Genomic DNA, 288,358 nt, shown 5'->3' with positions numbered 1-288,358 from the left:
TCCTGATAACCTGTAATGCAATAGGAGAGACCACCTATGGCTCAGAAAACTGGTCACCCAGCTGAAAAGAACAAAGAATTCTCCAGAATCATAGCGGTACTCAGAGGCCCAAGGCCTAGAGAAGGGAAAGTCCTGATTATACTCTCAAAACAGTTTCATCTATTTGTCATTCAAAGAAAGATGAAATAAAACTCAGCCCCAATTACGCAAATTTTAACTCAGCTCCTCAATTTTAATGTCCCTACCTGGAGGTAAATATTCTTTACTTCACTCTCTGTTATTTTATACAAAATCATGAAACATCTAAACAATCAGAAAAATATAATTTATGATCAAAAGAAGAAATAATCAATAGAAGCAAATAGTAAGCTCTGATCCAAATTTTAAATTTTTCAGGCAATGATTTTAGAATAACTATGAAAGTAATGCTAAAGGACCTAGTGAAGTGAAGTGAAACTGCAAGTCGCTCAGCTGTGTCCAACCGACTCTTTGCAACACCATGGACTATACAGGCCATGGAATTCTCCAGGCCAGAATACTGGAGTGGGCAACCTTTCCCTTCTCCAGGGGATCTTCCCAACCCAGGGACTGAACCCAGGTCTCCCACATTGCAGGCGGCTTCTTTACCAGCTGAGCCACAAGGGAAGCCCAAAGAACCTAGTAGGAAGGTGGAAAACATAATAAGACAAGTAATTTCCAGAGACAGAGAAATTGTAACAGAATCAAACAGGAATGTTGGAAATTAAAAACCACATTACAAATAAAGGACTCAACAGATGGCCTTAATGGCAGGCTGGACTCAGCAAAGAAAAAAAAAATCAGCAGACTTACAGACAGGGAAATAGAAATTTTCAGATGGAAACCAAAGGAAAAATGAGTGAAAAGAACAATACAAAGAATTTGAGATCTGTCTGTGAGGCAATATCAAATATCTAGTATCTTAATATATGTGTAATTGGAGTCCCAGAAGGAGAGTTAAAAAAAGAAAAGAGCAGAAAATTATTCGGGCAGATAATGGTCAGTGAACTTCCAAATCCACAAATCCAAGAAACCCAGCAAATCTCAAGTAGGACAGATTAAAAGAAAACCTCAGCACATCATGATCAAACTACTGAAAATCAAAAGTAAAAAGCAAATTTAAGAGAAACCAGCAAAAAAGGACATATTATTTCTCACCAGAAACAATGTAGGGCCAAAGGCAATGGAATATCTCTTAACGCTGAAAGAAAAAAAACTGTTAACCTGAAATACTATACCCAATACCAAGTTGCTTCAAAACTGAAGTCAAAATGATGGTATTTCCAGACACATAAAAACTTGTCTCCAGTACACTTGCACTTACACTTAGTACTTCAAGAAATGCTATGAAGAGTTTCCAAACTTAAAGAGTTATGTCTTACTGAAGGGAAACAACATACCAGATTGAACCCCAGATTTGCAGGAAGGAATGAAGACCAACAAGAAGGGTAAATATCAGTGCAAATAGTTAATATATTTATTATTATATTTATTATATATAATAAATATATATAATATATATATATATATATATAATATATATAATATAATATAAAGTTAATATAATAATAGTAGTAATGTTATATGTGCGTGCATGCATGTTTATAATATTCTAAAATACTTTTTAAACATACTGACCACTTAAACCAAAAATAATAATATGCATTCTGGGTATTATAGCATAAGACAGTAAGAACACAAAATATGAGCTAGAACAAATTAAATTCTTACATAGCTCATGAAGGATGTATTACTAGAAGGCATGAGCAACCACTACAAGAAATATAACAAACATATAAAAAGTCAATATAGGAAATAAAACAGAATATTAAGTATTACTCAGTTCTCACACCCCCAAAATGGGCAGAAAATGGAGGGAGGGGAAATAGGGCTATCAGTCAAACAGTACAAAGTTTCAACTATGACACAGTATACAGTACAAAGTTTCAACTAAGATAAATAAGTCCTCAAGATCTACTGTATAGCATAGTCTATACTTGATAATACTCTATTGTACTCTTCAAAATTTGCTAAGAGTACAGATCTTAAGTGTTCCTATTGAAAAAAAGATAAAAGCAAAGAGAAAGCAGGAGGAAGTCTTTGGAGGTGATGGATAGGACTAAGGCACTGATTGCGATGATGATTTTATAGACGTCCACTTATCTCCAAAGTCTTGAAGTGTGTACATTAAATATAGACAGTTTTTTTGTACGTCAAATTTCAATAAAGTGTTTAAGTTAGGGACAAAAAAATCGAAAGAATGAAGAATTAATGAGATGGATAATAACCAATTCAACTGGGAGACATAAATCCAATCATATAATAATGACAATGAATGAAAATGGACTAAATATAGCAATTAAGGGTCAATTTGACAGACTGAATACAGAAGCAAGATGAAATATGTACTGTTAAATATAAAGACACAGGTTGAAAGCAAAAGAGTGCAACACACCACACAAATTTTAATCATGACAGAATCGTGTGTTAGTCGCTCAGTCGTATCCAACTCTTTGTGACCCCATGGACTGTAGCCCGCCAGGCTCCTCTGTCCATGGAATTCTCCAGACAAGAATACTGGAGTGGGTTGCCATTCCCTTCTCCAGGGGATGTTCCTGACTCAGGAATCAAACCTGAGTATCCTGCATTGCAGGCAAATTCTTTACTGTCTGACCCAACGGGGTTGGTATGGCTACAATACCGATCAAACAAAGAAGCCTTTAAGTAAAAGAGTATTACTAGAGTTTTAAGACAAAGAATATTGACTCTTTAGGTCAAAGAGTATTACTTTAAGTCAAAGAGCATTACTAAAGAGGATCCCTTCCTAATAATAAAAGGATTAATTTGTCAAGAAAACAAATGCATGCAACTCGTAAGTTATCCTCAAAACACATTTTTTTTAAATCAAAAAAACCAGGGACTTCCCTGGTGGTCCAGTGGCTAAGATACCCCACTCTCAATTCAGGGGGCCCAGGTTCTATCCCTGGGCCAGGCCAGGCCAGGGAACTATATCCCAGATGTTGCAACTAAAGATCCTGCACAATGCAACTAAGACCCAGCTCAGCCAAATAAAAAAATAAAACATTTTTTAATCAAAGAAATTAAAGGAAGGATAGGCAAAGCCACAGAGATAGTGGAAGATTTTTTAACATCCTTCATTCAGTAACTGACAGGGAAAAAAATACCAGTAATAATACAGATGATTAGAACAATATGATCAATTAGCTTTACCAAATTAACATCAGATATGAAGATGACACCACCCTTATGGCAGAAAGTGAAGAGGAACTAAAAAGCCTCTTGATGAAAGTGAAAGAGGAGAGTGAAAAAGTTGGCTTAAAGCTCAACATTCAGAAAACTAAAATCATGGCATCTGGTCCCATCACTTCATGGGAATTAGATGGGGAAACAGTGGAAACACTGTCAGACTTTATTTTTTGGGGGCTCCAAAATCACTGCAGATGGTGACTGCAGCCATGAAATTAAAAGACTCTTACTCCTTGGAAGGAAAGTTATGACCAACATAGACAGCATATTGAAAAGCAGAGATACTACTTTGCCAACAAAGATCCATCTAGTCAAGGCTATGGTTTTTCCAGTGGTCATGTATGGATGTGAGAGTTGGACTGTGAAGAAAGCTGAGCACCAAAGAATTGATGCTTTTGAACTGTGGTGTTGGAGAAGACTCTTGCGAGTCCCTTGGACTGCAAGGAGATCCAACCAGTCCATTCTAAAGGAGACCAGTCCTGGGTGTTCTTTGGAAGGAATGATGCTAAAGCTGAAACTCCAATACTTCGGCCACCTAATGCGAAGAGCTGACTCATTGGAAAAAGACCCTGATGCTGAGAGGTTTTGGGGGCAGGACGAGAAGGGGACGACAGAGGATGAGATGGCTGGATGGCATCACTGACTTCATGCACATGAGTCTGAGTGAACTCCGGGAGTTGATGGACAGGGAGGCCTGGCGTGCTGAGACTCATGGGGTCGCAAAGAGTCAGACACGACTGAGCGACTGAACTGAACTGAACTGAATATTTTTCGGACACCAAGTAGGCCATAAACTGGGCAGTAAGTCTCCATGAATATCAAAGGATTGAAATAGTACACAGCGGGGACTTCTCTGGTGGTACAGTGGATAAGAATCTGTCTGCTAATGCAGGGGACACAGATTCAATTCCTGGTCTGGAAAGATTCTACATGCCTTGGAGCAACTAAACCTGTTCCCCACAACTACTAAGCCTGCGCTCTAGAGCCTGAGAGCTGCAACCACTGAAGCCCATTCACCTAGAGCCCACACTCTGCAACAAAGAGGCCACTGCAATGAGAACACCAAGCAGCACAATTAGAGAGTGGCCCCCACCTGCCGCAACTAGAGAACACCCGCTTGCAGCAACGAAGACCCACAGAGCCAGTCTATCTGTATGGCTGATTCACTTTACTATACAGCAGAAACCAACACAACATTGTCCCCCAATAACAATTAACTAAAAAGAAGAAATATTACACAGTGTATTTTCTAACCTTAACTGAACTGTTGACTTATTTCATGGCTCTTAAAAAACACACAATGCACATTCTTTTGGAGTTTATATGAAAGTTATAAAACTGATAAAACGCTAATTAACAAAAACAAATTGCCTAATACATTTTTTTTCATTTCAATAAATGTATTTCCAAAGATTACATAATCTTTGTATTTGCAGATGATTTATGATGTCAAGAACTTCCCAGGTGGCTTGGTGGTAAAGAATCCACCTGACAAAGCAGAATCTACAGGAGATGTGGATTCTATCCCTGGGTCAGAGGGTCCTCTGGAGTAGGAAATGGCAGCCCACTCCAGGATTCTTGCTTGAAAAATTCCATGGACAGAGGAACCTGATGGGCTACAGTCCATGGGGTCACAAGGAGTCGGACATGCCTAATAAAATTTTGCTCAGAAAAAATCTCAATCTATCTTCTGTGATCTCAAATGATAAAATCCAAAATTCAAAGTTTTATACTAAAACAATGATTTTTAAAACCCTAATCAGCTGGATATTTTTAAAAATACCCTTCAAAGTAGCAATGGTTTAAGAAGAAATTTAAGAATATAATGGCAGGCTATTTTGAGAAAAACAATAATGATATCACTTTTGAAACCAACTGCTCAAAGATGAGATAAAAAAGGAGGAGAGATGAGCAGGTAGAGCACAGGGGATTTTTATTTTTTTATTGAAGGTTAATTGCTTTACAGAATTTTGTTGTTTTCTGTCAAACTCAACATGAATCAGTCATAGATATACATATATCCCCTCCCTTTTGAACCTCCCTCCCATCTCCCTCCCCACCCCATCCCTCTAGGTTGATACAGAGCCCCTGTTTGAGTTTCCTAAGCCATACAGCAATCCCTGTTGGCTATCTACTTTACATATGGTAATGTAAGTTTCCATGTTACTCTTTCCATACATCTCACTCTCTCCTTCCCTCTCCCCATGTCCATAAGTCTACTCTCTATGTCTGTTTCTCCATCGCTGCCCTGTAAGTAAATTTTTCAGTACCATTTTTCTAGATTCCATATATACATGCATTAGAATACTATATTTATCTTTCTCTTTCTGACTCACTTCACTCTGTATAATAGGTTCTAGGTTCATCCACCTCATCAGAACTGACTCAAATGTGTTCCTTTCTATGATGACTAATACTCCATTGTGTACATGTATCACAGCTTCTTTATCCATTCATCTGTCAGTGGACATCTAGGTTGCTTCCATGTTCTAGCTACTGAGAAAATAGTGCAGCAATGAACAGTGGGATACATGTGTCTTTTTAAATTTTGGTTTCTTCAGGGTATATGCCTAGGAGTGGGATTGCTGGATCATATGGTGGTTTTATTCCCAGTTTTTTAAGGAATCTCATCTTCCATGGTGGCTGTATCAATTTACATTCCCACCAACAGTGTAAAAGCATTCCCTTTTCTCCATACCCTCTCCAGCATTTATTGTTTGTGGACTTTTTGATGATGGCCATTCTGACCAGTGTGAGGTGATATCTCATTGTAGTTTTGATTTGAATTTCTCTAATAATGAGCGATGTTGAGCACATTTTCATGTGTTTGTTAGCCATCTGTACGTCTTCTTTGGGAAAATGTCTGTTTAGGTCTTTTTCCCACTTTTTGATTGGGTTGTTTGTTTTTCTGGTGTTGAGTTGTATGAGCTGCTTGTATATTTTGGAAATTAATCCTTAGTCAGTTGTTTCATTTGCTATTTTCGCCCATTCTGAGGGCTGTCTTTTCACCTTGCTTATAGTTTCTTTTGCTGGAGCACAGAGGATTTTAGGGCAGTGAAAATACTCTATGATACTATAAGGATGGATACACGTCATTTTGCATTTGTCCAAACCCATTTTATATACAGAATGTATAACACTACAAGTGAACCCTAATGTAAACTGTGGTCTTTGGGTAATTGTCAAGTGTAGGTTTGACAACTATAACAAACATACCACTCTGGTGGAGGATGTTGATAACGGGGGAGCAATGTATGTGAGGGGGAGGGGAGTTTATGGGAAATCTCTATACCTTCCAATCAATTTTACTGTGAACATAAAACTGCTCTAAAATATAAAGTCTGCTTTTAAAAAAAATAGTTAAACTCAGAGGAAACATCATAGCCTTGTGCTGGTTTAGTCACTAAGTTGTGTTCGACCTTTTGTATCCATGGACTGTAGTCCACCAGGCTCCTCTGTCTATGGGATTTCCCAGGCAAGAATACTGGAGTGGGTAGCCATTTCCTTCTCCAAGGGATCTTCCTGACACAGGGATCAAATCCAGGTCTCCTTCATTGCAGGCAGATTCTTTACCAACTGAGCCACCAGGGAAGCCCATCATAACCATCAATATTCTTTTTATATAAAAAATTTAACAAAGAAAATTATCTTAAAATTAATATAGAAGCAGAAAAAATAAGTTAGTAAAAAAATGAATTAAGTAAATAAAAAACCTGGTTCTTTGACAAGAAACAAAACTGATAAACATCTGGCAAATATAATAAAGACAACAGCTTTAACAAAAAAATTAATAAATTGGATATGAGGAAGTGATAAACATCAGAGATAAAGGTACAAAGGCGATTAAAACTATTCACAATTTTACAGTAATAAACTTGGAAATGACCACCAAAAAATGCTTCTCATAGTAAATATAAATAATCAGTACTTTTGCAATGAAAATCAATGCAATTAGATTTAGAAGGCTTGAAAAGATCAAGATCTGAGAAAGTTAGGTAGGAACCACCATCAAAGCAGACCTGGAACTCTGATGGATTTCCTGGTAGATTTCTTTAAATTGTCAATGTGTGATTAACTCCTATGTTACATAAACTTTTTCAGAAAGTACAAAAAAAGTGGAAGGAAAGTTATTTAATTTACTTAATAAATCACATAACCTTGACACCAAAATCTAATGAAGGTGAAAAGAAAACAGGTAAGGGGAGGGCAGAGAATCTTTGGCGCAGGGGGAGCAGGGCTCCATGCAGATCGCTGATCAATGGTGCTAGGCAGGGAGAGGAAACGCCAAGATACACCCACAGGGTGGACACAGGAAGACATGAGTCACTTCCATTTCTGAACCTCTCCACACAGAAAGAAATAAAGAAATGCCAAAACAAATTTTCAAATATAATAACATTTGACAACCACTTTAAATACTTACAAAAATATAAACAAATGCAAAACTATTAAAGCATCATGTGGAGATAATGCCAAGAGTAGATGTGAAGCTTTTAAGGAAGTGAGATCCTTCTAGCTAGCACACCCCCTCCACACACGCGTGCACACACACACACACACACACACACACAGATGGACTAATGCTAAGAGCAGAGTTTGTAAGAAGCAGCAGAAACAGAAACTTTATAAACATTTCTGGTAACAATGCTTTATGTTCCTGCCTCCTGAGTGTGAAGCACCACGAAGGGTATAACTTGGTTGTCAATAACATTATTGTAACAGAGAAGAACAAATCTGACTCCATATTAGACCTGTTTCCTTTACTTTAACCTTTGTATTTTGTGCTTTTTCTACTGCCTGAAATATACAGGATAGTCCATTCTCAAGGCCCTGACCTTTAAAGGCATAACATTTTCCCATTCATAGAGATAAAAGTTGCAGAACAGAGAATAACACTTGTATTCAGTTCAGTTCAGTTCAGTCACTCAGTCGTGTTCGACTCTTTGCGACCCCATGAACTGCAGCACGCCAGGCCTCCCTGTCCATCACCAATTCCCGGAGTTCACTCAGACTCACGTCCATCGAGTCGGTGATGCCATCCAGCCATCTCATCCTCTGTTGTCCCCTTCCCCTCCTGTCCCCAATCCCTCCCAGCATCAGAGTCTTTTCCAATGAGTCAACTCTTTGCATGAGGTGGCCAAAGTACTGGAGTTTCAGCTTTAGCATCATTCCTTCCAAAGAACACCCATGGCTGATCTCCTTTAGAATGGACTGGTTGGATCTCCTTGCAGTCCAAGGGACTCTCAAGAGTCTTCTCCAACACCACAGTTCAAAAGCATCAATTCTTCGGTGCTTAGCTTTCTTCACAGTCCAACTCTCACATCCATACATGACCACTGGAAAAACCATAGCCTTGACTAGACGGACCTTTGTTGGCAAAGTAATGTCTCTGCTTTTTAATATGCTATCTAGGTTGGTCATAACTTTCCTTCCAAGGAGTAAGCGTCTTTTAATTTCATGGCTACAATCACCATCTGCAGTGATTTTGGAGCCCAGAAAAATAAAGTCTGACAGTGTTTCCACTGTTTCCCCATCTATTTCCCATGAAGTGATGGGACCGGATGCCTATGGTTGGAGGTTTATAGGAACATTGTGACCAGACCTATGGGAACAGCTGCAAGAACAGAGGATTCCCACAACCAGGAAGTCTTCAACAATGAGCCACAACCCTCTCCCTTTTTAGTATGAAAGCAGCCTGAATCTTAACTCAGGTAAGATGTTTCTTTGGGACACTGTCCACCATCTTCTGTGTCTGCTGGTTTTCTGAATAAATTCACGATTCCTTCCCCCAACAAGTTGTCTCCCCATTTATTGACTTATGCAGTGAGCAGTTTGAGCTTGGACTCAGTAACGTGATCGTTTATGATGAAATACTATCAGAACAAAATAGTCTAGGGATGGTATGGGGAGGGAGGAGGGAGGAGGGTTCAGAATGGGGAACACATGTATACCTGTGGCGGATTCATTTTGATATTTGGCAAAACTAATACAATTATGTAAAGTTTAAAAATAAAATAAAATTAGAAAAAAAAAGTCTTTATATGATTATCCTTATTATATGCTATTACCTCAAAAGTTCTAATAATGAAATTTGCAGAAAGAAGTGTTGCCAATCTACCTTATCCATCTCCGGCAGGGAATACCTTCCATGCCTCAGTTTCTGCTTCCCAGACCTGTAGAAAGCCTAGGGCCAGGTCTGGATAGGCCAAGGACAGCCTTGTGTTAGCCCAGAGCCCCTGCTGCCTTCTTCCCTCAGGTGCTGTGCTTATTCTGTCCCGCTGCTCCCAACTCCTTTGTCACATTATAATTTTTAATAATTTATTTATTTTTAAAATTAATTTATGTATTTTAATTGGAGGCTAATTACTTACGATATTATAGTGGTTTTTGCCATACATTGACATGAATCAGTGGAGAAGGCAATGGCACCCCACTCCAGTACTCTTGCCTGGAAAATCCCATGGATGGAGGAGCCTGGTAGGCTGCAGTCCATGGGGTCGCTAAGAGTCAGACATGACTGAGCGACTTCACTTTGACTTTTCAGTTTCATGCATTGGAGAAGGAAATGGCAACCCACTCCAGTGTTCTTGCCTGGAGAAAACCAGGGACGGGGCAGCCTGGTGGGCTGCCGTCTATGCGGTCGCACAGAGTCAGACACGACTGAAGCGACTCAGCAGCAGCAGACATGAATCAGCTGTGGGTGTACATGTGTCCCCCATCCTGAACCCTCCTCCCTCCCCATCCCATCCCTCAGGGTCATCCCAGTGCAGCCCTGAGCACCCTGTCTCATGCATTGAACCTGAACTGGTGATCCATTTCACATATGGTAATATACATGTTTCAATGCTATTCTCTCAAATCATCCCACCCTCGCCTTCTCCCACAGAGTCCAAAAGTCTGTTCTTTACATCTGTGTCTCTTTTGCTGTCTCGCATGTAGGGTCATCATTACCACCTTTCTAAATTCCATATATATGCATTAATATACTGTATTGGTGTTTTTCTTTCTGATTTACTTCACTCTGTATAATAGGTTCCAGCAAAGATACTCAGATGTCTCTTGGCCTCATTTGGCAAACTGGCCTCCTTCACAACTGCATGTGGGTTCCAGCCAATTGGACATTAACAGAAATGGTGTATGCAATTTCTAGGGGTCATGAAAGGAGGAGATAAGCCCATATCTTCCCCTTTTCTCCTTCCTGCTGGCTGAAATGCAGACACGAGTGCTAGAGTTAAAGCAGCCATCACAGGCACGAGGCAAATTTGTCAACAGAGCACAGCACAATGGAGCAATAAGATATACGAGCCCAGGCGGCTGGCTCACCTTAGGATGAGCACAATTTCCCCAAAGTCTGTGTGAATCTGGGGCCAGCAAAGAGGAGAAGAGGCTGGAAGGTAGAGGCACAGCACTGGCCTCCTCAGAGGAGGCTCTGTCTCCTGCCTGATGGGAAAGGTATCTGGGTTCCTCTTTGCCAAGTTTCCTCCTATCAAGCACTGCCTGAGATGCTCACCTCCTAAAGTTGCAACATCAGTTGTCACCTGCTCTGCATAACCAGATGCCATTCTTCTTTGCATCAGCTAGACCTCCTACCCACTTTCAGCTTGTAGAAAGATGCCAGAGAAATTAGGTTGGTGTCAAGCTGGGTGCAATTAACACCCCTTCCTGCCTTTATCCTGGATTAGTTTAATAACTGTCTTTGCAGGTCTTATTCAGAGCTCCTCACAATTGCTGCCAAACACCTCCTTGGCTCTACATGCAAGAGAATCAAAAGCAGCTATGTCTCAGGAGCCCATGTGTGAGTAACCCATGTAGGATGAACATGCCTGAGAATCCCTTTTAGACAAGGAGTCCCATTCACTGGTGTAGGTACCCCACCTGACACCCTCAGGAGCATCCTCCCAGCCTTGGACCCCTGATTCCTGCCTCCCTGCCCTCAGGTGGTCCGTCCAGGTGGAAGCTCCTACTGTTCTTTCCAGAGCTGAGAGAGAGAAATGGGACTCTACTCCTCTTCAAGATGACTGGCAGGTCTGGGGAGGAAGCAAGGGGCTGCAGCTGCACAGACCTCCCCCAGCGAGGTCTTGATGAACTCTGGGGAGAAGGAGCAAGAAGAATCCAGGGCAAGTAAAGAGAGAGGACAAAGATGTACTCTAAAGACCCTTCTGAGTCTTCTCTGAAAACTGCCCTGAGCCTGTACTTCCCCATCAATGGTGAGTTGGTTGTACAATGCAGTGGTGACCTGCAAGTCAGCTAAATCTTCAGTCCACTTAAAATCTATATAAGGTTGGCTCCACTTCTTCTCCCATGACTCTCAGGTATTCAGAGCACTCCTAGAGATTTCACACACTCATTTAGGGGCTTCAGTTGTCACATCATTTCTGCCACTACCCTTGAAATCTTGGACTCACATACTTCTGACCAAGACATGACGGTCATACCATCCTTGACTTGTGCACACTCAGGATGGCACTAGATGTACCTGCCCATCAGGGCGCAAACACTGACCATCAGAGTAGATGCCAGCTGTTAGCACATGGCTACCAGATGAACACAAGCAAGCAAGGCAGAGAGTTCCCACAGGCACACACACTTTACAAATTGTTGAAAGCTGAGAGGAGAGGTCATTTGTATACCAAATAATCTTAGATCATCATTCTTACTCAAAAAGGTACTGTGGTGACACCCCCATCAAGGCCCCCACCTCTCATGCTTTTCACTCACATCAGACACCATGAGATGTCTCCCTAACAGCCACCTCCCGCCTTTCTCCAGGTAACGAAACCTCATTTTTATTCAAGCTTGGGGGCTATGCTCTCCAAAGGTGAGCCCTCCCACAGGACCAGTGGATGAACCACAATGAGCCTGACTGATCCTGACAATCCCATTGATGTTGGTCAGGGGCAGGTAAAGGTATGGACACATGAAAACAGGGCAATCAGAGCTAGCCAGGGGTAGCCTCCTAGAAGCTTCTGGAAAATAATTTCCTTCCGAGTAAAATTTATAAGATACAAAAGGAAACACCCTCTCCTGATCCCCTTCTGCCCTGCCTTCAAATGCAATGGCAAGAAGACTGTCTGCCCAGACCTGGACAGATGTCACACCACCAGAAGGGAGGGTGCCCAGGCTGAGGACAGCGGGCAAGAGCCTGGGTCCTCCAGAACCACTGACCTCAGACCCCTTCTCATGGAAGGCTGTCTCCCCTCCCGCGTTCCAGCCACTTTAAGAAACCTCCTGCTTCTTATGGCCACATGGTCTTTCACCAACTCAAGGTCCTCTGCCTTCGCCTCTGAGATCAAGTTCTCATTTTCTTCTGAAGTCTAGTTTAAACAGATCTTTCATTGCTTGGGTCCCCCGCAAAACCATGCCTTTCATAGTGTCATTTTTATCCCAAAAAAGTTTAGTCAACATATTTTCCCAAAGACTATTCTCTCCCTAAGAAAAATTCTGGTGCAGCCTTGAGTAGGCTTTTTGTCTACAACAGGGCAGCTCTCTCATTCAGGGATCTGCAAGAGACAACAGCCTCCACAAATCACGGGATGCCCTGTTGTCCTCTGTTGATTTCACACTTAATGGTTGTAGAACCCAGAGTAAAGTTCAAGTCGTTGCAGTCTCGGAAAACCCATACTCCCACCCACAGGGACCCCTTCTAAACCTTGATTCCTGGAGGAGCTGGACCTTGGAACAAGGGCCTCTTCCCCTCTCACGCCAGGCTTTCTTTCCCGCCTTCACCTCCCAGTTCTGCTACTGACACATCCTTCTCCTCTCCGCAAACTACGTAGTTCCCCCTGTTCTTCCCGACCCAGCATCCTTCTCATACAACCATGCCCTCTTCTCTTCTTTCTCCCTTTTTCGTCCAATTCCTTAACATCCCACATGAACCCACGCTTGCCAGTCTCCACTCCAAGCACCTGCCTGATATGCAACAAGCACTTCTGCAGCCCCCATGGTTGCCAGCTGCTGGATCAGGCTGGGGAACCAGTTGTAATCAAGACAGTCCCAGACTTCCCTGGTGGCATAATGGATAAGAATCTGCCTGCCAATACAAGGGACATGAGTTTGATCCCTGATCCGGGAAGATTTCACATGCCGCACAGCAACTGAACCTGCACAGCACCACACAGGTTCAGTAGCTCAGAGCCTGCGAGCTGCAGCAACCGAAGCCTGCATGCCCGAGGGCCCACGGGCCACAGCTCATGAGCCCCGGTGCTCCGACCACTGAAGCACGTGTGCCTAGAGCTCTGCAACAGAAAAGCCACTGCAGAGAAAGGCCCACGCCCCACAACTAGAGAGTAGCCCCTACTGGCCACAACCAGAGAAAGCCCATGAGCAGCAACGAAGACTCAGCACAGCCAAAATAAATTTTAAAATATTTTACATACCCTGCTTTCCAACAATGGACAGATGTCAGTCTGGAAACATGGACTTAAATTACACATTAGACCAGATGGATTTAGCAGACATTCACAGAACTTTCCATTCAAAGGCAGCAGAGTATGCATTATTCTCAAGGGCACATGGAACATATTCCAGGAAAAAATTATATGTTAGGCCACAAAGCAAGTCTTAAAAATTTGAGAAGACTAACACTGTATCAAGCATGGGACTCATGCAGCAGCAGGAAGGAGCAGAACAAGTGACGGGTCCCCTTGCTCCCCTGGGAGGAGAGCGAGCTGGCTCCTCAAATAAGGTGGTGGTGGGCGTGGATCGTGGGTCCCACTGGAGGCGTGGCTTAGGTGGCTGCCCACCTGCTTGGTGGTGCTCTGTGTAGGGGTCACTGCACAGTATCCCTTGTTTTTTCTCCCAGCCCCTCCGAAGTGGCAGTTGGTTTGTGGCCTTTCTATATCTTATTGTTCATAAATGCCCTGACTGTGCCTGAGTGTAGTTATTTTTAGTCCCGTATAGTTTCTCTGCTGGAAGAGATGTCTATTCAGCTGTAAGCATTGCAGTAAAGGGTCCTGGGTCCCAGGTCTCATCCTAGCTTACCCAAGAAACGGGCTTGGAGTGACCCCAGGAAGGAGCAGTGCAGAAAAAGGGTGGGAAACAGGGGAGGAGGGGAACCAGCCTGAGGACTTGTCAGCAAGTCGCCTTAGGTGGACACCGGGACCCAGTCTTACCAGTGCCCACCCGAGCATGAAGGGGAAGCCATCCCACAGTCGCTCTGATGGCCACAGGTCCAAGAAGCCTCTGAGGCACTGATGCTTCCGGATGGCACACCTGGGGGTGCGTACAGCCTGCAGGCACTGCCCACGCCAAGGCTTAGGAGAGTCCCAGGACAGAGACCTAGAGGCCAAGGGGAGGCGCTGACAGGATGCACCTGCACCAGCTGGCGTTCATCAGAGGAAGGGGAAGAGGCTCACGTGTGCCCAGGAGGCCCCCGCGCATGCACTGTCTGGGCGTTACCCCTCAGAGCGTCCATCTAGGGGACAGAGCGGATGTGTGCCTAACTGAGAGAGGGAGGGAGAGGAGGTGGAACAGAAAGGGACAGAAAGAGGAAAAATGCCTTCATTTATTCTATCAATCCTTCTTAGTCAGCCACATTTCCCCTGCTGCCCCAGGGAAAGAAGCCACAGATTAAACAAGAGAGAGAGAGACCTACAAATGGTTAATTCTCAGCTTTGAGTTTCCAGTGGCCTTAATGAAGTGTAAGGGGTTTTCTTCAAGATTAGTTTCACCTGTACTCGAGTTTTGCTTTACATTTTGATTTTAAACATAAGTCTAGAATATGATGCTACTTACACAGCAAAAGGGACTCTGCAGTTGTGATGAAGGATTCTGAGGTGGTGAGATGATCCTGGATTATTTGGGGGACGGCAGAGCATAATCACTAGGGCTTCCCTGGTGGCTCAGATTGTAAAGAGTCTGCCTGCAATGCAGGAGACCTGGGTTCGATTTCTGGGTCAGGAAGATCCCCTGGAGCAGGGCATGGCAACCCACTCCAGTATTCTCGCCTGGGAAATCCCATGGACACAGGAGCCTGGCAGGCTACAGTCCCTGGGGTCACAGAGAGTCGGACACAGCTGAAGCGACTTAGCACACATGCACGCTTGCCATAGTGTATTCACAAGGATCTTCCCGTTAAGGGAGAAGCAGGGTCACAGTCAGAGGAGGAGATGTGACAATAGAAGGGAAGGTCAGAGAGAATGATTTGAAGATGCCACCCTGCCAGGGTGAAGATGCAAGTAGGGGCACTCACCAAGGGTGTCGGCTGTCTCTGGAAGCTGGACAAGGAAGGAAACAAGTTTCCCCCAGGGCCTCCAGAAGGAACACAGCCCTGCTGAATTTGATTTTAGGACATGTGACCTCCAAAACTGTAAATCTGTGTAGTTTTCTTTCTTTTTATTTTTGGCCAAGTCGTGTGGCATGTGGGATCTTAACTCCCCAACCAGGGATTGAACCCGTGCCCCCTGCATTGGGAGAGCAGAATCTTAACCACTGGACCTCCAGGCAAGTCCCAAATTTGTGTAGTTTTAAGCCACTACATTTGTGGTCATTTATTACAGCAGCAGCAGGAAAGCCGACACAAACCTGGACAAGCATATTTCCTCCTCTGGAAAGGGAGGGTCATCACTGTGTCTCTAACCACTGTTATGAGCATCAAACCCAATGTCGTAAATGCCATGCTTACACAAATGAATAATGATAGTTCAGTAAACGATAATTCTTCTTCCTCACTGCCCGGCTTGTCACCTCCACCTGGAAAGCACCTCAGAAAGCATTAAGGAAAATACAACACGGAGTTAAACTAACCAGTGAGGTGGGGAAGCTGGTTTTCATGTAAGGTCACCACTTTGCATATGACACCACGGGGGCTCTGGGAAGTTAGGCAAATTGCCCAACGTCAACTGCCCAAGGTCAGTGGGAAACAGAATCAAACTGTTTCACTCCTGACCCTTAGTTGGGAGGGTAGTTGACCACAGTCAGGCTTCTCATCTAGGGAGTCCTTTCCGTAGCCACCCACATGACTGCTGATTCAGGCAGGCGGTGCCCAGGAACCTGCGTTTCATCCAGCTCCCTCGGTATTTGCATACAGGCTGGTGGAGTGACCCCCAGGTGAGAAATGCTGCCCCACCTGTGTGGCCAGACAGCTGTGAGCTGTCAAATGCTTCCATCTGCTTCCACTTCTTTGAGTATACTGGAGGCCACAGACGCCCCACCATGTTGTTGACTTTTTATTTTGAAAAATTTCAAACATACGGAAAAAGACTACATGGATGACCACCCACAGACCCACCACCCAGACTGAAGAACTGCTAGCGTGGCTGTGTCTATATTTACAGCCACATATTTTCCTTTTCGCCTGAACCATCTCAAAGTGTGATACAGACAGTGTGACATTTTAAAAACTGCATCTGAAAATGAAAGCTATTTTCCTACTACCCACAAGAATTCATCACACTTCACAAACTGTTTTCTAAAGACATTCTAATGAAGAAGCATGACTTCAGTTTTCAATATTCCCTAATACTGGTTCATATTCAAATTTCCCCAATTTCCCTCCAGATGTCTTTAATAGGTGACTTCTTCCTTTTTTTTTTTTTTAAATCAGGAAGTGTCACTATCACTTTTGAGGTGACTAGTCTAGACAGTTTGAGGATTTCCAAGGTGGCATGCTGACAGAAGGTTTTCTGTGCCCAGAGGAGCACTGGGTTGAAAGGCTGCCCCTCTCCCTCCCCAGCACCCACCTGCCAACATCGCTGCCCTCCTCCCATATTCTTTGGCCCTTTCATAAGATTGACAGAACAGCATTCCTCCTCCCAAAATGACAGATCCTCTTCCTACACCTACAGCTCTCTCTCCAGGTTCTGGGAACCACTCAGACCCAGATAAGACAGGGGATCCCAGTTCCCCCCAGCCCGAAGGTGCTGTACCTGTTGCTTTCCTTTCACCATGCTCTGCTGCTGCTGCTGCTAAGTCGCTTCAGTCGTGTCTGACTCTGTGCAACCCCATGGACTGCAACCCACCAGGCTCCCCGTCCCTGGGATTCTCCAGACAAGAACACTGGAGTAAAAAAAAAAAAAAAAAAAGAACACTGGAGTGGGTTGCCATTTCCTTCTCCAATGCATGAAAGTGAAAAGTCAAAGTGAAGTCGCTCAGTCGTGTCCAACTCTTTGCAACCCCATGGACTGCAGCCCACCAGGCTCCTCCATCCACCAGGCATTTTCCAGGCAAGAGTACTGGAGTGGGGTGCCACCGCCTTCTCCTCACCATGCTCACAACCCTGTAAATATCTCTTTGTAAAACCCTCTTCAATTACCCCATTTCATGGCACCTTCCCTTTCCCATTGACACTCTGACTGATGAAGTCACTGGTATCAAGGATGGGCCCAGAGGAACATAACTCTCATGTGAGATTCAAGGATGGGACTGCTCACATCCTGGAGATGTACTGGGATGAACCCCTCACCAGAGGGAAAGAACCTGCAGGTCACCTATAAAATACAGTAGCATCATACTTGCTCAAATTATCCCTGGCAGTGGCACTGGAGAAATGCAGATGGAAGGCAAGACGTCGGTAGGTGGAGTGGCTTGGCTGTGCTGACAGTGGTGATTACAGGTCTGTGGGGTAGGATGTCTTCTCTGACAGCCCCGGAGACCATACACAGAAAAGGGACAAACTGAAGGTCCTGAATGACCAACTCGGAACATGGGTAGAGATCCCCAAGTCCTTCATGGTAGTCTTGACGGAGTCACTGATGGCCTGTTGGGCAGATATTCCCAGGGTCTGTGGGAACCAGGTGCAGACATGCAATTACATTTTCAACTCCACCAGACTTCTTATCTTTTCCACTGGTTGCAAAAGGTGGGATCCCGACCCCCAGGCTGGGACATCTGAGCAGACAGACGTGGCTGCCATGTCACCTCAGGACCATCCCACACCCTTCCTGTGGCCTTCATCCAAGCCCATGATCAGAGTTCTATTCTAGGATAGCCCAGATGGAGACGGACACAGCCTAGAACAGGAGGAGAGGGCCTGTAGGCCAAAAGGTTCATAGGAAACCAGCAGGAATCCATGCAGCATCTTCAAAGGAAGTTCTAAGGGCACTGGGTGGAGATGGATAAAACATAAGACTGGATCAGAGAGAATTTAATGAAACAGTCATGTTCACTGAAGAGTCAGAATTCCATGTGCTGGTGTGAGCCCCTGGGAGGGGAATCTGAGCTACGCTGGACTCAACAGTGGCTGGAAGAGGAGGAGGACTTCTCCAGCACTCTGAAGGAAAGGAAAATGTAGGCTCAGGACATGAGGAATGTTGGCGGGACCTCTTCTACACAACATCATAGCCACACCTACCCCCTCCCCGAGAGGCCCAGACCATAGCTCCCTCCACGGGGGCCAGAGAATTCCACTGTCAAGCGTTCACAGGCCTCCCTGAGAAGTTCTTCTCGGCTGTTTCCTGGAAGCAGGAAATGACAGTGGGAGAGGCTGCAGTGGAATTAGGCTCCCTGATGTTAATGGCAAAGAAGTGAGATTCCAGCAGAGGAGGGGTCGGGGTCGGGGTGGGGGGGGCAGGGGGTGGTTCAAAGACACAATGCACACAGTCATAAGAACTTGGCCTGGAGCGGTCTTGGGAACATTTGGGCCTCCAAGGACCTCTGGCCCTGGCTAACGGATCATGGGGTCCCTGGCCTGTGGAGATGTGCAGACTATTAAGATGCTGCTTGATGGCACTTCCCTGGTGGTCCAGGGGTTAAGAATCTGCCTTCCAATGCAGGCGATGTGGGTACGATTGCTGGAACTAAGATCCCACATGCCACAGGGCAGCAAAAGCCCACACACTGCAACTACTAAGCCTATGGGCCTCAACTAGAGATTCCACATGCTGCAACTAAGACCCGAAGCAGCCAAATAAACAAACACTGAAGAAAAAAGAGATGCTGCTTGACATACATAAGCAGAAAAATTCTGGGTCTAGTGGGCAAAATCACAGTGGAGAAACAAAACTTAGCCCATGTTTGGACCCAAAGGCCCAGGATCCCTTGACTTGGGGTGGGGGCAGGGATCTCTGTGAGCAAGCATGTACAACGCAGCCACAGGTCTACTGTGAACCTCCCCCCGATCCTCCCCAGAAGACACCTGGTGCCACTGAAGAGAAGAGGGAAAGGGAACTATCCAGACCTTCCAGGGACTATTAGGTACTATTAATATTTCTCATCTCATGCTAACCACAGGAGACTCAAATTTCCGCAACAGACCCACAGTCAGAGTGTGAACTCATGGAGATCAGGCCTTACAGTGGGTCCCTGAGGGTCTATCCTGTTGTCATTTCCCCAGAATGTATACTAGTAATAGATAAGTTACTATTGTTCCCTGAATCTCACAGTGGCTTGCTGACTCATGGAATGAAGCCCATTATGGTAGTAAGGCCCAAAAGGAAACCATCTCCTTTCAAGTGGAACCTCCCCCCAACCCCCGCTACCAAGATAATGAACCCAAAGAAATATCAAAACCCCTTAGAGAATTGCACAGCTTAGTGCAACCATCAAATACTTAAAAGACGCAGGAGTGGTGATTCTGACCACATTAATATTTAACTCACATTTGACTGGTGCAGAAACCAAACAGATCATACAGAATGACTACAGATTATAGAGTGGTCACATGGTGACGCCAAGTGCAAATGCAGTTCCAGATGGGTATCTGTACTAGGACAAGGCAAAAACACACTTGGCACCTGATAAGAAGCTCTAGTCCTAGGGAAAGCATTTCTTTGATTCCAAGTAGCTAAGCTGATTGCCTTCACATGGCCGGGACGCCAGTATACTCCACCTGAGGCTTTATGTCAGGGCTGAATCAACCATCTTGTTTTCTGTTGTACTACAGTCCACAAGAACTTGATCATCTAGATGCTCAGAGAACATCACTGTATTTCATGGGTGTCACTATGCAAACTGGACCTGGTGAGCAGGAAGTAGAAAATATTTTAGGTGCCTTAGTAAGTCACATGCATTTCAGGGGACTGGAGATAAACCCCATGAAAGTTTGGAGGTGTTTCATATTATGAATTTTCTAGGGACCCGGGGGTCCAAAACAAGGGTTCCAGGAAAACATCTACTTCTGCTTTATTGACTACGGCAAAGCCTTTGATTGTATAGATCACAACAAACTGTGGAAAATTCTTAAAAGAGATGGGAATACCAGACTACCTTATCTGCCTCCTAAGAAATCTGTATGCAGGTCAAGAAGCAACAGTTAGAATTGGACATGGAACAAGAGACTGGTTCCAAATCAGGAAAGGAGTATGTCAAGGCTGCATATTGTCACCCGCTTATTTAACTTATATGCAGAGTACATTATGGGAAATGCCAGGCTGGATGAAGCACAAGCTGGAATCAAGATTGCTGGGAGAAATATCAAAAATCTCAGATATGCAGATGACACCTTATGGCAGAAAGCAAAGAACCTCTTGATGAAAGTGAAAGAGGAGTGAAAAAACTGGCTTAAAATTCAACATTCATAAAAGTAACATCATGGCATTCAGTCCCATCACTTCATGGTAAATAGATAGGAAAACAATGGAAACAGTGAGAAATTTTATTTCTGGGGTCTCCAAAATCACTGCAGATGGTGACTGCAGCCATAAAATTAAAAGACACCTGCTCCTTGGAAGAAAAGCTATGATCAAGCTAGACAGCATATTAAAAAGCAGAGACATTACTTGACTGACAAAGGTCTGTCTAGTCAAACCTATGATTTTTCCAGTAGTCATGTATGGATGTGAGAGTTGGACCATAAAAAAAGCTGAGCACCAAAGAATTGATGCTTTTGAACTGTGGTGTTGGAGAAGACTCTTGAGAGTCCCTTGGACTACAAGGAGAGCCAACCAGTCCATCCTAAAGGAAATCAGTCCTGAATATTCATTGGAAGGACTGATGCTGAAACTGAAACTCCAATACTTTGGTCACCTGAAGAACTGGCTCATTGGAAAAGACCCTGATGCTGGGAAAGATTGAAGGCAGGAGAAGGGGACAACAGAGGATGAGATGGTTGGATGGCATCACCAAAGTGATGGACATGAGTTTGAGCAAGCTCCGGGAGTTGGTGATGGACACGGAAGCCTGGCATGCTGCAGTCCACGGGGTCACAAAGAGTCGGACACAACTGAACGACTGAACTGACTAACTGAGGGGTCCAAAAAATGTCGGGAGTGAGTGACAAAGTGCACTTCCTAATACAAAGAAAGATACCATATTTGGTAGACCTGTGGGTTTGGGGGTTTAACACACACCACACTTCGGTATGCTGTTCTGACCCATTACAAGGGCAATGACTGAAGCATGGATCTACAGTGATTCACGAGCAGAGACTAATGGGTTGGCCAACTAGTCAAGAACTTAAACAGAACGAGATTGGAAGACTGGTGATGAGGTGGGCTTGGAAGAGGTATGCAGATGTACTCTCCATACAGTATATGGAGAGTATATTATTCCCTGAGCTGAATCATCAGTCACCTGGGGACACGTTGATGACACTGAATCCCTTCCACCATGGTGGGGGCAGCAATTTGCCCTTGTAGGAACAGGTGCAATAGTCTACATAAGTTTTTGCTTTCCATGACCATAACACTCTGCCAGCACCATCATTCCCTATAGAATGCCTTTTTCAACATAGATCACCTGTTGCCTAAGACCAGGACAAAATGTTCTTTAAGTGCAAAGAAAATGCAGCAGAGGGTTTATTCCAATAATGCCAGTCCATGGCTCACCTGTGTGCATCCTGTGTAAAGGTCTTCAGCCCCATGCATGTTGAGACAGCTTTTCACCAGCCTCTGAATAGACAGTCAAGAAGTCACCCAACAAGGCTCTACTGTGGTCTCAACTGGTTCAAACACTAGCTTGCTTGCTGGAAGGGTACCATGGACTGAATCTGTTTTCCCCAAATCCACATCTCAAAATCCTAACCTCTATATTTCAGGTGGGGCCTTTGGGAGGTGATGAGGTCATGAGGGTGAAGCCCTCAGGAATGGGACTAATGCCCTTATCAAAAGACTCCCACGAGTTCCATCCTCTCTTTCCACCACGCGAGGTGACGTCAAGAAGTTGGGGGTCAGTAACCTGGAAGAGGCCCTCACCAGAACCTGACCATGCTGGCACCTTGATCTTGGACTTCCAGCCTCCAGAACAATGAGAAATAAATTTACCCAAGTCCGTGGCACTTTGTTAACCAGTCTGAACAGCCTGAGGCAAGGGTTCTGGAGCACTGGACTCACTCACAGCAACATCTTAGGAAGAATCCCCCAAATGGTGGGCCAACTGGAGTGCTGCAGACGAGCTCCAGAAAGGCCATGAGAGAGGACCCCGCCCTCCAGGACAGCTGGGCAGGTCCTGAGCAGCTGAGCCACCTCACTGAAGGCTCCCAGGAGGGCAGCCAGGGGCACGGAGTCCGATGGCATGCACATGGTCCTGAAGGCACACAGGAGAACAACACCCCACACCTGCGGCCCTGCCCCCTGGCCCTGGGCTCGGGCAGCCAGTCACAGAGTCTGCAGCTGCTGCCCGTGAACGAGGGGCCCATGCGCTGCTGGAGGACCTTGTGTTCCGTGTGCCCAGAGAAGGCCCGTGGGGGTGGGGAGGGGCTCCGGGCAGGCTCAGCTCAACCTCAGCTTCACTTACACTGGACACTTTCATCGTGATTTTGGGTGACAGGCCTTTGAGTCGTCTAAGCTAACTGAGGAAGCATCGCTCTAAAAAGGCATGTTCACTCTCCCAATAAGAACTGCTTTATTAAAAAGAGTTGATGGGAACTAAACTAGTTTAATTTAGATCAAACCAGTCAATCTTAAGGGAAATCAACCCTGAATACTCATTGGAAGGACTGATGCTGAAGCTGAAACTCCAGGATTTTGGTGATCTGATGCAAACAGACAACTCATTGGAAAAGTCCCTGATGCTGGGAAAGACTGAAGGCAGAAGGAGAAGGGGACGTCAGAGGATGAGATGGCTGGACGCCATCACCAATGCAATGGATATAAACTTGGGCAAACCTCAGGAGATGGTGAAGGACAGAGAGGCCTGGCGTGCTATGGTCCATGGGGTCCCAAAGAGTCGGACACGACTGGGCAACCGAACAACAACTAGTTTGGACTTGAAATTCTAGTCACATCGTCCCTGACACACAAGTCACCATTATACATGACACGAATTATACATGACACGAAAAAGGAGCTGTTAAGATTCCTTAAATACAAATCCATATAAAAACAAAAATACATGTATTACATATATTTACTAAATATATTTAAATGTATTCTATTTGTTTACATATAAATATATACATAACTGTAACAGCTGTAAGTATGTGAATGGTGTAAAACACTGTATCACATCCTATCACTTAGTACTACAGAAACATCTCCTCCATGCACCGCAGTTTGCCACGTAAATACTGCTGTTTTCTTGGGTGCTATGTGGTGGGAAATGCTGGAAGCTCTGCCCTAACATATTAGAGGCCCTCATTTCCCTGCCTCGACACCTGCCAGGCCTAGAGCAGAGCAGACAGACCACAACCAGGGGCTGATGGCCAAATGGAATCTCCCTAAACACAGCCTCGCCTCTCATCATCATCTCCCTCAAAATAGCAAAAATAACTCCCCACAGGGTTAAAACCCTCCTTCTGGGTTTTTTATATGGCAACACACACACACATGCAGTGTCTTCTGAGGTGACCCTGACATAAGAGTATGAATCAACCTGGGAGGAGATGATGGGTTTTGAGGAAAAAGAGGGACAAAATAACCAGTAAATGATAAAGAAAAATTCTACCTAGAACCCTGGTGTGTCATGGGGACTAGGTTAGTTAGCCACAGCTGACACTGACACATCCGAGGTTGAAATGTCTGGGTCCTCAGGTTTCTAGATCCTTCTAGGAATCCAAATAAAGAGGGTGAGCTTAACAAAAGAGAGCAGGAGTAATGTGAATGAGCCAGACACAAAAGAGTGTACTTTCTGACTGCATTTTACAAAGAATAAAAACAGGCTAAATTAGTCTACGACCTTAGAAATCAGGACAGTGGTTAACACGGGCAGATGGGGGCGGGGGGCAGGCGGGCAGGCGGGAAGGCGGGAAAAGGCCACAGGAAGGGCTTCTGGGCTGTTGACAATGTAATGTCACTCAACATAAATGTTGGTTACATGGGCTCTTTCTGTTTGTGAAAATGTATAGAGTTGCATACTTAGACAAGTACTTTTGTGTTTGTGTATTCTGCTTCAGTGAAAATATTTTAAATAAAATGGCAGAGAGAGAGACCATACAAACACAAAGTCCTTGCTAGTCAGGCACTGGGTGTGGAAGACAGAAGACAAAGACAAAACTTCCAGGGGCCCCAGCTGACCAGAAGCTCTGAATGTGAAGTAACAAGTCATGTTACTAGATGCAAAGAAAGCAAGCCAGCCTGACAGCTGGGCTATAATAATGGATGCTTGTATGACTTACAGAGATTCAAAAGTGATTCTTCTGTGATTTCATGTAGCTCCTTGAGCCCTGATCAGAATAATGGGGAATTTTTATGAACATCCTTTCAAAAGAACATTGAGAACTTTAACAGATTCAGAGAAGAGCAATAGAGATGATTAAAGACATGAGAAACAGACCCTCAAAAAAAGGTTACAATTAATGCATTTTTATTAAAAAATGGGTGCTGGTCCTCTAACCTTGGTAAGTGGTGAGATGACTCCCCAACCTTTTCCTCTAATCCTCTGGTCCCCTCCCTTTTTCCTATGGGCTGGAGGACCCGGCCAAGCCAAATAAGTCAGCTGGTGCTAATTTATTGAGCAGATATGTCAATGTCATCCTGAAAGAAAAAAAGATGTTCAGTTGTTAAAAGCAGGAGTCAGAATAATTGGGGTGGCTTAGCTTGCGTAAGAGATTTCACTGGCCTTAAAATAGCTGAAGAATTTTGAGAAGGGAGTTGATCAGTTACTCTTCACCTCAGACAGAATGGAAGTAAACCATCTTAAAGCACAGATTTCAGCAGGACCCCAGAAAACAGAAAAATGAATCACCAGGCCCCGAGGATCCTCAGGAGGAAAAATTGGGCCACTCTGACCAGGTGAGGTTCTTACTGACATCATAATTTTTATTATCTCCTGAGTAATGAGTTCGATTTTATTTATAACAGGGACAATAGCTTACCCTTGTACAGCCTTGGAGTTCTCAAGAGATGCTTTTATGTGCATTTGACTCAACTTAGAATCTGCTTTTAAACCCGTGTCGCCAGAGGGAAAGTGGAGGCTGAGAAGTGGCCCCAGGGCAGCCGGTGGGCAGGCCCTGCAGCCCTCCTGGTCCCTGGGGCTGGGAGCTGGGGCAGGCCTGCCAGGCTGGGGGTTGGGGGGAGCTGCAGGCAGGGGCTGCCGGCTGTCACCCATCACCATGGTGACCTCTCAACCAGCAGCTGCTACGGTCCCCACCCTTGGGAAGGCATCTGAAGGGCTTGCTTCTGCTGCAAGTTGGGCCAGGGCAGGCCCCGCAGAGGCCTGTAGCCTCAGGAAACCCTGGTCTCTTGCACAGCCTCTCCCGCGGCTCCCAGCAGAATCCAGGGGCCGCTTCAGAGCACGCACTGCCAGGCCAGCCTGAGAAAGGTCCCCGGGCACCCACATGCTCTCGCTGCTGTGTCTCGTCGTCCTGGGAAAGTCCAAGGCCTGGAGGAGAGACCACGGTTGGAAAGCATTTTTTCAAGTGAAAAGGGAATGACGTGGTCTCTTTGGTTGAGGCCAAGACTCGATCCCCTCGTCCACCTGGCACTGAGTCCACGTCGGAGCTGATGCTGGTGGGGGCCTTCCGGGGGACCCCTCCAGGCCGGAATCCTGGAGAGCCAGCTGCCCCTTCATCTCAACAACCTGCTGCCCCTTGAGCAGCCCCAGATCCCCGACCCCTCCCCCACCTCAGAGCCCCCTGCACACTCCAGCCCCCACCCTCTGCATGGCACCTGCCGCCTGGCACACACAAAGCCCGGCCAGGCCAACGCCCGAGGGAGCCAACAGCTGGCAGGCCATCCCTCAGGCCGGCGCCTGCCCCGCTGGGCCCCAGGGAGGAGGGGGGCTCTTGATGGGGAGCCTCTCTGGCAAGACATCTGCTCCCCTGGCCCCGAGATCTGAGGGGCGGATGCAGGAGCTGGGAGGGGGCAGTCCCTTCTCTGCAGCTGTGCCAAGCGGGTCCCCACCCCACGCCTTTCATGCCTGCTCCTCTCCCCCTCCACCCCCGTCAGCTGGCGTCTCGGGAAGAGAAGTGTCACAAACAAAGCTGTCTGCTGGCGGCCGTCCAGGCGCCCCGGGGGCCCTGCACCCCCTACCTCAGGCCTCTCCCTGAGCACAGCTCTGGGCCCCAGCCAGGCCAGGGCAGGGTACTGCCCAGCCTGGTCTGACACAGATATGGGCGGGCAGGGTGGGGGGCGGTGTGGGGCTGGGGCCACAAGTGACAGATGAGCGGGAGGCCCCTGTCACTCCATCACCAGCCTGGAGCCTCCCTGGCGGCAGGACAAGCAGCAGCCCCCGACTCCGATCAGGTCTTCTCTCGCCCTTGGCCAGAGCTCCCGACTGAACGGGGAAGCAGCGGGCAGCAGACAAAGGCCCAGGAGTGGGGGAAATTAGTTTTGGGGTGAAAACCGACATCAAGGACCCCAACCCACTTCTATGAGCCTGGCTGGAAGCAAGTAAAAACCCTGTCGTCATCCCCTCATTAGCATAAGGATGTAAAAAACACACAAGCCGTTCTGCCCCTGGCCTTGCCAGAGAGAGCAGTTTATAAAGCGACTGAGGGGCCCAGACTCTCCTGTGGCCCGAGACTGACTCCTCTCTAGGCAACTGCTGGCGGCGCCCAGAATAGGAAGTCATGAACTCAGCGGCAGGTGGCGACGGCGTGACCTCCAGGCCCTGTCACTGCAGGGGACCTCATCCCCCCTCAGCCGCTGGGACCCGTGTCCAGGACACAGCCCTGTCCCGAGGGCCTGAGCAGACACGGACGCACCTCTGGGGAAGCCCCAGGCCAGGGTGCAACAGCAGGGGTGGCCACACTCTGCTCACAAGCCCCACCCAGGCTGGGGGCCTGGAATCACATCTGCCCAGATTTTCTGGGTTTGCAGATCATGCTTCTAACTTCCTTCCCACCCCTGGCGACTCAGAGATGCGTCAGAACAACTCCTAGGCAGAGGAGCTCACATACTAGGTGAGCGTGGGGCAGGGAGTCCCGTGACACATCATTCCCGTCACTTCCCCGATGCCAAGCTGGGCACTCCCTGCTGGGTTCTGAGAAGCTCCAGCCGTGGCAGAGAGCGGGAGGGAGGCCTGGGGCATCCTGAGAATCATACAGAGCTTCCCCCTGCATGGCTTGGGCATGGATGGTCCTCGAGCAGACCAGGACATCACGGGGCATCACAGGAGGGTGGGTGGGTGGGTGGGTGTGTGTATCACAGCACATCACAGGAGCCTGTGTGTCTATGTACATCATAATGCATCACAAGAGCCTGTGTATGCATATCACAGCGCATCACAAGAGCCTGTGTGTGCACATGCACGCGTGCACGTACACACACACACACACACACTGAGGTAAGCATCACTCCCTGCCCAGCTCCTCCTTTATCCCTCCTCTCCCCCTTCCTCCCCACCCGCTGCCCCGTCTGCACGCCATCACTGAGGGCCTTGAAGCTCACATCTCATTACTCTGCTCACGATGCTGCCACGACACTGACGCCATCCGTTGACTCGACTCTTCCCCTCTCTAGTTCTGAGAAGTGACAGCAGTGGCAGTGCTTGTTTGTGGTCGAGGACAGGGTGCTCTTGGCGTGAACAGAATCCTCCAGACGGTTCACCAATGCCCTGCTCAGCCATCCATCCCCCAGGCCCTGCCCCAAGGGCCAGGCCCGACGTGAGCCAGCCTGGTTTCCTTGACACTTCAGCCGTCTCAGCATCCACACCACAGCAAATGGAACATGTATTTTTAATGAATGAGACAAGCCCCATGCTTTTAATAGGGCAAAAGGAGGGAAACACTTAGCCACAGACACGGAATGGGCTTTACTCTCCCAGGAGTTCTTCCAGAGACAAGAGTGTGAGAGGCGATCAAAGCAAGAGAGAGAGGGAACCGTCCTGCATCGCCCCATGCAGCTCTCAGCTGTCCTCAGACTCTGCACCTGAGCCCCTGAGAGCCCGGAATAAGGATGCAGAAGGCATGACAGGGGCCCAGGGCACCCATGAAAAGAACAGTACTCTGGGCGCCCATCAAGGCACCCTCGGATCCACCATTTAACTTCTCTGAAATTGTTTCCCTACAACATAAACATGCCCTGCCTGCCTCACTCGATGCCTGTGAAGGACAAATGGGATCAGAACCAGAAGAGGGTCAGGCAAGCCCAATGCTCCCTTCCATGGAAAGGTGAGCCCTCAGAGGCCAGGGCACAGGAAAGGCTAGGAGGGCCGCGAGGAGGGGAGTGGGCCCACCTCCCCCTCCCCCCTCTTCCCCATGCTGCTCCTGCCACAGGCTGAAGTGCCCCCCACAAAGATCAGAGGTTGACGTCTTAACCCCCAGCACCTCAGAATGTGGCTGAGGTCTTTAAAGAAGTAATCAAGTGCAAACAGGGTCCTGGGGGCGGGCCCCAACCCAATATTCCAGTGTCCTTATGAGCAGAGGAGACTAGGCCACGGATGCACACAGAGGGAAGGCCTGTGAAAGGCTCAGAAGAAGGAGCGAGGCCTCAGGAGAAACCAACCTGCCCACACCTCCACCCCTGCCTTCCAGCCTCCAGACCTGTAAGCAAATGTGTTTCTGTTGTTTAAGCTCCCTGTCTGTGATACTTTGTAACAGTTGCCCTGGGGAACAGATACAGACCTGACCTTTGGCCCCAGGTGCTGTCCTGCAGAACTGCCGACTCTGCTGAGCGCTCATGACGCCTGGTCACAGGGTGCTCCCACCGGTCAGGCCAGGACACTCTCAGTGAAAGACACCCACTGCAGGGGTGGTTTCTGTCCCACTGCTAAGACATCTGGGAGAGTGTGACCTGTGTATCTCAGACAAGGTGCAGAAGGGGGTCTCAAAGGGGTGTCCAAGTGTAGCTGTCAGGATCATCTGGGGAGACTGATCAAAATGCAGACTCCTAAAACAAAACGCAGAGCTACCACCTGAGTGTAATCCAACCCCTGGTCATATACACAGAGAAAACCATAATTTCAAAAGGCACATGCACCCCAATGCTCACAGCAGCATCATTTATAATAGCCAAGACATGGACATGACCTAAATGCCCATCAACAGAGGGATGGAGAAAGAAGATGTAACACATATATACAATGGAATATTCAGGTCAGTTCAGTGACTCAGGCATGTCTGACTCTTTGCCACCCCATGGACTGCAACACGCCACGCCTGTCCATCACCAACTCCCGGAGCTTGCTCAAACTCATGTGCATTGAGTTGGTGATGCCATTCAACCATCTCATCCTCTGTCATCCCCTTCTCCTCTTGCCCTCAGTCAGGGTCTCGCATCAGGGTCTTTTCTAATGAGTTGGCTCTTTGCATCAGCTGGCCAAAGTAATGGAGCTTCAGCATCAGTCCTTCCAATGAATATTCAAGACTGACCTCCTTTGGGATGGACTAGTTGGATTTTCTTGCAGTCCAAAGGACTCTCTAGAGTCTTCTCCAATACCACAGTTGAAAAGCATCAATTATTCAGCAGTCAGCTTTCTTTATAGTCCAGTTCTCACATCCATACCATGACTATTGGAAAAACCATAGCTTTGACTAGACAGACCTTTGTCAGCAAAGTAATGTCTCAGTTTTTTAATGTGCTAAGTTGGTCATAGCTTTTCTTCCAGGGAGCAAGCATCTTTTAATTTCATGGCTGCAGCCACCATCTGCACTGATTTTGGAGCCCAAGAAAATCAAGTCTGTCACTGTTTCCATTGTTTCCCCATCTATTTGCCATGAAGTGATGGGACTGGATGCCATGATCTTAGTTTTTTGAATGCTGAGTTTACTCAATCATAAAAAAATGAGATAATGCCATTTGCAGCAACATGGATGGACCTAGAGAGTGTCATACTAAGTAAATCAGAGAAAGACAAATAACAAATATCATATGATATCATTTACATGTGCAATCTAGAAAAATGATACAAATGAACTTATTACAAAACAGAAACAGGCTCACAGATATGAAAAACAAGCTTATGGTTACCAAAGGGGACGGAAAGAGGGATAAATTAGGAGTTTGGGATTGAAATATATGCACTATCATATATAAAATAATGATTGCTGCCCCAGTACTTAATGAAGGAGAAGGAGTGGGAGGCATGGAAGGCATGTATCCCAAGGGTGAGCCATCAAGTGATGGCTGGCATCATCAAAATGGACATCATGAGGCCCCTTCCACTCACAGGAGGTAAACAGAATAAGGATGAGGACTTCCCTGTGGCCCAGCAGTTAAGAGTCCACCTGCCAACACAGGGGACACAGGTTCAATGCCTTATTCAGAAAGATCCCACGTACTGTGGGGCAGTGCTCCCAAGAACCACAGCTACTGAGCCTGTGCTCCAGAGCTCGTGCCCCACAACAGAAGTCACTGCATGAGAAGCCCATGCGCCACAACACAGGGCAGCCCCTGCTCGCTGCAACTAGAGAAACGCAGCGACAAAAGCTCAGAGCAGACAAAAATAACATCAATAAAAATGTTTTAAAAGAAAGATGGAAATGCAGAAACACCCGATCCTCTTCATCGCCAAAAACCATGAACAATTTTGTGTCCTTTGACTTTAGGGTAGCATCCCAATCTTCTCATGAAGTGCACCTGCTAATCTCTGGACATGCTTTTAAGCGCTGCACAATTTGGCTACAGGGTTTCCTTGGAAGGCCAATTACAGACACTGCCCAAAAGCTGATGGTCAGGACCCCAGGGGAGCAGGCCCTCCTCCTCCTGCTGAGGGGGACCTGCCACCAGGCCCACAGCAGCTCCAGGAGCAGGTGAGGGTAGAGACGCTCCCCCTTGTCCTGGCAGCAGGTCTGTGAGCCCAGGCGCTGTCTCAGGGCTGTCTGGGTGGGCGCCAGGGGAGAGGATAGACAATAGGGAACCAGACTGGGGCTGTTTTCTTTTCTGAAAAGATCTTCATTTCCACGTTAATTGCAATTTCTGGCCAGCCTGGGTTTCAGACTCAGTCACAGCGCCTTTCGGCAAATCGCTCCTGGCCTGCTTCCTCCAACTCCTTTTTCTCAGCCAGATGCAGCCAGTCATAAGTTGACAGGGAAAAACACAGCTCTCCAAATTATTCTGCTGTCTTGTCTGGGGTTATGTGGTTGTTGCCGTTCAGTTGCTAAGTGGTGTCCAACTCTTTGCAACCCCATGGACCACAGAATGCTTCCCTGTCCTTCACCATCTCCCAGACTTGGTTCAAACTTGGAGTTATTATGGAGCTTGGGACAAACTCCAAATGGGTCTCAGCTGTCAAGGATGCTGATCTGAGCTGCTGCTGCTGCTGCTAAGTCGCTTCAGTCGTGTCCGACTCTGTGCAACCCCATAGATGGCAGCCCACCAGGCTCCCCTGTCCCTGGGATTCTCCAGGCAAGAATACTGGAGTGGGTTGCCATTTCCTTCTCCAATGCATGAAGGTGAAAAGTGAAAGTGAAGTCGCTCAGTCCTGTCCGACTCTGAGCGACCCCATGGACTGCAGCCTACCGGGCTCCTCTGTCTATGGGATTTTCAAGGCAAGAGTACCGGAGTGGGGTGCCATCACCTTCTCCGTGATCTGAGCTTCCACCTCTCAACTTCCCCATCTCGTCTTCATGCATGCTCACTGAAGACAAGTGAATTCTTTCCTCTTGACCCTCTCTACACTGCTCCACAAACCCAGGACCACATGGAGGGCCGAGATGGCCCCTCACCCAGGACTGGACTAACCCTCCCATTTGAAAGGCCTTTTCTGCTAGTACTTAATGAGGCAAATGCCCTTAAGGGCTGGACTGTGGGGCTGACCAGATGTGGATGGAGAAGGGGAATGTGGAGGGTGGAAAGGAGTCAGCAGAGAAGAGAAAGGGATTCCAGCAGAACCGAGCCCAGAAGTGGGGACAACACAGCCCGTCTGGTTTAATTACAGCAGTAGTTCCAGGCCTCAGGTGGTAAAGGCAGAAGTTTGTGTTTTTAGTACTTGAGGGCAAAACCAGGGATCAGGTTAGGTGTTCTGCACAGAGTAATGATGGAAGAATGTTTTTTTCTCAGGGTGTTAACGAGCTGACGTTCAGGGCCCTGAAAGGCTCATACACCTAAGTCCTGGCCTTCCAGCCCCAGTGAAACTGAAATTTACAAAACTGATGTATTTCGAACGGGTCCACTTTCTCCTTGGGGCAATTCATCAGTCAGATGTATCACGGGCGCTAGTGGAAAAAAAGGAATTCTCTAAAATTCGGAGGGAAAACAAACCCTGAATACAAAGGTTGTAGACCAACTCATTTCACCAAATGTCCAAGACTTAGAAACAAGCCTACAGGAGTCCCAGGACTGGGAAGACGGTAGATGGGTGCTCACTGCTGGGTGCAAGGCCCTTCAGAGCCCACGCACAGGTGGGGTGGGTGGGGCAGTGGGGAGGGGAGAGGATGGTGAGCCCCCACCTGCACCGGTGAGAGGAGTCGGGCTCTACCTGAGGCCCTGACCCCGCGTCCCTTCCGGGCGTCCAGGTGGGCGACAGGGCCCTCGCACAGAAAGCGGTCTTTCTGCTCCATCAGGGACCAGGGCTCGCCCACCAGGCCTGTGCAGGAGGCTTTGCTGTGATGGAGAAAGCAGTCTTCCTTCAAGCAACATCCTCGACGTCCCGTCGGGAAGCTTTGCACGTGACGTAGATGTGCTCGGACAGACTCGAGGTCAGAAGCCGTTAACTTAAAACCACAGCAAAGTCCGGGCAGGGCTGAGCCTCCAGCACTCGAACGGGGCTCCAGGCACTAGGCTTAACCTCAGTCTACAGCGCAGCGGTAACCACGGCGACCGCGCCCGACCCTAGGTCACGCCCGCCCCGCGGTCACGCCCCACCCCTGGAAGCCCCGCCTCCCTACTTCCCATTGGCCACACGTTCCAGCGCTCCCCAAAGCCACCAATCACCGGCCACGTCTCCTTACAAAGGGTGAAGAGACGCCTATGGCCAGAAGCTGTGCTCGGATGAAAGCTAGGTTGATGGCTTAATTTAGGTTAACGTAAACTCCAAGGAAATGGCAACCCACTGCAGTGTTCTTGCCTGGAGAATCCCAGGGATGGGGGAGCCTGGTGGCTGCCGTCTATGGGGTCACACAGAGTCGGACACGGCTGAAGTGACTTAGCAGCAGCAGCAAACTCCAATCGAAGCAGCAAAAAGCAAGCAGGATGATCTAATCGCGTATATATAAAGGAGCAATCCCAGAGCAAAAGCAGCTCCTAATGACCGGCTCTGGACCGTGTCTGTGCAAAGAGTCATCAGGTTGAGCTACTCCTGGATGTCTGTCTGTCTAGACTGGAGTTCAGGCTCCATTACTTCCTGACTCGGTGTCACTTCTCATCCGGGGGGCCTCGGTGTCCTCAGTTTAGAGAGAAGGCCTGCACAGTCTATGAGAACCCTTCCAACTTCAGATTTCTCTAAGCTGCCGAGTCTAAGTTACTGCACGGGACCCAACGCTGTTCATCGTTCAGACTTGAACGGGAAAGCATTGAGTGGGAGGCTGATTTAACTTTGCTTTTTTTCCCCTTTGCCTGTGTCTGCAGAAGAAGAAAGAGCTGTCTCATTCCCCTCTGCCAGAGGAAAAAAATCAATAGGTGTTTAATCTGCAAGGGAGATGAATTTCCCTTCCAAGTCAAGGAAATGCCGGACTGCTCTGGGCTGAGGATTGATAGAAGTGTCAGATGCCAGAGATGACAGCGCCGGTAAACAATCCCATAAAACACCACCCCCACCACCGGCTTTACAGATGAGGAGTCTGTGGCCCAGAAACGCTAGGGGACTTGTGCAAGGCCGCCCAGCTGTCAGAGCCAGGAACAAATCAATGCCCTTACTGCCACACACCACCGTGGACAGCTTTGGCCACTTGCTTAACGTAGGGACCCCCTTTTCCTGTGCCGCCCCCTCTTCTTCCTCTCATATCGCCCACTAATACCTGGAAACATACAATCCAACCCTGGAACTTCAGAGGCCAGGACTAAGCTGAGTGTCTGGCGCATTCCTTTTAAAAAGGAAGAATGGGCTACCTTTAACTTGGCCACGATCTGAAGTTCTGAAAATGCTAGTGATTCTGCAACACAAAGGCTTCAGCTTTACAGGACTTGCAGCTGGTTTCACAAACTTTCAAAGCCTTAAAAAGCAGAGTGATGGGGGTCAGAAAAACAGCAGATCCTCTTATTTCCCGATTGTCCCAAATCCACAGAACAGAATCCACTGGATTTGTCACCTGCAAAGTCTTACAGCCGCCATCCCAGAATCAATTCCTCCATTTTACCAAACCTACCTCATTGCCTGTCATCTTGGATAACCTCCTTTACCCAGCATCCTATGTTCCTGAACTCCTATATAGTCTCAGCACATATGAGACAAGAGGTAATCTCAGAAGCCTCTCTCTGGTCTATTTTCACCCTGTTGCCTCTGCCCACCTTCCACCCAGGGCTGTGGCCTCCTGCTTTCCCATCATGCATGCCAATTCAAAACACTTTTCAGGCTTCCCATGGTTTTCTCCTAGTTTTCTAGCTAATTCCAGAAATCCAACTTCTCTGTTGCCTCCAAAGTTTGTCCAGTGCTGCTCTGAGACAGCCAAAGAGCAATCAGCCAAACCGGTTCACCAACTGCAGAAACTGGAAGGTGATGTCACCAAGAAGGAGGAGGGGAAGAGGAGGAGAAGAAACAGAAGAAAAAACAGAAGGCAAAGGGCTGAAATATATCCCCTTCAAAAAGAATCTAAAAAAGCATAGATACATGTATAACTGAGCCACTTTGCTGTACACCTGAAACTAACACAACATTGTAAATCAACTACACTCCAATAAAAAAGAAAATAAAAATGGATCCCTTTTCACCCTACAGAGCAAAGCCCAAAATCGGTTCATAGCAGAGCCTACCCATCACTAACTGCATCACTCATTCATTTAACCAACACTTGGAGCACCTCCTCTGTGCTGGCCCTGGGGGTACACTAGCAAATGAGCCAGGCAATTTCCAAGCCCCTCAGAGCCCACAGGCTTGGGCCCCCAGCTCAGAAACAGCGTGAAATGTTCTGGTTGGACAGTGCAAGAATGAGAGGAGGGAGACGTGACTGGAGCCAAGTTCTCAGAGGGGATGAGATTGGGGGGGGGGGGGGGGGCGGATCTCCCAGAGCATCATACTCAGCGTCGAGTTAGAATTTTATCTGTATCTTAAGTACAATGAAAAGTTTGCAGAGTTTGAGCAGCACAGCAGTGTGATCTGATTGACATTTGTAAACCCGCTCTGGCTACTGTGGGGCTCATGTAGCATTATCCAGAGAGGAGTTTTCTTGGCCTGAGAAGAAATCCACGCAGCCACCATGACTAGACATCCTCTTCTGCACTTGAATCTGCTCCAGGAGGGGATTGCTCATTCCACCCAGTCTGGCTTGGGGCATCATTGACTGGGGACCTCCAGGTTTGTAAAGCATTCTCTTATGCAAAGTTATGAACTAGATTTTGTCCAAAGTCTTTCCTGCGAGCGCCTCCTGCCTACAATCCTCTGCCTTTTTTTCTTTTTTAATATTTATTTGGCTGCACTGTGTCCTAGCTGCAGCACGTGGGATCCTTAGTTGCGGCATGAGGGATCTAGTTTCCTGACCAAGGACCAGGCCCCTGCATCAGGAGCTCCAAGTCTCAACCACTGGACCACCAAGCAAGTCCCTCGCCCTCTGCTTTAAACCACTGTCATGTTTGCTGAATGAACCAATGAAATACCAAGTAGATGGCTGGCTGGCTGGCTAGTGGGATGAAGTAACGTGGGCGCATGTTGGAGGGAGCCAGGGAAAGGTCCAAGGGGAGAAGAGATGATCAAGGGCAGCAGTGGAGACGCTGATCTCACCTCTTAAGTGGCCGCCCGCTTACTCTGGTTCAGCCCTCGGTCCACCTTCACAGCTCTTTAGCTGCCTGGAGACCTAGCAGATGGCCTGAAGCAAGCATCACAAATCTCCCCAAGTGCCCTGCTCCTTGAGGGCAAATAAATCCCCCCTTCTCTTCAGACCCCATGATTGCGTCCCCCACTCTGGGCCACAGGATTTCCAACTCCCTAGATTTCCACTCCAGCCCCGGCGGTGTTAGGAGAACCCAGGAAGAAAGAAGGGAGGTGCAGGCTGCTGAGACACCAGGTCAGGGTTCCCTGTGGGGCCAGAGACAAAGATGGAAGCAGAATCTACCCCTACCCAAACCACAAGGCTGGTCCTCGGATTCCCAAGGCCCCTCCGTCCTGCAGTCCATGGGGTCGCAGAGTCGGACACCACTGAGTGATGAACAACCGCGCCCTGCCCACTGGTGTGTGCCACTGCAGTGACAGGCAGTGCCAAAGCTCGCCAACCACGCCACTGTCCCCCACCACCCAGGGAATCCAGGCCATCCACGCCTGCCGTGTGTGAGGCTGCCGCCTCCCCCAGGAGCCGCTTTCAATGCTTTGATCTGAATCCTGTGTCAGATCACCCATCCCCTTCCTGGGGACAGAACCTCTGGACAGAGAAACAAGCTCCATGTGCCGGCTTAGGGGACCAAGAGATGCAGAAGAAAATGCCACCACCTCAGTGTGAGGCCACCCTACTTGGGAAATCTGGCTTTTCGGATTCTGAGGGGGAGCCCCACTTTCATTAGCAAAAAGACAGAGGGAGAAGGAGGGAAGGAGCCAGGGAGAACGCCAGGGCCAAAGTACTCAGCAAGGTCTGCTTTTGTCCTCCTGCGAGGGGTCCAGAGGGAAGGAAATGCTTTCCCCGTGGTCTAAGTTAGGAGGTTTCTTTGCCCCGGCACTTGATCACTTGATCCCTGGACACAGCGGCATGTGAACAGTTATCATCCCATAGACAGTTTCCAGCAACAGAACCTCCCTGGCTGGCTCCACTCCCCCCTCTAAGGGAGGTGACTGTGTTCCCAAGGCATCCTGCACCTGCCCCCCCAGACCCCCCAGGGCCAGGACACTCATCCTGGCAGAACAGGAAGGGCCTGCGGCAAAGGATGCCAATGGGGGCCACTGTCTGAGGTCACTCAGGCTTCCTGTCCAGAACTGCCCTCCCTGGGGCCCCTGGGCTCCACAAATGCCCCAGACAGACCACGGTCCTCTCCTCCAGCAGGCAGATGAATTCACAGGAAGACAGACCCAGGGCTGGGGGAGAGCACTCTGAAGGACGCTGGTAAGCACAATAGTTACAACAGATTTCCTAAGTCACTGTAGGCAATTTGTGATAAATAAATATAAAACACTCCCTTAAAATGTATAGGTTCTCTGAATAAGCATTTCCACTTCTAAGAATCCACCCCTTAAAGCTAAGCCAGGAACATGGCAAACAGGAAAAAATGGGAAACAACCCAAGTGCCTAATCACAGGGGACTGAATGGTGTCTTGTACTTTGAGACAACAGTTACAGACCCCTAGCAAACACAACATTTGAGTACACATCCTGATAAAGGAGTATTTATTTATAATAAGTTGTGTATAGGTACTATGGCACTAAACATGTGCATTTAAAACACATAATATGGGCATTTTAAGCAGTATTTTAACTTTAAAATTTTTATTTTATTCATTAGTAGCACAGCAACATTTAGGCTTCAAGAGAGTAATGTGATTTTTTGGACATGCTCAGTTATTTCTTTTTGCATTTTCATGCCATTCATGGGGTTTAAAGGAAATTAACCCTGAATATTCATTGGAAGGATTGATGCTGAAGCTGAAGCTCCAATACTTTGGCCATCTGATGCAAAGAGCTGACTCCCTAGAAAAGACCCTGATTCTGGGAAAGACTGAAGGCAGGAGGAGAAGGGGACGACAGAGGATGAGATGGTTGGATGGCATCACCAACTCAATGGACCTGAGTCTGAGCAAACTCCAGTAGATGGTGAAGGACAGGGAAGCCTGACATGCTGCAGTCCGTGGGGTTGCAAAAAGTCGAACATGACTGAGCGACTGAACAACAAGTTATTTCTTAAAATCCTTAGTGGTACACACTTTGTGATACAACTGTTGAAAGTTCAATATATTTCTCTGCTTGGTTAGAAAGCTGCCATAATCGAAAACAATCTTTTGTGAAGGCAGATACAAATAGGAGAAAGCCATACCTGGGCACATAATAAATCAAAATAATTTTTCATTCTTATATACATGCTTAGTATATGAGATTTGTACTGGAAATGAGCTAAGTAAATTTTCCACTTCTATGATGTCAATTAATCCATTCTACATTTTTAAATATTTTTAATGAATGAACCCAAAACACTAACAATTTCATGGGAAGATCTTTAAACAAGTTAGAAAATTCTTTTCTACATTTTCGAGTGAGTAAATATGACAGTGTGTATATATAACTGCACTTTTCCAGCAACAAAATAGCATAACATTGGAAATCAAAATGTTCTCACTACTTCACTCAAAAAGCACTACTTTTCATTGTTAAAATGTCACCAAAACCTGAAGGGAAGATCCCGTGTATTTGTTTTGAAAGTTAAGTGACACAGTATGAGAAGCCACCAAATTCGTGTTTTTTTAGCTTTTTAAAGTAATTTGCTGCATGATACACATCCAACCCTGTGTACATAAAACACTTTTTTTGGTCATTCCCTATGTCCTTAAAAATTATTATAAAGATTCTGCTATATATTTACAGCTTTGTTTTATAAATGGAACCAGGCAAGAATACTGCAGTGGGTTGCCATTTCCTGCTCCGGGAGATCTTCCCAAACCAGAGATCAAACCCACATCTCCTGTGTATACTGCATTGCAGGCAGATTCTTTACCCACTGAGTCATTAGGGAAGTCCATATAAATGGAGCCATATCCCTGATATTCAGTGTAGAACTTTGTGCTCCAATTTCAAATTCCTTGCTATAGTAATTTGTTCATAAATAAATTTCAAGCACGGCATAAATTATCAGCTATTTGTGGAACACTTACTAGGCGTCAGGCATAGTTTAAGCACTTTACATACATTAGCTCATTTAACTTTTGCAAGTATGTCTCATGCAGATACAATTATTATCCTCATTTTACAGGTGAGGAACCTGAGGCCCAGACAGGTTAAGTAACTTGCTCAAGTCACACAGAAGCACTGGAATTTGAACCATGATGGTCCAGTTGCAAGGACAATGTTCTTCCCCACTGGGCAGACCACTATCTATGTGTCTATGTCTATCTACTGAAGTTCAAGAATCTTCTGGTTAAAGCAGGCCTTCTATTTTCTATCTGCTCTTATATCTACATCTTGTTATTGGTGTTTTTAACCATTATTGAAAGCATTATTTAATACTGAGAATATACACCCTTCAATTATCCTTCCTGAAGTGACTTACGAAAACGTAATTCATGTGTTTTGCTTTTGAAACAGAACTCAGCAAATGTTGTAACCCGGTGGCTCAGTGGTAAAGAATCTACCTGCCAATGCAGGAGACCAGGGTTGGATCCCAGATCCTACATTGCCAGGGCAACTAAACCTGTGCAACACAACTACTGAACCCACGTGCTGCACCTTCCGAAGCCCCCACGCTCTAGAGCCCGTGCTCCTCAACAAGAGAAGCCACAGCAATGAAAAGCCTGCACACTGCAGCTAGAGTAACCTCTGCTTGCCACAACTTGAGAAAAGCCCGTGCGCAGCAATGAAGACCCAGGACAGCCAAAAATAAAATAAATTATTTACATCACACCAATGACATAATACCATACCAATGTTTTCTTAGATCAGTCTGCCAAGGAAACAGAAATAAAAGCAAAAATAAACAAATGAGACCTAATCAAATGTATAAGATTTTGCAATCAAAGGAAACCATAAACAACGCAGAAAGACAACCTACTGACTGGGAGAAAATATTTACAAATGATACAACCAACAAAGGTTTAGTTTTCAAAATACACAAATAGTTCATACAACTCAAAAACAATAAAACAAACAGTCCACTCAAAAGAACCAGCAAAAGACCTAAACAGACACTTCTCCAAAGAAGACACAGAGATGGCCAAAGACCCATGAAAAGATGCTCAACATTTCTAATCATCAGAGAAATGCAAATCAAAGTCACAATGAGGTATCACCTCACACTGGTCAGAATGGTCATCAGCAAAAGTCTACAAACAAATGCCACAGAGGGTGTTGAGAAAAGGGAATTCTCCTACACTGTTGGTGGGAATGTAAACTGGTGCAGGCACTATGGAAAACAGTATGGAAAACAGTTCCTTAAAAACCTAAAAATAGAGCTACTATATGATCCAGCAATCTCACTCCTGGGCATATATCCAGAAAAGGTGAAAACTCCAATTTGGAAAGATACATGTACCCCAATGTTCATAGCAGCACTATTTACAATAGCCAAGACATGGAAACAACCTAAATGTTCATCCAGAGATGAACGGATAAAGAAGATATGGTCCATATACACAATGGAATATTACATAGCAATTAAAAAGAATAAAGTAATGCCATTTGCATCAACATGATGAACCTAGAGATTATCATACTAAGTGAAGTAAGTCAGAAAGAGGAAGTCAAATACCATATGATATCACTTAGACGTGGAATCTAAAATATGACACAATGAAATTATCTGTGAAAGAGATTCACACAGAGAACAGATTTGTGGTTGCCAAGGGGGAGGGGAGAAGGACAGAGTGGGAGTTTGGGGTTAGCAAATGCAAACCATTATATACAGAATGGATAAACAACAATGTCTAACCCTATAGCACAGGGAACTATATTCCCCGCTGGGTAGACCACTATTTACGTGCCTATGTCTATCTACTGAAGTTCAAGAATCTTCTGGTTAAAGCAGGCCTTCTATTTTCTAACTGTAATAAACTATAATGGAAAAGACTATAAAAAAGAATCTAATATATAACTAAATCATTTTGCTGTCCACCAGAAACAAACACAACATTGTAAATCAACTATACTTCAATAAAATAAATTTAAAAAGAAAAAGGTGTATACATGCACATGACATTTATTACATAAACGGCAGGGGCAAAAGCTTCATGCCGTCATCACCCGTGCGGACCCGCACCCTTTGGGCTAAGTGGGTGTGGGGTGCACATGTCCTCCTGGAAAGGAGAGAGGGAACACAGCAGCAGAGCTGAACTTCTGTGCTTGGGGTATCGATGCAGGATGGGGGTGGACGGTGAGCCAGGAGATGCCTAAAGCCTGGTCCAGTCCCAGATGCTGGGGCTGGGGGACCAAGGGGCGGCAGCCCATTTCCCAGTTTCCAGCCCTGATCCTGGCAGAAGACTGCCTGTCAGCTTGGTCTCAGCAATGACCGGTGCTATTCTAACGCTATTTTTCCAAAGGATCCTGACCAGACTTCACGTCCTGGGCTCACGTGTTCAACAACGTTTGGGTCCTGGGTCCAAAGACGGTAGTCTTCCCAAGTGACACAGAGATGAGGCATCAGAAACAGGAGGCCCGTGGTCCAAGGCTGCAGACCGCACTCCCTGCTGCCCCGGGCCTGCTCAGCCTTCCGTCCGGGTACCACGGCCTCCACTCCACATGGGCCTCGTCCCCCACGTCCCCCACGTCCCCCACGTCCCCCACGTCCCCCACGTCCCCCACGTCCCCCACGTCCCCCACGTCCCCCACGTCCCCCACGTCCCCCACGTCCCCCACGTCCCCCACGTCCCCCACGTCCCCCACGTCCCCCACACACGCCTCTCCCCGCCCCCGACGCACATCTCTCCCCTCCCCGCCCCCCACGCACATCTCTCCCCACCCCCACTCACGCCTCTCCCCACCCCCGACGCACATCTCTCCCCGCCCTCTCGCCCGCCCGACCCCGGCCCAGCAACGCGAGGGTTCCTTTGGCCTCAGGTCCAGGCTGATCTGGAACAGCCGATGGGGGCACCCAGCCTTCGTTCTGACCTCTACTTTGGGAGGCCGCCCAGGCCCGGCAGGAGCCCAGCACAGATCCCTGGGGTGACCTGGGACTGACTGCCCATCCCTGGCCGGAGGGGATGAGCCGGGGGTCCTGAGTCAGCTTCACCCCGCAGGGCCTGGGCTTCCTCTGTTGCAGACGCTCATCTGAAAGATGAGGTTCCCACCAGCTCGGCTGCTCAACCAGCGCTGGGCACGGCAGTGTGTGGGGCCAACAGGTGCCTCCTGTACCTGGATCTAAGCCTCAGGCCGGAGAGAGAAGTTGAAGATGTGATTTCTTGCACCTGCCGTGTACTGAGCCCCAGACCACGGACCATTTGCACACGTGCTGTCTTTAATCCCATGAACAGCCCTGGGATGGTCGGCTCTTTCATCTTCAGTCTTACAGATGAGGAAACTGGCTCGGAGAAGTTGAATAAATAAATTGACTAACATCTCGCAGACCGAAAGCGGGAAGCCGGACCTGTGAGCCCGGGAGTGTGTCTGGGGACCCTTCAGTCCGTCCTGGAGACAGCACTGAGCAGTCTGACCAGTCAGCAGGTCCTTCGGAGCCCTGTCGTGAACTCTGTCCCAAGGTCCACTATGGAACCCACCTACGACAGGGCAGACCAGCTGGCTGGCATGTGGCCCCCAGGCAGCAGTGGGCACAGGTTCTCAGACACAGTTCCTGCCACTCATTGGAACTTCACTCCCTAGCCCCGCATAAGTCCCTGGACCAGGCCTTCCCAAACCGTAACGGCTCTTCTCTGAGATGGTGGAGGACAAAGTGGAGGGGACAGAACTGTGATTTAACAGAAGGGCGGCTGGGACGGGGGGCAGCCAAGGTCTGTATGGAAATACAGCTGAGTCTGCAGTGAGCCCGTGTTGCAGATTATCTAGCTTCCTGGGCCCCCAGTTCAGCCCACTGAGATGCATGTGAGGGCATGTGTGCTTGTGTGAGTGTGAGCACATGCCCAGTGTGTGTGTGTGCATGCATGTGTGCATGAGTTCATGTCCACATGTGAGTGTGTGAGTGCATGTCCAGTGTGTGTGCATGCGTGTGCATGTGTGAGTGTGTGTGTGTGAGAGCACACGTCCGGGCGTGTGTTGAGGAGGACACAGATTCTCACCAGCTGGGGTCGGGGAGGTATTTTAGTTTGAGGCGCCAGAGCCCACATGTGCTCCTCTCTCACCGGCTCCGACCTCCTATTTTATGGGGGGGAAGGAAAGCCCCAGGCAAGCTGAAGAGGCCACCAGGAGAGCCGATTATGATGTTTAAGAGCTAATGCTACCACCCACGACTCTGTGTTTATGAAGGACCTTCGCTCACCATCACTCTCATAAACTGTGTGCAGGGCAAGCACTTGGGGGGCAGGGCCATCAGCCCTTATCCCAGAGGAGGAGAGGGGCCCCTGCTTCTGGGCGGGTGAGAGCACAGAGGCCAGGAGGCAGACACTCTTGCCCGCTGCCTGGCCCCGGCCACGTGGCCAACTACAGAAGGTGACAGATCCCGCTAAGGGATGCCACCTGGCACACACAGGGGGGCCGTTCCCATAAATCAACAGTGGGCCCACGTCTCAGGAAGGCCCCTGCAAGCCTCCTGCCTGGGAAAAGAGGAGAAAAAAAACAAAGAAGGGGTCAGTGGCTGTCCTCCATGACTGAGAACAGGGCCCTGAGGGCAGAGTTAGGGCAAGAACCTCAGGAATCCCTAAACTCCCTAATTCTCCCAGGAGAATCCCAGAGCTCTGAACCAAAACCAGGTTCCCTTAAACCCAGTTCCTCTGCCAAGTTTGTGATTATCCAAAACTTTATTCCCTTTCTTGCCCTCTACCCATTCTCCTCAAGATGGAGTTATGTCAAAGGAAAGAGGGGACTGAAACCAAGAAGGGCCCTGTGCGGCCCTCCAGGCACAAAAGCCCCTGTTTCTTGTCTGTAGAAAAAGGCTATAGTCTCCTAGGTCTTGCCTGAACTCCAAAGAGCAGACTGTGTGTGTGTGTGTGTGTGTGTGTGTGTATGTGTGTGTGTGTGTGTGTGTGCGCGCGCGTGCGCATGCACACGCGCACATGCTCAGTCGCATCTGACTCTTGGTGACCCCATGGACCTCTGTCCACAGGATTTTCCCAGCAAGAATACTGGAGTGGTTGCCATTTCCTCCTCCAGGGGATCTTTCTGACTCAGGGATCGAACCTGCGTCTCTTGTGTCTCCTGCATAGGCAGGCAGATTTTTTACCACTATGCCACCAGGTCAGACTTAAGCCGTTGCTAATTACGAAAGCTAGGGAACACAGAAACAAAGAAAATGCAGTTAAGAAAAAATAATGACGCTGGTTCAGGAATAAAACAGAGTCCTAGTTCAGAATTCCCTGGTAGTCCAGTGATTAACACTCCACTGCAGGGGGCTCAGATCTGATCCCTGGCTGGGAAACTAAGATCCTTCATGCCACGTGTGGTGTGGCCAAAAAGAGCGATCTAGTGGGTATATCTGAGTTTTCCTTTAGGAACTAAGGACACCCTGCCCCCCCGGTGGAGAATGCTGACCACATGCTGACCACAAGCACTAGACCCCAGACTGGTTGGAACCAGAAGTTGACAATTGAGATTCCTACAACATCACCCTGCACCATCAACCAATCAGAAGAAAGTCATGCATCCTTCAGCCCTCCCCACAAATGTGGCCTTTAAAAACGCTCCCCTGAAAATCATCAGGGGATTTAGGTCTTTTAATCATGAGTTGCCTGGTCTCCTTGTTTGGCATCTGCAATAAATGCTATAACTTCCTCCATTGCAGCCTGGTGTCAGTAAGTTGGCTTTGCTGCTCTGAGGGCAAGTGAACTTATGTTTGGTTTGGTAACAGAACCCCTAGGGTGGTCGACATGGGTGAGTGCTGCCCAGTCCAGAACAGACAGTCCTGTAGTCGCTGAGGAGATGCTGGTTCCCTTGGGAGGATTTGCTTCCGCTCCTGCATCTACAGCTCCAAGGTACTCTCCCTGAGAACCACCATGATCTCTTCTGCAAAGTCGGTGCAGAGTTAGTTCCTTCCGATCCTTCCAGCTCCTCTTATTCTGAGTCTACAACTGGGCAGAGACTCCCGTTGAAGGCGGGACGGAAGATGGTCCTAGCACCTCCAAGTGGGGAGAGATATTCCAGCAGGCATGGAGCCCACCTCCTGCGCTTTGTGGATGAGGAGACCTGAGCTGCAGAGATATCACAGACATGCCCAAGGTTAAGGATGAAGCTGAGGGCAGGACCCAGGCTTCTCAGTAGCCTGAGGCAACAAGGCTCCGCTTTGTGGCTGCTTGATTTCTGAAATGGCACTTGTGCTCGGAAACAGTGACGCTGAAAAAAAAGCTAACCGGTTTCTAGCTTTAAATAGTGATTGGTAAAAATAAGAAAGCCTCCTGCTCCAGCTCTTTGGTGTTGTCCCCACCCCCCACCCCCATCACCTCCTGCAGGCAAAGGCGGGAATTAATCACTGCTGTTCACAGAGCAGCACTGTTCATGTAGCCTCTCAAAGATGCTGAAGCCTTGGGAGAGGGTGAACATCGATTTCCAATACTGTGCAAACAAAGGGGGGTGGAAGAGAAGGAGAGGCAGGATGGGGTGATAGGAGCCCGGGGAGAGGCCCCGTTCTAGGTCCACGTGGTCTCTTCACCAGCCCAGGGCCAGCCTGGCCATGTGGACTTGATTGTAACTCTGTGCGAATTCAGGAGAACCACACATGTTGGGGAGCACCCAGCTGCCTCAGGCAAAACCCTTTGCTTTTAGAAAGGCAAAACCTCTTTTGAACACAAATACGGATCTTTCTAAAATGGATGGGAAAGTTGCACAACACTGTGAGTGTACTAACGCCATTGAACTTACATTTATTTAATACAAAGGGTCAAAATGGTAGATTGTATGTTACGTGTATTTTAGCATAGTTTTCTAAATGGCGAAATCTCCTAATGGGAATAAAGAAAAAACTGGTCCATGTTTTAAGAGATCTGGCCTCTAGAGAGATGGCACAAGCCCTTGTGCTCCCAGGAGTCTGGAACAGCATTGAGCCCAGAGGGCTGGCCCAGGCGAGCTCTAATTAATGGGGAAACAGTCCTCAGAAGCCATGTTCCAAGGCTACAGTCACTGAAAGGGAAACAACCATCAAAGAGAACTGATTCAGCTTGCCAGAACCCGTATCTAGTAGACACAGACCTTGCCCTGCCAGAACCCCCAGGAGATGCACCTAAGTCTTGTCTGTGTGGGCACAGTGCCAGGGTAGGGGTTACGGCAGCACATGGCAGGACACTGTCATAGAAAGGATCAGACTTGAGGACTTGTGCCGGGAGGGGCCTAGGGCATCAAGTTCATGTCACAAAAACTGACTTTAAGAAATACATGATCCGAATTCCCTGGTGCTTCAGTGGCTAGGACTCCGTGCCTTCACTGCCAGGGCTGGGTTCAATCCATAGTCAGGGACCTAAAATCCCACAAGCCACACAGTGCAGCCAAAAGAAAAAGAAAAAAAGAAATACACGATTCGATTTACAATAAACAAAAAGACCTGGAAACAACCAAAATGGCCATCAACAAATGAATGAATAAAGAAGATGTGGTACATATAAACAATGGAATACTACTCAGCCACAAAAAAGAATGAAATAATGCCATTTGCAGCATCATGTATGGACGTAGAGATTATCATACTAAGTAAAGTAAGTCAGACAGAGAAACACAAATATCACATGATATCATTCACATGTGGAAATCTAAAAGAATAGTACAACTGAACTTATTTACAAAACAGAGACAGACTCACAGATATAGAAAACACACTTATGGTTACCAAAGGGGAGAAGGGAATGATAAATTGGGAGCTTGGGGTTAACATGCACACTATGCTATGCTCTGCTTCAGTCGTGTCCGACTCTGTGCGACCCCATAGATGGCAGCCCACCAGGCTCCCCCGTCCCTGGGATTCTCCAGGCAAGAACACTGGAGTGGGTTGCCATTTCCTTCTCCAATGCATGAAAGTGAAAAGTGAAAGTGAAGTCGCTCAGTCATATCTGACTCTTAGCGGCCCCATGGACTGCAGCCTAACAGGCTCCTCCGTCCATGGGATTTTCCAAGCAAGAGGACTGGAGTGGGGTGCCATTGCCTTCTCCGGTACATAAAACAGATAACTAATAAGGGCCTACTGTATAGCACAAGGAACTATATTCAGTATCTTGTATTATTATTTAATGTAAGAATTGTTTAAAAGACTATAGATATAGACATATATTAAATATATGTGTGTGTGTAACCAAATCATTCTGTACACCTGGAATTAACACAGTATTGTAAATCAACTATACTTCAATTTTTTAATCAGTTCCTCAAAAAGTTAACATAGAATTACTTTATGACCCAGGAATTCTACTCCCAGGCATGTGCCCAAAAGAGTTGAAGGCAAGGACTCAAAAAGATACCTGTGCCCTCATGTTCACAGCAGCATTATTCACAACAGCCAAAAGGAGGACACAATCCAAGCGTCCATCAATGGGTGAGTGAATAAACAACAGATGGTGTATATCCAATGGAATATTATTCCACCGTAAAAAGGAAGTAAATTCTGACACATCCCACAGCACGGATGAACCTTGAGGATGTTATGCTAAATGAAATAAGCCATTCACAAAAGGACAAATGTGGTATGATTCCATGCACATGCAGAGCCAAGAGCAATGACATTCACAGAGGCAGGAAGGAGATGAGGGGTTACTAGGGACTGGGGAAGGGGGAATAGGGAGTCAGTATTTCACAGGGACAGAGTTTCTATTCAAGGTGATGAAAAACTTCTGGAAGTGAATAGTGGTGATGGTTGCACAACCTTGTGAATATACTTGAGTTCAGTCACTCAGTTGTGTCCGACTCTTTGCGACCCCAACCACAGCACATCAGGCCTCCCTGTCCCTCACTAACTCCCAGAGTTCACCCAAACTCAAGTCCATTGAGTCGGTGATGCCATTCAACCATCTCATCCTCTGTCGTCCCCTTCTCCTCCTGCCCTCAATCTTTCCCAGCATCAGGGTCTTTTCAAATGAGTCAGTTCTTCGCATCAGGTGGCCAAAGTATTGGAGTTTCAGCTTCAACATCAGCCCTTCCAAAGAACACCCAGGGCTGATCTCCTTCAGAATGGACTGGTTGGATCTCCTTGCAGTCCAAGGGACTCTCAAGAATCTTCTCCAACACCACAGTTCAAAAGCATCAATTCTTTGGCGCTCAGCTTTCTTTATGGTCCAACTCTCACATCCATACATGACTACTGGAAAAACCATAGCCTTGACTAGATGGACCTTTGTTGACAAAGTAATGTCTCTGCTTTTTAATATGCTGTCAAGGTTGGTCATAACTTTCCTTCCAAGGAGTAAGCGTCTTTTAACTTCATGGCTGCAATCACCATCTGCAGTGATTTTGGAGCCCCCCCAAAATAAAGTCGGCCACTGTTTCCACTGTTTCCCCATCTATTTGCCATGAAGTGATGGGACCGGATGCCATGATCTTAGTTTTCTGAATGAATATACTTGCTGCTGCTGCGTCACTTTAGTCGTGTCCGACTCTGTGCGACCCCATAGACAGCAGCACACCAGGCTTCCCGTCCCTGGGATTCTCCAAGCAAGAACACTGGAGTGGGTTGCCATTTCCTTCTCCATTGCATGAAAGTGAAAAGTGAAAGTGAAGTTGCTCAGTCGTGTCCAACTCTAGCGACCCCATGAACTGCAGCCCACCAGGCTCCTCCATCCATGGGATTTTCTAGGCAAAAGTACTGGAGTGGGGTGCCACTGCCTTCTCCGAATGAATATACTTAGTGCCACTGAATTATATACTTAAAATCATCAATTTCATGTATGTATATTTTACTACAGTTAAAAACAATTCTTCAGTTACTTAATTCCTCAGCAGAAAACCCACTTCACTCCCAGGTTTGCTTCAGGCCTCCACAGGCTGGGAGAAGCGGCAAGCAAGAGTGTTGGGTGAATTTCTGATTCTTGTAGGAGCACGCAGGATTTCCAGATCACATTGTCCACTGGAGAAACAATTAAATCCTGGAGACAATAGAAACACCATGAAACTGACCAGCGAGAGAGGTAACAGAACATTTGAGCATCTCAGCTGCTCAACGGTTGTTAAAATGGGCAGACTGATGGGTTTTAGCTTTAACAGCCTCTTTGGGCAAAGAAACAGGAACAAAGGCCTGCCCTGACAACCACCACTGCGATAGGCGCCCAACAGGAGCCCCTGCCTGCAGGGATGCCTGCCCTTGGGGCTACACTTCCTCTCTGCCCAGAAGCATACACAGCACAGCAGCACATGTGACAACGACCTTGGCAGCTGACAAGGCAAGGCAAGCGCACACCCCAGCCTGGCCACTGGACTTGCAGCCTAGATTCCCAGGGAAACTCAAGCCAAGCCTGTGGTGCCAGGTGGTCCCAGAAGCACCCACCGGCCCCTCGGGACAGGTAAATGGATGCTGGCAGCCACTCTCACTACTGTGACCCCCTCCCCATCACCCCCTCCACCGCCTGCCCCCTGTCCCTCTCTGTCTACAGCTCTGCCTTCTTGCCATTTCCTTGGAGCTCCCCAGCTCTGCTCTCCTTCCTCAGCCCCCCGTGGGCTGGACATTCTTTGTGGACCAGGTAACCCTTCTCATCCTTTTGACCTCAGCCCCAGAGGCATTTCCTCAGGGAAGCTTTCTCTGACCCCAAATCTAACCCAGGCCCTTCTGTAATTACCCTTTTATAAACCTGGTTCCTGGCTTTCAGAGCACTTAAATCGCCGGTTTTGAATTATACATTTATTAGTGGGATGATTTGAATAATATCTCTATCCTTCACTAGACAATCAACACCCGGACAGCAGAAAACATATCTGGTAATATTCATCATAATCCCAGCATCTCATACATTGGAAAGACTTGAAATTGTTTTTGAACGAACAGCTTAGACTTGGGGTTTGTCTCAATTTTGCCTCTTGTTCTGTGCCCTCTGTCAGCCACTGATCTTGCTGAAATATAGTTTTTGTAACAAAGCAACTTGTACCCTTTTAACATTTAAAACTGAGTAGCATCTTTCCTTTCCAGTGAAACAAAAAGAAAATTCAAAAATAACCAAGAACAAAATTACAATAGAGAATGTCAATTGCAAATAAGATCCTACAGGTTCTGTTGCTTCTCCCATCGAGTGGCTGGGCTCAAGCTATCATTAGGAGACAATTTTATTTTAAAAGTGCCATCTGAAACTGCAAGTATGTCTGTTAAACATCACAATTCCCAGGGCTCTTAAAAGGACCAAATAAAATCAATATATAGTACTTCCCTGACAGTCCAGTGGTGAGGACTCTATGCTTCCACTGCAGGGGACATGGGTTCCATAGCTGGTGGGGGAACTAAGATCCTGTGTGCCACAAGGTGTGACCAAATATACAGATAGATAGATAGATCCCCTGGAGGAGAGCATGGCAACCCCCTCCAGTATTCTTGCCTGGAGAATCCCATGGACAGAGGAGCCTGGCGGGTTATAGTCCATAGAGTTGCAGAGTCAGACACAACTGAAGTGACTTAGCATGCACATACACACGCGCGCACACACACACACACACACAAATGATTAGGTACTTACTGTAAACCAGGTACTACACAAGGTGCTTCCAAGACATTCTCTCATTTAATCCTTGTCCTAGAACTGAAAAGAAGGTATAATTGTCTGAATTTTATGTTTGAAGAAATTAAAGTCCTTAAAAGTTCAAGAAATTTGCTTCAACTCCAGTTGAGAAATATGAGACTGGAACTCAGGTCTCTGACTGCAGTGCCCATATTCTCCTGACCCCAAGACTCCGGATCTTCCCAGGGTGCACCTCACCCAGCACTGCCCTGAAACCGACCAGCTGCTGGCCGTCTAGAATCCAGGAGGGAATGTAGAGGGTCTCTGCTTTCCATGTCCTTCCCAAACTCACTAGAAGTTTGGAATGCAGAGCACCACATTCCCTAGTATAAGGGCAGCTGAGCAAGGACCCGGATCTGCTGGGGAAACCCAGTTCTGCAGAGCATCCCAATTCCGCCACTGTGCCAGCATCTCCCTGACTCCAGTGAAGGGGCCACTTGCCTCATGTCACCAAGATCTGCTTCAGTTCATGTTCCCTTACCCTGCCCTCCACTCCCTGGTGTGAGGTTCAAACAGCCCTCAAGTGTCTATAAGATCACGCAGTGAGAGGTTGACACTAAAGGAAGCTCTCTTTCAATTTACAAACGGTTTTTTTTAAAGTGATCTTTCAACCTAAGACAAAATCCAGCTTTAAATTTTTGCCACTGTCTCCAGATCCAAAAGTACTGTTTCCTAAGTGTTTGAATAGAACTGCACTTAGTCCACTTTGGAATAGATGTACAGTTTCCATTCTGCTCTTTGGAAGGCCTTCCTGTGTTTATGGCAAGTTGTTTTCAATGTCAGTCACAGGAGCAGAAAAACCCTCTGTGTTCAGCGCACCGTCTGGTGGTGTGTGCAGGTATGTCCTTAAAATACCTGTCGGGAGTAGCGATGAAGAGTGACAGCCAGGGGCTTCCCTGGTGGCTCAGTGGATGAAGATCCACCTGCCAATGCAGGAGACACAGGTTTAATCCCTGGTCCAGGAAGATCCCACATGCCTTGGAGCAACTAAACCCATGTACCACAACTTGTGAACCGGTGCTCAAGGGCCTGTGAGCTGCAACCACTGAGCCTGTGTGCCACAACTACTGAAGCCCATCAACAAGAGAAACCACTGCAATAAAGAAGCCCTTTGCTGTTGTTCAGTCACTCAATCGTGTCAGACTCTCTGCCACCCCATGGACTGCAGCATGCCAGGCTTCCCTGTCCTTCACCATCTCCTAGAGCTTGCTCAAACTCAGGTCCATTGAGTTGGTGATGCTATCCAACTATCTCATCCTCTGTCATCCCCTTCTTCTGCCCTCAATCTTTCCTAGCATCAGGGTCTTTTCCAATGAGTCAGCTCTTCGCATCAGGTGGCCAAAGTATTGGAGTTTCAGCTTCAGTACCAGTCCTTCCAATGAATATTCAGGGTTGATTTCCTTTAAGACTGACTGATTTGATTTCTTTGCAGTCCAAGGGACTCTTTAAGAGTCTTCTCCAATACCACAGTTCAAAACAATTCTTCGGTGCTCAGCTTTATGGTGCAACTCTCACATCCATACATGACTACTGGAAAACCCACAGCTTTGACTGTACAGACCTTTGTTGGCAAAGTGATGTCTCTGCTTTTTAACATGCTATCTAGGTTTGTCATAGCTTTTCTTCCAAGGAGCAAGCGTCTTTTAATTTCATGGCTGCAGTCACTGTCCAAGTGATTTTGGAGTCCAAGAAGGTCTGTCACTGTTTCCACTGTTTCCCCATCTATTTGACCTGAAGTGATGGGATTGGATGCCATGATCTTCGTTTTTTGAATGTTGAGTTTTAAGCCAGCTTTTTCACTCTCCTCTTTTACTTTCATCAAGAGGTTCTTTAGCTCCCCTTTGCTTTCTGCCATAATGGTGGTGTCATCTGCATATCTGAGGTTACTGGTATTTCTCCCGGCAATCTTGATTCCAGCTTGTGCTTTATCCAGCCTGGCATTTTGCATGATGTTCTTTGCATATAAGTTGCACCACAATGAAGAGTAGCCCTGGCTCACCACAAATAGAGAAAGCCCACACGCAGCAATGAAGACCCAGTGCAACCAGAAATAAATATTAATTGAAAAAAATTGAAAACCAGAAAAAAATAAAACTGAAAAACAATTTTTTTGAAGTGACAACCAGAAGAGGTTCCACTCTTGTTTTCTAGGACCCTAAGATTACTCTAAACAAAAAATACCCCCCAAAAAGTCAAAATACTAAGAGCTCGATGCTTGTGTTTTGAATGTCTAACCAGGTTGTGAGTGGGCAGCTATTTTAAATATACACATACTAAGTTTACTTTCTACAGAGACATTTCCAACTCCTACTCCAAGCTCAAGGAAATTAAAACACCACACACTCACTCGTCTCATCCGTATTTTCACCAAAGATAATGAACAGAGTAGACAAATCAAGCTGACAGGTAATTTACCATTAACTGTTTGATTTCATCAGTCTAGCCACAATGCATTATGAACCAGGAAAATTAGACAAGTCAAGAGGCTGATAGTATCAGTGTTTAATGTTTATTTTCCATTACCTGGCAGCACAATTATTCTCAGTAAAATATAATCGTTCTCTAAGAGAAAAACTTTTAGCAGTTTGGCTAATAAAATAGTACTATTACAAGTTCAAGCAGACTCAGCTACTTGGAGAAAGAGTCCGTGTGCCTTTTATTGATGACCGTGGTGACAGCTGGAAAACCATGCAGATTTATCACTCTGTTTAGGTGAAATGAAGGGAAACAGGACATTCTCCACACAAATAACTGCCATACCCACTAAATGAGAGCTGCTTTTCTCTTTCCCTTTTGAATGTCATGCAGAATGTCGTCATTTTTAAACAAGTTGACAGTTCTGTGCAGGTTATCACATCCCAAAGCAAGAAGAGGACAAAGTTGCTAAAAACCTTACATCAATATGTGACATAAATAAATGTCACACTTACTCTGGTGCCCTAAGCCCAGGTATAAACTCATCCAAAATGATGGCAGGTTCCCCCTGCCTATTAGACTTTCCAGAAATTGAGTTTTCAAAAATTGCTGGTTTGAAATGAGCTTCACACACAAACATTCCTGTCATAAGGGGAAATTATTCTTCCCAATGCTGTTTTGAAAAACCAATGGGATGGAATACAACTTTGAAAACAAGTGTAGATTCCTTGCTCTTCAAATGTAAGTCAATGTTCCTAATTTTACCATTTGTGGCCCTTATGACCAGCTACCAAACAAAGTAGCTGAGAATCCAAGAAAAGTTTCAAGATAATGTCTTCTTAGAAGTAGAAAGATAATAATTTCAAGAGCATCAATGCCAAAAGAGGGAAAAGGCAGTTTCTAAGACTTAATAAGGTCCATCCTAGCTATTTACCACAGATATGCTGAGGGCTGATATGAGTAGGGAGGGAGGAATAATAATAATAAAACTGTAGCAAGGGCTTCAGTGTACAGAAAACACAGCACCTGCAGTGTGGGGACGAATGAAACAAGAGGGAGGAACACATGTCATTTCTCATTCACCCTCCACTTGCTAGTTGAGCATCCATTGATTCTTACATGAAACAAATCACTTCATGATTGCTCTTGTCTTTACTCCTTTATTCATTTTTCTCCTGGATTATTGGTCTTTTCCTTCTTACCTTCTAACAGATCTTTAAATATTAGGGAGATTAGCCCTTCAACTATAACAGATTGTGGTAATCATGAAAGAACAGTAAAAGAATATACAGCTAATAGCTATAGTAAGAGAAGTGAAATATTGAAAACTACTAGAGACAAAAGACAAAAGAAGGGGAAGAAACACCATTCCATGTTTATAGCTGTGAAGAATTTTTAGGAACTGAGGACAAGAGATCAAATGTTACTACAAAAGTTGATTACTTCACCAACATGAAAACATTAACAGCTTTGGTATACTTTGTCCTCATTCTCTGTAGCAGTGGCATTAAATTTTCACTCGCAGGGTGTATGTAGTCATTAAGGACCATATACCCTCCTGTTGGCCCTCGCTGAGTCTTATTTCTACGAGCAGTTAAATGTTTAATACACAACAACTAGTCCTTATGCTGATGTTTCCGAGACATTTTGGTAGCCTGAAACTGTAATCTAAACTTCTGTAATCGGTCCTAAACGATGGGATCATGAAAAGGGTCTTGAATTCTTAAATGCAGATGACAATGTACGCCTTTTCTACTTCAAAATTGGATAGAAAAATCCCTTGACTGATTCTTTCCTTGAGAATCTTAAATACATTGCTTCTATTTGCATCTGGTATAATGTGTTACTGTTGAAAATTCTGATAATCTAATAATTTCCTTTACAAGTCACGCGTCATTTCAAATAGATGTCCCAAAGGTTTGCTTTTCCTTACAGTCCAGTAATTCCATTAGAATGTCTTATTGATGGTTATCTTAGATTATTAGTTATACTGATATTAGTTTTATGTTAGCTATATTAATATGTTATTTGGTATGCTCTTTTATAACTTAAGGTAAGTACTCCTGAAATATTTTTAATGTCTTTTACTTGCCCTTGGTTTCCGTATGAACTCCTATTGATTCTGTATTTGACCTTTTTATCTATCTCCATTGTCACTTTAAAAAAATTTTTCACATCTTTTAAGGCATTATGTTTTATTTATCTGCACTTATGTTTCTATTTACAGTTCTGAAACATTTTAAATTCTGTCCTGAGTTCTGTCATGTTAGTTTCTGTAATTCTGATTTGATGTTTACTTTCATGTCTTATACTATTCCTTAAAAACCTTGAGTTCATTTTGAAATAAAAGATTAGTTTTCTTTATGGGCATGTGTTTCTGGAATGCTTCCATTTGCATAGGGATGCTACTATACTTTTTTCCTCACAATTTCATATGAGATTTGGCTTTGATGCTATTATTTTGCTCATTTTAAGGTCAAAGTAATCTTTCTGAACTTTTGGACTAGGGATTCAAGAAAGGTTCATTACCTTATCAGATTCATTCTGGTGTTGTTTCTGAATTGTGTTAAACATTAGGGAAGAGCAGGGGAGGGGGCTGTGTGCTGAATTTTGGAGGGGGGCTAGGCTCCTTCAACCAGCAGCTGGGTGAGGAGCAAAAAGCTCAGCAAACTATCTGAATTCAGTAATCTACACCAACCAACATACAGCCCAATGTTACCTGCAATTCAACACCAGCAGCTGCTGAGCTCAGGCTGGTCCTGTCTCCCTCCTCCACAGTCAAGCTCACAGAGGCTGAGTCAAAGAGGAAAAAGCTGCAGACCCCGTCCACCAACCCATGTTCTGGAAAGTGCTGAGCCAGTATCTCACCTTTGACCCTAGGTAATAAAGTTATTCACTAAAGAAAAAAAAAAAAAACATGGCAGTTTGATTCCTGGGACTTCTTGGCTCCGTCTCTCCTGCCCACCCTGACCTAGACAATCTTCTTGATCCACTGTCCCTATCCTGCCCAATCTTGATTCCACCCCCAGCAACCCTTCTTCAGTGAGAGGCCTTGCCCTGGAAGGGACCTCTGACAGGTTAGTTTTGAGAATTCCTAGCGGAGAGTGACTCAGCCCCTCCAGTCCTGGTGGTTACACTGCGGTTCTCGGGTCTGTCAGATGCTACCCTATGGTCTTTCCTGCTCCTCTCACAGACATCGTATCCTTGCAAATCTTGGAGCGGGTGGAGCTTTATCCAGTCGCTTGTCTTTTGGGGTTTTGAGGGTATGTTACCTAGTTTTGCTGTCATTATGTTGTTGTTTTAATGTGAGAACTGAAAAACTATGCTGTAACCAGCATCTTCCCAGAATCCTTTCTATGTGTCTTCACACAGGAGGTATGATGTGGATTACTTATGTGACTGCTAACGTTGTTAAATCCACGATTTTCCTGAAACGTCAGCTAATGTTCCACTCCACATTTTACTGCTTCCCACCATGATGATCCATCTGCTGTTTAAACCCAGGCCTCATCCACTGAAACGATGCTTCATCAAAGCCATCAATATTTCCTGTATTTATCTGACAAACTTGCCTAACTTCAACTCAAGTACTCAAATTATATATGTCATTCTCAACTCAAGCTACCCGATCACAAAGCAATAAATCTCAGCTCAATCTCAGCAAGCTAGCCCAACCAAAACACTAGCAGCTGACCGGAAGGCGTATTCATAATTTATAATAAAACTACTGAGGCTGACCATCTCAGTTCACCTACTCAGTAAGGGTTTTACGTCAGAACTAAACATACACCAGTTGTCGTAATACCAATATCAAAAACATAAACACAAAAGCAGGGACTCTTGTTTCATTCACCATCATATCCCCAACGGTTAAAGCTCCGTGTTAACAAAACATATTCATATTTATTAAACAAAGTCAATGAATTTGTTAAATGAATAAATGGGATCTTAGAAGACTGTTTATATTAAAGTGTCTTCCCAACCTCCTATGCAGTGGGAGATGTTTCAGAGCTGCCTGTTATCTGAAAAAATGATTTCATATCATCTGACGCTGGCTTTGTGGAACTACTGATGCCAACTGAATATGCTCCAGCTGCTTCCAAGAGTGGTTAGACGGGTAAGAAGGTTCAGCTGTTGGTACTGGCCATGCTCAGAATCAATTTGGCTAACATAACAGGTCAGGAGGCAGAGCCATAATCAGAGGGTGTCATAAGGTGCAGCCAGGTGTCAGGAATGACACATCTGATCTGGTTTCCAACATAAGTGTTGAATTCAGGGAAACTCATAGAACTAAAAATATTGGTACCCCCCCTCTATAGAGGGGGGACCACACAGTTGTGCTGGCTTCCACAGAGGCCCTTGATTCCTCTTCAAGTCTACCCGCTCCAGGAAATCTGGATGCCATGGACACAAGAGCCTCAGGAAGCCCCAATACGGACTGTGTGAGCAGCCAATCATCTGACAGTCCAAGGCAAACAGCAACTGCTGAGACAGGCCGCGTGCATTGTCACCAGAATGCACATAACACATAAAAAAGAAGTTTCAATATGTCTCATAAATAAAAATGAACTTAGCTTGAAAACAGATGCCCCCAACAGGTAGACAAGCTGTTTCATCATCAAACAATATGTGAACATGCCAGAATATGCTTTACTTAAATGCATCACAAAGTTTAAATAGAAATAACGTAACTAATAAAGATGCTTCTTCCCTTAGGCTCATCCTTCTGAGTGACTGCCCAGCCCTCCGGCTGTAGGATTGCACACACATTCTGGGCCTCCATAACCTAAGACTGTGAATGTGAGGTCCCAGTAGGTCTGTCCTGCTTGATCCATCGATGAGACTCAGTTTTACTTAAGTGTTAAGATACCCATTTCTCTTGACCAAATATATAAACAATCTCTCAATGTCCAGGAGGCCCTGAGTACCAGGCTGAGTCCCCACTAGTCATGACCCTGACCTGACAGCTGTTCTAACTTCTACTTACGCACAGGCCTTGTTGATAGTTTCCACAGCGTCACATCTCATTCTGATGTCAGTACAGATTTCATCAACATCACAGGGTTCACAACAACTTGCAGGTTTCACTGCTACTTCCACTGTGAGCCACAACAATTAGAACTACCTAGGGAATTCCCTGGTCCAGAGGTTGAGATCCATACTTTCACTGCATGGAGCATGGATTTGATCCCTGGCTAGGGAACTAAGATTCCATATGCCTCAATTAAAAGTTCCCGCATCCAGCAACTAAGACCCCCGCAGAGCCAAATTAATAAATTTTTTTAAATATTAAAAGCAAAAACAAGCAAGCAAACAAAACAAGAAAAAACTACCTAGAAGATCTGGCTCCCAGTTAAAATCTTTACCAAGGGCTATTCTTCTGAAAACACTGGGAGAGGAAGTAAAATGAAGGGAAGGGCGGGTTGACGAGAAAAATTAAGAAACCAAACTTTTCTGGATTCATATTGTGGTGGTGCATTAAACAGTTACCTTGTTCTCGACGTGCTCTGTTTATGAGTATCATGAAAGTGCTTTTTGCATTTTGTTTTTTTTTTCCTGCAGAAGGGAAGCAATGAAGGAAATGAAAGAGTTCATTTAAGTGCCACAGTCACACAAGGCTAATCTGTAAAAGCTCAATCCAGCTGAATACACTTACAGCCACCCCTGGTCCACAAAATTTCAGTTGAGAAGCCTAATTGAGATTCTTCAGGAGAACTCCCTGCCTTCCGTAGCTACAGAAGGTCTTATTAGCATTCTGGACGTCCCGTTCTCTGCCAAGGCCTAGGGCTGACTTTGCAGTGCCTGGGCTCTGGGCTTGTGAATTTTCAACAGATTCTAATCACCATCATTGTAAGGCTGCTGATCTTGTTTTGCAGCCCCTTTGCCTTCTTCTTTTCGGTTTCAAACTGAAGTTGCAGGTAACATGATTGTATTAGTTATACTGGAATACCGTTTAAAAACAGAAACAGAAACAATGCTCCACTCAGGGACTGTAACAAACACGCTGAACTCACTAATTAAAACACCTCGGTCGCAAACTAGGCATGCTTTCTATAAAAGAGGATCGTTAGTGCAGACGGCTAGAGTTGAGAGACCAGGAAACTTAATAAAATCCTGTTTTCTACCCATTTTCAACTCTATATGGATGCAATATTGGAGTAGTTGACTTTTATAAGACCAATGAGAGGATGATACCCATCTGACTACTCTTATTTCTTTTTCACTAAAGAGACATGTTGTAGGTTCCTCTATGTATTTCTTCTAAATGCTTAAAGATGTTGGAGAAATCAGTGTCGTGAAAAACGGCATGTGTAAACATTTAATCAGAAGCCTCTCCCATGAACTGAGAAAAAAATCTCGGGGCACAATTATGGAATAATCTTTTTTTCCTCTCATTGCTATCTTAATATTTAATATTACAGGTTTACAAAGAACCTTGGGATAAAATTAAAACAGTACAAAGGTCTCCAGGTATCTACCATTATTATTATCGATGAGTTTTCATTTGTATGTAAGCAGTGACGCATTCGGGCTTCCCTGGTGGCTCAATGGCAAAGAATCCACCCCCCAATGCACGACACACAGGTTTGATCCCTGGGTCAGGAAGATCCCAGGAGAAGAAAATGGCAACCCACTCCAGTATTCTTGCCGGGAAATCCCATGAACAGAGGAGCCTGGCGTGATGCAGTCCACTGGGTGCCAAAACGCTGGACAGGACTTAGCAACTGAACGACACACATACACATACATGTGTGTATGCATACATAACACAACTGTCTATGCCCAAAGTTTGGCTGAATTATTCCATTTGTGCTTTTCACATAAGAGAAAAAAAATCTATAGGTTTGCCTCTACCTAAAAGGTAACAATGCTTTTTTTCTTAACTAACTTTTTCTAAAGTAAAAGGCAAAATTTCTTACGGCAGTATTTGGCAAAACTAATACAATTATGTAAAGTTTAAAAATAAAATAAAGTTTAAAAAATAAAATAAAAAAATAAATCGTATTTTCTTGTATTGAAATAGAACATACTTGAATATACTTTTTTCTTTCCATTTCCAACTTTTTTTTTTAAATGACACTCTGAAGGAAAGTCTATTAGTAAATGAAATTTCACTGACAATTTATTTCAGCTTTTAATATATTTTCTACTAAAAATCAAGCTATCAAGACAGGAAAAATTACTGGTTTTGTTATGACAAAACAAGTGAGAATTTTTAATTCACAGAGGATGAAAACACAAGACATTGATCTCATTGTACATACAATATTACAATAAGCTGATTAGCCATGGACTATTAAAACATTTAAGACTTCACATACACACGTGTACTTTGAAACAAGAAACACAGGACAATTTTATTCTTTGATATGCTGTAACTACCAAGAGAAAGAACATCACTGATTTGCATCTAATTGTTTTCCTGGCATACAATCACTACACAGGCCAGGCCTAGGGCATACTGTATACGGTTATGGACATCTTTAGGCAAATATAAACATTCTTATCTGGGGGATTTTTCTCCCTGCCCAAGACAATCTGCTTTCCCACTGCTGTCAAATAGCTTAGTTTGTTATCAATTTAATAAGATCACAACCACAAACAATACTTTTACCACAAAACTCAGGCGAGGGGTTTTAGACAGGTCATACAAAAAATATTTGTTCCCAAGAAAACGAATCTGTAAATTGTAAATGTGATCCTAAGAAAAAGAGTCTTGGTTACAAATCATTCACTTTCAAATACTGATGAAGAAACAGAGGGCAGGGGCGGGGCGGGTGGAGAGGGCACTAGTGTGGTGGGGAGCAGGAAAGGCGTGAAATGAGGGAGACGTATTTGCCACAGGAAATACCGGATTCACTGGATTTTTTTTAAAATGAGGTATTATAAAAAGTGTGCCAGTAAATGCAAAAGCAAAACAAAATTAAAAACCAAAATGCACATTTCCAATGGAAAAAATCTCTAAACCTCTTATAGTTTTCTTTATTCGGATTAGACATTTCATTTACAGCAGTTAATCTAGAAAAATACATTTTAAAAAAATCTTCAGCAGACCATGCTCTCTGTAACAAAACCTTCCAAACCCTGTTTTATTATACAAACCGATCTACATTAGTAATGTAAAAAGAAATTCTCAGATTTAGCAATGTCATTTTCGATCTGACCTCTATCTAATTTACATATGGGTTTCCACTATTCATACTGCAGAGTTAGAATTCTGTAATAAATTTTTTTCTAATGTATTCTGTACATATTAAATAATCTAAAAGGTTCCTCTTGTAGTGCATTTACCATTTAGCAAGTCTATTCAGCATTTTTCCAGTACCATTTGCATTACAGTGATTTGCTGTAAATGTAATTAAAATCTAAAAGTGCACACAGTTAACTTCCTCAAATAACGGCCTGTTTCTGGAGGAAACCTAATATTCACAGAGAAGAATGATCAGTATCGTGATTAGAAACAAGGGGTTAGAATGCACTCTGAGACTATACAACACAATTATATACATGAGCTAAAGGACAGTCTTCAGCCTGAACTTACATCAAAGAAAGTTGGCTTCTCCACAGGGTCATACCAAGCACTCAATATGGCACTAGAGAGAATTAGGATTGTTAGCTACAAGTCAGTGTAGTATAGACAGCCCCAAAAATACCCTGAACTGGCTTATGCTAAATTCAACTCTAGTATATCACAGTGTTTTAAGTACTATTAGTGTGCTGCTGTGTTACACAGTGAAGACAGCCAGCCTTCATCAAGGGATGCTGTCTGGGTTGTAATGAGTCCTAGCACTCAGACTGCCACTGCATGCAGAAACCCTGGAAAGAAATACACAGGTTTCGAAACAGACGTACTTCACTTTGTTTTAAATGCCCAGGAGCGTTTTCAAAATAACTGATTGTAAGCTTGTTCTATCAAGTAATGAACCTATCAAATCATGAGAAGAAATTCTACGTTTTCCAGTTTAAGGAGAAAAAAATGTATTCTTACCAAATTATCCAGTGTATATGACTGGTTAGAATCGCAAGTTTTGATTTTTTTTTTTTAACTGAAATTCAGAGTGTGAAATGCAAACATTTAGGATAAAAGTAATTCAAAGGTACACACAGGTTTATCAACTTGCAACAAAGCAGCAAATATGAGGGCCTAACACACATCTGGACTCTTCCGTTCCCTTCTGATCCCTCAGAAAAGTGCAAAATCAAAGAGTCACTGCTTGGTCCAAACATAAGATACGTCAGGTACAAGGATCTGGAATCTGATGAAATCCAGCTTCTATTCCACAGGTTGTCTTCAGTAAGTGTCAGCGTCCAAAGATGGAATTTATCTCGAGAAGAATTAATTCTACGATCTGATTCTGGTAGACAGTATGGACCGCTATGTTACCAGTCTCCTTCTCTGGCTTGAGCAGAGTGGGACCAAAAACAATCGCTATGCTCTGATAGGTCATTCGGTTTTTTTCTCCATTTTCTATAACTCTAAGAGGAAAATAAAATTGTTAAAAGAGAAAATTTAAAAATTGGGGAAATTCTTCAGTGTTATAAACAGTTTGCATTCAGCAAAGAGAAATAATGCTCGTTTCCCTAAGGTACATATAAACTATTTAACCAAACAGAATTCACTCTGAATAATATGGAAAATTTTCTTTTGGATAAACTTAGGTGACAGGTATAATTGAACACCTGCTATAATTCAGATAACAATGATTCCCCCACTGAAGTGACAGGGAAATCTCATTAGAGCACAGAGAATAAACTTTGAAATTTACTCATTTTTGCTATTAAAAAAAAAAAAATCTCATGCTGTGATCACTTATTTTAGAAAACTGGTCTTCTTCCTATCCGAAGTTTTAAAGTAACTATATGGTAATTTAGACCTAATTACCCCGACTTTAAGGTAACTGAATATTCCTCTCTTAATAACCAATCTCATCTCCATAATAATTAACTTAAGCAACTATGTCTGAACACTTACTACATGCTAGACATTATATATTAATAAAAGTTTCACATATAAAATTAACTTTAATGTATTCTTTATACCAAACCATGTTACCTACAAGGAACTGGGGCTCAGAGACGTTATCTTTCTTATGTTACAAAGACAGCAGAGCAGCACAGCTGGGCTCTGAACCTGGGTCTGGTCACCTGGCCCCCGGGGTCCCACACCACATAGCATGTCTGTGCACTTCTCTGACCTTCTTTTTCCCCAATTACTCCTTCTCTGCCGCCGTGAAACTCTTACCTTTTGAGATGTCTGAACAGAATCTGCATTGTGTCCTGATTTGGCTTTGGCAACTGTTTGATCAGGTCCTTCACAGCAGAGACACGCTGTCGTGGCTCTTGTTCTGAAAAAAAAAAAAAAAAAAAAGAGTGGAGAGTCTGCATGAAACTGAAAGCCGTGACAGGGTGTTTTGGAACCTGGTATTTGGTGATACGCAGTGACACCTGGTGGTCACATTTAAAAATTCTGAGTGAAGCGATTCTTTGAAAAAAACTTGTTTCAAGTAAGATCAAAAGGAATTGCAGTAGCTTGATCTGTATGTACAGAGGGTTTTCAACATCTGGGGGGAAACTGAGTGCAACTACATACTTACTAATTGCATTAACAAAATCATTAAAATGATTAAATGTAAAGAGAGGTTCCGGTAATTCTCGAAAAAACATTTTGAGGGCTCCAGTGATGACATGAATATCTTCCCATTTACTATCCTTCAAGTCCAATTTCTCATCTGCAAAACAGAAGGAATAGGAAATTCTTGGAAATTATTTTAAACCAAATCTAACAGTATGAGTGATTCTTCTGTATGTAACAACAGGGAATATGACCTCACCGTGATTGACTGCAAATCTCAGCTTCTGGATCACTGCTAGGTTGCCACTAACTCTGTAAATCCCATCAACATCCAGTCCTAAGAGACAAATGACAATAATTCAAGACTGAAGTTCTTGTTGGTCTCATCTACAGATGCTTTCATGTCTTAGAATTCTTATTTATTAACATTTAGCCTAAAATAAAATTTCTCTTTTCCTCTCAATGGCTTTTTATAGCTACTTGGCAGGGAAAGAGGAGTGGAGATTCACTCTGAACTGTTTGGTAAACAGCAACAAATCTACTTTATCATGCAGACTGTGGATCCTCTCACAGAAATCATCTCAACCTTGAAATACTAACAATTTATGATAAACTTCAACAAACACTTGAGGATAAATCAAACAGTAAAGAAAGCTGGTAGATAAAATCAGCCTACCCATTTCTTCATATATCATTTGATAGTGTAAATGTACGCATTAAGGCACCCTCTAAAAAATGTCAAATTACTGCTGTTGTTCAGTTGCTAAGTCGAGTCCAACTCTGTGACCCCATGGACTGCAACACACCAGCCTTCCCTGTCCTTCACTGTCTCCCAGAATTTGCCCAAATTCATGTCCATTGAGTTGGTGATGCTATCTAACCACCTCATCTTCTGCTGCCTTCCTCTTCTACTACTGCCCTCAACCTCTCCCACTACTGCCCTCAACCTCTCCCAGCAATTACGGTCTTTTCCAACAAGTAGCTCTTCGCATCAGGTGGCCAAAGTATTGGAGCTTCAACATTAGTCCTTCCAACGAATATTTAGGGTTGATTTCCTTTAGACTGGTTTGATCTCCTTGCAGCCCAAGGGACTCTAAAGAGTCAGTGTTTATAATAAACTTAATATAAAGTGAAAGTGTTACTCGCTCAGTCATGTCCTACTGTTTGTGAACCCCATAGATTGTAACCCACGAGGCTCTTCTGTTCATGGAATTCTCCAGGCAAGAATACTGGAGTGGCTAGCCATTCCCTTCTCCAGGGGATCTTCCTGACCCAGGAATCAAACCTGGGTCTCCTGCATTGCTGGCAGATTCTTTACCATCTGAGCCACCAGAGAAGCCCAATAGACTTAATACAAGCCAGCAACTAAAATGATGGTTCTAAAAGAAGAACTGATAATTTGAGATAGCTATTAATTTCTTTTATTTATTATGTAGAATAGAATCATTTGAAACTCACACAATGAAATCCCCCAAAGTTCAAATATTCAATAAATGATGATGCACATATTAACATTATCTAATGTGCTTATTATTCATTTAACTTCCAGTAAAGGCAAGGACCATGGCTGCTCTATTGTAGGGCTGATAAAGATCAGACAAGAGATCCGTAAGCAGCAGTAATTACATTTTATGCAAACATTTTCATTACACAAGAATTTTTTAATGACATACTGATGTAAGTTAATGTGACTGCAGTCAAGATACTGTTATTTTAAAAGCTAGTATAAATAACACTAATAAATAACATGCTAAAATTAACCAAAACAGAAATTAATTTAAGTCTTCTTTTACAAGAAATGATATAAAGAGGATTTGTCTATTTGGACACTTTATAGTTGACTTAGCAGTTTTGGAAGGTCATCTCATTTTTATTATAAACAGAAGAAACTTTCTCTTGGTAAGTAAACACCATCTCCAATACTGTCCAATCATTTCTTAAACACAGTTTCACAATCACCACTTTCATTTTAAGCAAATATCAACTCCAAATGGCTTCAAGGAATACCATATCCTTAATCAACCCTAAGTACTGAACATTCAACAGATGACTGCAAAGCTCTTAATTTGAAACAGTACAAAAGAGTAAGTTTTTCTTTTTTTTGCAAAACATGCTTTTCTTGACAATTTACAACTAAAAAGAACTTCTGGTTCCAACACTCAAAATCAAAAATCCTAGGGGTTTGAATGGCAAAACAGTGGGCTGGTGTGCTTAACATTTAAAAAAAAATTTTTTTTTTCCTTACCATATTGCTCGACATGTTCAATGCATAATTTCACAAATTTTGGCACTGTGCTATTCTCTCTCTGACACAGATTAGAAAGATTGGCTCCAAATACCTGATCTGGAAGAGATTTTAAGAAATAACAGTTCACAAAGTGGCTAAACCACTGGGAGCTCAACAGGAGGCATCCTTGCAAAGGTGCACTTCACCACGACACATGCCCTTCTGATCTGTACTCTGTTGACTGCTTCCAACTGTATTTCACCACATGGTTTTCCTTCTTCATGAAGCTCCAGAACACCTTCCCTCACTCCTGCCTGGCTCCTCTGCTCATTTTTGGTGGCCACACCTCGCGGCTTTCAGGATCTTAGTTCCCTGACCAAGGACTGAACCTGCACTTGGCAATTGAAAGCACAAAGTCCTAAGAACTGGACCATCAGGGAAGTCCCTGACTCCCTTCTTACTTTCTCATCCCGTGCAGAGGACAGGATCAATCTCCCCACCCCAGATGGAGCTTCTCATCACTCCTAGTCTCAGCTAGTATGTCACCTCCTTAGACGAACCTTCTTTGGGACTTTGCTTGTGATCCAGTGGCTAAGACTCCATGCTTCCAACGCAGGGGGCCCAGGTTCAATCCCTGGCTGGGGAACTAGATCCCACATCCTGCAACTAAGACTTTCCATGCTGCAGCTAAGAGTTCACATGTTGCAACTGAAGATCCCGTGTGCCACAACAAAGTCCCAGAGCAGCCAAATAAATAAATACTGGGGGAAAAAAAAACCCCTCTGACTATGCTACCTAAGGTAACCCAACTCTAGTCACTCTATTTTATCACTGTGTTCAATTCTTCGTGGAACTCATCACTATTTTAAGTTACCTTGTCTGTATCTCATCTTTATAGACGTTTCTTTTTTTCCCCAGCAAATGCTTTGCTTATTTTAAACATGTTCATTGGACTGTAGTTGATTTACAAGGTTGTGTTAATTTCAGGTGTACAGCAAAATGATGCAGTTACACATACATATATTGACTCTTTTTTAGATTCTTTTCCCCTATAGGCCACTACAGAGCACTGGGTGGAGTTCCCCGTGCTATACAGTAGGTTCTCTTTAGTTACCCATTTTACACATAGTAGTGTTTACTGAAACTTATTTCTATATTTTAGTTTACATGCTTTGCAAACAGATGTCCCAACAATAGTCTCTGTTAGAATCTTGACAAAAGACAGGCATAATATATATATTATGCTACCTTTTATTATATTTTTTACTGATGAACAAATGTCTTTTGAGTTATGTATTAGAAAATTCTACCTTTGAAATTAAACACACTTTTAAGAATTAAAGGTATACACAGCCCATGTAATTTTAAAGAATATTAAAAGATCTTATTAGTGAATTGTGACCCTTACACTTGAAAAAAATATAAAAATTAGTTAGGAAAAAGCACTTTATACTAATTTTGTAATTACCTTAAATGAGAATTGAAGGCAAACAATCAAGAATAAAATTGTTCATTATCTTTCTTCTTTTTTTTCTACTGTTAGTGACTATTCAATATTTCTTCTGATCTGTGTATCTCAAAACTAAAAATCTTAATTGTCTTCTGAAAGTTTGCCACCCAACCCACCACATCTGTGTAGTTCCTCTGGTGCAGGGTTTCTAAAAACTGAATTTGGTATTTACGTCTGTTCAATGCTTTAAACTCACATGCATTTAAAAATCAATTTTAATTACTCAAATGTATTGCAATCACTGAACTGATAATGAATAAGGAATGAAAACATTTTTACTGTTTCGAAATTACTCAGCTATAAATGTAAAACGTCTTATTTCTGATTCTGGCCAAAGTTCATTGCTATAAACATCACTTCTACCTACCTTTAATATAACCTTTTTCACGAACAGCTTGCAAAGTGGGGCGTCGTGTAAGAAACTTCTTCAAGTTTTTCTTGGTTTTTTTCTGTTCTGAAGAATCTATGCTAGATACTTTTGCGGCTTAAGACAGATAGATATTAAGCATTTCATAAGATAAACGCTTTTTTGATAAAAAATTTTCCACCTAGCATTCAAAGTATATTAATCTCATATATAAAAATCACAGTAAATCAATTATTCTAACTTTAATATGGTTTAAAGAGTAACTCTTGAAGAATTAAATTAACACAGACCCAATTTCAAAGTAATACACCACACAAAACATTCCATTTCTATCATTTATTAAATAATGAGTATATATTAGAGTGGAAAACACTGGCCACAAACAGTGCCTTCTTTGGTACGTGTGCCAAGACATTTGTAAGTTATACTAAGTCGCTTCAGTCGTGTCCGACTCTGTGCAACCCCATAGATGGAAGACCACCAGATTCCTGCCCCGTCCCTGGGATTCTCCAGGCAATAACACTGGAATGGGTTGCCATTTCCTTTTCCATTCTAATATATACTCATTATTTAATAAATGATGCTATGTATAGTCTTAGACTATCCCCCAGTTTTAGAGCATAAAATGAAGAGCAAAAAGTAAAGAAACCATCCTATAAAACATAAACAAAACCTCCACCCTTCCTGATCCTTACTCAACTGGGAGCTGGGGGTTGTGTATGTATACATATATATTAAGATGTACTCATATGTACACACATATATGTATATACATATCCATCACCATTATTTGTGCCTCAAGCTGAACTCAGACTCATCATAAGTATCCCTACCCTGAGCTAAGGATGGGATCACCTGGAAAATGTTCTACATTTCTTGTAGTCCTGATTTCTTTTTTGATTACCATAACACAAATTTGAAAAGTAAACTTCTTGAAAATAACTATATGTGAAGAAAGTTGAGAGCACAAACAATATGTGAGGAAAGGATTAAAAGAATACAATTTTCATGTGTTTACACTGTTATATGGTGACAGTGTCAGTAATAGGCCTGAACAATTAGAATGTAAAAGAACAAAAGAACTGATTTTTCTACTCCTTCAGTTACTGTGAAGACCAAAAGTTCCGAGTTAAATGTGGATCTGTTCAAATAGATTTAACAAAGTTCAGAGTCATGGCTAATGGCCTGTTTAAACTATGTAATTTACAAGAGGCCTGCTTTAGAAAATGCAATCCCTGAAACTGCTGGCTCACTCTGGTCCTGTATGTATAATGTCGTCTGGAGGTTAAATTCATGCACCTACCTGCATAGACATCCATGAGTCAGAGGCGGCTGCCTGGTGTTCAGTTTGGAACTACAGTACATATCCCCTAACTTTTGACTTCTTAATGTGTAAGGATCTTAAACAGTAATTACATATTTTTCAGTTCATAAAATTCAGCTTCCTAGAGACCTCAACATAAGTGCATTCTGTTGTGTACATTTTTTTTTTCTCTTGAAAAGGTAATGCAATATATGCTGCCATTGGGGTGCATATGATTAGGGTGAAAAATTACAGTGAGTAAACGAAGATAGAGAACACGGAAACACTGAGGCTGCTACTACTGAACCTTACACTCTTGTAACAGTGGTGACTCCACTCAGCATTTACACTCTGAAGAGCTAAGAGAATAATGAGCTTACTCAAACCACTAGCAAAACTGGGAAAGAAAAACTTACAACGCAATTTCTTCGGCTCCTTCTGGTCCTTTTCTTTATCGTGCTTTTCTATTCCTGGTGAATCTGGTATCTCCTCTTCAATTGCTTCATCGGGTTCTACTGTCTGTTAGGTAGAGATTTTCCAAACACATATTACTTTTACGATTACTTTAGATGCAATTCTCAGAATGATCAGTGATCAACTCTTCCACATGACTTTAAGGAACGATTTAGTATACAGAATCCATGATTTAGATATTTTATAAATATTATAAAAAATACTTTTTCTCCCCCATTGATGGCATTAATTCTGAATTTCAATAAAGAAAAAAATTACTGATAATTCACAAGAATAATGGGTTTGTACTAATAGTGACACTATCTTGCCTCAAGTGACAGTAATAATCGTTTGATCAAGTGGCAGTGATAACTGTTAGAAGGTCAGGATGTACCTGCAGTGACAGATCAGGATGAGGCTACACTGTTGGTAACAGGACAGACAAAGCTTACCTGCAATGGCACCGTAAGCGTTTCACAGCAACAGTCTTTTAAAGCTGCACTTTGTGTCAACAGTTCATCCTTACTCCCAGACCCTAGAACTCATTTAAGCCTAACTAAGTTTACTTCTACAAGTTAGAAAGCAGACTGAATTCTCAAAACTGAAAACACTGCTCTGCCTTTCATTCTGAGATCCTTATTCCACCAAGAATCCATTTCTGTGCACAGTGTAAGGAAAAGCTCCGGCTTCTCCTTGGGCCTCCAGCTGACCAGCACGCACCCTGTCCCGGCACACTGAAAGGTATGTGGGTCTGTCTCCAGCTTCTTTATTCTGTTCCACGGGTCTGTGTACCTCTCCCATTATGGATAGGTAGCTTTATCAGGGCCTGACATATGAAACTGCAAGTCTTCTGCAAGGGTGTCTATCCTTAGTCCTTTGCATTTCTAAATGAATTTTAGAAAGAGCTTGTCAAGTTCTATCAGAAAACCCACTGGGATTCTGAAGGAGATCCAAATACCTCAAACCTAAAAATTTATAAATCATTTGGAAGAATATTATATCTTTATATAACTGAATCTTTTAATCCATGAACACAATATACTTCTCATTTAATTAAGATTTGGCAATGTCTCTCAATAAAGTTTTGTATTTTTCCCTGAAGAAGTTTTGCCCATCTCTTGCTTTCAGTATCTTTTGCTACTCTGCAAACAGTATACATTTAAAATTTTTATAATCAATAATATAGTCTTCCCTTTTCAGTTGGCTTATTTCCTGAACCTGGAGGCCTTAATTAAAAAAAAAAACCACTTTCTCCACAAGGCCTCCCTTGATCCCTCCACTAGTGTTAGCCTCTACATAATCGGAGTCTTTATACGTTCGTTATATTAACTGTTCGGCTGTCTGTCTTCAGTAGTCTTCTGCCTTTGACTGTAAGCTCTACGCGTCTGGCTGCATGCTGCTACATCCCAGTGCATAAGACACTCACGCGTTTGGTAAATGAACAGCAATATCCTTGCTTTCAAAGGATAGTGAATGGATTACTGTGACTAGAGCAGAAAGCCCATTCTGGGTAGAGGAAAAGGTACATCTGGATAGACAGACTGCGCTCAGGCTGTTGAACTTTAATACGAATCATCAGGTTTCTGAGCAGGAGGGGATTATAAAAGTGACTTAGGAAGTTTATACTGTAGTGGCACTAAGAATGGATTGGTGTGGGATGGTGTAAGGTGAAATTAACGAAAACTGTTCAGGGCTTACTCTTAGTATAAAAATTTTAAAGACCTGTCCATGGTTTCAGAAATAAATGAAAAAGGACAAGGTTCAGAAATTTCATACAGTATTACAGACTGCAAAGGAATAATTCACATCTAGACTGGTGAATAATTTACTAGAAGAGTAAAAGTTGGAGGTGAAAGAGTTAAAAAAAAAAATTCAGATTTAATATCTGGGTGTTCTAAACTGGGTGAATCACAGAATTTGGGAGCATAAAAGGATACTTGGAGACAATCCAGTCCAATTTTTTTTTTTTAGTAGAAAAACTGAGACCCACAGAAAGAGAACACTTGCATATGATCACAAACCTGAATAATGAAGCATTACTAACAAAGTCTCTGAGAGACACCTCAATCTCTACTAAAGCCAGTGATTCCCCAACTTTCTTCTGTCTCCATTTAGTTTAAAATCATTATACTCCTAAGTATCCGCTTTCCTTTCACTTCTGTCACTGACATATGATCCTTAATCAGGAGCCATGTCTCCATATGCTGAGGGGGTAGGAATACAGTCTAAGAAAGTGCAGCTTCAAGTTGTTCAATACTGCTCTTACTAACTCAGCTTCAGAATATAAATATGAAGTTCTTTTAGGTATAATACATATGAGAAGAAATTTACCAGGAACACAAGGGTACTGTAAGTAGAAAAGTTACTAGGAAAGAGAAAGTGCGAATGACCAGACGACTTCATTCATCTCACCATTTTGCTCAGTACCAGTTTCCACCAAACGGTATGATTTCCAGCACTTCCAGTTGATGACAAGATGACAATAGAGCATAGTGGCTGGCCCTGCCTCTGGAGCTAATTTCTTTTTGAACCAATGCCTCATGTGACAGTTACATGAAATCTACTGGTGGCAAACATCCTATAAATGTGAATGTTAAATCACTCATCAGCCTCTCATGTGCTCATGGCTCAGTCACTCAGTAATGTCCAACTCTTTGCGACCCCACGAACTGTAGCCCATCAGGCTTCTCTGTTTACAGGATTTCATGCCAAGAACACTGGAGCGGGTTTGCCATGCCCTCCTCCAGGGGAGCTTCCTGACCCAGCAATCAAACCCGCATCTCTTATGTCTCCTGCACTGCAAACAGATTCTTTACCGTTGAGCCAATGGGGAAGCCCCATCAGGCCCTACGAATTGCTAAATTGATCACTGTCAAATATGCATTTTTTAAAAGTATTTTTTCACACATAAATTGGAAACTAGATATACAATAAATAGCCAAAAAAAAAAAAGGAAGAAAGATTAAACAGCTCTAAGGTAAAAAAAAAAACAACCCTAAGTCAAACACATACCTGATTACTGATGGTACTACTGAGAACTTTAAACCAATCGTTGATAACAGTGTCATTGTCAGACTGAATCAGCAATTCAGTTCCTTGACGGGTTTTCAGCTTTAAAGAAGGAAAAAAAAAAAAAAAATATATATATATATATATATGTGGTTAGTGCTTTCAATCAAGTAAATGGATTTAATTCAAAGTCTACTAAACCACCAGCAGAAGATGAGATGCCATATATTATATTAATGGTGATGCAAGGTTACAGATTCCACAGTAATGCCATTATCCTTTATTTTAGTATAAAATAATACCAGCTGAATTATTTTACAAAACATGACGTTTTTCTCACAATACATTCTCAAAAAAAGCTAATAATTTAGGATACCAAACTATCACACAAACACCACAAAACTTGCTGAAATCTTATATACGTCATCATTAAAAGCAAATTCAAGTATCTAGGCTATGCATTTTAAATGAGAATTGAAATATGATTTGTAAAGAAATAAATCCTATGATAGTTTTACATGAACTAGAGAAATTTTTTCTCTCTGGTTAAAAAAGATAAATATAGACGGGAATATAGAAGGGTTGGACTTTCAATATTTCCTACTTAGTATGAAAATATAGTGACCTAGTACAAAGAGAGGGCACAGACAATAATTTTCACATCCCCTTTAGACAGAAACATTACTGAGCTATCAAACCATGAACTAACTAAAGTAAGGATACTATGTATGATTCTATATGAATGTGGTAACAAATTTACATATGACATCCTTGGTTCAACTGAAGAAGGATTTTGAACTAGCCACAGAGAGCATTCCTTCTATTTTCTGGCTGGTGAATGTTTGATTTCCTTTTTTCCCAGAGGAACATATGGCAATGCTTATCAAACAACATTCTGAGATATATTCCTCAAACAACTCCTATAATAATGTTTTAAAAGATACCCCTCAAAAAATAAACAAACGATTCATTATGTGATGTTAATTTAGAAAATACTGGATTGAGGAGATCTGAACAAGACTCTATCCTTCCAGACTTCTTGGAGTTTTGTTCCTCCAGGGCGCACTGTGGTTTTCTAACAGAGGAATAAAATACACCGTATTTCCCCAATTTATTTGGCCATGGGACCCTCTTCATTCTGGAATGAAACAAGGCTACCTCAGGAAACAGTAATTTCCTTCCCTGAATTTCTTCTTAGAGAGCAGGCCAAGCAATCAATCAATAGTGAATATTCACTGCACGTAAGATACTCTGTTCTGTTAGAGGTTCTCACTTAAAAATAAGAATAGCGTTAAAACATGTATACTACCATATGTGAAACAGATCACCAGTCTTCGATGCCTAAGACAGGGCACTCAGGGCGCACTGGGACAACCCTGAGGGATGGAATTGGGAGGGAGGTGGGAGGGGGGTTCAGGATGGGGGACACATGTACACCCATGCTGATTCATGTGACTGTATGGCAAAAACCACTACAATATTGTAAAGTAATTAGCCTTCAATTAAAATAAATAATTTAATTTTAAAAATGAATGAAATAAAAGTTTTTGATACATGCTAAAAAAAATTAAGCAAAAAATGCAGTCTCTGCTTGAAAATTTTTTCTTCTTTTTGGATAATCTAGTGGGGAAATAATTTACAGAAGATGTTAACTCCAGCTACATGAAACAAGTGCTATTTTAAATGCATAAACTTGCAACATCTCTATTGTGAGTCTTGTAACAGAGGAAACATTTGACAAGCAGAGACTAGCAGCCCTTGGTACTGAAGGTAGACTCATCAGGAGTAAAAATCAACAGGACAGAAACACTTAGGTTCCACTTGGGAAACGTCAACTCTTCCAATACCCCTGGACAACAGGAGGAAAGGCCTGAGACAGGAGGCTCTAAAGGAAGGCTATTTGCAAAGCTGGTCTGAACACCCCTCTGTTCTCCACACACGCAGTGTGACCGCGGCTCCTCCACCAGCAGGGGGACCCTGAATTTTTGGCCGGCCACCTGGCTTGCTTTAAGACGCAGAACACACTGGTGTTTGACTCTTCATCCAGATCTCAAGAAGCCCTGGGGCTCCCACTCTGGCCCTTTGGGAAACCTGAATGCAAAGAAGCCTGGAGTCACTCCACTGAACAAAGAGAGAGCCAGTGAGAAGGAGCCCAGCCAGCAGCAAGCACTGAGCCTGGAGAGGGCAACTAGACTGTTCAGCCCCATTCAAGCTGCTGGACGACTGAAGCCTGGTGACTGGACCTGGGTGAGGTCAGAACCACCGTTCAGCTCTAAGCATCAGAACCACCACTCCGCTCTGGGCAGGCCAAACTGAGCAAACGACGTGAGTCTTTTCTTGGGCTACTGAGTTTGGGGTGGTCTCTTAGGCAGTATGTGTTACTGTGGGGAGCTTTTTATGACACTGGGAAGGCTTTAACTTACTTTTTAATATTCAATCTTGTGGATAAAGGGAACCACACCTTTTATTGATGCTGGGGAAATTCAAGACTTGGAACAAAGGCTTATAATATAAAGTCTGAGATCTAATCACTTACGCAAATGAAGTTAGATCTTTACACCAGCTTTTTTGACTTAAAAGTTAAGTCAAATACAAACTGACTTAATGACTAACTCTGCCTTAACTTGTCACACTGAAAGACAATTTCCCCAATAATTCAGAACATAAAATTACTATGGTTAAGAATGAGGATTATACTTTGACAATAATTTATTACCTCAAATACATTCTTTTTGCTGGATTTATCCTTTGAAGCCATCTCGATGGTCGCTCCCTTAAGGTCCACTGTGAACTCCGGTTTGGACTGATTACTCCCAAACTTGGTTTTGGAAAAAAGGAAAAACCTTTGTTATATTTATGTACATACATGTATCCAAGAAGGATTAAGACCAATTTTGTATTATTAACAATAAACAAAACAGGGGGTTACCTCAAATTCTTCTCTCTTTATATCATAAAATAACAATTCCTACTTGAAATTGAAAAATGTTTGTAAGACATGATTACATACAGTTCATTGAAAAGGAAACAAAATGGCTCAACCTCCATCATTATAAGAAAAATACAAAGTAAAGCCACGCTAAAATCTTTTTTCACCCATTAGTATAAAAACAACAACAAAAAGTTTGATGGAAAATGACATTGGTGAGGCTAGAGAGTAATAGGCCCTCATTTGCAAGTGGGCTATAAACCAGAATTCCTGGAGAGGAAAAATTGCTAATACTATATTTTCAAATTTATAAACACGTGTATACTGTGACTGAGCAATTCTGTTTTATTGAATTTATTCTAAACTATCCATAATTATGTAAAATGACGTGTTCAAAAGGTCATATTCTTATATACATACAAATAACATCTGGCAGATAACCAAGTTCTTTTCCACCAAATAAACATTCTCTAAACCGGATTCTGTACTTTCAAAGGTTATTTCCTTATTGACTCTTTATGTTGTCAACAACTAACAATAACTTGTAAAAACAAAATCCTGAGCCCCATGTTCTTTTATTCAGCCTTTACTGGAAATAAAAGCTGGAGTCAGATGCTCTAAAGCCTCAGCAATTGAAAGAGGAATGGTGAACTGATCAGGAAGACAGTGAACATGGGTGGTTTGAGAAGAAGCAGCACTTAGTTGGCTATTATATTTTGTTAACCAAATAAGGAAAAGGTTAGTAAGCAGCAGAAAAATGTATGTTAAATATAGACCTACTCTATATATTGCCATCATTAACTTAAATTTCTGTTTCATCTATTAACTGAGAATAGAAAATAGCATTCCTATGTTACTGTAGGATTTGGGGGTTTAAAAAATCCTTACAGGCTGATGAATTGTAATCTTCAAGTTCATAAAGATTTTTTATAGAAAATCTCACTTGCTAAAATATTTTCAAATTCTATGTGTCATCGAAAATGAATCTTACCCACCAACCTTGTGAAAACTTATTCACTATTCACAACGTCAATGACAACATTTGTAATTTCACTTTTCATAAATGCTTCAACTTCATCTGTTCCCTTTTACTACATCTTTTCAGCTGGTTTTAAATACTATAGCTGACATAACTAAACAAAACTCAAGGTATTATATGGGATTTATTAGTGGAATCAAAACAAAATTCAGACTATTTCATGGAACTAGTGAACAATTTAAAAATCACAAAACAAATTTTAACAATTCTACAGAGCCTCTGCCTTCTTTATACCTTTTGTCATTCAAAAAACATTAAAATTAATTCACATTGTAATTTAAAAATCACTGTAATTAAATCACAAAGCTATGATGGGCACAGATAACTTTCTGAGCAAATCTGATGTATTTCAAAAGTTATAAAACTTAAATGGATACATTTAACAAAACAATAAATACAGTTTAACTTGTCATCATGACATGGTTGGTAGATAGTTATAAGCTAAGATATAAATAACCAACCGAATAAGTTACAGTAACCAAATACAATGACATGACAAGGAATGCTATAAAAATACTCTACTGTGGTCGGCAAAATTTCATGTTTGCTATCCATTATTTCTCAAAATCCAGTACTGCTTTTCTCCACTGTAATCATCGCCCCAATGCATTCATGGAAAAGAAAACAGAACTACTGTGGCAAGGGACATGCAACAAGAACACATACAGTGACAGCGGAAACAGGATCAGATTTTACATATGCGACAGCAGGCCGGCGGCGGACAGAGATTTTCCAGGAAGAAAGCAGCGAGAGCAGGAGCTCAGAGACTGAGCCCTGCTGGCAGAATGACTTGATGGGAAAAGGGAAGAAAATGACGATGTCATTACAGTGCACAATGGCAAAATGACATACAAGAGAAAACCATAATGGAACCAGGCAGGACAAAAATACAACTGCAAGCAGACACAACACAGGCAAAGCTACATCTCCAAAATATTTTGCAAAAGCCCTAGAATTTACCTCAGAGTATTTTCTGACTTTGTTATTCTATCAATTCACGCTTATCTTTAAGATGAATGCTTTTTACAACTTACTGTGAACAGACCTGTCCTCCCTTATATTCACAAGGGAAGACTTGGGGGGTAATAAAGAGGAGTCATACAGCCCCTCCTCACAAAGCCTTGAGCCTCCTCCCTGTGGCTGGCGGGGCCACGTACTCTGGTTCCTGTCTAAGATCTCTCTGAGGAGAGGCCCTGCCGTCCAGCTCGCCTTCCCCTTACTCGGGGACTGTGGCTCTCCACCAGAGGCAAGGCTGTCACCCAGAGGACACCTGGCGAGGTCTGGAGACGAGCTGGAGGTGGGCGTGTTGCCATGACCCGCTGAACAAATAAGGTGAAAGGAGTAAGAAAAAGGCAAGTGTAATTTAAGTTACTGATCTAACAACCCAGGGGACAACTAATACTTTCCAGGAAACAAGTGACGTCTACCCATCCCAAAGGAGAAGGAGAGGCTGGCTGGATTCTGGATGATGCGGCACTGGTGTCATATTATCTTACAGGCAGCATGTGCACATTTCATTTGCTCCATCTTAACTACCCATGAAATCAAAAATAAATATAAAGCGTGAATGGTTTTCTAAAAACAGAGGTTCAAATAGTATGGATGGTTTGGCTCAGCATCCCATCAATGAATATATGCCCAGGAGTGAGTGTAAGATCTGAATTGGCTATTTCTTCCAGGGGATATCAGTAGAGGTTTTTCCACTTAGTGTGAAACTAATCTGTAAAGAATCATACGTCTCCAACACGGTCCTGGAACAAACCATCGGAGCCCAACTGAAGGAAACGTAATGTCTTCCAACAGCAAAGGGAAAAACTGACTCTGCCAGAGACTGACTCCTGACAGCATCTTCCTAAGTTACACTCAAAGGAAATTTTCACTGGAGGTGATTCTTGTCTTTTTGGCTGACATGCCAGCCTCAGGTAAGACGTGATTTCACTATATAAACAGGACACATTTTACTTGTGATAGATCTAGCTGGTGAGTGAGTAGAGAAACAAAGCTAGGAGTCTTTCAAATCCTTTGTGAACAATCCTAATTACAGAGTTAATTAAAAAGCATCTTGCATATTTCATCAATTTTTAATATTTATGAGTGCTACATACACCAAAATATATTACATATACTTACACATTTTTTAATTTGAATAATCTTATTTGCTTTTACTTAGGCCACTTAAATTAGTTTCAATTCCCTTATTATGTGTTACATATGGGAAGAAAAAGCAAGGTGGTTTGAGATTTTTTAGTTAGCCATACAATAAAAATTAAGAATTGACTGCATAATCAAGCATTTTATCATATCCCACATCTGTTTAGTTTTTAAGACTATAAAACACAGTGTGACTGTTTTATCAAATTATATCAATCTGAAATGATTATCATAATGTATTACTGACAATATATAAATAAAATTTCATTTAAAGGCAAAAACTCAAATAGTGAATCTCTAAAGTTAAAACGCTATTAAGAATTTCACAACTTCAAAATTGGTGAGCTCAGTGAATTTTAAACTATGTTTCTGCTATTATCACATGGTAATGCAGTAACCCAACTTGAGATGATGAACAGAAATGCCCTACGCCCTCTGCTGGCATTAGTTTTAATTATGAGTTCTGATTTATGTAAAGTCTTCAAGAGATCTTAAAATGCAACCATCAGTCTATACTAATGGTTCTGTGCTGGGGTATTCACTTAACATCCCCTAATTAGAAAAAAAAATTCATTTTCTTTAAGTCACAGTGGTGCCAGTGGTAAAGAACCTGCCTGCCAATGCAGGAGACATGAGACATGGGTTTGATCCCTGTGTGGGGAAGATCCCTTGGAAAAGGAAACGGCTACCCACTCCAGTATTCTCACCTAGAAAATCCCATGGACAGAGGAGTTTGGTGGGCTATAGTCCATAGGGTTGCAAAGAATTGGATACGACTGAAGCAAATTAGCAGCACGGACATATTTGCCTACCTCAATGATGCCTCACTTACCACAGTGATCTATGTACTTGTTTTATCTGTATATACTACAACTTGGCAATCTTTAGGGATTCGTAATTATCAAATAAATGATCATTATCCAACTTTCTTCAGGAACTTTTTTATTACTTTAATCTCTAATTGCTTCTCCATTGCTTTCATTCACTTCCTTCACTCAATTTCAAATAAAAGTTGAGCCACAAGTAGGAAGAATAAATAAATGCATCGTCTTCTAGAAATGCATTAATATAACAAAAAAGTACCATACGCTTCCCCTCAGGTGACAAAGGAAAAATAATTATCAATTTACTTTAAGACAAGTCAAATAAAAATTTCAATCTTCTAATGTGGATAAGCGTATTACAGGTCAGTTTCACTGTACTGTCAGACCAGAGAGCAAATCAAAGCATCAGAGAAGCAAAACAGAAGAAATATTCCAGAAAGTTCCTATCTGCACTCAACCCAACAGTTTTGGAGGTTACTACATCATGGTATTTGAGGACTAGCACGCTCTGAACAATGTTACATAACTGTAAAGGTATGTGACTAAGATTTGCTTTGATTTTAGAAATGGATTTCTCTTTTATCAAAGATAAGGCCAACAGGTCCTAGTCATTTTAAAGCAACTCAGTAATTTTAAGAAATATTCATTAAGGTAGGATATAAAGCAGACAAAAGACATTAGCTTAATTTCATTTTTAAATCTTTTTGGAAATACCCAGAGCATGGACTCTGGAGCCAAAATGGTACCCAGATCTGTCACTTACGTAGCTCTAAGACTTTGAGCGAGTCACTTAACTGTTTCACATCTCATTTTCTCATCTCCAACAGCAGGAGAGGGGATGACAAACAGTATTCCCCCAGAGTTAAGAGAGTAACACAGATATATATATATATACACACATACACACACACACAACACATACACACACACCATCTTCTATACTTAGAACAGTATCTCATACATTTTCAGGATTCAAAAAATGTTAACCTATTATGATATGTCACAAATTATAATTTTTGGTATTTGTATTATAAATAACAGAGAATTAACAGTAGTAAACACTCAAATATACAAACAGCTTCAAAGTCCCACAAGTAATAGTGACATTTTATTTTCTTCTGAAAGCAGGCTGGTATCATATATAGACACAGAAACCTGACTAGTATCCAAGGGTCAGGTTACAAATCAAGGTGGGGCTTGCTACATGACAGCTTATTCTCTAACTAAATACCTGAAAGAGCAAAATTTTAACAATAGGAGTCAACTTTTCTAAATGGCCCTTTTCTTTCTGAGTCAAAATGCATCTTTAACTAAGAAAGCCTCATTTATTTGCACATGAGGGGTAGTTAGAAGGACTCTGGACTACCTTATGAAATTCAAGTGCAATACTGTCCACATAATTTAAATGTGTAAAGCCTCCAAAGAAGAGAAATACTTACCCAACTTGTGCTACTTCCTTGGGTTTTAGTGAAGAGTAAAGATGAACCCTGCAAAACGGCCCAAGAAGACAACCAGTTCTTTCTGTAATGAAAAGATGGCCAGTGAGAACCCCATACCCTGTTTTTCCAACCAAACTTAAAAAATTAAAATCGACTTCACCAATATCAATGTGGTCCACGATTTATACTCATTACTGACATTCTTACTGTTTTTATTGGGGATATAATTCAAATGGAAACTACAATCATTTTATATCCCCAAAGCAAATGAAGTAAATTAGAGATACAGATTATCAGAATAACTACCCATCTAATCATGTTCACATGGGAGTAATCTGGCAAACACATCTGTGACCAAGGACACCAATTCCAAATCATATGAATGGATAGCAACATTTGGCAAGAATTCTTATTCACAATCAAAAAGCAGACAAACAGGATTATCTTACCTAATTCACTGTAGACTGTTTTATATGTCTTAGCTATTGTCCTTCCCCTAATGAGGATGCACTAGGTAAGGACTAGACAGCAGGTACATTCTAAATTCCATGCTTAATGATCATCACTAAGGTTGCTAAAGTGAGGCATTCAAAAACTTTTCTAAATTACAGAATCAACACACATACTCTATCAAAATGCTGAGCACAGAAATGTATAAAGGAAAGGCCTCGTTTCTTCTCTTTCAATCCCTACTCTAGAGGTAAAAGTGTTTACCTTTTAGGCGATTTACTTGCTGGCAGGCTAAAATGAACATAAAATATATCTTCCATAGGAATTTAAGGCTTGCCTTACAGCCAAACATACAGCATGTTTTGTGAAAACTTTACAGACATTCCTAAGAAGGTTTATTCTCCATTTGCAGAATGTAGAATTTAGTATCTATCAATTAGACCTACTTTATTATTTTACAACTTTTTACATCTACTTGCCTTGAAAAGTAAAATAAAGTTTACTCCTACGGGGGTCTCTATTTTTCCTTTTATTTCCTGTTTTGCTAATAGTCATTATGCTACCTACTTGGACTATTTCTAATGATTAGGTTTTCACTGTGAGTTGATCCATAGGGCTTTATCATTTTAAAGATGTTAGTGATTCCCCTTAGTTGAAACTATCTACTTTCTCTATAGAAATGGATATTCTCATATTCTTTTGATATGCCTTTGTGTTTAATTTTTCTAAATCATTTTTAGAGGTCTCTTTTAAGACTGAGCTGGATTTTGCTTTGTGCTTCACTCTGAGCACGTTTTTCTTTCAACGAGCAACATATTTTGGAAGGATTTTCATTTCTAAATTTATTTTATACTCAATCTTATATTTATTTAGATAGTATCTACTCAGTTCAGTTCAGTCGCTCAGTCGTGTCCAACTCTTTGTGACCCCATGAATCGCAGCACACCAGGCCTCCCTGTCCATCACCAACTTCTGGAGTTCACTCAGACTCACGTCCATCGAGTCAGGGATGCCATCCAGCCATCTCATCTTCTGTCGTCCCCTTCTCCTCCTGCCCCCAATCCATCCCAGCATCAGAGTCTTTTCCAATGAGTCAACTCTTTGCATGAGGTGGCCAAAGTACTGGAGTTTCAGCCTCAGCATCATTCCTTCCAAAGAACACCCAGGACCGATCTCCTTTAGAATGGATTGGTTGGATCTCCTTGCAGTCCAAGGGACTCTCAAGAGCCTTCTCCAACACCACAGGTCAAAAGCATCAATTCTTTGGCGCTCAGCTTTCTTCACAGTCCAACTCTGACATCCATACATGACCACTGAAAAAACCATAGCCTTGACTAGACGGACCTTTGTTGGCAAAGTAATGTCTCTGCTTTTCAATATGCTGTCTAGGTTGGTCATAACTTTTCTTCCAAGGAGTAAGCATCTTTTAATTTCATGGCTGCAGTCATCATCTGCAGTGATCTTGGAGCCCCAAAAAATAAAGTCTGACAGTGTTTCCACTGTTTTCCCATCTATTTCCCGTAAAGTGATGGGACCAGATGCCATGATCTTCGTTTTCTGAATGCTGAGTTTTAAGCCAACTTTTTCACTCTCCTCTTTCACCTTCATCAAGAGGCTTTTTATAGTTCCTCTTCACTTTCTGCCATAAGGGTGGTAAGGGTGGTGTCATCTGCATATCTGAGGTTACTGATATTTCTCCCGGCAATCTTGATTCCAGCTTGTGCTTCTTCCAGCCCAGCGTTTCTCATGATGTACTCTGCATAGAAGTTAAACAAGCAGGGTGACAATATACAGCCTTGATGTACTCCTTTTCCTATTTGGAACCAGTCTGTTGTTCCATGTCCGGTTCTAACTGTTGCTTCCTGACCTGCATACAAATTTCTCAAGAGGCACATCAGGTGGTCTGGTATTCCCATCTCTTTCAGAATTTTCCACAGTTTATTGTGATCCACATAGTCAAAAGCTTTGGCATAGTCAATAAAGCAGAACTAGATGTTTATCTGGAACTCTCTTGCTTTTTCGATGATCCAGCGGATGTTGGCAATTTGGTCTCTGGTTCCTCTGCCTTTTCTAAAACCAGCTTGAACATCTGGAAATTCATGGTTCACGTATTGCTGAAGCCTGGCTTGGAGAATTTTGAGCATTACTTTACTAGCCTCTCTGAAAAATGCTAAAATATATTTCCACTTCAAATATACTTCTACTTTAAATAAGCTTTTTGACTTTAATTTTCAAAATCAGAAAAACTGTGGAATGTATACCTCAGGATAAATAATGGATATTTGAATACTGAGTGAATGATAGTTCCCTTGAGGTCTGTGTGACTGAGTTGCAGGCAGAAATTAGTCACGTTTTTTTCATGGAACCAATTTTTTTTCCCCTAAAAAAACAACTGGCTGTGATACACTGTGATTATTTAAACTTGACTATTTGGCAGGTAGACATTAACTCAAAAATGGATGAAGTGAGCCTGTCATTTCAAGGAAAATAAATGATAGTATATGTTGACAATAACAAATTAAAGCTGTCAAACAGAAAGCAGAATTTTGGAAAACTCAGCACTTGTGCCACGGTAAGGTTGACAATATTTCAAAACTTAGTGACTCTGACAATGATAATATTGATTTGTGATTCTTTGGTATCATAAAATAAAATGTGCCAACATTTGAAAACTCAGCAAACTTCATAAACTGGTATATTCCAAATGACCTACAAGATGCTACAAAATTATGCACAGGTAAAGATTCATGCAAAATGCAACACAGACCCATGAATTTTAACATAACTGAGTATGAAAAGTCAGTCTCTCCCAAAAGGAAGCTTCCATAAGCCTCTGATCCTTATCCATCAGAGGGCAGACAGAATGAAAACCACAGTCACAGAAAACTAACCACACTGATCACATGGACCACAGCCTTGTCTAACTCAATGAAACTATGAGCCATGCTCTGTAGGGCCACCCAAGACGGAAGGGTCAGGGTGGAGAGTTCTGACAAAACATGGTCCACTGGAGAAGGGAATGGCAAACCACTTCAGTATTCTTGCCTTGAGAACCCGATGAACAGTATGAAAAGGCAAAAAGATACAACACTGAAAGAGTAACTCCCCAGGTCAGTAGGTACTCAATATGCTACTGGAGAAGAGTGGAGAAATAACTCCAGAAAGAATACGAGATGGAGCCAAAGCAAGAACAGTGCCCAGTTGTGGGTGTGACTGGTGATGGAAGTAAAGTCCAAAGCTGTAAAGAACAATACTGCATAGGAACCAGGAATGTTAGGTCCATGAATCAAGGTAAATTAGAAGTGGTCAAACAGGAGATGGCAAGAGTGAACATTGACATTTTAGGAATCACTGAACTAAAATGGACTGGAATGGGCAAATTTAATTCAGATGACCATTATATCTATTACTCTGGATAAGAATTTCTTAGAAGAAATGGAGTAGCCATCAAAGTCAACAAAAGAGTCCAAAATGCAGGGTACAATCTCAAGAATGACAGAATGATCTCTGTTCATTTCCAAGGCAAACAATTCAGTATCACAGTAATCCGAGTCTATGCCCCAACCAGTAACACTGAAGAAGCTGAACGGTTCTATGAGGACCTACAAGACCTTCTAGAACTAACACCCAAAAAAGATGTTCTTTTCATCATAGGGGACGGAATGCAAAAGTGGGAAGTCAAGAGATACCTGGAGTAACAGGTAAATTTGGCCTTGGAGTACAGAATGAAGCAGGGCAAAGGCTAACAGAGTTTTGCCAAGAGAATGCACTGGTCATAGCAAACACCTTCCTCCAACAACACAAGACAAGACTCTACACATGGACATCACCAGATGGTCAATACCAAAATCAGACTGATTATATTCTTTGCAGCCAAAGATGGAGAAGCTCTATACAGTCAGCAAAAAAAAAAAAAAAAAAGACTGGGAACTGTGGCTCAGATCATGAACTGCTTATTGCCAAATTCAGACTTAAACTGAAGTAGGGAAAACCACTAGATCATTCAGATATGGCCTAAATCAAATCCCTTACAATTATACAGTGGAAGTGACAGATTCAAGGGATTAGATCTGATAGACAGAGTGCCTGAAGAACTATGGATGGAGGTTTGTGACACTGTACAGGAGGCAGGGATCAAGACCATCTCCAATAAAAAAAATGCAAAAATACAAAATGGTCATCTGAGGAGGCCTTACAAATAGCTGAGAAAAGAAGGGAAGCCAAAGGCAAAGGATAAAAGGAAAGACATACCCACTTGAATGTAGAGTTCCAAAGAATAGCAGAGAAAGATGAGATGATCAATGCAAAGAAATAGAGGAAAACAATAGAATGGGAAAGACTAGAGATCTCTTCAAGAAAATCAGATACATCAGGGGAACATTTCATGCAAAGATGGGAACAATAAAGGACAGAAACAGTATGCTGTTAAAGTGCTACACTCAATATGCCAACGAATTTGGAAAACTCAGCAGTGGCCACAGGACTGGAAAAGGTCAGTTTCATTCCAATCCCAAAGAAAGGCAATGCCAAAGAATGTTCAAACTACCACCACAGTTGCACTCATCTCATACGCTAGCAAAGTAATGCTCGAAATTCTCCAAGGCAGGCTTCAACAGTACATGAACCATGTTAACTTCCAGATGTTCAAGCTGGATTTAGAAAAGGCAGAGGAACCAGAGATCAAATTGCCAACATCCGTTGGATCATTGAAGAAGCAGGAGACTTCCAAAAAATAATCTACTTCTGTTTTATTGATTACGCCAAAGCCTTTGACTGTGTAGATCACACCAAACTGTGGAAAATTCTTAAAGAAATGGGAATACCAGACCACCTGACTTGCTTCCTGAGAAATCTGTATGCAAGTCAAGAAGCAACGGTTAGAACCAGACATGGAACAACAGACTGGTTCCAAATTGGGAAAGGAATATGTCAAGGCTGTATACTGTCACCCTGCTTATTTAACTTCTATGCAGAGTATATCATGCCAAATGCCGGGCTGGATGAAGCACAAGCTGGAATCAAGATTACTGGGAGAAATATCAATAACCTCAGATACGCAGATGACACCAGCCTTATGGCAAAAAGCAAAGAACTAAAGAATCTCTTCATGAAAGTGAAAGAGTGAAAAAGCTGGCTTAAAACTCAACATTCAGAAAACAAAGATCATGGCATCCAATCCCATCACTTCATGGCAATTACATGGAGAAACAATGGAAACAGTGAGAGACTTTAATTATGGGGGCTCCAAAAGCACTGCAGATGGTGACTGCGGCCATGAAATTAAAAGACGCCTGCTCCTTGGAAGAAAAGCTATGACCAACCTAGGCAACATGTTAAAGAGCAGAGACATTAATTACTTTGCTGACAAAGATCCGTCTAGTCAAAGCTATGGTTTTTCCAGTCGTCATGTATGGATGTGAGAGTTGGAGTATAAAGAAAGCTGATCACCTAAGAACTGATGCTTTTGAACTGAGGTGTTGGAGAAGACTCTTGAGAGTCCCTTGGACTGCAAGGAGATCCAACCAGTCAGTCCTAAAGGAATCAGTCCTGAATATTCACTGGAAGGACTGATGCTGAAGCTGAAACTCTTATACTTTGACCACCTGATACAAAGAACTAACTCCTTGGAAAAGACCCTGATGCTGGGAAAGACTGAAGGCAGAAGAAGGGGACAACAGAGAATGAGATGGTTGGATGGCATCACTGACTCAATGGACATGAGTTTGAGCAAGCTCTGGGAGTTGGTGATGGACAGGGCATGCTACAGTCCATGGGGTTGCAAAGAGTCAAGATAAAACTGAGTGACTGAACAACAAAATGTGAATAAATCTGAATATAATGAAATAGATGTACTCTTAGGAAAAGTATTCTAGAAGAAGAAAATCCAAAAAACTATTATGAGAAAAACAACAACGAAAACAAAGTAGCCAAAGACCTACTTGCACTACTTATTCCCAAAAGAAAAAAAAAGATCCAATTCACCGACTTCTACCAAGGAACAGCTTAAGGAATAGACAACTGCAGTACTTGTAAAAGTTATTTCAGAGTACTTAAGAGACAAACTTCCAAGTACAAAAATCTGACAAAGACAGTTCAATTAAAGCAAATCTAAAAACCTCGACTACACGTAAATTTTAAACTGTTTCTTAAACAGATTGACACTAAAAACCACAGCATTTCAACATTTTTTTTTTTTTAAATCAGAGAAAATGTAACTTAAAAAGAGTTAATTTCCTAAATTCATTACCCAAAAAGCCAACAACCTGGACTTCCCCAGTGGCGCAATGGATAAAAATCTGCCTGCCAATGCAAAGGACACAGGTTAGATCCCTGGCCTGGGAAGATTCCACAGCAGTGGGGCAACTAAGCTCACGCACCGCAGCTACTGAGCCTGTGCTCCACAACACGAGAACCACTGCCATCAGAAGCGCGTTCACTGTAGCCAGAGTAGTGCCCTCTTGCTGCAGCTGGAGAAAGCCTCCACAGCAACAAAGAGCCAGCGCAGCCAAAATGAATTAATTAGATAAAAAAAAACCCAACAATCCAAGAGAAAAAAAGTCAGAGTATAAACTGATAATTCAACAACAACAACAAAGAAATACATACGGTTTGTGACACTCTACACCACTAAAAGAAACGCAAATAAAAATACAATTTCTCTCTAACCTCCAGTAGCAAAGATCAAAGAGTCTGACAACATAATGAACTGACAAAGGTGCAGAGAAAACCCAGGCTCCTGGAAGTTGGGACTGACTGAGGACCTTGAGGTATAATCTGGAATTGTATCAATGGGACCACTACATATGGCTTAGCAACTCCACTTCTATAAAATTTATTCTACAGGCATATCTACATACTCACAAAATGAGCTGTGCAAGACACGGAGTGTAATACTGTTTGTAATAGCAAAAGATGTAAAAGTCCTAAATGTCTACCAATAGACAGGCATATACTTGCAAAGAACAATTAAATAAACTATGATACAGCCATATAACTATAGGCTTCCCAGGTGGCTCTGGGGAAAGAAAGAATCTGCCTGCCAATGCAGGAGTTCCATCCGTGGGGCGGGCAACCCAATCCAGTATTCTTGCCTGACAAATCCATGGACAGAGGAGCCTGGCAGGCTACAGTCCACAGGGTCACAAAAGAGTCAGACACGACTGAGCAACATCATCAACATGCAGCAGTTAAAATCAATGTGCCAATTGTACATGCAATGAAACAGAACCATCTCCAAGATAAACTGTTAAAAGATTGTTAAAAGTAACCTATGTGTGTTTGTGTGTGTGTGGGGGGGGGGTGTGTGTGTGTGTGTATGTGTATATATATATGTATATATATATATATATATATATATATATATATATATATATATATATATTCATTCTATCTCTGGTGGAAAACAGTCCATCTCACTAGACCTAACTGGTTGTCTCTGGGGAGGGAACTGATGGCTGGTAACTGGATTTGACTCTTCTGTATACCTTTGTGTTTTGCCATGTGCATTCATTACTTATTGAAAAGAATTTTAATAAAGCTAATGGTTGCTCTGAATCGCCTGCCTTATCATTTCTGAATTTAACCTTACCCTAAGAAATGTGTCAAGATAAAGAAAATTTTTGCTACACTTCCTAACAATCTTTTATATATATATATATATATAGTATTAGAAAATACATCTGAAATGCTTTGAAACTGTTAATCACTTCTACTAGAATATAATTTATATAGTTTTTATTTATATCAGATAAAAAATATCATTAATGATTTGTGTACTTACCGAACCTTTTTTCCATTTTCAGTAATTTTTGTTACATTTAATAATCCATATTTCTCTTGACCCTATGGTATGGAACAGAGGTATTACTGTTTATACATCATTCATATAGGCAATGAGGTCTAAATTCTTACATACAACTGAATCAAAATGATCTGGTACTCTAATATTAGCTTAAAAGAAAAGATTAGTCAGTAGTAATATGTTTAGTTGTATAATATGTTAAAAATACAATTTTCTAATACTTCTGTAAAGTTATTTTCAGTTAAAAAAATTATTTTCAGTTATTTTTATAATTAAGCACTTGGTCTTCTCAAGTAACAGCAGCCATAAGGTAAAGTCAAACTAGATTTCCATATGAATGCTACAAGTCAGCACTGGAAAAGTGATTTATGACTTTCTGTTCAAAGCAAGGGATACAATGCTATAAGGATAAATATCACAAGAAAAGGAATTATTTATTCTGTTGTCACTGTACAACATTATAGTCTGAAAATTATTTAAGATACCCACTTTGTCAGAATATAAAAATAACCAGGTGGAACAAATGCAGTGACTGTATTTAATAAAGTAACTGGTACTCTGCATAGAATTGGCCTTAATGTGGCATAAAGAATTCACTACATGCTCCATTAAACATATGATCACATGGTGAACTGGGCTCTAGACTAACTACACCTATTAGTCAGTGGATGTAAAACCCAGTTACACAGCTTTACCATCACACCCTAGGAAGGCAAAAGCCGCTGTGCTCAAGTTAAATATCATCTTAACATCCTTCCAGGTGGGACTGAAGAAGGGCTTCTCACTGCTCTCGCCTCCTATATTCAAATCAATTTAATCAAAATGAGTTGATGCCTATAGCAATCATCAGCATTAATGAGCACTGTACACACAGGACAAAGCAGTCAATTTTATTTCAACTGAAACATACATACGATATACACACACAGGGAAAAAAGACTCCCAATTCAGAATTTACTTCTAACTATTTGACTCATACCTCAGCTATGTTCTCAATGTACTTTAATTAGGAAAAACAACCAAATTTTTCTTGTACAGGAGATAAATATTAAGTATTTTCTCACTAATGTCTAAAAGATAATATTTCCCTGGTCTGATAAGAAAAAGTCACATCTATAGACAAAGCTGACTAACTGTTCTATTAATCACTTTTGTACACTGGGAACTTGGGAAATATCCACACTACTGAAATTTTTTTCACAAAGCTTAAGGTTGGCTCTCCTTAGATATGCCAAGTCTGATTCTTTTTGTAAGAACTCTCTATTGCCTCTCAATAAAAACATCAATTACACAGTTAAAAGCATGCACAGGACATTAAGAACATTCCCTATTTCAGAATGCAGAGAAGGGGGGAAAAAAAACTTTCAACGATCCAGAAACTAAGTAACATTAATCTGAAAGGATGGGCCCTGGTTGTGTAAGCACAGGAGCAGGAATAAGCCTACTAAAAACGCCAAAGCTGGAACAGTGTGGGTGAACAAGCAGAGACACGACGGAAATGCCAGCATCAAAACAGGAAGAGAAACGGAAGGGACAGCAGCAGTGACAGATGGCCAGAGCCTAAGGGATGAAAAAACACTCTGGATCAGGGATTCTTACCTGAGCTGTGAATGGACCGATACTGCACAAAACCGTGCCTGTGCAGACATCGTTCAAGGGCAGGGCCCAGAGTACCCAGGAAATTCTCACAGGGACCAAGACCCAAGCACTAACGCTCTAAGGAGCAAGCACTCAACGTGAACGTAAGAACAAAATCTGCCACATTCAAAGCATACAGGTGCAAAGCAATGACCACACCAACGAGAAGTGCAGTGAGAAAGGCACCCCTAACTCCCCCTGTGAGGAAGGAAGGGGGTCAGAGCAGCTTGCTAGAGACTGAGGACCAGGAGGAGCTAGATGGAAACACAGCGGGTGGAGATGACAAACCGGTGAGGCCAGAGAGGCCAAAGGAGCATCAGCTGCAAGAGCTGTAAGTTCTCTCCACGTACTGAGGTGGAGAAGTAGCAAGAAACAAAGGCAGTGGAGAGAATGAAGCAGACGCAGGTGACAATGGACTCAAGCAGAACACTCCTAGTTACCACAAGAGACGCTCAGGCCTGGACCAGGGCAGTAAGCGAGTCAAAGTGTTAGTCGCTCAGTCGTGTCCAACTCTTTGCGACCCTGTGGACTGTAGCCCATCAGATCCTCTGTCCATGGAATTCTCCAGGCAAGAATACTGGAGTGGGTTGCCATTCCCTTCTCCAGTGAAGGAGTGAACAGGGGCCAAATGTGAGAATTATTCAGAAGACAGAGCTGACAGGGATGGGAAGAGGGAAGAGCTGGGAATCTCCCAAGCTCAAGCAGCTGGGTAGAGGGGGGTCCCTCAGCGTCAAGAACGCTCTTTGTTGTTGTTTTTCACTTTTTGGCAGCGACAAGCAGCATGTGGGATTTTAATTCCCCGACCAGGGACTGAATCTGTCCCTCCTGCATTGGATGCATAGGGTCTTACCACAGGACCACCAGGCATTCTCTAGAGGAGCTTTCCCAACCCCTCAAGTAGGAGCTCCTCCACCTATGACTACGGCCCCTCGTTCACCTACTGTGTTGCATTTAATGCAAAGCACTATTACATATAATTTACTCACCCTCTATCAGGCTGTATGCTGGAACTAGATCTGCTGTGCTCATCGCTGTATGACAGCACCCAGCACAGTGGCTAGCAGCAACCTGGGGCTCAATATATATTTATTGAAGTAATTAACCCACAAAGTAGCTGTGTGGTGCGGCCAAAAAATAAAATTAAATAAAATAAAAGAGGGCATTAAGAAAAGAAATATAAGAGAAGGTCAGTGATGGAAGGTCAGTAATTAAAGAACAAAGTAGCTGTGCTATCACACTACTAAGAAATGTAAGAGAGGGACTTCCCTGAGTCCAGTGGTTAAGAATTCACCTGCCAACGCAGGGCACATGGGTTACATTCCTGGTTCAGGAAGACCCCCACGTGCCACAGAGCAACAAAGAAAGATCCCGCATGCCGCAATGCAGATCCTGCATGCCACAACGCAGATCCTGCATGCCACAACAGTAGGAGCCCGTGCACCTAGAGCCTGTGCCCCAAAACAAGAGAAGCCACCACAGTGGGAAGCTGGCACACTGCAACTAGAGTAGCTCCTGCGCACTGCAACTAGAGAAAGCCTGTGCAGAGCAACAAAGACCCAGCGCAGCCAAAAACAAACAAATAACTCCTCTCTTCCACTGCAGGGGGTGTGGGTTTGATCCCTGGTCAGGAAGTTAAGATCCTGGATGCTGTGTGCTACAGCCAAAAAATAAAATTTAATAATAAAAGAAGGCATTAAAAAAAGACATGTAAGAGAAGGTCAGTGATGGAGAAAATAAAGCTTTAGCTCTTAAACACTGAAGTTCTGCATCTGACATAAAAGTGATGAGCAGGAGGATACAGGTTTGACTATCCAGGTGTGAGCTTTGGAAAAAGGAATTTAGACAGATTTTTCATACTATTTGGTGTACTTTTCTCCACTTAGGATCAAAGTCCATCAATGTGTTTGTGTAGCTTACTAAAATAACTTCATAAAAACTTTGTTAGGTCCTCTAAAATCTGTCCATACTCACACAAATATTTCTTAGCCCTCTAAAAACTGTCCATACTCACACACAAATATTTCTTAGTCTAAATATGCTGATACTCCAAAGTTTCCAAAGGAAACTTCAAGTTGAAAATAAGCAGGAAAGTTTTACTAAGAACTAGTAAAATTGGTTAAGGTTGAACCAAAAAGACTGTAATAAGATTGTCTTAACCTAATAAGGCAAGAAAACAATCAAATATTTGTTCCGTTGAGTAATCTGGGAAAACTTCCACAGGTTCATAACCTCTTTGCAGGCTCCAGAATTTGTAACTGATTTTGCATTCATTTAGTAAAGTAAACATTTCCCAATTTTGGGTAATAACTGTTAATATCAAAATCAATATCTCCCAAGAAAACTTTTATCTTCAGTTAATCATCTTATAATAATGTAATAAAAAGATTCTTTCCACACAGAGGAAGAATATAATGTCAAAAAAGAACCACTGTAATGAAACTTCCAGGACAGGTAAATCCATACAGATCTTCAAACTAGAGCTTACTGCGGGGACGGGAGAAGGGGCAGGGAAATGTACAGTGACTGCTTGATGGGTAGGGGTCTCCTGATGAAAGCGTCCTAAAACTAGGCACATATTGTAAATACACTAAAGCCACTGAATTACAAACTTTAAAATAGTTAATGACTAATTTTATGTTAAGTGAGTTTCACCTAGATTAAAAAAATGTTTAAAGAACCAGTTTTATTTAAAAAAAATTAATGTCTAAATCATGTTCAATGGAAAAAAATTAAGACAATCTATCCACTAAACACACTTGTTAAAGAACGTGTTGAAATGTCCTTTGCTCCAAAGTGGATCAAGCACTTTAATACCATTATTTGAAAACATAAGGTCAAAGCTTGTTTCCAAATTATATATTCAAAATTGTATTCACTATTTAGTAACTGAAAACTTTAAAATGCATATTCTCATAGGTACATTGGGACAAATAGAGATTAGGTCTTTAGATCAGCCTACAAAATCCTACTGAATCCATGCTCTAGTCATACTGTAGAGAAATATTATCAATTTTTTAAAAGATGTATAGACTACCTATTTCTAAAAAGGACTTCAGGTGACTATGAAAAACAATGTATTTGAAAACTGGAAAGAACAAGAAAAAAATGAACATGTTTAAAATTTGTATTAACGGATGAAATTTTAATCTGTTTTGATTAGAAGAGACGGAATGAAGACATTATATGCAAGTGAACAAAGCTTGTAAAAAAAGACCACGTATTATATGATTCTATTCATATGAAAGGACCAGAACAGGCAAATCTAGTGAGATATAAAGTAATTACTGGCTGCTTAGGGCTTGATGGAGTGTGGAGGTAGAAGGGGTCATGACAGATGAGTACTTCTTTTCAAGGTGATGAAGATATTCTAAATAAGTGTAACAATAGTTTCATGTATCTGAATATATTAATACTAACAACCACCAAACTGTACAGTTTAAATGGGTGAATGGTACAGTATGTTAGTTATATTTCAATACAGTTTTAATTTAAAAAAAAAAGAGAGAGATTTGAGAGGTAGCTGGGCAATTTGCAGAGATTTAAAGATGACACCAAGTAACTAACACTAACAGTGTCAGTTTCATTTCTACATTTGTAGCTTCTTTTTTCTTACCACTAAGGCTTTATGCCAACCAGATTTTAAGTCAAAGAACTAAGAAGATATTTGCTCATATTAACTGGGTAAGAGTGGGAAAGACAGGTAAAAGACTCAGTTCAAACAGTACGAGTGGAGGACAGGGAGCAGAGGCTGAGGAAGATATTCAGGGGACAGAAGCCTCTGGGCGTGGGGGCAGTTGGAGGGTGCTGAACTGGGGGATGGGGGGAAGGACACTCTACACTTATGAGAAAACAGAATAGCCTTAGGCAAAATTAACAGAGTTGTTTTTTTTTCCCCCCACATGCAAGCAAATAAAGAACGAAACAGAATCCTGGTGAGGTAGTTCCCTGCCACAGCCATGAGAGGGGACCCTGAGTCCAGACAGTCAGGGTGCTTGGCAAACCCTTGAGAAAGGATAACTGCCTGGGGGAAAAAGCTGCAAACAGTCCTTTGTAACCTACGTGGGACATTTATAAACTCATGTTTCTAGGATTACCTAGAAATTCCCTTTTACCAAAATATAAATAATTTATAAAAGGTCTTCTTAGAAGTTATACATTACCCATACTTTAGTTTAAAAAGGTTTTCCTTTTTCTAGATAGATGGATAAATTAAGATACTGTAGTAACAGTACCTTAGGTTCATACAATAATTATTGACAAAACCACTAAAATCACATTTACTTTTATCTTTATTTGATGTTTACGTACCCAGGACTGTGTTAAACAATGTAAAAGAAAAAAGGAGAAAACAGCCCCTATCTATCCCTATGAGTCCCTTTGCAGTTTAAACTCTCAGCAGGGAGATGGGGGAACACAAGGTAACTTTCACTCCATGGATGCAGTCAATGACTTGCAACTCAGAGAACTGTTATGCTGAGGTTAGTGGGGGCAGGACCTACAGAGTCCTCCTCCAAGTCAGCTCAGGATTAACTGTAAGTGCAGAGAAGCCAAGGAGCAGGGTAGGCAATGAAACCTTCTGAGCAACATCAGAAGGACAGGTGGACAACATGTTAGACGAATCAAAAGACCAGACTTGCTCAGGGAAGGGAGGAAGAGCCTGTAAAAGGAAAGCACCATCTGTGAAAATCTGGGTCCCTAGGAAATCAGAAGTATCCTAATAAAGTTTATTCCTTAAAATTAAGGAAATAACAATGAAAGTTTGTTTTTTAAAAAACTTTACAAATTTTATTTCTTCATTCGGCAAAACTCCCTGGAACAGCAAAACTCTACTGCACTGAGTACTCTGGTTCTGCTCTAAGAAAGCTCTCCTTTGTCTAGTGGGGAAGACATTAACTAAGGGTTGGAAGCTCCTACAAGAAATAAGAAATGAAAAGAGTTGCTCTATTTTATGGAATCAAATAACATATACTTAAATGCTATGAAGAGGACTACAGGGAAAGTATGAAAGTGAAAATGATAGTGGCTCAGTCCTGTCCGACTTTTTGTGACCCCATGGACTGTTGCCCGCCACGCTCTGTCCATGGAATTTCCCAGGCAAGACTACTGGAATGGGTAGCCATTCCCTTCTCCAGGAGATCTTCCCGACCCAGTGATTGAACCCAGATCTCCTGCATTACAGGCAGATCCTTTACTGACCCACCAGGGAAATCCACTACAGGGAAATCTGACCAAATCTAGAGGATTAGAATAAAATTCTGAGTCTGAACCAAGCTCTAAGGAATGACCTAGAAGTTGACTGGACAAAGATATGAGGGACACGGGTTTCAGTACATGAAGGCCCTGGAGCTGAAGAGCCAGAGGGCAGTGAGAACAAGTGAGCGGGGCTGAGGACCCAGGACAGGCACAGCCTCGCAGACCTCAACACAGAGTTTAGTCCCCCTTTCTGAAAGGAAATGGAGCCACTGGAGGGGAAGAGGAGGAGCAGCAAATTGCAGGAAGACTTGGGGAGGGAGGTCCTGCAAACATTGAGGTCAAGTAGAATTTCTCCATCGTTAAGAGTGAAGAGAAGTCACCGGCGGTTTTCCAAGCTTAGGAGAAACCTCAGGTTGAGTTAGGTACTGCCAATATTACCTGGCATAGGCTGGGTGATGCATCTGACGGTTTAGAAGGGAAAAGGGCATCTAAGCTCGTTAATAAGGAGGAGGGTGCTTCTTACCTTTGGACTGTTGGCCTGAGGAAGAAAGGGTAATGTGTAAACTTGATAGTATTCTCCAGGGACTTTAACATTTATGTTCAAAAGCCAAACATAAATTCATCCCTTATAAATATGGTATACAAGTTGATCATGAAGGTACCATATTTTGCACAAAGCAGAGAATTTTTAAATCAGTAAAATTTAATTAATTTTTAATTAATTAAAAATTTAATTAATTTAATTTTTAATTTAAACCTATTATCTGGTTATTTTTTGAGAGACCAATGAAATTTTATAGAAGCTCAAGAGATATTTAAACATTACACTTAAGAGAAAATTAATTTGCTGAAACTGATTGAAATAATTGGACTATATTTTCTACTTGCTGCTATCATACTAACTGTATCTTGGTGCTTTGGTGAAGAGGGAGAAGACTCATGTTCAGGATAGCAGGGTTTTGAGGCAGATGGAGATTCCTACAAAAAATAAGTAATGAAAAATGTTACTCTATTTCATATAATTGTATTTCTCCCTCTACTCATAGAAGGAGAGCTTAATAAGGGAGGCTGAGAAAAATTTTTTCCTAGTTACTTCCCTTCTATATTTAGCTATGAAACTAATATGGTACAGATGTGAAAACTACAGATGTCATAAAGTTTATAAAATATGGCATATTTTGTACCAATTACTATAAACTTAAATATCATATACAGGATTACTCAAAAGAAATGAGGCATGCTGCCTTAAAATCATGATGCTGCATCAGCTTAAATTAACCATATTTAAAATAAATAAAATCTGCACACTTGTGGATAAAAATGTTAACAGTCAACATGTTAATTTGCTCTTGGTGTGAATCCTGGTAGGATTTGGCACAGAACACTCACAGGAACTACTTGGCAACTGCCAGAATGAGAACTTGTATTTAATTAAACTGCTATTAATATTTAATATAATTTATAGCTAACCCCAGTTATTTGAAATAAACAAAGATTTTTTTTTAGTATGCAAAGAAGAAACCTCAGATTTACAGATTAATAACTCACCCGAAAAAAAAGGAATATTTTAAAATCTAAGCCTACAAGAGTATAATAGAAGGAAGCCAATAATGTGCATTCTCAAAGAAATTCTGCTTTGTCAATATTAGAATGGTATGTGATTTCTACCTCAGGTATTTGTAACACTATTCATGGAGGATAGGACCAAAGAAACATTTTATTGGTACCAACAGCCAAGTTCCATTTAAATGTTCTCTGTTCTCCTAGAAGCTTTGAATAATTTTAGGAAAAGAGAATTAGGAAAATCATATGCCAACATCTATTATTAACTTTCCGATAAAGCCAGATAATTTCTCTGGACATTCATCTTCACATCTGTATCATCTACTTTTCTATACTTATGAAACTGGATAAAATACTGGTGATGAGCCTGGGAATTTTTATTAAATCACAATACAAAACCGTTAATTCAACATCCATTTACTTGGAAAAAAGTCTTCAGGTTCATAACCTATACAATTTGTAAATACAGAAACTAGGCAGCAGTGAAATTTTACAGGAAGAATTCCTGAAGGGACAACCTTAAAAGCAAACATCCAAGGCCTACATATAAATAGAGAAAACATTAAAATCATATCAAATATTTCTTTATAAAAAGAAATTACATTTAATGTCCAAATGACAGTTTAGCCTCATTTAAGTATTTTTTTCGACAGCTTCAGAAGTTTTGCTTTTCCACTTCTTGACTTCTCAAAGAGTGCTTAATATTAAAACAGTGTGAGAAAAAGACGGAAGATTTGATGACCCATAAACTAGAAAATAAGTAACTGAATAAAATGAGTGGTAACTACATACCCTCACCTACTTCCTTCAAGGTTGTCTGGCAACTGAATTAGGACCTATAGCATTGTAACAACATTTGCCACACAGTATTAGGTTTCTATGATTACTTTTCAAGTTATGCAGATTTTACCCCTTGTATTAGTCCACCAGGTTGTTCTGGTATAGTCCCTCTTTTATAATCTTGAATCTTAAAAACATATATACTAGAAGATGATGATAAGTAACAGAGTTTATCTGATGAAATAATTATCTAAGATTCCCATTTATAAAGGTAGAGGGGAAAAAGCCATTTCTACAAAAATAAGTCTAGTCTCAAGAAAATCACGTTATCATATTCTGAAACAATTAGATAAAAAAGGATATGAAATAAGAACTCCACATGTTATTCTAATAATATACTGAAAATGAATCTCAAGAAAGATTACAAAGAAGTAAGAAATTTTAAGTCTACACCAGCAAAAAAAGCATCCTTTTTATTCTAGAGTTCACTGGATGATGCAATAGAGTTGGTTCAACCATAGCTTGGGCATTAGAGCATTCATCACATACAGTACAGGAGTTTTTTGTATACAATGAAGTGTAATCTGGTTCTTATAGTTAAATGAATTTTTCTATTATTAATAAAATCTCTAGGACTCTTACCTATATAGGTTAACTTAAATTCTAATATATTTCCAAGCCTTCAATAGCACAGACTCCAGAATTTCATTCCTTTAATATGCCCTCTACACTCCACCACCTAATATCCTTACAAATAGAAATTAGAAGTTCTTATTTGACTGACTGATAGAGACAATTTAAAAATGAATTTAGGACTCAAAGTATCCAAACACAGAGAAATATGCCTCAGGAGAGGGCCTCCTGCTTTCACTAACGTGCCTGCAAATGCAGGAAACCTATTAACTATGCCGAAGGAGAATCCTGTTGGTAAAATAGAGAGTCCCCAGTGCCAAATATTTCAGTTTTAGGGTGTTACTGCCACTCTCACTTCATCAGCACCACTTTAACATCAGTATGTCTGATGTCTATAAATCTGTAGTAAGTTCCTATTCTATCACCGGACTTGAGGTCACAAGGTAAAGATGTAACTCACAAGGAAGTTAAAAATTCTACCGCTTTTCCAATCTCATGTTTGCATCAAAATCCACTCCCTATTTCAAACAGAGAACAAGACTTCTCAGAAGCACTTTGAGCAGAGAGCTGTTAGGGAAACAGGAGGAGCAGGCTTTCAATCTTCCTGGGATGGGAAAGTTAATTAAATGTCTTTACCATTAAATCTCTTAGAAACTGAAGACAAACAATAATGATGTGTGAATTTAAAATGAGATTATGAAAAAAATCTATCACCCACCAGGCCCAAATGTTATCAGGTATACATACATCATTATGCCATAAGTCAAAAACCAGAAAACTTCAAAACCAATCCCCACTCTGGGACAAACAGATATGGCATGCAATAAAACAGTCACCACCAAGGCATGAGACTCAACAAAGAAGAAAATAAAGCATAAAGAACTTGCCCAAGTTCTCAACAGATTTATTTTCTCAGAATGTCCTACCTTGTCATTGGCGTCCAGCACAATGGTGCTATGTCTCCACTTTGACAATACTATTGGTTCTTGCAGCCGCCTGTCCAGACTCCTACTTTTAATAATTTCTCTTTGCTGCTGAGATGAAGCGTTGTACTAAAGAAAACAAATTACACCTCATAAATAATAGAAACAAAAGTGGAATCTAAACATGCTGGCTCCGAGTGACACGTGGCATCAGGCAAAGCTCACCAGGTGACACTAAAAGGAGTTCACTCATCTCTGACCAGCACCTGGCACAAGTTCACACACTTGGGTGTTGGAGAGACCGAGTTCATGTTATTTTTGGCAAAATACTTAATATCCCCAAGTCTAAATTGCATTCACTGTAAAACAGATACAACAGAAGCAGAGGGTTAAATAGCATATAAAAAGTGCTAAATGTTGCCCTGATAGGGTCTCAATAAATATTAGTTATTATGATTTGTAAAATGAGATTACCAGACTAATTAATTTTTTAAAGTTCCTTCTACTCTGAAAATCCACATGAATTCAGTTATTGGCTTATGTTTTTAAAATGATGCTTTCATACACAACAGTACGTTGCTGCTGCTGCTGCTAAGTTGCTTCAGTCATGTCTGACTCTGTGCGACCCCATAGACAGAAGCCCACCAGGGTCCCCCGTCCCTGGGATTCTCCAGGTAATAACACTGGAGTGGGTTGCCATTTCCTTCTCCAATGCATGAAAGTGAAAAGTCAAAGTGAAGTCGCTCAGTTGTGTCTGACTCTTAGCGACCCCATGGACTGCAGCCCACCAGGCTCCTCCATCCATGGGATTTTCCAGGCAAGAGTACTGGAGTGGGGTGCCATTGCCTTCTCCACACAATAGTATATTCACATTTTAAAGGGCTTTTTGTTTTTACTTTTACTTTCCATTTATAGGCCAAGTACACTACTATTTATTTCTCTGAAGTGGTAAAATGCAACCAAGTCAAACAGTAGTGACCGTACTAGTGCCAGACACCAATCGTGAATATATCAGTTGTGTACAAAGGATAAGTGCTGTGCTTAGTCACTCAGTTACGTCCCACACTTTTCGACCCCATGGACTGTAGCCCACCAGGCTCCTCTGTCCACGGGGATTCCCCACTGCAGTGGGTCGTCATGCCCTCCTCACAAAGGATAAGTAGTAACTGCCAATAAAAAACTACATATAAAATTAAGAACACATTATTAATAAGATTCTAAGTCTTGCAATGTTTGAAATGTCAAGTAGACCACCAGGCATAAACATTTGAGAAATGTGAGGTTTAAGAGTTATGCTGTTTCATACAGGCAGTTTTAATATATTATAAATAATAAATTATAATAAAATGACAAAAGAAAATTCATCTATTTTTAAGGGATACATTCCTCTCCTGACACCAAAGTATTCCTAATACCTACTTCTCAAAAAACCCCAGTAAATCTTAAATTTTAATGACTCTTTGTAATTTCAGTGAAATTAAATTATTTTATCTTATTAAATTTCAATAATACATAATTTATACTGTTTTTATTATTTTAAAAAAACCTTCCAACATCTTTCTCCACAGTATGTCATTTCTTCCCTTTCCAAAATGAGTCCATGCAGGCCCTCCAAACTATTTCCCAAAGCTGTTACTTCATTTTTCACATCAGAATTTGCCAAAGCCAGGCAGTCACATGGGTATATGTTTTTCACTCACTGTTGCCTAACAAACAGCAATCTTAAAATCTGTTACACAAGTTCACAAAAGGATCATTTATAGAATGAACAAAGATGAAGATTAAAGGCTTCCCCCCAAAAAATTCTGTGAAATAAATTTAAGTGCAGAAACCCAGTTATTAAGTAGAGTTGTATTATCACTTCAATACAATCATTGTTAGGAACAATTAAAATGTGCAGTTGTGTGTAGCTTGTGTATGAACTTTAATGGATATCTACCCTAGCTTTTGAACTTTATAATTACCACAACTGTTTAGAAATCCTTTTAGCAGGGCAACAAAAACAATGTAAAATTAAACTGGGTAATAATCACCATTTTAAAGGTGTTGACAGTTTTACTAGGCAATCGTATGTTCATAAAAGCAAATAAAGCATAAATAAAATGTGATATAAAATCTAATGTAGACAGAAGACAAAAATAAAGTGTCACGTAATTTTAGAAAAGAAAAGTAAGACGACACCACAGTTAAAATACACACACAAACACATCTAGTTGAACAAGATGACTAAAACTTTACATTTAAAAAATCTTAAAAAACACCTCTTTTAAGAATTTTAATTGCATTTTTATTTGAATAATTTCAAACATACAAGAGAATAGCAACTATAGTAAAAACCCACCACTGAGCTCCAACATAACTAAGACAGGTAACTTTCTGATTAATAGAGAAATAAAATATGAGGGTACCCTGAGCACATTTTTTAGATTCCGTTCCTCTTCCCCTCCCCAGCAAGGGCTTCCCTGGTGGCTCAGAAAGTAAAGAATCTGCCTTGCAACGCCGGACACCTTGGATCGATGCCGGGGTCTGGAAGATCCCCTGCAGAAGGAAATGGCAACCCACTCCAGTATTCTTGCCTGGAGAATCCCAGGGACGGGGGAGCCTGGTGGGCTGCCATCTATGGGGTCACACAGAGTCAGACACGACTGAAGTGACTTAGCAGCAGCATAACTACGTATTATTTGTGGGCTTTTAAATTTTATATAAATGGAATCATATCACACATATCAATCTTCCATTTGGTTTTTCACTCAATAATCTTTTTATTAAAAAACAACAACAACAAAAAACTAAATCCATGTTGGTGAGTTTGCAGCTCAAATTCATTTATACTTCACTTCCTCATAACACTACCTTGTATGTGGATGATAGGGGTAGAGTAGGATAATCAAATAGCTCAGAAATACCATTTGAGGAGTGTAGATAGAGAGGAACTTTAGGGGGCTCTGGAAGACCACAATACGTTAATGATCACTGAAGAAAGCAGGCTTGCTTAACCACAAAACCAAGCAGGCTTGCTTAGCGGCAAAACCCATGCAACCGAAGCCTGAGACATGCCCCCAAACAATAAAACAATGCTGGCATGAGACCCACATCCTGCCTAGTGAACTAAGTTAACGATACCTAGGACATGCTCTCTGCCTGCATAAAGAAAAGAGTGATTTATGGAAAGGTGACACTCCAAAGTGAAAGACCCTCATTGTACTGAGACCTGAAGTAATTTTTCCATAGCAGCATGACAGCCCTGGCTTGACCAGGCAGGGACAAAACTCCCCTGCCCCATCTGGAGGAGGAGCTGATGATGAAAGCATGATGTCTACTCAAGAATGAGACAGATGGTCTTTTGCCCTTCCCTACTTTTCCTTTGATTATAAAACTGCAACCCAGTAAGTTCTCAGCATTTGTCACTCTCTCACCCACCCACTTGTAAGCCCCACAAGTGTCTTACTCTAATAGTCACATCTTATCCACTACTTTGCCTCTTGCTGAATTCTTTTTGTGCTGAGATACAAAGGACCAGAGCTCTCTGGAGCCCAGTGAAACGCCACCTAGCAGTTTCACAGACAGCACAATTTAACCTTCTGAACGGTGGGGTACTGACAGCACTCCACCAGCAGAATATAATACTCTCCACTGCCTTACTTGGTACTGTTCAATTTATATGCATTTGTGTATAGAAAATAAATGTATATACTTATGTATAATGTTACTTCATTGCTTTCATTCTCCTGGTGACGTGGAAATTCTTTTCAAATACTTATTTCATGAATTTCCTTTCCTCCATATGGCTTAGTCATGTTAGGTGGTTAGAATAGGAAAAAGGAGTCCAGAATGGTGGTGGCTAAAAGACAAGGAAGAGAAAAGCCCACGAAAATAGAACAAAGGAAGGTCTGAGGACCACAGTGAGGACCTCAGGTAGAACAAACAGCACTCCTGACTAGCCCAAGTTACATAGGGCAGGCCCAGGGGGAGGAAAAACATATAAAAAGAGGAGCCAGAGGGCCCGGGGTCTCTCTCCCGCGCGCACTGTCTCTCTTTCTCTCTCTCTCCCCCTCTACTTCGCGGCTTTTGGGTCAGCATGCCCTCATGCCTGGAGGATGTATTTTCCAAATAAAACTGAGCTGTAACACGGAGCTGTAACACTGTCTGAGAACTGTGACACACCTAGGGCTTTAACGTCCGTCGCTTCAAATTTTTGTTGTGACGAGACAGAACCAAGGAAATTACACACTACCCTGACAGTCATGTATTTTGCCTACCTTCAATTAGGTTCTCTCTCTCACTAGTGTGTACATAAAGAACCAGCAAGTTCTTTATACATTTTGGTTTCTAAGCCTTTGTAAGCTTTGCAAATTGAATGTAGCTTTTCTGAGCCCAAAGCTCATCTCTTCCCCTTTGTGTATGGTATCTTTAATATTAAAAGGTGTTCTGCTGCTGGATTGTAGGTAGTCACATCTGTCCATCTTTTCCTTTATAGTTTTTCCTTACACAGTCTTATTGAAGAAATGCTTCCTACTCTGAAGTCAAAGACATTCTCTGATCCAGCATTCTATAGCCTTTAAAGTTTTGCTTATTACATTTACAACTGTCATCTACCTGGAATTAATCATTAGGTGAGAAGTCAAGATCTATGTTTATTTCATTTTCCCCCCTGGGAATAACCAATAATCTTCGAAATATTTATTGTACAGTCCATGCTTTACCCAGGGATTTGTGATGCTACATCTGAGGTTCCTATTCTATTCTGCTGGTCTATTTCTCTGCACATGTGCCTACAACTTAATCACTAAAGCAGGGACCCCACCCCTCTCCTATTCTTGAGTAGACATTCTCCCTACTCAGGAATATTTTGGTTCTTCATAGACTTTTGCTTGCAAGTAAAATTTAGCATCAATTCAAAAAAACAAAAAAGGTAGAGACAGGAATAGTAAATGGAAATGCAGTGAATTTACAGATCAATGGGGACACTGTTACAATGTTAAGCATCCCAACCCAAGATCATAATGGTATATCGCATCATTTCAGGTCATCTTTTATGTCCCTCAATTCTGCTCTGAAATTTTCTTAAGATCTTACAAACTTTCTATAGGTATAATCTTAGGATTCTTCTTGGCGTTGTTGCTGCTGCTAATATAAAAAAGAACTTTATTCCTATCATATTTTCAAATTAACTTTTTACTAGAGAATTGGGTAGTTTTTAGGTTGATTTTATATCCAGCAAACTTGCTGAACTAGTAACAGTTCTAAGTTTGGCAAATCTCCTGATTTTCTAATAATAAAAGGAACAACTGCGTCTCTTAATTCTTCTTTGTTTTTTTTTAATTGTTGAATAGAAGCACTGACAGGAAAGTTATAGTCTAAGACCTAATTCTAATGGCAAAGCTTCTGCAATGGCACCATGAAGTATGAGACTTACTATAAACTATATGATAAGTAATCTTCAGCATGATGTAATATATCATTACATTTGAAGTGATCTTTTTGTAGAAACATATAATTGGGTCATGGTTTTTATCATTTCCAGAAATATTCAATAGCTCTGTTTAAACCATTTACATTTAATGTAATTTATTTATATGTTAGGATTTAAGTCTGTTGCTTTGTTTTATATTCTGTTTATCATGCCTGTTTCTCCTTTCCTGTCTTCCTATGGACTATCCTGAGTTTTTACTAATATAATTTAATCTATAGCTCTTTAAGTCTATTTTGCATTACAGTTTTTTAGTGCTTACTCTAGGTATTACAAATTATGTATTTAATTCCTCCCAATCTACCAATATCAGAATTTTACTATTTCAAGTGAAATGTAGAAACCTTACCAACAATTATGTCACACTACTCTCCCCTCTTCACAATACAGTTGTCCTAGATACCATCTCCACCTTAGAAATGTTCTAATTTTTTTAAAGGTCAAACATAATTTTTTTGATTTCCTCTTTGATTTCCTAAGTGATCAATTGGTTGTCTAGTAGCATATAGTTTAATCTCCACGTGTTTGTGTTTTTTACAGTTTTTTTCCTTGCAGTTAGATTCCTAATCTCAAAGCAGTGTGACTGGAAAAGTTGCCTGACATGATTTCAATTTTCTTGAATTTACTGAGGCACACTTTGTGGCCCAGCATGTGATCAATCCTGGAGAATGCTCTACGTGCATTTGAGAATGTGTACTCTGCTGCTTTTGGATGGAATGCTCTATAAATATCAATTAAGCCCATCCAGCCTTGGGTGTCATTTAAAGCCTATGTTTTCTTATTCATTTTCTGTCTGGATGATCTCTCCATTGATCAAAGTGGGGTGTTAAAGTCCCCCACTACTGTTATGTTACTGTTGATTTCTCCTTTTATGGCTGTTCACATTTGCCTTATATATTGAAATATTCCTATGTTGCGTATGTATATATTTACAATTGTTATATCTTTTTCTTGGATTGATCGTTTGATCTTTATGCAGTGTCCACGGTCTCTTATAACTATCTTTATTTTAAAGCCTATTTTGTCTGATATGAATATTGCTATTGCAGCTTTCTTTTGATTTCTATTTGCATAGAATATCTTCTTCAGTTCAGTTCAGTTGCTCAGTCGTGTCCGCCTCTTTGCGACCCCATGAATCGCAGCACGCCAGGCCTCCCTGTCCATCACCAACTCCCGGAGTTCACTCAGACTCTCGTCCATTGAGTCAGGGATGCCAACCAGCCATCTCATCCTCTGTTTGTCCCCTTCTCCTCCTGCCCTCAATCCCTCCCAGCATCAGAGTCTTTTCCAATGAGTCAACAATTCACATGAGGTGGCCAAAGTACTTGAGTGTCAGCTTTCGCATCATTCCTTCCAAAGAAATCCCAGGGCTGATCTCCTTCAGAATGGACTGGTTGGATCTCCTTGCAGTCCAAGGGACTCTCAAGCGTCTTCTCCAACACCACAGGTCAAAAACATCAATTCTTCAGCACTCAGCCTTCTTCACAGTCCAACTCTCACATCCATAAATGACCACAGGAAAAACCACAGCCTTGACTAGACAGACCTTTGTTGGCAAAGTAATGTCTCTGCTTTGGAATATGCTATCTAGGTTGGTCATAACTTTCCTTCCAAGGAGTAAGCGTCTTTTAATTTCATGGCTGCAGTCACCATCTGCAGTGATCTTGGAGCCCCCAAAAATAAAGTCTGACACTGTTTCCACTGTTTCCCCATCTATTTCCCATGAAGTGATGGGACCAGATGCATGATCTTCATTTTCTGAATGTTGAGTTTTAAGCCAACTTTTTCACTCTCCTCTTTCACTTTCATCAAGAGGCTTTTTAGCTCCTCTTCACTTTCTGCCATAAGGGTGGTGTCATCTGCATATCTTAGGTTATTGATACTTCTCCCGGCAATCTTGATTCCAGCTTGTGCTTCTTCCAGCCCAGCGTTTCTCATGATGTACTCTGCATAGAAGTTAAATAAGCAGGGTGACAATATACAGCCTTGATGTACTCCTTTTCCTATTTGGAACCAGTCTGTTGGTCCATGTCCAGTTCTAACTGTTGCTTCCTGACCTGCATATAGATTTCTCAAGAGGCAGGTCAGGTGGTCTGGTAGTCCCATCTCTTTCAGAATTTTCCACAGTTTATTGTGATCCACACAGTCAAAGGCTTTGGCATAGTCAATAAAGGAGAAATAGATGTTTTTCTGGAACTCTCTTGCTTTTTCCATGATCCAGCAGATGCTGGCAGTTTGATCTGTGGTTCCTCTGCCTTTTCTAAAACCAGCTTGAACATCAGGAAGTTCACAGTTCACGTAATGTCTTCTTATATCCCTTTAAAATGCAAGACAAATGTGTCTTCAGATATTCAGCCTTCCCATTATACTCTGTTCATTTTTAACGTCCCAAGTTTTCTTCATTTATCATTTCTCTTCCGTTTTAAGGATTTCTGATAGCAATTCTTTGAGAACAAGACTGTTGGTAATAAATCTCTGGGTTTACTTTAATCTGAAAATGTCTTTATTTTACTTTCATGCCTGAAGGATATTTTTGCTGGATATACAATCATGAATTTTTTTCTTTCCACATTTGTAAAATGTTGCACCACTTCCTTCTGGCTTCATGGGTTCTAATAAGACATCCTCTGTTATTCAAATCATTATTACCCCCACAAAGTACTGTGTGGTTTCACTGAGTTGCTTTCACGATATTTCTTGGAGCGGGGGGGAAGACGAAGTCTTTAGTTTTCAGAAATCTGATTACAGTGTGTCTGGATGTGGGTTTCTTCGAGTCCATACTGTTTGGTATTTACTCAGCTTCGTGAATCTGGTGGTTTGTCTTTTATCAAATCTGAGATGTTTTCAAACATTGTTTCTGAAAATATTTTTCAGCCTCACACTCTTTCTTCACTCCTTCTGGAATTCTCATGAAATGAATGTTAGGTCTTCTGTATGGTCCCACAGATCTCTGAGCCTGTTCATTTTCCTAAAATGTATTTATTTACTCTACCTAGGACCCTATATTCCTCTCACAGCAGAGGCAGAGGTGGAAAAGCAAGCCCTGGTGTACAAGCCCTTTTCAATACCATGTTTATGACACATTTGCTCACATCCCATCAGTGGAAGCAAGTCACATGTCTAGACTATATTCAGTCATGGTAACAGCAGGACAATACGCCCCCATTCACAGCAAGAGGTCACTACAAAGGTACACAGCAAAAAGCACTGATACGGCAGTGGGTGAGGAGTGGGTCAAGTGATACAAACTGCCACCACAGGTAATCTTGCTTTTTACCCTTTGATGGCTATTAAGACTGTCTCCCTCTACTGAAGTTTCACGGACTCAGTAAAATTTGTCAATAGGTGTATTTACTTTTCTGTGTTCTGTCAGTATTGAAGGCTCCAGTTGAAGACTGATGCTTTCCTTTAGTTTCAGAAAATTCCAAGAAATTATATTTCCAAAATACTATTTATCTACCACTTCTTCCATTTTCTTCTTCGAGAATTCCTCATTTGTGCATACAGGAAACTTTCCACCCATGTTCCATCTCCTTTAACCATATTTTAATATTTGTTATCTTCCTGTCCCTCTGACTATAGTTTATTCTATCCATTGCACTATATTTTTTAATGATTTTTTTATATATCCATGTATCTCTAAACTACTAATATTTTTCTTTAAATTGACTTACTTTGGGAAAAAGAAAAATTTATTTAGAAACTAATGTCTATCTGATAATTGACACTACAGATACATCTGCTACTCATAGGTGTTTTCTAAAATGTTAAAATAAGGTACCAATTAAAATGTAAATGGTTGCTCAGATATCATTAATATTTACATATATTTATATCTTAATACTAACAGTGGTAAGTACACAACCATTTTGAAACCTACTGCTTTAGATAAACTCAGCCCTGGAGCATTTATCTTTAGAAAGCCAGTGAGATCCTGGAAGGTCTCATTACTACATGCTGCTAATGATTGACTCAACTATAATACACATCTACATACAAGAATAAACTTGAATACTGAGTTGCTTTTCTTTTAAATAAGTTTAACACCAACTTCCTGCAGAAAACTCAACAAATTTAAGAGAACTCTTTGCATTACTGCCACTTAAAGGGGATCTTAGATCCAGGAACACTGAAAACTGAGTCAAAAAACTTTTAAATAGGGATTATCAATATTATATAGCTATAAATGTATGTCACAGAATAATTAAAGCAACAGATTCTCAATGAATTATGGAAAAACTAGTCTTGCTGCTTTTTAAGCGCTGAATAAAAATTTTAAAATAAACCTGTTGTAACCATTCTCAGGTATTACTTCATCCGCTATTTTTACACAGAAACTCAGAGTTAAGGTTTATTACCTTTGGCAACTCCCATTCTGACCGAGATCCATCTGCACTGTAGTAATACTGTCTACCTTGATCGTCAACATGCTTGAGCCACTATAAAAACAAAACAGGTGTTATATTTTAAACACAAAGTTGAGCTTAAGCTTATAAAATCATAGGTATTAGATGATATTCTTATGAATTTTATTCTATTTGCTCAAAAACATTCCAAAAGAAATATAACAAACTTATACTAACAGACTTGCATTTTAAGTTCAATAAAAATAAGTAACTAAATATTAAATGCAAATTTATTTTCTCTCTTTCATCCAGTGTCAAGCTAGTGATCCAAGCACCACTTAACAACACAACAAGAAATGGATAACATAAAGATACAAAGATACATATACGGACAACATATATATGTATGTGGACACAAGGACACACAACCCTGAAATCAGGTTGAGAAATTAACAAAAGGGAATTTTTCTTCAATCTTTAAGGATGAAACTACTAAACGATTTAATCCAAACTTCATACAAACCCTTAGAATTACCTGCTATAGCCAACACAGCTTATTCATACAATTTAAGTAACACCAACAACAAAACTTCATATAATACCGGAAATATGAAGGAGTAAAGACTAAAACATATGATCTTGATTGTGAAATAAATGAAAATTATTGTTTTCATGTGTTCTAGTGTTAAATAATTAAAGAAACAATGTGGAGTGAAAAAACCTATCTCCATTTATTCACAAGGCTTTTATTTTTTAAACTAGCACAACCAACCATTACCTTCTCTGATGATAAACACATAAAATTACAGCAAGTATTCTCACACTAATTAATTAATCATAAAGCACTAGATTCATGGTTTTTGTTTTACATAACTTGGTTATAAAAGAAACAGCAATGTAGGAAGTGAGGGGGATTATTATGACATGTTGAGAAAACTATTCCCAAAAAACTAATTGCCAAGAAAAACACAAAGAAATATGTTTATTGAAGAGGCATAAACAGAATGACACTCAACGGGTCTAACTCTTAAAAAGATTCTGTCTTAAACAGGTTGACACCACAAAAATTATGATAACTGGAAGCAGTTTAAAACCATGAATCAGTAGTTACACTGAGTTTTCAGACTGTCAGCTGACAGGACTACAGAATTACAAGAAAATATTTTCATGAGTTTTTAAAATACTACTAGAGCTTCAGTACACAACAATTTTATGAGAGGAATCTGCCAAGAAAACTAGATGAGAAAAAAAGAATGTACCTTTTCATTAGTATAGTCACTGGTATATAAGGTATGCCCACGTTCATCCAACTCTTCTGACCAACCCCTTGGAGGAGAACCACACTGACTATCTGACTGGCTGTGACAAATGCTGTGGTAGTTTTCTTCTGATGAAAAAAGCTACAAATAGTCAGAAACATAAGGATTGTTCTTCTTTGAATATATATATACAGCAGTTGAAAATCTAAGCAATTGACTTTATTTGGCTATACATACTAAAAGATCTTGAATATATTCAAGTATTTAATTTTCAAAACAAATTGTTTAGTCTTTTTAATGGTACATTGTAAGTGGTGCAGGGGAAATTAATAAGTTATTATGTTGCATTAATGCAAGCCTACAAATATTCACTATAATGAAACTAAAAACAATGTTTTCAGACTGAGAGATAAAAATGCTACCTTCTACGTTGTGCTACTTTCAACTGAAATCAGGTTAAAAAATGATGGGGACAGAGCAAATGTATGTACGCACATTTATATGTAAGCAAAGTAGGAGGTGAGGGCTCTTCATTAGACTGAGATACTTGAACATTTCACCTATTAATTGCAAGTTCCTAGCCAAACACCCAATAGAAAGTGCTTACTAAATATATCTTGAGCTAATTTTTTTAAAGTGTGTGGGATGGGAGAGGGGAGGAAAAGACACTAGCTCTGTAACTCTGTATTTTATTTTCTAATTGATCATAAAGTTTTCCTGACTCACTCAACACAAATGCTTGTTAAAAACTATTCAAAACTATACTTTAAAAGAAAAAAAATTGAATGAATTCAAACATAACACCGAAAAATTAAGAAATTCAGTGTAATATTTACTGGGCTAATTCTGCAAATGACCCTTCCAGGGTCACATTCAGGTAAAAAAGTTTCTACAATTACATCTACTCAATAGATCAAATTTTATACCATCGTATTTGGTCTGAAACACTCAGATGTGTACAAGTAACAAACATCCTAATGTCAGTAACATGTTCATAAAAACTGACAAAGACAACTTTAGAGAAGTCTTGAATGGAGTGAGCTGTACATGTTCTGTAATAGCAGTGGTTAAAAAAAATGGAAAACCTAACTGAATCCTGAAAAATCAGGATTATTTTAATCCAATTGAGACCACTTAAAACATAAGCTAATATCAGAGAGGTACAATAAGAATCTTTTAGAAACAGAATAAAAGGCAATCTGTATGGAGAATATTATTCAGCCATTAAAAAAAAAAAAGAAATTTAGTTATTTGGGACAACACAGATAGATTTTGAGGCCAGTATGTTAAATGAAATAACTTGCAGAAGAAAGACAAATACCCAGCAATCTCACTCACATGTGGAATGTGGAAACAAACCAAACAAGCAAGCTCACAGGCACAGAGAACAGACTGGTGGTTGACAGAGACATGGGCAATGGGCGAAGAGGGTCAGAAGGTACAGACTCCTAGTGACAAAACAAATTAAGTCCTGAGGATGGAGTCTACAGCATGGTTACAGAGTTAATAATACAACATTGCACGTTTGAAATTTGCTAATAAAAGAGTAGATCTTAAAAGTTCTCATTCCCAGAAAAAAAAATGCTGCAACTATGTATGGTGACAGATACTAACTAGGTTTATTGTGATCATTTTGGCAATATATACAAATGTCACATCATATTACATCACAGTTTTTTCCAAAACCATCAAGGAGCAAGAGGTTAAGAAACACTCAGGAACAAAACTAACTGGAAGCATGAATCCAGATCGGTAAGGAGAATAAAAAGGCAGCATTCTCTGAGAAGGCATTTGCCAAACCTTGAGCTAAAACATTAGTTTTCAAGACCATGCAGACATGCTGGGGAACAGGACTCGGGACAATGTAAGGCAGGGAGTCCCACAATAAAGACAGGGGACCCCAAAGAATTATACCTGCAGATTATAGGGTAAACCAGAAACAAATCTTGTCTCTCTACTGCATACTAGGAAAATCACAGGAATAATTGGGGGAAATCAGAGGAGAACCCAACAAGCCAGTCTTTATGCATTCAAATTACTACTACCTAGGTGGCCTAGGGAAACTAAAACTGAAAATTTAGTTTCAAATGTTCATAGGATACTAGTTTCCCCAGGCACATGAGAGAAACACAAGAATAGCCTCTCAGAAGGAAACTTTCAAAGTCAGCATTTAAGATTTGTTATCTATGATTTCCAACAACTATCATCTCACATTAAAACATACACACACGATATGAATCAAACAGCATGAGTGAGAGTCAGCAGAAAAACAGCATATTCAGACTCTTAAAGCCTTTATATACTGCAATTATCAAAAATAAAGTAGAAAATAAGATCCAAGAAAAATATGACAAATAAATGCAATATACGATCATTCACTGGATCCTTTACTGCAGGAATAAAAAACATAAAGGATATTAACTAACCAGTGAGAAACACTGAATATTAACTTTGTATTAAATAATATTCAGATATTAAATTTCTTGGATGTGATAAATGCATTTTTCAATGTTTTCAATTTGTTTTACTGGAAAAAGTCCTTATACTTAGAGAATAAAACATTACATTGTCTGGACAAATGATTCAGATTAAAATAATTAGTGGAGATAGAAGGGTGAAAGGAGGTAGAAAGAAATGTGTGCAACTCTTGAAGTCCACGCGCCCTAGAGTCCAAGCTCCGCAGAGAAGCCACCGCAGTGAGAAGCCTGCACACTGCAACTAGACAGTAGCCCCTGCTCACCGCAACTAGAGAAAGCCCGTGTGAAGCAACGAAGACCCAGTCCAGTAAAGAAGAAAGAAACCAGGCAAATGTGGTGAAGTGGTAACAACTTGTACACCAGATGAAGGGTGCTGAGTATACAGAGGCTCAAGGTGCTATTCTTTCCACTTTTCTGTATGTTTCACAATTTTCAAACTAGTAACATGGGTAGCTCCCCCAAACAAATTAAAAATAACACTTCTTTTAAGTTCAAGGGTTGGTTTAATATCACATAAACACACACGATGAAGAGAGAAACAGCAAACGGGAGCCTAACTTGAAAATGACTGAAGACAAAGCACGGAGAGGGACAGCAATAAAATGTTAAGTATAACGGAAATCCAGAAACAGGACTAACGGAGTAAGCAGATTAAACATTTATCTAATCAAAGTCCCAAAATGAGAGGAAAGAGAAAATGAGACAGGAGCTGTATATAGATAATGCATATAGATATACAGGAATTTTCCAGAGCTAATCAAAGGTAGAAACTCCTTAAATTTGGGATTCCCAACAAAGCCTGGGCAGGAAATAAAAAAAGATAACTTCACCTAATCACATCACAGTGAAATTACAGGCACAAGGTCCTCAAAGCCTCCTGCAAGAAGAGACCTATAGACTGAATTGTGCATATTAATAACAGAAGCCTGAAAACATGAGAGTAAGTCTCAAGGAACTGGGAAAAAAACAAAAAGCAAACAATCACCTTAGAAATGTGTACCAGTAAAGACAGTCTTGAAAAATAATGAAAAATAAATTTCCAGGCAAATGAAAACCAAGACTCTATCACTAATGGAGGCTCACCAAGGAAACTTAAAGGTATGGATATGTACTTAAGGCAGTAAAAAAATTATTCAAGATAATGTAATCTGCCTAAGAAATCTCAAAAAGAAAGTGGTAAATATGAGGATTAATTTTAAGCCCCCCATGTACAACAGTGGGGATTCCCTGGTGGCTCAGTGGTAAAGAACCCACCTGCCAAGCAGGAGGCATGGGTTTAATCCCTGGGCTGGGAAGATCCCCTGAAGAAGGAAATGGCAACCTACTCCAGTATTCTTGCCGAGAGAAAAACCCATGGACAGAGGAGCTTAGTGGGCTACTGTCCATGGGATCACCAAAGAGCTGGACATGAATTAGTCACTAAACAACAAATGTACCACAGTCGTGGGGGGCAAAGGGGACTAGAAAATGGAAATAAACAACAACAAAGAGCCCCACAGCACTTAAAGAGTTCTTGGAGGGTTTCAAGGAGCAAGCAGATGCTGATTAATTGTAGACGCTGACACGTACGCTGGTTACAGCTTCTAAGGTAGCGTTCTTAGCAGCAGCAGCACAGACAGTCAGGGCCAGATTATTCCTCATGGTGGGAGCTGTCGTGTGAATCACAGGATGCACAATAGTTTCTCTGGCCTCTACCCACGAGACACTGGTAACCCTTCCTGAGCTGTAACAACTCAGAACATCCCCAGACACTGCCTAATGTTCCCTGCAGACAAAACTGCCCTAGGTGAGAACCACTGTTCTAGGGCAACCACTAAAATAACAAGCTTGTGAGTTAGAATGAAAGAGAAGCTTGCTCCCACTTGAACCCCAATAAGGTAACAGTACTGAAATAAGCTCAAAAAGATCTGAACCCCCAAGAACAGGGAGAACACAGAAAGACACAAGAGCCATAGAACTCTGGAGGCTGAGAAGCAGATGAACAAAAACCTAAATTATCCACAAAGCAAGCAGAATCTAAACGGGTGGGGGTTGGGGTGGCACTGAGGAGGAAAGATGAAATCCACCAAGTTTACACAGCAACGTCTTCAAATGGCTCGGGTTCCTCCTGGAACCGAGGTACTAAACTGAGGACTGAGATAGCCAGGATCCCCTTCTCATGCCGGGCCACCAGTGTGCACCCTCCGTTCCTGCAGCAGAAGCACAGGGACTGATTCCCTCTCTAGAGAAATTCTGAGCTGGGAAATAACAGGCACAACTAGAACACGGGTACCAGACAGAAAGAGGGGAGACTAATGGGCTGTGTGTGAAATAAATGCTGCTACCAACACCCTGGGCAGCTCTTACTGGCCAGTGTTCTGACTTCTGCAGACTGGTCAGTCTGAAAGGGAAGACCTCATGGTTCCAACACTGGAGACATCCAACATGCAGCTGACCAAGATCACCATAAAGTCAAGTTCAAAATGCCTCGCAATTGTGAGAAAAAATGATCTCCAACCTAGAATTCTGCTCTCAGGCAAACTCTCAAGTAAATGTGAGAATACAGTGTCAACATTTTCACACACACGGTCTGTTTTACCTCCATATGCAACCTTTCTCAAGAAGTTACTGGAAGGTGTGCCCTGGCCACTCTGGAAACATCTATTTTTACACAATATGTGCAGAGAGTAGAGGTGTGAGCTCAGACTGCAATTTACAGATCACTCCCATCTAGTCTCTGAAGCGTAACAGAAACCTAAGAAAGGCTATTATTCAAGTTTCCGTGTATACTTTAAATCCCTTTATTCTATAATTTAGCCATTTCCCTAATTCTTCCAAATGATAAGACTTTACTTTATTATGGACATGCAGGACAACTTACTTTCAAATCTTTCTAGACACACAAATTCAAATCACTTCCCTAACACTTTTCTTATTATAGTAACGCATGAACAATTTCTCACTAACCCTCTACCTCATTCCTCAACTCTGAAAGTATTAATACAAGCTACCACCAAAGCATAGCTATAAATAACCAACTGAAAAATAGGACAAGAGGAGGGGTTATTAACTATACAAAGCTCTTAGACTCTGCCTTACACAGGATGTGTTGCCTGATTCCTCCAGCTCCTACCTAGCTGGAGTTCTGTTTCTGCTGTACAAGTCAGCTGCTCTAAGAGCAGGAGTCCTGTGTGTGTGCAGGCGCTGCCGTCTACCATACAGCGGGATGTAACTCCGTGCCATCCATCCTACCCAGGCTTCTCTGCACATCTGCAGTCCCAGCCCGGGGGGATCAGGGGATAGAGGGGGTGTGGGTGTGTGTGGGTGTGTGTGGGTATGTGTGTGTGTAGAGGGGTGGGGGGGTGGGTGTGTGTGTGTATGGGGGGGTGGGTGTGTGTGTGTGGATGGGTGGGCAGGTGTGTGTGTGTGTGTGTGTGTGTGTGTTGCACCGCCCTCCAGGGGTGTGTGTGTGTGTTGCACTGAGTATGTGTGTCTGTGTGTGTGTCTATGAAACCAAGGTTGGGGAAATGGTAATGGACACTTGTCAGAGAAAATGAGGATTTCAGGGACTTCCCTGGTAGTTCAGTGGTTAAGACCCACACTTCCACTGCAGGCGCACAGGTTCGATCCCTGGTAGGGGAACTAAGATTCCACAAGCTACATGGCACGGCCAAAAAAACAGAAAACAACCAGCCAATCAAGAAATGATGTTTTTAGAGTGAACTGTCAGACTTAGAGGATGTTCAGCCTGTAGCAAAGGACTTGTATTATACTTATTTCCCCTACACAGACATAAAAAGTGATCTTGTACCTCTAACAAAAACTGAGAAGTATCTTGCCAGTCCCATCAAATCATAAAGAAAAGCATCAAATAACTGGGTTTTTGTTTGGCTAAATCACATCACATATTTTCTTCCCTTCTTTTTCTAAAAAATCGTAACTGCTTTGGCAATGACAATGACTGGATTAGTATCTTCTAGCATGTGAGGGAAACCAAGGGCAATAGGCAACATTAACCCAGTTAACTCTAGACAAGTAAGCATGCCACAGGGCTAGCTGCCGTCTACTATCTACACACTAGGAAGCAACAAGCAGTAATATGATAAAACTTGGAAAGAAGATTTAGTATCTTAGAGATTTCAAAGGTTAGAAGCAAACCTATTTACTTCTCTGAGCAACGAAAAGAGAAAAAGCTCCGTAACTCACTGGTTGACCCCCTAGCTCCTCATACCTCTTGATCCCCTGGACTCTGGGAATCTCCTTTGCTTGTGTTCGTATCTCGAGTCCAACGAGGGGGTTTCCAAGTTCTTTCCTGTGTACCTCTGTTATAGTAATAACAACGCCCTGAACTATCTTTATGAGTTTCCCATTCTCCATTAATCTGAATTGCTGGGCTTCCGGGGAGCGGGGGAAGAGCCGACTGGGATATCTTCAGTTCTTGCAGGTTAGCGTAGACAGGAGAATCAGGTCGCCCTTGATTTGGAGGTGTCGTTGCCTATGAAAGATTTGAAATACCCATGTTTACACATGTATAATGCTTATAAATAAAAATTAAATAAAACATGAGATTTATAAACATAAATGCAAATTCATTTTAAAACATATATGGAGGTGTGTATATATATTAAAGGAAATGAGAATTTAAGTTTTAATGTTCATAGTTTGAAAAAATAAGAATTTAACAGTTTTAATATTCATAGTTTGAAAAACAAACATAAAAGCTTTCAGAAGAACCCAGAGTGTACTTAGTTACTGCCCCTCACCCTGAGAGCACACTCAACTAGCAGCTGGGAGCGGCGGGCTCCAGTTTAAGATCTGGCCTGACAAGCTGCAAAACCACAGACTAGATCGCTTCATCTCTATGAAACAGAACTGTTTAATCTCTGTAAGTGAAGAAATTGGATTAAACCACTTAGGTCTCCACTGGCTCTAAAACTCCACAATTTTAAAGCAATTTTTAAAATACAAAACGTCTTACACAGAAGTCAGCACTTACTCAGAAAACTATAAAAAAATTTTATATCCTAAGCTCTAATATTAAATCAAGAATATAAGTAAAAGATAAGGAGATATAGTAGTACTTCAGCCAAGAATTTACCACATACTACTCCTTCCCAGTTATAATTTCTCAGTGTGTGTGTGTGCGTGTGTGTGCTCAGTCGCTCAGTTGTGCCCGGCTCTTTTTGACCTTATGGACTAGCTTGCAAGGTTCCTCTGTCCATGGGATTTTTCAGGCAAGAATATTGGACTGGGTTGCTATTTCCTTTTTCCAACTAATGTTCCCAACTCAGGGATCCAACCTGCGTTTCTTGTATCTCCTGCATTGGCAGGCGGATTCTTTACCACTGAGCCACCTGGGAAGCCTGTTTCTCAGTAGCCCTAAACAAATCTTTACTCTCTTCTTAGTTTATTTATATGTGAAATTCCTAAGAGCAGAAAAAACAACTAGCTGTAACTCTGATTTACACGCTTATTTAATTTCAACTTTCAGTTTTACATTTATTTGTAAATGTCTCACTAGATGTCAGTCAAGAGCAGAATACTCTTCACACACTTTGCATAAGGACCTTGTAAACTGTACTACAGAGAAGGCAATGGTACCCCACTCCAGTACTCTTGCCTGGAAAATCCCATGGATGGAGGAGCCTGGTAGGCTGTAGTCCATGAGGTCACTAAGAGTCGGACACACTGAGCGACTTCACTTTCACTTTCACGCATTGGAAAAGGAAATGGCAACCCATTCCTGTGTTCTTGCCTGGAGAATCCCAGGGACAGGGGAGCCTGGTGGGCTGCCATCTATGGGGTCGCACAGAGTCGGACACGACTGAAGCAACTTAGCAGCAGCAGCAGCAGCAAACTGTACTAACAGTTATAGATGCTGAAAGAATAAGCACACATCTAAGAACACATTTTTATGTTGGGTGTTTGTATATATTAGCTTCCTTTTACAACAGAGTTTCTCAGCCTTGGCATCACTAACATTTGGGGACAGATCCTTTTTTATAGGGGGCTATCCTGTGCAGTACATTATGTCCACTAGCACCTCCGGCCTCCACCTACTCAATGACAGCGGTTTCTTCCCACTGTGACCATTAAAGAGTCTCCAGATGCGGCCAAATGTTCTATGGGGACATCACTGCCCCTGATTGAGAACCACTGCTTTGCTATATTAATCTGAGAACCACTCAGATGTCCCATTACTTCTACAATATACCAGAGTTTTATGAATATCTGAAAACACTGAATTTTTTTAAAAGGGGGAAATGTGAATGTATACACCAAATCAATTTTATTGAAATTAAAGCTCTTTAACTTCTAAAATATCATTTACTTATAAATTAATTATAATGACTCTAAATCACAGAATAAGCTTTAAAAAAAAGAAAATAGTAAAAATTACCCAAGACATGAATACATTTATAAAATGGTTACCTTTGGTCTTTTTACACATGGTAATTATGCAAATACTCTATTAAGTGATACTAATGAGACCATTTTCCTATAAAGGTCAGCTCTGAATTTAGACTATCACCAAACAGTATCTTTCTATGAAGAAAATCTATCCATGAAGACAGATTTCCATGTATTTCATTTCCAGACTAATTTCATACCCTGTTGAATTAGCCAGGGTAACAATGCTTCTCTGACTAAAACAAACTCTGTTAATATAACAAACAATTCTACATAGTAAATCATTTCCTAGGAACTTACCTAGAGAATTCAACAAGAGTTAAAGAAGCTCTTTGCCCCTGGTACTTTACTAAACTTGGGGAAATAAAGATGCCAAGAAATAGCCATTTTCTAAATGATTTTACAACACATGCTACTACAGCTTTAAGAAATAACTAATTAACTAACTTCTATTTAGACACTTCAGTTTTTCCAATCTAAAAAAAGTGAAATGCTTTAAAAAGTTTATAGCTAGCATAATTCTGAAACAAAAGCAGAGAACTAAGTGAAATAAAAGTATAAACCAATCTTACTTACAAATGGAAATGAAAATATACTCAATAAACCATTAGCATTCAAATCTAGCACTGCATTAAATAAATCAGGAAAAAGCAGAAATGTTGAGGATCTGTCTTCAGAAAATCTATTACTGTAATTCTTTACATTAATATATTGACTTGATCACCACCGATGCCAACCAAGTTACTGATAAAATTCAACATGGATTAAGGATAAAACTCTTAGCAAGTGAACAGGTGATGCCTCCTTAAAATGACTACAAATTATTCAAAATAAACATCATACTCAGCAAGGTACTGCTAAGAAAGTAGCATTTTCATTAAAGTCCAGAATAATTCCAGGATGCCAAATATCACTGTTTTTATTCAACAAATGTACTAAGATAGGAAATGTACTAAGATGCAAAAAAAAAGTGAACTCCTAAGTACTCGAAGGAAAACAACCCTGATATTTGTCACTGATGTAACCAATATTTGAAAACCTAAGCCTATGAAAAGTACCAAGAAGGTGAGTAAGTTGGCCAGATAAGATGATCATTTGGTCAGTTCCCAACAGATGAACAATGACAAATTAGAAAATACAACAGAATTTTTAAAATCTCATCTACACTAAGAGAAGTGTTAAAACACTTACAAGTAAGCTTTAAAAAAAAAAAAAAGAGGAATACTTATAAAACTTTCCTCAGGTACCCAAAATTATATTAATACTTACATGTTACTCCTCCAAAAATTAATCTATAAATTCTACAAATTCAATGCAATGTTTGGCATGCATTATAGTTAGTTCACAGTCTTACAGGCAGTAGCCCTGAGGGAAATTTACTGAATGAACAAGTGAACAAACAAGTGAAAAAAAGAATGCAAACACATATACCCCAGTAAAAGCAGAATTGAGAAACTCGGAGCTGGTTACATGTGATAAAGATAGGTGACCAGGAAAACATCCACATTTCTATTAGGGAAAAGGATGGATAACCATGTCGTCATTTAAGACAGGAACTATCTAAAAGTGGACTGACAGTCAAGCATTCCGCAGTGCAAAGGTTACAAATATGAGTTTTAAAATGTCTTGTCTTCTAGGACCTCTAATATAGTAAAAGAAAGTGAAACAAAGATCCTTTAAATGCATAACAGACATACTGTTAGAGCTACACGTGGGAGAGTGTGGGAGCAAAAAATGAACAGGCCTGGAAATAAGGGAATAAGCCTCAAAAATGAACACGGAAGTATTAGCCAAGTCAAAGCTGTGGATACAGGAAGCCGCAAGAACAAACATATAAAAAAAAGCATGGTGTGGTCGGGGAGGATGCCGCCTGAGAGGGCAGGTGATAGGAACAACACAAGAAAGATGTAAGAGAAGCGAACGTCTAACAAGGAGATTTGTGTGTTGTGTTCAAAGGCAGATGTCGCCCAGCAGCATTTAAGGAATTACTGGACAAGTTAAGCCAGGAAGCACATTCTGATTTAAAATTTAGAAATACTGCAGATTTTAGATGAACACAACTAGAGGCAGCGATGAGTTAGGAGGTCAGTAACAGACCGAAGATGAGAACTGCAACGACACAAGGAGAGCAGGAATGGAGAAGCAGGGCTAGGTGCAAGAAGAGATTAGAAAGTCAAATTAACGTGCAGAGTGTATGTCTGTCTGTGGGAAGCTTGTTTTTTGGTGTGTGTTTAACCATGGGTTAAATAACACTGAGATGAAGAATAGGACACAGAAAGACAGAGGAGTTCCACTTACACTGCAGTAGGTCAGTACTCCTTTTAAAAGTCTGGGTGGAAATGCTCAGACTATCAGGTAGACAGATTGAGAGCTCAGTACAGAAATCAGTGCTAAAAATATAAAAGTCATCAGCAAACAGATGGGGCCCCAAACTAGAGAATACACAGAAGGAAGGAAGGGGTAACACAGACCCCTAGAGAATACTAAGCAGTTGCTTTATGAATTAAAATGAAAACACAGGTATCAAGTTAGCATGGGGTCTGGCAAAGGTGACTTTTGGTGGTAATATTACAATTACCAATGCAATTAATAAGGTACCAAGCAAAGTAGGAGGATCCAGTAAAGGAAACAGAAAGTCAGAAATAGGCAGCCTCACAGGAAAAGATGGTATTTAAAAAGAAAAGGAACTAGCTTCCCTCTGAAGACTTCAATACAAGGGCCATGAAGCAAACACTAGATTCAGGAGTTAAGAAGCCATTAAAAGACACCAGCTTCCAGCCAGGAGGATCCAAAATTATGTTCCTGCCATGAACAACTAGAAAAGTAAATAAAATATAGGAAACGAGTATTTTCAGGCCTTATACCACAGAACAAGCAGCTCAGAACTACGATCCCTAAGAGAAGAAACGAAGGACAAGCACCAACCGCCCCCCAGCACTTCCGCTTGGAGGCAGTTTCCAGAACTCAAGGGGAAACCAAGAGTCTAGGAATCTTAGTAACACAACAGAGATACAGGCTCGCAATTACCACTTAAGGTAACAAATGAAATAATACAAGAAATGAAAACATATAAATTGGGGTTCCCTGGTAGTTCAAGTGGCTAAGACTCTGCACTCCCAATGCAGGGGGTCTGGGTTCAAATCCTGGTCAGGGAACTAGGTGCCACATGCCGCAACTGAAGAGTTTACACACCACAACTAAAAGACCCCACATGTCAAAATTAAGACCTGGCACAACCAAATAATAATTAAACAAAAATAAATATTTTTAAAGAAAGAAAGAAAATACATAAATATCAAACATTGAGGAGAAAGGAAAAGGAGAAAAGTATAGACCCCAATTTTTTTAAATCAGAGAATCTTCAAAACTGATAAACCAAGAAACAGAGACAAGAGTTATGTCTGAAATCAAGAGATGTAACAGCAATCTAAGTAGATCACACAATTAGAAGAGGTTTATTGACAATGGACAAATGGTAAAACTTCAATATTTCACACTCTAATTTACCACTAAATGTTTGGACAGATGTTCATTTGAAATGTTGTTCATTTGCTGTTACAAATAGTTTCAGCAGAAATAAAAACTTTGTTTTTCTAACAAACTAACTCCAAACTTAGACCTGAAGAAGGAAATGACAACCCACTCCAGTACTCTTGCCTGCAAATCCTACTGACAGAGGATCCTGGTGGGCTACAGCCCATAGGGTCTCAAAGAGTTGGACACGACTGAACGATTGAGTACAAACTTAAGATCAACTTAAACCTTCAATTTCCAAAATGTATAGAAAGAGAACAGAAGAGGGCTCAGTGTTTTTAATATTCCGATCGTGGCAAAAAAGACACTGTCCCTGTTTATTACCAACTGTTTAAATGACAGAAAAATTCAAGGGAACTACCACTCATTGATCACTAACAAGTTTCCTCAAGAACTCTTGAAAATTTAAATTCTTGGTAGAAAAAATACTTAGAATGAAGTACCAAATTTATGCTTACATGTACACAAAACATGTACTGACTACAACAAGGGATGGTTCCATAATTACATACCATTTTTTCCTGGTGAACCAAAACTATGGGTTTTTAAATGAACATAATGCTGGTGAAGATGAATGTTAACTCCAGTTTATTGCTGGTGATTTTAGCCAGCTGAATCCTTCTGGAAAACATTTTGACAGTATGTTTCAAAAGCTTTTAAAAATATTTTCAGGAAAAAGGGGAGATAAAAAAATCTACACATAGAAAAAAATTTCCTGCAAAGATGTTTATTCCAATGTTATTTATCAGAAATAAATGAGACACAATCTAAATGTCCAACAACAGAAGGTTAAGTAAATAATGACCTAACATACGAGGCAATACCATAAAAGCAATGAAATGTTAATGGTTTCTGAACACGACAAAAAAATTTTTATGAGGTTAATCAGAAAAGCAAAATAGAAATGTGCATTTCACTTCCAACTTAAAATTTTAAAGTATGAAGAAAAAAAAAGTTAATAAACATTATGGGTCTCTGACAAGGCTTTCACTCAGATCTAATGCAGAGATTGAAACTTTTACAGACAAGCAAAAGGGAAGAGTTCAGTACCAAATCAGCTTTAGAAGAAATGTTAAAGGGACTTCTCTTAAGCAAAAAAGGTTACAACCAGAAACATGAAAATTATGAAAGGTAAAGGCAAATATCCAGGAAAGGAAGTAAATCAACCTCATAGGAAAGTTAAAAGACAAAAGTAGTAAAACCATCTATATTCACAATAAGTGATACAAAACAGGAAAAGGTGTAAAATATGATGTCAAAAACAGTAAATGTGGGAGAGTGGGGAGTAAAAATGCAGGGTTGTTAAAATGTGTTTAGAGATCAGCAACTTGAAATAATCATTTACAGACAGATATAAACTTCACGGTAACCACAAAACCAAAAATCTACAATAGTACACATAGAAAAGAGAAAAGAATTCAAACACAGCAACAAAGACAGCCAGAAAGTCACAAGGAAAGAAAAGACAGAAATACTAAGTCAGTATGTTGTGTAACAGGACCTAATGAATTGTTGTAGGTCAATTACACTTCAAACAAACAAACTCAGTGAAAGAGATCAGATTTGTGGCTGCCAGAGGCAGAGGAAATTGGATGAAGGTGGTCAAAAGCTGTAAGATAAAGAAGTACTAGGAATGCACTGTACAACATGATAAATATAATAGTGCTGCATGTTTTATATGAAAGAGAGTAAATTCTAAGTTCTCATCACAAAAAACCAATTTTCTTCTATTTGTTTAATTTTGTATCTGTATGAGAAGATGGATGTTCACTAAACTTACTGTGATAATCACCTCATGATGTATGTAAACCAAATCATTATAATATATACCCTTAAACATATACAGTACCATATGTTAACAATATCTCAATAAAATTGGAGGAAAAAATTCAAAAGTTACAATTTTAAAAAATTGGTTTTCTTGGGAATTCCCTGGTAATCCAGGGGTTAAGACTTCATGCTTCCAATGCAGGGGCACAGATTCTATCTCTAGTCAGAGAACTAAGATCCCACATGCCGTGCAGCAGGGCCAAAAAAAAGTTATAGTGAGTTTATACACAGACTCATCACATCAGCTCCAAACACATGGTAGTGACAGGAAAAAGAAAAAACTAAGAAGGAAGGGAAAGGAAGAAAGTGTTTGGCGGGTGGGCGGGGGGTGCGGGGGCGGGGGGGGGGGAGAATCTCTAATTTTAAGTATGCTTTGTGATTTTTATGTGCACTATTGTTCAGAAGATACTCAATCTTTCTAAATGGACTTATGGCAAACCAGTTCCCTGGTCCAATATGCTTGAACTATGAAAAAAGTGAAAGTGTTAGTCACTCAACTGTGTCCAACTCTCTGGGACCCCAAGGACTGTAGGTAGCCCACCTGGATCCTCTGTCCATGGAATTCTCTGGGTAAGAATACTGAAGTGGGTTGCCATTCCATTCTCCAGGGCATCTTCCCAACCCAGGGATCAAACCTGGGTCTCCTGCATTGCAGGCAGATTCTTTACTGTCTGGGCCAGCAAAATATATATATGGAGAAGGCAATGGCACCCCACTCCAGTACTCTTGCCTGGAAAATCCCATGGACGGAAGGCCTGGTGGGCTGTAGTCCATGGGGTCGCTAAGAGTCGGACACGACTGAGCAACTTCACTTTCACTTTTCACTTTCATGCATTGGAGAAGGAAATGGCAACCCACTCCAGTGTTCTTGCCTGGAGAACCCCAGGGACGGGGAAGCCTCATGGGCTGCCGTCTATTGGGTCGCACAGAGTCAGACATGACTGAAGCGACTTAGCAGCATATATAATATATATATATATATATATATATATATATATATATAAAGTTAAAAGACAATTCTTAAAGTCTATACCACCAATCACTTCTTACTCAGCATACAATTCAAAGGAAATAAGAAGTACTTCCAATATATGAATGAAAAATCAGTTTTCAAATATATAACTTATTATACGATTAAAGTGAACAAACATGAACTGTTCATGGATTGCCACCAACAAAAATAAGTGGATTTTTCATACAAAAAAAAAAAAAAAAAAACTTCAAAAGGAGAACAAAGAAACAAAGTTAATTTTATGGGTCATACCTGTCATTAATTAACAACTGAACTGGGACCAGTATCTCTGCACATGACCCAATTTGGTATTTAAAAAAAGATCTGGCCTGTTCCACTTTTATCCATACACAGATGAAAACAGTCTTCCCACTATCCACAGAAAGGAAAAATTGGGGAACCACATACAAAGAAGGTAACTTTAAACTTCAATTGTGCCTAAATCCTTACTTTAATAGCAAAAATACTGAAAGTTGTCCTCTTTGACATTAGCTCAATAACTGCTTGTAAAATAAATTTTAGAGAACAGAATACATATTAGCTATACCTCTTGTTTCTTAACTAGTAAGAGCTATGCTACTCTGTACTAACACTTCAGTATTAAGTATTATATCTACCTTACCATAAATGCTGATTTATATTACTGAATAATCAGTATAAGTCCCTGCAACCTATAATCATACCTTTATATTTAGATTTATGGGAGGAAAAATACATTTACCAAAGCATCAGACTCCAAAATAGAATTTTAATTACTTTTTAAATTCTATTTAATTCATGTGGAAAATGACATTTACTGCCTTTGGTAATTTACCTGTTTAAACTCTGCTTTACCATAATTGCTAATTATAATAACATTAGGGCCAGTTAGCAGAATGAGGACAAAAAGAAAAAAAAATTGTCAACAAGCCAATATTCAGTTAAAATAGAAGTGAAATTTTAGTTTCACAACTGAAAACTTTGTATCAATTTTAAACTGAAAAATCTGACTTTTCAATAGACAATCTTCTCCCTTAAAAGTCAAATTTGGAGGGGAGAGGAATATATTACCCTTTAATAATTTTTTAACACAAAAACTTGCAAGTTGAAGAGACGAAAGCATGTCAGCATTGAGATCTCAGGCTGTCAACAGTATACTGATATTTTCTGTGACTCACTTATTTAACTATCACTTAAAAATGAATAATGAGCCAGATGGCTCAGCAGGTAAAGAATCTATCTGGCAATGTAGGAGACACAGGAGATGCAGGTTCAATCTCTGGGTCAGGAAGATCCCCTGGAGAAGGAAATGGCAACCCACTCCAGTCTTCTCCCTTGGGAAACTCCATGGACTAGGGCGCCTGGCGGGTCACAGTCCATGGGGTCGCAGGGAGTCAGGCACGACTTAGCGACTAAACAGCAACAACGTGAGCCAGGCAGGAGGCGAACATGATGCAGCCTCTCAGGGTCAGCAGCTGAGTGAAGAGAGAGATGGGCAGGCAAGGCCTCCAGTGGCAGGAGGTGAGCGCAGCACTGAACAGAGAGAAGAGGGTACGACATGGTCAGGAAAAGGCTCCCACCAGATGTTAACTGCATCCTTAAGGAAAGCAGAAGAAGCTGGGGACTCCATGAAGTGGGGAGGGACCTTCCAAGTACACACGGTCGTATGTTTTTAAACTGACATAACCCAAGGAAAGGAAATGCAGTCTTCCAATAACTGGTAGCTAAGTGAGTTCAGTGCTGTGGAAAGCTTTTGCAGATGTTATTTTCATGGTAGATAATTTATTTTTCTTACTGGTTCTCCAGCTATTGCAACTCAAGGCCGCTCAACTTCTCTAGGACTTGCTGCCTGACACTCATCTACTGAAGTGTCACCTGGCTTCTGTCCTCCCCCATTCTGATCACTGTGCCAACACCCTGAAACCCCTTTCACATATCACAGGTCTGTCATCTCCGCCTCCTCCCTGACAGACATAACAAGGCAGGTCCTGAGCAGGGAAGCGGGAGGCCTACGGACGCTGGTTTCTGGGAACCACACAAACACACTGATGGAGTCACTCCTGTGCCACCAAACCTGCAGGAACCGCGGCCAACAAAAATCACTGTGACTCACAACTCTGGACCTACCGGGGGGTGGACAGGATCTGACAGATACCACAGTGAAGAGCCTGGGGTCCCAAGGACCACACATACACAGTCGCAAGGGGGTGTGTGCACAGCTGGGGGTTGTAAGGGATTTGCCAAAAAGGAACAAATGACAAATCTCCCCTTGGAAATGAAGCCCGCCCCTCTCCAGCATCAGCTCCTGTTGCCCTCACGTGCGTCCTCCCTGGGCCTTACTGGTCAGCAGCTTGTTGCGGAGCTCACAACACTGCACTGTCATCCCAGGGGTACGTGTGCCTTTCTCTCTGGAGCTGGATCACCTTCCAGGCACAAATGTCTGCCCGGTTTCTCTCTTCCTCTTCAGCGCTGAGCACAGCACCCGCACATGGCAAGCCCTCAGGATGCTCCTGAAGGGAAATCCTTTTGACGGAACTAAAGATGTCATGAAACCCATGCACTGAAGTTAATTTCCAACTCCTCTGTTTACAGTCTCCCTGGGACATCTTAACTGACAGCACTGCTTCAGTAAAACCAAACTCTCTCTCAAACACCCACCTCCTTCCCCTGGACGGCAGACGTGGTGTCTAAAACCAGCATGGCTCCTCCACAGAAGCCCACACTCATCACCTCCTCGGCCGCAACCTCTGCCCATAATATACTGTCCTCCTATCTTCACAGGACTTCCCTGGTGGCTCAGACGATCACGACACCATCAGGAGCTCCTCACAGGGAGATCTCAGAGTCACCCCGTCTCTTCTCTCTACCTCCATGAGCTTCCACCAACTCTTTCTCCTACTCTAACTTGAATTCCTTCCCCTCTTATCCTGAGACAACTGCCTCAGTTTGGGTTCTCACCATCATTTGGCTGAATGAGTACAAGTCCCATTTCTTCATCTTTTCCAAATGGTCCTCCAGTCCCACAAGTCCTTCTCTGAAAACAAACCTGATCTTATTACTTACCTACTTTAAAAACATCAAAAAGGAGCTTCCCTGGTGGCTCAGGGGTAAAGAATCCACCTGTCGATGCAGGGGACATCACTTCAATCCCTGATTCAGGAAGATCCCACATGCCAAGGAGCAACTAACCTGTGCACCACAACTACTGAGCCTGTGCTCTAGAGCCTGGGCGCTGCAACTACAGAGCCCACGCACCACAACTACTGAAGCCCACACACCCTAGAGCCCATGCTCTGCGACGAAAAGCCACTGCTACCAGAAGCCTGTGCACCACACTTAGAGAGTAGCCCCTGCTTGCCGCAACTTGAGAAAAGCCCATGCAGCAACGAAGACCCAGCCCAGCAATACATAAGTTTATATATATATATAAAATTAACAAACATTTCAATGATTGTAGAAGTTCAAATTTCACAGCAGACAATTTAAGGCTCCTAAAAATTTTAAAACATTATCCCTCTATCTATGATAAACTGTCCGCAATCCAGGAACCACATACAAACCATAAAGAGCTGGTTCAAAGGGCATTTTCTCTTGAGATGCTCCTCTATTCATCAGGGGCAGAATTTGCAGATTTCCTGTGCATCTAGAGCAGCACTAACGCAAATACCATGTAAGCCAGATCATTTAAAATTTTCCAATGGCCACATTAAAAAGGTAAAAATAAAGAGGTGAACTGAATTCTAATAATGTATGTTTAAACCAGTATGTAAAATATTAGTATTCTACTGTATCATCAATGTCAAAATTGAACTCTTTTTTATTAAGTCTTCAAAACCAGAGTGTATTATACAGCACTTTTCAGTTCAGATCTTAAAACTTTCATCAAAAATACTGCGTATGTATTTGGATTTCATAAAATTTAAAGTTGAAAAGTAGATTCACAGATTCAAATTATTCTAAACCATCTTAAACACTTTTCCAATACATGAATCAAGTATCAGTTTTAAAATTTTAACTTGGAATAACTAAAATAAGCTCAGTTCCTCCGTCTTACTGGCCACATTCTAAGTGTTAAACAACCATACTTGGCCAGTGGCTGCCGGGCTGCAGCACTTCGTACTCAAATGTACTAACTGTCCCCAGCACATCACATAGTAATCAGTTGTCATTCTGCCTCCCGGTAAACTGTAAGCCCCTGAAGAGTTTAGAGCAAGACCACGTCTTAATTATCACAGGTTTTCAAAGTCTAGAACTGAAGATTCCTGAAGTTCTGACTCAACAGTCTAATGATTTCTGCTTTCCCAGTCCACAGAATGTTTAAGGTAGAAAGGTAAAGGAGATAGCCACTAGGAACTAATATTTATTGATGAAACCTCATTATTAATCTGTGTTGAAAGTATTCAGCCAGAGATGCTTGCCCTTGGTGGGTTAAGCAAACAAAATTCCTCAGAAGGACATTCTGCTGAAATAACGTGCCTTAGTTACTATTTTATGCTGATGAAGCCATGGTGCAACCGCCTAGTCTGCTGCCATTCACATTATAAATCTCCCTCCCTGGGGACATGAATGGTAACTCTACACTCAGCACCCAGGGGATGACCAAAGAATACTCTGTTGCTGAAATTTCCAGAGGGTAAAAGTTTAGGGTACAATTACAAAGGGGAAAAAAATGCTCTGTTTAATTATTGAAAGTATGCACCACACGTACAAATGTAATCTTAGAAGCTGAAGTTTCCAGCAAGAATAAAAAATATAATAATTTAAAAAGGATACAAAATTAATCAATAGTAATATGGGACACATTTAAAGAGTTGACACACTATCTTTTCTCTCATTTTCTGAAAAATGATTTTTTCTTTTAATTTAATTGGTGGAAAATTGCTTTACAATGTTCCTCTTGAGCCTCCCTCCCCTCCCCCATCCTAGCCCTCTAGATCCTCAACAGAACGCAAGGCTGGGCTCCCTGTGTTGCATAGCAACGTCTTACCAGCTAGCATTTTACACAGGTCTATGCTACTTTCGGAGAAGGCAATGGCAACCCACTCCAGTACTCCTGCCTGGAAAATCCCATGGGTGGAGGAGCCTGGTGGGCTGCAATCCATGGGGTTGCGAAGAGTCGGACACAACTGAGTGACTTCACTTTCACTTTTTACTTTCATGCATCAGAGAAAGAAATGGCAACCCACTCCAGTGTTCTTGCCTGGAGAATCCCAGGGACGGGAGAGCCTGGTGGGCTGCCATCTCTGGGGTCGCACAGAGTCGGACACGACTGAAGCGACTTAGCATGCTACTTTCTCCATTCGTCCCACTCTCTCCTCCCCTGTGTCCACAAGTCTGTTCTCTGTATGTGTCTCATTCCTTCCCTGCAAATAGGTTCATCAGTACCGTTTTTCTAGATTCCATACATATGCCTTAATATAAGATAATTGTTTTTCTCTTCCTGATTTACTTCACTCTGTATAACAGGTTCTAGGTTCATTCACCTCACTAGAACTGACTCAAATTCATTCTTTTTTATGGCTGAGTAATATTCCAGTGTATATATGTACCACATTTTCTCTAACCACTCATCTATTGACGGACATCTAGGCTGCTTTCATGTCCTGGCTACTGTAAACAGTGCTGCAGTGAACACTGGGGTACATGTGTCTTTTTCAGTTAGTCTTCTCAGGGTATGTGTCCAGTAGTGGGATTACCGGGTTGTATGGTAGTTTCATTCCTACTTTTTAAAAGAATCACCATACTGTTCTTCATAGTGGCTGTTAGCAATTTACATTCCCACCAAACTATTCTTTGATGTTTTTTCAAAAAATAAAGATTCCAGAAATAAAATATTTTGAAAAATTTTCATTATCCAAGGAAAAGAATTTATAAACTGTTACTCTGAATAAATACAACTAAATAAATGTGTTTCTAACTTACCACATGTCATAATTCATTAACAAGTCTGCATGAGAACAGTGTAATACAGCTCCTTGGATAATTTATTATTATATTAATTTCAAACTGAGTGTTAGTTTTAAGTTTTGAAGCATTATTTCCTTAAAGTTATATTGAAAACCTCTGAAGTATCCAAAGTGAATAAAAAATAGATGATTTTCCACCATTTTGATTGCCTAGCGAGAAATACTAAAGCCCTGAATTCCTTTACAAATGCTCAAAATAGGTATTTAAATACGTAGCAGTATGAGTCTATAAATATAAAAATATGTACGCTCTCATACACACATATACATGTACAAAAGACGTTCAAAAGACCATGTAAGCTTTTGCAATTTATTTCATGGACTTATGGCTGGTTTTGTTTGTTTGTTTTTGTTTATCTACATTTTCTAATTTATTCTTCAAGGCACACATTTATTTTGAAGATTAAAAATCTGTGGGGGAAAAAAGGGCCATTAGTTTTAAACCCACAAAACCATTCTGGAATGACATTTAAGAAGTTCTGTAGCCTAAGCTACAAAGGTAGGAACATTTATGATATCCATGAAGGTCAACCATCAAAACTTCAAGGTTACCCAGAAAATCTAGAGCAGGCAAGGAATGAAGTGCTTCATCATGATTGTAAGTATTCTGGGTTCATTCTAGACCAAAAGTGTAGTCACTGAACTTGGAATTATGATCCTCACAGGAAGTCACAATGTGAATACAGCTCCCTTTATCAAGTTCTGCAAGTAGCTAATGGATAAAGCAGGGCAGGTGGAATGGGACTGTTCTGTAATGACAGTGGTCAAAAGTCTAGCACTTCTTTGAGCCATTCATCCTAGTTTCACAAGTTGAGGCCTGTCTAGACATTAGGTAATCATTCTGAGTCCTTCTTTCTTAGGAACCATCACCACCATTCATCTCTAGAACTCTTCATCTTCCAAAACTGAAACTCTATACCCATTACACAATACCCTCCAGCCCCCACTACCCCAGCCCCAGGCAACCAACATTCCACTTTCTGTTTCTTGAAGTTGACTACTCTAGGTGCTTCAGATAAGTGGAATTATACAATACTTGTCCTTCTGTAACTGGCCTATTTCATAACATCCTCAAGTTCTACCCATGCTCTAGTATATGTCAATATTTACTTCTTTTTAAGGCTGAATAACATCCCATTCTACGTATGCACATCCAACATTTTGCTTATGTATGCATCTGTTGATGGAACTTAGGGTGCTTCCACCTTTTGGCTGTCATGAATAATGCTATGAATATAGACACACAAGTATCTGTTGTAGCCCCTGCTTTCAAATCCTGTGATGACTGACTATATATGTTCATTTGACTGGGCTAAGGAGATGCTCAGATAGACAGTAAAACATTACTTTTGTGTGTGTGTGTGTAAGGGCATCCTCAGAAGAGATTAGGGTTGCATCAGCAGACTGCATCAAGAAGACTGTCCTCACCAGTGGGGTCAAGCACCACTCAATAGTTCAGGATCTCAGCTGAACAGAAAGGCAGAGGGAGAGCAAATTTACTCCCAGCTTGAGCTGAGATGCCCACATCTCCTGCTCCAAGGACTTTGGCTCTCCTGGTTCTTGGGCCTTGGACCACCCCCTCCACCCTCCACCCAGGTCTCAGCGTATCTGACTCAGACTGAATCACAGACTGGCTTCCCGGGATCTCCAGTTTGCAGACAGCAGATGAGACTGTGGGACTTCTCAGTCTCTAGAACAGCATGAGCCGATTGCTATAAAACATCTGCTCTGATATGTATCTATATATACCCTATGGGTTTTGTCTCTTGGGAGAACCCTGACTGGTAGAGATTTATACTCAGAGTCCTTTTCTCTTGAAACTCCTTTAGACTCACTGCTACCCTCAGAGGGCATTTATGAAAAAATAAGACTGATACTTCATGTGTTTTCTGCTTCCCAACATCTTACACACAAGCTAAAGAACATTAATTCAAAAGAAAGGGAAAATCAGTCAGCAGCTAAGTTTAAAAACAATTTCTTTTTGCTCCTCTCGACCACCTCATACAGTTGCATTCCCTGGGAGAAAAACATAAGCCATTCTACTTATATTTCAAAGTGCAGAAAACAATATCTACCTAACAAATGTACTCCAGGTCTACAGAGAGTTAATGCTACTCAAAGCTGCAGCTTGTTATCCAAGATCTTTCGTATCCTTTTAGGGCCCTGCTGACCTCTCTTCATCAAAACTGGCTCTCAGTTCAGAATTTTCAGAGAAGACTCCTAAATACAAGACATATTTCCCTTAAGTCAAATTAACCCCAATCGTCATCTAAAGACATTATTGCTCTGTTCGAAGGCTCATGTGAGATATAGCGGCTCCCTATATGTCTGTTCCTTTATATTAGGTATCTGAACATTCACAGGACAAATAAAAAGGTTTCCATTCAGGATTCGGAAGTCTCTCCATATAAAAGCAGACAAACAAGAAGATCTGCAGCAGAGACCTACATTCAGCTACAATTTACCAACTTCTTGCCTAGTCTGTCATTTTGGGGCACTGCTGGCTCTTCAGAATGAGATATATTGAAAGTGGCATCAAAATGTCTGGTTCCTTTTAATAGAATAAAAAGCTAGTCATAGGAAGGAACAGTCTTCTCAGGCTCCATATTCTATTTTGGTGAATGGACTAACATAAAATCTATGGCACGTATGTTATCAGAGCAAGTAACTATATTAAGAGTATGGCAGAAAGTGAAGAAGAACTAAAGAGCCTCTTGATGAAAGTGAAAGAGGAGAGTAAAAAAGTTGATTTAAAGCTCAACATTCAGAAAACTACGATCATGGCATCCAGTCCCAGCACTTCATGGCAAATAGATGGGGAAACAGTGGAAACAGTGGCTGACTTTATTTTGGGGGGCTCAAAGATCACTGCAGATGGTGACTGCAGCCATGAAATTAAAAGATGCTTATCCTTGAAGGAAAGTTATGACCAATCTAGACAGCATATTAAAAAGCAAAAACATTACTTTGTCAACAAAGGTCCATCTAGTCAAGGCTATGGTTTTTCCAGTGGTCATGTATGGATGTGAGAGTTGGACTATAAAGAAAGCTGAGCGCCGAAGAATTGATGCTTTTGAACTGTGGTGTTGGAGAAGACTCTTGAGAGTCCCTTGGACTGCAAGGAGATCTAACCAGTCCATCCTAAAGGAGATCAGTCCTGGGTGTTCATTGGAAGGACTGATGCTGAAGCTGAAACTCCAATTACTTTGGCTACCTGATGCCAAGAGCTGACTCATTTGAAAAGACCCTGATGCTGGGCAAGATTGAGAGCAGGAGGAGAAGGGGATGACAGAGGATGAGATGGTTGGATGGCATCATAGACTCAATGGACATGGGTTTGGGTGGACTCCAGGAGTTGGTGATGGACAGGGAGGCCAGGCGTGCTGCAGTTCATGGGGTCACAGAGTCGGACACGACTGAGCAACTGAACTGAACTGATACCATTTTTCTTATTACAGTACATTTTGTTTTTAGGGGAACACTGAGATTTATTAATTCCTACTTAAATCTTTAAAGCCATAGCTGAAAAGATAAAAAGCCCACATTCCCCCCACTTGATTGTATCAAGAGTTAACAGCCGGCTGTTAAGTTATTGCGGGCTTCCCAGGCGGTGTTGTCTCCTGCCAATGCAGGAGCTGCAACAGACTCGGGATTGATTCCTGGGTCAGGAAAATCCACTAGAGAAGGAATGCCAACCCATTCCAGTATTCTTGCCTGGAAAATTCCATGGACAGAGAAGTCTCATGGGCTACAGTCAATGGGGTCTCAAAGAGTCAGGACATGACTGAGTGACTGAGTACATACACATTAAAAGTTACTGTAACTGATGAAAAAACATCATTTTTCTCCATAGTCTCATTTAAATTACAGTACCAAAACCGTCAATGAGAAAAATTACTTTAACTGAAACATGAAAGAGATGGTTTTTCTATAAAGTTTTTATCTCTACATATGTTACATTACTTGAATATTTAGCAATAACATCCACATGACATAGAAACAAGATAAAAGAAAATCGACATACTCAAGGGAGATATTTAGCAGATAACTGATAAATATATATATATTTATTTATTTATGGCCACACCACACACATGCAAGACCTTATTCCCCAACCAGGAATGGAACCCATGCTCCCTACAGTGGACGCACAGCGTCTTAACCACTGGACTGTCAGAGAAGTCCCGTAAATGATAAAATTTTAAAACCACACTTTGCTGGCCAGAAAAGTAACATATTAATAAGCTGCACAAGAAATCTACCTCCCTTTTTTAAAAAACTGGAAAATGGAGAAAATAATTAAAAAGAAAAAACCTCCAAAAAATTGATTCAAGTATAATCAGTTGATGTTCCCAATGAAGCTGTAACTATAACAGGTGCATGCTGTGAACTTTTGCTTAAAATGTTTAATTTTTAAACATCCTGCACTTCCATAATTTCAAAATGAAAATCCTGTTTCCTTCAATACATAAAAATCTCAACTGTCTTATGCCAGCTGATGAACTTTTTGAGCAATTAAATAACAATTCTGTTTCAGAAGTCTCAAATGTTATCTGTGTAACAATGTTTCTGTAGTTTTGTATTTGAATATTTTATTGTATTTTACACCTTTTAAAATGAAATACGAAAAACGAAAAAAAAATACTGCAGCTTTTCCGTATCTCCTTATGGTACGGGGACAGGCAAACTATGGAACAAACCCAGTCTGCTGCTTGTTTTTGTAAAGGAAGCTTGACTGAAGCACAGCCATGCTCCTTTGTCCCCAATGTCTCTGGCTGCTTTATTTCACAACAGTAGAGTTGAATGCTTGTGACTAAGGCCATACAGCTCACAAAACCCAAAGTATTTGCTATCTGGCTTTTCAGAGAAAGCTGCCAACTCCTGTGTCAACACCCTCCCCCACTGTAAGCTAGATTTTATTAAAACCAAGTACACAAAACTTCGATGAATATGCACTATACTGCATTATTCCCAAGTAATTACTTCAAATAACTACAAAATTTATATTCCTTCAAGGTTGACATTCTCCTTCCATAAAGACCTCAGAAAGGATGAAGAGAAAATGCAATCTTCAGCTATGTAAGTGTCACCTTCCCGTTAACAGTGAGCGTCAACTCATTTTTTTTAATTTATATGGTAATTTTAACAACTATTTCAAAGACAAGAAAATTTCCCTTGCTTAACTACGAAAATACAGTTACCACAAAGAACTTCAGTGGTTTCCTTTAAAGAAAGGAAAATCTTATTTAAAACATTTAACTTTATTAGAACCTAGCCTAAGTCAAACAGTCACAAAAATTAAGTGCAGAATTTCTAGCTTTCTTACTTATTGTCTAACTTATCTAACTTATCCTTCCCTACAAACTTTTCCTTTGACCTCCTATCTTGTATCACCCAGTTCGTTGCCTTATCCTACTAGCATCCCCACAAATCACCTAACATGCTTACATTTGGCTCCAGCTTAAACAAAAGTCAACAGAGACTAACAGACTGACAGGAGGCTGGCAGTTTTTGTATCACATAATTTCTTCAACTAAAATCGCAGCCACCTACACTACCAGAGTCATGCTACAGTCTCCTCCATGGCTCCCACATGCCACAGCAATGGCTCCCACACGCTGCTGCAAGGTTTCCCGCAGGTCTCTCCTTCAGCAATGCCTGGAGGTCAGGGAAGGAAGAGGGAAGCAATAGAGATGATCTACCATTCTACACAGGTTTCCAGTATTCATTCAAAAGTAGAGCTCTATGAAAAGATATGCTGTGTGCTCACCATCAAATACCCACAACCTTGTACAATACAAGATACACAGCTGGTGCTCAACAAATATTTAAGGAATGCACGTATGACTATATTATTCCAGTAAATCTAAAGTCATGATTCCTATTTTATTCTTTTCCATCAGTGTTTTCCTTTCCAAATTAAAAAAATGATTAAAATATTTAACAAATATGTACAAAAAAAATCTAACAGTTCTATTAAAAGTCAATTGTTCTCAGTGGGTATCAAAAAACTATTGTTCAGTGGTGATCATCCTGTAAAGTGTCTCTATGTTGTGCACAAGGAACTAACATAGTATTGTAGGTCAATCATACTTCAAAACACAGACTCATGGGAAAAGAGATCAGGTTTGTGGTTACCAAAGGCAGAAGGGGAATGTTGGCGGGGAAGATGAACTGGATAAGGTGGTCAAAAGGTACAAACCTAGTTATAAGATAAATAAGCAGTAGGAATGTAATGTACAACATGATTAATCAATATAATTAATGCTGCTGTATGTTATATATGAAAGTTAAGAGTAAATCCTAAAAGTTCTCATCAAACTCATTTTTTTTTCTTTAACCTTGTATCTACATAAGATGATGGATATTCACTAAATGTATTGTGATCACTCATTTCATTATGTATGTAATCATTTCATCATGCTATATTTCATCAAACTTACACAGTACTGTATGTCAAATATATCTTGATACAATTGGAAAAGAAAAAAATTACTGCTTAATTTGATGTGTCCAAACTTCTCTGAACTACAGGGAAGACACTGCAGATTCTGTTTTCAATATTCTGCCTTGTTATGGTCTCAGAAAAATACTTATCTAGAAAACATAGCCTTACATCACTTAATAGAAAATAATCAAATGTAGACATATACATGTAAGTATCTACATCAAATTACCTCAGTATTTAAGTTCCACCTTTAATATTTTGATCAGATAATTGTATTTCTATGATTTGTATTCATTCATTCACTTGCTAAATAAATTTTATATCTTGCATAATAAAACTAGGCTTTTGATATTTTTCTATTTTTTAATTAAAAAGTCAAAAATATATAGTTCTATCTAGTACTAGGAGTACACCTAAGAAAGGACTTACATAGTTTGTGGACCAGCCAGTACTCTAAGAACTTATATAAATTCAACTAATCTTCATAAAAACCCCGTGACAGAGGTATTATGGTAAGTCCCATTTTACAGAGGGGGAAATACTTCCAGAAAAATTCAAGTACTTGTCCAGGTTTAGACAACCAAAATGTGATCAACCTGAACACTGAGCGCAGGCAACCTGGCTCTTTGCCTGTCTTATCCTATACTGCCTCTCTCCTTCATTAATGGGTAAAAATTTTATTAAAGTTATAAATATAATAATGAATTTTCAGAAAAGGTTAACAGTTACAAGCTATAAAAAACTTGTGTACTGCAAGCACACAAAAACTAGCCTTTGGAAGTATATTACAGGCTAAAATTGGAAAAACAAGAATAAGACTTTGGCCCGTGAATAAGATCTCTGTTTGACAACACACATGTTAATTATGAAACAGAATTGAGAAGTCATAGTTTTTCATGTCTTTTGATTTAACTAGTCTTTCAGACTCTCCTCCATTGACTTAGTGTTAGTCGCTCAGTCGTGTCTGACTCTGCCACTCTATGGACTGTAGCCTGCCAGGCTCCTCTGTCCATGGAGTTCTCCAGGCAAGAACAATGGGGTGGGTAGCCATTCCCGTCTCCAGGGGATCTTCGCTACCCAGGGATCCAACCCAGGTCTCCTGCACTGCAGGCAGATTCTTTACCATCTGAGCCACCAGGGAATGAATGTCTTTTGATTTAACTGGTCTTTCATGCTCTCCTTCACTTGCTTATTCATTCAAGAAATGTTCAATACATCCTGACTGACAGGACAGAAAGGAGTTCCTGTCCTTGAGAAAAAAAATAAAATAAAAATGTGCCTAAGACAATTACATTACCGTCACAGGAATAGATGTCCTGGGCCCACAGATACATGTAAGAGGCCCAATACAGTATACAAAATACACAAAGCACATTCAAAGAGATTCTAAACCAATGTGCCAACCATGTGTTTTTTAAAAAAACAGGCATGCCTCCTTAGAAGTTAGAAAATCCTTTTTGAAGATTATCAAATAGAAATCCAGAGTTTTGAACTGTCTTTCTCAATAAAATTTTCCTTTCGCAATAACAACAACAAAAATACACAGACATGAATATTTACTAAGGATATACTCTGTCTGAGGCACTTGACTTACTCATCTCATTACTGTTCTCAGCACCCAGGAGTTTCATAATTGCTCCTCATGAGGAAGTTGCTGAACTACGATTTAAAACTAGGTCTGTTTGATTTCAAAGTCCAGGCTATTACTCACTACCTATACTGTCCCAACCAATTTCTTAGAGCTGTGCTTAATGAACACTTTTGTTACTACAGTGTAAAATATTTTGAAATTTAATAACGGGCACATTCTCTCTCCCTAAAGTTACAAACAGAAAAACACTAAGAAATATTAAGTGCTAAGTTATTTCACTTTAATTTCATTTTGCCTATCTTTTAGTAAAATATTTGAGAATACTGTTTTATACTTTTTGTAAATCATAACCTAACACAGTAAAGATTGAGAGCAGGAGGAAAGGGGACGATACAGGATGAGATGGTTGGATGGCATCACCGACTCAATGGGCATGAGTTCGGTAGGCTCCGGGAGTTGGTGATGGACAGGGAGGCCTGGCGGCTGCAGTTCATGGAATCACAAAGAGTCAGACATGACTGAGCGACTGAACTGAACTGAACACAGCAAAAGTAATCAATAAATATTTTAACTAATTAAATACTGTGTTTCCTCTCTGTGAGCATGGCAGCCAATCAACTTAGTTCAGATTTACTACCTCCCACTCGTTCTCAGAAGCATCAATATATTCTCACTTATACGCGTCAGGACAAATGTGTCATCATGGGTGCTGCACCATAACACTATGAAAAATCCAACTTCCAAATGTTGGTAAGTTTTGTGATGCAACATAAAAGCAGGATAATTAACAGTCCGAAAGTATGTTCCACTAGGAAAGATTACATAATTCAACACCTGAGCATTTACAAATATGGGGCACTAGATAGTTTTAAGCAAAAAAAGAATTCTCAAGATTCATTTTCAAGGTTCTTCAGTATTTTGAAGCAACAACAACAAAAAAATCACAATCACTTGGAAACTATAAAATAACTGCCAAGACACACCTACCCATTTCTTTCAAATACGAGCTTCACGGGCTTCCCTGGCTGGGTGGTGAAGAATTCACCTGCCAATGTAGGAAACGTAGGTTTGATCCCTAATCTGGGAAGATTCCCACATGCCTCGAAGCAACTAGGCCCGTGCACCACAACTATTAAGCCTGTGCTCTAGAGCCTGGGGGCCACGACACTGAAGCCCGCCTGCCTGGAGCCCATGCTCTGCAGCAAGAGAAGTCACTGCAATGAGAAATCCACACACTGCAACTAGAAAGTCGCCCCTGCTCACCACAACTTGAGGAAAGCCCACACAGCAATGAAGACCCACTCAAGTTGTGGTCAAAAATAAATAAGTTTTATATAAAAAAATGAGCTTCACATACTCTTCTGTCTACAGTGCTACACACCTGTCTGCTCTCCCAAGCCAGGGATGGGACAGCCTCACACTCAACTAGTTGCTCAAAGAGACAGGGAGGCCGAGCATCCTCCTCTCAGGACCTTCTGCTAGATGATGCACTTGGGTCCTTGAGATTCTAACTAACACGACTGTGGTCTTTATCTGTGGAAAAGTTAGTAGACAGGAAGATAAATAAGGTCAGACATACACTGTGGGCTCTCATTAAGAGGCCAAAAAGTAAAATTCAAAAGGTAGAGTCATCAAAATAAGTCCACATCTGTAGGATTTTAAGTGAATATCAGAATAGTGAACACAGAAATAAACAGATCACAGAATAGGAGAAACAAGTTTTTTGGTTTAGATGAATTTTTTTTAATCAGACATATAGAAAAGTAAACATTTACATTTAAAAAAAATTATAGTAATCAGAGCCTATCTAATCAAAACTGTTAACTGGAATTTTTCAACATTTCCACTTTAGCAGAATTAAGACAAATGACACATGATAGTATGATTATTTTTTTCTTCAAAAGTAACACTGCATATGTCCTGGAGACACTACAAACTAATAAATATACTGCTATAAAGGCAACGAATCGTAATGATGATGATGCCTACAAAAGTCTGATTCTTTAAAGAAAGCCCTGGTAATCTTTCAATGCTTTTACTTCTGTTGGAGAGTGAGCTGAAATATGCTAAAATATGAGCTCCTTAAAAGCAGAAGCCAGACTAGACGTGGCATCTATTCCAGCATGTAGAAAGCCTTTAATCGGTGATGAATCAAACATGGATGCTGGCTATTCAATTAGGCAAAAATTTCTGTTCCCCAGAAAAACTGATTGAGGTTTCAGTGCATTGAGAAATACGTATTTATTTACTCCCTAAGACTCACGTTAATTATCTCCTCATCCAAACTTGCTTCAAATGTTAGTTCAACAAGCTAAACAGATAAAAGAAGAGCAATGTTGAGTTCATCTTATAGGAAAGTCCGGGAAAACAGTCCCGCCACTGAGGCAGGCATCCCCGCTCAACATACCAAGCCTAACTGACACACAGGCAGACTCATCCTCCCACTGTCCGTTTGGCAACCTTTCCAGTTTCTAACTTCAGCACACACAGAAAAAAACTTTCCACAGTCTGACTACGGGAAATCATCCCTTCCTCTTTTCCATCTGTATAGAGACACAAGTCTTTCACTTCTTCTCACTTCATTTTTGCATACTAAAGGTTTTCCAATCTTGAAACTGAGAATTTTCATACTGTGCCCTCCTTGGGGAGACGGGACTTTCTTTATGTACACTGTAAGTAATATTTTATGTAAGTATAAACCATTTCTAAGGCAAGAAAATTTTCAACATTTTAATATTACTATAGTTCATAATCAGAGAAGGCAATGGCACACGACTCCAATACTCAATACTCCATATACATTTACAACAAAAAGTTAAATTTAATTCTATGTATGATTAAAAGATCACTGACTATCTGGCTTACCAAACTTACTGATAACAGATTTTAATTCATCTGTCTGAGATACAGTTTAGCCAACATGTCTCTAGCCTAATTGTTAAACATTTTACAAAAAAAATCTTATCATCAAGCCCTGAACCACTAACATATACCCTGAACCGTACATAAAGGCATTTGATTCTAAGGAGAAGAATCCTACAAGGCCTCCCTCAAATACTGCTTTCTGAGCTACGTGCACACCCTTTCACCAAAATAGCATTCTCAAAAACAGTTTTGGTCTGAGAGCCCCTTTACACTCTTAAAAATTACCTGGGATACAGAAGAGCTTTTGCTCACGGAGATTATATCTACTGATGTATAGTATTTTAAGTTAAAACTAAAAGGAAATTTTTAAATTGTTAAATTTATTTCAAAATAATAAACCTGTCACATGCTAGTATGAATATGTATTTAGAAAAATAATGATGGTCTCCCAAAAAATGTTAGTGAGGGAAACAGCACCATTTTACATTTACAAATCTCTTCATTATCTGGATTCTCAAAAGTGCTTCCACATTAAATCTTTGCAATGTGTTGCTCCAGCTGAAGTACATAAACAAAAAATGGTCTTATGCAGATAATAAAAGGAGAAATATTTTAATAGGCTTTTCAGGTAATTGTGGACATTCTTTGACATTCCTCCAAAACTCAATGAGTAGTATTTTCTTAAAGGTTCATTGAAATGTGGAATCTACAATCACATCAATTTGGACTTCTCTGGTGGTCCAATGGTCAAGAATACACTCGCCAAATGCCAGGAACATGAGTTTGATCCCTGGTCCAGGAAAAGCCAATATGCCACAGAGCAACTAAGCCTGAACACACAACTACTGAAGCCCACGTCTGTGCTCCTCAACAAGAGACATCACCACAATGAGAAGTTCGATACTACGAACAAGAGAGTAGCCCCAACTTGCCACAACTAGAGAATGCCCGTGCAGCAGTGAAGACCCAGCACAGCCAAAAAAAGACATTTAAAAAAATTTTTTAATAACTAAATAAAATCACACCAATTAACTATTAGTACTTTGTCAAATTAAAATCCACTGGTCTACCTTGTCCTTGAAAGATTCCTGTATCCATCATGCATTGATCACTTGAAAATTTTTAATCTACTGAGTTAGGCTTATCTTATTTTCCAAATGTTGAAACATTTCATTACATGATATCAAAAACAAAAACCGAACACAAAATCCTTAACATCATCACTTTCATCAGGAAAGTCTTAAAACTGAAAAACTATAAGTTCGTGGTAGCAGATGCAAGTTTTCAAGATTCTAATTTTCACTTGAAATCTTGATTTTTATCATTTGCAACACAAATCTTTTTTTTTCCCTAAGAGACAGCCTTATTTTGTTCATTTTTGAGAGAGAATGTCTAACAAACGCCTGCTGTGAAGAAGCAGTTTGTCCGCCATTCTTTCAAATACAATTGGTGTTCCATGAAAAAACTGGTTAGACTCACACAGCTCAATCAAAGTCAGGATTTTGATATAATTATTTTAAAGTATTTTAAGGGTATAAATACTCCCGTGACTTCATAAACTGAAAATATGCAATTGTTTCTTCAATGTAAAAAGAGAGCTGTGAAGCAAGCACACATGTAACCATCTATTCCAGCACATGACACAGCAAAGATGCCCAACTAACAATGACTGGGTTCCTTCCACCATTCTCTTTCACTATAATATTAATATCCATGAACTCCCTCTAGCTCTTTATTTTTCTACTTCTCTTTTAAGGCCAACCTGTCACTTACCTACCTTCAACCACTTTTAAGTTACTGAATTCCACTCTATGAGACAGAAAAACAGATAGTATTCAACCACAGGTTATGAAAAGAGGGCTTTAGAAATTAAGCATCTCATAGACACAAATTTCTCTGGTTTAGAAGTCTAGTCCTTTCCCTCTTTGTGTACCTAGTTACATTCATGATTTCCCAGAAATCTGAGCTCGAGTGTTGTTATAATATGCTTCAAAATAATTGTTGTGATAAAATTGTTTGAGGAGTCATTCTGAGTTTACACCATCTGTCTGGCATTTACTGAAGCAATTGCTAAAGATATTCTATGCATACAGATGAGATTTTTCTCAACAAAAAAGCAAAAATGTTTCCACATCTGTTGTTTTTGTTGCTATGTCACCTAGATTAACAAATTCTTTCCGAGAAAGAAAACAGGGTGAAAACATAGAACATTTTTAATATACACATTTTTTTAATGGCTATTAAAATTATATCAACTTTTCAACCATCTTTTTCTACTGCTTCGCTACTATCATACTAAAATTATGTCTGTGTATGTATACATACATATATCTAAAGAGACAGAGAAATTTCTAAAATCTCAAGTCAACTGATACTGTGATTTTAATCTTTAAACAATGTCTAAGACTTTTTAAAATCATAGGTTGGAAAATTCATGCATTAAAGACTATCAGAATCAGTCTACAGATGTGAAGAAATTTATATCCAATCGATCTTACACAGTATCCAGGAATTCTAAAACATAAAGAATGCAATCATTCCACATTCCAAAAGATAGATATATTCCAATGTACAGCAAATAATTGTACCATATGAACATTTATTGCTTCTGACTACCGAGTAAGCCTCCAGGACCTAGGCACCAGCCCCATCCTTTCTTCGATTATCTGCTCTCCACCAAATGATGAGATTCTGATGGAAATGCCAATTACACCACCTGCACACCTCACACCTTCTTTGTGAAGGGGCTGATGTAGAAGAGTGCTCAACCCACCTACCAGCGCAATTGATCCGTAGATGAGTCCAAGACAATTAAGCTAAGGGGGGACGTCCCTGCAAAGGGTTTCACACGTGAACTTCAGGCCTTTGTTCTGGATCTGACTGCGATGATAAATGCCTGGAGCAGTCCATGGCTGTAACCTGTGTATTAGAGCTCTCCACAAAAAGAGATACAAGATGTAAGATGGATGGATGGATGGATGGATGGATGGATGGAGGTAGGTAGGCAGACACAGAGATTTACTTTCAGGAACTGGCTCATGAAATTGTGAAGGTTCGGCCAGTCCAAAACCTGCAAGGCAGGCCGGGAGACCAAGGCAAGAACAGCAGTTGAGCTCAAAGGTAGTCTGCTGGTAGAATTCCTTCTTACCAAGGGGAGGTTCTGTTCTCTGTGCTATTAAAACCTTCAACTGACTGGAGGGGGCCCACCCACAAAATGGAGGACAATCCGCTTTACTCAGAGTCTCCCAATTTACATGTTAATCTCATCCCAAAAGATACCTTCACAGAAATATCCATTTGGTCAAATAATGTTTGACCAAATATCTCGGCACCATGGTCTAACCAAACTGACACAAAATTTAACCATCACAAGTTCATCTATTATCAATTATAGATATATCACATTAAGCATTTTAAGTTGCTCCCCCCACCTTTTTTGGGGGGAAGGGCTGCATGGCACAGTTTGACGGTCTTAGTTTCCAGACCAGGGATTGAGCCCATCCCCTCAGGAATGAAAGCAAGGAGTCTTAACCACTGGATCACCAGGGAATTCCCCTAAGTTGCTATTAAAAAAAAAAATCAGTATTGCCCTGGGACTTTCCTGGCAGTCCAGTGGTTAAGACTCTGCGCTTCCACTGCAGCAGGCATGGGTTGGATTTCTGGTCAGGGAATTAAGATCTCACATGCCACGCAGCATGGCCAAAACATTTTTAAATTTCTTTTAATTAAAAAAAAAAACTCAATATTGCCTTCACCACACAGATTACTGACTGTCTTATATCTTGTCAGAAATTTGCTGGCAGAAATAGGCAGGATACAATCTTTGGCTTTAAGGACGACAATCTGAAGGGTAGGACATGTACACAGGGAATATCACGTTGCTCGTCCTGTGCCAGACTAGAATCAGCCTGGTAACGGCGTCGTGGCCAGCTCTTCCCCTGGCCTTCACAGCACTTGGTGACTGAGCTGGCACAGAATGGGCATGAAGTAGGAAGACCCAAGACTGAACCTCAGAAGAGGATGTGGTCACCTGCTATTGTCTGCTTGCCCAGCACTCTCCCTTATTCTGGGAACAGCATGTCTGCCACTTCTTTAGGGGAAGTGCTTTTCCTCAGGTTTCATCTATGCAGTTTGGGTAGGGTCCAACCATGCCCAGGTCATAAGCATAAGAATATCGCAAGCCAAGTCAATTCCTTCTCCAAGATTTTCTGAACTAGAATTACGGGAGGAAAAACAGATGCTCTGATAGAAAAACTAAGAATGTGACCCCAGTGCCCAGCAGCAACTTGTCTACAGCCATGGGGAAGACGTCTGTTTGGAAGAATGACGGCATCGTGGAGAGAGAATCAGAGATGAGAGAGAAAAAGGATAAAAGGAATCCTGATAGGCCTTCCCTGACACAGGTTCGATCCCTAGTCCAGGCAGACCCCACGTGACATGGAGCGACTAAGCCCATGCGCCAAAACTGAGTCCGTGCGCCTAGAGTCCATGCTCCGCAACGAGAAGCCACCACAATGAGAAGCCCATGCACAGCAATGAAGACCCCTACTCACCACAATTAGAGAAAGCCTGTACATAGTGACAAAGACCCAGCACAGCCAAAAATATTTTAAAAAAAGCAATCCTCACAGTGAAAAGGCCCCAGTTCCAATCACCCTTAACACCTACATACGTAAATCCATCCTGCAATTTGGTTATGTGAGTCAATAAATTCACTTTTGCTTAAACAGGACACAGCTGGGTTTCTACCCTTAAGCTCTGACTAAAAGACAAGAATTAAAGCAGAAAAAAGGTAAAATGCATCTAGGAATCATGAGGCAGAAGGACAGGTAAAGGTTAGAAGAAAGGTAAAGAAGAGACCAGGGAAGCCTGGCGTGCTGCAGTCCATGGGGCTGCAAAGAGTTGGACACGACCGAGAGACTGAACTCAACTGAACCGAAAGAAGAGACCGACTTGTCTTAGAAAAGGAAAAGGTAAAAAAAAAAAGGTCAGGAAAGACGTGAAAAGGAGGAGAATGTAAGAAGTTCTATGTGGACTCTAAGCTCAGGGGCATGCATGAATATACATACAGGTGTTTTATTGGAAAGATGGCCTATGGTTTTCACTAGATGCTCAAAAAGGGCGCAACCAAACAAGAGAAAGGGGCCTGGTAAGCAGATCAATGCTAAATTAAGAGGCTCTGTTCCAGAAGGAAGCTAATGACAGATAATAAAGCATTTACTTTCTAATACCAGCAGTTTCTGAGTGAAGACCCCCAACAGTTAGAAGCAGGTGCTCTTCTCCTGGAGAAGAGAAGGCATGCCAAGGAGAATAAGAGCAGTCATCCTAAGAGATCTCAATTAATTTTGCCTTCAGGTTTGACCCATCTGTAATTTCAAACAGATCTAGTTTCTCTCCCAAATTTCCACATAATTAGACATTCATGCCTAAACTTCCTTAAAGAAGATTCATCAATTTTCACTCCATAATTCCTTTGTCCAAAATCTTCACTTTAATAATCTGGGTTTCTGGATACCATGAAATTAGAGCAAAATTTGGTGTAAATGTGTGTGCATTTCTTGAGAAAGGAGTTCACTTTCCATCAAATTCTAATAAGACTCCTGGGACTGTATGAACGTGTATGTAGTCAAACACATAAAACCAAACAAAAAAACTTTTATTCTTTCCTGTTTTGATTTAGTAGAAAAGTTTGACAGATGATGATCCCAGAGAGCAGAAACAGAAGATGGTGTTTCCCAAACACTACTCAGAGAAGGAGAATATAAAGAAAACAAAGCCAAAAGGATGCTGCAGCTGAAAAACCTCACAATTTTGCCTAAGCGTGGCTCTCTTTATTTACAGTTGTGATCAGGTTGATTACAGAGGAAAAAGTCAAAATAACAATACCACCCAAAAAAACACTGCTGATCCTGTCACTCTCAGGAATGTCACTAATTAAAATATTACTGCACTATGATTCCATTTTAATACCAACAACTCTCCATTGTGTGGAGGTGGTGATCATTTTTGCAGATTATTAGAATCCTTTTCCTTTACTTCTTACCACCCATTAGTACTTTATATGCTCAAAGCAAGGGACAGTCAAAGAAATGGAGTGAAACTGAAATGTCAATCAAACCACATTACTACTTGCCACGATAGGTTAACAGGATAAGAAAATTACTGAGGGGACTTTCCTGGTGGTCCAGTGGTTAAGAATCCACCTGCCAATGCAGGGGACAAGCCCTGGTCTGGGAAGATCCCACATGCCATGGACCGACTGAACCCACGCGCCTCAACTCCTGAGTCTAAACCAGAGCCTGCGAGCTGCAGCTGCTGAAGCCCAATTCTCAGCTCCATTTTCAGAGATCAGAAGACTGAGTTCAGAACCTGCCCGTGGACATACAACTACACAGCAGCAGGTTTCAAATCTCGAAAGCCACACCTATTCTAAGTTCACTGCCCTAAATTTTAAAACTAAAATAAACAATACCCAAAACAAGAGAGGCGGGAGGACTTTCCTAGCAAACCAGTAGTTGGGACTCCAAGTTTCCAATGCAGGGGGCATGGGTTCAGTCCCTGGTCAGGGAACTAAGAGCCCACTTGCCCTCAAGTGCAATCAAGAAAATATTTTAAAATAATAACAACAACAGTACTCAAGAGACAATTCCAACTGCTTTCTAAGTAAGACACTGGACTTCATTCACACTTGACCAAAGACAATTATGATGTAAATACTGAAGATTAGGTTTTCAGACAAATTCACCAAAACATAGTCAAGCCATTATCTAGCAGAAGTCATCAGCCCCCAAATCTCCTAAAATTTCTAATTTCCGAACTGCTGTAAAGCAATAAATTAAACAGGAAGTTTGTGGTGAGTCTGAGCAGGTGACAAAGCAGCATTTCAGCAAATTTTAAGACAGCTAAGTCCTGGTTCCAGCAGCATGGCAGGGGAAGGACTTAACAGAAAGATCTACCAATGGCAAACGAGGATTTGGATGAAAGGGGACATTATTAGCTGGCGCTATACAAAGCTAATTTATATCTGTTTTTAGATTCAGCACCATCTTTGTGGAAACAGATTTAGGAAAATCTCTAACAAACACTGAAACCTTTTATACCTAATCCTGAATCAACCAAAAAATCCAATTAGCCTGAAAAATTACATCTCTCAGCATTCTTCTTTGTTTAATAAATACTGTTTGTATAATAGGTATCTTTTAAATACTCCCTAGAGTGCAACTGCACACACAGTGTGACTCTTACTTGGTAAATACACAGCTGTGCATACGCATGTATAATTAAAGTCTTGTATTTTTTAATACAATAAACATCTATATAAATAGTCCACATAATTTGGGAATGAAGACTAAAAGGAAATACTTAAATATTTTTGAATTAAAAACAAAGCTTAAATCTATAAAAATTAGAGGGGTGATTTTATGAGCCCAGTACACAATGATAACATCTTGAAATGTTGATGAACAGCTCCATATATAAAATTTTCCAGATTAATTTAATATTAGACTTCAAAGGGCAGAAATACATTGAGTTGGCACTGTCAAAGAAGAAATTCTTTCTATAAATATATCTGCCAACATAAGAAGCTATTATAAACATAATTTAAACATTATTAGATTTACAGTCATCATAAATATTCATATTGTATTTTTAAAATAACATGATTCTAAGCTTGACAGCATTCTGGCCTTCTTCCTAAAGTCATCGTTCTCCCTCTGGCATCCCGTTAGCCTCACAGATGAAAGTCTGCCATCTCGACTCTCCAGCTTTAGACCTCATTTTCGAACTACAGGGAATCAGGAAACTTGACACTCAAGGCTGGTAAGACACATATTAAAGGAATATTAATGAGATCATGAGAGAAAAATAGGACATCAGGAGCAAAGTGCACTCTTTTTAAGCTGTTCGAAGGCTTGGAGCACTGAACTAACACTGATTTTTCAGTTTCATCCTCAGATCAACCGTTAGTATAAACTCTGAAATGACCTAAAAACTTGTTGCTCTGGGGACCTTCCTGGCAGTCCAGTGGTTAGGTCTCTGCATTTCCACTGCAGGGGGCACGGCTTCCATCCCTAGCTGGGGAACTAAGATCTCACATGCCACACGGCACGACAAAAAAAAAATGTTGTTCTGATGAAGACACTGCATATGATATGTCTATTTTAATGGGGGGTGGGGCAGGGAGGTGAATTGAATTTTATGATTTTCTTTGACTCAAATTTTGGAATATCTATATTGCATCACAGCTTTTTGCCTCTAACTTCATCTCTCTAATAACATTCTTCATAAACCCTATGCTGTGTCACAGGTCACACAGCACTTTTGGATGACTTTTAAACAGAAAATGACTTCAAACAGAAACATGCATCTTTGATGGGATATTAATCCAAGTCTCCCCTTCCATGTATCTATAGCTAAACACTGATCCTCATTATATCCGGCACATCTACTACACGTCATTGCCGTTGTTTAGTCACTAAGTTGTGTCCAAATCTTTTGTAGCCCACCAGGCTCCTCTGTCCATAGGATTTCCCAGGCATCCATACTGTCCATAGTATTCTTATACTAGAGTGGGCTGCCATTTCCCTCTTCAGGGTACCGGGTACTATCCTAGGCACCGGAAATACAGAAATGAACAAGACACAGTAGGGAGCTTGGCCTTGGAGACTCCTATAGACTGACTCATGAGAAGAAAGAAAACAAGCAGAAGTGTGATGAGTACACCAAAGCAAAAGGACAGGGCACAGCAGAAGCTCATGACGAGAGACCCTCCCCTGCCACTGCTGAGCGGCAGAGAGGCCACCCTCTAACCAAGACTGTTAGGTGGTCAAGATACGGAACACTTAAAACACTTTAAAACTACCATTAAAAACTTTCCAATCACTTCCAGTTCTGGGGGAAAGAAAGGTACTTTATCCTATCCCTCACTTAGGTATAAATAAAAACATAAAACAAACAGAAGACGACTCAAAGGCAGAGAGAAGATAAACCTCCTATGACCTCAGGACCCAAGGAACCACAGGCTGATGAGCTCCCTGAGCTTACTTGTGGCTTCATCCATCCAAGTTTGAAGAGGGAAGTCAGCAAATCCAGAAACACCAACAGGCACTGACCAAAAGAGCCCCAACAAATCCCTGCTGCAGATGGAGCAAGAGATCCAGGAAAGGGGAAGACCAGCAAGACTGAAAGCTTTGGATATTAACACTCTAGTCCGGCCAAATGCCACAGAACAAACCAACGATTCCACCCACAGACCACCAGTGGTGACAAACACCCCAAAGCCCCACCAAGGTGGCGTCAGAGAAGGCAGGGGAAGGAACCAGGGCGACCACTGCCGGATGGTCACAGACGTCCCCTCACCACCACCGCACCACACACACACGCCCAACAGAGGAGGCTGAGTGAGGAATCAGAGCTTCCGCCAGTGCCGAGCAGCAAGGAGCCCTTCCTGAGCAGGAGATCAGTGGGGCCATGTGGGGCAAGCAATGAGGCATTTCAGCACCCCCAGCCAGAAAAGGCAACACAGAGATTTACTGGGGAACCAGACACTAATGAGGAACTCTCACTAATGAGAAGGCCCAAAACATGTGGACTTAAAGAAGTTCAAGCCTCTGATACCCACATCAAACATTAAAAACAGTCCAATTTCTAGCCGGGCTTCCCAGGTGGCTCAGTGTTAAAGAAGAATCTGCCTCCCAATGTAGGAGATACGGGTTCCATCCTTGAGTTGGGAAGGCCCCCTGGAGAAGGAAATGGCAACCCACTCCAGTATTCTTGCCTGGAGAAATCCCATGAGCAGAGGAGCCTGGCGGGCTACAGCCCATAGAATCTCAAGAGTCGAACACAACTTAGCAACTCAACAACAACAACAATTTTTAGCCAGGTTAACCTAACACTGGAGAAGGCAATGGCACGCCACTCCAGTACTCTTGCCTGGAAAATCCCATGGACGGAGGAGCCTGGTAGGCTGCAGTCCATGGGGTCACGAAGAGTCGGACACGACTAAGCGACTTCACTTTCACTTTTCACTTTCCTGCATTGGAGAAGGAAATGGCAACCCACTCCAGTGTTCTTGCCTGGAGAATCCCAGGGATGGGGGAGCCTGGTGGGCTCCTGTCTATGGGGTCATACAGAGTGGAACACGAATGAAGCAACTTAGCAGCAGCAGCAGCAGCAACCTAACACTGCACAATAGAGGCCCAACAACACACAGGCGGCTCTCAGGAAAAACTCCAAGCACAGCCAAGGCACTGAGAACGCCAGCCACACTACAGCGCCAAACTCAGGCACGGCGCAGATGCTGGGGTTGTCAGACAGGCAATTCAAAATAACTGCTTTTAATATCTTAAGGGCTGTGAAAGAAAAAGTAGACAAAATACTACAAGAAATGAGTAATTCAAGCAGAGGAATGGAAAATCTCAGACAGAATAAAAAAGAAATGCTACAAACTAAAGCGCTGTAACAGACAAAATGGCTGTGAAGTGATGATCAGTAGACTGGACATGGATGGGAAAAGAATCAGTGAGCGTGAAGATACGTCAATAGAAATTTCCCAAACTGAAAACACGATAAGTACCAAAGTGAAAGTGAGAGTGTCAGTTGCTCAGTCATGTCCCACACAAATATCAAAATACCAAAAAACACACACAAAGCCACACCATCACAATAAAAAAAAAAAAGCAAAACCATGAAGAAACACTGAATGAAAAGGATCTACTGATGGCAAATAAGCACATGAAAGAGGTTCAATGATAGGGAAATGCAAATTAAAACCACAACCTACTACTACATACCTATCAGAATGGCCAAAGTGACACAGGGGCTTCCTGGGTGGACCAGTGGTTAAGGATCCACCTTCCAATTCAGGGGTTACAGGTTTGGTCCCTGATGGGGCAACTAAGCCCACCCACAATGAGAGAGAAGTCCATGTGCCACAACAAAAACCCAGTGGAGACAAAAAAAGAGAAAAAACAAGTGACAACACCAACTGCTGCTGAGCACGCAGAGAACCTGGATCATAAGCACCGCTATTAATGGTATAAACGTTAAGATGTATGGCCACTCTGGAAAATAGTTTGGCAGTTTCTTGAAAAATCAAACATGCACACAGCAATTATACTCATGGGCATTTACGGCAGAGAAATAAAAAGGTAAATTCACAGAAAAATCTGTGCAGGAATGTTTACATGTAGCAGCTTTGTTGGCAATAGCCAGGTGAAGCACAGTACATCCATACCACGGAATACTAGTCATCAACAAAAAGAACACTGATACAGCAACAACCTGCACCAATCTCTCAAGAATTATGCTGAATCAAAGTCAACCCCAAAGGGTTAAACAGGCTTTAAGTCCATTTATATACTACTCCTGAAATGACCGTATTATAAAAATGAAGAACAGATTAGTGGCCACTAGGGGTTAAGTAGCTTTGGGGGTGGGGGGGTAGCGGGTGTGGTGATAAGGGGTCCTCTTGTTGATGGAAATGGTCAGCATCTGACTGTACCAACGTCGACACTTCAACTGTGGTGTTATCCAAGATGTCACCACTGCAGGTACAGAGGGCACAGGCGAGCCCTCCAAATGACTTCCTACAATTGCTTAAGAAGCTACAATCTTCTCAGAATGCAAAGTTTAATTAAAGGAGACTGATCAATGGTAGTATGTCAGAAAAACGGAAATCTCCTAGCAGAAAAATGGAGGGTAGGGGTGTGGCTGCTGACTGAGAGGGGGCTCACGGCTGTGCAGAAGCACAAAGCCATCAAGATTAGTACAATGCACACAATGGATTACGTGATATGCCTCAATGAAAAATTACTTTACACTGCCTTTTGATTATTCATATTGTTCACTGTAATCATGGTATTGATTACATATAAAAATATCCTAATTGTCTGTAAATTGGTCAACAATGAGACCATGGGTAGCTTTCAGCAGAAGCTGTTTACATGGGGTGCTGAAGCCATACGAGAACAGATTACGGAAGGAGCAGGAAATGAGCAGATGCAGAGAAGTAAACACGCGCAACTCTTCCCAGAAGCTGCCAGTAAAGAGGGGAAGGTGATGCTCAGAGGGGAAGGTACTACTAAAAAGCTTTATTAAAACAGAAAAAAATGAGCAAATTTACATACTGAAGGGACAAACTTGGTAAATAATGACTTTAAAGCCACATGAGCACACCCCTACACAATGTTTGATAAGAGGTTTCTGAAAAAGAAGGAACAAATATGAAGAGGCCACTCTCTGACAGGAGAGGCCACGCCTGCACAGCCTGCACCGGGAGAGATGACTGTGGACAGACGCACTCGTAGGTTTCATGCTGGCAATACAGTGACAGCAACGACAACAACAGGGCGGACAGCTCTGTGGTACTGCGTGCACACTGGGACAGCCGGCCCCAGCGTCCAGCATCTGACCCTCACACCCTGCGGGGTCTCCTCCACAGAGAACAGGGTGTGTGGTCAGATGTGACAGCGTGCAACTTCCAACTTCAGACCATAAGAAGACAACGCACCTCCTTCTGAGGGAAAAGCTAGATGCAATATCCAAGTATCTGCAGAGAGGCCCAACCAGCCCCACGTGAGTGACCATCCTAGAGGCAGCTGCCCCTGCCTGGCCAAGCCTTCATGAGACAGCAACTTCATGAGAGACCCTACGCCTTTAAAACCGCCAAATACGCTGCTTCTAAATGACTGACCCACAGAAACTGTGAGAGAATAAATGTTTACTGTTTTAAGCCAGGAGATCTGAGAGTAAGTTACCAAGCAGCAGTAGAGACCTACCTACTTACTTACAGGCCAGGCACAGTTCTAAGCATGTGAGGTACAAAGTAACTCACCTGTGATCCCCACATCAAGAGGAGCAAACAGATACACAGAAGTTAAGCACTTTGCCCCAATCATCACTCAGCTGGTAAGAGATATGCAGAGTGAAGTAAGCCAGAAAGAAAAACACCAATACAGTATACTAACGCATATACATGGAATTTAGAAAGATGGTAACGATAACCCTGTATGCAAGACAGCAAAAGAGACACAGATGTGTAGAACAGTCTTATAGACTATAGACTCTATGGGAGAGGGCGGGGGTGGGATGATTTGGGAGAATAGCATTGAAACATGTATAATATCATATGTGAAATAAATCGCCAGTCCAGGTTCGATGCATGATATAGGATGCTCGGGGCTGGTGCACTGGGATGACCCAGAGGGATGGGATGGGGAAGGAGATGGGACGGGGGTTCAGGATGGGGAACACGTGTACACCCATGGCGGATTCATGCTGATGTATGGCAAAACCAATACAATATTGTAAAGTTTTTAAAAAAAAAGAGAGAGAGAGAGAGATGGATCCAGATTCAAATCTAAAGTCAGTTCAATTAACTGCTGGGCACGCATTCCCAAACAGAAGCAGTTCCCATTCCAAGGCTTACATTTCTGCTGTGATATAGGAGGAAAGACTCTCTGGTAAGAGAACAGGGAAAAGCAGGTGAATCAGAGAACTGAATAAAATGGAAAAGATTTGAAACAACTGCCATGAAGAGTTAGGACAGGGTCTGGCTAGAGAAATCTAACAGGATTTCCAAACAGTCCATGAGAGATCAGGAGGCATGACCTACACAGTGAATTTAAGATGAGCACAATGAAAAGAACAGAGGGCTTCTAGTGTGCCCACACACAAAGCGTAAGTTCAAGTGTGAAACAGTGGTGATGGCCAGATGGAGAAGATAACACATGCCTTTCCCAAGTGCAACTGGTACAATAAGGAGTCATGTACAGAAAAGTTCCAGAACACGCTGTATATTCTACATCAAAGTATCACAAAAGGACTGAAGAAAAGACTAAGGCGAATGATGATAAGCTGGCAGCACTCTTCATGCAACTGCCTTGGCCTCAAGCATCACAAGATTTTCTAGAGAACCTTCCCTTTTTCCTATCTCCATTCAAAACGTCATGAGAAAAATTAAAGCCTATAAAAGAAAAAGAACATACTAGTTTCATTACAATCAGACCACACTGCAGAGCAGCCTCACAATTACTCACTGACTTAATTTGATGAGATCTTACAACAGAGCTTTAGGCCCAAAACTTATCAAATTCACTTAATATTAAACTTTTCTAAATACATTCAGGTTTCAATTTCATGCATGCTTTTAAAATTACTTCACTTTACTTGACAAACTGGCACAAACTAATTTCAAACAACACACAAGAGGGCGGGGCACGGGGGGGAATCAAACCATAGATACAAAATTTTTTCCAAGACACTTAAGACACAAAAGTGCTTGAACAGATAAAAGTGTGTAAGCTCGCTCTCTCTCTATATATGTATATATATTTTTGTATTTTTAAAATATTCCAAATTAATAAACAAGTTTCAAACAACAAGAGTTAGTATTCCTATGACATTTTCCCTTACTTTCATTATTACTTGAAGACTTAGTAAAAACCAGTCAGAGTAAGTGCAGTCAGAAAACAAAAATTTTCTAGTAAAAGAAAAGTGTCCAAACTTGGGGCAGTTCTAGTCCTACAGAGGAACAGGAATACTTAGGGAAACCTTAAAGTGAACCTCCATCAGCCAAAAAGTTATTTCACATGTTCTCTCTCTCTCTCTCTGGATAAACCTACGTACTCTGAAAATAAAGTAAAATTTAAAAATAAAGTAAAAAAAAATACTTTGAAATAAAAAAAAATAAAGTACTCTGAAAATAAAGTTTAAAAAAAAAGCCTATGTACTCTGAACATAAAGCAAAACAATTCTTAAGTCTTACAAAGATTTTAATTAAAATAACACCTATAATAAAGAATTTGTAAAAAACAAGGTCGCACTGTATAGCACTGGGAGCTATATTCAATATCCTGTAGTAAACAAAATGGAAAAAATATGAAAAAAAATATATATGTATACATGAATTACTCGGCTGTACAGCAGAAATTAACACCACCATACTTTGATAAAGTAAATTTGTAAAGATAATAACACCTATAATCAAATGGTTCTGCAGGTGGCACAAGTGTTCCATCACCACCCGTCAGTCGGTCTTACCCTTATCTGCTCAGTGGAGCTGCTGCTCAGCTCATCGCCAGACTCCGAATCCTGCTGGATCCGTTCTGAGCCTTCTCCCACTGAATCACAAGACTGTTCCTGGGGGAAGCCAGGTTTCTCTACCTCCAAGAACTCCGGACCGGGAAAGTGACCAAATAAGCGTGTCCTATTCTGGCCAGGAACTTTGGGAGAATGTGAGTCACTGTTGAGTTTTCCATTATTGTGGGTCAGGTCCAGGCTGAGGTTGATGGTCTGACCTGGAATGTAAGTGGGCCCAAAATTCTGATTGGCATCACGAACAAGACCTGTTCCTTGAACAGAAGACGAGGATGTCTTCCCAAAGCTTGACAGCTCGGGCAACCTGTTCACATTCTCCGAAGACCTCTGGAGGTGGAGACTCTGCGCCGTCTTCACAGAGTGGTTCGGCAGCCCCGCGGCCGGCTTCACCGGCGGCATCAGGGCTCGGCGGCCCACCTCTTTCACGTACTGGGCCGGCACGTAGAACGCTTTGGAACTCTCGTCTGGCTTGACCTGCCACCAGTCGTCATTGGTCTTCTTCACCAGGAGGTACCGCTCCCCTTGCTTTATCACAATCTTCCTGTCCTTCGCTTCGTACTCGTAATCATACTCCACCTCGATGTACACTGGCCCTGGAAGAGCCTTCCCGCCTCTGTCAGCCATCTTCACTCAGCAATATTCACCTCTCAGAAAGGACGCTTGGCCACATTGTGGCTTTGTGGATCACTGCAGCTGTTTTTATTTAACTGGGGAAGAGAATACAGAAAAAAGTTAACCTGGTCTGGATTTTTAATATTCATTCACAAGCATCACATGATAAAGAACAATACCTTCAAATCTCAAATCTAGAAACTAAACCTGTGCCTAATACTGTATTTACCACCCTGAAGTAAAAATGCTCTCATTCTAAAGGAAATCTACATATTTCAATCATTTATGACCAAAGCCAAACCAATGACTGAAATGGCAAATACGCTAACCAGTCAGACATACGACTATCAAAAATAAGAGGTGAGAGGAACTCTCCTTCTCTTCCTGACTGCTCACACCTCCTTCTCTCTCTCAGAAAGGCTCACTAACAATGATACATGTTAGGCACTGACCAAGGGCCAGGCATTAAGCCAGGTTCACTGTGTGTCTCACCTAAAACCCTCTTTGAAGCTGAAGCTACAATTTCAATGATCCTCAATGCCATTCAATGAATTCTCGAAAATTCTCTATTTTCTAAAATGATCAAGGGTATGACTGAGCTTTTAAAAAAAAAGTGATCCAAATATGTAAGTTTAATTTCCTAGTACTAATGGGAAAAAAACACCAGTTATTTTTAGGCAAAATACACAGAGAAAATAAACTGCTAATTTACTTTTGTTTCCTCTTACAACCCCCCTAGGAGGACCACAATCCTCATTAAGCTGAATTCCACAAACTCCAACAAATATCCAATCTTTTTAGTTGTAAATGTCAAAAATAAATTATATACACACCACTCAAAATCTACTAGAAACAGACCTAACCTGGCTTAAGAAATCTAGGATTCACTTTTATTTCTATACCAATTTCAAATATTTTAGTACCTTGTAAAACACAGCATTTAGGCTTCAAAATGATCACAGGAGCTCGATTTTGCTCAATTCAAGTCAGGCCCCAACCACTGTGGGATGAAGGCGGTTTCCCAAGAAGTTACGTCTAAGTCCTAACACAGGACCTGTGAATGTGACTATACTTGGACATAGGGTCTTGGCAGATACAGTCAATCTCAGATGAGTTGTGCTGATTAGGGTGGGCCCAAAATCCAATGGGCTTCCCCAGTTGCTCAGATGGTAAAGCGATTGCCTGCAACGCAGGAGACCCGGGTTCAATCCCTGGGTTGGGAAGATCCCCTGGAGAAAGAAATGGCAACCCGCTCCAGTACTATTGCCTGGAAAATTCCATGGACGGAGGACCCTGGTAGGCTATGGTCCATGGGGTCACAAAGAGTTGCACACAACTGAGTGACTTCACTTTCTCTATTTTTTCTAAAATCCAATGTGTTTCTAAGGAGGGAAGAGGGGAGATAAGGAGAGGAGACACACAAAGGAAGATGACCACGTGTAGATAGAGGCAGAACTTGGGGATGAAGCAGCTACAAGTTAAGGAACACCAAGGACTGCCAGCAGGCGCCAGAGGCTGGTACAGGCGAGGAAGCATTCTCCCTGGAGTACTTAGTCCTCCGGCTCCAAAACAAGTAGACACATTTCCGTTTTTTTTGGTGGTGTTTTTGACCGCGCCACACAGCATGCAGGATCTCAGTTCCTCGACCAGGGATTGAACCCACACACCCTGCAGTGGGAGCACAGAGCCCTCACCACTGGACCCCTAGGAAATGACCCAAGTTTCTGTAGTTTAAGTCCACAGTTTGCAGCACTTTGTTTGATACAGCAGCCCCAGGAAAACACACTCAGCCCAATACTCGAGAATTCTCAGGCAAACCTGAGTAACTCTTGACTACACCAGAAATGTTTACACAAGGTCCCACAACGGCCTACCAATTTTCCTCAGCACCCAAGTACTGGGCACGGCATTACTGACGCCGTATGTGCCATAACCACCACACCCTGAGGACAACATCCTCCAAAACAGATAAAGCCCAGGTGATAACTAGTCACACAATTTCTGCAACTCAAATTTACTTTGTAGAAACAAATTACTTGGATAATGAATTTAATAGAGTAATGCTGTTTCAAAAAATAGTAAAAATAAGAAACGTACCTTAGAAGAACTAAACATCCAGCATTACATTTAAACCTATAAAAAAAAATAAATTTCATTAATTTTAACCAGGATTGCTGAAAGCAGACTAAGGAAGGCGATGTTACTGGCAGTGCACGACTGTTTTTACAACAGCTGTAAGGAACACCAACAATTCTGCACATCAGGGCTGTGTCCAGCAACACCCTCCAAACACATAAAAACACAAAGTATACTTCACCACTGCCCCTCCTACTTCATTTCCACTTTGCTTCAACTTCATTTCCACCTTTGTTATCCTGACAGAAATGACTTTTTAAAATTTAACATGTTTCTCATGTTAAAAGTTGTTAACATGAGAAACAACTTTTATAAAAATTGTGAGACATTCTATGAGAAACACACCTGAATGCTTTAAACAGTTTCATGAAATGAGGGAGTCTTCTAGATTAAAGACAACTAGGACACAACCGCCAGATCCACTGGGGTGTTCCAACAGGCACCCAAAACTTCACCACATCCAGAATCTACCCCGCCAGAAACTACCTTGCCAAATCCACCCAGTCCTTCCTGACACGGTAAATAGAAATTCTAAGCTTCCAATCATTCCGCCTTTACTTTCAAGCATTACCAGAACATTAGTCACCAGGAGCGTTAATCCTTTTACCTACAGAAAAGGTTTTCACTACAGCTTTTCAAAATTCCACACTGAAATACTTACCCTCAGGCAATTTGTTACTTTCCAGGAAGTAACAATTTAAGAAACACCTTTGAAGATAATGAACAAATAAGGGAATCCACAGAAGGCTAGGGGCGCCCAGATGAACCAGAGCTGGTCAGACACTGATCCGCAGGAAAGGAGCAAAGGAAGCAAAAAGAATAAGGAGTAAACTGCAAGGGGAGGGGCGAGGGGCAGTGAGAGGCGGCCCTGCCACCACAGCTGCCCCACTGACCGCACACAGATAAGGAGAAGGAGGAGGAGGAGTCAGGGAGAACATAAGGCAGTTTCACTACACTCAGCATGGGACGCCCAGACTCAAGCTTTCATTACTGTAAAGGAAATGAGAACTGCAGGGTGGAGGAAGATGGAGAAGCAGTTCAAAGACCGCAGACAAAACAGGTAGGTAGACACAAGGCAGGTGACAGGAGCCAGAGGGCACGGGGCGGGGGGGCGCGAGGGAGAGGAGGCGAATAACAGGAACTGAGACAGTAAGTAAGCAAGCGTTAGTTGCTCAGTCATGCCGGACTCTTTGCAACCCCATGGACTGCAGCCCACCAGGCTCCTCTGTCCCTGAGATTTTCCAGGCAAGGATACTGGAGTGGGTTGTCATCTCCTCCTCCAGGGGATCTTCCCAACCCAGGGATTGAACCTGGGTCTCCTGCACTGCAGGCAGATTTTTTACCAACTGAGCTACAAGGGAATAGGGGTGAGGGGTGAAGTGGGAAGCCCCTGAGACGACTAAAATAATAAACTTCTAGAAAGTCATATCGCAGGAATTATATATTGCAATCCAAGGTCTAAGAAAAGTTGGACATAACAAATATGAAGAGAAAAGCCCTATTAAAAACTATATGTACAAATAAAATTGTGGGATGGCTCTAAAATACTTCCCCTGGAATAGGAAATGGCAACCCACTCCAGTATTCTTGCCTGGGAAATCCCATGGACAGAGGGACCTAGCAGGCCACACAGAGTCAGACACAACTTTGCCACTGAACAATAGTATGCCACCACACAGCACACACACACTCTAAAAACTGAGATCTAAGGGCAACTGATCTGCAAATACATGGATAACTCATGCTCCTATTTTTATTTAAAAACGTAAGCTGTATTAAAACAGATGTTTATGGTTTTAATTTTGGTTTGCTTCTTCCTCTATTCCCCAAACTATGGATTCTTTTTTATTTTGTATTGAATCATAGCTGATTTACAATATAGTGCAAGTTTCAGGTGTACAGCACAGAGATTCAGTTACACACACACACACACACACACACACACATTCTTTTTCAAATTCCTTTCCCTTTAGGTTACTTGTTGCTGTTGTTTAGTCCCTAAGTTGGGTCCAACTCTTTGCAACCTACCGACTATAGGCCGCCAGGCTCCTCTGTCCATGGGATGTGCCAGACAAGAATACTGGAGTGAGCTGTCATTTCCTCCTCCAGGGGATCTTCCTGACCCAGGGACTGAACTCCCATCTCCTGCACCGGAGGCAGATTCCTTTCCACTGAGCCACCTGGGAAGCCCTATTACATACTACTGTTTATCCTGCTATCTTAACCTCTCAAGTATTTTGGTTAGCATCCTTACTCATTTAACACCATCACCCTCTTAAACACAACACTCCACTTACTGAAATATGTTCAACATCCATCACCACACTCCTCTACCCTTTTTCATCACACACACACACACAACTACTAAGAACCCAACCATTAGGATAGAGCTCTGCATGTCTACTGTCCAGTAACAACCACTGCTTCTCTTTGCGGCATGAAGCACTTCTTACCCATGGACCTTCTGCTATTTCAATAAGAACAGACACACAACTGTTTAGAGCTTTTACTTCGCTCCCCACCAAATCAGATACATTTCTACCTTGCTATTTTAAACTCTTAATGGCCTCCTCCTTTCTGTCTACAATTTTTCTCATTTCTTTCCGAGCACAAATTACACAGCTCAGCAAATGCTATCTTCCTCCCCCTGGACATCTGCTTTAATCAACTACATCTCACAGAATGAGATCATTACCTGGTACAACAGGAAGTAAACAAGTAAACAAAGTCTCAAGAGGACTGTGACAAATGTATCCATAATTAATGACCAAATTTAAGACCAAATATCCAAATTTAAGTTTGATACATATATGTACTAAATATTTAACAATTTTAATACCATGAACAACAAAATCCTAATACAGCCTCACATATGTATCAATCCACTTAAAAATATCACAATTTAAGTACCAATTCTTGACATGAAGTCCTCCAGCAGCTTTACAAGTACTTGTTTAACACTCCCTGAATAGGCCTCTACTAAAGAAATCAAATAGACCTTAATAAGCACAACAAAAAAGTTTAAAACAACTCCAGCATAAGTTCCAGAATAAGAAAGTATTTCACCGAATAGTTCTCTAGATCATTCACTTAACAAGAAACTATAGGCCATGATAGGGATACTAAGGTTTCTTCTGAATGTGCAATCCCTGTTTTCCAAGAATAAAAATGTATAGGATATAAGGTATTTCTTTAGGCCTAAAGAAGACAAGCAAAATATACTGATTCGTTGTCATAAACTATTCTGGTCATAAAGAAACAGTAAAAAAAAAAAAAAAGTAAAAAAAAAAAAAAGAAACAGTAAAAATAGGAGGGATACAGGAAATAATCAGTTAACTGGAAAGCAATAGAAAACACAGTCAAGCATAAACTGATAAAGGAAATTCAAAACCAGATTTAAATACAAAAAGAGGAAACAACAAAAGAAGTATTTCAGAAAGCAAGCATCTTTTAATAAAAGTGATACTTGCATGTAGTATTTCAGAAAGATCTATGCCAGGAAGTCCTCCTTTAGTCAGAAAAGAGGGGGACCTAAGAATTTTTCTTGGATTGTTATGAGAGTGCGAAAATATTCCAATTTATTTTTTAGATATTCATTTATTTGGCTGATTTGGGTCGTAGTTGCAGCACAGATCTTTGATGCATCATACAGGACCTTGCCATTGCTGGGCATGGACTCTCTAAATTGCAGGGGTCAGGTTTGGCTGCTCTGTGGTAAGTGGGATCTCAGCTCCCCAACCAGGAATTGAGCCCCTGACCCCTGCATTGCAAGGCAGATTCTTAACCACTGGAAGAGGAGGGAAGTCTCAAAAATATTCCAATTTTAAAAGGAAGTAATATGACCTTGGGTTTGATAATGAATTTTTAAATGCACCTCCAAATGCATAATTCATGAAAGAGAAAATTAAAGAGGACCTTCTTAAAATTACAAATTCCTGCTTTGTGAAAGATACAGAAAATGAAAACATGAACCAGAGACAAGGAGAAAATATCTGTAAAATAGATGTCTGATGAAGGGCTTTTATCCAGAACACACAGAGAACTCTTAAAACTCAACAAAAGAACCAACTTTTTTAATGGAAAACAATCTGAAAAGACACATCATGAAAGAATATAAGCACATGAAAAAATACTCAACTTTGTGTCATTCAGTTCAGTTCAGTCGCTCAGTCGTGTCCGACTCTTTGCAACCCCATGAATTGCAGCACGCCAGGCCTCCCTGTCCATCACCAACTCCCGGAGTTCACTCAGACTCACGTCCATCCAGTCAGTGATGCCATCCAGCCATCTCATCCTCTGTCATCCCCTTCTCCTCCTGCCCCCAATCCCTCCCAGCATCAGTCTTTTCCAATGAGTCAACTCTTCGCATGAGGTGGCCAAAGTACTGGAGTTTCAGCTTTAGCATCATTCCTTCCAAAGAAATCCCAGGGCTGATCTCCTTCAGAATGGACTGGTTGGATCTCCTTGCAGTCCAAGGGACTCTCAAGAGTCTTCTCCAACACCACACTTCAAAAGCATCAATTCTTCGGCACTCAGCTTTCTTCACAGTCCAACTCTCACATCAATACATGACCACTGGAAAAACCATAGCCTTGACTAGACAGACCTTTGTTGGCAAAGTAATGTCTCTGCTTTTCAATATGCTATCTAGGTTGGTCATAACTTTCCTTCCAAGGAGTAAGCGTCTTTTAATTTCATGGCTGCAGTCACCATCTGCAGTGATTTTGGAGCCCACAAAAATAAAGTTTGACACTGTTCCCACTGTTTCCCCATCTATTTCCTATGATGGGACCAGATGCCATGATCTTCGTTTTCTGAATGTTGAGCTTTAAGCCAACTTTTTCACTCTCCTCTTTCACTTTCAGCAAGAGGCTTTTTAGTTCCTCTTCACTTTCTGCCATAAGGGTGGTGTTATCTGCATATCTGAGGTTATTGATATTTCTCCCAGCAATCTTGATTCCAGCTTGTTTCTCTTCCAGTCCAGCGTTTCTCATGATGTACTCTGCATATAAGTTAAATAAGCAGGGTGACAATATACAGCCTTGACGTGCTCCTTTTCCTATTTGGAACCAGTCTGTTGTTCCATGTCCAGTTCTAACTGGTGCTTCCTGACCTGCATATAGGTTTCTCAAGAGGCAGATCAGGTGGTCTGGTATTCCCATCTCTTTTAGAATTTTCCACAGTTTATTGTGATCCACACAGTCAAAGGCTTTGGCATAGTCAATAAAGCAGAAATAAATGTTTTTCTGGAACTCTCTTGCTTTTTCAATGATCCAGGGATGTTGGCAATTTGATCTGTGGTTCCTCTGCCTTTTCTAAAACCAGCTTGAACATCTGGAAGTTCACAGTTCACGTATTGCTGAAGCCTGGCTTGGAGAATTTTGAGCATGACTTTACTAGCGTGTGAAATGAGTGCAACTGTGCTGTAGATTGAGCATTCTTTGGCATTGCCTTTCTTTGGGACTGGAATGAAAACGGAACAAACTGAAACAATGAGATATCACTGTACCACTATTAGAATGGCTAAAATCCCAAAGACTGACACCACCAAATGCTGATAAGGATGTAGAGCAATGGGAACTTTCACTCACTGCTAGTGGGGATGCAAAATGGTGGAGGCAGTTTGGAAGTCATTTAATAGTTTCTACACAAGTGAATGTTGTCTTACCATACAATCTAGCAACAAGGTTGATGATATGAAATCTTATTTCTACAAAAAGCCCTGCATGCAAATATTCAGAGCAGCTGCCCAAAACTGGAAGCAATCAAAATGTCTTTCAAAAGGTGAAAGGATAGACTGTGAGACAGCCAAACAATACTATTCAGTCAGTCAGTTCAGTCGCTCAGTTGTGTCCGACTCTTTGCAACCCCATGAACCACAGCACGCCAGTCCTCCCTGTCCATCACCAACTCCCGGAGTTCACCCAAACTCATGTCCATTGAGTCGGTGATGCCATCCAACCATCTCATCCTCTGTCGTCCCCTTCTCCTGCCACCCTCAATCTTTCCCAGCATCAGGGTCTTTTCAGAAGAGTCAGCTCTTCGCATGAGGTGGCCAAAGTATTGGAGTTTCAGCTTCAACATTAGTCCTTCCAATGAACACACACGGCTGATCTCCTTCAGAATGGACTGGTTGGATCTCCTTGCAGTCCAAGGGACTCTCAAGAGTCTTCTCCAACACCCCAGTTCAAAAGCATCAATTCTTCTGCGCTCAGCTTTCTTCACAGTCCAGCTCTCACATTCATACATGACCACAGGAAAAACCATAGCCTTGACTAGATGGACCTTTCATTACTATTCAGTAATAAAAAGAAAAGAGCTATTGAGCTATGAAGACAGAAGTGAGTCTCAGATTTATTTTGTTAAGTGAAAGAAAAATATATAGACAGAAGAGGCAACATATAGAATGATTCTATCGTGTGGCAGTCTGGAAAAGTCAAAACCACAGAGACGGTGATTGCTAGGGGTGAGAGGCAGGGAGGGAGGGTTCCACAGGTGAAGCACTGCGGATTCCTTCAGGTCAATAAACTATTCTGTATGATGCTGTAATGGTGTACACAATACGTTATGCACTTGTCAAAACCCATTCATCTTTACAACACAAGCATGTACTCCAATGTTTTCAAATTCTAAATAATCATTTAGGAGGTTGAGGGGATCCCAGCAGGGAAGCAGATGTGACTCGATGGTCAAGCAGTATTACACACGGATGGAATGACCTCACCGAACAGAGCAGGAATGGCGGCAGAGGCTGACGTCACTTACTGTGGAAATAAGTCAAGTTTATAAGAACACAAAGGAACTGCATATAACTAACACATAAACAACATCTCCTGTGGGAGTATGAACTAAAAATTCTGATACTGCTACGCGCATACACACACTGGAATTGAAAAATTAAGTATAGAGAATGTAGATGGTGGGAGCCAAGTTTCCCAATGTTGGAATTTATAGACACGCAAGGGAGGAAGCTAGAATGATTCTGCGATAACGGATTAGACCTGGAAACAGAAATGTGAACTCACTTTGTTTACCACAGATTCAGATTGCACAAACAAGTATTACAGATATATGGCTATATGCTTAGTACACCACACATGAATCCTGCTGTCAGAAGAAATGACACCTTAGCAGCAACAAGCACACACAGCACTCACACACAGGTCTCTAATACCATTCTTCAAATAAAAGGACCAAGGCTTTTTGGAGAAATAACTGATTCAAGGCCCGGGGCAGGAAATATACAAAATGAGCTTGGAGCCTGTAGTGACACATTCTCCCAACCTGGCTTTTATGTGCTTGATTTCAATGCTTCCTATCATTAGAGAACTGTCTTCTTAAACTGTAACTCAAACTAAAAGTGGTATCATGCGTACTTGACATTCCTATGAACATATCTTACATTATGCTGCCCCACTTTAAATAAACTTACATTCCATCTCTTGTTTACTTTCATACAATGCTTTTCTCATCAAAACACAAATTACATTTAAGAGGTACTACGAGTTCTCCATTATCAGTGGTTGTTATAGCTCTGGGTCCACTCTAAAGTGACCTCATCTTATACATGGAAATATAAATACTGACCCAAATGACAGAGCAGAAAATGAGGAGCCTACTGTATTCCCAAAAAATCTGTAAATTCAGTACTCTACTGAACAGTCCTGATCAAGCCCTTTCACATTAAAAACCATTAAACTGGCTTTTAATCCTTTCAGATTCACTCACACACGAAGAATTTTAATGGGATGACATAGGCTACCACGAGGGATAGTCTAAAGGTAAAAAAACTCAATTATTAAAAAGACTAAAAAACAAAAGGAATATTTGCTTGATGCAACAGGTTAAACTTCCTTTTCCTTCGTAGTCTATGTCACCAAACGCTAACTATACAATAGTAGCTTCCCATGAACCTTTAAAATCACTCCTCTATGACCAGCCTAGACAGCATATTAAAAAGCAGAGATATTACTTTACCAACAAAGATCCGTCTAGTCAAGGCTATGGTTTTTCCAGTGGTTATGTATGGATGTGAGAGTTGAACTATAAAGAAAGCTGAGCACAGAAGAATTGATGCTTTTGAGCTGTGGTGTTGGAGAAGACTCTTGAGAGTCCCTTGGACTGCAAGGAGATCCAATCAGTCCATCCTAAAGGAGATCAGTCCTGGGTGTTCATTGGAAGGACTGATGTTGAAGCTGAAACTCCAATACTTTGGCCACCTCATGCGAAGAGCTGACTCTTCTGAAAAGACCCTGATGCTGGGAAAGATTGAGGGTGGCAGGAGAAGGGGACGACAGAGGATGAGATGGTTGGATGGCATCACCGACTCAATGGACATGAGTTTGGGTGAACTCCGGGAGTTGGTGATGGACAGGGAGGCCTGGCGTGCTGCGATTCATGGGGTCGCAGAGTCAGACACGACTGAGCGGCTGAACTGAACTATGATCAACATTCGGCTTCCACATTTTTCAGCTCTCACTCCCTTCTACATGCACTCCAGTCTATGGATTCTTCCTCCTAGATTCTGAACACCTGAGTCCCACATTTTAATTTTTCACTAAGAACTTTCTAAAATAATCAGCTAAGGGAGTTCCCCAGTGGCCTAGTGGTTACAATCCCAGGATTTCACTGCCATGGCCCGGGGCTCAATCCCTGCAAGCCACAATCACCACGTAGCCAAATTAACTAACTAGCTTAAAAAAAAAAAAAAGAAATTATCATTTTTACAGTTCACATAATTTTCATCTTGCCTCTGCGGCATCCCACCCACTGTGCTTGTTGTAACACCTTGATTTCCCTCTGGGGAGCACCCATTCATTGCCCAGGGTCTCAGTTCACGTCACTAATCGTTGTTACATATTAAAGAGAAAATCATAAACTTGGTGTTTACTAAGTTTTATAAGACCTCTAATCCTCTAATAATTCACTTTAGAAGAAAAACTCCATTCACTTCAGGACTCCACTGGTTACCCAAGCATTAACTGCCACCCCACCCTGACCAACTCAGATATTCCTCTGCAACTATACACATTACCCTCCTAATCTCTGAAATGACTATTTACATTCAACTTAATTCCATGCTTAAAAAACAAAAACATATAGCTCACAAAACAAAAAAACAAATATAGTGATTATTATGGTGGGGTCATTGCAAAGGTCTAGTCAGGCATCAATAACTTACTTTAAAAAAAAAAAGAAAAAAGTACTCATTATAAAGGTTAAATTATGCCAATCTACTTCAAAATAAATTGCAATAAGCAGAGTCAGGTAGGCAAAGGACCTGAATAGACATTTTTCCAAGGAAAATACACACATGACCAATAAGCAAATCAAATGCAAATCAAAGCCATAATGAGACACCATGCCACATCCATGAGAGTGGCTACTGTAAAAATAACAACAGAAATAAGGAGGTGAGGAGGTGGAGAAACTGGAATTCATGTGCCCTGCTGGTGGGAATGTAAAATGGAGAATATAATTTAAATCAGTTTATACAAGTCTACCCCAAAACTATAAAAATCACTTCAATCCTCACACAGCTTTCAATCCTCTTAAAAAGTAAAGACTGAAAGGCAAATAAACATTCACCCTTTTAGAAAACTGAAAAGTAGCACTTCTGTAGCACAGACAGTGATGAACTGCTGCTGCTGCCAATGCCCAGGCCGCAGACGGGAGCCGGTGCGCAGCCCAGCCGCTCCCATCGCTCAGGCTGCTTGCTGCCTGAACACCACCGCCCCCACCACCCTGCTCAGGTCTGTGGAAAAGCTGTCTTCCATGAAACCAACCCCTCATGCCCAAAAGGTTAGGGACTGCGGCCTTACAAGTTCCTGTCCTCTACTGGAAGGAAAAACAAAAAACATGACTCTTCTCATTCAAATTTAAATTGTTTTACAAAACATTAGAAAACCAATTATGCAAACTAAAATCAAAACAAGGTAATACTACCCACCAATTAGAATAAAGTTATTTTTAAAAAACAAAGACAATATCAAGGGCTGACAAAGATACCAACAACTGGACACACATTCAGTACTAGTGGGAATGCTAAATGGTACAGCTAGTTCAGTAGTTTCTTATAAACATACATGTTCTGTTGACTATATTCTAGTCCATGAAACAAATCTTAATAAATCTGTAAGGACTGGAATAACATAAATAATATACTCTGAAAACTCCACAACAACATACTTCTAAATAAACCACAGGTCGAACAAGAAATCAAATAAGAGATATGAATTGGGTGAAAATGAAAAGGTGACATCTCAGAGTTTGTGGGATGCAGCCATAGCAGTGCTCAGAGAAAATTTATATACCAAATGCCAACAATCAGAAAAGAAAAATGTCTCACATCAGTGATGTAAGCTTGCACTCTAAGAAACTAAAGAAGAGCAAATTAAACCCAAAGCAAGCAGAAGAAAGGACATGATAAAGATCAGAGCAGAAATCAGTAAACGAGAAAACAGAAAAATGTTAGAGGAAATCAATGAAAACCAGAAGCTGGTTCTTCAAAAAAGATCAGTAATACTGACAATCCTCTAGCCAAATTGACCAAGGACTAAAGAGAAAAAACACAAATAGCCAGCATTAAGAATGAAACAAGGGATATAACTATAGATCTTAAAGACATTAAAAGGAAAACAAGAGAACATTATAAACAGCTTTATGCTAATAAATTCATCAATTTAGATGAACCAGATACATGTCTTTGACAAATTACTAAAGCTTGCTTAAGAAACAGATAACCTAAATCATTCTATGTTTATTAAATAAACTGAATCTGTCTATAAAAATCTTCCCACAAAGAAAACTCCTGGCCAAGATGGCTCCACTGGTGAATTTTACCAAAGTGTAAGGAAAACAATACCAACTCTAAACAAACTTCTTACAGAAAATTGAAACAGACGGAGAACACATCCCAACTCATTCTATGAAGTCAGCGTGTCTTCATGCCAAAACCAGAAAAAGAAGTTATAAAAGAGAAAAACTACAGACCAATATCCCTTATGAACATAGTCACAAATATCTCAGACACAAACTTATCTCCAACAAAGAACTCATACATAGAATACACAAAAACTGTAGAAGTCAAGAAGACAAATACCCAATAAAAAAGGGGCAAAACATAGGAATGGACAAGTATTCATATCCAAGGAGGAGGATTTATAGATGGTAAAGAAGTCCATGAAAAGATGCCCGAAGTCTTTAGTCCTTAGGAAAATGCAAATTAAAAACACAAATAACATCACACACCTACTGGAATGACTAAAATTAAAAGGCTGACCATACCAGTATTTCTGAGAATGTGGAGCAACCAGAATTCTGACATACTGCTGGTGGGGATGTAGAACAGTACAACTACTTTGGGAAAAGTTGGGCAGATTCTTAAAACCTTGAAATATACACCAACCATACGACCCAGGGATTCTACTCCTTGGTATTTACCAAAGAAGATAAAAACACAAGTCCATATAAAGACCTGTCCACGAATGTATACAGTGGTTTATTTGTAACAGCACCTAAATGGAAGCAACCCAATGACCACCAACAGGTGACCACATAAAGTAACTGTGTAATATCCACACGATGGGATATCAATCAATAATAAAAAGGAACAAAATGCTGATATACACAACAAACTGGATGAATCTCAAGATAATTTTGTTGAGTGAAAAAAATCCAGACAAGAAAGAGCACATACTCTATGATTACACCTACATAACATTCTAGAAAATACAAAGTAATAAACAGTGACAGAAAGCAGATCAGAAACACACAGAAATAGTTACCAGGGAACAAAAGCAATGAATTACCTTTGGGCTTAAGGAAATTAGGAGGTGAGAGATGGGTATGTCTGCTATCCTGAAAATGGTGATGATTTTACAGGCCTACTCCTATGTCAAAACTCATCAAAATGCACACTTAAAATATGTCCAGTTTATTTTACAGCAATTATACCTCAATAAAGCTGTTAAACAAAACTCTAATAAGGCAAATTAAAACCACCAGATATCAGGGACTTCCCTGGAGGTCAAGTAGTTAAGAATCTGCTTTCCAATGCAGGGGACTCGGGTTCAATCCCTGGTGGGAAAACTAAGATACCACGTGCCACCAGACAACTAAGCCTGAGAGCCTCAACTAGAGGACCGGTGCATGGCAACTACTGAGCCCAGGGCTGTGGCGCCTGTGCAACACAAGCAAAGACCATGCCTGCCACAACTAACACTGAAGCAGCCAAAAATAAATAAATATTAAGAAAAAAAAAAACCACACCAGGTATCACTACGCCCCTACCAGAATGGCTTTAAATACACATTAAGGATATTTTGCAGGGCAAGGATACCAGCAACTGGGAACTCTCATTCACTGCTGGTGGTAATGTAGAGTAGTACCGCTACCATGGAAAGCACTTTGGCAATTTCTTAGTTAAACATACATTTAATATATGATCTAGAAATTCCTCTTCTAGGTATGTATCCAAGAAAAACGAAAGCATAAGTCCTTGCAAAGGCCTTACATGAAAATCCGTAACAGCTTTATTCATAACAGCCAGAAACTGGAAATGACCCAGAGGCCTATCAAGTGGTGAATGCCTAAACCAACTGTGGTTCAACCCTCTGTAAAACAGGAAACAACACAAACTTCAGAAGATCCCTGTGAGAATGGGTAGAGAAAACATGAAAAAGTACTTAGTAAACTATAAAGCATGATAAAAAAGCATCGCATTAATCACAGCTTCCTCAAGGAAACCAAACGGAGACAGAAAAGCACCAACCATATACAGTATATAACCATCAATGTCTGGCTTGTTTTGCTTAGAACAATGCTAAGCAATGTCGCTGCTCACGCCGTTTTATTGTTGACTTTTATTTTAGTGTATGTATATTTTAACTCAATAAAACTATTTTTTAAAACAAACTAGTAATACACAGCAACATACAGGCAATTTTCAGCTTAACTTTTAAAGACACTGCTCTAACTTCAAAACGTATTAACAGTTTGAATTCTCCAGTGGTGAAGGAGCACAGGACTCAGGGTTGAAGGACTGAAATTTAAATCAGGGCTTGCCATTTAGCAACTCACAGGCCCTCAGCACCTGAACTATCTATAAAACTAAAGAAGCAATACATACCTCAAAAGATCCTTAGGAAAATGGAAAGAGAAAGAGTACTTTGTAAACTGGAATGCATGATACAAAACACTCACATTAATTAGCACTTACTCAAAGAGAACACTCACAACTGAACTGATTGCTTTTAAAATGAGCACCTTGTCAAATGTCCCTGTTTCTGCCTCTAGCTAGCTATGTAACCTCAGACAAGGCACCCAACCTCTCTGAGCCTCAGCGTTTTTTCCATTTGTGAAAGGGAGCTGATTAATAGTATATATCACATATTGTGAAAGTTAAACAAGTGAATATGCGCAAAGGACTTGGTATAATCCCTAGCACATGTTAAGTGCTTTGTAAGTTTTAGTTCTTAATACTAAAATACTATTATTACCCTAGGAGACCTAACTGTAGCCTCCATCCTGCCACCCAAGCTGTAGTAGGGCAGGTCATATTAGTGATCCAGATCACTGCGTCTCACTTTTAGTGAAAGACGGCATCACCTGGAGAGCTGCTTTAAAAAAAAAACATTCTTGGGACTTCCCTGATGGGCCAGTGGTTAAGACTCTGAGCGTCCACTGCAGGGGGCACGGGTTCAACACCGGGTCTGGGAACTAAGATTCCACATGCCACACGGTGTGGAAACAACAACAACTAAAAACACGTTCTTTTAGATGAGTTTTAGCTTCACAGATTTACTGCAAAGATAGTACAGAGTTCCCATATACCCTGTACACTGTTCCCCCGACACATTAGTACAGTATATTCATCACACTCCATGAACCAATACTGACAATAATGACCATATTCCTTAATTTTCCCCTAATGAATTTTTCCTGTTATGTGATCATATCCAAAACACCACATACGCATTCTATAGTCATATGCTGTAGATTAATGAAATCCCAGATATTCCAATGAGAGTAGGTTTGAGGTGGGGCCCAAAAATGTGCATTTCTAACAAGTTCCCAAGGGTTGCTGATGCAGCCAATCTGAAAGCTCACTTAGAACAGCAGTGATTTAGACTGCAGACTCCAGAACCACCACTGTTCAACACAGCAGCCACTGCTAAGCGAATGTGCCTACTGAGCATGTAACTTGTGGCTAACCTAAACCGAGGCGTGCTCTAAGTGTAAAACACACATGGGAGTCTGAAGCTGTCATACAGACAAAATGATAATAAGATTTATCTCATGGCTTCTTTGTAACGTCCTTACTTATCGTGTGAGTACTAAACACTTGAGAATTACAAAGGTGACTGGCATCACATTTCCACGTGACAGCACTAGTGTGAGGTCCTGGCAGCACTGGTATTACATGGGGCTTAAGAAGTTCAGGTGATTCCCACAAACACTAAAATTTGAGACGCACTAGATTATCAAGGCAAGAGGTGCTTAGAGAGGTCATGATCTGGTAGTTCAGTTCAATTAAAAAACTGGTCAACTGCACACTGAAACTGCAAAATATTAAGTCAATAAAACAGGAAAATGGCTGAATCACTGCAAAGCCATCCAAAAATGAGGATGTGGCACAATTAGAACAGTTAACAATTAAAGAAACCACAAAGATAGCGGCCCAATTGGTTCCTCAAAAGAGCATGATTTTGAAGCACAATGATGCTATGTGGTACCATCGTGCCTTTTCACTTTTGATTCATTCAACAAAACAATGCATGTTTGCAAGTACAACTAAAACTATTCCATATAAGATAAAAGTTTAATTTCACTCTTCTCTCTCACTACTACAAAACTGTAATGTCCACTTTAGGCAGATTTACCTTAACCTGCTTTTTCCTAGCACCAGTTTTCTCATATACGCAAAAATGAGTGTGTGAGTGTGAAAGTCGCTCAGTCATGTCTGACTCTTTGCAACCCTTTGGACTACACAGTCCGTGGAATTCTCCAGGCCAGAATACTGGAGTGGGTAGCCGTTCCCTTCTCCAGGGGATCTTCCCAATCCAGGGATCAAACCCAGGTCTCCCACATTGCAGGCAGATTCTTTACCAGCTGAGCCATCAGGGAAGCTACCACTTAGTAATTTTACACAGCATCGTATTCACTGTCTTAATTAACTTAAACTGTTTGTTACCCTTTTATTCTCAGAATTGTCAACTGCATCACTTGAAGCACTTTACACATTTTCTGTCAACCTAGTAAAAAAAGCACTCTGCAGATACTTTCTTATTAATGAAAGAACTGCCAAATGGTTGACTACAAATAATACACTGTTTTTTCTGCAGTATTTACGTATTTTCACTTGTGCCTCACAACTAGTGTAGTATGTAAAAAAAAAACAAAAAACTAAAGATACATAAAATATTGACTATATATGGACAACCACTCTACAGATGGCATCACATCACATCACAAGAATCAGTGCGTTAGCAATCTTCTCCAACTTCTGTCCTCCATAAAGTAGGAACAGAAACCTACCACCCCATACTGGGGCATGCACGTGCAATATGGTACATTAGACTTCATTTAACTCATCTTCCCCAGAGAGTCCCTTTCCAGAGCAGCAGAGCATCCTACAACCAGGGGTCACACCGACATGCCCAGCTCCTCAGGTTCTTCCAGTTGCCCCACTCAGGGTCAAATCTTTAGAGGCTGAGTCAAGCCAAACTCTGCTCAGAAACATTTCCAAGGCATTGTCTAAAACAGAGAGAAAGAGAGAAATACTGGCCCCAGCAGCCAGACCATCTACTCCGACCAAAAGATAACACAAAAGACATCCTGTCCTGTCAGGCACCCTCCTGCGGATCAGGTAAGGAACACTGGATATAGATCCACCTCCAGGCCACCATTTCCCAGCGTCTGGGTATGAAAGAGGCGCGGCCAGGAGCTGGACGTTTTTGAGCCACCCTTCACTGTAACATTCAGAGTCTTCCAAGGTCTCACCTTCAGAAGTTGAGCGGCAGAATCTTAATCAGAACCCGAGTGGACTCTTCATTCAAAGTTCCTTCCTTCCTCCCCGTATTCACCTCCTATTAGGAACACATACCTCAATGTTCCAAAAAATCCACCACCGGGGCTTCTCTGGAGGTCTGGTGGGTAAGAATCCGCCTTGCAATGCAGGTGACACGGGTTCGGTCCCTAGTCCCAGAAGATCCTACAGGCCGCGGAGCAACTAAGCCCTTGAGACACAACTACCTGCCCCAACTACCAAAGCCCGCACTCTAGAGCCCAGAGGACACAAGAGAAGCCACAGCAAAGAGAAGACCACCCACCACAACGAACGGTTGCCCCTGCTTCCCGCAACTAGAGAAAAAGCCTGCGCACAGCAAACGAAGACCCAGCACAGCTCAAAATAACGTAAACAAATCTTTTCTTTTAATTACCTCCCATGTTCTAATTAACCAAAAAGCAACACGAATGTTAACAACCTGTCCCGAGAACAAATACTTCACTTGGAGACACATCAGAACTTTCATACAGCCACGCTTTGAACATGCTCGCCTTCCCAAGTGCCTGGAAAACGGCGGCTGCCGTCAGGAGGAAAACATCACCACGCCTCGAGAATGACCCTGTGGCCTTTTCGTGTCAAAGGGTCTGCGGTAACTTCAGACGCCACACGTCAAGGACAGTCATCCTTAGAAGACAATCCACACACACACACACTCACACACACCTGAGAAGAGCACAGAGGGTGCTCTGAAATTAAGAACGGTGGAGGAGAATCCTCGCAGAAGGGCTAGAAAGAAGCAGATGCCCACTGAGCAGGGGCGGGGCACCTCTAGAAGCTTCAGAAGTCCCCATGCCCAGTCTGGGGGGATCAATAGCCTTCGAGGAGCCCCAGATCGGCTCCCGGGGCTGCTGGGCGGGCGGGGGTTGCACCCCCTGCAGCAGTTGAGGAGCGGGCTCGCCGCCGGCGGGAGGCCAGAAAGGAGGGCGGCACCACCAGCCTTTTACACACACACACACACACACACACACACACACAGCCCGCCACCCTCCTTCCTGGGGGCGGGGCGGCGGGCACTGCCCTCTCACAGGAAGTCAGGAAACCCGGGGGGCAGAGGAGCCACAACTTCCAGCCATTTAAAACCCCGTCGCCCACGTCGGCCGAGCGGCAGGCAGCGGCCCGGCGCCCCGCGCCCGCCCGGCGCCCGGACCCCGCCGGCCGCACCTTGCGCACCCCGGCGTCGCCGCGCGCCAGCACACGCCTCCCCCGGCCCCGCAGCCCCGGCCCCGGGCGCCTTTGTGCAGCGCCGCCCCGACCTGCCCTCCGCCCGGGCTCCCCTCTCCTCACCAACCTCACCGAGGGCCCGGCGGCTTCGCGGGGGGGCGGCTCCCTCCTGGCCCTGCTTGGCGGCGGCGGGGCGCCCAGACGAACCTGAAGGGCGCTCACTCAGCGGCGGCCGCGGCCGGCGCGTCCCCGCAGGCGGCTCTCCGGGGGCGGGTGAGTTCCAGGGCACGTCGGAGCGCGCCGGCGCGGGGGCGGGGCGGGGCGGGGCGGGGCCACGTGACGGGGCGGGGCGCGGCGCACGTGACCGCCGGGCGGGCGCCAGGGGAGCGGGCGGCGTGGATCCGGGAGGAGGAGGGGAGAGGCGGGGGGAGGGGCCGAGGATCGCACTAGGCGCGCGAGCTGCTCGCCGAGGGAGGGGGGCGGTGGCGCCTTTAAACACCAAGTGGGAAAAGTTGAGGAGACGCCGGTGGGGAAAACGAGGGAAGGGCAGAAGGAAAACGGCCCGAGCCCTGGGGTGGCAGGAGTGGGGCCCAGGGGAGAAGGGGGCGTGGGCCCGCCTGTCCCCTTTCTCGTGCGGCTAGGAGCGCTGCCGGGCGAGGGTCAGCCTTTCCGGGCCCAGAAATCGGAGGAAGTCCCCTCGCGACCTCACCTGACGGAAGGGAACTCTGGAGACCCTGGTCCACAACCCGGTCCCGGACCTTCGCCGGGACCACCCGGCAGAGTGCGAAAACAGCGCGCACACTCCGCGGGCGGGCGGGCGGCTCCAGGGAGGCTTCTGCCATGTGCAAACCCTGTGAGGGCCACGATGTCATTGCCCAAAGTCACCCCAGCTTGCAGCGCTTGCAGGATGACAGCACGGAATCTGGAAGTCGGAGGCATAACAGGTTTCCCTGGGGAGCCTGTGGAGGGAGTTCTGCTGAACTGGGAATCGGGAGAGAGACCTGGCTCATGCCATTGTCACTTCGCCCTTCTCGACCTCAACTGTGAAAGGAGCATGTTGGCGAGTCCAAAGCCTCCTTCTAAGATTCAAGGACAGAAAAATCACTGCTATGTATTCGGACTGCAGAAAACATTGGTTACTAACCAATTGTGTCTATTATGGTGCAGAGATGAAATTTTAATAAAACAAGCAAAAGAAAAAAGGTCAGGGTATGATTCAAGAGCCAGTCTCTGGAACTGGCTCCTTTGTATTCTTCACATCATGCTTGAAGATGCTGTTGTGTCTGACTTCCCCGTCACAAGCTGAACTCCCAGTTATCCTGTAGTGACTGCAAAGAACCCAGTGGGATATTGGCAAGACTTTTAACAACTGTAGTTTACTGACTTCTTATAAAATTAAATCTAATGGGGGAGCTAAAGTTTTAAGATCTTCTTTTAGGAAGAAAAGGACTTCCTGGAGGTCCAGTGGTTAAGACTCTGAGCAATCCCTGATCCAGGAACTAAGATCTCACATGCCTGCAGCACAGCCAAGAAAGGAAAAAGAAAACATGCACAAGCCTGAGGCCATACTTTCTCTGACCATCCACTGGACAATACACCCACTTTGCTTGGCATCATTTGTCCTTTCTGTCTCCCTTACTTCCTAACAAGTAATATTTTGCATGCCCTTGTTCAGCAGACAAGAGTACTGCTGGTGTATGCTTCTGACACTGTTTTCCATAAAACCCCTGGGATCTCTTTATAGAATCAAAACAGGGACAGACAGCAAAAGGGAAACTGTGCCCTGATGGGCATGTGCTGATAACCTTATCTTCCGTGTTCCCCAAGCCTGAGTTGGACACCCGTGGTTTCAGCTTCAGATAGAACTAAACAGTTTGCACACACTTGCTGATCTGCACATAACTCCACTTCCTATTTCACAACCTAATCTCAGATGCTACAACAGTGCCCACAGTATGCTGATCACTACCAACAGCGGATGGAGTCAGATAAAAAGAGCTCTCGCCCAAGTGTGTTGTTTAAAAGGACCTGATGGAAAGCTATGAAATCATATGCAACATTGCCTCTAGTCGGTTTTAAATAACACTGGTAGCATACGTCTGGTGCCTGTGCCCAGGATCTCAACAGATCATTTTCAGGATATTGACATTTAACTTGTGTCTTAAGAAGTAGCATAGAGTTCCAAAATGTAAGCTCCACAGAGGCAGAGATTTGAGTCTGATTTGTTTAGGTAGGTAGCTCCAAAAGCCTAAAAGCACTTGGCATGCAGTAGATGTACAGTAAATTTCTGTTGAATGTATTTTGGAGTGAAAACGTACTCTAAATTGCTGAATAAATTTGTCCTTTCTTCCTTATTCTTTAATAGGTAACCCACTTTGTGCATTTCTGAATGAAATGAAAAAGGCATAAAATTATATCTGGCCCCACTGCTTTGGCTGAAATATATAGAAAGAAGAATTTGGCAGTGTCTATCAATATTACAAATGTATGCATACTCTGAACCTCCAATTTCACCTCTAGGGATCTAGCCCACATATGTAGTTCCACACATGAGAAATGACAAGGTATTTCTTATCCTTGAAACAGCTTAAATATATCCATAAGCAAGACACCAAATTACGATATAACCATACATTTGACCACTATGTAGCTGTTAACAACAACAACAACAAAAAGTTCTTCGTGTTTTAATATTGAGATTTCTGGGGCTTCCTTGGTGGCTGCATGGTAAAGAATCTGCCTGCCGATGCAGGAGACACGGGTTCAATCCCTGTTCTGGGAAGATCCTACATGCTGTGAAGCAACTGAGCCCGTGCACCACAACTATTGAGCCTGTACTCCAGACCATGGGAACCACAACTTCTGAAGCCCCCATGACTTAGAGCCCATGCTCTGCAACAAGAGAAGCCACTGCAGTGGGAAGCCTGCATACCACAACCAGAGAGTAACCCCTGCTTGCTGCAACCAGAGAAAAGCCCACACAGGAATGAAGACCCAACACAGCCAAAAAAAAAATGCTTTTTTTTTTAAATTAAGATTTCCAAAAAAAAAAAAAAGATTTCCAAGATTTTTTTGTTCCATGAAAAAAGCAGAAAAATGGAACAGAATAATGTACTAGCATGTACATATATTAAAGTAGGACAAAGTAACTTGAGTTATGAGAAGTCTGTGGATAGAAGATATAGAAAGGACTTTTCACTGTATTCCTATTTAAACTTTGATATTCAAACCATGAAAAGGATTTACCTATTCAAACAAAAAAATATTTTAAATTTTCTAGTATCTTTATTTTGTTATTAAGACATTCAGGTTTCATCTATTTTATCAAAGTTCACCTGGTTAGAATGAGAATATCAGGTATATTAGTACACATTATCAGGTTTAAAAATTCAGAGTTATTTTCATTAAGTTCAACTATCTTTAACAATCCAAGAATTACGATATTTAGTTTAGGGCTTAGTATAAATCATATCACATGTAGGTACATTTTCAAGAGTGCTTTATTTTTCTTTAAGTAGAGACTTAAGTTTTAATGAATTGGATCCTCTATTTTAGATACTAAAATAAAAATTTTATGGACCATTTGTTCATCTCCTAATTATGGTTGAGAAAAAACACTGAAGGCATGTGTTTCTGTATGTATCTGTTCACTGGTCCGCTTTGTAATGCCAACTGCCTCCTGTTTCCACAGGTTACGCAGATGCTCTAGAAATTATATTACCTAATATGTTTCAGTATTTGAGTGTATTTATTTGTGGGCTTAAATTCCAGAAATATCAAAGGGAATTATAATTATAGGCATGGCATTCCAATTTACATAACACCATCTCTTTAAGGATTTTAAAAACTTTGTTAATATTGTCTTGTAAAATCTCACCATTTTCACCATATAAATTTACATGATCAGTTTTTTTACACCCATTAAAAACAAGTGCAGGCATGAATAATTACGACTTAGGGAAAATTGCCACCTGGAACTTCTTTTCAAAATTATATAGGCAGATGGGACTTCCTCAGCGGTCCAGCAGTTAAGACTCTGAGCTTCCAGTGTAGGAGGCTCCAGTTCAATCCCTGGTCCAGGAACTAAGATCCCACAGGTAGTGCAGTCCAGCCAAGTTTGGGGGAAAAAAAAATTATATGTAGGGCTTTCTAGAACAAGAAAATTAGTTGTTGTTCAGTTGCTAAGTCATGTCCAACTCTTTGAACTGACACTATGAACTGTAGCATGCCACACTTCCTTGTCCTTCATTATCTCCTGAGTTTGCTCAAACTCATGTCCACTGAGACATGATGCCATCCAACTATCTCATCTTCTGTCGTCCCCTTCTACTTTTGCCTTCAATCTTTCCCAGAATCAGGATCTTCCAATGAGTCAGCTCTTCGCATCAGGGCTGAAGTATTGAAGCTTCAGCTTCAGCACCAGTCCTTCCAATGAATATTCAGGGTTGATTTCCTTTAGGATTGACTGGTTTGATCTCCTTGCAGTCCAAGGGACTCGCATGAGTCTTCTCCAGCACCACAGTTCGAAAGCACCAGTTCTTCAGTGCTCAGCCTTCTTTATGGTCCAACTTTCATACCTGTACACGACTACCTGAAAAACCATAGCTTTGACTATACGGACCTTTGTCAGCAAAGAGATGTCTCTGCTTTTTAATATGCTGTCTAGGTTTGTCATAGCTTTTCTTCCAAGGAGCAAGTGTCTTTTAATTTCATGGCTGTAGTCGCAGTCCACATTGATTTTGGAGCCCAAGAAAATGAAATCTGTTACTGTTTCCACTTTTTCTCCATCTATTTGCCATGAAGTGGTAAGACTGGACACCATGATCTTCATTTTGTGAATGTTGACTTTTAAGCCAGCTTTTTCACTCTCGTCTTTCACCTTCAACAAGAGGCTCTGTAGTTCCTCTTCACTTTCTGCCATTAAAGTGGTATCATGTGCATATCTGAGGTTATTTCTCCCAGAAATCCTGATTCCAGCTTGTGAGTTATCCAGTGCAGCATTTTGTATGGTGTATTCATCATATAAATTAAATAAACCTTGACGTACTCCTTTCCCAATTTTGAACTAGTCCGTTGTTCTATGTCCGGTTCTAATTGTTGCTTCTTGTCCTGCATACAAGTTTCTCAGGAGGCAGATAATGTGGTCTGGTATTTCTATCTCTTTAAGAACATTCCACAGATAGTTGTAATCCACACAGTCAAAGGGCTTTGGCATAGTCAATGAAACAGAAGTGGATGTTTTTTGGAATTCCCTTGCTTCTTCTATGATCCAGTGTATGTTGGTAGTTTGATCTCTGGCCTTTTCTAAATCCAGCTTGTATATCTGGAAGTTCTCGGTTCATTTACTGCTGAAGCCTAGCTTGAAGGATTTTGAGCATAATCTTGCTATCATGTGAAATGAGTGCAATTGTATAGTAATATGAACATTCTATGGCATTGACTTTCTTTGGGATTGGAATGAAAACTGACCAATGCTGAAAATTAGTAAAATTTAGACTATTATCAGCCAATCAAATATGTTTGTATTGATAATATTTTCTGCCTATAGCCTCCAAATAAAATATGCATTCATTTCACTTTTGTATTTATCTCCAACATTTAAAAAAGGCAGTAAGGAAATGATCCTAAAAATCAATAATCCATAATTCACTATTTAAGCCTTTCACACTGCATGAACAATGTTTACTACTACTACTAAGTCGCTTCAGTTGTGTCCGACTCTGCGACCCCATGGACTGCAGCCCACCAGGCTCCCCTGTCCCTGGGATTCTCCAGGCAAGAACACTGGAGTGGGTTGCCATTTCCTTCTCCAATGCATGAAAGTGAAAAGTGAAAAGTGAAAGTGAACTCGCTCAGTCGTGTCCAACTCTTAGCCACCCCATGGACTGCAGCCCACCAGGCTCCTCCATCCATGGGATTTTCCGGGCAACAGTACTGGAGTGGGGTGCCATTGCCTTAATGTTTACCAAAACTAGACAGTAGTGCAGTGTTTCCACGTGAAACATAGTTAAGGTAGAAATACTATTTCTTGATTTAAAAATAAAGCTACTCCCCTAACTAGAAACAAGGCAAGGATATCTGCTTTCACCACTTTTGGTCAACATTGTGTCAGTGTTTCTTAGCAAGTAACTGGTGATAAGTAAATGTGCAAATAACACTTTATGTAAACGTATGTAATTTGGTATCGATGAAAGTGAAAGTTGCTCAGTCGTGTCCGACTCTTTGAAACCCCATGGACTATACAGTCCCAGAATTCTCCAGGCCAGAATACTGGAGTGGGTAGCTGTTCCCTTCTCCAGGGGATCTTCCCAACCCAAGGATCAAACCCAGGTCTCCCACATTGCAGGCAGATTCTTTACCAGCTGAGCCACCAGGGAAGCCCAAAAATACTGGAATGGGTAGCCTGTCCCTTCTCCAGGGGATCTTCCCTGCCCAGGAATCAAACCAGGGTCTCCTGCATTGCAGGTGGATTCTTTACCAGCTGAGCTACCAACCATCCAAACAAATCATGTTACTAAAATCCATATGATAGGTGCATCAGGCTGGGTCAGAGGATTAAATGAGATAAAAGCATCTAGTCCCTTTTCCTGCCACCTAACATTGGGAAGATCCCCAGGAGAAGGAAATGGCAACCCACTCCAGTATTCTTTCCTGGGAAATCCCATGGACAGAGGAGCCTGGCAGGCTACGGTCCATGGAATCACAAGAGTTGGATACGACTTTGGGACTAAACGACCAACATTTGGCAGGTAGTCAGTAATTGATAAAATTGAACTTCTGTAGAGTTTTTTTCAACTCTTAGTAAAAGAGTAATTTGTTATAAAATTGTTATAAAGTGTACAGATTTACACAGGTAGAAGAAGAAAGTATACCTCTTTCTTCGGTTGGGTTCCTCCAGTAAGACCTGAGGCAAGGATTAAAGTGCAGGAAGACTGAAGGTGATGGAAGGACCAGTGTTAGGGGTGAGGAAGTGAGATGGGGAAGAAGGCAGTCACTCCAGGATGCTGAATCCAGCCTGCAGGCACTTGGCGGTTAATCCCACTATGCAGATTCTAAGAGCCAAGAAATAATAACCTCTCCTTTATTTTCAAATACAACTGAGTGGCTCTAAGCTCAAATACAAACTTTATTTCGTGGGATTTTTGAAACACATGTGCAGATGGGGCTGGCCAGCACAACTGCATTTTCCCAAATATGCTCCATGAGTCCTCCAGCTCCACGACAGCAGGAGCCTAGGCCACTTTTAGTTGAGCCTGTAAAATTTACATTGTCTGCAGCCTTTGTACTTTCAATTCACCCTAATAATCATCACTAACATTTGATTGAGGAATCAATCCTGGAGAATTGTCTCAGTTCCACACTTTAGAAGTCACATTTTGGGGGAGGAGTAAATTAGGAGGTTGGATTAACATATACACACTGCTATGCATAAAATAGATAATCAACAAGGACCTACTGTATAACATAGGGAACTCTACTCAAAACTCTTTAATAATCTATGAGGGAAGAATCTGATAAAGAATAAATATTAGGTATATGAATAACCAAGTCATTTTGCTATACAACGGAAAATAACACAACATTGTAAATCAACTATACTCCAACATAAAATAAAAATTTTAATAAATTTCAAAAAAGAAACATGTTTTTGTACAATCCAAATTATATTTAAAATATTAGAATATTAAAATGCATGTTGTCCTCTTTATTGCTACACTGAAGTATAACCATATCAATTCCCAGCATAAATCCAAATGTGATGATACTACAAAACTCTAAGTCAGATCAACTATAAATCAGATATCTTGGCAATATAGACTATCCAAATAGCTGAGAACCACAAAAAGAAAAAAGAAAAAAGGGCAAGGCATGTTGTTGGCGCTGAGGCGGAACAGAGTTCATGCACAGAACTTTTACTGGATCCAAAATTCTGAATTCATCAGGCTGGTTATTCTCCATCCCAACCACCATCCCCAGATGCCTTCTCCAGCCTTCTCTGCCCTGCTTCATGCCCTGGAGGCTAACCCCTTGCGATTTCATCACAGCCAGTCTCCCTTGCCCTGCAGCTCTTGGTTGGAAGGCGCTGACAGAGGTTAGAGGGTGGACAGAGAGAAAGGCCAGGGTGTCCACTTCCCTCCATTCTGTGCCTCGAAAGTTCTGGTGGAAAGACAGCTGCTCACCACCCCAAATGCATTTCCCTGAGGAAGCCCTTCTGCATGGTTTGCGCTCTCTCCAGGCTCTGGGACCCTGGTATTTCCTCCTGTACCCAGAGGCCAGGCCTGAGGATGGCTTCTGGCTGCAAACCTCACTCCTTTATCTGTTCCTTTTCCCTACCCCCACTTCCGAGAATAGTTCCAGCACCTCCATTAAATTCACTTAGCTGGACCTTTTCCTGATGGGACCCTGGCTGATACATTTGGTTAACTGACTTCCTAACCAGGAACAGATTAGAAATATAACAGGCCTGGGAGTTCCCTGGTGGCCTGGTAGTTAGGATTCTGCGCTTTCACTCCAGGGCTCAAGCCCTAGTTGGGGAACTGGGATCCTCAAGCCATGTAAAGCAGACCAAAACACAAAGAAATATAACAGGCCCTTGGCAATTTTTTTGTGCCACTGAAATTAGAAGGATTCCAAGGAATACTTCAGCAAAAATAATAATGACCAACATCTGAAGGCAAGTGAAATGAGAAAATACTATATAAAAAGCAGGGAAAAGACAAAAAGCAACTAGTGCTCAGAGCTGTTTTGAACACATTTAGTAAAGGCTTTTCAAGAACTCTGAAGGTCACTGACCTTTTTTTATGATGTTGGTTTGAAAGACTTTTAAGTGTTTCTAGTCCTTGAAGCTTGGTGGCAATCATCCTAAAAGTTGTCGTTTAGTCGCTCAGTTGTGTCCAGCTTTCTGCAACCTATGGACTGTAGCCCGCCAGGCTCCTCTGTCCAGGGGATTTCCCAGGCAAGAATACTGGAGTGGGTTGCCACTTCCTTCTCCAGAGCATCTTCCCAACCCAGGGATCAAACCCACATCTCCTGCATTGGCAAGCGGGTTCTTTACCACTGAGCCACCTGGGAAGCACCTGTAAACCTCCCCAAAGGAAAGTTTTTAAAATAAAAATGCAGGTTTCACTAGGCCTGGAGAATTCTTTGAACAGAGGAGCCTGGTAGGCTACAGTCCATGGGGTTGCAGAGAGTCGGACACGACTGAGGAACTAAGAGTTTCAGGAACCTCTGTGGCTGCTACTCTGCCTCTCAGGGATGACTCTAACCATTGGAATGGAGAAAGGAAAGGGACAGAACATCTACCAAAAACACAGTCTCCACCATCAGGTCCTTACACAAAACAGTTTACATTAGCACCGTTACAGATAAAACCAACCCATTGCCACTAGATGCCAGCTAATGCTCTAGGTATTCAGATTTGTTTTCTCAAATTTGAGTTTCTGTAAGTCTAAGAGAATTGATTATACTTTTCATTTTTATTTCTATTCATACTATTCATTTTAATTTCTAAAAGCACAATAAGCAACATCATAAGACAAACACCATTCACTAGAAGGAATACATTTTAAGTAAAAGATGAGTTGTATCTTAATACAGCTAGTTAAGAAAAGGAAGGATATCACCAATTCTTTAGACCCACTGTGCCTAGTTATTGAAGAATTTATGTTGAAATTGAATTTTTGACAGGGGAAAAAATTCAAATTCCAGGGAGCACTGTACGACATCTGTTGATAAGATCATGACAGCATTTACGTAGCTGTCATGGTAACCAGAATTTAATCCTCCATTAGTGTCTTGGAACAACCAGGCACCCCAGGAAGCGAGGAGGATGATTCAGCTGATGGCACGCTCCCTTCCTTGTGAGTCAGGAAAATACCAAAGCTCCCACTCAGCGTTGTCAGGGTACCTTATATGAGACATAAAATGCAGCCACTCTGTGATCTGTGACACTGGCCACAGGGGCTTCATTACACAGTCCTGTAAAATCTATTTTCATTGATTTTGAGACCAACTTTTACTTTGTGCTGTGGGCAGGTTTTACTTTCCTTTTTGTCTTTTCAGTTCAGTTCAGTTCAGTTGCTCAGTCGTGTCCAACTCGTTGCGACTTCATGAATCACAGCACACCAGGCCTCCCTGTCCATCACCAACTCCCGGAGTTCACTCAGACTCACGTCCATCGAGTCAGTGATGCCATCCATAGGCAAACATATATATTAGTATGTATTTTAAATAACATGCTGCCGGTATGTTTTCTGTGGTTATTTGTTTGTTTCTGGCCACACCTCTTGGCTTGCAGGATCTTAGTTTCCCAGCCATGGATTGAACCCAGGCCTCAGCAGTGAAAACACCGAGTCCTAACCACTGGACTGCCAGGAAATTCCTTCCTCTGCCCCCTTTTTTTGAAAAAAAAAAAAAAATATTATCATATTTGCAACTTATTCCTTTTGGGTGCAAGGTCACTGGGAGAGTAAAACAGTTCTTTTTGCTGCCTTACCAGTTTGGTTTGAAAGTAAAAGATAAGATTGAAACTAATGGCTAAAATGAGGTATTTTTTTTAATCTTCATTCCATGGTATAACAGCTGCAGAATCTAAAATGGTCAGAGCTATCCAATTCAAATCCAGGGTTGTGGTAAAGCCTCTGTGCTTTGTATAGAATTCTGAAAGGTCTGTGAGGTCTGAGTGAGCCATCTAATGGCTCTGCAACACTGAGGATTTTGCACAGTGTGCAAAATTGAAAAGATGCCGTTTAACGGACGGAATAAAATGAGGCAGATAATATGGCTACTTTGAAAAATCACCAGAAAAGTTCTTGCCACATAGGACTTTCTTGCCATTGGTTTTCAGTTTGATTGACACGCTCATACTCTTTGCACACGTGCATGGGCCTGCACAGAGCCAGGAAAGAGAGGATTTTGTACATCTAAGAAGACATTAAATCCTAACTAGGACGGAGAAAGCATGTGATAGAAAATGAAAGTTCTTTTGTAGTTGGAGAGACCTAGAGGTGATCATACTAAGTAAAGGAAGGCAGAAAGACAAATATCATATAATGTCACTTACATGTGGAATCTAAAACATGGCGCAAGTGAACCTGTCTACAAAACAGAAACAGATGCACAGACGCAGAGAACAGACGAGTGGTTGCCAGGGAGGAGGCAGGGCAGGGGCGGGGAAGGATGGGCTGGGAGTTTGGGGTTAGCAGATGCAGACTATTACCTTTGAGGGGCAGGCAGCATGAGGGATCTTAGCTCCCCTACCAGGGATTGAACCTGTTCCCTCTGCAGTGAAAGCGTGGAGTCCTAACCACTAGCCCACCAGGGAAGCCCCCAGACTATTACATTTAGAACAGATAAACAACAAGGTCCTACTGTATATCCAACCTCCTGGGATAAACCATAATGGAAAAGAATATAAAAAAGAATATATCTATACATGTATAACTGAATCACTTGGCTGTACAGCAGAAATTAATACAACATTGTAAATCAACTACAACAAAAAATAAAAATAAGATTTAAGAGTTCTTTAATAGTTAAAGAAATGGGGAGGAAAAAGAAAAAACTCTCTCCCTTGGTTTGACATATGATCTCAGCTCTCCATCTGAGCAGGTGGCTTCTCTGGCCCCACTTGTAATTCATGTGTTTGAACTCTTGACCATTTGAATGTATCTACTAATACAACTTCCCATAGCTTCACGCAAATAAACCAACATGTTGCTTGTTCACTCAGTCTCTGATAAAGAAGATTCTCCCATGTACTGACATTCAGTTGTCTTAAGGTAGTCCACATCATTGCTGGAGTTCACACACTTTTCCTTAAACAATGAACTGAAAAGAAAGAGCTATTTTCTTAAACCATAAAGATTCCAGAGCCAGGACTTCCCTGGTAGTCCAGTGACTGAGATGCAACACTCTCAATGCAGGGTCCCCAGGTTCAATCCCTGGTCAGGGAACTAGATCTCACATGCCACAGATAAAGATCCCACGTGCCACAATGAAGACTGAAGATCCTGCGTGCCCCAGCTAAGACTCGGCACAGTCAAATGAACAAATATTTGTTTTAAAAAAGAAAAAGATCTCAGAGCCCTCTTTCTGAGTGGCTAGCAGATTTATTTCTTTTCGTCCTAGTCCATCTAGTGAAGTGAGATCGCACACCCACTGCCAAACTGGTTCTGCTTCATTTTGGTGACCTTCATTCTCCTGGGTGTTTACAGTCCTGCTTAGGCTAATAGAGAAAATGAGCTAGTGCCTTGCACACCAGAGTCCCAAAAGAGTCCGTTTGATTGAAGTCTGCTCTTTGACCCTTGTTTCTTAAACATTTAGACGTATAGCGTTTTACATGTACATAAATTCACATGCTGTTGTCGAACATTTTTACACCCATAGTTTAGCCTATGTGAAGTAATTATTTTTACTAGCAACAAAAATTTAGAGACTTTCCTGGTGGTCCAGTGGCTGGGACTCCGTGCTCCCAATATAGGGGGCCCAGGCTCGATCCCTAGTCGGGGAGCTAGATCCCACATGCCATAACTGGGACCCAGTACAACCAAATAAATAAATAGATACAAAAATTTTTTAGCTTTCATAGAACACAAATGGGGCTGGAAACAGTTTCTGTCAAAGATGATAAGGAAAATGGACTTCACTGGCTGTTCAGAGGTTAAGAGCCTGGGCTTTCAGTGCAGGGGCACCAGTTCGATCCCTGGTCAGGGAAGTTCCGCATGCCACCGGACCCCGCTGAAAAAGAAAAGATTGTAAGAAAATCAAATTGAGTTCTTTAACTTGATGGTGCTTAGTAACTTTCAACTCACTGGACCGTGTGGGGAGAGAGGAAGGCAGTAGAAAGACTTCTGGAGGGAATTCAGACCCCTAGATTAACAGTCCATTTCTGTCATTAATTAGCAGTGTCATCTTAAACAAGTATCATCTTGGGTGCTTCCTCTCACAGCTTCAGTTCCTCCGCCAGTGAATCGAGAGAGCTGGCTGGGATGAGATCCTATTCATCCCCAGTGTTCCTTGATTCTCTGTATCACCTCAAGATATTTGACAAAGGAAGTCGTTCTGGGGTCTTAATTTTTTAAACCTTATTTATTTATTTATTGAACTGCATCGCGTCTTAGTTGCGGCACACAGAAGCTTCGTTGTGTCATGCTGGATGTTATCCACGCGGGGACCAGGGAGCGAACCCACGTCTCCTGCATTGCAGGGTGGATCCCTTATCACCGTGCCACCAGAGAAGTCCCTTAACTTAACTTTTAAAACTAACACTGCAGTGTAATCACAGTTAATGCTCTTCCTTTCACCCACAAAATATTTTTCTTGTATAATGTAATCTTTCAAATACCCCTTGGATAAGATGAGGAACTATTATCCCCATTTTCCAGACGCAGAAATTTGGGGAGTTCAGAGTCATTATTGGACTTCCCTGGTGGCTCAGACGGTAAAGAATCCACCTGCAATGCAGAAGACCTGGGTTCGATCCCTGGGTTGGGAAGATCCCCTGAAGGAGGGCATGGCAACCCACTCCAGTATTCTTGCCTGGAGAATCCCCATGGACAGAGGAGCCTGGTGGGCTGCAGTCCATGGGGTCACAAAGAGTCAGACACGACTGAGCGACTAAGCAGTTGCAGAGTCATTATTAGCATTTGAGTTCCTGTTACTGGTCTGCCCTTTTTTGAGGCTAGTTCTCCATAGTCACAAGGGCTTCCCTTGTGGCTCACCTGCAATGCGGGATACCTGGATTCGATCCCTGGGCTGGGAAGATTCCCTGGAGAAGGGTAAGGCTACCCACTCCAGTATTCTGGCCTGGAGAATTCCATGGATTTTATAATCCATGGGGTGACAAAGAGTCGGACATGACTGGGCGACTTTCACTTTCTCCATAGTCACCAGCTCAAGGTGAGAACAAATAGGTTATTTAGCTCCTGACCCATCACTGCAAAGCAGGGGAGTCTGTATTTATATCCCCATCTTGTCTTGTACGTGCTCTTATTGCATCCAGGGAAGAAAAATACGTGGAAGTGCCTGCCTTTCAGGAAGTGGTTACAAAATTAAGGATGCCACTCCAAATTAAATAACATCTAATTAAGTCATTGACAAATCTCCCTGGAATGGACACTTTGTGAAGCCACCATGGCTTCACAGTGGCTCATGCTGAGATATATGCCTCATGATACATAATATACATAATATGATATTTGAAAATGTGTAGAAAGCAGTATTAAAATGAGAACAGGGTTTAGTGAAAGAACAGAGCCTTTTATCTCAGTAGCATGACCTTTCATTTCCCTTCTACAACAGAGAGAAATGTATCACTTGTCTTTCCTATTCTTCCCAGTTTCCCCTTGACTCTGCTGTTCGGATGCTGAGTCTGGAATGACATAAAGAGGAGGAATTCACAGCGTTGCAGACAGAAGGCCTTTCTCTGGACAGTGCTTGTTAGTTCTCTTTGTAAGTAGGGATAACAAAGACCCCAAGAGATGAACAGACAAAGGACATAAGTAAACAATTCACAAAAGAGGAAATTCAGGTCTTTGGCAAACAGTGGTAAAAGGTTCCATCTCACTCATAATCAAAGACATGCAAATTAAAATACTAATGAGAGACCATTTAGGGAAGTGGTTTGTTGTTTGTTGTTTATGATAATATTGGCATCAGTGTGAAAGCTGCTTTCTTGCCCATTGCTAGGGGAAACCAGCAGCTCTGCAAAAAAGAAAATTGGCAATGATAAAAATCAGAACTAAAGCATTAAAATATTTCATGCTTTTTTCATGTTTTGTTAAAGATTTATTTATGTTTTCATTAAAAAAAAATTTGCCTGTGGTGGGTCTTGCTGCACTCTGCTTTTTCTAGTTTCTGTGAAAGTGAAAGTGAAGTGAAAGTTGCTCAGCCACATCCGACTTTTTGCAACCCCATGGACTGTCCATGGAATTTTCCAGGCCAGAATACTGGAGTGGATAGCCTTTCCCTTCTCCAGGGGATCTTCCCAACCCAGGAACTGAACCAGAGTCTCCCCCATTGCAGGCGGATTCTTTACCAACTGAGCTATCAGGGAAGCCCCCAGTTGCTGTAAGTGGTGGCTTCTCCTCATTGGAGAGCTCTGGCTTCTCAGTGCAGTGGTTTCTCTTGTTGCAGAGAATGGGCTCTAGGCATGCAGGTTTCAGGACTTGCAGCATGTGGACTCAGTAGTTATGGCGCAGTTGTGGGGCTTAGTTGTTCTGAGGCATGAGGAATCTTCCCAGACCAGGGATCAAACCACTGTTCCTTGCATTGCAAGGTGGATTCTAAACCACTGGACCACCAGTGAGCTAGTAATTCCACTCTTGGGAATCTATTCTAAGAAAGTCTAAGTATGGAAACCATTTTGTATACATTGATGTGTTCATCATAGGGTTGTTTGTTAAACCAAAAAGGAGACACTAAATAATTGTCCAATAATGGCTTAGTTAGGTATGACTCATCCTTACCAAAACGTTGTGAAACAATTAAAATTAAGTCATTCTAATCTCATAAGAAAACAGATATGTTATTATATAATGTGGAAATTAGGTCAGAAAAGCCATGAAAACAGTTTTGCGTAAAGATAAAAAAAAAACAAACTTATTTCTAGAAGAAAGAAAACAATGAAAGAAATTGCTAAAATGTTAATAGGAGTTGTCTTCAGATTGGTAACTCTTCTTTTTTATTTTTCTGCATTCTTCAATAGTTTTATATTGATCATTTAGGATTTTTTATAGTGATAAAAATATTTTTTGAAAAAGATAAAAGGTTGGACTTTCCTGGCACATTCAGTGGTTAAGACTCCAAGTTCCCAATGCAGGGGGCATGGATTTGACCCCTGGTTAGGGAACTAAGACCCTGAATACTACACAACATGACTAAAAAATAAATTAAAAAGATAAAAGCTTAACATTTTTCATTATAGCCTCCTTTAAAAGGGGCTTCCCTCATAGCTCAGTTGGTAAAGAATTTGCTTTCAATGCAGGAGACCCCGTTCTTCAATTCCTGGAACGGGAAGATCCTCTGGAGAAGGAAATGGCAACCCACTCCAGTATTCTCGCCTGGAGAATCCCATGGACAGAGGAGCCTGGAGGGCTGCAGTACATGGGATCGCAAGAGTTGGACATGACTTAGCGACTAAACATGACCATCTCCTTTAACAATTTTGTCTGAAGGAAAAACTGAATTCCCTGGATCACATCTCTCATAACTATTATTTTTTCTTTTTGATTTCTATACTATCCTCACCTATATTAAATAGACCACTTGATCTATTAACTAAAACAAAAAGAAATATTCCTAACAGTCTCCTTGGAAATTTCGTATGAATGTGCCCTAAAACACAGCTTCGTTTCCATTCTTTCCACTTCACTGTGAACTCTAGAAGTGTCATCTCACTCACAAGCCAGAACTTCTTTTTAAAATTTCTTTGTGACTCTATTGTTATTTTTCAAAAAGGAAAATGCTGAAAACAATGATAAAAGTCAGTATTATTTAGTCTTCAAAAAGAACAGCCTGGCCTTTATCAGAGAACTATCCAGTACTCGGAAACAAAGAACCCAGAGGAGGAGAAAACGACAGCTATTCAGTGGGAGGCGGAAGTCCTGTCCCCTGAGCCTGTCGCGGAAAGACCTGCACCTTGAGTTTGGACTATCGAGCACCAGGCATCATGTGGGCCAGATGGTCCACTGTTGGCTTGGATATTTGTGATGCCGTCTAAAATCAAAACCAAGTAGATACACTAACTAAACAGATTTTGAAAGACCAGCAAATTGGTGTCAGCAGGACAGAGACACAAACTTCAGATTTCATCAGCAGTTTCTGCAACTTCTTTCTTCCTCCTTTTTCTTAAAATACCCTTCCTGAATTTGTGTCTCCTGTTAGGAACCATGCAACATCTTTTTGGCCATGAATGTGGCCAAAAAATGTGGTTGATACTTACATATCAACACCGTCTCCACCTTATCTTCTGTTTTTTTTTACTATGATTCAAGAAACAAAAAAAAAAGAAAAGAAAAGAAACGGTGCAGATCGTTTCCTTCTGTGATTCCACAATAATAAAGATGAGTGACGTGATCCCTTTTATGACGGTTGTTGTTGGCCCCCAGAGGGTCAGGCTTAGCAACCCACTGTTTATCCTCTTCTCCTGGGACTTATCATTTTTCCTACATTACATGTTGAGCACTCACAGCCCTTTTAATGCTCACACCCTTGTGTACATTCCATTCATCGTGCTCAGCCATTATGGATTATTGCCATCTGGTGGAAAAACAGGGTTGACTACCAGATGGTAGTTTTGAAATTTCTGAAAGTAAAATGAAGTTGTTTTCATCAGGAGAAAAATGCATTTCTTTCTCTCATGCATATTCCTGGGAATCTGAATACGACAAGTGATGGACACGTACACGCTGCTGTATTTAACATGGATAACCAACAAGCACCTACCATGTAGCACAGGAAACTCTGCTCAGTATTATGTAACAACCTAATTGGGAAAAGAATTTGGAAAAAGAATAGATACATGGATATGTATAACTGACTCACTTTGCTATACAACTGAAACTAACACAACATTGTAAATCAACTGTTGTTATTTCGTCACTAAGTTGTGTCCAGCTCTTTGTGACCCCATGGACTGTAGCCCACCAAGCTCCTCCATCCCTGGGATTTCCCAGGCAAGAATACTGGAATAGGTTGCCATTTCCTTCTCCAGGTGATCTTCCCGAGCCAGGGATTGAACCCATACTCCAATAAAAATAAAAAGTTAAAAAAAAATAGAATAAGTATTTTTCTATTCCATTTCACTTGGAGGAGGAAGGGGTATGCAAGTTCAGCTGCTTAAGAGTCAACATGAAAGTGTTGACTTTCTATTTTGATTATAAGAACTGTGCTTGCAAAGAAGTTTCACTATGTTTTTAAGCAACCCTATGATCTTAAGACAGAAAAATGACAAAACAAAACAGCTAAAGTTTCTCAATTGCCTTTCCCTTCACCAGGGAGAAATACAGTATTAGATTGCTTCTACTTCTAAGTTTTGTAATAGCACAGTTGAGTCACTGAGCAATTTTCAGATATATTAGTTCTTAACATAAGATTCATTCATAGTCAAAATTTAATAGTATTCAAAGTGACAGGATGAATATGATTCCAAAACAATGAGGCGTTTCTTTTTCCCAAGTTGTCATAAAATTTACTAACACTATTACTGTTTATAAAAATCTAAATTCAACAAGATATCAGGTCTGAACACCTCAAAACTGTCAACATTATAAAAGACAAAGATGGCAGAGAAAAAGAGCTTTATGAGACATAAGCACCAAAGACAGTGAGTGATTCTTGATTGGACTGTGATTCTGGAAAGAGAAAAATACAACTAGAGGAAATTTGAATACAGGCTATATAATAGCGAATATTATTGTAAGAGTGTTAAATTTCTTAGAGAAGATAATTCTCTTGTTATATAAGAGAATGTCTTTTTCTTGGAAGATGCAGAATAAATATTTAGGTGTAAAACTTACTTTTAATTGGTTGAAAAGTATATATAGAGAAATGAAGTATATGTAGCAAAATAATAATTTGTGAATCTAGCAGAAGGGCTTATGGATTTCCATTGTTTAATTTTTTCAAGTTTCCATAGGCTTCAATTTTTTTAAATAAAAAATTGGGGGACTTCAGTGGCAGTCTAATTGCTAAGACTCCAAGCTTCCACTGCAGGCAGTGAGGTTCGATCCCTGGTCAGGGAACTAAGATGCCATTATACCATGAGGCCAAAAAAATTGGGACCAAAAAAAAAAAAACAAACAACTAGTCTTTAAAAAAAACTTTAAAGAGAACTTCTTTGTCACCCTATGATACAAATGTCATTATTGAGTAAGTATATCATTCACTGGAGTGTATCATTCCAGTTACAGGCCTGTTAGTCTTATTTTTTGCTTTGTTTTGTTTCACTGTGTCATGTGGCTTATGGGATCTTAGTCCCCAACCAGGGATTGAACCCAGGCCCTCAGCAGTGAAAGTACCAAGTCCTAACCACTGTTCCACCTAGCAATTCCTTGGGCCTGTTAGTCTTGTTACCAGATGTAATACCATGAATAAGGTCACTTAGTGGGATCAAAAACATCAGGTGGGTTATGCTTCCAGCCATGATGTAGTAGGTATTGGATTTACCCTCTTACCTTAATTAAGAAATTGGAAATATAAAACACTGGCTCACAGATATGGACCCAAAAAAAAGCTTAAGACAGTGTTCCTGGGAATTTCCTGGCAGTTCAGTGGTTAGGGGGCTTCCCTTGTGGCTCAGCTGGTAAAAGAATCTACCTGCAATGCAGGAGACCTGGGTTTGATCCCTGGGTTGGGAAGATCCCCTAGAGAAGGGAAAGGCTACCCACTCCAATATTCTGGCCTAGAGAATTCCATGGACTCTGTGGTCCATTGGGTTGCAAAGAGTTGGACACGACTGAGCAACTTTCACTTTCACTTTTCAGTGGTTAGGACTCAGTGCTTTCACTGCTAAAGGCCTGGTCTCAATCTCTGGTTGGGAAACTAAGATCCCACAAGCCACATGGCATAGCCAAAGAAGAAGACAGTGTTCCCTCAGATAAGGAAACCCCTGAGGGGTCCCAGCTCACCATCCACACTTTCCAGGCTGTAGCTCAAGGAGTTGTAGTTGTTCAGTCACTCAGTCAAGTCCAGCTGTTTGCGACCCCATGAACTGCAGCACACCAGGCTTCCCTGTCCTTCACTATCTCCCAAAGTTTGCTCAAACTCATGTCCGTTGAGTCGGTGATGCCATCCAACCATCTCATCTTCTGTCGCCCCCTTCTCCTCTTGCCCTCAGTCTTTCCTAACATTAGGGTCTTTTCCAATGAGTCAGCTCTTCACGTCGGGTGGCCAAAGTATTGGGACTTCAGCTTTAGCATTGGTCCTTCCAATGAATATTCAGGATTGATTTCCTTTAGGATTGACTGGTTGGATCTCCTTGCAGTCCAAGGGAATCTCAAGAGTCTTCTCCGGCTCCAGGAGGGAGAAATGCAAATGGTGCCCAAGGGAATCTCTGAGCTGAAGAACCATGAAAATGACAGAACTGAAGTGAAAGCGGTTATAACTTGCAGGGCAGAGCACAGGAGAGCAGAGAACCCTCTGAGAGAGAGCCTTGGAGAACTTCAGAGGGTTCCCTCAAGTCCTCAGCTGAGCTGCGATCAGAACATTCCTGTGAGGAAAGAGCCCGAGGCTAGAGAAAGTACTACCACCTGTAAGGAGGAGGCTGAACACTCCTTAGAGGCCAAACCTCTGCCAGAACAAAAACCTCTTCACTACCACACATTAAGTCAAACACTAAAAAGAATATGTCCTCAGGAGAGGGGCCAGATTAGAAGGAAGGCTGCTTGGGCTCCACCTCACAAAATGTAAAAGTGAACCTTGAAAAGATCAAATGGTTTTCAAGTTGTTTAACTGCAAATCAGGATAAAGCTCAAAAGATACTTATAGGAATATAATAATAATCCTGCATCCAACAATATAAAATTCACAGTCTAGTGTCTGCACAAAATGACAGAACAAAAAGAAGCAGGAAAACACAACCCACAGTGAGAAAAAAAATCAATCAATAGACATAGACCTCAATATGGAACTTATGATAGAATTGGTGGATGGGAACATTAAAACAGTTGTTATACTGCATGTGTTAAAGAAGCATGACAAAGGGATACTTGGAGATGTAATCTGGGAATTACCTGGCAGTCCAACGGTTAGGACTCCACACTTCCATTGCAGGGGATACAGACTTGATCCTTGGTTGGGAAGTAAAATCCCACAAGCTATGCAGTATGGCCAAAAGAAAAAGAAAAGATGTAATCCACATTTCCACACTGGACTTTTAAATATGGAAAACACACAAAAAAGACACTAGATGGGACTAACAGCAGATCAGACGATACAGAAGAAAAGATTAGTGAACTTGATATGTAAAAAAATCTTAAAGACTCCACACAAAAACTATTCAAACTGATAAAAGAATTTAGCAAGTTAGCAGGATACAAGATAAATATACGGAAATTGGTTGCATTTCTTTACACTAACAATGAATACCAGAAAGGGAATGTACACAATCCATTTTACTTTTTATGTTCTAAAATATTTACGTATTTACTTGACTGTGCCAGGTCTCAGTTGCAGCATGCAAGATCTTTAGTTGTGGTATGCAAACTCTTAGTTGTGGCATGTGGGATTTAGTTCCCTGACCAGGGATCAACCCAAGTCACCAGCATTAGGAGTTCAGAGTCTTAGCCACTGAACCACCTTGGAAGTACCAACAATCCCTTTTAAAATTCTATCAAAAAAATAAAACACTTAGGAATAAACCTTACCAAGGGGTGAAAGACTTATATGCTGAGAACTACAAAGCATTAATAAAGGCAACTGAAGAGGATTCAAAGAAATGGAAAGATATCTCATGCTGTTGGATTGGAAGAATTAATATTGCTAAGATGACCATACCACCCAAAGAAATCTATAAATTTAATCTGCTTCCCTGGTGGCTTAGATACCTGCAATGTAGGAGAACCAGGTTTGATCCTTGGGTCAGGAAAATCCCCTGGAGAAGGGAATGGATACTCACTCCAGTATTCTTGCCTGGAGAATTCCATGGACAGAGGAGCCTGGTGAGCTGCAGTCCATGGGGTCACAAAGAGTCAGACACAACTGGGCAACTAACACTATCAAATTACCCATGACATTTTTCACAGAACTAGAACAAATAATCCTAAAATGTATATGAAATCATAAAATACCCAGCAGTGACAAAGCAGTACTGAAGAAAAAGAACAAGGCAGACAGCATAATCCTCCCAGACTTCAGACAATACTACAAAGCTACAGGAATCAAAACAACATGCCATTGGCACAAAATGAGACAGAGCAATCAATGGACAGAATAAAGGTGAGCATCATTTCTGTCATCATGGAATTTAGTATATCTTCGTAAAGAAATCTGAACATTGATTGTTTTTATCAGCCTAGATTAGACTACTTCAAAGCATGATATTTTCCCAAAACAATAAGAGGGAAGGAAAGTGGCTGTTGGATACTTTAATTAGATTAAAATAAACAAAATCAATGGAACTGGTCATTGTTGGCTTGAGTAGGTTGCTGGAAAAGACTAAAGGTTCCAAACCACTGATTTTTCTTTTATCTTTTCCTTTAGGGAATAAGGTTTCACTTATATCATTGCTGTTAGTAAAAGCAGCCGTTTCTTAGGATGCAGTGGAACAGTACATCTGGAATTTTTTTAAATGGTCTCTTCTAGTACCCCTCTTCCTATTTAGTGATAGAGCGATTGTCATCCATACTCTGGCAGGGCTAGCCTTATGTATGGGTAAGATGAGCAACTTAAAAGTACTCAGAATATTTATCCCCATTACGCCTGAAACTCTAGCACTTGAGAGTTTCCTTTGGGTTGGGTATTTTGTCTTTAAGAGTTTTTTTTTAATTGGAATATAGTTGATTTACAATGTTGTATTAGTTTCAGGTATACAGAAAAATGATTCAATTATACATATACATATATCTATTCTTTTTCAAATTATTTTCTCATTTAGGTTATTACAGAGTATTGGGCAGAGTTCCCTGTGTTATACAGTAGGTTACTGTTGATTGTCTATCTTACAGATAGTAGTGTATATATATGGCTTCCCAGGTGGCACTAGTGATAAACAATCCACCTGCCAACGCAGGAGATGCAAGAGATGTGGGTTTGATCCCCGGGTCGGGAATATTCCCTGGAGTAGGAAGTGGCACCCCACTCCAGTACTCTTGCCTGGAAACTCCCATGGACAGAGGAGCCTTGTGGGCTACAGTCCATGAGACTGCAGAGTCAGACACGACTGAGCAACTGGGCGCACACAGTGCGTATATGCTAATCATGAATTCTTAATTTATCCATCTCCCCCACCTTTCCCCTTTGGTAACCATAAGTTTGTTTTCCATGTCTGTGGGTCTGTTTTCCATTTTGTAAATAAGTTCATTTGTACCCTATTTTTAGATTCCACATATAAGACATATCATATGGTATTCCTCTTTCTGTCTGACTTATTCACTCATATGACAATCTCTAAGTCCATCCACACTACTGCATATGAAGAGGTTTTTTTAAATTAATTAATATTTTGGCCACATCACATGGCATGCAGAATCTTGGTTCCTAGATCAGGGATAGAACCCGTGCCCCCTGCAGTGGAATTATGGAGCCCTAAGCACTAGACTTAGGGAATTCATTGTCACTTATTTCTTGGGATATTTTTTATTTAGGTTAGAAAAGAAAGCACTGAGCCCTCAAGTAGGTTTAAGCTCAAACTACACAAAGTATCCCAGAGGTTTGAGAAGGGGCTGTGGATGGACTTAATCATATGAGAAAACGTGCAGTCCAGGACGGACCTATGACAGAATCTCAGAGGTCTGACTCTTGAAAAGCCTAATATCAAATGGTAGCATCTATTACTGCTGAGCAACCATTTCACCTCCACAGGGTTGAATGCACTGTTGGAGACGTGGTCTGACTTCCTTTTCGGTCAGGGAAGGGTTTCACTACACGAGGAAGCAAATGATGAGGTTGTTTGCTTGGAATTTGCAGTTGCACTCTGCTCAACATGAGCTGTAAATACACAAGCCCTTTTTCAAAAATCTGTGACACACTTAGAAGATCTCATATTCAACATAAGCAGTAAACCAAATGCACAGAAGACATATGCCAACCGTCTGCCACCCTCATCAGTAGGAGGGCTTCAGAAATACACTTCTAACTAAACCACTTTTGTTGAGAATCGCCTTTGATGGCTGAGAATTTTGCTAATGACATACTTGATTTAAACACATGTAGTCAAGTCCAGAATATAGGAATGTTTAAATTATAGCCCACGTTTGCAGGTAACAGCTTTAAAAACGCTGTGGAATAAACAGTGAAGATTGGTCTCTGTTTGGGTGTAATTATACACAGTTTTCAGTTCCTTTCACTAAACATATGTTGAGCACTTGCTGTGTTAAATTCCAAGATGCAAAGATGAAGACGCTCTGATCTGTGCACACATTTTATTGATTTTTTTGGCTCCAATGCACAGCATGTGGGATCTTAGGCCCCTCGCCACCAAGGATCAAACCTGTGCCACCTGCAATGGAAGCCAGGAGTCTTAAGCACTGCACTGCCAGGGAAATCTCATGAGATTAAAGTTTAAAAAAAAAACTGCAATTAGTTTCAAAAGATTGGACTTCTACTTCCGGCCCAGATGGCGTGACAGCAACAACTGGATTTACCTTTCTCCTTTCTGAAACAATTTTGAAAGACAGGAAAATACAGGAAACGAGTGTTTTCAGACACTGCACCCCAGGACAACAATCTCTGAGAGAGTGGAGACAAGTGAGGTGAGCACTGTGGTTGTCTCAGCCTACTGCCTGGAGAGTTTTGCAGGGGCAGCTCAGACAGTGGGAACCCCGGTGGACCTGGTGTCCAGGGAGGCTGTGACATTGTGTCCTTGAGCAGTCCAGTGGCAGCGATGGGAGTGCCACCCAAGGAAATAGCTCCAGAGACCAGTGGAGGGTCCCCAAGGGCCTTCAGTTGAGGACTGGTCAGCCCCTGAGTGTGGGGAAACTACTCAAAGGTAGGACCAGAGGGACTCATCCTGGAATGAAGAACCTTATCATTCCCAGGGCATCAGGTGGGAGCATGCAAAAAGCCACTCCACTGCCTCAGAGGAGTGGCAAGATGCGCTCCGGAATGAAGGCCATTCTCAGCCCGCCTGGCAAAGCTTAGCAGAACTGTGGAAAGGATTGAACTCTTTCCAAGTAATTTAACTGCTTCTCAGAACAAAGCTCAAGAAAACTTTCATAGGAATAGAAAAATATCTGGCACCTAAGAAGGTAAAATTCACAATGTCTGGCATCCAGTGAAAAATGACCAGGCATGCAAACAAGCAGAAAAATACCATGAATCATGAGGAGAAAAAGCAATCCATAGAAACAGACCCAGAAATGACATGGACATTAGACAAAGATAAAATTAGTGGCAAAGACATTACAACAGTTGTTATGTTAATAATTATATGTGATTATATATTCCATATGTTTAAGAATCTAAACAAAAGAGTAAGCACTTGAAGTAACAAAATGGAATAAAATTTAAAAAACATAATAGGTACAAAAAATATAATGTCTACAGTGAAAAACATACTGGATGTGAATAGCTGCAGATAAGACACAACTAAAGAAAAGAGTAATGATGCAGAGATTTCCCTGGTGGTTCAGTGCCTGACTCCAAGCTCCCAAGCAGGGGCCCCAGGGTCAATCCCTGGTGGTGGAACTAGATCCCACGTGCCACAGCTAAGAGCCTGCATGCCGCAACTAAAAAAAAAAGGTCCCACTGGCCACAACTAAGACCCAGTGTGGCCAAATAAATAGAGTATACTGGATAGTAATAGAAACTTTCCAAAATGAAACACACGGAGAAAAAAGGTTGAAGCAGAATGACCAGAGCATCAGTGAACTACAGGACAACTTCGAGTTACATACACATACATGTAGGGCCAAAGTTGATCGGTTGATGGGTGGGCACTTTGACCATGGCCAGGTCAATGACTTTCTTCTCTAGGGTTTTGAATTGAAAACCCAGAAAGAATCAGGTCAGTCTCGCTCTGCATGACTAAAGCAGGGAAAATGGAAATCTTTATTGTTTCCCACCAGGTAAACTGAGAAGCAGAAGAATTTAGTCCACATCAAAAGGAGATATGAAATGGATAATGGGGGGTGTGGTGGCGGGTGGGAGGTACAGAGGTATAATCTGGAGAGAAATCATCAGGATTTTAGGTTCTGGTTCCAGGTCTTTCTGAACCTAGTTGTACCCCCATCCTGTCCAGATTCTCCTTAGATTCTGTGAAATATAGTAGGGTTTTTTGTTTATTTTTGGTCATCTATAGTGAAACAGGCCTTGGAAATTCCCCTGCAGTCCAGTGGCTAGCACTCTGTCCTTCTACTTCAGGGCACATGGGTTCAATCTCTGGTAGGGGAATTAAGATCCCAAAGCATTGCCAAGGGAGGGAAAAAGGCCTTAAATTATGTACAGACCTTGCATATGATCTTGGACATGTTCGGATGTTCTTTGATTTCTGACACAGGTTTGGAACATCTGTGGGCTATTGACATGGATGTGTCCTCTAGGGAGGTGAATAGACTCATCTGGAGCTCAGAGAAGAACTGTGTGACCCAAATTTACACATTTATAATTACTATGACTTACATTTCTATCAGCCTATAAAATAGATTCCCTAAATCGAAGGGAGGATGTGAAGTTGACAATGGCAACATGCAGACGGAGACATAATAAGACCAAAGATGGAAAACAATCACATTAAAGAGACAAAAGAGCCTCCAGGAAAGACTGAGAAGGAGTATTTTCCAAGGCAGGATGGAAGCATGATGTGCAGAGATCAAGAGAGAAGGGAACCTGAAGAAAGAGGAAACCAATGCCACTGTCGGATTCCTAAAGGACTGTGACATTCCTGACCCTTGGCTGACAACCACCAACTTCCTGTGTTTCTAACCTAACTTCCCATTTTCAGCCCATATTAACCATACCAGAGCCCCTATTTCCCTGTTTCTGACCTCAGCATGCTAACTGAACCAAAGTTATTCATCTCTTTTAGGAGAGTTTGACTTTGGCAGTCTCCACCCTACATTATTCTACAATACCTGCCACATATTGAAAACCCATCAAAACAGATCCACAGAGAAGAGCTGAGCCCTTCTCCTCAAGACAAGTGCATGCACACCTATGCTCCTGGGGAGACAAGGAAGGAGCTGGAGGGGCCTATATGGTCTTATAAGAGGAAACCAGCCTCACAGAGCTAATAAATCCCTCGTAGGAGGCACATACGCATATGTACAAAAGCTCATGAATAGCGTCCATTAAGATTTTCAAAAAGCCTTTCACAAAGTTTCACACAAAAGGCTATTTTAGAAATTGAGTCACCATGAAGTGATGGAGACTAGGGGTGAAGCAGAGGGAAGTTGCTTAGAGACATGAAATAATGGTTTAGGATTCAGGAGCTCTCCTTGGGGGAAGAAGTATAAACATTGGCATTCCTCTATGATTAGTCTCACTTAATGATTTTATGAATTGTTTAGAGCAGTGATTATGAAAAGCCCAAGTATATAGGAATAACCTCAAGTTAACATGAAAATACTGAACTGGTTTTCATACAGGCAAAAATAAAGTCTTGTTTTTTATTTTGTTTATGTATTTATTTATTTATCTGGCCACACTGTTCAGCAAGTGGGATCTTAGTTCCCGTGGATCAAACTCACGCCCGTGCATTGGGAGCACAGAGTCTTAACCACTGGACTGCCAGGGAGGTCCCCAAATCAAGTCTTGACCTTATGGAACAATAATCTAAAGGATACTTAAAAGATTCACTTAACAATTCCTGAGGATCTACTGTGTGGCCAGCTATTGTGCTGCACGTTAGGCAGGAAATAATAATTAGGAAAGCATTTGTCCCCGTTCTTAGGGAACTTAAATGGAACAAGAAGACGTTTCCTGAATCTTGAGAAAAGTAAATTAAAGGTGAATAAAGGAAGTAGTTCAAACAATAGGAAACACATGGAGCTTGGTTTTCTAAACATTATGCTGACAAGGTTAAAAAATTTAAATATACTAAATGTATTCAGACAACTTTATAAAAGCCACTGCTATGATGGTTTTATTAAGGGAAGATAGTGTATTTGCGACCACATACATAACATCTGGATATATTAGAACCATTTTGTTGTTGTTGTTGTGATGAAAGTGATTAAAAACCCCATTCAAAGCTAACTAAGAAAAGAAAAGAAAAGACTTCCTCGTGGTCCCGTGATTAAGGCTTTGTGCTCCCAATGCAGGGAGTCCATGTTCGATCACTACTCAGAAAACTCAATCCCACGTGCCACAATTAAGAACCCACATGATGCAGTGCAGCCAAATAAATTAAAAAAGCAAAAGAAAAGGTAAGCCTGACTTTAGGCAGAGCTGGGCTCAGAGAGGTAGGAGATGTACGAGAATTTGGTGTGTTTAACTCACTCTGCACCTCTCAGCTCTGTTTTATTCTAAGAATTTTTTCACATGGAGCAAAGGAGTCCTATATATAGACACAGGAGCCAGAAGAATTCCAGTTTCCCACGTTTCACAGCACCTGTGATCCTAAGAGGCCTGGTTTCTGCCAGCACCTGTGTCAATTCCTGAAAAAGGACTCTGTGTGTCTCATCCCCAAACCAGTCATTCCGGCCACGGAGATGCAGTATTGTTACTGACCAGGCTGGGGACACCGTGGCTGCCCAACCCCAAGAGCCAAGGTGAGGCGAGCTTTCAGTTTCCAGAGCCACAGAGACTGAGAAGGAGCAAGGAGTCATTTCCCAAACAGATGGCAGGCAGACAAAAATAACAGAGCATATCCAGCTACTTCCTCTCCATAAGATCCTCATGGACTGATTTTGATCATGGAAAGAGTCTCTGAAATCAGCCCCCTCTGATCTCTGCCTCCTGGTATTACATTGTTCTATGATCCCCTCCCTTCCACGTGGGCTGGATTGAGTGACTCACTTCTAGAGAAGACAATCTGGTGGAGGCGATGGTGTCAGTTCTGAGACTGGGTGATGAAGGACTGCAGATTCCATCTTGGTGGCCCCAACTTTTGCTGCCTATCTCTTGCCTGGTTCCCTTGGGGAAGCTGGCGACCATGTTGTCAGTCAGCCCCTATGCAGAGGCTCAGGTGAGTAAGATTGAAAGTTGATTTCCTGAGACTGATAATAACCAGGTGTGTGAGCTTAGAAGTGGCTTCTACCCTCCAGGTCTAGTCTTTAGATGAGAACCCAGACCTAGCTGATTGCTCACCTGCAGCTTCATGCAGCTCAGCTCAACTGTACCTAGATTCCTGCTCCACAAAAATGGAAAGAAGCAGCATTTTTATTTATACAAGCCACTGTTGGAGGCAATTTGTTAAACAGCAATAAGTAACTAATACTCTGGGGTTGGTGCAATAAAGTAATATTTATGTTCTCATGTACAAATGCCCCAAAATAGATAAATACATACAGGATCAGGCAAATAAATCTGTTCAAATGTCATATGTGATTTCTGCCATATGTTTGAATATCTTCTGGGTTGAATGTGAAGAAACCAAACTTTTCTCCACTAGATGAAATGACTGGGTATTATTTTTTATCTATAAATAGACGGACTGTGTAGTTGTTGTCTTGCATCTTTTTAAATGCAAATTTTAAGTCAAGATCCAGCAAGTACAGCATCCTGTACGCAGGTAAAGTCTACTCCTGCTGCTGCTTCTAAGTCGCTTCAGTCGTGTCCGACTCTGCGCGACCCCATAGACGGCAGCACACCAGGCTCCTCTGTCCATGGGATTTTCCAGGCAAGGACACTGGAGTGGGTTGCCATTGCCTTCTCCGAGGTAAAGTCTAGACTATGTTATTTGGCTATGTTCTGGACTGTTTCTCTAATTTCTCCATGGTTCAAATAAGGTTTTCAATTGTAATATAAGGCGGAAAAAAAATCATTTTTCCAAGTTTCCTTTGACTCATTTAAAAGATCTGACACAAGTCTCCACAAAGTGAAGGTCCCTATAAGGTCAATACGACTTTGAAGATCTGTTTGTGCCTTGTGTTTGCAGGTTACCTAAGAACCTCTCCCTGATGAAAAGCCTAAATAATCTCCAAGGAAAAAAGAAAGAGGAGAGTCCAATATCAAAAGAATGTTTTGTCGAAGCCAATTTTCTTTAGCAACAGTTTTACAATCAAAATAAAGATATTTTAAAATGTATAAATCCACACTCCTGGGTATAAACACCAGACTGATATGGCTCCATTAAAACATCAAGCTGTAGCCTCTGTAAACTGTGTTGGTAATAGAGATGGGTTGATTAACTTCAATTCAAGTACGCATACCTGCTACTATTTCCAGAAGTTAATTGCTACTCTTGGGCATTTTAAACTTATGTATATAGTGTTGAGTGGGAGTTTCCTGTGATGATTGCCCTAATATTTCACTGAATTCTAATTAGCAGCTGATTACCATTCCTCCTGTCACCACGTAACCCCAATTGCTGCTGTAACTTTATTTTTTCAAATACAACAGAAAGTCTGTCCCTAAGTTGTGTCCAATTCTTTTGTGACCCCATGGACTATCACCCGCCAGGCTCCTCTGTTCATGGGATTTCCCAGGCAAGAATACTGGAGTGGGTTGCCGTTTCCTTCTCCAGTGCTCAAACCTGGGTCTCCTGCTTGGCAGGTGGATTCTTTACTATCTGAGCCACCAAGGAATCTCCACAACAGAGGGAGGTTCCAACAAGTTCTGCAGGGGACAAATTTCATTTGCTGTGATTGCTGTAAGATGTAGCTGTATCCAGAAAATTAGCATGCTCAATGTCGAATCAAAACAAAGTTGATTTGGAATTCCCTAGGGGTCCAGTAGTTATGAACCCGCCTGCCAATGGAGAGGCTACGAGTTCAATCCCTGGTCTGGGAAGATTCCACATGTCTCGGGGTAACTAAGCCTGTGTGCCACAACTACTGAGCCCACAGCCTGGAGCCTGTGCTCTGCAACGAGAAGCCCACGCTCCACAACCAGAGAGTACCCCCGCTTGCCATGACATAGAAAGCCTGTGTGAAGCAACAAAGACCTAGGCAACCAAATAAATACTTTAAAAACCCCAAAAAACAAAGTTGATTTGCTTGTGTATTTTGGGAGACCAGTGGCTCAAAATAAGCCTCTAATATGCCTCCCACCTTCTTATGGGATCCAGGTTTTCTTCCAAGAAATTGGAAGCAGGACCCTTTATTTGGAATTCATAGGAATTCAATAAATATTTAGAATTTATTACAAGTTACTGGTAAACTAGTTTTATGATGCAAATCCCTTCATCCTAAACAATTCTCATTCATATGTATAGACAATTACATGTTTTAACATATATTTCATTTGGGTGAGTTGTGTTTTTTTTCTTTCCTTTTTCTTCCTTAGCTAATTTTCTATTACTGTTGAGGACTGCTTTACAGCTATTTAATTTTTTTAATTTTTAAAAACTATGTATCTATTTATTTGACTCTGTCCGGTCTTAGTTTGGCTCTTGGGATCTTTGTGGCTCTGCCACACATGGGATCTCAGTTCCCCAACCAGGGATTGGGCCTATGTCCCCTGCATTGCAAGGCAGATTCTTAACTTCCCTGGACCACCAGGGACGTCCTGAAGCTACTTAATTTTTGTTGTTGTTTTTCAGTTCTTAGAAATTTAATGAGAAAAATTCTCTGAATACACACGCTGATACAAAGATACCTCCTTATTGCCTACAATAATGCCAGGATATATTCAAGGTTATTGACCCCAAGGAACTGAAGTAGTATTGAAACGGAGCAGAACCCTGTAGTCCTTGCCCTCCATGTTTCAGGCTGCCTTTTGTCTGTGGAAAAACTTTAGCCAAAGGATAAGTTTAATCAGAAAAGTGAGAAAACACAAAAATAAAGAAAAGCAGTTGAATAGGACAAAACAATAATATTTTGGCCAGTAAGCAAAGTCAAGGGCCTTTCTTTCCTCCTTAAAGGCTATAGATAATATTCTGAGCCATATCCTGTGAGCTGTCTTATAGACACGGAAACCTCCCCCAGGTGGAAGAAGTTAACTCTACTGTGATCAGACTGTAGCCACAACATAAGCTGCAACAGTTCTGAGAACTGGCCTCAAAGAAATGGGAACCCAGGAACTAAAGATTTGCTGTACTTAAAATGATCAAGAAGAAACCGGTCAGACCACTGATGACCGATTTCAAGATGATCATCACCACTGACTGTGTCGTTTCTACATGGAGCCCCCTCCCTCCACCTGTAAAAGCTCTTGCCCGCTGGTTGTCAGGTGGGGGGAGTCAGCCTTTGGGCCTTCGTCCCCCTGCCTCACCAGTTTGCCAGCATCCAAAATAAAGCAAGCTTTCCTTTCCACCAACCTTGCCTCTTTATTGGCTTTTGAGCAGTGAGCAGCTAGGCCCCACTTTTTATTACAGTGTCTGCAGGGTTAGATGTTCTGCTGTCTGTAGGATCTGGAGCAGAAACAGAGGTGATAGTTCCATCTTCCCTCCCAGGGTCAAGACCCTTGACACCCCAGTCTGGGACTGGTTTGTTTGCCCTGGAATCATGGCCAAGCTAAGTTGGTGCCCTTGTAGCACTATTATGGAGGGATTCTATGTACCACCTTAATTTTACACTGAAAAGCTAAGTTTTCTTTTTTTAAATCTCAACTCAAGATAATTCCACAGAGAGATGATTATGGCTTTATAGCTTTTTTTCTTTTTGCCATGCAGCTTGTAAGATCTTAGTTCCCTGACCAGGGATTGAACTGAGGCCCTTGGCAGTAGAAGTGCCGAGTCCTAACCCCTGGCCTGCCAGGGAATTCCTAAGAGAAATGGTTATTATGTATGATTATTAGCCTACTTAGAGCAGAAGAGACTTCTATATATAATTCCAAAGCCAGGGCGGCGGGGGGGGGGGGGGGGGGGTCATAATGAGGAAGTTTGCTAGATTTTGCTATAAAAAAGGGGAAAACATTTTCAAGTTTAAAAAAATACCACAAATAAAGCAAACAGGCACCTGAAAAGAATGGGAGGTACCTGCAATATATATGGCAGAGGATTAGGGCTCATGTTGTTAATACATAGAGAGTTCTTTCTAATCTCCACAAATAGAAGTTTCTATTTCTTTTCTTCTTTTGGGGATAGAGGCAGTGAAAATGGTTACATTTGGCACACCATCCTAGGCTGACTTGAGACACAGCCTCGAATCAAATCAGTCTGCCCTGACCCCTGGTATGAGAACTGTTTACTTTTATACCAAGGAGAGTGGGGCCACACCGAAGTCCACATGTGGCCTGTGCCCCGGTCAAGTCCTAGGGGTTCATGCTGTGGACTGAGCATCCCACTGAGACGCTGAAACAAAACTCCACATCATCTGGGCCCTTGGCGCCTCCACGGTTGTTAAGTGTGTCCGTGACAGGATCAAGTGTCCTCTTCTTACTCAGGAGCAGAAAATCATTAGGGAAGTGTTGAGGGTACAAGCACAGACTCAGGAAGCTAAATTTAAATGTCTTATTTTTTTTTCTAGATTTTACTGGAGTCTAGTTGATTTACAATGTTGTGTTTATTTCTTCTGCACAGCAAAGTGACTCAGATATATATATTAATTATATACGTATACATAGATGTTCTTTTTCATCTTTTTCCATTAGGGTTTGTCACCAAAAGCTAAATTTAAAAATGGAGTTTTTTTTTTTTCTGTAAAGTTGTGTAATTTTTTTAAAATTTACTTTAAATTGGAGGATAATTGCTTTACAATGTTGTGTTGGTTTCTGCTGTTCGACAAAGTGAATCAGCTATACCTATACACATCCCGCCCCCCCCTGCCTTGAGCACCCCTCCCACCCCTGGAGGCCATCACAGAGCACCAGGTTGAGCTCCCTGTGCTGTACAGCAGCTTGTCACCAGCCCTCTGTTTCACACATGTATATAAAGGATATAAAGGATATACATGTCAGTGCTTCTCTCTCCATTTGTCCCATTGTCTCCTTCCCCTCTTTTGTCCACAGGTCATTCTCTGCGTCTGCATCTCTTTTCCTGTCCTGCAAATAGGTTCATCAGTACCAAAAAACGGACTTTTTTGAATAATTGTTTAAAAAATCAAAAGGTTTATAAAAAAATTAAGTCATGGGAAAGTGAATGGGCACATTTTCACCAAATCTGGGGATATTTTAGGGGCAGTGTGATTTTAATTTTTTTTATTCTTTTTTATTTTTTTGGCTGCGTGGCTTGTGGAATCTTAGTTCCCCAACCAGAGATTGAAGCCTAGCTCTTGGCAGTGAAAGTGAGGAATCCTAATCACTGAACCGCCAGGTGACTTTAAATATAGTCTAAGTGTTATACCAGGAATCCTTCCGGGGGAACTCTGGGAAAACCAAGGGAGGTGGGAAGTCCTCCTTATGGCAGCAGAACCTGAAGTTCAGAGTGAGGCTCTTGGGGTCCCTGCTGGGCACACCTGCCTATGAGTATTCACAGCAGATAAACAGAGAGACTTGTCAGAACCGGATGAGTTGAGCCAGGGGGAGGGCTGCCCTCAGTGCCTCGCACACTGGCTTGTGCATTTGTTTATTCAGCAAATCTTTATTGAGTGACTGCTGTATACCAGGCACTCTGCTAGGTGCTGAGGATACAAGAGTGAACAAAATGGACACCAACAGTGAACAAAACAGATACCCTCCCCCCACTTATGTTCTACTGACACGTAGGAAGAAACCATAAAACGCAGCTGGTGTTTTAACAAAATACAAAAGATGCACAATTTAAAAACCAAAATAGGAACCCTCCCTACACTGCTGGTGGGAATGTAAATGGGCGCAGCCACTATGGAAAACAGTATGGAGATTCCTCAAAAAACTGAAAAGAGCACTGTTCATACCATATGATCCAGCAATCCCATTCCTGGGTATACATCCAGAGAAAATGAAAACACAAATTGGAAACGACAAATGAACCCTAATGTTCATAGCAGCACTGTTCACACAGCCAAGATATAACAGCAACCTAAATGTCCACTGACAGAATGGATAAAGAAGATGTGGTCTATATATACTATGGAATACTATTCAGCCATAAAAAGAATGAAAATTTGCCATTTGCAGCAACTTGGATGGACTTGGAGGGCATTATTATAAGTGCAATAAATAAGACAGAGGAAAACAAATACTGTGTGATATCACTTATACATGGGACCTAAAAAATACAACCATACTTCTCTGGTGGTACAGTGGATAAGAGTCTGCCTGCCAATTCAGGGGACACGGGTTTGGTCCCTGGTCTGGGAAGATTCCGCGTGTCACGGAGCAACTAAGTGTGGGAGCCACAGCCACTAAAGCCCACATGTCTGGAGCCTGTGCTCCACGAGAGAAGCCACCACAATGAGAAGCCCACGCTCCTCAGTGAAAAGTAGCCCCTGCTCACTGCAACTAGAGAAAGCCAGCAAGTAGCAATAAAGATCCAGTGCAACCAAAAATAAAGTAATTAAAAGTACAGCAAACAGTTGAGAAGATGCACAGATATAGAAAACAAAGTAGCACTTACCAGTGGGTAGAGGGGAGCGGGGAGAGGCAGTATAAGGGTAGGGGATTTAACTACTACGTACAAAATAAGCTAAAGGGATATATTGTACAACACAAGGAATGCAGTAAGTATTTTAGAATAACTATAAATGGAGTATAACCTCTAAAAATTGTGAATGACTACATCGTACACCTGTAACATATAATGTTAGACAGCAACTATATGTCAATAAAAACAAACAAAAGCCAAGACATCGTTTTTTTCACCAGCTAGATTGGCCAAAGTTCTCTGATAAACATAATTCTCACCAGGTTTGGGCCAACCTGGTGTGGAAAAATAAGCAGTTTAATCTAGTTCCAGGAGCAGGGGAGTGGCAGTATGAGTTGGTACAAACTTTCAGGACAGCAACTGACTGTATGTATCAACAGTCTTTACTCCTCCAGTGCCACATCTCCTGATTTGTTTTTAATTTATTTTGGCCACACCACATACGATATGTGGGATCTTAGTTCCCCGACCAGAGATCAAACTCTCGCCCTCTGCAGTGGAATTGAGAAGCCCTACCCACCAGGGAAGTCCCCCCCCCCACTTTTTTTTCTGATTTATTATCCTAAGGAAATATTCATGGATTACGCAAAGATTTCTATATAAGAAGGAAGGTAGATGGTTCAAGCTTGAGCCTGGGCTCGGACAAGCCAGGGCTGCCAGGCAGGTTTTGCACCTGCCATGTGTGTGACCTCCAAGCTAAGTGGTGGGTGTCAGAGGCTGGGTGAATGTAGGCCGGTGACAGAACCTCCAGGAAGTGTTCCTCACGGTAAAATGGTGATAATAGGATTCACTGCATGGGACGAACAATAAATGAGAAAATGCACAGAAGCACTTAGCACAATGCCTGGAACTTGGGGAGGCTTCATTATACATAAACCAAAGAAAGAAAAAAAGGAGTATATGTTCAGTCTAGTGTCATTTTTATGCTGGTAAAAAAAGAGAGGGAGACAGAAATTGCCTAAGGGATTTAAGATTAATATTAGAGAAGAAAGACCATCCCAACATTGAAAATCAAGCTGCAGATGAACAGTCAGTGGCATGGAAAATGATCACAGTGCATTGTTAGGTGAAAAACAATTGGTTATAATAGTACATTCAACAAAAATCCAATTTTAGGAAAAAAAAAGAAAAACAATACTATGCATTTCCCACAATGAACATGAATTATTTTATAATTGAAATAAACCCTGCATATTATTTATAGCAGACATATGTGGGCTTTTGGATGTCTAGCATCACCCCAATTCCTTATAACATCCCAGTATTCTTATGGGGAATAATCTTTTTTGCTGTGGGAGAAAGAGGAGGGCAGTTTGTGGCTCCCATATCTACTTTCACATATGGAAGTCAAGAGGGCTTTGGCTCCGGAGGTGGTGCTACAGGAAGGGTGGGTCTTTGGGAAGATGGTTTTAGTGAGGTGATGGTACTATGGGTGGAGAAGTGGGTGGGGCCAGGATTAGCTTCATCGCTACCCTTTCTCCAGCCCAGGTTTCCTCCTCCTATTGTGTTCAGGAGCCCCTCTTAACCTTCCAATAAATTCTTTTCTGCCTAAATTAGCCAGAATTTATTTCTGTTGCTTGTTGTTGTTACTAAGAACTGTTATTAGTAAGTTATTTTTAATAACTGGAAAATGAATTAGGCAAGCTGCACTTAATATAACTACAGCTGCAGGACCATACTTTGCAGGAATAGTCTCATGCACGCAGGCAGGTGAGGCTGAGAGAGTAAAAAGGAAATGCTACATCACCTGGTTTTGCCCACCGACTGCCAAACGTCTGGAATTTTGGAGATGAAAATTCATGGAAAAATTCAGATGCTCTCAAATATCCAGTTGTTTGAGATGGTGTGGAGGCTGATGATATTCATCAATCTTCGTAATCTGGGTTGACTTAGAATTTAGAACAGTTAACTAAACTAAAATGAATGAAGACCTGAAGCATGATACGGATTAACCACATTTACTAGTAGTTAGGAAAGCTTCCCCTGTATACTGCATTATGAAACCATAGACCTGGAGCTAACATGCTTTCAAACTTCACCCCAGGAGGAGGATCTGAATGACAGCTTTGTGGTGATGCTTTAATAATAGCAAACACCTGCATGTATTCATCTGCACTTAATTTGGTAGCATGATACCATTTGTTTTTGAAAGATTTCAAAGCCATCTGCTATTAAGATGATTAGTGCCCTGAAATACAGTGAATTTACTAGATATTAGTCATACACCCTCATCGCTCATCTCTACAACATTTCAGGATGCTTGGCCCCTAAAATCTCTTGACTTGCCTTAATTATTTTGCCAATTTTTCTCTCTCATGGCAACCCACTACTTGCCAACTGTAAGTCTGACCCAAGCTTTGGACAAGTTCTCACAGCTAGAGAACACAGCAGGTTTCACAGAAAACCATTATCCAGCTTTCTGGGAAAAATTACTCTAAATAGCATTTTCACTCATTATGCTATTTTTTATAATTTGCAATCAGTGCTGTTGAGGGCAGTAGAAAAATTTGTTACACAATTAAAAAAATTTTTTTAACTTTTTGTGTTATATTGGAGTATGGCCAATGAATAGTGTCATGATAGTTTCAGGTGGACAGTGAAGGGACTCAGCCATACACATACACGGATCCATTCTCCCCCAGTCGCCCCTCCCATCCAGGCTGCCACACTGAGAAGGGTTCCCTGGGGCATGTCACACAATTTTACATAAACCAACACTTCTCACATTGAGATGTGCATATGGATCACTGAAGGATCTTTGTAAAAAACACCCGATTCAGTGGGTATTCTGGTTATCTGTCGCTGGGCAGCAGATCATCTCAAACACAGAGGCCTACAGTAGCCATTAGATGAATAATCATTTATTTTGCTCACAAACCTACACTTTGGGTGGGGAGAGCTCACTCCCACGCTTGCTTATATGGGAAACACTGGAGTGGGAGCTGAAATCACTTGAAGACTTACACTCAGTCTGGCGGTTGATGCTGGCTGTTGCCTGATATCCTAGCTTGGGCGCTTGACCAGAAACCCAAACCTCTCCCTTCCATTTGGATGCCTGGCCTCCTTACCGCATGGTGGCTGGCTTTTATTACTACCAAGTGTACCAATGACACAAGGCAGAAGAGCATGGCCTCACTTTGGAAGTTACAGAGTGTCACTTCTGCCAGACGCTATTGGTGGGGATTGTCCTAATGATTTTCCCAGGTTTAAGGGCAAGAGACATTACCCACATCACTTGATGGGAGGTTAACAGGAGGTCAACTCTCCCTCTTAGCGCAGTCGGTAAAGAGTCTGCCTGCAATGCAGGAGACCTGGGTGTGATCCCTGGGTCAGGAAGATCCCCTGGAGAAGGAAATGGCAACCCACTCCAGTATTCTTGCCTGGAGAATCCCATCCTCAGAGGAGCCTGGCAGCCTACAGTCTGTGGGTTGTAAGAGTCGGACACGACTGGGTGACTAAGCACACAGCACAATTCACAACACGTGGGGTCGGGCCCTTCCCTCCTCTCCAATCTCTCCTCTCTGGCTCACTACCCTCCAGCACAGAACCTTTCTGTTTTTCAAACATGCCAAGGATTCTCCTCCCTCATGCTGTGAACATCTTCCTACAAAATACATTTTTGCACATGGGTGTATTTTAGTAGAATCAGTTCTTAGAACTGGAAGTGCTGGAGATACTCAACTGACATAAGAATTTTTTCAGCCTTTGTATATTCCACTGGAAGTGAATAGTGGTACATTTTGCTGAAGAGAAAAACCATGTTTGATCACAAGGTACTGGCACAGACCTCACTGGTGCTGTTTCTTGAATACTGCGTATTATCTTTTCTAAATTCTGAAAAACTCAAAATTCCATAAAACATTGGTCCCCAAGGACTTCAAGTACGCTATTGTGGACTTTAATCACGTCTGGGTTTTTTTTCAGTTCACTTTGGGACGTGTTAAATTGCAGTTGCCTATGGGGTCTTCAAGTGTAAATGGCCTGCAAGCAGTTGGATATATGAGTTAGAAACTTATGGGAGAGGTGGGGTTGAAAAAGCAGATTTGGGGTTTATCAATAGGTACATTAAAATCATGAGGGTATGTGTCAGAAAGCATGTTTTGCTGGGAGAACAAAGGGAACATCCAAGTTCAAGGGATGGATGCAAGAGTCCCTTGGGGGAAAGGGACAGAGTGAAGAGTGGAGAAGAAAGCGTGAACTGGACAGGGCGGAGGTGCCATCGCTCTGGGCTGGGGCCATGAAGACACAGTGCTGGAGCTGCCGGCTGCAGAGTTCTCAATGGAGTGATTGTTGGATATCAGAGTGAAGTTAGAATGTGTGTGTGTGTTGTGGGGGGTGGAGTAGGAAGGCACTTTGATGGTTGTCTCTGTGTCCAGACTCAGGAATCAAGACCCCAACATTCCTAAATAACCAAGCATCTTTTCATCAGGCCTCCTAAGCAGGGGTCTCTAGCCCTCCTTCCTCTGTGAAAGTTCAGTTAAAGGGTCTGCAGCGCAACATGGATGGACTTAGAGATGATCATACTAAGTAAATGAGAAAGACAAATGTTGTGTGATGTCACTTATATGTGGGATCTAAAAATGACATAAATGAACTTATTTGTGAAACAGACTCACAGACACAGAGAGCAAACTTGTATTTGCCAAGGGTGAGTGGGGAGGGACTGAGTGGGAGTTTAGAACTGATGTATGCAAACTATTCAAACTATTATATACGGGATGGATAAACAAGATCCCTCTGTGTAGAACAGGGAATTACATTCAATATCCTGTGATGAACCATAATGGAAAAGAATATGAGAAAGAATATATAGTATGTAAAACGGAGTCACTTTGCTGTACAACAGAAAATAACATTGTAAGTCAACGGTAAATAAAACACATTTTTTAAAAAAATAAAGGATCCAGGACTTCCCTGGCAATCCAGCAGTTAGGACTCTGCTGCCAATGCAGGGGTGCGAGTTCGATCCCTGGTCAGGGAACTAAGATTCCACATGCCTCTCAGTGAGGCCAAAAATTTTTTTAAATAACAAAATGAAGGATCTGCAGGGACTTTCCTGGTGGTCCAGTAGGAGGACTCCGAGATCCCAGTGCAATGGGCCCAGGATCGATCAGGGCTAGGGAACTGAATCCTACATGCCGAAGCTAAAAGCTGCAATGCAGCCAGAATACATACATAAATATTAAAAAAAAAAAAAGTCTTGTGGGGAGGAGCTGGCCCTCACCACCCACATGGGGCCGGAGGAACCAGAGACAGCTCGGCTTCTTCCTGTTTATTCCTGCAGGAGGGCCACGTTGGGACCTCCGGCAAAGGCATTTAGAAAGTCCTTGCCAGTGAACAGTCACTTGCAAAGAGGGGACTCCTGAGGCCTCAGGTCTGCCCCCAGCTGGCCGGCTGCAAAACATGGCTGGTCTCCTACCGGAAGAAAAATCCACTTTTCATTTTCAGTTGAATGCGCTCAGCCTTAAAATGTGCGCCTTTTGTTCATTCTCGTTCGCCTACATTTGCATAAAACAAAAGTTCGTTTTCAGAGCAGTATGGAGGGGGCCTGTGCACAATTCCAGTTATTGTATACAAAAACTGGGTGCCTAACTTTTTATCCAGTGAGAAAAGAATATATCCAAGATGGTAACGTGGGTGTTTCCTGGCGCTTACACTGGTGATGTCTTGTCTGTCTCTCAAGAAACAATGGACAATTATTTGGGATTTCTCAGATTTAGTTGCAGTATTTTGAGTTTTCATTTCCAATGGTTCTTGGCTGCTAAGTGGGTGAAAACAACGAGTTAACTTCTTGAATATTTTAAATAGTTGTCATTGGTTCTGATTTTACCTCCACTGGAAATATTTGAAAGTTTATAATGTTACTAACATCATTCTGTCAAGCTAATATGAACTGAAGAACAATAAATATTTGATGTAGATCATGACCCAAATATTTCCAGGTCTGAGCTAATTTCTGTGCACATACACACACACACACAAATATAAAAAAATGACTTTTCTTCCAACACTATTGAACTGTACATTTAAAAACGATTAAGATGATACATTTTATGTTTACCACAATTAAAACAAAACCCACTTCTCTTCCAAATCTTCAAAATTTGGAAGCATGCATTTACTGAAGAAAGAAGTACTTTTAAGAACTGCTGATTTCAGTTTGAGAGCCTATGGATTTCTTTTCACATAAAGTCAGTGATTATGAAGGCTTAATTTAAAGTGAGCCCTTCAGATGTAATCTCTCTCTATATATATTTTTTGAACTCAGAGAAACATTTTACTCAAAAATATGTAACGCTTCATGAATTTGTGTGTCACCCTTGTGCAGGAGCCACCTTAGTTACTCTTCTCCATTTTGTTCTAATTTTAACATATGTCCTGCTGAAGTAAACACCAGATGTTATAACTCTAGACAAGATGACTTGGCATCACAGAAATACAGAGCAAGGGGCCTAACAATCACCTCGAGGTTTTCAAGTGTTTTTCTACAAATGAGCAAGTTGAATTCTAGGTTGGGTCAAGAATCTGGGACTAGCTTCTGAAGCCATCCTCGGAGGGGAACCACCTGACGATGGAATACAAGCAGAACCCTAAAAAGTCAAACACGCCTGAAAAACTTTACACAAAAACAGTGATTCCCACTCCCCAAAGAAAATGTAACAAGGGTCCCATGCCCCACCTCACCTCTTTCTCACTCTCCAGACACAGCCACTTTTTTTTACTTGACAAAATTAGAATATTTAATGAAACATAATTTTTTCTAAAGTTACCTCCCCTTTTTTCATTTCATTTTTTAAATTTAATTGGAGGCTAGTTACAACATTGTAGTGGTTTTTGCCATACATTGACATGAACCACCATGGATGCCCATGGGTCCCCCATCCTGAACCCCCCTCCCATCTCCCTCCCCGTCCCATCCCTCTGGGTTGTCGCAGTGCACCGGCTTTGAGTGCTCTGTTTCATGCATCGAACTTGGATTGGTGACCTATTTCACATATGATAATATACATGTTTCAATGCTATTCTCTCAAATCATCCCACCCTCGCCTTCTCCCAGAGTCCAACAGTCTGTTCTTTTATCTGTATCTCTTTTGTTGTCTTGCACATAGGGTCATCGTTACCATCTTTCTAAATTCCATATATATGCATTAATATACTGTATTGGTGTTTTTCTTTCTGGCTTACTTCACTCTGTATGATAGGCTCTAGTTTCATCCACCTCATTAGAACTGATTCAAATGCGTTCTTTTTAACAGTTGAGTCATTTGCCATCATATATATATACCACAACGTTCTTATCCATTCATCTGCCAGTGGACATCTAGGTTGCTTTCATGTCCTTCAGTTCAGTTCAGTTCAGTTCAGTCGCTTTCACACTCTAGCTATTATAAACAGTGCTGCGATGAACATTGGGGTACATGTGTCTCTTTCAATTCTGGTTTCCTCGGTGTGTATGCCCAGCAGTGGGATTGCTGGGTCATAAGGCAGTTCTATTTCCAGTTTTTAAATGAATCTCCACACTGTTGTACTAGTGGCTGTACTAGTTTCATTCCCACCAGTAGTGTAAGAGGGTTCTCTTTTCTCCGCACCCTTTCCAGCATTTATTTGTAGACTTTTCGATAGCAGCCATTCTGACCGGCGTGAGATGGTTCCTCATTGTGGTTTTGATTTGCATTTCTCTGATAATGAGTGATGTTGAGCATCTTTTCATGTGTTTGTTAGCCATCTGTATGTCTTCTTTGGAGAAATATCTGTTTAGTTCTTTGGCCCATTTTTTGATTGGGTCATTTATTTTTCTGGTATTGAGCTGCATGAGCTGCTTGTATATTTTTGTCAGTTGGCTCATTTGCTGTTATTTTCCTCCCATTCTGAAGGCCGTATTTTCACCTTGCTTATAATTTCCTTCGTTGTGCAAAAGCTTTTTAATTAGGTCCCATTTGTTTATCTCTGATTTTATTTCCATTATTCTGGGAGGTGGGTCATAGAGGATCCTGCTGTGATTTATGTGGGAGAGTGTGTTGTCTATGTTTTCCTCTAGGAGTTTTATAGTTTCTGGTCTTACATCTTTAATCCATTTTGAGTTTATTTTTGTGTATGGTGTTAGAAAGTGCTCGTTACATTCTTTTACAGGTGATTGACCAGTTTTCCCAATACCACTTGTTAAAGAGATTTTCTTTTCTCCATTGTATATTCTCGCCTCCTTTGTCAAAAATAAGGCAGACACAGCCACTTTTCATTTTGTTTTGTCTCCAAATTTCTGCTTATTGATTACTCATGGTTGAGTGTTACCAGTTGTCTTATCCTGTGGAAGATGAAACCTGAACCCTCTTTCACCACGATCAACACGTATACACAACCCCTCTTCTCAATACGGTCGTGTTGTACATTCACTTATCAATCCTGCTTCCGTTACTATGATGCAATGTGCCGATTACAGCTGAGTTATGTAATACACTACAGCGACTTTTCCTTTCTTGCTTATCAGGATTCTTTTTTGGCATTATTTAAAAACAAATTTAATACAATTTTTTAAAGTTAGTTTCCATGTATAAGAATTGACTCTCTTGCACAATTCATCCTTGAGCTGATCTTATACCCAATAGTTTGTGCCTCCCACACGCCCCTACTGGTAACCACTTGTGTGTTCTCTATACCTGTGAGTCTACTTTTTTTGGGGGGGTTATACTTCAGATTCTCAGTAATTCTTTTTCCCTTAGTGTTCTATGTGCCAATCACTTAACCCTAAACTCATCTTCAGCTATAAACTTTTTTTTTCCCTCAAAATCTTCAAACACATCCATCAGTCTGTCTGTCTGTCTTGGAAATGTAACTCTGGCAGTCTTCTGACTGGGTGCTCTCATCTGGACCAGTTGCTCTTGACGCTGTCACCTTGGTAATCCCTTCTTTTGTACGTCCCACATCTTCCTCTTTCCTCACTTGGTTGAGGAATAGCTCCCCAATAAAGGTTTTTTCTGGCTGCACTGGGTCTTCACTGCTGTACTTGGACTCCCTGTAGTTGTGGTCCATGGATTCTATTGAGCGCAGGCTTAGTTGCTCTGTGGTACACGGAATCTTCTTGAATCAGGGATCAAACCTGTCTTCAGCATTGGCAGGCAGATTCCTAACCACTGGGCCACCAGAGAAGCCCGTAGTGTGTTTTTTTTAAAATATCTTCTCCCCCTTTCCTAGTTTCACTTTCCTCCATATTGTTTTCCTTGTTTGATTCTCTCATCCTAAAGACTTTTTTCACATGCCTTGTGATCCTTGGCTGTCTGTACCTATGCAGGGTGGGGACATGATGAAGCTGACCTGAAGCAACTGGTTCATATGTTGACTGTGGCATTTCTGAAACCACGATTCTTTGGGTACTCCCTGTATGGCTGGCAAATTTTTCACAGAATCTCTAATCTGCTAGTAATCTAATCTCAGGTAACCAAGGCGAAAAGGTTGAGGTTCTAAATACTCTTATCACAAACGTTCATATCACTATCAGCCCAGGTCCATGGGGATTAACTATAAACGGGTAGAGAATTTTCAAGAATACTCTAAGGCTAAAGGAGAGTACCTAGGGAAGAAACAGACTTGAATGGAGCCCCCTCCCAGTGTTTGGGGTTCAGATCTCATTGCAAAGGTATGGTTGCTGCCCACAGGATGGTGAAGAGGCTTGCTAGGTTTCCCAGGCTACAGCTGGTCCACAGTCACTAGGCAAGCAGGGTGCAGGCAGGCCAAGTCAAGATGCTGGCTGCGACTGAGCAGAAGGAAACACCTCCGCTGGGATCTAAGTGATCCAAGGCCACCCACCTCCTACCCCTGACCATTGATCAGGTGGACAGGATATGCCTGTGTTTGCTGAAGGGCAAACACACAGGAGACCCAGCCTGCTGACAGAATGGTGGTCACATGACCAGTGCCACAAGCTAAGGGACTGTGCAGCCTGGGTGCCCCCCACACTGAAACCCCCTTCACGTCACTGACAGGATGGTATTAAACAAGAGGCAAACCCGGGACTTCCCTGGTAGTTCAGTGGTTAAGAACCCACCTTCCAATGCAGGCAGGGGACACAAGTTCAATCCCTGGCAGGGGAACTGAGATCCCAAATGCCTTGGGGCAACTAAACCCATGCAACAATTAGGAGCCTGTGTGCCACAACTAAGACCCGACGCAGCTAAGATTAACAAATATTAAACAACACAAAACAAAACCCGAGGAAACCAAAGCATGCCAGAGCTGAGAAAGAAAAGAAATGCTGAGGGTCCAGCTCACTGCCTGTGTTGGCCATCATATCAGTCTACTGGGGCTGTTGAAACCAAGCACCACAGACAAGATGAGGTAATTAGAGATGGATGGCTTCAGTTTTGGAGGCTACAAGCTGCAATCCAGTGTGGGCAGTGTTGGCTCCTTGTGAGGGCTTTCAGCCTCTCCTTGGCTTGCAGATGGCCATCTTCTCCCCTTTCCTCCCCTCTGTGCATGTCAAACGTCTTCTATAATAAAGGTAGATTTGGAGAGGCAACATACATCACTAACTGGCACACTCGTTTCCAGTATGTCACCCTACCCTCAAGGTGACATACCCTACTATTCCTGGCTCTTCTATCCAGACACCCTCTCCTTTACCCTTTCTAGATAATAAACAAACAGGATCATGCTAGCATGTTGGAGAGGTAGTTGCCAAGCTGTGCAGCAATGAAGTCAGCACCAGGGGTCAAACTGCTTTCTGGTTTAGACAGACTTTTAATTAGTCCCACTTCAGGCTACTTTTATCCCTACAGGTCACGTTCACGACCACTTGGGGGTCTTTTGGAGGCGGGGAGAATACTAAATTGCTTTTTGGTATTCCCCACTGCTTGTCGAGTCAGGTGTCTGGGGTCTGCTGAGGTTGCTTTCCTGCTCCAAATGTTAGTTTGCTGTCTCCTGCTCTTTGAGGTTTTATAAATCAGTAAATATGAGTAATTTTAACTTGAAGCAAAGTAGCAAAGGTAATACGGAGAATCCCCTCAAACTCTTCCTCTTAATAGTGCTACTCCCATCACCACTGCACTTTGATCACAACTAAGCAATCAGCCAGCACATCACTGCTAACAGACTGTACCAGTTTTTCCACTGATCTCTTTTTCTTCAATTTTGGCTGTGCTGGGTCTTCACTGCTGTGCAGACTTTTCTCTAGCTGCGGAGAATGGGGGGTTACTCTCTAGTTTTGGTGCACAGGGTTCTCACTGTGGTGGCTTCTCTTCATGTGGAGCACAGGATCAATAGATGTGGGATCTTCCTGGATCAGGAATTGGACCCCTCCCTTGCACTGGCAGGTGGATTTTTTTTTACCACAGAGCCAAAAGGGAAGCCCCAACTGATATCTTTTTACTGTTCCAGGGCTCAACTGAGGACACCACACCGCATCACTGCATCTAGTTGTCAAGTCTGCAGAGTCCCCTCAGATATGTCTCTCCTGGTTTTCCATGATCTTGACACTGTCGAAGAGTCCTGGCCAGGTATTTGCTAGAATGTCCCTCTATTTGGATTGTGTGGTATTTTTCTCATGATCAGACAGGGGTTATGGTTTTGGGGGAAGAACAACAGAGTGACATGTCCTTATCACAGTACAGCAAAATAACTGAGATTGAGGATTCATCTCTAGCTCTTAATTCTTTAGCCTATTTAATACCTCATATCCAAAGCACATGCAATTCATTAGGAAACAAAATTATACTGAATACAATGACACACTAGTGACTATTCTGTCAAGAAAAAAGGCCACTTGGTCATGTAAAATCAACCTGATATAAAACTGAAACACATTTTAAGACAGTCATTGCATTTCAAAAAATTTTTTCTTTATTTAAACATAAAAGACATTTACAGCATGCAGGTTAACTTAAAATTATATGGCGTCTTCCCAAACCAATTATCTCTGCATGTATCTTCAAGCACTGAAAAGAAACCAACGTATTCCACAGGCAGACTCAGACTCCTCTATCATCTCCTGCCAAATTGAGAGTTACGCATAGTAGTTTTCTTAAATTAGGCAAATAATTTAACTGATCACCATGAATAAATATTACTTTCATTTCACTGAGTTTCTTTTCTGAACCATTTATCAATGCCATTCAGAGGAACATTAATTTATTCAGTCAAAAAAAAAAAGACACTGTAAATTGAAATAAGTATCAATGTTCCAGATGATCAGAAATTTTCACTTATAAGAGTAAATGCTGTGTTTAATGACCTACCATAGCAAAAGCAGTTCAATTAAAACAAATTTATGAAATTCTCTGTACATTTTGTGAAAGTCTGAAATTATAAATAGAAAAAAACCATTGATATTTTAAAAACCCTAACATTGTGTATTCTGAACCACACACTAGTTACAATTCATTGTTTGTTACACAGCACCAATACCTGTGATACATCTTACAAGAAACTCCTATATTCAGACAAAAGAGAGAAAAAAATTTCTGCTTCATTTAAGAATATTGCCCAAAGAAGCAAGCTTTCATTTGCAAACAAAATACAAATGTCTGTGTGAATGCAGCCAAACATTTCTTCATTTAGAAAACTATCGTCACCAACAGGCAGTAGCACTGTTTTTAGTTAACTGCATTGCTTCAATCTTGCCGCTCTGCAAGTTTTCATCTCAATTTTTGGAGTGTTTCTTTTGATCAAGCCTAAAAACAATACAATCATTTTAAAGGTTGCTGCAGATCAGAACAGCGAGGATTTCTGACTGTTAAAAAAATAAATAAATTTATCTTTTAAATCAAAATTATTATAAAAGTGGAAATTACAATAGTTAAGGAAATAGAAAAATAAGCCAATTATGATCTGAGTCTTCTGACTATGGCTCCAAATTTAATACAAATATCTGTATATAAAACTTTTTCAAAAAGTTAATTCTGCCACCCAGATCCTAACACAGAACTTTCCAGCTTTCTCCTCTGAGTAACTTTACATTCCCAGTCTTTGCAAATTTCTGCTAACACAGTTGCAGTTACCCACTCCCAAGTGGTGAAGCAAATATTGAAATCTCTTTCCCTATTATTTTTATAGTTTCTAAAATAAACTGTTGACTTAGTTTAATCATCTGAGGAAGAAGTGGCAAAAACAGATACACGTAATTACAAAACTACCAGCTACCGCCAACAAAATAATTTGAGGATTATTAGTGACTTGCAAATAATTTACTACTCCTAGACTAAATAAGAAGTATGTTATAGTGTATGATTTAGTGTAGCAGGTTAAAGACACCTCAGGGATTTTCAGACCAAAATTTACCTATTATTTATAAATTCGCCATTTATTTGTCCTGTCCTTCCACATGTTTTCTCAATTTCCAAATGCTATAAATTTAGATCAACCAATACAGTACTAACAATATGAAATTATGTTTAATCCTATAATATCCATATCTTAGTTCATTTCATTATATAAAGTTGACAGATTATTATCCATCCAATTCTTATATTAACTAAACAGGCTCACAAAGCAAGGTGTTTCCATTCCACCAAGCTATGTGTATACAGCATTGGGAAGAAGAGAAATGAATTTCTTTTCCAAACTGTTTTTCTTAAACAAAAGCAAAAGATTTGCTTTTGATAGTGTGAAAGATTTCTATTCAAGATAATTCAGCAATAGGCATTTCACAAGATAATTAAGTAGCCTTGCCCAGTCTCAAGTGTCTAGTTAGGCAGTTTTCAGTTAAAGGTTTCAGTGCTCAAAGAGTAGTTTTCAGAAGCAAACTTCAAGAGATGATGCATGTAATTTTAACTCTGAAATCATTTCAAAGGATTTTTAAGTACAGTACTGACCTGATATAATTTGTGGGCATGTAGTGTTGTAAGTGGTAAAATTTAAGACATTTAATCTAAAAGTTCCATTTCCCCTAAAATAAGGTATTATTTTATAAGAAAAGAAAAACAAGCAGTAGCAGCTAGGTAACTTAAACTGAGATTAAAAAATAAACACGAACAAGTACAAAAAGCACAGTCCTATATGATACAGTTAGCTTGGCACAGTGAAGACTAAATTTAAGACATGAAAGACAAACTGTGTAATAAATAGGGCCACAGTTATAAACTGTCGTTTTTCCCTCCTAAGACGCCAAAATTGCACTCTAGTTGTGTTGGGAAGCAGCAGAGTTTACAAGAAGAGTGGATAGGAAACAGCTGTACAGGCCAGGTACAATTTATACACTAAAAAAACGTTATAATTCTAGAGTTCCCAAGGGATACAGGCTACAGTCATTGAATTATGTCCTCTTCATACTTCAATTACTTTTAACACCTGAAGATGGAAAAAAACAGAGAAAATATTATTTATACAAAACCTGTGTTTGAAAAGAATGAAATGAAATATACCAATTAGTTTAAAAACAGTTAGCCAACAGCTTTGACCACTTCTCCCAAAACTCATCGCAACAATGAATGATTTGATTTCTCTTCCTTTTGTCTCCTAAGCAGAGCTGTCTAGGGACAGTACAATATTGAAAGGAAGTCAACCCTGCATTTGCTTTTACTTACCTCAAGACCTATGAGTAAGCTGATATATAACTTACAGAGTTTTGTTTTGTTTTTTTTTAAGAAAAAGATGGTCAATAAAATGCCAGCCAGTAGACAGTGTCAGTGACATTAAGTCAAGGACCACTAATTAACTAGCAATGTTACATACATGGTAGCTGTGAAAAACAAAAAGGGGTGGGGTGTACCAATAAGCATGAAGTACATGTGCTACGGAAAGGAACAAAGAAATAAACAATCCCAGAGACTTCCCCTGTGGTCCAGTGTTAGGACTGGGCACTTTCACTGCTATGGCCCAGAGTTCAATTCCTGGTCAGGGAACTAAAAATCCCCAAAGCCGTGAGGTCTGGCCCAAAGTAAAATAAAATAAAAGTAAACAATCCCAGTAGGAGTTACCTGGAGGCATCCTTATAATCCACTGCCTATTTACCTCTGTGTTTATTAGAAAACCTCAACGTGTCCAAAGCATCATGCAGCTAGAAGAACCAACCAGCCACATAAAACTGGGTACTACGAGTATCACTATCATTCATACATTGCCATCTCTCCCCAGAATAAATGCAGTGTTTTGAAATGCTTTTCTTAATAATTAAAAAATCTCTACAAAGTAGTTATCATATACTCCTCAATCTGGGCTTAAGATTGATCACTGCAAGACTTTAAAAAATAATAACCATTATACTTTGGACCAGCAATGAAACAAACCTGTACGTAATCATACTTTTATAGTAACTTCAAGTCTTGAAAACCTGTGTTACCTAGGTTAGCCAACTCCCTCAAGTGCTTTCATTACACTGGATCAGCAATCTGCTGCTAAAACCTACTTTACTTAACAAAGGTCATGGACTATGCTCTCTGCAAATGAGACAGGAGTTCAAAGTTCACACGTGAATTTTAATGTGAGAACAATATCCAAAACAGATAAACTTTTACCTGATTTCTATTTACCCTTTGAAAATTCTTTTGCCCACCTTCTATTTCAGAAAAGGCAGCTTGCACCTCCTCAGCATCTGCTCTGTACTAGGTAGTGATGCCTTAACTTGTATAATTCTCAAGAATGACTTTCATTTTATTAATAAAGAGGCTCAACAAGTCATTAATCCAAAGGGGAAAAAACAGGGGCAGGAAAACCACTGTAATGTCTGCTGATGTGACACAATATTAAACACATAACACCTACAATGTAATCCTGTAAAAATGTGCACAAGAATTCAATAAATGCTTTTAATAAACAGGGAACAGAGGAACACAGCAGCTGCATCCAGAAACAACCAAACACACCAGAGGTGGCCTACGCTCCAGAAGATTGGCCTTTTCTATTTAGTAAGTCAATGTCATAAAAAAAAAAAAAAGAGGGTGGGATGTTATTCTAGATTCGAGACTTAAGGCAAATAACCTAATGTAAACATCGGTTCTGGATTATTCCCTGGTTTAGACAAACCAGCTGTAAAAGACTTAAAAATCAGTAAGTAATCAGAAAATTCCAAATATGGATTGATATAATATTAAAAATATTTTGTCAATTGTGATAATGTTGAGGTATATAGAAAAATGTTCTATTTCAGAGATACATTAAATGGGTCATAAACTTCATAATTTACTTTTATGCCTAAGAATTTTTAAAAAGGAGTGAAAACAAAAAAGAAATCAACTGTTAAAAAAGTAACTTGTTAAAGTTCATAAAAGTAAAAAAATCAGAATTCAAACTTAGGTGGACTCCAATATCCATTAACTCTTTCACTGTGTCACTCTCTTTTGAAACCTCTAGTATGTGGACAAAAAATTGTATTAAATTTATGGAAATGTGAATTCTCCAGAATGCTGCTTAATATTCTACTCAAATTGCAAGCCAATGTTATGCAAAAATGACAACATAAAAACCAGGAAGATTAAAATAAAACAACTTTAGTGTTTGTCAGAAACAAACCAGTTAACTATCTCATAATTATACTGTATTTTTTAGTTTCCTTAGTTTCCAAACCACCTACACACTTGGGACTTGCTAAGAATTAAATCTGATAAAATAATAGGCAGCTATAATTAGCCATGTTGTATTAAGAAAATGTTCACAATATACTGGCAAGTTAAAAAAGCAGGCTATCAGATAGCATATTCAGAACAGCACAGTATACTGGTAGTGTGTTACAGTTATGTACATTTTAACCTTCCTAATTTAAAAGTTATAATATTTAAAGAAAGTTCCAGAAGGATATATATATTGGGTGCTATTTCCAGATGATATTTATTTTCTTGCTTTGTGATAACTGTCTATCCTTTGACAGGGTGCAGCTATTACTTTTATTTACAAAGAAACAAGAACTCATAAATCAGTCAGAAAAACCACTCACAATAGTAAAATGGCACAGGACACAGAAAAAAAAAAAGTATATAAATGGGCCAATAAATATATGAAAAATTCTAATTCATTCCTAAATCAATGAGATGCTTATTCCAGCCTATTAAACTGGACATTTAAAAACTATTAATACTGGCAAAGATGCAGCAAAATAGACAGTGTCCTTGGCGAGGATACAATTTAGCCCAGTCATTGGGAATAGCAGTGTGTTAGTTAGTATGTGTCAAGATTCTTACAAATGTTCACTTTCTTGTGATTCCACTTATGGGAATCTTCTGGAAATAATCTGAAAGTAAGGAGGTATAAAAAGATGTTTCATTACTTCAAATTTCATACATGAAAATTTCAACACTGGAAAATTTCAAGTATGAAAAAATTAACATAATTAAATATCCAGTAAAATAGCCACAAAACCATGGTATTTACACTAGATAACACAACAGTTAAGTAAGAGCTTTAAAAAAATGACCCAGTATTAGGTTAACAACATTAAGAACACAAATTTGAATATGCAGATACTCTGATCTGAATTATGAAAAAACTCTAAAGGAAACCATGGTAAGTTACTTTCAGAATCCCATATATAAAAAGAAAACATGCTACTAATGTTAGAATCCAAAAAAGTATTTAACCACCAGTTGCTGAACACCTCCCAAGGACAGCTGTGATTCAAAAGCCAGAGAGAGCTTACAAACCCGCGGGTGTCGTGGGGAGCTTACACCTGCTTGCCTCCTCCACCTCGCACAGCCACCGGCTGGCTGTTCTGAACAAATGCACCTCCTCCACGAATCGCACTTGGATGAGTTGGAGAAGCTGCTGGATGTTGCCCGGGACGAATAGGTTTAGCTAGTATGAAAAACAAATGCTTACTTTAGTCTCTTCTCTTTATTTACAACACATTCCCAAAGGTTTTTTCTTTGGCTTTTTGTTTCTCAGCAAACCCTTCTATCTCTCTTTTTCTTTTCAGTTACATCCTTTTGTCAAGGACCTATACAATCCTTAAAAATCTTGTTGAAAGGTTAAATTTAATAACTTTTTAAAAACCTTATTCCTGTATCACTGCTTTACAAGTAAAGCACAAGATACTGGATGACATTTTCTTTCAAGTCTCTTCTTGCTTTAATAACAGTGCTCTTCTTAGTTTCTCTAAACCTGACCAGTCTTGCTCATCTAGTTCTGACTTAGCTCCTTCCCCTGCTAAGGTGGCTATGCCTCAACGCTCGTCACTCCCAACAGTGCCACCCTCTGGTAAACTAGAAAATGTAACAAATACCATATGACAAATCAGACTACATTCTCCAGTAAATAAAAATATTTAAACCAAAGCAAAGCTTCATGGTTTTATTGTGTCCTACTAACCAATCTGTGCAGAATGTCCTCTTCTGGCCATATTCTTTGATCTGACTGCTTCCTTTATACGATCTACTTCCTGCTGATAGCGTTTGCGATCTCGAGATGCATTTTCTTTGGCTTCTTTCAGCGCAGACTCCAAAGCTTTCACCCTCTCAGCTGTAGCTCTGAGTCGCTTTTCCAGCTTAGGGAGCTCACAGCGAAGATCTGCATTATCACGCACCAGCTAAAGGTAGACACAGAAAACAAGGATTCTGGCTTTACTGATTATTTGAAAAAATATAAACATTTTGTAACTTTCTTGGGAAAAAAAAAAAACACTACATTTTATGTTAAGGTTTTCCCACAGCTAGTTTAATTTAGGCAGCAACATGCAGATAATACATGTATCTATAAATATGCTCACATGTCTCCCCCCAAATATAATTTCATTCAATATTGAGGGGCTGGTGAGACTGTTCTTTCCCCCATGACAATACGTTATAACATAGCATTAGGTCTCTTCATCAAGAGACTCATCTGGTGGACATGAAAATCCTTTTAGATACAGTGAGATCCACAAGTAAACATAAACTTAACAAGTCCTTAATAAGTGCTGAAAGAAAGGCTAAAATTTCCTGAATCTCACTCTAGTGCAAACACCAGGTTTACAGTAACAAAGACATACAAGTATGCCAAGGAGCTTAAAAACTAAGTAACTGAATCATGTTATCAAGCCTTAATAAAAGAAAAAAGTAAACAAAACAAACAAACCCCACAGTAAGTATTCCTCTTTTTTTTGGCCACACTGCATAGCTTGCGGGATCTTAGGTTCCCTGACCAGGTATAGAATCTGGACTCCCATAATGGAAACGTAGAGTCCTAACCACTGGAGTGCCAGGGAAGTCCCTACTTTACAAAAAAAAAAAAAAAAGAACTACCTTGTTATTTTATATATTTCACACTCTGAGGTATTAAATGTATGAAGACCCCCCTCCCCCCAAAAAACAACAACAACGGTATTTTAACTTAAAGACTTGTCTCCCAGAGATTTAAAAATGACCATGAATAAATTAAGGACACTGACAGACCTGAAGCCCTACAAAGAAAATAACAACCCATCTTTTCACTGGCTTCTTGATAAAAGGCCATTAAAAATAGTAACTAATGTAAAAATTGCTAGTGGTTTATTTATATAATTGCATGACACAGTAACAGAATGGCTCAAGGTATGAAAATCCTTAGGACTCTTAAGATTCAAATGCTTGTTACTTCTCAGTTTTTATTGCAGTGACATTGGAATAGACTCTTTATTACCTGTTTGTGGACTTTGGTGAGTTGTTCCAGATTATTTTCAAGAAAGGAGATTTTCTGCTTCTGAGCAGCACTGCCTCCAGTGTCATCTGAATCAATCTCAGCACTCTAGAAAAAGATCAATCAATGCTATGAAAAAGTATTACTGGATCAAATAAAAGGTCTAAGTTTACTACCAAAGCTGTTACGACAATGTAAAGTTATTTCACTTGTGAATACAATCAGACACAGAAAGCACTACTGTAAGGAGAAAGGAGAAGGGAGGGGGTGGCAGAGGACGTGATGGTTAGATAGCATCACTGGCTCAACGGACATGACTGTGAGCAAACTCCGGGAGACAGAGGAGGTCAGAGGAGCTTTAAGGTGTGCTGCAGTCCATGGTGTTGCAAAGAGTCAGACATGACTTAGCGATGAACAATAAAAACAACAAGCACTACTACATAAATATCCACCCTGGTATTATGTTATTACCTTTTTAACCCTGGTGGCCAGGTCCTGAACAAAGAGCTTCCGCAGGTTGTGTAAAGTCTGAAGTTCCTTTGCCTTGAATTAAGAAAGCAGTATTTTTAGAAGCTGGTCTTCAAATTTACTAAAACCAGGGGACGAATCCATTAATATTCCCCAATCCTATTTATTTCCAAGTTTTTCTTACCACTGTCTCTTCCAAACCTTTCAAGTCTTGTCTTGCTTGTTCTCGTCTATCTTGCATAACCCTGAACAGTAGGAGAATATACAAATACAGTAAATATGCGCTTTTGAGTCCATAAAGTCTAGTTTTATTTAGCACAAGTATTCAATCAAATATTTTTATCTGACAGGATCAATGCTTAAATTCATATACGAAAAAGATCTTATTTTGAAAAAATTTACCAATGTTTAGCCTTTCAAAGAAATTTCCATATGCCTTATAATCTTCTAAAATCTATAGGTTATCAGGAAAGAACTGTCATAGCAATGGGAGAGATGAAAGAATAAGCGGCATAAGGAATAAGGAGTGGTTCTTTCTAAATTTTAGAGTATGTATTATCATATAGCATATCAGAAACAACTCTGACTTAAGGAAAATTACAGGTTATAAATTACTGAAGACAAAAAAGAATGTGTTTTTATGCAAGATCAAATCTGACAAAAACAGATTTTGTGGCAGATCCTGAAATCTAAACTTCTAAATGTCACGCTTTAGGTTTATTTTTATGATGGATCTTGAAGTAATTAATCTGAATCTTAATTATCAGCGAAATATAAGACCTTGCTTTCACTAAAGTACTAGAATGTATTGCATGTTTTTAGGTATAAATCAAACCAACTCAGAGAGTTTAAGAAAAACACCCCTTCGCCTACACAAAGTGAAACATTTATCCACTGAATATAACTGAGAGCAATGCCTGCAATTCTCTAACTTAGTTTTTTATTTTTAAACTTGAATCAAAACATCTACTCACGTAAGTTCATGTAGTTTTCTGCTCTTTTCCTGATCTGTAGCTTTCAACTTTTCATGTTCTACTCTCAGGCGTTCTTGCTCTAACATCATTTTCTGGTTTTGGCTGACAAAATAAAAAACACCTCACAAGATCAAAATCATTTTCTGAATGCTGTAATTAAAAATTTTCAAAGTCTTAAATTCTGTAGTCTCACCATTCACATACACCAGGCCTCCTCTTTAGGCTGCCGTCCACAGAGGCAGAAAGAGGATCTGGCCACATTCAGCCATATGGTATTTTTCAGTTTGGTTTAAAACTGTATCTTGATTTCGTATGTTTCATTCTCCTGAATTCTTTCCCTAAATCCATTAACAAAAAGTTCCATGTCCCAAGCTTTGTCATCATTTTTTCTTACTCTCCTCTGCCTCCTACTCAAATCATGATTTGGTCAAAGACCTCAAATTTCTATCAATTCTATGCTATATGTGTATGGCTGTGGAAGTAAGAAAAATATGTTCTAGAAAAACTAAGACAACCACTTCTATTAAAAGAAACATTTTTAAAACACACAGTTTTCATAGTTTTTCTCAGGAATTCCCTGGTGGTCCAGTGGTTAAGAATCCACCTTGCAATGCAGGAACTTGGGTTCAATCCTTGGTTGGGGAACTAAGATCCCATATGCTATGGGGCAACTGAGCTCTCATGCCTCAACTAGAGACCCTGAGTGCTACAAACGACAGAGCCCAGACTCCCTAGAGCCATGCACCACAATTAGAGAGGCCTGCATGCCCCAAACAAGAGCCAATGCAGGCTAAAATAAATAATTATTTTTTTAAAACGTTAAGGAAAGGATCTGGAGAAGACAGTGATGTGTATCTGAAATAACGGTTAAAGTTGAGCAATATTTTTTTTACTGAATATCTACATCAAAAGACCTAAGAAAAATTTTCAAAAACTTCCACTGGAACTAGAAGTTCTCACAAATGAAGATTCTTTATTTTCACGTCAAAAATTGTTTCAAAGAAAAATGCAGGTTAGAAACATTAGAAATAAGGATATATTACCCACCAGTGACCTTTTATGTCCTCCTGTCTAAACAGGCAAGTCTTTCCAAGTTAGTTTCTACTACCTCAGAAGAAAGGAAAACACACTTACTCTTGAAGATCAGTAATAAGTTTTTCTTTTGCCTCGACTTCATCTCTCAAACTACTGATTTGTTTTTGATGAGTTTCTCTATGGCTTTGGATCTGCTGTTCAACAGCTTGCTAAAATAATTGGGGGAAGAGGATTTTAAGTCAGATTAATCATGATTAATAATGATGAATTAAAGCCATTAGAGTCCAATGTTACATCAAACTTACCTTAACTTCATTTGCTGTCTGAACCTTATTCAAGTGCTCCTTTTCCATTTCATGCACTTTCTCTGTTTGGGTGGGAAGAGAAAACAGAAGAGAGTTCTTGATACAAACCAAGGGGCAAATGGGTTTTATGAGGCTAGGTTCCTTAATGGGCTTTCTCTAGTGGCTCAGTGGTAAAGAATCCTCCTGTCAACACAGGAGACGTGGGTTCGATCCCTGGGTCGGCAAGACCCCTTGGAGAAGGAAATGGCAACCCACTCCAGTATTCTTGCCTGGAAAATCCCATGGACAGAGGAGCCTGGCAAGCTATAGTCACAGAAGAGTCAGACATGATTGACTGACTAAACAACTTTCCTTAACAGTACTTGACTTTAAATTACCCAAATGCTACATAGTAAATTTTACTCAGTACATACTGATTAGTGACCATAGTTATATTCTTTGTATTGATATTATGGTTTCCTTTATTTTTTTGGCCAAATTCTGGAATAGATGGGCTAGTGTATGTAGGGAAACAAGACAGCTTTCTAAGTCCCCTGTGTCAGGACAGGTGCACATGGCACATGCACACGTGCGTGCGCACACACACACACAACTTAGAAATTCCTAGATTGGTCACTTCCATATTCAAAAACAATTTCAAAGCCACACTAAAATGTAATATTTACTATTCCAATTGGTCTGTATTCCTACTAGTGTATTCTCCATCAGTGTCAATATGTTTACTACAATCATACTGGAGTCAGTAACAGTTTATAACATAGGTATCACTCACGAATAACTGGAAGAGAGTACCTTGTGCTCGAAGCTGGACTAGCTCTTCAGTGAGGGAATCAACAGACTCCTCCAGCTGTCTTTTCTTTTGCTCCACATTTTGAAGATACTCAGTCAATGATTTGATTTTGGCTTCATGCTTTTGAGGAAAATAAACTGTTATGAAGTGGAGCCAATGAATGGAGGCAAACCTCTCATACACACTCAGTTGTTCAGAATATTTGAGAGTAAGCAAGATTTATCACTATATTAAACATAAAATAAACTTACAGAACAAGATACTTAAGACCAAAATGTTCAGGGGCAAGTTTTTATAAAGATGAAGAATTTAATCAATGAAATGGTCATCTGTGCAATTTCTAACACTTACAAAACAAGGCACTTTAAAGGCTGATTTATGAAGTAATATTCTTACTGTTATCTCCAACTAACATTAATCTCTGCCTTTCTCCTCCAATTCCTATCCTGCTGAATGGTCTCATCCATTTAGTTGCCAAAGCCATATAACTGGCCCTGCAGTTTTGCTTATGCTAGAATTATTCCAGATTCAATAGTCATCAGTCACAGCTTTCTAGTAAATTCCTTTACTTAACATATACATGTCACCAAATATAACCCAGTTAAATCATTCATGTTATCACACTGCAGCTAGAGTAGGAAAAAGTAGCTGAATTAACTGCTTAATGTTGTTACTCAAAATAACCTACAAAAGGTCATTTTTCTTACAACTTTAACAATAAATAAAATTTATTATGTGGCTGTTCAAAAAAATGAGGAAGGTCTGTTCTGTAACACATACTTGAGAGATACGAAGCTGGCATGCTGCTAACTCCTTTTCATTTTCTTCCATTTTCTTGTTGCTCTCAGTTTGTGTGCTTTCTAACTGTTTGCAGCGTTTTACCATGGTTTTTACTTCTGACTTCATTTTGCTAATGTAGAGCCTTGCAACAGTGAATTCTTCATCTATCATGCCAGTTCCCTCAGGCTGCTGTGAGAAAAGGACAAACAGAAATGAAAGATAAAAAAAGGTTTTTTGTGTGTGTGTTTACCCAATTAGGTTCTAAAATCTTAAACAAAATTAAATACTTTTAATGTTATTCAACATTTGTAGGAAGTTTGGAACTTTTATTAAATATTGTTTTTACTAAAGGGTAAGTAAAGGAGAGCTTCATTTTTGCCTTCCTTACCTTCTAAACTTAATGTTAACACATGCCTATAGGGAAAAAAATATAACATATAAACAAACAAAACTAATAAACTCTGCCTCTTTCAATTTGTGGATTTCCTCCTCAAAGGCGCTCAGTAAATTTACTGTTTATGTGTAAGTCCAGTTCAAAACTTAACAAATAATGATGTTTAGGTGGCTGGAAAAGAATGATTTTTAAGTTCACTAAGGAGGAACTGTGGTCAGTGCACATTCCTTAGTAACTTTAATGAGTTTCATTACAAAATTCCAGTACAATATTCAGTGTCAAAAAATAAGGAGCTCAGGTAAATTCCCCAGTGGTTGAGTGGTTAGGACTTACTTTCACTGCTGGAGCCCGGGTTCAATCCCTGGTTGGGGAACTAAGATCCCATAAGCCACACAGTATGACCAAAGAAATTCCCCAAACCCAAAAACATAAAAATAAAACACAAAAAAACAGCTTGACCCTCCCACTAACATCTGGAATAAGACAAGGATGCCTACCCTCACCAATTCTATTCAATGTAGTACTGGAAGTTCTAACCACATCAATCAGACAAGAAAAAGAAATAAAAGATATCCAAACTGAAACAGGTAAAATTATCATATGTAGATAATATACTATATATAGAAAACCCTAAAGAATCCACACAAAACTAGAATTGATAAAATGAATTCAGCAAGGTAGCAGGATACAAATTAACACATAGAAACTGATTGCATTTCTTTACATTAATAATAAAATATCAGAAAGGCAATGTAAAAAACCCCAGTATCCTTTAAAATCATATCAATAAACATATAAAACAGGAATAAACCTGAACCATGTAGGCAAAAGACTTACATGCTGAAAACTACAAAACATTAATAAAGGAAACTGATGTTTATTCAAAGAAATGGAAAGATATTCCATGTTCTTGAACTGGAAGAATTAATATTGTTAAAATGGCCATATTACCCAGAGCAAGCTATAGATTTAATGGGATTACTATCAAATTACCCATGACATTCATCACAGAACTAAATAATCCTAAAATTTATATGAAACCATAAGATCTAGAATTGCCAAAGCAATCCTAAGGAAAAAGCAGGAGGTATAACCCTCCCAGACTTCAGATAATACTACAAAGCTACAGTCAGCAAAAAAGCATGATACTGGCACAGAGAACCCAGAAATAAATCCACACCTATGGACAATTAACCTCTGACAAAGATGACAAGAACATACAATGGGAAAAAGTCTTTTAGCAAATGGTGTTGAGAAAGTTGGACAGCCAGATTAATCAATGAAGTTAAGACACTCCTTCACACCATGCACAAAAATAAACTCAAAAGGGCTTAAAGACTTAAACATTAGACATGACACCATAAAACTAGAAGAGATAATAGGCAAAATACTCTCTGACAAATCATAGCAATGTTTTCCTAAGTTCAGTATCCCAAGGCAGCAGAAAGCAAAAGCAAACAAATGGGACCTAATCAAACTTACAAGCTTTTGCAAAGAAAAGGAAACCATAATCAAAACAAAAAGACAACCTACAGAATGGCAGAAAATATTTGCAAATGATGAGACCATCAAGGGCTTAATTTCCAAAATATACAAACAGCTCATACAACTCAACAACAAAACACCTCACCCCCCATAAGAGGCAGAAGACTTAAACAGACATTTCTCCAAAGAGGAAATACAGATGGCCAAAAGGCACATGAAAAGATGCTTAATACTACTAATTATTAGAGAAATGCAAATCAAAAATACAATGAGGTACCACCTAACATTGGTCAGAACGGCCTACATTAAAAAGTCTACAAATAACAAATGCTGGAGGGGGTGTGGAGAAAAGGGAACCCTCCTACGCTGCTGGTGAGAATGTAAACTGCTGCAGCCACTATGGAGAACACTATGGAGGTTTCTCAAAATAAACTAAAAATAGAATTACCATATGATCCAGCAGTCAGTCCCACTTATGGGCATCACCTAGTATTTGCCAAGGGGCAGTGGGGAGTAGGTGAGGGGGTGGGGCGGGTAGGGGGAGGAGGGAGGAAGGAGAGAGTGGGAGGTTGGGATTAGCAGATGCAAGCTAGTATATATAGACTGGATAAACAACAAGGTCCTACTGTACAGCACAGGGATATATCTTAAATATTCTGTGCTAAATCATAATGGAAAAGGTGTATGAAAAAGAATGTGTATCTATGTATAAATCAATCACCCTGGTTTACAGGAGAAATTAACACAATATTGTAAATCAACTATACTTCAAATTAAAAATAAGGAGCTTGAGAAGAAAGAAGTAAACTTGTCTTTGTGTGCAGATGACATGACTGTTTAAAGCCATTATAGCAACATTACAGGATACAAGATCAACTTACACAAAAGTCAATCACTTTCCAATATATTAGCAAAACAAGGAAACAAGGGAACAAGGGAATCTGAAACTAAAAACCTCTCTTTCTGATGTCATTCATATTATCACTTAAAAGGAACAGCCAACATAATACTGAGGAACAACAAAGTTGAAGGACTAACACTACCCAACTTCAAGACTTACTAAACCTCCAGTTATTAAGATGACATGGTACTGACAAAAGAACAAATAGGTTATTAGAAAACAATCGAAAGCATAGGAATAGCATACACAAATAGAGTCAAATAATCTCTGATGGAGGACAAAGGGAATTCAATGGAAAATGGACAGTCTTTTTATTAAACTGCTGGAAAAACTAGTCATCCACATGTAAATACCTCATAGAAAAAAATGAACTCCCAATGGATCATATACCTAAATGTAAATTCAAAATCAAAAAACTTCTAGAAGATAACAAATGAGAAAATCTAGGTGACTGTGGGTTTGGAGATGAGGTTTTAAAGTGTAACACCAAAACCACAATCCATGAAGAAAAAGAATGGCAAGCTAGACTTCATTAAAAAGATAGCCAGACTGGGAGAAATATCTGCAAAACACAAACCTAATGAAGGACTATTATTCAAAACACACAAACAGAACTCTTAAAATTCAAGGTAAGAAAATAAAGAGTCCAAAACGCAAATTAAACAACAGTGTGCTATGACTGATTCATGTTTATGCATAGCAGACACCAACACAATACTGTAAAACAATTATCCTTCAATTAAAAACAAAAACACCAAAACTGTGTGATAATGTCACATATCTATTAAAAAGGCTCAAACCAAAAAAATGATGACATCAAATACTGGTGAGGATGTGAATTAATAGAACTTTCATTTTATTGCTGGTGGGAGCAAAAAATGCTATAAGCCAATTTCGAACACAGTTTGGGAGTTTCTTACTAAGTTAATATAGTCTTAACCTATGATCTAGCAATCATGCTCTTAGTTATTTTAACCCATCGAATCAAAAACTTATGTACTCAGAAAAACCTGCACACGAATGTCTGTTTACAGCAGCTTTAAACTGGAGGTAACCAAAGTGGCCTTCAACAGGTACCTACCTACATACAAAAGCGCTTCCCTGGTGGCTCAAATGGTAAAGAATCTGCCTGCAATGCAGGACACCAGGTTCAATCCCTGGGTCTGGAAGATCCCCGGGAGAAGGGAATGACAATGCACCCCAGTATTCTTGTCTGGAGAATTCCGTGGACAGAGCCTGGCAGGCTACAGTCCATGGGATCGGAAAGAGTCAGAGATGACTGAGCAACTAACACTTTCACTTTCTTTTACATACAAAAATGAAATGAGCTATCAAGCTAAAAGATGACATGGAAAAACCTTAAATGTGGGTCACAATAAACTGTGGAAAATTCTGAAAGAGATGGGAATACCAGACCACCTGACCTGCCTCTTGAGAAATCTACATGCAGGTCAGGAAGCAACAGTTAGAAATGGACATGGAACAACAGACTGGTTCCAAATAGGAAAAGGAGTATGTCAAGGCTGTATATGGTCACCCTGCTTATTTAACTTATATGCAGAGTACATCATGAGAAACGCTGGACTGGAAGAAGCACAAGCTGGAATCAAGATTGCCAGGAGAAATATCAATAACCTCAGATATGCAATTGATACCACCCTTATGGCACAAAGTGAAGAGGAACTCAAAAGCCTCTTGATGAAAGTGAAAGAGGAGAGTGAAAAAACTGGCTTAAAGCTCAACATACAGAAAACGAAGATCATGGCATCTGGTCCCATCACTTCATGGGAAATAGATGGGGGAACAGTGGAAACAGTGTCAGACTTTATTTTTTAGGGCTCCAAAATCACTGCAGATGGTGACTGCAGCCATGAAGTTAAAAGACGCTTACTCCTTGGAAGGAAGGAAAGTTATGACCAACCTAGATAGCATATTCAAAAGCAGAGACATTACTTTGCCAACAAAGGTCCATCTAACCAAGGCTATGGTTTTTCCAGTGGTCATGTATAGATGTGAGAGTTGGACTGTGAAGAAAGCTGAGTGCCGAAGAATTGATGTGTTTGAATTGTGGTGTTGGAGAAGACTCTTGCGAGTCCCTTGGACTGCAAGGAGATCCAACCAGTCCATTCTAAAGGAGATCGGTCCTGGGTGTTCTTTGGAAGGAATGATGCTAAAGCTGAAACTCCAGTACTTTGGCCACCTCATGTGAAGAGTTGACTCACTGGAAAACACTGATGCTGGGAGGGATTGGGGGCAGGAGGAGAAGGGGATGACAGAGGATGAGATGGCTGGATGGCATCACCAACTTGATGGACCTGAGTTTAAGTGAACTCCAGGAGTTGGTGATGGACATGGAGACCTGGCGTGCTGCAATTCATGGGGTCGCAAAGAGCTGGACACGACTGAGCGACTGAACTGAAGTAAAAGAAGCCAGTCTGAAACAGCTAATACTGTATGATTCTACTTATATGACATTCTGGAAATGGCACAACTAGAGACAGTTAAAAAGATCAATGTTTGCTAGTGATTCAAGGGAGAGGGATGAGCAGATAAAGCACAAGCAACTTGTTAGGACCATGAAATGATTCTGATACTGCAATGGTGAATCTATATTATGCATTCATCAAAATCCAGAGACTTGTATAACACAAAGAGTGAAACATAATGCAAAACAAGGAGAACTCAAGCAGCACTTACTGATGATGTTTAACAGGAAAAGAATTACATGCAAAACACAAGAAAATTGAGGATCCATTTTTTCTTTTAAAAGAACCTATCTGCAAGTCTGACTTGTTTTCAAAATACTGCAATGGTTTAGTGACAAAAGTGGTTTAGATGTCTGGTTATCACTGGCTCTGCCATAAGACATAAGCCAGTTTTACTCTTTATTTTCTCTACCTTTACCACTTTTTCACTTACTAAATTATTTGAACATGAAATGGATGAAAAAAGTGAAAAGCGTTAGCTGCTCAGTCATGTCCGACTCTTTGTGACGCCATGGACTGTAGCCTGACAGACTCCTCTGTCCATGGCATTCTCTAGGCAAGAATACTGGAGTGGGTTGTCATTTTCTTCTTCAATGAAATGGATGGATTTTTCTAAAAACAAGGCACAAATTTACAAAGAAAAATTTGAACATGTTTGCAGTGTTCAGAATATGAAGGAAATCTACTTTTTTTATACTGGAAGATTCCAACAGAACGTAATCAATCTCACATACTTCACCACAAACAGGACAGGGCAGGATGTTCAGACTGACAGTGAAGAAAGAGCAAGTCACATCATTCAATGTTTAACAACGCATTTCTGTTCTGATCAGGTGAGCCAGCATTAAGAAACGACACAATTATGAGAATGAATCCTAGCCTCCATCAACAAACAATAGTTTGGAATAACAACAGAAGGAAAGTGTGCTCCACAGTGAAAGCTTTTATTTCATTTCCAACTCTTAAACAGGGCTGCTTAGCCGGCTTTCACTACAAACTCAAGTATAAATTTGCTCTCCTTGTCACTATAATTAGACTTTAATTTAAAAAAAAGGAAGTCCATACAAATATCTACTGCAACATACAAACCTTTCATGTTATGTGCATGTTTTTTCAGTTAAGAGTCTAGCTTGTATTTTTGATCTAAGTTTTAAAATCTACCAGGTTGCAATTTTTTTTTAACTACACACTAGTGCTAATATAACTAAGTATCCGCACCCTGAAAAAGATTATTAGAAAAGAAAAAAATGTAACAAAATTTTGATAACTGATTAACTCTGAGGTTCACAGTATTGTCCTGTTTACTACTGTATGTTTAAAAAATTTCCAAATATAGAGAATTAATTAGCAGTGCTCACCTTTTATCTTTTTAAACACTTACAGCAATCAGAAGCTAATTTACTTACAGTTTACTCCTGGAGCTATTGTTTCAATTACACACTTTCTGTGGAGTCATTTATTAACAATAATTTCTAAGTGCAAAATTCTTTACATAGAGAAGAAAACTAAACATGTAGTCCAGATAAATGCTACTGACTGAGCATGTCTCCTTGAGGACCCTTTATCCTCTCCCTCTTCCTCATCTATTTAAAATGAAGCTAATACCCTCTACTACAAATGGGTCTTGGAGGAGGAGATGACAGGCATGAAAAGAGCTTTGTGAAAAATGAAAGCGTGAGCTCTATACAGATAATCATGCTTACTCTCAGGTAGTTACAATTACCTTTACGTCATTGTTTCCCACAGCAATTCCAATTTCTGCCAGGTCTTTTAGTAAAGATGCCATCATCTCTGCCGCTCTTTTTTTCTGGTGGTTGGTCATTTCCTTAAGTTTCTGAAGCTCAGCATCTATACTTGCTAAACTTGCCTAATAGAACAAAACACAAAAGGTACAGTGAAATCTATTAAATGAAAGATCAACTCAAATATTGACAGGTATTTTCATTCAGTCACCTTCCCTGGTGGCTCAGAGGTTAAAGCGTCTGCCTGCAATGCGGGAGACCTGGGTTCGATCCCTGGGTAGGGAAGATCCCCTGGAGAAGGAAATGGCACCCCACTCCAGTATTCTTGCCTGGAGAATCCCATGGACGGAGAGCCTGGTAGGCTGCAGTCCATGGGGTTGCAAAGAGTCGGACACGACTGAGCGACTTCATTTTCACTTTCATTCAGTACTCACAAAACCATTATTTTCTGCTTTCATTTTCCTGAATTCTCTACTGAGTTCTGGGCTAGCTCTCAGCTCAAATTTAAAATGTATTTTAGGCCTAAGAGGACCATGTAAAGTAGCCATATTGTAGCTCCATCAAGAGCAGACAGTTTGTATTACTTCACTAATTTTTGAGATTGGATGTTTTCTACCTAGAAATGGAAAACTTTCAAATTAACTAGATTTTATTTTCATTTATTACCTTTGGAAACAGTCTGGGAAAATATATGTTAGTATGGAACTGATAAGTCTTCTAGATGGCTGATTAAGTTTTATCTGCTTTTTATATAGTATTTAGTTTCCGAGAAGAATTCACCTGATAATTACTACTACTTTTGTACTATGATACATGCAATTATCCAGGAGACAATGAAGTAGCATTACTATATGAGTTACTATAATTATAAATTTAAAATAATAGCTGGCTTACCAGCAACAAAGTCACCACAATTTTGAAAATTCAACTGAACCTGCCTGCTTTAAAACTGTTAGTTGTGTCACAGATCATATACTGTATTTTTAATGCAAGTTGTTGACTTTTAATCAGTATCTTTTAGTAAAGATACCATTGTTTCAGCTGCTCATTTCTTCTGGTCATTTCCTTAAGTGTCTGAAAAAAGTGTCTGAAAACCAGCAGATTGTGAGTTCACTCAGTGTTATCTACAATATACTACCAAGTCCAAATTACCAGACAATATTTCTAACAACTGAACAGCAATACTCTTAAGTATATAAAAAGATGCAGACCACTTTAGGGGTTTCTAATTCCTTACCAATACAGTGCTCATATAGAAACTGGGACACAAACAGAACAGTCATAAAGGCTGAAGTCAGTGGTTAAGGACCAACTTACAGTTTACAGAGTTTTAGGAAACTCCTATCATTTGTTCAAACAGAAATTAGGTTTGCTAGTAATGCAACTCAGTTAAGAGTTATAAAGGTATTTTGATTTCCATGGTATTAATTATAACTTCAAGCTAAATGTAACTTGGGAGATCAAAAAGGGAAAAGGAACTTCTCCAGGAGCAGAAAGGCTTTCAAAAATGTCATTTTGTAGCACTGACTGCTTTCCTTTAAACACTTGATGTGACGGGAAACAACTGGTGAGCACTGATCCTATGTCCAACTTTAAATATGATTTCTAAACAAGAAGCCAGCATTAACAACAAAACTTTAAGAAAATGAGAGCTCATCCATGGTGATGCTCAAAATATCGCAGAAGCAGTCACAGTTGTATACTATTTCTGGCATCACTGCCAGAGGGCAGGGACTCTTGCCTTACAGTGATGAAAACAAAAACCTTCATTTCCTGGGGAACCATGATAAAGCTATTACACTGTCCTAGAAGACACTGGTCCAGGTATTGGAAATTTAACAGTGAACAAAATGTAAGTTACGTGAAGTCATATATCCTGCTAGTTTGCTTTTTGTGCACGTTTTAAAAATCATAGTTTGAACAGTTGGCTAATGACTTTACTGGGCAACTAGTAGTCAACTTTTTTTTCTTTTAACAGTAGAATAATATCTGGAGTAGCCAATATGTAGCCAATTAAAATACCACTTTAATTACATATTAATAGACCTTTAGAAACTAAAAAAATAACCCTCTTCCTCCACCTTAAAGCTTCATATATGGGAGGAAATAAAGTTGACACTTGAGTTCTTCAAGAATCGATGTTACCAGTCTTAAGCTTTTACAGAAATAATTTACTCAGGTAACTTTCCAATTAAGAATAATTTACCAATTAAGAAAAAAAACTGTATCCTACCGATTTCTGATTCAGCTCATCACTAAGTAATTCATATTCCTTAGTTTTGTCTTCAACTTCTTGAGACTTCTGATCATAGTTGACAGCAAGTTCTTCCAAGGCTTGTAAAACTTCCTTTACTTCTTCCTTAGAGGCATCATTTTCTGCCTGAAGGCGATTCAGTTCAGTCTGCATATTATCTTGATCTCTTCTGGTAGATGCCAGTAGCTGTAGGAAGGAATAAAAATATCTATTTTATCCAAAGAACACTGAGTAACTGATTTTTAAAACATACACAAGTTTAAAAAAAAAAAAAAAAAACCTTTTATTACTTGCTAACCAAAAAGGGGATGAAATGTGGACATTACTATACATGGTAACATTTATTCATTCAACAGATTTACTGAATACCTACTGTGTGCACATTCTGTGCTCAACACTGTGGGAGATGGAAAAAATCTAGTGGAAGACAGATACACAAACGAATGCAATACAAAATGAAATGCTAGAGCCATAATGGAGACAGGACATGACAAAGTGCTTGGTAGTATAAGCAAAGGGGATATTTCTGGATGGGAATTCATGGAGGCGGCGGCTAGAATAGGAAAATTATTGTTAGGTGCACACTAACAGAAAGAAAAAGACACACAAGGAGCCTAACTGTGCACAAAAAAACAAAGAAATCAGTAGATGCTTTAAAAGTTTAAGTTTTCTTTGGGCAAAGGAGCGTGGCATCTGAGCTATGTCTGAGGAAAACATGGTATCAGCAAATAAAACCTAAATTGGAAGAAGCCAAGAGACTCTTAGGAGGATACTGAGACATGTGGGTCAGTTGCTTTGAAGTAGGGGCATCTGGAATTTGTAGTTTTCTAATGGGGCAGAGTGCTAATGCCACTTACAAGTGGGAGCCAGGGATGCCAACTGTCCTGTAAAATGGACAGAACAATATAAATGAAGAATTATGCAAATGATACCAGTGCCCCTTGGAGAAACAATGCTAGTAGAGTTGAAACAAATATGATGATTCAACCAGGATTAATTTGACTGACGGTAGACATCTCCTGGGCTTTCCTTGTAGCTCACCTGGTAAAGAATCCGCCTGCAATTCAGGAGACTTGGGCTCGATCCCTGGGTTAGGAAGATCCCCTGGAGAAGGGAAAGGCTACCCACCCCAGTATTCAGGCCTCAAGAATTCCACGGACTGTATAGTCTATGGGGTCGCAAAGAGTTGGACACAACTGAGTGACTTTCACTTTCACTTTTCAGACACCTCTTACTGAAGTTATAAGTCTTTGCTCTGATCCCCAGAACGAACCTCAAACAAAGGTTTGAAGGTTGAAAATTGAAACACTTTTCAATTATCCCCCATTCTTAAACTGAAGAAATTGGGGGAAACCACTAGACCATCCAGGTATGACCTAAATCAAATCCCTTAAGATTATACAGTGGAAGTGAGAAATAGATTTAAGGGACTAGATCTGATAGACAGTGCCTGATGAACTATGGACGGAGGTTCATGACATTGTACAGGAGCCTGGAATCAAGACCATCTCCAAGAAAAAGAAATGCAAAAAAAGCAAAATGGCTGTCTGAGGAGGCCTTACAAATAGCTGTGAAAAGAAGAGAAATGAAAAGCAAAGGTGAAAAGGAAAGATATTCCCATCTGAATGCAGAGTTCCAAAGACTAGCAAGGAGAGGTAAGAAAGCCTTCCTCAGTGATCAATGCAAAGAAATAAGAAGAAACAATAGAATGGCAAAGACTAGAGATCTCTTCAAGAAAATTAGAGATACCAAGGGAACATTTCATGCAAAGATGGGCTCGATAAAGGACAGAAATGGTATGGACCTAATAGAAGCAGAAGATATTAAGAAGAGGTGGCAATAATACACAGAAGAACTGTACAAAAAAGAGCTTCATGACCCAGATAATCACAATGGTGTGATCACTCACACTCACCTAGAGCCAGACATCCTGGAATGTGAAGTCAAGTGGGCCTTAGGAAGCAACACTACGAACAAAGCTAGTGGAGGTTATGGAATTCCAGTTGAGCTATTTCAAATCCTGAAAGATGATGCTGTGAAAGTGCCGCACTCAGTATGTCAGCAAATTTGGAAAACTCAGCAGTGGCCACAGGACTGAAAAAGGTCAGTTTTCATTCCAATCCCAAAGAAAGGCAATGCCAAAGAATGCTCAAAGTACCACACAACTACACTCATCTCACATACTAGTAAAGTAATGCTCAAAATTCTCCAAGCCAGGCTTCAGCAATACGTGAACCATGAACTTCCAGATGTTCAAGCTGGTTTTAGAAAAGGCAGAGGAACTAGAGGTCAAATTGCCAACATCCACTGGATCATCAAAAAGCAAGAGAGTTCCAGAAAAACATCTATTTCTGCTTTAATGACTATGCCAAAGCCTTTGACTGTGTGGATCACAATAAACTGTGGAAAATACTTAAAGAGATGGGAATACCAGACCACCTGATCTGCCTCTTAAGAAACCTGTATGCAGGTCAGGAAGCAACATTTAGAACTGGACATGGAACAACAGACTGGTTCCAAATAGGAAAAGGAGTACGTCAAGGCTGTATACTGTCACCTGCTTATTTAACTTATATGCAGAGTACATCATGAGAAATGCTGGGCTGGAAGAAGCACAAGCTGGAATCAAGATTGTCAGGAGAAATATCAATAACCTCAGATATGCAGATGACACCACCCTTATGGCAGAAAATGAAGAACTAAAGAGCCTCTTGCTGAAAGTGAAAGAGGAGAGTGAAAAAACTGGCTTAAAGCTCAACATTCAGAAAACTAAGATCATGGTAACCAGTCCCATCACTTCATGGCAAATAGATGGGGAAACAGTGGAAACAGTGTCAGACTTTATTTTTGGGGGCTTCAAGATCACTGCAGATGGTGACTGCAGCCATGAAATGAAAAGACGCTTACTCCTTGGAAGGAAAATTATGACCACCTAGACAGCATATTCAAAAGCAGAGACATTACTTTGCCAACAAAGGTCCGTCTAGTCAAGGCTATGGTTTTTCCAGTGGTCATGTATGGATGAGAGTTGGACTGTGAAGAAAGCTGAGCGCCAAAGAATTGATGCTTTTGAACTGTGGTGTTGAAGAAGACTCTTGTGAGTCCCTTGGACTGCAAGGAGATCCAACCAGTTCATCCTAAAGGAGATCAGTCCTGGGTGTTCACTGGAAGGGCTGATGTTGAAGCTGAAACTCCAATACTTTGGCCACCTGATGCAAAGAGCTGACTCATTTGAAAAGACCCTGATGCTGGGAAAGATTGAGGACAGGAGGAAAAGGGGACGACAGAGGATGAGATGGTTGGATGGCATCACTGACTCAATGGACATGGTTTTGGGTAGACTTCAGGAGTTGGTGATGGACAGGGAGGCCTGGCATGCTGCGGTTTATGAGGTGGCAAAGAGTCAGACATGAGTGAGCGACTCAACTGAACTGACTGCCAAGTAAGGTAAAATGAGGGTCCAAAATGACAAACTAGAGAGAAGGAACTTGAAAGAAACAAGATGAAAGTGAAGATCACAGAAATGAGAAACAGGTAAGGGAAAGGTAGAAATGGTAGAGTAAAAAATAATCTTATTCACTGACATTCTCATTTCTATGATAAAAGTCATACCCTAAAGTATGAATTACTAAAAACAAAGCCAATGTGATTCAGAAATAAGTCTTTTCTTTAACAATCCCTTTGGACATATATCAGTGTTAAAGTGTTTTTTATACTCCTTCCTTCATCATTTTCATGTGGAAATACTTTTCATAAAGGGAGGGGGAACCTAAGGTTACTCCAGTCCAAGGATCAATAAGGAATGTTTGGGGGAGAATAAGACAAAGTAGCACTGTACAAGGAAAGCAAAAGACAGAGTTGAAAACCCCAGGAGATGTATACTAAAGAATAAATGCAAAAAAAGAAAATCATTCTCTTCCCTCCAGTTAGACTTAACTCAAACTTAAAAAACCCAAAAAACCCAACCCCCAAAAGCCCGAAGAAGTCAATCTTTGCTTCTGTTTGTATGATGTACTGCTCCCATAGGATATCCATGGTGAAGCATGGACGTATTCAAAAATTTTTTTAATGTACTGGAGTATGTTCTGAGCTCTGTAGATGCCTTCATCTTTTAAGTGACAATGACATACTGTACAGCTTTTCTGAAAGCAGTATTCAATTTACCTCTTCCTGATCCAGCATTTGTGTCTTCAGTTTTTCTACCAATTGGCTCTGTTGATTAATTTCTTCATCCTAGAATTTTCAGTTACAAGTTAACAAAATAGCTCACAACCTGGTTCTGTTTCCTAACACAAACTGTAAGATTACTACCCACTCCCCAGTATTTCAAAGTTGTTTTCTCCAAATTCGACATAGCTTATTCTAACCTCTTATCTTAGAAAGATGTTGAAACAAATGGAGCGTCTTTCAATTATCAGTAACTGTAACATCCTTATCATGCAATAAGAAAAAAGGCTTATGTTTATGAAAGTTATTCACAAAATACATGCTAAAATAAACATGTTTAAAGCTATTACTGAAAATAATGCCATGTAGCCACTTCAAACCTACCTACCATCCCTGTTTAAAATACATTAAAAATATCACCTACTAAGAAAAAAATCAAAGACAACACCAGAACAATTTTTTCTAGCCTCTTTACTGTTGTTTTTCCCATCCTTTTTATTTGGTTCATAATTGTGCTATTTTTCATACTACTGATATCATCAAAGTACAAAGAAGATAGTATTTCCATTTGATTCTATTCCCTCAGTCTAACCTCTTGCATCATTTTTATCATTAGCACCATAGACAGCTGATTCTAAAAGGTCATTTCATTAAGACTCTCCAAGGATCCACGTCAAATTTCCTTTTGCAAGTTCTTTTAGCTTAAAGAGAAGGGGAAGAAAGGTATGCCTTATACATTTGTTTCTGCACAGAAACAGAAATTGTCATTTTATATTTTCTGTTAATACAATGATCTTGAAAAAGTTAACAGGAACCTAGGAATATGTACATAGGTCATGAGGACCCATTAATACTGAAATTAGAAAATAAAAACAAGTCAATAATGTTCTAAAACAAAATAGAACACAAATAATACTTACCTTGTCATCGAGTTGTTTGTACAGTTTAGCAATTTCTTCTTCACACTTTCTTCTTTCAGCATCAGTAAAGCTTCCAGTAACTCCAATTGTGGCTGCTGGTTTATCATTGGTAATAGTAATATCCTTATCCACTGCAAAAGCTTCCAAGTTGGCTTTCTCTTTGTCAAACTGTTCATCAATAGGCACTGTCTCTCCTAAAATAAGACAACAGAATGGTTAACAAAACTCACCTGTCTAAAATTAATTTTAATTTTATTCAATTTCAGCAGCTCTTATCAACTTAATCTGCTCAGTCCCTGAGATCTGAAAAGTTGGAATTATCTTTGACTGTCCCCTTTATCTTCTAAAGCCAGTCATCTAATCTTGTATTTTTAATTGATTTCATCCTAAACATCTTGCCATCTTGAGACTTCAATAGTCAGCTAGCTGGCCTTTATGCCTCTATTTATAATTCCAGGTAAAATCAGAATTTAAAGTAAAAGATTTTATTCATTTTTATTTGATGATCCCTAATATGTTTTTATTTTCATTTATATCAGAGTCTCAAATTTATAAAATAGCTCTGAATCTCTATTCCACAAACTCTAAACAACAAATTCATAAGGTATTAATTACCATTACGCCATCGGTTGAGTTCATTTTCAAGCCACTGAATGGTGTTCCGGAGGGTCTTATTTTTTTCTTTCTCTCTTTCATACTTCTTTTTCCACTGTTCTGCAGTTAACTCTACATTGACACAAACTGTGTTCTTAATTGTTTTGGCCCTAAGACAAGTAGTTGGGGGGAGAGGGGAAGTATATGACTTAATTATTTTCAATTGATATCTATATCTCTGTAATATAAGCATATGTGGCTAGGTAATTGAACTATTCTTCTCTAGTTATCTCTGACTAAATTCTAGGAGCTGTACTTAGTTTAGTGTTTATTCACAACCCATTAGATTTGGGTCAGTTACAACACCTCTGAATAGCTTAAAAAAAAAAATCAGCAACCTGATAAGGGAAAAAAAAAAAACACGGGCCCATTATTTTTCCAATTCACTTGTAAGACAGAATTAAGAAAAGCAATTATCAACGACAGTCCAAGTCATCATTATTGATTTGCCTCAGCTAACCACCTCATATACAGTTATCCCATTATTTGAACAGGTCACATATGTCAAGAGGCTTAACATACTATTATATCCCTCAGGTTTTTGCTTTATTATTGGATTCAAATGTTTAATACTGAACTGAAGCTTCTCACATAAATCTGACTCAAGTTATCACTTGACTTTAATGTTTTCTAGCATACTAATAATACACACTGATTTGAACATATCTATCCTGAAACTTACCTAGATTTAATAAATGAAATGCCTATCTACATTTAGACTTTATATTTTCTGAACAAAAACAAACCTCTGACCAAACAGGAGTGTAGATTTTGTTTCAGATTCATTGTACGATGATGGAGAGCAGCAAATTACAATAGTGGTTCTACAGTTCCCACCTAAGGAATCTTGAAGGATTCGCGTCATTTTACTATCACGATACGGAACATATGTCTACATACAAAAACAAACAAAAAAACCAAAGAAGACAAGTGGGTTTCTCAGTAATAAAATATGTTGTAGTTATTAAAATGGGAATTGGATATACACACTAACACTATAAAATAAATCCCTAAAAGACAACTTATTCATACCTATTCATTCAGTGAATCCCTCTCACTCACATCCATCCACATGTATGTATGTTATCTATATTTAACTCCCCATTAGACAACAGGGAAATAGAAAACAAGTGTACTCACACTACCCTCAGCCAAAGCAGAAATGACATTTCCAAGAGCAGAAAGGGACTTGTTGATGTTCTTAGCTTCATCCAGCACAGCACCTTCAGCACCAGTTTTACTAACCTATACATAAGATTGCAAAAGAATGAAACAAAATTATGTTTCAGTGATTCTAATTTTCTAAAACGTTCAGAGGTCATCAATAACTAGTAAAAAAGAAAAGGGAAAGCTTCAAGACTTTGTTTGCCAAGTATTTACCCTGGTAGTAGCAGTGAAAGTCACTCAGTCATGTCCGACTCTTTGCGACCCCATGGACTATACAATACAGTCTATGGAATTCTCCAGGCCAGAATACTGGAGTGGGTAGCCTTTTCCTTCTCCAGGGGATCTTCCCCACCCAGGGATCGAACCCACGTTTCCCGCATTGCAGGTGGATTCTTTACCAGCTGAGCCACCAGGGAAGCCCCAGTATTTACTCTAAGTTATCAGTATTTATCAAGTATGACTTTTCTGAGACCTTGGTTTTTTTTAACATGACAAAAATGAGATTAAGGAGATACCAAATTTTATTTTTAGGTGTGCTCATGAAATTAACCTATTTATATGTAGATTTGTATTGACAGCTTACTAATGTGTTAACCCCCTTCGATGCATGGGAAAATGAAACTAAAAAATTTACTAAAGCACAATGTTGATGTTGTGATGGTTAGAGAGAGACTGAATTTACATATATCAATTTTATACAAGCAAACTTGCTTCTATTAAAAAAATGTAAAATACATAAAGATAACAGAACAATATGTCAGCAATGATGCCTGAAGCAGCAGCTTCTCAGTATTTGCAAAATTAGAGATACACTTTGAAGGATGTGTTTAAGATTTTTGTGTAGAAGGGAGCAGGTATATTATTCCAATCAGAAGAAAACACAAATTAGCAGAACAAACAACAAAAAAAAGGTCACATAGGTCAGTATTAAGACATTTGAACTTATTTTGATTTTGACATAAATCAGAATCAGATTGTATAGGACTATAATATTTAAATAATCCTCCAAAAGGAGTACGGCGAAATCCAAAAGGACTTATTCATGGACAGTTTTTAGAGGGAGGCCATTGTCAGGGTCAATAAAATAGACACCAAAAATTAGGAAAAGGATACCTAGTAAAATTCTTAATGACATACATTCAACACACTATCAATAAAGCATACACCTATGTCAAGGATAACACTTATCGGCAGAATTGGATTATGGCCTAAAGGACAGTAATTTGCAATGACAAAACACTGGCATAAATGCTTATAGCTCTCAAAACTACCACCAAACCCAGTTTGATATGCCTTTTCAAGATTTAACAATGAAAAATACATAAGCCCAAATCTGAGCTGAAGTTCATTAAAAATGCTTCCATGGGAATATAAAGATTTTACCTTTTCACTACCAGCTAAATCCACCAGATAAAGTTTTCCACTCAGCTTTTGTTCCGTTTGCGTGTTCTCTTGTTTTACATTAATAAGAAATATACTGTGACTCCTAGAGCTATGTTCATTCATATCTACAAAGAAATCACACAACCAAATATCAACAAACAAGGCTTTCCCTTACTAATAATTTCTAAAGCATTATTTCACCTAAGAAAAATCAACTTTAAAGCAGTCTATACCTTAACTAGTATTACTAAATATGCCACTTACTTGTAACTGCTACATGTCTGTTAGATTTTCCTTCATCTATGGTGTCCATAACTTCATCTGGACTACATACAAAACGCTCTGTACATCCCTGTAAAATAAATTTTTAAAGAATGTCACCACTCATTAAAAAATGTTATCATAGGGCTTTTCTAAACATTCTGAATTATACCTACCTTTACATAAGGAACTCGATTTTTATCTTCATGAACTGAAAGATTGGTCTTTGAAACTGAAAAAGAAAAATAAATAATATTAACATTTTCCTAACTGCTAACACTGGCTGTGAAATAGTTAATTCAATTGTTTCTTGTTTCTCTCCCCATGAAGCCCAATAACACTGAATTTAAAAAAACATGAAAATATCACTGCAAAAGCAAGAGCCTATAGAGAAGTAAGACTTATATAGAGACATAGAATTTTAGGTCCAGGCCAACCTCTGCCTCTCATATTCTGAAAATAAGAACACTAAGTGAGACTGGTTCTGTGGTTTGCCAAGGACAATGTGTCTGACAGCTGAGAAAAGACAAGAGCATAAGACTCAGGCTCTGGAACTCCAGTCCAATTGTCTGATTACTACCTATGAAGCACCCACAAATATATGCTTTAAATAAGTTAAAATGGATTAAATTAAAACTTTGAAAGAAGCATTTTTCAATGTTTCCTGTAATTCAAGTCAGTTTCATATAGGTTATTGAGAAATGGTCTCACATTTACAACTAAAAACAGTAACATCGAAGAGCAAGAACTTAACTTACCATCTAACAGGTCCCTTATCTTATCCAAATAAATTTCAAAATATGAAACCTAAAGGGCAGAGGAAACAAAGGGGGGAAAAAATCAACCACTTAAAATTACAAAGTAATTTATTTACTTACTCATCAAATATTTTTCCAGCCTGAGTGCCAGATACCAGTGCCAGTGCTAGGGACAACTCAGCTACAGCTCATATTCTGATGGGAAGCCTTAAAATCACTCAACTCTTTATGTGACTGAAGTGCATTTTCCACTAGGTATCTTCATCTAAAATTAGACTCCTTAGGTCTAATTAGTCAGAACTTTTGAGCTTTGTACCAAAACAAATTCCTTTATCTTAAAGAGGAGGCAGCTAAGGCAAAAAAGACTTGGCTTACTCCTTTACTATGTCAGAGGAAGAGTCTGAGTTTACTAATTCTAATAATCTTTCAACTACACCTGCCCATAATTTTTAAAATATTTTTTAAAGAAAAAATATTGAACAGAATTATTCTAGATATAAAATAAAATACCACCTTTCCCCAATGATTTTACCTTAATATGAAATTCCAAATTTTCATCCATGGAGTAAATATAATTAAAAATATCTTGCACTATTCTTGGAATAATTCCCATGCCTTCTGGATCATGAAGTTTACCCTAAACAGAAAACAAAACTAGAGTTCCTAAATAAATTGTAACATACAAATTAAAAATCAAAACTTTTAATTTACAATTCATAGTCAAGAGAGGATAGGAATTCTAATTGTTGCTAATTTTTTGGTGAAAAAATATGGCTGTACAAATACCTAAAAAAACCCAATTCAACTGTTACATATTTTGGTAAGTTACATATAAATAATGTACGCTAATCATACAGTTACCAATTGATCTTAGCCTTTTCTTTAATCATTAGATTCAGATGATGCAATTTGTGAATGAACACATTCCAGGAAAATGTTTGTGAGTTGCTCACCATTTAAATCTGCATCATTCTATCTACTTCAAGTCAAATTCATCCAAGTGCTAAGACTGTCTTTGTTATCTGACTTTAACATGAAAATAAATGAGTGACTCCAAAATAAGCAATCATTTACTTTACATATGTAGAATGCTCAGATAAATGATAAAAGCAGACACTCTGTAGCAGAGGCAGGTTATAGGATGTTTTCTAGAAGCAAAGCTGGAGCAGGTTTACATTCATTATTAATAGCAGTGCTGATAATTTTGGAGCCCTTATTATCAAAGAGGGACAAGTACCTGGCTAGAGGTTGGGAAATGAGACAGATGCAGAGACACAACCAAGGAGAGAAAGAAAAAACCCAAGTGCTCCAAATAGAACTGAAAACACATAAACATTAAAAATTTCAAAATTCCCCATTATAAGGTGACAGAGAATTCTTATTTAATTCTAAGACACGCACAATTTTGTGGTTATGTGGCTAAAACAAAGCTCAATATGATTTCATATATAACATTTCTATTCAAACTCAGGAACTGATTAGATTCTAACCATGTTACTCGTATATAATTTGTATGAGACAAAGCAGTAAAGAGTAAATAAAGCTGTTTAAGCATGATAAAATGTCACAAATAATGAATGAATACACTGTATGTGCTGCAAACTACATCCAAATACTGATTAAAAAACATTACCTCCATTGTGTGTGTCTTCCCAGAGGATGTTTGTCCATATGCAAATATGGTTCCATTGTAGCCTTCAAGTACATCTATGAGAAAATAAGAGCTTTAATATACCAGGGGGCTTTTCTCCTTAAGCAAGACCATTAAAGGAAATTAGTAAGAATATATAATAGTAATTTGCTTAGTGAGGATTCACCTAAGGAATTCCTTTCTCTTTATCCCAAATTACTGTCTGTTGTCAGTAAGAAACAAATTTTAAATTCCATTGCTTATAATCATCTCTCCTGTCAACGTACATCTTAGATGTCAATGCAACAGTATTCTACAGCTTTACATGACCTAAAAGGAAAAAAAATGCTCTGCCAGTTTATGTACAGATATGAACTAGCTTTTAGAAGGAAGACTGATCGGTGGCCTACAGGTGGTTAAAATCCACAATATTCCTCCTCTTACAAAGTGTAACAAGCCCAGTCCCATCTCAAAATCAATTATAAGAGAGTTTCTATGGAATTAAAAAAAAAACAAACCACACAATTTTTTTTCTAGCCCTTTGTGTACCCCAAGACCTACCATTAACATTTAAGCAGCTTCTTTTACTAGACTAAGGAGTGGTGGTGGAATGTGAGTGAGCAAGGTGACTTTTGGTTTCTAGTTTTGGGGATTCAGTTTGTTGGGGACTTTTAAAATTGTTTTTCCTTGTTTTCGTAAAAAGAAAGGTACTGTAAAATCATATACTATTTTAAAGGAAGCCAAAGTACAAACTGAGGCCTCTGCTGGAAACAGCAGATGGTAACAGTGGAAAATAAATTTATAATAAGCAAGCAAATTCTTGTCTTTTTTTAAGTTGACTATTTACAAAAAGAAAAAGAATAAAAGGTCCCAACATTGGTCACGACTAACTAGATACTAGATTTGCTATAGAAATATTTATTTATAAGAAAAAGAAGGTATTAGTACTTACATCTCTGAGAAGATTTTAAGAGATCTCAAACATTTGAAACTTTCATTCAAAATCTTTTCAGTTTCATGAAGAGAAGCAAAATAATTTCAGGAATTAAATTTAAAACAGATTAAGATTGCAGTATTTCTGTTAATAATTCTGAAGATGAAATCGTCTAGGGTAAAAAAGAAGCACTAGACCCTTTCCAATCTACTTCTTTTATATATAACTGATCTCCGTATACCAATATCACACCCTGTGCAAAAGATCTTTTAATCGATCACACAAAATCTAAGGATAAACTCCAAAGTTTTATTAGATCTATACATGAATGTTCATCCATGCTATGATCCAATTACCTAGCAACTGCCACAATAACTACTTAATAAATACTGGTAGATGAATGAATAAATGACTTTCCTAAGATCATATAAATAGCGTATGTCTATATGATATTAAAAGTAAAATACGCTAGGTGAAACACATTTATGTTAGGTGAAACATTACATGAGGGCTTGTAGGATAATAAATGTATGCAATATGTTTGTATTTGGGACTTTAAGCAAAGCTTAAAACTTTTATATGATAACAGAGATTATGTAATAGTCAATCTTCAAATATTTACTGAAAACTATAATCTAGGGTCTCTGTCCTGGGAGCAAGGGATAGAACCAGGATTAGCTGATTTATAGAGGCACCAGGCTATCATTAAAGTAATAACAGTGTTATCAATTAGGAAAATAATCCCTTCCTTCCTACCTCCAAATCCATTCCTGACTTTTTCTTTCTAGATTTGTCAATGTTTTTTTATAAAAAAGTGTAAACATACAGAAAAACAATGAATTTTACAGTGAACAACCCTATAATCAGTACTATCAGTTCTATCAGTAACAGTTTATCATTTTACTGTTTGCCTTAATCATGTATCTATCCACCCATTTATTAAATGCATTTCAGAGACTTCAGTACATTTCCATCTAAATACTCCAGCGCACACACACCACTGGCTAGAATTCAATGTTTCGCAGTTTTGTTCTTCAGAGGTAAAATTTACATACAATGAATATTTTAAAAGTATAGACCTTTAACAAACAAACACAAATAATACTCTTCTCTTTGAAAACCCCAGAGTATGCATCTATAAGCAATAAAATTAGGCACCTTTGGAACTGGCCCTTGTTTGTCTTTCAGCTCTATCTCCCATTATCCTTCCCCTCACACTGTTTTTATTGGTAAAAAATGGCTGAATTTGACAATTTCAGATGGTTCAACATCATAGTCATACCATAATGTATGTCTTCCCTCAACACGGGCGATCCTTTCCACGTGTGGACAGTCTTAGCCCACAGGCATCTCTGTCTGGAGGGCACACCTCACTCTCCTTTCTATTCCTGTGCACCCTTGAGACTAGCTTAGGCTTTACTTCTTCCTCCAATCCAATTCCACAAGCCACCTCCAAAGGAATCTGGGTAAAAGTCCCACCCTATGTGTTCTCGTAGCACCTACATTTTATCATAATACTGACCACTGTCTTCTTCATGAGCCTGTAAAATCCTTGAGGCCAGGGCTGTGTTTAACTCCTAGCACAGTGCCTCGCGCTTAGGATGAACTCAAATACTTGTTGAATGATTATTAACACTAAAACAGAGAATCTCTCTCACCTTTCTAAAGAGTCCCGCCCCTCTATACTTTTGCCTTTCTTGTGAGAAACAGATGGAGGTGGAACTATGGACAAATAATACTTTCATACTTGTAAATAAGAGAAACATACTTAGCAAGTCAGGCAATAGCTTACAACCTCGTAAAAGTCACTTAATCTCTCTGAACTTCAGCTTTCCCATCAGCAAAAATGTCTGCTCAGGGTAAGGCTGTGAGCATTAGAAGTCATCATATAAAATTATTACTGCTAACATTTGAAAGCATTATATGTCAGGCTCTATGCTCTTCAGTCGTTAAATCATGTCTAACTCTTTGCCACCCATGGACTGTAGTCCACCATGCTCCTCTGTCCGTGGGATTTCCCAGCTAAGAATATTAGAGAGGGTTGCCATTTCCTTCTTCCAGGGCATCTTCCTGCCCCAGGGATAGAATCTGCAACTCCTGCATTGGCAGGTGGATTCTTTACCACTGAGCCACCAGGGAAGCCCTGAGGCTCTAATAATCTTTCATGTATTAATGTATTTAATCCTCACAAAACTCTATGCAAGGCACTATTTTATTCCCATTTTACAGATGAGAAAACTGAGAAACTGTGGCCTACAGTTCCACAGCTAGTAAGGTAGAGCTGGGAGGCATTCCAGACAGTCTTGGCTCCAAAGACACACTCTCTTAGCTACCACACTACATTCTCAAGGAACAGAAGAACCAAAATGAACACATGGCAGGCTACATCTGGAAAAATTAAAATGGATACAGTGGCAGACAGTCCAGGGCAGGAAGCTATGGTGGGAAACTAGGGAATCTGAGGAAGCCTGGTAAGATGCCTGGCAAACAGCAAATGCTAAGTAAATGACAACTACTTTACACTGGGAAAACCAACTGGTAGACATCACTCAGGTTCAGGACTCAAGAGAATACAAGTGGATAAACCATGTTCAAAAGAAAAAAAAATTTATCTAATGAATCTACAAAAAGGAAAAGGTTATAGCCCTATACATAAGCTAAATACTTGTACATAAATTTATGAAACAACACAACCCTGGTGGACACTGAGGGACCCAGAGAACACTAGCTGCTCTCACCTCACACCTGGCAGCTTGCTCCTCGAGTCCACATCTCAGGAGAAACACCAGCTCACCCAACACTGTGTTGATCCCTGCCTACCAGTTTCTAATCATGGCCCTCTACTTGATCTGTGTGCCAATGAGTGTCCCAAGTCCAACCTGCCATGATTTAACTGATTTTTCTGTCCTCACACCTCATCATTCTCCCCCACCGTGTCACTCTCTTTAAATCTATGTATTTATTAGAAACTCCACCTCACTTGTATCTTGTCCAGGACAAGTCCTACCAGCTACTACAACCAGGCTCCTCCAAAGTGGTAGAAAGTTTCTGGGTGAAGATAAAAGGAAAATGTCATAGCCCCATGATATCTTTCTATAAATTACAAAGCTGGCACAGGGAGAGAGAGACAGAAACCTTCCATTGTAACTTGCTTGAAATCTAATTTTATAGAGTGAAAATATCTATACAGGTTATGAATTATCCCAAGTTCAGTTGTGGCTAAGTAATTATCCTTAGTTCAGAGTGAATTAAGAAAGTAATTTCTTTTCTTAGAGGATAAAGGAAATGAACAGCAGTTGCTATCTGTTATATTGTTTACTTCATACCAGGTCCTGAGTAAAGACCTTTATCTTTTTAAATCCTTACACTATGCTTATTATAGAGGAAACGAAGATTTGGAAAGCTTGGGTGACTTGCCACAAGTCACAAAGTTAAAAAGTGGCAAAGCCCAGACTTCAACCTCAATTTGTCTGATTCCAAAGCCTGTGTTCTTAATCACATTGCCAAGAAGGGAACTGCCACTCAGAACTCTGTTCCAAACAGTAAAGCAGAAATCTTCTGTAAAAGGTAAAAAGTACAAGGGATCAAAATGTTGAGGAAAAGGACAGAGATTTAAAAAAAAAAAAGAATGAAGTCATCTTAGAGTTATACACAGTAATGAAATAGAATAAAAGGTAGTAGAAACAAGTACCCTAGATGTCAAGACAACAGACCACAGAGTTCTGAGAAAGTAGGTACGAGCCTCTTCTTAAAGACTACACCACTCAGAGTGTACAAAAGAGATAAAATCACTAGAACAATATGAGAAAGCTTAAGCCCAGGATAAGCGAATTTTACAAAAACAAAAACTAAGGCCCTAAAGAGAATTTTTAAAATGTTCAGAAGAAGAATAATGAATGAGTAGACCTGCAATGCCTAAAGAGATGACTACGTCAAAAAATGACGTACTACCATTTTCTAAAACATCATCTGCAAAATGAACAGAAAAAACACTGCTAAGAGGGAGTTTGGGATTGAGGTGGGTAGGATGGTCAAAGAATGGTTTTAAATGAGCTCAAGTTTCTAGTTTTAAGAGAATTACATCCCAAGGACAAACATTTCACGAACGTCACAGAGAACGGAGGTAAAAGAAGATGACTAACTTGCAAATACTACATTCATTTTCAAAAAGTGAAAAACGATGGATTCTGGGAACGGCAGACAAGTATACCAAAATTTCACTAAGGAAAAACTATGGCTGAACTAATCTCATTCACTGTTTGGTCACTAAACTAGTACGTGAGGAAAAACCAGTCATGCACCATGATTTCGCAAAAGGGTGAAAGCTTTCCATCATATTCTTGAGGATATGTTGCCAAGCTAAGAATTAGACAAATGTACAGGTAAGAGAATTTTAAGTTAGTTAAATATCCAGTGTGATTAAATAACCGCCAATAGCCATATTCCATTTTTAGAAGATTAGGCTAAGGACCATGGTCCATTAAGCACTTTTAAATGATTCACAGTAATACTTTCCAAATTCCAGTGTGCTTAAGGACCTTAAAAAAAAAAAAAAAAACGCCTTCAATATCCTTGACACTGTAACAGACTTATCAAAATAGGCTGATAGCCAGTTTAGATCCGTAGTAAGACAACTGTAAAAACAAAACTCAAAATAGGATTATGAGCTAAAATGACAGAATAGAACTGCACTTTAAAGGCTTGCATGCAGATTTTAAAATCTACAATACTCAAGTGCAGACTGGGTCTAATGCTGGCTGGAGCAGATATGAAAATGATTCATACATTTAAACTGCCCGTGAATTCATGAATCAATAACTTTATAGTATTAAAAAAACTAATCTTATGCTGTACTGATGACAAAACTACGCCAAAATCAAAGAATGTAGTATAACTGCGTCCCTGACAGAGAGATCCATCTGGAAAACTATTTGATGCTTACAACAAAAGATAATGCTGTCTATTCCTCTTTCTTGCAATTGTTTACAGAATCACCAGTGAATTCTCCCTCCTGTCCACCATCTCACACCGACCCCATTCCTGCTGTAGCCCTCGGTGGTTTCATGTGTAAGTAGTGAGTGATCCCATTAGTAGATGGCCGTGTACTAGATGACAGCCTGGCCTCTCAGATTCTTAACCTAATTTTCTCCATGGTCTTATCCTTTTCTCCTTTAGATACCAAGTCCATCGTCCCACTCCTTTCATTACCAACTGCACTGCCTTCCGAGCATCAAGTATTTACTTCCTTTTACTCCTTCTATTACACTGATTTCAACAAACCTTTGACTCCACTGAGACTATAATTTTACCACCTTTTTCACTGTCCCCTAGTAAATCACCCCCTTCCCTAGCAACCGGCATCCTCCTCCCCCTCAGCCAGCTTAGATTCCACAGTTCACCATTAGCATCACTCTCCTGACTACATCTCCTGCCCTCCTCTCCTTCTTGTGTACTTCCTGGCAAAACACAACTAGGTAAACTCAACTCTCTGGCAGCTAACCTCAAGTGCGCTCTTAATGCTACCTGGCAATCTTGCCACATCTCCCTAATCCATTCACTTCCACACTGCTAGATGACTTTATACCTTTTCCTCACACTTCCTCCCCCACCACCCGCCTCTGTTAACAACTCTGTTCCCTGTATCAGAGACAAAACGGAATTAATATGAAATGAACCTTCTCCTTCCATCACAGGTATGACCTACTTCTACCCATAAACTGTTTCCTCCTGTTACTAGATGAAATGTCTGTGTTCTACTTAATCCTAACCTAACGACCTGATACTGAATCCCAACCCCACTAGCTCAGTGAACAATATAAGACAGATGCTGCCTCAATCTGAGTATTTTTTAACAATTAGAGCTGTCAAAGAGTGAAAGAAATCATTTCACAAAGCAATAGTTAATCATCAGATCCTTTTGATATAAGATGTTGCTGCACTTATTTTTATAAAGTTTATTAATAAATCCATATAATCACAATGCCCTCTCAGCTCTAAGATTCTGTTTTTAGAAAATATCTTAGCATAGGTTAATGGTGTTAACAGGAATGCACACACTTTTCTTATCTTTGGCACCTCTGGTGAATTCCTCAAGGGTCTCTCATTTGACTACAGGGCAAGTCCCCGGGGAAGGAATAACACTGCAACAGGGGAATGACAGGCTGCCGTTTCCTATTACTTTACAGAAACTTGTCTAGTAATTTTGTCTTCATTCTCATGCTGCTGTATTTCTAGAACAGCTACCTTAGAAACTCTCTTGGGAATACTTAATAGAACTGCATATTCCAAGGATATGTATGCTGCTGCTGCTAAGTCACTTCAGTCGTGTCCGACTCTGTGACGGCAGCCCACCAGGCTCCCTGTCCCTGGGATTCTCCAGGCAAGAACACTGGAGTGGGTTGCCATTTCCTTCTCCAATGCATGAAAGTGAAAAGTGAAAGTGAAGTAGCTCAGTCATGTCCAATTCTTTGCAACCCCAGGGACTGCAGCCTACCAGGCTCCTCCATCCATGGGATTTTCCAGGATATGTATACAACATTGTAATTCTCATAACACCCTTCAACAGGCATTGTACATAAATTATTTCATGAAATTTGAGCAATAGGGTTTAACTATATTTGACCTTTTTATTATCTGAACTTCTGCAACTAACTAAAAAGAAAGGGAAGGTAAAATGAAAAAAAAAAAGAAAGCTGGGTAAATTGAAGAGATCACAAACAAAACTGGACTTACTGCTGGGATGACTTAGAAGGTATATAATATATTTACCTTTAACAATCTTCTTTGCACAGTCATTATACACTTGCTCTTGAGATGTGTTTGACTGGAACACCCGGTCAAATGCATAAGGCTTGGACTAAAAAACAGAAACAAAAGTTTCAACTATACAAATTAAATGTGAAACAGACATTTCTAAGCTCCTTTAAAGACATCACCATATATTTAACCTTCAAAATAGGATACCTACTATGCATCACTTAGAACCTTTCTGGAAAAGTCCTTACTTAGGGCCCAGAACAAACCCACTACAATAAACTCCACAAAACCAAGTATGTCTGTTTTAGTCTCTGTTGTATTTCCAAGGCCCAGCACAGAAATTAAGTGTTACTATGGTGGTCACTCATACTGTTGAGTGATTGTTACTTAATGAGTGTCTTTTCTGGCAGATAGAGACTCTATTTTCAACACTAACTCATCCTGCAGATAAGGAATTAGAATCGTGAAAGGTCCAAATATATAAACAACACAATTAAAATTCAATCTCAAGTCTCCTTTCACTTCAGGTTTCCTTCCATTATTCCACTCAGCTTTTCAGTGTAGTGCAACAGCATTTCAACCGTTCATCCATTTAAGTATTTATGGAATGCCAGTTATGCTGGACACCACACCAGAAGGATGACCACGACAGATTCACTCTCTGCTTTAGTGGAAATAACAGCGGGGCAGATATCAGACAAATAATTGACTAGAATTCCATCCTGCACAAGAGGGTACTTCAGAAGGGCTATGACAGCACTTAGGGGAGAACCTGAGACTGGGGAAGGCAGAAGAACAGCAGAGAATCACTCTGGAGAAGGGATGTTAATGAACCAAAGAATAAAGAGCACACCAACTGTCAGTCTCGTCAGTGTTACTCATGAGGGAGAGTGAGTGTGGGGAAGTACTCCAGGCACTGGGAACAAGATGCTTAAGGAGCCTGAGGCTGAAAGGAACTTGGGAGCATCAAGAAACCAAAGGATGTTGTTCAATCTCAAGTGCAAGGATGCACAAATCAAATGTCAACATGGTTAAAAAGGCAACTAACATTTTAACATTATTTTTAATAGTTTTGATTATGTGGGTCCCTTAAAGGGCCTAGAGAATACAATTTGAGCACAGCTGATACAGCTTGGGAAGGAGCCAGAGGTATGAAATGAAAATCAGAGAGTATACTATCCATGCAAGTCAAGGGAAGAATTTTCAAGGAGGAAGTGACTATCTCATACATAGTGGAGAGGTCAAGGCAAAATTGAAGACTCCAATGACAAAGATCAGACTGGAAAGAGGTGAAAAAAGATCAGGAGGTAACTGAATAGAAATCTAGCTGTGGCACAAAGAAAGCTATGTTTTATGATGGGCAAGATCCGAGCAAGTTTAAAAGCTGGCAGGAACAATTAGTAATCTGAGAGAGAAAGTAAGCATCTAAAGATAAGAGAGGGAGCGTGAGGGTTCTCAGCACTGAAATTAAATGTGTGCCAGCTCTCTGCTGCTGCTGCTAAGTCGCTTCAGTTGTGTCTGACTCTGTGCGGCCCCATAGATGGCAGCCCACCAGGCTCCCCTATCCCTGGGATTCTCCAAGCAAGAACACTGGAGTGGGTTGCCATTTCCTTCTCCAATGCATGAAAGTGAAAAGTGAAAGGGAAGTCGCTCAGTCGTGTCCGACTCTTAGTGACCCCATGGACTGAAGCCTACCAGGCTCCTCCGTCCATGGGATTTTCCAGGCAAGTGTACTGGAGTGGGGTGCCAGTGCCAGCTCTCTAGTCTCTTCTAAAGTAAAGGAAGGGAGCTAGGCCCCAAAATAAACAATCATGACCCCAGAAAAAATCCTTCACCTTGCAGAATACTGCCTAGGGTCTTAGCTAAAAAAGATCATAGTTTTTAGAAACTATACCCTACAACTCCCCTCCCCAAAGCCTGGAATAACACTAACAATGATACAAACAGCCCCTAAAAGCCAAAGCCATTCCCAATTCCCCTTCTGGCCTCCCACCAGACAGGCTGGAAACTAACCACTTGCTACCTGAATCTCCTTGTAACTACTGGCCACATGACCCAGCTCTAGACACTATGAAGTGACAGTCTGCTGGGAGGTGTCTGAGAATCACTTCAGCCAAAGCTGCCCTTTCTCCTCTCTGGGATGAATGTCTGGAACTGGAGCATCCATCTTGCAAACAAGACAGATATGATGATGAAAAGTCAATAACTAAGGATGACAGAGGGTAACAGAGTCAGCAAGAAGTAAAGGTCCATCTCCAGACTTCCTACGTGAGAAAAATAACCTCTTATTTATTTAAACCACCATTAGTTTGTTTGTTTTCTCTCTGCAGCTGAAAGCATTCCTGAAGGATATACTCCCAAAGATGACCTCCCTTTGGCATCAATTAAATGTAGGCTTCTCAATGTCTTGATTATTTTTTGGCTACAACACACATAAAGTGTCCTTCTGCTAAGACTCCAAGACACTGACATTCAAATCTACAGGTGTGGCTAATAAAAGACAATCTACTATTTCACTGATGGCGCAAGATGTATTCATGATAATTCTGAAAACACAAGTTCAAAATAACAGAAATAAACTATATTTATATTTTGTTCTATCAAAGAAAAAAGTATTTTTCTCTCTTCATTTACTCAGCAAACATTTATTTAGTATCTATAAGGTATGAGAACTGATGCTGAAGCTCCAATACTCTGGCCACATGATACAAAGAGGGACTCACTGGAAAAGACCCTGATGTTGGGAAAGATTGAAGGCAGGAGCAGAAGAAAACAGAGGTTGAGATGGATGGCATCACCGATTCAGTGGACAAGAGTTTGAGCAAATTCCAGCAGATCGTGAAGAACAGGGAATCCTGGCATGCTGCAGTCCACGGAGTTGCAAAGAGTCAGACATGACTTAGTGACCAAACAACGACACGGTATGAGATATTGTAAGAGAGTAACACAATTTTAGAAATGACATTTAATTAGTATGAGAGTAGGGCACAAAGAACAACAGAGGAGAAGGCTGGATAAATTATCAAACAGTAAGAAAGAAAGAAAGTGAAGTCGCTCAGTCGTGTCCGACTCTTTGCGACCCCATGGACTGTAGCCTATCAGGCTCCTCTGTCCATGGGATTTTCCAGGCAAGAGTGGAGTGGATTGCCATTTCCTTCTCCAGGGGATCTTCCCGACCCAGGAATCAAACCCGGGTCTCCTGCATTGCAGGCAGACGTTTTACCATCTGAACCACCAGGGAAGCCCCCAAGCTAAGCACTTATATAGAAGGACTGAATATAAGTGATCAGTAATGTTGCCTGATTTGAAACAGAGACACCCTCCACCATTAGCAAATTCACGAATTCTAATTTTGCTTGAAGAAACAAGTTAATCAGTAGAAGTTAGGTAACAGTATGACAACTGCATCCTTCCAAAATAAGGCAAATGATATTTTATTTAAATAAACATTTAAACAATAAAAAAAACAAACACCACTTAAGTCCTATCTTCAGTTTTACATCAACAACAAAAAAAAACCTGCTCACAAACATTTAGAAAGAGATATGCCAAAAATAACAGGTAATATAAAGTCTGCCTCAAAAGCTGATACTTTATGCAGCTGTTTATTCAGGCATCACCTCACACCAAATATGCAAACTACCACTGTATTAGAATAAGAATATGAGCATGCAGATATAAAGATAATAAAGCTGGGATTGAGTGACTTTTTAAAGTTGTTTAAAGTGGTGGTTTAGTGGCTAAGTTGTATTTGAAGTTATACCACTGTTAAATAAAAAACTATCTTCAGTGCTTATTATTAAGTTCACACAATAGCCTTACTTTACTTACAAAACTGAATTATAATTTTCTTAAATAAAGCAAATGTGATCCTGGCTTCCTGGATGAAAAATGAGACTTGTGAAACATAAAAACTATTTCTAATGGTCTATAACAAAGGTACATCCCATAACTAATAATCTTTCAAATAAATTAAACACTCATGATCTGGATATCCATATCTTTAGAAATTTGGCCCTTGGTCTTGAAATATACATTATGCAGCCTTTAAAAATGTGTATCTTCAAAAATACTCCAACTCACAAGATGTATTCACATCTAACTTAGGCTTCAAGGAGACAAAACCAAACAGGAATGTTTATTTACCTTAGATTTCTTAAGTTCAGTGGTTCCTACCTGAATCTGCACAGACCAGGCTGAACACCAAATCTGGTTACAAAGGACACACTTCTGGCAGGAATATGTCTTTCTCTGGAATTCTGAATAGTGATTTTCAGATCACATGGGATTACATCATATTAGATTTTCCTTAGTTGTACACTGATGTGGGCTAACATTCTGCAACTGATGGCTCCTTTTTTCAATTTTCATATATAAGGTAATCAGGATCAAACACCAAATCATCATTCATCTGAAAGGGGAAACTGTGCTGTGTTGGAGGTAAGAACTAGGTCCAATTTCAATGAACCACAACAGTCCGTTTTGGATTCTGGCAGCCTCTATAGTATACCATATAAGGAATGATAGTCAGTAAAGATACTTGATGCAAGTATGCATGTTCCACTTTTATGATGCATAAACAGATGAAGGAATAACTTTTCTTATTGATTTCTTTTATTCGGTGTTTTCAGCTGGCTCCTTTGAACTACAGAAGGCATTTCCCTTATGCCCCAGTTTTTGTGGGTCACAAGTTTGCTTATCTAAAGCAAATAGTTTTACTATATCACTGTCAAAGATCTTCAAAAAGTAACACATTTCTATTTCATTCAATATGTGATATGTATAGCACTTCACTGAGCATTTAATTACCAAACAAAAAAAATCTGTACAAAGGCTGCAAAGCACAGAAAGATACTGCAAGATTACACGGCTATGGGGTCACATCACATTAAAATCACTGACTACGTGGGTAACAGGAAAAAAGTTTGGACAATATATTGGAAACTGAACGTAGATAAAATCAGAATCCTAAAAAACTATCTTCTTTGTGAGCATTGATTATACTTACAATTCGGTAACACTGTAAACTAAAACACTGATTTTTTAAATTTTGATTTAACCAGAAGTCTGTATACATAATGTTTTAAAATTATTTCAGACAATTTAATTTTAAATGCTGCACTGCAGCAATTCCTTTTTAATCTATTTACTTTGAATCAGGGTCAGTATGCAGTAAAATGAAGAAAAAACAAGAGATGACTTAACCTAGAGGTTTGTTATTTCCACTCCTAGCTGCCGTTACAAATTCTCAGACAACTTAGAAAAAAAATTAAAGAATACACTTAAAAATTTTTTTAAAAAGAGGTATCAGAGTAATTAATGACTTCTATATGCAAAAGACTGGTTTCTGAAAATAACGAACTAAACATGTTGCTTTACATTTTCTAAAGCTGTATCACACTCAGTTGTAATATACTTCTGCTTATACTTAAACAAAAAAAAACCCAAAACGACTAAAATACTTACCAGTTTATCTAAAGGCCAACTAACTGTACATTATTGATTTATGACTAAATTACTTGTCCATGATGTTTAATATCACCACTTAGATTAATTACTAAGGAAACCTAAGTAACGAACTTAAAATAACTTTATCCAAAGGAAACAACCTAAAATAAATGTGTGCTTCCTGTGGTAATTGTTTATTTTCTTTTAACTCTTTCCTCGTATCTTATGTCATATTTGGCCTGCAAAAGAAGGCTGTCTTCTAACCTAACCATAAAACATTTTGTGAATCCCAAATCTTAACCATTACAACAAATAAATCTTGATAATACTATCGGTTTGGGTAAATAACCACAAAAATATATCTGAAGAAATAAGACAGCCTTAACACAAATCTGAAAGGAAAACAGCTTGGTTATGTCAACTACTGTAGAGGCTGAGTAATCACAAGAACTCTATGAGAAACTAATAGCCTACTAGTGTCAGCCAACCAACAACCCAGGCCTGGTGAACATCCTCTAAAATCACGTGAAATAGCTCATCCTGAAGGAAAAGAATGATTAGTTTCGTGCATAACTTCTTGGCCTCTCCATGATGTCATTTATAGCAAGGGTTTTTCTGTGGACTTGTTAACAAAGAACCAGCCTGACAGTCTTCACACAGTAAGAGCTGCAGTTATTAGGAACCTAATGACTTGTTTGCCAAAACCGTCCCAAGCAATGTGGAGCTATGACATTAATCTTCTAGAGCTGAACTTGGAAACTTTCACATAAAAATTCTAAGGAACTTGAGTTCTGTCTTACATGTCAATGCTTCTAACCTTCAATGTTCCATCTCCTGTGATATTTCTGTCCCATTTCTATATTAAGATATTCAAACTTATGCTAAATGGAAAGGCAAAAAACACTAAAATTGGGGAGTGTGATAGCAATGTAGAAAGATGGCATCAGCAAGAAAGATGAATTTAATTTTTTGTCAGAGTTCACTGTTCTGTAGGCAGTTACCTTATTCTCCATTTTAATCTCCTTGAATTGGGAATCATTTTCAGGACCTTTCACGTTATGTTTCACATTACAAAAGACATTATCTCACCATCCTTGTGATTATCAAAGTCATTTTTCTTCAAGGCAGATCCTAATTGTAGAAGTAGGAATCTGATACTAACAAGAAATCTAGTTTACTGATTAAATTTTATTTATTTATTTTTTTAAATCTGCTTTTATAATACTTTGGTATACACACGAAAAGTTAACACTCTTTCCCGGAGTGCTACCCCATAAAACCCAGTGAGTCTCTCTGGGCACTTATTTAACCCAACGTTGATCGGCGAGATCCGCTGGTGGATGAGACAAAATCGAGCGCTCCGATTTCCAAAGAAAACTACTTTTTACAGCCCTAGATTCGCCATTTGTAACTGTAAACTCAAAAGCGGGTTGGCTGAACACTGAAGGTACCAGCGTAACTGCGACTGTTACGGTTTTCCTTCTCCCACGGAGGAAACAAGACGGTCTAACGCACATTTAAGATTTCTTTTAAGACTAAATATCATTACTACTTAAGGTTCGGTAAGGCAGATCCCAACGTTCTCGGCCGAACTCTGATCTATTTTATGAATGATAAATCTGAGGGGAAGGGGGTCCGACACACCGACTGCATCTACATCAGAACATGCAGGCGCACAGAAAGTCGGCGAACGAGCACTCGACTTGTTCCCCGGCGGCTCCACCCGCGCCCCAGGTAGGGGAGTGCCCGGGACCCAGGGCGGGTGCCTCCCGTCCCCGGCGCTGCAGACCGGGGTGGGGCGACCCCGGAGCACCCGACGAGGCGCCGAGCCCCTCCCCTGGGCCGTCGAACCCCACTGGGGAGGCTGGGGCGCCCCAAAGCTCGCTCTCCGCTCACTCCCCACTTCTCTCAACTCCCCGAGCGGCCGGGCACGAAGGAGGGGCCCTGGGTGGGGACAGGGGCACTCACCGCGATCATAACCGTGTCTTCTCCCTGAAACTTGGCGATGTACTTATCACCGCGGTTCACCTCCGACTCGTTGAGCGGTCTGAAGCGACACATCACTTTGATGTTGCACTCGGCCGGGTCCGCCATCTTCCCGGCTGCCGGGCCCCGAGGCCGGGAGCCACTCCCCGCCGCTCAGTCTTGGAGGAAGTAGGCCGAGCCGAGGGGGCTAGCGTGGCGAAGGCCAAGGGCCCGCGGCCCGCGGCGTCGCTCTTCCCCGGCGGGGCGGCCGGGACCTGGGCGGCAGCGCCCGGGCCGGCACGGTCACCCACAGGCTCACTTCCGACCCATCATGGCAGCCATGGCGGCGGCGGCGGCGGCTCCTCAGCTTCTCCCTTGACTGGCGGGGCAGGTTGCTGGGCGGAGGGATCCCGGAGATCGGGAGCGCAAGCCCCTTCTTCTTCTTCCTAGGAGACAGCAGGCCGGGCCCACCTTCGGCCTGCCCGGCTGTCGGCTCGCCGGCTCGCCGGCTGCAGCCTGACCACTCCTGAGGCCGCGGACCGGCGGCGGGATGGGCGGCGCGGACGGAGAACTGCGCACGCGCGGATGACCGGCGCCCCGGCGACCAATCCGCGGCCGCGCCGCTGCTCTACGCCGGGGTTGCACGGCCAAGATACCGGACGCGCAAGCGCAGAGTGAGCTATCGACCCCGCAGAGGATTTCAGAGTTAAGCGGTGCCTTAACGTTTTTTTCTGTAGAGGACAAGGGACCTTGTTAAAAGTGCTTGACGTTGTAGTTTAAGTAAAACACTATATTCCTGTTAGGACGTGTTTGCTTTCTGTTTTGTCTGGAGATACATTGATTTCTAGCCCACCTTTTTAGAGGGCTTTGCCAGAAAAGGAAGATTTGAATGAAGGGCGGGACGTGGTTTATGGTTCAAACGGTTGATCATTCCTAAGAGAGGGGGTTGGGGGACAGGAATAAGAAAAAGGAAGTTTCGTCTGAGGAAAGGTGCTGAAGAAATGTGGAACAGTAGGGTAAGGTGGGAGAAGACCCCCGGGGAACTGGCGGTCCCAATGACTCCGTAATAATCCTGTGGAACTCATCAGTCTCCACATCTAGAGTGTGAAGACAGAAAAACTGTAAAGACAATTAGGACCGCTAATCCTAGTCCCCGATTTTTGTTCGTAAAATGGAAGAGTAGGACTTACCTAGTGGTGCAGTAGTTAAGAATCCGCCTTGCAAGGCAGGGGGCAAGGGTTCCATCCCACATGGAGAAACTAAGATCCCACCCAACATGCTGCTGCAGTGTGGCCAAAAATAAACAATTAAAAAAAAATAGAGGCGTGTACTATTGTTGTTCAGTCGCTAAGTCGTGTGGGACTCGCTGCAAACCCACAGTCTGAAGCACACCAACCTTCCCTGTTCTTCACTACCTCCTGGAGTTTGCTCAAACTGATGTCCAATGAATCAGTAATGCTGTCCAACCATCTCATCCTCTTTCGCTACCTTCTCCTTCTGCCCTCAATCTTTCCCAGCATCAGGGTCTTTTCCAATGAGTCAGCTCGTCACATCAAGTGGCCAAAATTTTAGAGTTTCAGCTTTAGTCCTTCCAATGAATATTCAGGGTTGATTTCCTTTAGGATTGACTGGAGAAGACTCTTTGAGAGTCTGCTGGACAGCAAGATCAAATCAATCAATCCTAAAGACGGGTACTATGAGAGCCTCCAGTTGTTCTCTGTCCTCCCCTGATCATGCTAATGCCTGCAGAAATGAATCCAGAGTCTAAGATTCAGGTTTATTGATCCACAACAAAGGGGGAAGAGTTCACACCTCAGGCATCTTGGGACATCTCACCAAACACAGAAAAGGATGGAGTTGTTACAAAGCTTTGGGGGAAATGTGGAGTTTAAGTAAATTTAAATGAATCTGTATTTTGATTGGTTCCAACAAAGCGGTGCTGTGTGATACCAGATCTGGACTACAAGTGGACCCAAAAAGTCTTGTTTCCTTGTAACTACAATGTTAAGATAGATGTGGAGTATTGTCTCCAGAAACCCCTTTTCCACAGCTCTGCACCTGGCTTGAGAATCAATCGAGGCTACCTCTCTGTGTCTTAGACTCTTAGGTAAGAGTGGAATGTTCTCTTCTTATTGATGTAACTTTGGGTGGCAGTTTCTGACAGTCTATGATATTAGAGAACAACGTTTTCAGTAAGAAAGCAATAGTCAAAGAAGAAGGTTGTTGCAGCCGGTGGGTCACCAGTTTTCAACCTTTGTAGCAGGATCTCATTAAGTTTCTGTCCTCAGTCTTCTGCTCTTTGCTGTTGGAGCTCACTTCTTCAACAGCTGCTGGTGTCTCTTCTCTATAGCCCTGAGCTTTTCACCTGACTGACGTTTCCATCTCTCCAGCTGTGTGCAGGCCACCTTGTTTAGGATGCTTTCCCTTAACCTCAGATTTATTAGTATTCCAAAGATGAAATTACTCCCTGCCAATACTGAATGCAACTACTCAGCTCTCCATTTTTGATGATCAGCATCAACATTCTTCCATACTTCCAGGCTTAAACAGTTCCAGTCACCTGTAACTCCACTGTTTTCTTCATCTCAGAGGTGGGAGGGGGGGTTCAGGATGGGGGACATATGTACACCCATGGCTGATTCACGTCAGTGTATGGCAAAAACCATTACAATATTGTAATTAGCCTCCAATTAAATAATTTTTTAAAATCTACAGAAGAGAAACATGGGAGTCTGTGTACCTGAAGTTCTTCAACTTCCATTCCACTATCCCCAGTTGTTCCCCAACTCAGAAGATCTGAGCAATGATTGTTCTAGAGCTGTGATTTTCAGACTGCTCCATGGAGTAGAGGATACAAAGAAGTGACTCAGGAGGTTTCACAGGTCTGGTGAGAGAAACCAGGTGGATGGAAAGGCTAAGCTGTGAAGCTCTGGGAAGCTCTGCTGTTCAGCATCCTTTAGTTGCCTTTCAACCCTCACCTCTTTCCTCTTTCTGCATGACAGATTCTGGAAGCTCAGGCTTTATGAAAACAAAATCCAGAACAGGAAGTATCTGCGAGAGCTTTCTGCTTTCGAATCTGACACACATACTTCTTCTAGGCCACGCAAAGAGCCTGACTCCACACAGAACCAGGAAGGAGAAAAAGGCCATGTGAAAAACAAAATGTTTCTTTTTCTTGTTTTTTTTTTGCCACACCAAGTGGCTTGCAGGGTCTTATTAATAGTTCCTTAAGGGGCCTGAACCTGGGTCCTGGCAGTAAACGCACTGTTTTAATCACTGGACCACCAGGGAATTCCCAAAAACAAAATATTTCAAAAAATTGTTCCATCACACAAGTAAGGAATATCAAACAATAGGGTTTAAGTAAAATTTTCATAGGGAAACAAAAGATTGATTTTTAAAAAATGATTCATCTCAGTTTTTCTTCCAAATATATTAAAGATCAACATTATTCAATGTGAGCAGTGAGACAGTAGGTTTCCTTGAGAGTACAGTTTGAGACTCACTAACATAAGTTTTTTCCTTATGAAAATGTGAGTGGTATTTCACCTATACAGAGTTAGAACATTAAATCTCCATTGTGGAGGTAGCCTCCAAAGATGGTGCTCTATTGAACCATGCCTACTTGTATCTCACTGTTGTGCAGCCATTTTCCTTGAATCTTTTTTAATCTATTTACTTATTTATCTGGCTGTGCATGTGTGCTAAGTTGTTCAGTCATGTCTGACTCTGTGGAATCCTATAGACTGTAGCCCACCAGGCTCCTCTGTCCATGGGACTCTCCAGGCAAGAACACTGGAGTGGGTTGCCATGCCCTCCTCCAGGGGATCTCAGGTCTATAGTTGCAGCACTCAGGATATTTGTTGCATCATGGGGATCTTTCGTTGTGGTGAACAGACTCTCTAGTTGTGGCATGTGGGCTTCGTTGCCCTGCAGCATGCAGGATCTTAGTTCCCGGACCAGGGATTGAATACAAGTCTCCTGCGTTACAAGGCAGATTCTTAACCACTGGACCACTAGGGAAGTCCCTACTCTCATCTTGAATCTTGGTAGGTCTTTTAATTCATTTGGAACCAGCACAAGGTGGTAGAAGTATGATACTACATGCTATCTGAAACTAGGTGAGAAGTCTTGTAGCTTCCACTTAGGTCTCTTGAAACACTCTTTTGAGGAATTTTAACATGCCACGTGAGAAGACCAATTACGATGAGAGGACCATGTCAGAGTCAATAGACCCAGCTGATCCCAACCTTCCAGCCATCCCCACCCAGGCATCAGACAAGGGAGGAACCTTGAACTGTCCAGACCAGCACACTTGACAGTTGAGTACCAGTGAGTAATCCCAGTTGGCACCCTTGGAGCAGAAGAATCACCCAGCTGAGGCCTGCCCAAATTCCTGACCCATGAAATCATGAGATGTAATAAAATAGTTATTGTTTAAGCTACTCAATTTTATTTTTAAAAAAGTATTTATTTTTGGCTGTACTGGATCTTCATTGCATCATGTGGGATGTTTCTCTGAGGCCCTCAGACTCAGTAGTTGTGGTACATGGGCTCAGTTGCCCCACTGTATGTGAGATCTTAGCTCCCTAACAGGGATCAAACCCATGTCTCCCACACTGGAAGGCAGATTCTTAATCACTGGGCTACCAGGGAAGTCCCTTAGCTACTCAGTTTCAAAAACTTGTTATATAGCAAAAGATAACTGGAGTATTTACCTACAGCTTGAAACCTAAAACTTATCTCCTGGAAATTGTCCTATAAAATGTTCAGTTCAGTTCAGTCGCTCAGTCATATCCGACTCTTTGTGACCCCATGAATCGCAGCACGCCAGGCCTCCCTGTCTATCACCAACTCCCGGAGTTCACTCAGACTCACGTCCATTGAGTCCGTGATGCCATCCAGCCATCGCATCCTCTGTCGTCCCCTTCTCCTCCTGCCCTCAATCCCTCCCAGTGTCAGAGTCTTTTCCAATGAGTCAACTCTTCGCATGAGGTGGCCAAAGTACTGGAGTTTCAGCTTTAGCATCATTCCTTCCAAAGAAATCCCAGGGCTGATCTTCAGAATGGACTGGTTGGATCTCCTTGCAGGCCAAGGGACTCTCAAGAGTCTTCTCCAACACCACAGTTCAAAAGCATCAATTCTTAGGCGCTCAGCTTTCTTCACAGTGCAACTCTCACATCCATACATGACCACTGGAAAAACCATAGCCTTGACTAGTTGGACGTTTGTTGGCAAAGTAATGTCTCTGCTTTTGAATATGCTATCTAGGTTGGTCATAACTTTCCTTCCAAGGAGTAAGTGTCTTTTAATTTCATGGCTGCAATCATCATCTGCAGTGATTTTGGAGCCCAAAAAAATAAAGCCTGACACTGTTTCCACTGTTTCCCCATCTATTTCCCATGAAGTGATGGGACCAGATGCCATGATCTTAGTTTTCTGAATGTTGAGCTTTAAGCCAGCTTTTTCACTCTCCTCTTTCACTTTCAGCAAGAGGCTTTTGAGTTCCTCTTCACTTTCTGCCATAAGGGTGGTGTCATCTGCATATCTGAGGTTATTGATATTTCTCCAGGCAATCTTGATTCCAGCTTGTGCTTCTTCCAGCCCAGCGTTTCTCATGATGTATTCTGCATAGAAGTTAAATAAGCAGGGTGACAATATACAGCCTTGACATACTCCTTTTCCACTGTGGAACCAGTCTGTTCCATGTCCAGTTCTAACTGTTGCTTCCTGACCTGCATATAGGTTTCTCAAGAGGCAGGTCAGGTGGTCTGGTAGTCCCATCTCTTTTAGAATTTTCCACAGTTTATTGTGATCCACACAGTCAAAGGCTTTGACATAATCAATAAAGCAGAAATGGATGTTTTTCTGGAACTCTCTTGCTTTTTGATGATCCAGTGGATGTTGGCAATTTGACCTCTAGTTCCTCTGCCTTTTCTAAAACCAGCTTGAACATCTGGAAGTTCATGGTTCACGTATTGCTGAAGCCTGGCTTGGAGAATTTTGAGCATTACTTTACTAGTATGTGAGATGAGTGCTAGTTGTGCGGTAGTCTTGAGCATTCTTTAGCATTGCCTTTCTTTGGGATTGGAAAGAAAACTGACCTTTTCCAGTCCTGTGGCCACTGCTAAGTTTTCCAAATTTGCTGGCATATTGAGTGCAGCACTTTCACAGCATCATCTTTCAGGATTTGAAATAGCTCAACTGGAATTCCATAACCTCCACTAGCTTTGTTCATAGTGATGCTTTCTAAGGCCCACTTGACTTCACATTCCAGGATGTCTGGCTCTAGGTGAGTGATCACACCATTGTGATTATCTTGGTCGTGAAGGTCTTTTTTGTACAGTTCTTCTGTGTATTCTTGCCACCTCTTTTTAATATCGTCTGCTTCTGTTAGGTCCATACCATTTCTGTCCTTTATCGAGCCCATCTTTGCATGAAATGTTCCCTTGGTATCTCTGATTTTCTTGAAGAGATCTCTAGTCTTTCCATTCTGTTGTTTTCCTCTATTTCTTTGCACTGATCGCTGAGGAAGGCTTTCTTATCTCTTCTTGCTATTCTTTGGAACTCTGCATTCAGGTGCTTATATCTTTCCTTTTCTCCTTTGCTTTTCATTTCTCTTCTTTTCACAGCTATTTGTAAGGCCTCCTCAGACAGCCATTTTGCTTTTTTGCATTTCTTTTCCATGGGGATGGTCTTGATCCCTGTCTCCTGTACAATGTCACGAACCTCCGTCCATAGTTCATCAGGCACTCTATCTATCAGATCTAGTACCTTAAATCTATTTCTCACTTCCACTGTATAATCATAAGGGATTTGATTTAGGTCATACCTGAATGGTTTAGTGGTTTTCCCTACTTTCTTCAATTTAAGTCTGAATTTGGCAATAAGGAGTTCATGATCTGAGCCACAGTCAGCTCCTGGTCTTGTTTTTGCTGACTGTATAGAGCTTCTCCATCTTTGGCTGCAAAGAATATAATCAATCTGATTTCGGTGTTGACCATCTGGTGATGTCCATGTGTAGAGTCTTCTCTTGTGTCGTTGGAAGAGGGTGTTTGTTATGACCAGTGCATTTTCTCGGCAAAATTCTATTTGCCTTTGCCCTGCTTCATTCCGTATTCCAAGGCCAAATTTGCCTGTTACTCCAGGTGTTTCTTGACTTCCTACTTTTGCATTCCAGTCCCCTGTAAGGAAAAGGACATCTTTTTTGGGGTGTTAGTTCTAAAAAGTCTTGTAGGTCTTCATAGAACCGTTCAACTTCAGTTTCTTCAGCATTACTAGTTGGGGCATAGACTTGGATTACTCTGATATTGAATGGTTTGCCTTGGAAACGAACAGAGATCATTCTGTCTTTTTTGAGATTGCATCCAAGTACTGCATTTTGGACTCTTTTGTTGACCATGATGGCTACTCCATTTCTTCTAAGGGATTCCTGCCCATAGTAGTCAATCTAATCACACTAGGACCACAGCCTTGTCTAACTCAATGAAACAAAGCCATGCCCATGGGGCCACCCAAGACTGGCGGGTTATGGTGGAGAGGTCTGACAGAATGTGGTCCACTGGAGAAGGGAATGGCAAACCACGTCAGTATTCTTGCCTTGAGAACCCCATGAACAGTACGAAAAGGCAAAAAGATAAGACACTGAAAGGTGAACTCCCCAGGTCGGTAGGTGCCCAATATGCTACTGGAGATCAGTGGAGAAATAACTCCAGAAAGAATGAAGGGATGGAGCCAAAGCAAAAACAATACCCAGTTGTGGATATGACTGGTGATAGAAGCAAGGTCTGATGCTGTAAAGAGCAATACTGCATAGGAACCTGGAGTGTCAGGTCCATGAATCAAGGCAAATTGGAAGTGGTCAAACAGGAGATGGCAAGAGTGAACGTTAACATTCTAGGAATCAGTGAACTAAAATGGACTGGAATGGGGGAATTTAACTCAGATGACCATTATAAAATATTGCTTATGTATAATAGATGCATTTAGGTTGGATTACATTGTAGATTAATTTTAAATAGCTGGAGGGGGTCTGAGAATATAACCACTGTTTATGACATGCTGGAGAAGACTCTTGAGAGTCCTTTGGACAGCAAGGAGATCAAACCAGTCAATCCTAAAGGAAATCAGTCCTGAATATTCATTGAAAGGACTGATGCTGAAGCTGGAGCTCCAATACTTTGGCCACCTGATGAAAAGAACTGATTCATTGGAAAAGACCCTGATGCTGGGAAAGAGTGAGGGCAGGAGGAGACAGGCGTGACAGAGGATGAGATGGTTGGATGGCATCACTGACTCAATGGACATGAGTTTGAGTAAATTCTGGGAGATAGTGAAGGACAGGGAAGGTTGGTGTGCTGCAGTCCATGGGGTGTCAGAGACAGACACAAGTTAGTGACTGAACAACAATTGGAAAATTTGTTTCATATTTAATGAAACAATATATACCTATTCCTGGGACTTCCCTGGTGGTCCAGTGGCTAAGACTCCATGCTCCCAATGCAGGGGCCTGGGTTCAATCCCTGATCAGGGAAGTAGATTCTTTCCCCTTATACAGTATTACTAAATATTGAGTATTTGTACTCAGTAATACCCTGTGTTTACAGCAGACGCTTGTTGGTTATTGGTTATCTATTTTATATATAGCAGTGTGTATATGTTAATCCCAAACTCCTAATTTAACCTTCCTCCCTCCCTTTCCCCTTTTGGTAACTTTAAGTTTGTTCTCTATATCTGTGAGTCTCTTTCTGTTTTGTAAGTAAGTTCATTCGTATCTTTTTTTAAAGACTCCACATATAAGTGATATCATACGATATTTGTCTTTGGCTTACTTTGTATGATAATCCCTTCATATTTCTAAATAACATTCTTTTACTGTTGTTTATTGCTTTATTATTTTTTATTATTAAATGAAATTCTAACTCCTTTACACTGCCCTTCCTCAGAATCAACACACACATTTTCTTCCTTTTCATCTTTCCGATGTATTTGTCACCATTTTAAAATTAGTAGGCCACGTTTACATTCTAAGTAGTCATTATTCACAGCTTAGCCATGTAGTATACCATTATTACATTTCCTGTCTTGTACAACTTTTTGGTGTTCCTGGAGTTAATAATTGCCTTACTTTTCCCCCAGTTGTTTGCTGATGATGCATTCCAAATCTTCATTGGAAGAATCAAGCTACTCTTGATAGTTTGAAGGCATTTGTCCACTGTCTTCTAGCTCCTGTTGTGGTGGAGAAGTCTGATTCTTCCTGAGCCTGATCATTTGCACATGATCTGCATTTTTCTTCCAGGCAGTTTTCAGTATCATTTTATCTAGACTTCTCTTTTCTTTCCTATTTTCCATTTCCTTGGGTTTTTTTCTCCTTTTTGAGAGATTCTCTCAACTTTACTTTCAACTCTTCTGTTGGTTATATATGTATATAGACATAATTTTCTGAATTTTTATTCTCTGAATGGATTTTTTAGTGAAATCAGTTCTTGCTTTATAGAAGAGTATCTTCTCTTATTCTGAAACTCTGTTTTGGTTTTGGTTTTCTAAATAGTCTCTGTGATTTGTTTTGGTCCCTGTCAGTCCTGTTAGAGGATTTTCTCAAACATATGGTGGCCTTTGGTGTCCTAATATGTTGAGTGAGAAACACTCAGAAGCTCTGTACACGTGAGCAGAGTTTGGCGATTGGTGGCTTTCACCACTGTGGGATTGGGCAGGCCCTATTTCATCAGGAAAATTCTAAGTTGTCATTTTACGTACACATTTCTTTTTTTTGGGGGGGTGGGGGGCGGCTTTGCTGGGTCTTTCTCTAGTTGCAGAGAGAAGGGCTGCTCTCTAGTTGGGGTGCATGGGCTTCAGTAGTTGTGGTGCAAGGGCTTTAGTTGCTCCGTGGCGTGTGGAATCTTCCCTGACCAGGGATCAAACCCGTGTTCCCTACATTGGCAGGCGGATTCTTATCCACTGCACTAGGGAAGTCCAATGTAGACATTTCTCTTGGACTGGTTTCCTAAGAGAGGAATTCTCCAGTTTCTTATGAGGTCAACATGAGTCTGGTGGCCAGTTTACATCAGGGTGAGTAAGTTTGAGGGATGTCAGCATTCAGTTTGTAGACTTTATTTTGTCTCCCTGTTTTCAGTCAGACTCACCCTTCTTTTCACTTGAGTCTGGTGTCCCCGAATCCACAGATTTCCTGGTTCAATTTCTCCACAGTGAGCTTCCTTTCCTCTATTGTCTTGGGAAGGCTGCAATCTTCTGGCCCTTTGGTTGGGGGAGTTGCATTTTAACAGATCCCTATATAAATTGCCAAATAAATTTTCCTGTTTTCAGCTCTACCCTACTGCCCTCCCTCCTTGTGTCTGCAAGCTTCCTGGTAGTATTCTGTGTGGAGAATGACTGACTTCTTGGCTTTCTGCCCTGCTAGCTTAGGTTTTCGGAGAAGGCAATGGCACCCCACTCCAGTACTCTTGCCTGGAAAATCCCATGGATGGAGGAGCCTGGTGGGCTGCAGTCCATGGGGTCGAAAAGAGTCAGACACGACTGAGCGACTTCACTTTCACTTTTCACTTTCATGCATTGGAGGAGGAAATGGCAACCCTCTCCAGTATTCTTGCCTGGAGAATCCCAGGGACGGGGGAGCCTGGTGGGCTGCCATCTATGGGGTCGCACAGAGTCGGACATGACTGAAGCGACTTAGCAGCAGCAGCAGCAGCTTAGGTTTTAGCCATCTTCCAGCTTTTTAGGCAGTTACACACTTCCAACATTTCACTGAAATCCTGTTTGCTAATGATCTTTTCTCAAGTTTTCTCTACATTTGTGGCTTTAGGGTTTTTGTATTTCTGTACTGTTTCTTGACTGGAGCATCAGGAGAAATCAAAGACTCCTGTGAATATTTCACCTACCATATTTAATTGGCCACCATTAAATGGACTCTAGGGCTTCCAAATGGCTCAGTGGTAAAGAATTTGTCCACCAATCGGGAGACAAGTGTTCGATCCCTGGGTCAAGAACATTCCCTGGGGAAGGAAATGACAACTCACTCCAGTATGCTTGCCTTGGTAATTCCATGGACAGAGGAGCCTGGTGGGCTACAGTCCCTGGGGTTGAAAAAGAGTCAAACACAACTTAGTGACTAAGCAACAACAACAAATGGTCTCCAGCTGTTTAAGTGTGTTATAACCCCAGGTATTTAGTAGTTCCTGGGTGGTAGTTAACTGTGACTCATTTTCTCAAACAATGTTTAGCTTGGTGCCCAGGATCTCATAAGTGCTAATAAATCCTGTGCTGATTGAAACTGGAATTCAATAGGGGCCTATTAATTACTGTGCTTAAGAGGGGAGGGATACAGATGTAAATAATTTCCCACTGAGGAAGTCCTAGTCTAGTGGGGGATTTAGAATAAGTATACATCACAGAAATAGGTTATGTAAAAGCAGGGCCATGACAGCACAAAGGATACATGTTTGGGGTAAACTTCCTGACACTTTGAAGTCAATGTCAGGAATGACTGTCAAGATCTTTCACAGAATCTTCCAGAACATTGGGCTGGATAAACCATGGTTTGACCAGGTCTATCTTTTTTTTTTTTTTTTTTTTAACTGGAGTATAATTGCTTTGGACTTCCCAGGTGGCACAGTGGTAAAGAATCTGCCTGCCAATGCAGGAGACACAGGAGATGTGGGTTCAGTCCCTGGGTTGGGAAGATCCCCTAGAGGAGGAAATGGCAACTTGCTCCAGTATTCTTGCCTGGAAAATTCCACTGACTGAGGAGCCTGGCAGGCTATAGCAACTCAGACTGAGCAACTGAGCACATAATTGCTTTACAGTGTTGTATTAGTTTCTGCTGTACGACAACGTTAATCAGCTGTAAGTATATATATGTCCCCTGTCTCTTGAGTCTTCCTCCTACTCTCTCCATCTCACTCCTCTGGGTCATTACAGAGCACTGAGCTGAGCTCCCTGTGCTCTACAGCAGCTTCCCACGAGCTATCTATTTTATGCACAGTAATGTATATATTGGAGAAGGCGATGGCACCCCACTCCAGTACTCTTGCCTGGAAAATCCCATGGACGGAGGAGCCTGGTGGGCTGCAGTCCATGGGGTCTCGAAGAGTCGGACACGACTGAGCGACTTCACTTTCACTTTTCACTTTCATGCATTGGAGGAGGAAATGGCAACCCTCTCCAGTATTCTTGCCTGGAGAATCCCAGGGACGGGGGCGCCTGGTGGGCTGCCGTCTATGGAGTCGCACAGAGTCAGACACGACTGAAGCGACTTAGCAGCAGCAGCAGCAATGTATATATGTCAATGCTACTCTCTCAGTTTATCCCACCCTCTCCTTCCCCTGCTGTGTCCAAAAGTCTGTTCTCTATGTCAGCATCTCTATTCCTGCCCTGCAGATAGGTTCACCTGTAAAATTTTTCTAGATTCCATATATATGTGTTAATATACAATATTTATTTTTCTCTTTCTGACTTACTTCACTCTGTATGACTGACTCTAGGTTCATCTACATCGCTACAGGACCAGGTACATCTTGGTCATGTCTTCAATGCCCAAAGTTTCATTCTTATTCAGAGTCACTCAATATTAACAATGTATTGTGCTATAAGGAAAATATACATAATTGAGAAAGTAGAAACTAAAGACTCTCTTATTCATTCATATATTTACTATGATTTGACAAACATTAACTCTACTTTTTAAATATCAGACTTGTATATATTCTATGATGCTTAAATTTTTTTTACTCCTTTTCAAAGGGACATATACACAACCAAGTCTGTACCCCCAAAGGATCCACACACTGATCCACAGGAAAGCCAGCAGGAATTTAACTGTGGCCAGTTCATTCGCTCAAGCCAGGTTAATTGAGCAATAATCTACCATGAGATAAAAAATGGTCATCTTTAATTCTGCCAAAGAATTTTGCTTTATGTCTGAGGTCGGGTTTGAGGGGGGAAAGTCTCTGAGCCCGAAATTTGCTTGCAGGGGGTTAATTGGGAAGTACTCTCGACAGCACTGCTTACAGAAGGATTAAGCAGAGTTGACCTGTGATGCTGGCTCAAAAGAGGTCTCAACTGATTTTATGGGAAAGCTCTGGAGCAGGGATGGCCTGTCAGAGTTGGTTTTTTAAAAAAATCATTGATTTATTTATTAGGACTTCCCTGTAGCTCAAACAGTAAAAAATCTGCCTGCAGTGCAGGAGATCAGGGTTCAATCCCTGGGTCGGGAAGATCCTCTGGAGAAGGGAATGGCAATTCACTCCAGTATTCTTGCCTGCAGAATTCCATGGACAGAGAAGCCTGGTGGGCTACAGTTCATGGGGTCACAAAGAGTAGGATATGACTGAGCAACTAACACACACATACACATTTATTTATTAGTGGAGTATACTTGCTTTACAATGTTGTGTTAGTTTCTGCTGTACAGCAAAGTAAATCAACCATACATATACATATATCCCCTCTTCCTTAGATTTCTTTCCCATTTAGGTCACCACAGAGCACTGAGTAGAGTTTGCTGAGCTCTGCAGTAGGTTCTCATTAGCTATCTATTTTATTGTACATAGTATCGGTAGCATATATATGTCGATCCCAATCTCCCAATCCACCCTACCTCCCCCTCCCCTCCCCCCTTGGTGTCCATACATTTGTTCTCCACACCTGTGTCTCTGTTTCTGCCTTGCAAATAAGTTCATATGTACCATTTTCCTAGATTCCACATGTGTGCATTAATATATGATATTTGTTTTTCTGAACCTTGTATGACAGTCTCTAGAGCCATCCATGGGAATTGTCCTAATTGAGATAAAGGGCCAATCATTGGATACTGGCTGCCCCTGGGGAGGGAACCTAATCTTAGCTGAAGCCGCTTGCCCTGTGGAGGGCAGTTCCCGCAGACATGGTGAGCTGCCATCAGCCTCAGGCAAAAGTGGGGAACTTGGGAGCTTGAATGGCGCCTCACAGTATCCACTACACCAATGTTGTAAGGCTCTTAGGAAGCCTTTATACTGTCTGTTTCTGCAAAGAAATACAGTAAGCACGGTCAGTCTATGCCTTTCCGTCCACTCCTCTTTTATCAAAAACACAACAGAAACCAAATCTCTGAATAGCAGAACTGCAAGGCAGACAACTCGAAATCCATTCTCACTGAATACCTTCATGGAGTTCAGACACTTCCTGCCCACCTGCCTTTCAGTTCTGTTCTTTACTGTCACCCCACAAGACTAGAAGTCAGGACAGAGCCTATCTGGAAAGGTAATGCAATTTTCTCTTTTAATTTGGAAGCCCCGAAGTATGATAATTACCATGCAAAGGATCTGATATTTTATCATATGGATCTTATTTATAGACAGGCTTAACGTAGGAGCATCTTTAAGTCAAGAAAATGACATTCCTCTACCCTAATCCTAACCATGGTATAACATGTCCATTCCAGTTAAGCCTTTTGCAGGAGTGTCCTACCTTTGGGATTCAGCTGTACAAATACGCAAAGTGATCAAGTAACTTATAATGGCAAAGCTGTATAAACACAATCTTTATAAGAGTTATGGTCTTTTTCAAGATCCTGGAACTGTAAATATATCATGTATGAGTGTAATTTCCCAGAACTGTAAATATATCATGTATGAGTGATAATTAAAAAAAATTGGCAGTAAAATAGTGTATAATGGCTTGTTGGCTAGATGAACCTATTAGGTTTCAAACCTTTTATTCAACATTAAAATGGACATGATTGTTCAAAGTTTCTAAAGGTGGTTTGTACTCAGCCCATTTGCAGTTGGTGGTTCTCATGCTCATGAGGATAAAGAGCTATTGATGAATGAGGAAACCACTAGAAGGAAAATGGGGTGTTTCATTCAAATCAATAGTAAAAACAAAGATTTTTAGGTAGGAGGAACCTGGCATTAAGCATTTTTTTTGTTGGCAACTCTTCATCTTCTTGGCTTTACTCTAAAGGTTATTTGGATGTATGAATTAAAATAAAGGGAAGAGTATGCTATGCTATGCTATGCTAAGTCACTTTAGTCGTGTCCGACTCTGTGTAACCCCATAGACGCCAGCCCACCAGGCTCCCCTGTCCCTGGGATTCTCCAGGCAAGAACACTGGAGTGGGTTGCCATTTCCTTCTCCAATGCAGGAAAGTGAAAAGTGAAAGGGAAGTCGCTCAGTCATGTCCGACTCTTAGCGACCCCATGGACTGCAGCCTACCAGGCTCCTCCGTCCATGGGATTTTCCAGGCAAGAGTACTGGAGTAACCGTGCTGATATATTTGGTTGACTTAAGCAAAGACAAAATCGGCTCTATTCTTTTTATGGAAGCATGCATTTTTCATATTAGTTGTCAGTGTAATACATGGTCTATAGAATACTCAAATACGGAGAATAGTTGCCAAGTTTCCATGTGAACTTATGTTATACCTAAGGAAAATCAAAGGTCTACAAAGCACTTTTATTTGAGTTATTCCTCTAAAAATTTAGAAGACTTGTAAAAATGTGAGATGACACCAAAATGTAAATACTAACATTTACCATAAAATGGAACAAAACACACTTTGACTGATTTAGCAGG

General features: G+C 40.9%; 2 protein-coding genes and 1 non-coding gene across 16 annotated transcripts; all 3 read right to left on the bottom strand.

Moving 5' to 3' along the window:
* Window positions 1-60,481: 60,481 nt before the first annotated feature.
* ARHGAP12 (Rho GTPase activating protein 12) lies at window positions 60,482-178,693 on the bottom strand. Of its 13 annotated transcripts, none has more exons than XM_070800909.1 (21): window positions 178,558-178,693; window positions 161,157-161,192; window positions 158,391-159,154; window positions 117,944-118,207; window positions 111,257-111,397; window positions 110,010-110,090; window positions 100,185-100,310; window positions 97,186-97,260; window positions 96,806-96,820; window positions 89,431-89,492; window positions 81,201-81,282; window positions 77,453-77,575; window positions 75,535-75,636; window positions 72,822-72,920; window positions 69,773-69,875; window positions 68,054-68,170; window positions 66,195-66,293; window positions 64,209-64,286; window positions 63,972-64,106; window positions 63,620-63,722; window positions 60,482-62,853 (listed from the first exon to the last, which is right to left on the bottom strand). In XM_070800909.1, exons 3-21 carry the CDS (start codon window positions 159,069-159,071, stop codon window positions 62,679-62,681), a joined length of 2,661 nt encoding a protein of 886 aa, XP_070657010.1. In that variant the 5' UTR covers window positions 159,072-159,154; window positions 161,157-161,192; window positions 178,558-178,693; the 3' UTR covers window positions 60,482-62,678. The 13 variants fall into 13 exon arrangements, with proteins under 13 accessions (XP_070657010.1, XP_070657011.1, XP_070657012.1 ...); XM_070800910.1 differs by having other exon boundaries at window positions 178,553-178,688; XM_070800911.1 differs by lacking the exon at window positions 178,558-178,693 and adding an exon at window positions 163,224-164,009.
* A 41,218-nt stretch (window positions 178,694-219,911) lies between these two features.
* On the bottom strand, window positions 219,912-220,020 carry LOC139186707 (U6 spliceosomal RNA). The gene has a single exon (XR_011570378.1). It is a non-coding gene; the product is annotated as a U6 spliceosomal RNA (small nuclear RNA).
* Window positions 220,021-225,434: 5,414 nt separating this feature from the next.
* Window positions 225,435-273,360, bottom strand: KIF5B (kinesin family member 5B). 2 transcript variants are annotated; one of them, XM_019973135.2, is made up of 26 exons: window positions 272,795-273,360; window positions 265,391-265,478; window positions 257,692-257,765; window positions 256,591-256,695; window positions 256,059-256,107; window positions 255,477-255,532; window positions 255,304-255,391; window positions 255,040-255,164; window positions 253,630-253,734; window positions 253,236-253,381; window positions 252,451-252,599; window positions 251,836-252,029; window positions 250,913-250,981; window positions 246,728-246,934; window positions 244,476-244,619; window positions 237,487-237,675; window positions 236,709-236,826; window positions 235,917-235,978; window positions 235,711-235,820; window positions 234,577-234,678; window positions 233,787-233,847; window positions 233,606-233,677; window positions 233,138-233,242; window positions 231,851-232,067; window positions 231,187-231,337; window positions 225,435-227,902 (listed from the first exon to the last, which is right to left on the bottom strand). In XM_019973135.2, exons 1-25 carry the CDS (start codon window positions 272,918-272,920, stop codon window positions 231,207-231,209), a joined length of 2,892 nt encoding a protein of 963 aa, XP_019828694.1. In that variant the 5' UTR covers window positions 272,921-273,360; the 3' UTR covers window positions 225,435-227,902; window positions 231,187-231,206. The 2 variants fall into 2 exon arrangements, with proteins under 2 accessions (XP_019828694.1, XP_070657009.1); XM_070800908.1 differs by having other exon boundaries at window positions 237,487-237,672.
* Window positions 273,361-288,358: the final 14,998 nt, after the last annotated feature.

The sequence above is a fragment of the Bos indicus genome, chromosome 13, assembly GCF_029378745.1.
Source record: "Bos indicus isolate NIAB-ARS_2022 breed Sahiwal x Tharparkar chromosome 13, NIAB-ARS_B.indTharparkar_mat_pri_1.0, whole genome shotgun sequence".
In the NCBI taxonomy this organism is placed as follows: Eukaryota; Metazoa; Chordata; class Mammalia; order Artiodactyla; family Bovidae; genus Bos; species Bos indicus.
Note: the sequence above shows the minus strand (reverse complement) of the source record. Positions and strands in the feature narration are given on the sequence as shown.

What these genes read in the sequence shown, in the direction of transcription:
- KIF5B (XM_019973135.2), bottom strand. Translation starts at nt 272,920, where the DNA reads ATGGCGGACCCGGCCGAGTGCAACATCAAAGTGATGTGTCGCTTCAGA. An exon ending in ATTTGGAATTTCATATTAAG is followed by an intron (nt 256,108 to 256,590) that starts GTAAAATCATTG and finishes TCTGCCCTTTAG; the next exon opens with GTTTCATATTTTGAAATTTA. An exon ending in TGGGAAACAATGACGTAAAG is followed by an intron (nt 237,676 to 244,475) that starts GTAATTGTAACT and finishes CTTTTCTCACAG; the next exon opens with CAGCCTGAGGGAACTGGCAT.
- ARHGAP12 (XM_070800909.1), bottom strand. Translation starts at nt 159,071, where the DNA reads ATGGCTGACAGAGGCGGGAAGGCTCTTCCAGGGCCAGTGTACATCGAG. An exon ending in GAAAATGGAAAAAAGGTTCG is followed by an intron (nt 81,283 to 89,430) that starts GTAAGTACACAA and finishes TTTTCATTACAG; the next exon opens with AAAGAACTGGTTGTCTTCTT. An exon ending in GCAAAAAGAATGTATTTGAG is followed by an intron (nt 72,921 to 75,534) that starts GTAATAAATTAT and finishes CCTTCTTTAAAG; the next exon opens with CTGAAAACCCGTCAAGGAAC.